Source organism: Delphinapterus leucas, chromosome 11, assembly GCF_059928025.1.
Source record: "Delphinapterus leucas isolate spDelLeu-1000000601 "Yukka" chromosome 11, BTC_Dleu_Yukka2, whole genome shotgun sequence".
Classification (NCBI taxonomy): Eukaryota; Metazoa; Chordata; class Mammalia; order Artiodactyla; family Monodontidae; genus Delphinapterus; species Delphinapterus leucas.
This window is the reverse complement of record NC_143139.1, coordinates 82,581,627-82,818,089: the sequence shown is the minus strand read 5'-3', so window position 1 is coordinate 82,818,089 and position 236,463 is coordinate 82,581,627. Positions and strand designations below refer to the sequence as shown.

Below are 236,463 nucleotides of genomic sequence, written 5' to 3'. Positions count from 1 at the left end.
GGAGGGAGCTGTGAAGGAGGAAAAGTTTCCACACACTAGGAAGCCCCTTCGCGGGCGGAGACTGCGGGAGGCGGAGGGGGGAGCTTCGGGACCGCGGAGGAGTGCACAGCGACGGGTGCGGAGGCTAAAGCGGGGAGATTCCCGCACAGAGGATTGGTGCCGACCGGCACTCACCAGACCGAGAGGCTTGTCTGCTCACCCGCCGGGGCGGGCGGGGCTGCGAGCTGAGGCTCGGGTTTCGGTTTCAGACGGAGCGCAGGGAGAGGACTGGGGGTGGCGGCTTGAACATAGCCTGAAGGGATTAGTGCACCACGGCTAGCCGGGAGGGAGTCCGGGGAAAAGTCTGCACCTGCCAAAGAGGCAAGAGACTTTTTCTTCCCTCTTTGTTTCCTGGTGCGAGAGGAGAGGGGTTTAAGAGCGCTGCTTAAAGGAACTCCAGAGACGGGCGCGAGCCGCGGCTAAAAGCGCGAACCCCAGAGACGGGCGCGAGTCGCGGCTAAAAGCGCGGACCCCAGAGACGGGCGGGAGACGCTAAGGCTGCTGCTGCCGCCACCAAGGGGCCTGTGTGCGAGCACAGGTCACTCTCCACACCCCTCTTCCGCGGCGCCTGTGCAGCCCGCCACTGCCAGGTTCCCGGGATCCAGGGACAACTTCCCCGGGAGAACGCACGGCGGGACTCAGGCTGGAGCAACGTCACGCCGGCCTCTGCCGCCGCAGGCCCGCCCCGCACGCAGTGCCCCTCCCTCCCCCCCCCCACCCCCGGTCTGAGTGAGCCGGAGCCCCCGAATCAGCGGCTCCTTTAACCCCGTCCTGTCTGAGCAAAAAACAGACGCCCTCCAGCGACCTACACGCAGAGGCAGGGCCAAATCCAAAGCTGAGCTCCTGTGAGCTGTGAGAACAAAGAAGAGAAAGGGAAATCTCTCCCAGCAGCCTCAGAAGCAGCAGATTAAAGCTCCACAATCAACTTGATATACCCTGCATCTGTGGAATACCTGAATAGACAAGGAATGATCCCAAATTGAAGAGGTGGACTTTAGGAGCGAGATCTATGATTTTTTTCCCTTTTCCTCTTTTTGTGAATGTGTACGTGTATGCTTCTGTGTGAGATCTTGTCTGTATAGTCTTGCTTCCACCATTTTTCCTAGGGCTCTATCCGTCCATGGTTTTTTTAAAAAACTTTTTTTCTTAATAATTAATTTTAATTGTAATAACTTTATTATACTTTACCTTCATTCTTTCTTTCTTTCTTTCCTTCCTTCCTTCCCTTCTTTAGACAACGAATCACCCCAAATTGAGGAGGTGGTCTCTGAGAGCAAGATTTATGATTTTTCCCCCTTTACCTCTTTTTGTGAGGGTGTATGTGTATGCTTCTGTGTAAGATTTTCTCTGTATAGCTTTGCTTCCAACATTTGTCCTAAGGTTCTATCCGTCCTTTTTTTATCTAAATATTTTTTAATTCAATAACTATATTATACTTTATTTTTACTGTATCTTCTTTCTTTCTGTCTTTTTTCCTTCTTTCCTTCCTTCCTTCCTTCCTTCCTCCCTCCCTCACTTTCTTTCCTTCTTTGCTTCTTTCTTCCTTCCTTCCTTTCCTCCTTTCCTTCTTTCTTTCCTCATACTTCTACTAATTCTACTTTTGCTCCCTTTTATTCTGAGCCGTGTGGATGAAAGGCTCTTGGTGCTCCAGCCAGGAGTCAGGGCTCTGCCTTTGAGGTAGGAGAGCCAACTTCAGGTCACTGGTCAACAAGAGACCTCCCAGCTCCACATAATATTAAACGGCGGAAATCTCCCAGAGACCTCCATCTTAACACCAGCACCCAGCTTCACTCAACGACCAGCAAGCCACAGTGCTGGACAACCTATGCCAAACAACTAGCAAAACAGGAACACAACCCCACCCATTAGCAGAGAGGCGGCCTAAAATCATAATAAGGCCACAGACACCCCAAAACACACCAACAGACGTGAACCTGCCCACTAGAGAGACAAGATCCAGCCTCATCCACCACAACACAGGCACTAGTCCTCTCCACCAGGAAGCCTACACAACCCACTGAAACAACCTTAGCCACTGGAGACAGACATCAAAAACAACGGGAACTACGAACCTGCAGCCTGCAAAAAGGAGACCCCAAACACAGTAAGATAAGCAAAATGAGAAGACAGAAAAACACACAGCAGATGAAGGAGCAAGATAAAAATGCACCAGACCTAACAAATGAAGAGGAAATAGGCAGTCTACCTGAAAAAGAATTCAGAATAATGATAGTAAGGATGATCCAAAATCTTGGAAATAGAATGGACAAGATGCAAGAAACAGTTAACAAGGACCTAGAAGAAATAAAGATGAAACAAGCAACGATGAACAACGCAATAAATGAAATTAAAAATACTCTAGAAGGGATCAATAGCAGAATAACTGAGGCAGAAGAACGGATAAGTGACCTGGAAGATAAAGTAGTGGAAATAACTACTGCAGAGCAGAATAAAGAAAAAAGAATGAAAAGAACTGAGGACAGTCTCAGAGGCCTCTGGGACAACATTAAACGCACCAACATTCGAATTATACGGGATCCAGAAGAAGAAGAGAAAAAGAAAGGGACTGAGAAAATATTTGAAGAGATTATAGTTGAAAACTTCCCTAATATGGGAAAGGAAATAGTTAATTAAGTCCAGGAAGCACAGAGAGTCCCATACAGGATAAATACAAGGAGAAATACGCCAAGACACATATTAATCAAACTGTCAAAAATTAAATACAAAGAAAGCATATTAAAAGCAGCAAGGGAAAAACAACAAATAACACACAAGGGAATCCCCATAAGGTTAACAGCTGATCTCTCAGCAGAAACCCTACAAGCCAGAAGGGAGTGGCAGGACATACTGAAAGTGATGAAGGAGAAAAACCTGCAACCAAGACTACTCTACCCAGCAAGGATCTCATTCAGGTTTGATGGAGAAATTAAAACCTTTACAGACAAGCAAAAGCTGAGAGAGTTCAGCACCACCAAACCAGCTTTACAACAAATGCTAAAGGAACTTCTCTAGACAAGAAACACAAGAGAAGGAAAAGACCTATAATAACGAACCCAAAACAATACAGAAAATGGGAATAGGAACATACATATCGATAATTACCTTAAATGTAAATGGACTAAATGCTCCCACCAAAAGACACAGATTGGCTGAATGGATACAAAAACAAGACCCTTATATATGCTGTCTACAAGAGACCCACTTCAGACCTAGAGACACATACAGGCTGAAAGTAAGGGGATGGAAAAAGATATTCCATGCAAATGGAAACCAAAAGAAAGCTGGAGTAGCAATTCTCATATCAGACAAAATAGACTTTAAAATAAGGACTATTAAAAGAGACAAAGAAGGACACTACATAATGATCAAGGGATTGATCCAAGAAGAAGATATAACAATTGTAAATATTTATGCACCCAACATAGGAGCACCTCAATACATAAGGCAAATACTAACAGCCATAAAAGGGGAGATCGACAGTAACACATTCATAGTAGGGGACTTTAACACCCCACTTTCACCCATGGACAGATCATCCAAAATGAAAATAAATAAGGAAACACAAGCTTTAAATGATACATTAAACAAGATGGACTTAATTGATATTTATAGGACACTCCATCCAAAAACAACAGAATACACATTTTTCTCAAGTGCTCATGGAACATTCTCCAGGATAGATCATATCTTGGGTCACAAATCAAGCCTTGGTAAATTTAAGAAAATTGAAATTGTATCAAGTATCTTTTCTGACCACAACGCCATAAGACTAGATATCAATTACAGGAAAATATCTGTAAAAAATACAAACACATGGAGGCTAAACAATACACTACTTAATAATGAATTGATCACTGAAGAAATCAAAGAGGAAATAAAAAAATACCTAGAAACATATGACAAAGGAAACACGACAACCCAAAACCTATGGGATGCAGCAAAAGCAGTTCTAAGGGGGAAGTTTATAGCAATACAAGCCCACCTTAAGAAGCAGGAAACATCTCGAATAAACAACCTAACCTTGCTCCTCAAGCAATTAGAGAATGAAGAACAAAAAAACCCCAAAGCTAGCAGAAGGAAAGAAATCATAAAAATCAGATCAGAAATAAATGAAAAAGAAATGAAGGAAATGATAGCAAAGATCAATAAAACTAAAAGCTGGTTCTTTGAGAAGATAAACAAAATTGATAAACCACGAGCCAGACTCATCAAGAAAAAAAGGGAGAAGACTCAAATCAATAGAATTAGAAATGAAAAAGGAGAAGTAACAACTGACACTGCAGAAATAAAAAAAAATGAGAGATTACTACAAGCAACTCTATGCCAATAAAATGGACAATCTGGAAGAAATAGACAAATTCTTAGAAATGCACAACCTGCCAAGACTGAATCAGGAAGAAATAGAAAATATGAACAGACCAATCACAAGCACTGAAATTGAAACTGTGATTAAAAATCTTCCAACAAACAAAAGCTCAGGACCAGATGGCTTCACAGGTGAATTCTATCAAACGTTTAGAGAATAGCTAACACCTGTCCTTCTCAAACTCTTCCAAAATATAGCAGAGGGAGGAACACTCCCAAATTCCTTCTACGAGGCCACCATCACCTTGATACCAAAACCAGACAAGGATGTCACAAAGAAAGAAAACTACAGGCCAATATCACTGATGAACATAGATGCAAAAATCCTCAACAAAATACTAGCAAACAGAATCCAACAGCACATTAAAAGGATCATACACCATGATCAAGTGGGGTTTATTCCAGGAATGCAAGGATTCTTCAATATACGCAAATCTATCAATGTGATAAACCATATTAACAAACTGAAGGAGAAAAACCATATGATTATCTCAATAGATGCAGAGAAAGCTTTCGACAAAATTCAACACCCATTTATGATAAAAACCCTGCAGAAAGTAGGCATAGAGGGAACTTTCCTCAACATAATAAAGGCCATATATGACAAGCCCACAGCAAACATCCTCAATGGTGAAAAACTGAAAGCATTTCCACTAAGATCAGGAACAAGAAAAGGTTGCCCACTCTCACCACTCTTATTCAACATAGTTTTGGAAGTTTTAGCCACAGCAATCAGAGAAGAAAAGGAAATAAAAGGAATCCAAATCGGAAAAGAAGAAGTAAAGCTGTCACTGTTTGCAGATGACATGATACTATACATAGAGAATCCTAAAGATGCTACCAGAAAACTACTAGAGCTAATCAATGAATTTGGTAAAGTAGCAGGATACAAAATTAATGCACAGAAATCTCTGGCATTCCTATATACTAATGATGAAAAATCTGAAAGTGAAATCAAGAAAACACTCCCATTTACCATTGCAACAAAAAGAATAAAATATCTAGGAATAAACCTACCTAAGGAGACAAAAGACCTGTATGCAGAAAATTATAAGACACTGATGAAAGAAATTAAAGATGATACAAATAGATGGAGAGATATACCATGTTCTTGGATGGGAAGAATCAACATTGTGAAAATGACTCTACTACCCAAAGCAATCTACAGATTCAATGCAATCCCTATCAAACTACCACTGGCATTTTTCACAGAACTAGAACAAAAAATTTCGCAATTTGTATGGAAACACAAAAGACCCCGAAGAGCCAAAGCAATCTTGAGAACGAAAAAAGGAGCTGGAGGAATCAGGCTCCCTGACTTCAGACTATACTACAAAGCTACAGTAATCAAGACAGTATGGTACTGGCACAAAAACAGAAAGATAGATCAATGGAACAGGATAGAAAGCCCAGAGATAAACCCATGCACATATGGACACCTTATCTTTGATAAAGGTGGCAGGAATGTACAGTGGAGAAAGGACAGCCTCTTCAATAAATGGTGCTGGGAAAACTGGACAGGTACATGTAAAAGTATGAGATTAGATCACTCCCTAACACCATACACAAAAATAAGCTCAAAATGGATTAAAGACCTAAATGTAAGGCCAGAAACTATCAAACTCTTAGAGGAAAACATAGGGAGGACACTCTATGACATAAATCACAGCAAGATCCTTTCTAACCCACCTCCTAGAGTAATAGAAATAAAAACAAAAATAAACAAATGGGACCTAATGAAACTTCAAAGCTTTTGCACAGCAAAGGAAACCATAAACAAGACCAAAAGACAACCCTCAGAATGGGAGAAAATATTTGCAAATGAAGCAACTGACAAAGGATTAATCTCCAAAATTTACAAGCAGCTCATGCAGCTCAATAACAAAAAAACAAACAACCCAATCCAAAAATGGGCAGAACACCTAAATAGACATTTCTCCAAAGAAGATATACAGAATGCCAACAAACACATGAAAGAATGCTCAACATCATTAATCATTAGAGAAATGCAAATCAAAACTACAATGAGATATCATCTCACACCAGTCAGAATGGCCATCATCAAAAAATCTAGAAACAATAAATGCTGGAGAGGGTGTGGGGAAAAGGGAACACTCTTGCACTGCTGGTGGGAATGTGAATTGGTTCAGCCACTATGGAGAACAGTATGGAGGCTCCTTAAAAAACTAAAAATGGAATCACCATATGACCCAGCAATCCCACTACTGGGCGTATACCCTGAGAAAACCAAAATTCAAAAAGAGTCATGTACCAAAATGTTCATTGCAGCTCTATTTACAATAGCCCGGAGATGGAAACAACCTAAATGTCCATCATCGGATGAATGGATAAAGAAGATGTGGCACATATATACAATGGAATATTACTCAGCCTTAAAAAGAAAGGAAATTGAGCTATTTGTAATGAGATGGATAGACCTAGAGTCTGCCATACAGAGTGAAGTAAGTCAGAAAGAAAAAGACAAATACCGTATGCTAACACATATATATGGAATTTAAGAAAAAAAAAATGTCATGAAGAACCTAGGGGTAAGACAGGAATAAAGACGCAGACCTACTGGAGAACGGACTTGAGGATATGGGGAGGGGGAAGGGTGAGCTTTGACAGGGCGAGAGAGAGTCATGGACATATACACACTAACAAACGTAGTAAGGTAGATAGCTAGTGGGAAGCAGCCGCATGGCACAGGGATATTAGCTCGGTGCTTTGTGACAGCCTGGAGGGGTGGGATAGGGAGAGTGGGAGGGAGGGAGACGCAAGAGGGAAGACATATGGGATCATATGTATATATATAGCTGATTCACTTTGTTATAAAGCAGAAACTAACACACCATTGTAAAGCAATTATACTCCAATAAAGATGTTAAAAAAAAAATGAAATACTGCCACTTGCAACAACGTGGATGGACCTAGAGAATAAATCAGACAGAAAAACAAATACTATATGATATCACTTATATATAGAATCTAGAAAATAATACAAATGAATGTATAAGCAAAACAGAAACAGACTCACAAATACAGAAAACAAACTTGTGGCTACCAAACGGGAGAGGAAAGTGGGGAGGGACAAATTAGGGGTATGAGATTAACAGATACAAACTACTATATATAAAGTAAATAAGCAACAAGGATATACTGGATAGCACAGGGAATTATACCCATTATCTTGTAATAACCTATAATGGAATATAATCTGCAAAAATACCAAATCACTATACTGTACACCTGAAACTAATACAATATTACAAATCACCTATACTTCAATGATAAAATGTGCAACAATTAAAAAAAGAGAAAATAAGAAAATATTTTGTCAGGAATCCAGGTAATTAGAGGGAATAAACGGGCAAATGACATATATGGAGGAGTAGTAACAATGTGGTCTTCTAAGAATTAGCCCTGAGGCTTGAACTAGGCAGTCTCTTAAGTATGATCAACGTCAATAAAATCCTGAAGTGTTGCCAAATTTTAAAGAGGTAAAAATATATAATTACAAACAAATAAATTACAGAACTGGTAGTAAACTAAGGCGTGTACAAAAGTCAAAATATACTTTTACATTATTTGGGGGGAAATACATTTATGTACAGAAGAAAGGAAATAATACCCCAAATTTAAAATTGTGTATTGTCTCTTGGTAGTGAGTGAATTTCATTTCTTCATAAATTATTTATCTTCTAAAAATTGTTTTAGAATGAATACTTTTAAAACAAGAACAATAAATATTAGGTAGAATTATAGTGACACATGTTAAATTTTTAATGGAAAGTACAATGGTTTTTATTAGCCAACCCCAGGAAAGCTAACTTTGAAAATCCATAAAATGCTGCATTTTGAGGAACCAAGATGGCAGAGTAGAAGGACGTGCTCTCACTCCCTCTTGCGAGAACACCACAATCACAACTAGCTGCTGCACAATCATCGAGAGGAAGACACTGGAACTCACCAAAATGATCCCCCACATCCAAAGACAAAGGAGAAGCCACAATGAGATGGTAGGAGGGGCACAATCACAGTAAAATCAAATCCCATAACTGCTGGGTGGGTGACTCACAGACTGGTAAACACTTATACAGAAGTCCACCCACTGGAGTGGAAGTTCTGAGCCCCACGTCAGGCTTCCCAACTTGGAGGTCCAGCAACGGGAGGAGGAATTCCTAGAGAATCAGACTTTGAAGCCTAGTGGGAATTGATTGCAGGACTTCGACAGGACTGGGGGAAACAGAGACTCCACTCTTGGAGGGCACACACAAAGTAGTGTGTGCATCGGGACCCAGGAAAAGAGCAGTGACCCCAGGGGAGACAGAACCAGACGTACCTGCTTGTGTTGGAGGGTCTCCTGCAAAGGGGGGCGTGGCTATGGCTCACCGTAGGGACAAGGACACTGGCAGCAGAAGTTCTGGGAAGTACTCCTTGGCCTGAGCCTGCCCAGAGTCTGTCATTAGCCCCACCAAAGAGCCCAGGTAGGCTCCAGTGTTGGGTTGCCTCAGGCCAAACAACCAACAGGGAGGGAACACAGCCCCACCCATTAACAGTCAAGTGGATTAAAGTTTTACTGAGCTCTGCCCACCAGAGCAACAGTCAGCTCTACCCACCACCAGTCCCTCCCATCAAGCCTCTTAGATAGCCTCATCCACCAGAGAGCAGACAGCAGAAGCAAGAAGAACTACAATCCTGCAGCCTGTGGAACAAAAACCATATTCACAGAAAGATAGACAAGATGAAAAGGCAGAGGGCTATATACCAGATGAAAGACCAAGATAAAACCCGAGAAAAACAACTAAATGAAGTGGAGATAGGAAACCTTCCAGAAAAAGAATTCAGAATAATGATAGTGAAGATGATTCAGGACCTCGGAAAAACAATGGAGGCAAAGATGGAGAAGATGCAAGAAATGTTTAACAAAGACCTAGAAGAATTAAAGAACAAACAAACAAAGATGAACAATACAATAACTGAAATGAAAACTAAACTAGAAAGAATTAATAGCAGAATAACTGAGGCAGAAGAACGGATAAGTGACCTGGAAGACAGAATGGTGGAATTCACTGCTGCAGAACAGAATAAAGAAAAAAGGATGAAAAGAAATGAAGACAGCCTAAGAGACCTCTGGGACAATAATAAACGCAACAACATTCGAATTATAGGGGTCCCAGAAGGAGAAAAGAGAGAGAAAGGACCAGAGAAAATATTTGAAGAGATTATAGTCAAAAACTTCCCTAGCATGGGAAAGAAAATAGCCACCCAAGTCCAGGAAGCACAGAGAGTCCCATACAGGATAAACCCAAGGAGAAACAAGCTGAGGCACACAGTAATCAAATTGGCAAAAATTAAAGACAGAGAAAAATTATTGAAAGCAGCAAAGGAAAAACGACAAATAACCTACAAGGGAACTACCATAAAGTTAACAGCTGATTTCTCAGCAGAAACTCTACAAGCCAGAAGGGAGTGCAATGATATACTTAAAGTGATGAATGGGAAAAACCTACAACCAAGATTACGCTACCCAGCAAGGATCTCATTCAGATTTGATGGAGAAATCAAAAGCTTTACAGACAAGCAAAAGCTAAGAGAATTCACCACCAAACCAGCTCTACAACAAATGCTAAAGGAACTTCTCTAAGTGGGAAACACAAGAGAAGAAAAGGACCTACAAAAAAAAAAACCCAAAACAATTAAGAAAATGGTCATAGGAACATACATACTGATAATTACCTTAAACGTGAATGGATTAAATCCTCCAACCGAAAGACACAGGCTTGCAGAATGGATACAAAAACAAGACCCATATATATGCTGTGTACAAGAGACCCACTTCAGACCTAGGGACACATACAGACTGAAAGTGAGGGGATGGAAAAAGACATTCCATGCAAATTGAAATCAAAGAAAGCTGGAGTAGCTATACTCATATCAGATAAAATAGACTTTAAAATAAAGAATGTTACAAGACGCAAGGAATGACACTACATAATGATCAAGGGATCAACCCAAGAAGAAGACATAACAATTATAAATATATATGCACCCAACATAGGAGCACCTCAATACAAAAGGCAAATGCTAACAGCTATAAAAGAGGAAATCAACAGTAACACAATAATAGTGGGGGACTTTAACACCTCACTTACACCAATGGACAGATCATCCAAAATGAAAATAAATAAGGAAACAGAAGCTTTAAATGACACAAAAGACCAGATAGACTTAATATTTATAGGACATTCCATTCAAAAACAGCAGATTACACTTTCTTCTCAACTGCACACGGAACATTCTCCAGGATAGACCACATCTTGGGTCACAAATCAAGCCTCGGTAAATTTAAGAAAACTGAAATCATATGAAATATCTTTTCTGACCACAACACTATGAGATTAGAAATGAATTACAGGGGAAAAAACGTAAAAAACACAAACACATGGAGGCTAAACAATACGTTACTAAATAACCAAGAGATCACTGAAGAAATCAAAGAGGAAATAAAAAAATACCTAGAGACAAATGACAATGAAAACACGACAATCCAAAACCTATGGGATGCAGCAAAAGCAGTTCTAAGAGGGAAGTTTATAGCTATACAAGCCTAGCTCAAGAAACAAGAAAAATCTCAAGTAAACAATCTAACCTTACACCTAAAGGAACAAGAGAAAGAAGAACAAACAAAACCCAAAGTTAGCAGAAGGAAAGAAATCATAAAGATCAGAGCAGAAATAAATAGAAAGAAAACAATAGCAAAGATCAATAAAACTAAAAGCTGGTTCTTTGAGAAGATAAACAAAATTGATAAACCATTATCCAGAATCATCAAGAAAAAGAGGGAGAGGACTCAAATCAATAAAATTAGAAATGAAAAAGGAGAAGTTACAACAGACACCACAGAAATACAAAGCATCCTAAGAGACTACTACAAGCAACTCTATGCCAATAAAATGGACAACCTGGAAGAAATGGACAAATTCTTAAAAAGGTATAACCTTCCAAGTCTGAACCAGGAAGGAACAGAAAATATGAACAGACCAATCACAAGTAGTGAAATTGAAACTGGGATTAAAAATCTTCCAACAAACAAAAGTCCAGGACCAGATGGCTTCACAGCTGAATTCTATCAAACATTTAGAAAAGAGCTAACACCCATCCTTCTCAAACTCTTCCAAAAAAGTGCAGAGGAAGGAATACTCCCAAACTCATTCTATGAGGCCACCATAACCCCGATACCAAAACCAGACAAAGATACTACAAAAAAAATTACAGACCAATATCACTGATGAATATAGATGCAAAACTCCTCAACAAGATACTAGCAAACAGAATCCAACAGCACATTAAAAGGATCATACACCATGGTCAAGTGGGATTTATCCCAGGGATGCAAGGATACTTCAATATATGCAAATAAATCAATGTGATACACCATATTAACAAACTGAAGAAGAAAAACCATATGATCATCTCAATAGATGCAGAAAAGGCTTTTGACAAAATTCAACACCCATTTATGATAAAAACTCTCCAGAAAGTGGGCATAGAGGGAACCTACCTAAACATAATAAAGGCCATATATGAAAAACCCACAGCAAACATCATTCTCAATGGTGAAAAACTGAAAGCATTTCCTCTAAGATCAGGAATGAGACAAGGATGTCCGCTCTCATCACAATTATTCAACATAGCTTTGGAAGTCGTAGCCACAGCAATCAGACAAGAAAAAGAAATAAAAGGAATACAAACTGGAAAAGAAGAAGTAAAACTGTCACTGTTCTCAGATGACATGATACTATACATAGAGAATCCTAAAAATGCCACCAGAAAACTACTAGAGCTAATCAATGAATTTGGTAAAGTTCAGGATACAAAATTAATGCACAGAAATCTCTTCAATTCCTATATAGTAATGATGAAAAATCTGAAAGAGAAATTATGGAAACACTCCCATTTTCCATTGCGATAAAAAGAATAAAATATCTAGGAATAAACCTACCTAGGGAGACAAAAGACCTGTATGCAGAAAACTGTAAGACATTGATGAAAGAAATTAAAGATGATACCAACAGATGGAGAGATATACCATGTTCTTGGATTGGAAGAATCAATATTATGAAAAGGACTATACTACCCAAAGCAATCTACAAATTCAATGCAATCCCTATCAAATTGCCAATGGCATTTTTTACGGAACTAGAACAAATCATCTTAACATTTGTATGGAGACACAAAAGACCCCGAAGAGCCAAAGCAGTCTTGAGGGGAAAAAACGGAGCTGGAGGAAACAGACTCCCTGACTTCAGACTATACTACAAAGCTACAGTAATCAAGACAATATGGTACTGGCACAAAAACAGAAACATAGATCAATGGAACAAGATAGAAAGCCCAGAGATAAACCCACGCACCTATGGTCAACTAATCTATGACAAAGGAGGCAGGGATATACAGTGGAGAAAAGACAGTCTCTTCAATAAGTGGTGCTGGGAAAACTGGGCAGCTACATGTAAAAGAATGACATTAGAACACTCCCTAACACCATACACAAAAGTAAACTCAAAATGGATTGGAGACCTGTATGTAACACGAGACACTATAAAACTCTTAGAGGAAAACATAGGAAGAACACTCTTTGACACGAATCACAGCAATATCTTTTTTGATCCACCTCCTAGAGTAATGGAAATAAAAATAAAGAAATGGGACCTAATAAACCTTTAAAGCTTTTGCACAGCAAAGGAAACCATAAACAAGACGAAAAGACAACCCTCAGAATGGGAGAAAATATTTGCAAACGAATCAACGGACAAAGGATTAATCTCCAAAATATATAAACAGCTCATGCAGCTCAATATTAAAGAAACCAACAACCCAATGCAAAAATGGGCAGAAGACCTAAATAGACATTTCTCCAAAGAAGACATACAGATGGCCAAGAAGCACATGAAAAGCTGCTCAACATCACTAAGTATTAGAGAAATGCAAATCAAAACTACAATGAGGTATCACCTCACACCAGTTAGAATGGGCATCATCAGAAAATCTACAAACAACAAATCCTGGAGAGGGTGTGGAGAAAAGGGAACCCTCTTGCACTGTTGGTGGGAATGTAAATTGATACAGCCACTATGGAGAACAGTATGGAGGTTCCTTAAAAAACTAAAACTAGAATTACCATATGATCCAGCAATTCCACTCCTGGGCATATACCTAGAGAAAATCATAATTCAAAAAGACACATGCACCCCAATGTTCATTGCAGCACTATTTACAATAGCCAGGTCATGGAAGCAAGCCAGATGCCCATCGACAGATGAATGGATAAAGAAGAGGTGGTACATATATACAATGGAATATTACTCAACCATAAAAAGGAACGATACTGAGTCATTTGTTGAGACACAGATGGATCTAGAGACTGTCACACAGAGTGAAGTAAGTCAGAAAGAGAAAAACAAATATCGTATATTAACGCATGTATGTGGAACCTAGAAAAATGGTACAGATGAACCGGTTTGCAGGGCAGAAGTTTAGAGACAGATGTAGAGAACAAACGTATGGACACCAAGGGGGTAAAACCGTGGTGGGGTGGGAATGGTGGTGTGAATTGGGCGATTGGGATTGACATGTATACACTGATGTGTATAAAATTGATGACTAATAAGAATCTGCAATATAAAACAAACAAACAAGAAAAACAACTAATACTAAACTTTCTTTGGGTTATTTGTATGGAAATATGTTAATATAAATGTTTCAGACATTACACGAAATTTCTAAAAATCTTATATGTTCTGGTATAATGTTATAAGTCATAATTCTAGTTATTACTTTAAAACGTATATCTCAGAAATAACAAAAGAATAAAATGCTGCATTTTAAGAGACTGTGTGTGATGAAATAGTCATTCCAATTCTTACATTTTTATTCAGTTGGATAAGGATTAAAAATTGAAACCCCAATATAGAACAGTTCCCATTTGGAGCTAGGAAAGTCAAAAGCTGACATAATCCAATCTTGATTATTCATGAGGCAGATAATTCTTTCATCTCTTTTGTTCCTTACTTTGTTCCTGTTTTTCTGATTTTTGTTTCCTAACATTTGAGAAAATAAGGCAATGATTTTAATAAGTCAGCAGATGGAGATGTTGAGCTGTCCTTGTTAATGTGACAAATCAAATGAGTGGTTCCATACTTTAGTTGGTACGGGAATAACCTGGAGAATGAATTTAAAATGCAGATTCCCAGTCTCTGCCCACAGTTAATTTGGTAGGCCCTGGATTGGGGCAGGGAATCTGAATTTTAACACTCCTTTCTCCCACTCCGCCACATGCCCCACTTCACCCTCTGCAAGTGATCCTGGTACAGGCTGGCTCATGAACCACACTTTGCAAAACTGATATTTGAAGCCATATGTATATATGAAAACATTTAGAGAAAGAATGCCAACCGAGAAAAAAAAAAAAACACCAGTAAAACCAATTCCTGGGGAACTCCAGCATCTAAAGGTCCATTAGAGGAGGAAGAGCTAGCAAAGTACTGAGAAGCTGCCATGATAAGAGGAACAAGAGAATGTGTAGCTGTGGAAGAAGCCCAAGGAAGACAGAATGAGGGAAGAAAGAGTGGGCGATAGTTTTGACTGTTGCTGAGAGTCAAGTGAGGTGAGGACCAGAGGACGTCCATTCAATTCAGCAACACGGAGATAACTGGTCACTTCAGAGCGATCACCATTTTGAATTAGTGGGAGGGGCCAAAGTTGTTTTAAAGTAGCTTAAAGCACACATGGGAGGAGAAGAAACTGAGGCAATAAACTTAGATAATTCTTTCTAGAACTTTGGCTGCTAAGAGGAAGAGATAGGACAGTAGCAGTTTGTTTGGAAATAAGGCTCAGGAATTAAGCTGAGAGAGTATGTGTAAATGTTAATGGGAAGGATTGAGCAGAGAAAGAGAGAAATAATGGATAATATAAGAATCTTGGAAGACAAGAGGCCATAGATGTTAGATCACAGGAGGAGGGACATCTTCCTTAGTCTAAGAGGAAGAAAGGATGGACACAGATGCAGGTAGGCTGTAGGTTGGATGGAAGGAGTTTTGGGGGTCTCAGTCTCAACATTTCCTCAGAAAAAAGTAGGAAAAGGAACAAATACTAAGCATGAAGGGAGGTGGTAGGGTTAAAGGTTGAATAGCATAGAAAAGGCTTACTGGAGAGAATGAATTGGCTAGAGGGAAATGGGAGAATTTGGGGCAATGTTGAGGGCCCAAATGAAGCCAGAACTCATAAATTTAAATGTTACACATTTGCCCCATTGGGTAATTTTCTTCAGAGGCACCAGAGCTGGGGTAGGCATAAGAAAGACAGTTGGATTTTTGCAGGAGTAACGCTTTGCCAAACAAATGCAGTGGAAGCACAGGTTGTTATTTGCAAGAGACTGAGTGAAATGATGGAATCTGAGTCTAAGACAACAAGAGTGGGGCTCATGGAGAGAGGAAAAGTATATAAAAAGGTAAAGGATTGGAAGTTCTTATGAGGCTGGCAAATGGTTATAGTGGGAACAGATGAGACTGAGCTAGAAAGGTAGGAGGAATTGGTTTGAGGGTAGGATTTCTGAAAGAGGAATTCTGAAGGTGGAACAGCTTCAGGTATGGCCACAGGAGTTGGAGGACATTGCATGGAGTGCAGGGGCAGGTCACTTAGACAAGAATCTTAAGGAACGGAGAGGCCAAAGGACGAGGGCAGCAGGAGTCAACATGAGAAGATTGTGGCAGATGCCATAGTGCTCAGTGAGTGAACAGGAGTGACCAAGAGGTTCATATCAAGGCTGCTTGGGACGTCTGCCTAGAAGATTAACTTTCCAAATTAAGCTTTCTTTTTAACTATGATTGCAAAAATATCAATACTTACATATAATCTTGTCGTTTTCAGACCTTCTTAGGAGGCTCCTTTGTTTTGGTGAATGGAGTAATAGAGGGGATGCAACAAAAGCATGAGAAAGTTATCTTGTTTACAAAAGAAAATTACAGAAGAACACAAAAGGGAAGATCCAGGGTAACAGGAAAAAGGAAAAATAAAGGTGTAGTGGGGAGGCGAGCAAGTAGGAGACACAGTGGGAGGGAACTGGCAGCTTCCATGAAGCTTTCCTACAGGGTCTTGGAGGGAAAGGGCTCCCTGGTTAAAGGGATGTCTAGGAAGTTGTTCTCTTTGATGTGCAAAGTGTCAGTTCACTAAACTTAATAAAAATCAATATAATCTGCCAATTATAGGCAGAACTGGATGGGGTAAGGAATGAGACTGGCCTTAAGATTGTGAAAGCTGTGACTACCATAGGGTTCTTCTAAACCAGTCTATGCAAACAGTTTTCCTTTTGATTAAATAGCTGTCAACTTCTTAGATCCTTTTTTTGTTTTTTTGGCTGCACTGCACAGCCCTGCCCAGGGATTGAACTTGCAGTGGAAGTGTGAAGTCTTAACCACTGGACCGCAGTGGAAGTGTGAAGTCTTAACCACTGGACCGCCAGGGAAGTCCCCTTAGATCTTCTTTTGGAAATACTTCCTTAAAGACTCAGATGCTTTCTACATAACCTAAGTAACTCTTCTATTTGAAAGAACTGTTATATTTCCATCTAAAAATCTACATTTGTTGATAAAATATTACTTCTAATTTTTAATATAAAATTTTTATTTATGTTAAATATGTCTGGTGTTGGTAGACATTCATATGTTTGATATTCAGGAAATACTACACCAGTGACTCAACAAGTACCCATTATAATATTATCAATGTCGATAGCTTATATCTACTGAGTCCTTGGCTATATGCTGTTGAGTACCTAAGAGTTTTTACGCATTTACTTCACTTTTCTCAAAGAAAAAATTCTGAGATAAATACTATTATTATGGCCATTATGTTAGTGAAGAAAGTGAAGGCTTAGAGAACTCAAGTCATTTGACCAAGTTCTCACAGTTAATAAGTGGCAGAGCCCAATTTCATTTTGTCCTAGATTTTCATGTCACTTTTTCTTTTTTTTTTTTTTTTTGCGGTACGCAGGCCTCTCACTGCTGCAGCCTCTCCCGTTGCGGAGCACAGGCTTCGCGCAGGCTCAGCGGCCATGGCTCAGCGGCCCAGCGGCTCCGCGGCACGTGGGATCTTCCCGGACCGGGGCACGAACCCGTGGTCCCCTGCATCGGCAGGCGGACCCTCGACCACTGCGCCACCAGGGAAGCCCCCATGTCACATTTTAAACCATTTGAATGAGTTTCTCCTTGGGTAATATTATACTTAACTTCTAAGATTCTTTTTGGAATTCTTCTTGGTAGGAAGCAGTGATTGCTAGCTACTCACCTACTCCTCGTTCTTCTCTTCCGGGGCCCTCAGGTTGGCAACATTTGCCAGTCTTCCTGACTGTTAGGTGTGACCAGGTGACTTGGTTAGAACCAAGTTCTAACCAATAAAATGTGAGCAGAAATGATGTGTCAACTGCTTACATCTTCCAAGCCTAGCCCATAAAAACCTCCGTCCCCGCCAGCTAGAAGGGGAAAAGAGTACGGAGACCACCTCTAGGGCAAACTTGGAAGTCACATGTTGAAGACGGCAGTTTCTATCAGCTTGGGTCCCTGACTGACCACATGGATGAAAACTGGCCCAAGGACCTATTCACTTGCCCAGCACTGTTACAGAAGTAATAAAATTTTTGAGTCATTATATATGCTTGGATTTCTCCCAGTAAGAGTCCATTTTAGCTAATGCAAACTAGGTAAAATAAGGAATTTCAGTTATTACCTCTATATTGTTCAGAACTGCATTTGGCTGCATTTCACATAATGACTAACGAAAAATAAATACACACATCTCAGCAGAGATACAGGGAGGTGCAAAATATGAAAGAGATTTGTTTTGGCTTTGTATTTTTTTTTTTTTTTGGCTGCACTGTGCAGCTTGTAGGGTCTTAGTTCTCCAACCAGGGACTGAACCCAGACCCTCAGCAGTGAAGGCACAGAGTCCTAACCACTGGACCACCAGGGAATTCCCATGAAAGAGATTTGTGATAGCTTATTTGTAAAGATGGCCACAATAATCCCTCCTGTCCCTGTATGCACAGACTTTTGCACTGTGACTATGCTGTTCCTCCCACCAATTTACTGGAATTTATTTCTCCACCCTTTAAAGCTGGCTTTGCTATTTGAATAGCTTTGGCACATGGAACACATCACATGCAGAGGCTTAAAAACTGTTTGTACTTTGGGCTTGCCCTCTTTTGGCTTCAGTTGGAACCTTGAAACCTTAATGTGAATGGGCCTGAGCCAGCCTCTTGGAGAGCCCACTTAGAGGAGAACTGAAGCACCGTAGCCAATAGCCTGCATATCCCCAAACATGTAAGCAAAGACATATTAGATCATCCAGTCCCCATAGACCTGCCAGATGATTGCTGCCACATGAGTTACAGGTGAGATCAGCCCAAAGCGATGACCCATAAAATTGCAAACAAATAAAATGGTGTTTGCTTTTAGCCACTAAGCTTTAGGGTGGTTTACTATGTAGTAACAGATAATTGATAGAAGTTTATAGATATCGTGGATGTAATAAGATCTAATATAATTTAATTAGAGTCCGAGATAGAATGAAGAGAGAATAGCTAAGAATTTTCCATAAAATTTGTTTCTATGAAACAATTGAATCTACAGATACATGAAGAACCAAAGGGGACAAATAAAAAGAATCCACAACTAGACTCATTGTAATGAAACTACAGAACACTAAAAAACATAGTAGCAAGACAGAATATTCAGATCATGTAAAAATGAACTACAATTTAATAAACTGCCTATGAAGCAACAATAAGCAGACTTCCTAACAGCATCAGTGGAGGCATATATTTGAACTGCTGAGAAAAAATATCAAATCAGAAAATGCTATTTTAAGATAAAAGGCAAATAAGGACGATTTCTGATAAGTGAAAATAGAGTTTACTACCAAAAGAACTTTTAAGGCATGTTATTTCAGGAAGAAGGAAAAGGATGCCAGAAGGATGGTCTAAGATCCAAAAAGGAGTATTTTCTGAGTGCAGAAATTGGCAAATATATAAGTAAATTATCAACTGTCTGTATATATTATTACAATAATAATAGTGTCTAACTTCAGGGATTAAAGCCAGAAATAATGGATAACAATAGTGTATTTTGTATACATTGGAATGTATATATATGATGACTGGTAAGGGATGATTGGAATCAAAGTGTTCAAAAGTTAAGCTGTTCAAAATGAAACTGAGGACTTCCCTGGTGGCACAGTGGTTAAGAATCTGCCTGTCAATGCAGGGGACATGGGTTCGAACCCTGGTCTGGGAAGATCCCACATGCCATGGAGCAACTAAGCCCGTGTGCCACAACTGCTCAGCCTGTGCTCTAGAGCCTGCAAGCCACAACTACTGAGCCCACATGCCACAACTACTGAAGCCCGGGCTCTGCAACAAGAGAAGCCACCACAATGAGAAGACCGTGTGCCACAAAGAAGAGTAGCCCCCACTCACCGCAACTAGAGAAAGCCTGCGCGTGGTAATGAAGCCCCAATGCAGCCAAAAATAAAATTTTTAAAATTCTATAAAGAAAATGAAATTGAGTAATTTTAGATTTTAAGTGTGAATGGTAAACTACAAGAGTTAGAAGTTGAACATATAATTTCTGAATGAGTAGAGGTGGGTAAAGTGTGAGATTAAAACAGAAACAAAAACACTCCATTCAACACAAAGCACACAAGAGAAAAAGAAAACGTAAGAAAAAAAAAATAAAGTACTACATGGTAGGAAGAAGCTCAGAAGTGTGAGTTAGTCACAGTAACTGTTAATGGACAGAACTCACCAGTTAAAAGATAGACTATTATATTGTATCATAAAACAAAACCACTATTATACTGTATCATAAAAAAAACCCATATATGCACTATGGGATACACATGAATATAAAAGGATATGGAAAGTTTGAGAGTAAATGGATGGGAAAAGATGTCCTAGGTAAATATTAAACAAAACAAAAAAAACATAGAGAAGTTTTATTGATATCACACAAAATAGAATTTTAATACAAAAAGCATTATTAGGATCACTACATAATGATTAAAGGTTCAACTGACAGGGACCGGCCCATGCAGCTAAGGTGTCAGCGCAGCCATTTCTCACTAGGCACTCTGATCTGAAGTGCCGGGTGCGAGGCCTCTACATGAAGCACCCTGTGAACATGTGAAACTAGACAAAGCACAAAGGAAAAGAAAAAAAAAAGCAAGCTGCAAACCCTCTGAAAAAAATGTCTCTACACCTCTAGTTCTTGCAGAGGTTGGTGTCTTCAGTGGAGTCTCCTATTGCAGGGGAACCTTCAAGATGGTGGAGGAGTAAGATGTAAAGATCACCTTCCTCCCCACAAATACATCAAAAATACATCTACGTGTGGAACAACTCCTACAGAACACCTACTGAACGATGGCAGAAGAACTCAGTCTTCCAAAAGGCAAGAAACTCCCCACATACCTGGCCATGTGGCTGACAGAGTCTTGGTCCTCCAGCTGGGTGTCAGGCCTGAGCCTCTGAGGTGGGAGAGCCGAGTTCAGGACATTGGTCCACCAGAGACCTCCTAGCCCCACATAATATCAATCATCAAGAGCTCTCCCAGAGATTGCTGTCTCGACACTAAGACCCAGCTCCACCCAATGGCCAGCAAGCTCCAGTGCTGGACGCCCCATGCCAAACAACTAACAAGACGGGAACACCACTCCACCCACTAGCAGAGAGGCTGCCTAAAATCATACTAAGTTCACAGACACCCCAAAACACACTGCTGGATGCAGCCCTGCCCATCATAAGGACAAGACCCAGTCCCACCCACCAGAACACAGGCACCAGTCCCCTCCACCAGGGAACCTACACAAGCCACTGAACCAACCTCACCCACTGGGGGCAGACACCAAAAACAACGGGAGCTACGAACGTGCAGCCTGCAAAAAGGAGACCCCAAACACAGTAAGTTAAGCAAAATGAGAAGACAGAGAAATATGCAGCAAATAAAGGAGCAAGGTAAAAACCCACCAGACCAAACAAATGTAGAGGAAATAGGCAGTCTACCTGAAAAAGAATTCAGAGTAATTATAGTAAAGATGATCCAAAATCTTGGAAATAGAATGAAGAAAATACAAGAAACATTTAACAAGGGCTTAGAAGAACGAAAGAGCAAAGAAACAATGATGAACAGCACAATAAATGAAATTTAAAATTCTCTAGAAGGAACCAATAGCAGAATAACTATGGCAGAAAAACAGATAAGTGACCTGGAAGATAAAATAGTGGAAATAACTACTGCAGAGCAGAATAAAGAAAAAAGAATGAAAAGAATTGAGGACAGCCTCAGAGACCTCTGGGACAACATTAAATGCACCAACATTCGAATCATAGGGGTCCCAAAAGAAGAGAAAAAGAAAGGGCCGAAGAAAATATTTGAAGATATTATAGTTGAAAACTTCCCTAAAATGGGAAAGGAAATAGTCAATGAAGTTCAGGAAGTGTAAAGAGTACCATACAGGATAAATCCAAGGAGAAACATGCCAAGACACATATTAATCAAACTATCAAAAATTAAATACGAAGAAAAAATATTAAAAGCATCAAGGGAAAGGCAACAAATAACATACAAGGGAATCCTCATAAGGTTAACAGCTGATCTTTCAGCAGAAACTCTGCAAGCCAGAAGGGAGTGGCAGGACAAACTTAAAGTGATGAAAGGAAAAAACCTATAACCAAGATTACTCTACCCAGCAAGGATCTCATTCAGATTCGACAGAGAAATTAAAACCTTTACAGATAAGCAAAAGTTAAGAGAGTTCAGCAACACCAAACCAGCTTTACAACAAATGCTAAAGGAACTTTTCTAGGCAGGAAACACAGGAGAAGGAAAAGACCTACAATAACAAACCCAAAACAATTATGAAAATGGTAAAGGGACATACATATTGATAATTACCTTAAATGTAAATGGATTAGATGCTCCAACCAAAAGACACAGACTGGCTGAATGGATACAAAAACAAGACCCGTATATATGCTGTCTACAAGAGACCCACTTCAGACCTAGGGACACATACAGACTGCAAGTGAGGGGATGGAAAAAGATATTCCATGCAAATGGAAATCAAAAGAAAACTGGAGTAGCAGTACTCATACCAGATAAAATAGATTTTAAAATAAAGAATGTTAAAAGAGATAAGGAAGGACACTACATAATGATCAAGGGATCAATCCAAGAAGAAGATATAACAATTAGAAATATATACGCACCCAACATAGGAGCACCTCAATACATAAGGCAAATGCTAACAGCCATAAAAGGGGAAATCGACAGTAACACAATCATAGCAGGGGACTGTAACCCCCAACTTTCACCAATGGACATATCATCCAAAATGAAAATAAGTAAGGAAACACAAGCTTTAAATGACAGAACAGACCAGATAGATTTAATTGATATTTATAGGACATTCCATCCCCAAACAGCAGAATACACTTCCTCTCAAGTGCTCATGGAACATTCCCCAGGATAGTTCATATCTTGGGTCACAAATCAAGCCTTGGTAAATTTAAGAAAACTGAAATCATCTCAAGCATCTTTTCCAACCACAATGCTATGAGACTAGCTATCAATTACAGGAAAAAAACTGTAAAAAATACAAACACAGGGAGGCCAAACAATATGCTACTAAATAACCAAGAGATCACTGAAGAAATCAAAGAGGAAATCAAAAAATGCCTAGAAACAAATTACAATGAAAACATGACGACCCAAAACCTATGGGATGCAGCAAAAGAAGTTCTAAGAGGGACGTTTACAGCAATACAATCCTACCTCAGGAAACAAGAAAAATCTCAAATAAACAACCTAACATTAAACCTAAAGCAATTAGAGAAAGAAGAAGAACAACAACAAAAAACCCCAAAGTTAGCAGAAGGAAAGAAATAATAAAGATCAGATCAGAAATAGACGAAAAAGAAATGAAGGAAATAATAGCAAAGATCAATAGAACTAAAAGCTGTTTCTTTGAGAAGATAAGCAAAATTGATAAGCCATTACCCAGACTCTTCAAGAGAAAAAGGGAGAAGACTCAAATCAACAGAATTAGAAATGAAAAAGGAGAAGTAACAACTGACACTGCAGAAATACAAAGGATCATGAGAGATTACTACAATCAATTATGTGCCAATAAAATGGACAACCTGGAAGAAATGGACAAATACTAGAAAAGCACAACCTTCCAAAGACTGAACCAGGAAGAAATAGAAAATATAAACAGACCAATCACAAGCACTGAAATTGAAACTGTGATTAAAAATCTTCCAACAAACTAAAGTCCAACACCACATGGCTTCACAGGAGAATTCTATCAAACATTTAGAGACGAGCTAACACCTATCCTTTTCAAACTCTTCCAAAATACAGCAGAGGGAGGAACACTCCCAAATTAATTCTACGAGGCCACCATCACCTTGATTCCCAAACCAGACAAGGTTGTCACAAAGAAAGAAAACTACAGGCCAAAATCACTGATGAACATAGATGCAAAAATCCTCAACAAAATACTAGCAAACAGAATCCAACAGCACATTAAAAGGATCATACACCATGATCAAGTGGGGTTTATCCCAGGAATGCAAGGATTCTTCAATATACGCAAATCAATCAATGTGGTACACCATATTAACAAATTGAAGGATAAAAACCATATGATCATCTCAATAGATGCAGAAAAAGCTTTTGACAAAATTCAACACCCGTTTATGATAAAAACCCTCCAGAAAATAGGCATAGAGGGAACTTATCTCAACATAATAAAGGCCATATATGACAAACCCACAGCCAACATTGTCCTCAATGGTGAAAAACTGAAACCATTTCCACAAAGATCAGGAACAAGACAATGTTGCCCACTCTCACCAGTATTATTCAACATTGTTTTGAAAGTTTTAGCCACAGCAATCAGAGAAGAAAAAGAAATAAAAGGAATCCAAATCGAAAAAGAAGAAGTAAAGCTGCCACTGTTTGCAGATGACATGATACTATACATAGAGAAGCCTAAAAATGCTACCAGAAAACTACTAGAGCTAATCAATGAATTTGGTAAAGTAGCAGGATACAAAATTAATGCACAGAAATCTCTTGCATTCCTATACACTAATGATGAAAAATCTGAAAGAGAAATTAAGGAAACACTCCCATTTACCAGTGCAACAAAAAGAATAAAATACCTAGGAATAAACCTACGTAAGGAGACAAAAGACCTGTATGCAGAAAACTATAAGACACTGATGAAAGAAATTAAAGATGATACAAATAGATGGAGAGATAAACCATGTTCTTGGATTGGAAGAATCAACAATGTGAAAATGACTTTACTACCGAAAGCAATCTACAGATTTAATGCAATCCTTATCAAACTACTACTGGCATTTTTCACAGAACTAGAACAAAAAATTTCACAATTTGTATGGAAACACAAAAGACCCCAAATAGCCAAAGCAATCTTGAGAAAGAAAAATGCAGTTAGAGGAATCAGGCTCCCTGACTTCCGACTATACTACAAAGCTACAGTAATCAAGACGGCATGGTACTGGCACAAAAACAGAAATATAGATCAATGGAACAGGATAGAAAGCCCAGAGTTAAACCCATGCACTTATGGTCACCTTATTTTTGATAAAGGAAGCAAGAATATACAATGGAGAAAAGACATCCTCTTCAATAAGTGGTGCTGAAAATACTGGACAGCTACATGCAAAAGAATGAAATTGGAACACTCCCTCACACCATACACAAAAATAAACTCAAAATGGATTAAAGACCTAAATCTAAGGCCAGACACTATAAAACTCTTAGAGGAAAACATAAGCAGAACACTCTACGACATAAATCACAGCCAGATCCTTTTTGACCCACCTCCTACAGAAGTGGAAATAAAAACAAATTAAACAAATGGAACCTAATGAAACTTAAAAGCTTTTGCACAGCAAAGGAAACCATAAACAAGACCAAAACACAACCCTCAGAATGGGAGAAAATATTTGCAAACGAAGCAACTGACAAAGGATTAATCTCCAAAATTTACAAGCAGCTCATGCAGCTCAATATCAAAAATACAAACAACCCTATTCAAAAATGGGTGGAAGACCTAAATGGACATTTCTCCAAAGAAGACGTACAGATGGCCAACAAACACATGAAAGGATGCTCAACATCACTAATCATTAAAGAAATGCAAAGCAAAACTACAATGAGGTATCACCTCCACCAGTCAGAATGGCCATCATCAAAAAATCTACAAACAGTAAATGCTCAAGAGGGTGTGGAGAAAAGGGAACCCTCTGGCACTGCTGGTGGGAATGTAAACTGATACAGCCACTATGGAGAACAGTATGGAGGTTCCTTAAAAAACTAAAAATAGAACTACCATATGACCCAGCAATCGCACTGCTGGGCATATAGCCTTAGAAAACCATAATTCAAAAAGAGTCATGTACCACAATGTTCACTGTAGCACAACTATCCAGGACATGGAAAAACCTAAGTATCCATAGACGGATGAATGGATAAAGAAGATGTGGCACATATATACCATGGAATATTACTCAGCCATAAAAAGAAACAAAACTGAACTATTTGTAGTGAGGTGGATGGGCCTAGAGTCTGTCATACAGAGTGAAGTAAGTCAGAAACAGGAAAACAAATACTGTATGCTAACACATATATGGAATCTAAAAAAAAAATGGTTCTAATGAATCTAGGGGTAGGTCAGGAATAAAGATGCAGACGTAGAGAATGTATTTCAGGACACGGGGAGGGGGAAGGGTAAGCTGGGATGAAGTGAGAGAGTAGCATGGGCATATATACACTACCAAATATGAAACAGATAGCTAGTGGGAAGCAGCTGCATAGCACAGGGAGATCAGCTCAGTGCTTTGTGACCACCTAGAAGGGTGGGATAGGGAGGGTGGGAGGGAGACACAAGAGGGAGGGATATGGGGATATATGTATACATATAGCTGATTCACTTTGTTATACAGCAGAATCTAACACAACATTGTAAAGCAATTAAGCTCCAATAAAGATGTTTTTTAAAAAAGGTTCAACTGACAGATGTATGCATTCTAAACTTGTATTCACCTAATTAAATAGGTTCAAAATACAAAAATGAAGCTGATAGAACTATAAGGAAAAATTTATAAATCCGCACTTCCCTGGTGGTGCAGTGGTTAAGAATCCGCCTGCCAGTGCAGGGGACACGGGTTCGAGCCTTGGTCAGGGAAGATTCCACATGCCGTGGAGCAACTAAGCCCGTGTGACACAACTACTGAGACTGCGTGCCTAGAGCCCATGCTCCACAACTACTGAGCCCGCGTGCCACAACTACTGAAGCCCGTGCGCCTAGAGCCCATGCTCCACAACTAAGGTAAGCCGCCGCAATAAGAAGCCCGCGCACTGCAAGCAAGAGTAGCTCCTGCTCTCCAAAACTAGAGAAAAGCCCGCATGCAGCAATGAAGACCCAATGCAGCCAAAAATAAATAAATTTTTTAAAAAATTTATAAATCCACTATCAGAGTATATTTTAACACATATCCAGTCATTCCTCAATTATTCGTAGACCAAGGAGACAAAGATATCAGCAAAGACAAAAGATTTGAATGACACAATTAAAAGGTTTGATATATCTTGGATATATCTAGAACCCAGCACCTCCAAATTACAGCATACCCATTCTTATCAAGCGTGGATAAAATATTTTTTTAAGATGGACCTTGTGTTAGTTAACACATTTCAAATCATAGGTATGATTCAGATTATAGGGGTATCCAGTTAGAATAGCCCAACAATTAATTTTAAGAACCAAATTCGTTTGAAAGCCTAAAAACACATATTAAGCAACTCATGAATCAAGGAAGAACTTATAGTGGAAACTTAAAAATACTTAGAACTGGATGGGAATGAAAATATTGCCTATCACAACTTGTGGGGTTCAGCTAAATGATACATAGAGGGAAATTTATCATCTTAAATGAGCATCTTGGAAAAGGAGAGAGGCTGGAAATGAACAACCTAATGGTCTAACATAAAAAGTTAGAAAAAGAACAATAAAAGAAAGTAGGGAGGTAATAAAGGTAAGAGCAGAAATTAATGAAATAGAAAAGTAAGGCTTCACACATAACCCACACCTTCCACGTTATCAGGAGACAGAGAATACAATGAACTTCTCCTAGTAGAGAAATAGACAACAAATTCTAACAGAGCTCTTGCTGTCAGCCTGTGGGAACAGTATGAGCCTGTAGGAGGGGAAGTTTAAGAGACTATATGCAAAAGAGTGCTGGGGAGCAGAAGACCTAGATGAAGTAAAGATAAAATAACTCCTAGAACGACAAAATGTAATACTACTAAGAATCAAAACAAGGAAGACAGGCCAGGGACTTGCTAGTACTGGTTGGGTTTTGAAAGAAAGCAGGACCAATAGTGGTGGCAGCCTTAAAGAAACATTGCTTCTGGAGAAGAATCAGATAAGAGGTGGCGCCTGGGACTTTCCTGGTGGTCCAGTGGGTAAGGCTCCGTGCTCCCAATGCAGGGGGCCGGGGTTCGATCCCTGGTTGGAGAACTAGATCCCACATGCATGCCGCAACTAAGAGCTTGCATGCTGCAACTAAGAAGCCCTCATGCCGCAACTAAGAAGCCTGCATGCTGCAAGGAAGATCCTTCATGCTGCAACTAAGACCTGCAGCAACCAAAATAAACACATACATATAAATAAATAATATAAATATTAGGAAAAAAAAGAAGTGGTGCCTCTTGGAGCTATGAGAAAGAAAGACAAGAGAGGAAAAATTAAAAATCCTGCAAAAACAAAAGTGAAACAAGACGCATCAACTTATCCTCCTCACCCCAACTCCATTACTGCTTAAAAAAAAACTGCACTTCATTATACTGACAGAAGAAGGTGCTCTTGAACTAGAAACCCTGTCCACAAAATGCTTAGAAATTGGGGGGCGAAGGGGGAGAATCAATCTAACTCCAAAGGAAGGAAGGAAAGAAGAGACAGGCATAGGGGAAATACCTATTAATGCAGAAAAATTTTAAAAATCAAAGGAGACTACTGTATACATCTCTATGCAGGTAAGTTTATAAAACTAAATGAAATAGAGAATTCCTTAGAAAAAACAGTTTACTATAGTTGACCCCAATAGAGACAAATGCTTAAAAAGACCAATTTCTACAGAAGAAAGTTAAAAATCAAGAACACTATCAAGAGAACTACTATACCGGGCTTCCGTGGTGGCGCAGTGGTTGAGAGTCCGCCTACCGATGCACGGGATGTGGGTTTGTGCCCCGGTCCGGGAGGATCCCACATGCCGCAGAGCAGCTGGGCCCGTGAGTCATGGCTGCTGGGCCTGCGCGTCCACAGCCTGTGCTCCGCAATGGGAGAGGCCAAAACACCACAACAGTGAGAGGCCCGCATACCACAAAAAAAAAAAAAAAAAAAGTACTACTATACGACCCAGCAATCCCACTACTGGGCATATACCCTAAGAAAACCATAATTCAAAAAGAGTCCACCGCAATGTTCACTGCGGCACTATTTACAATGGCCAGGACATGGAAGCAACCTACATGTCCATCAACAAATGAATGGATAAAGAAGATGTGGTACATATATACAATGGAATATTACTCAGCCATAAAAAGAAACGAAACTGAGTTATTGTGTTATGCTAACACATATATATGGAATCTGAAAAAAAAAAAGGTTCTGAAGAACCTAGGGGCAGGACAGGAATAAAGACACAAACATAGAGAATGGACTTGAAGACATGGGGAGGGGGAAGGGTAAAATGGGATGAAGTGAGAGAGTGGCATGGACATATATACACTACCAAATGTAAAATAGATAGCTAGTGGGAAACAGCCACATAGCACAGGGAGATCAGCTCAGTGCTTTGTGACCACGTAGAGGGGTTGGATAGGGAGGGTGGGAGGGAGATGCAAGAGGGAGGAGATATGGGGATATATGTATATGTATAGCTGATTGACTTTGTTATAAAGCAGAAACTAACACACCATTGTAAAGCAATTATACTCCAATAAAGATGTTAAAAAAATAAAGATAAAAAAGAAAACTTTCAAGGATCTACTCCAATGATGTCACTAGGTTCAGATAGTTTCACAAAAGAATTTCAAACATTTGGCGTTAAGTAAATGATCAAATTACATATAACAGAAAGCAGTAAGTGGTAGGAAAAAGGTAGCTGGGGAAGGAGACTAGGGAAAGAAGAGAAATAAAGGTGCTGAGTATACGATTACAATATCTAAAAATGGAGGCACAGAAGGCCTCATTGAGATGAACAGTGACATTTGAGCAAAGACTTGAAGAGCAAGCCATGTGCATAGCCTTGTGCATAGCCTTGATTACAAACCAGATAAGGACAGTAGGCTAAGGGAAAATTACAAGCCAATCTCAGTCATGAAAATGGACACAAAAAGCTGGACAACCCAAACACAGCAATGTGCTTAAAAAGTTAGTACATCGTGATCAACTTGGGTTTGTCACAGGAATGTATATTTGGTTTAACATTAGGAGATGATATACATATTTTTCACTACATTAACAAATTTAAAAGATCGTTTCAATAGATACAGAAAAGAATTTAATAAAATGCAACACTTATTCATGATTAAAAAAATAAAACAAACAAGCAAACAAAAAACTCTTAGAAAACTAAAAATAGAAGCTAAGCTAAGCTTTCAAAAAGGGCAACTACCAAAATCACACACATGGTATATGTTACCGAACCAGGTTTGTCTCGCCTGACGCCCAGCAAGTTGAAACACTGAGATGCCGAGGTTTGCAGCAAAGAGGGTATTTATTCAGAAGACAGCCAAGCGAGGAGACAGGAGAACCAATCTGAGCTCTGCCTCCCAAGGCAAGGGGCTCAGGGTATTTATGGGATAAAGAATAAAGAAGCAGGGCGGTCCAAGGTATGGGGAGTGTGGGGAAAGGTGATTGGAAAAAGGTGTGGTAACTGACATCCTGAGCAGGTTTAACTAGGCTCCAGGCCTCTGCATGTTCTGAGGGTAGAGTTTTTAGCCCTTTGATGTCAAAAGATCACCAAGCAGACACTCTGGAATGCCCAGCTGAAGGGTGGGTGGTCCTATCCAGACTCACCCAGCTCAGCTCAAACTATGGCAGCTGACTCCAAGTTCCTGGAAAACAACTTGGGCAAACACCTTATTGTCTAGGCTAAGTGCAGCTTGGAGGTCAGGCAAATCTTAAAACGACCTTGATTAGTGACGGCAGGTGAAATGGATTTAACCCACGGTTTCAGTATCATCACTGTTAATAGAAACTTTAGAAACATGCCCTTTAAAATTAGGAAAAATGTCTAGTATCCATGCTTTTATTCATCTTCGTACTGAAAATCCTAATCAGTGCAGGCAGAAAATGAAAAAAAGCCTACGAACTACAAAGACACGAGAATGTCATTATTTACAGATGATATTATTATAAGATCCCAGACTCTACAAATTATTGGAAGTAATAAAAGTGTTTAGCAAGTTGCTGGAGAGAAGAAGACCCAGGTCCCTGCTTCCGGGTCCATCCTCACAACACACTTTACGGGGAAGTCCTCCTCACTGCTGACTCACCGTGACCCCCCATCCAGCAGAGTCCTTCCACCGAGGTGGAGGCCGCCGTCAGCCGCCTGATCAACCTGCACCTCGGGCCTCGTCCACTTACCTCTCTCTGAGCCTCTACTTCGAAGGCGTGGGGCGTGGGCCGCTTCTTCCGGGAGCTGTCTATGGAGAAGCGCAAGGGCGCCCAGCGCTGTCCCCGGAGGAGTGGGGCGCCAGCGTGGGCACCACGGAGGCCGCCACGGCCCTGGAGAGGAGCCTGGACCGGGCGCTCTTGGATCTGCAGGCCCTGGGTTCTGCGAGCGCAGGCGCCCAGCTCTGCGAGCTCCTGGAGAGCCACTTCCTGCAGGAGGAGCTCATCAAGAAGCTCCTCAAGAAGATGGGCGTGCACCTGACAGACCTGCGCAGTCTGGCCGGGCCCCCAGGCCGAACTGGGCGAGTATCTCTTCGAAAGGCTCTCCTGTCAGCGCAACTAGGAGCCTCCAGAGCCCGGCGGCCTCTGCGAGACGCCCCTGCCTTCCCCCGCCTCGAGATCTCTGCCCGAGCCCCTTCCTCCAGCCAGGAGGCAACCTTTTTTAACCACCCTGAAACCTTCACCCAAGCCGTGGCACCACATGGAAATAAAAAAGTTCTTTTTGCAGAGGAAAAATAAGCTAGGCTATAAGAAGAAAACATAAGTATCTGAATAGCATGAATGATTCGTAGTCTAATTCTCTAGATTTTCTAAAGAAATGGTTCCTAATTTATGTGTATCACCTGGGTACGCTGAGTGCAGTGTATCTGATAAACTATGTTTTCTCTGGCAAGAAGAATAAAAGCACCTATTCAGACAATGTTGCATAGAATTTTAAGGGTTTCAGGACTTCTCCGGAGACATTCTGGGTACTGGATTCAACTCTGTTGTTCCAAAATGTATCTTTGGTTTTGTTGAGCAGAGCAAAGAGCTGAGTACCTTGACCATATCATATTGTGTTCCCTGTTCCCCCCATCAACCTCCAAACTCATGATAAAATTGCTTTTCCTGATTTTCAAGTTGATGTGATGCCATCTGCCTGTATTGAAGAAAGAGCCCTGTGAAATTCATCTTTGTGTCTCCCATTAGGTTGCTACTGAGGACACTGATTATTTAATTACATCATACACTGACCTCTTTATGAAGCCTCTCAAGAGAAATTTCTTTCTGGTCTTAATATTAGGAATAACAGTGCTTCGCTTGGGTAACTGGTTTGGTTTTGCTTTATGAACACTGTAAATGATGTAACTAAGTTTCCTTTTCTGACTGCCTGCTGAAAACTTAGAGCCAAATTTGTGGTCCACCCAGAGTAAATGAGTAGGATTATATAAGCATTTTGCATACGTTTCATTCCTGGTTCTTCTATTACTAATTCCTTGGTGTATTTTATGGAGTCTTTTAAGCCACCTTAAACCCTTTCTGGAACAATGTTGTGTATAAGCAGATAAATAAACTTTTAAAATGTGGATTTAAAAAGAAATAAGACCCATATCAGAAATCAATTGGATATTTATATATCAATTAGAACAAAATTATATAACAATTTGAAAAAAATAGAGACAAAATATAAGTTATTTATAAATAAATCTAATAAAAGTGCAAACTCTACACAGAGAAAAAAAATTAACTTTATTGAATTATATTAAAGAAGTTCTAAATAAATGGAAAATATGCTACGTTCAAGAATCGGAAGACTTAGTTCTCTCCAAATTGATGTATAGATTTATTGCCATTCCAATTAAAATCCAGTAGGTTGTTTTGTTTTGTTTTTTTCCCTGGAACTTGGAAAAGTGATTCTAAAATTCACTAGAAAAGCAAAAGTTCAAGAATACACAGGATACTCCTGAAGAAAAAATAAGGTGTGGCTTGCCCTCTTAGATGCCAAACCTTTAATAAAGCTGGAATGATGAAAACTGACTTTGGCACAGGAATAGGCAAACTGACCAGTGGAACAGGCTAGGGAAGCAGACTCAAGAACATACAGAAACATGACAGATGACGTAGCTGTTAAAGGGAAAGCATGCACTATTCAATAAACTGGTTTCCACAGTGAGGGGCGGGGGGGGGGGGGGAGTAATTGGACCCTACCTGTCACCAGGCACAAAACTAAATTCTAGATGAACAAAGGCTTAAAAATGAAAAATAAAACCTTAAAACTTTTGTATTTTTATGACTTCAGGATAAAAATAAATTCATTTAAAAAGATACAGAAAGCAGTCATAAATATTAACACCACTCCCATATATAAAGAGCTACAAATCAATAAGAAACACATAACCCAATTGAAAAATGAGCCAGAAACCCAAATAGATATTTTAAGGAAAAGGAAATGCAAATGGCCAATAAGCATAACAAGAGCTTAATCTTATGAGTGATTGGAGAAATACAAAAGCAGACCCTAAAGAAATATCATTTTACACCCACTAGAATGGCAAAATTAAGAAATCTGACTATACCAAGTGATGATGAGTGCATTGAACAATGGGAACTCACTGTTGGTGGGAGTATAAATTTGAAACCAATTTGGCTTTTACATCATCTAGCCTATGACCGAGAAACTTCACACCCAGATACTCTGTAAAAACTTTAGCATATATGCAGGAGATTAGACTATTCATAGGATCATTGTTTATACAGGCTGTAATCTGAAAATAACCCACATGTCCACAGACAAGAAAATAAATGAATAAATGGTGGAATAGAGGCACAATGGGATATTTTGCAGCATTGAAAATGAAAGAACTATGGCTACATGTAATCTAGATTCTCTTAGTGACATAATGTTAAGTTTAAAAAGCGAATGACAGAATACTACATAGAATATGGTACAACTTTCTATACTACCCAAACACAAACAGAACTAAGCAGAGTTGTTTCAGGGCACATACATGCGGTAACAAAACTTAGAAAATGGGAGGATCCAATGATTAACACAAAATTCAAGATAATTTTTAAAAAAAATCTCTGAGTAGAGAATGAGGGGATGGGAGGGAAAGGACTCCCTGAGGAGATGCAATAGGCTCTGGTAAAACTGTACTTCACAAATTAAGTTGTGTGTTCTTTATATTCTTTTGCAACATTATTATTAAAATATTGTGAAAATTTTAAACTTAAATTACAAAAAGAAACTGGAAAGTGCCTCGTTTCCGGTGTACTAGCCATAGATGCCGCCCGCAAGGTGCTCTGGGTCAGCACTCTCGTTGGGCGTGGCGTCCGAGGGAGCGGAGCCCCCCCGGGTCGCCGCACGCATGTGCCCTCCTGCCAGCCAATCAGAGACGCTCCCGGACGAGGCGAGGCCGGCTTTTCTTCGCGAGAATTCTGACCTGCTTCGGAATAGCTTCGAGGCTGTGAAGAGGTGAGGTCTGAGGGGTTGGGGCAGGGGAGGCGGGAGCGGCGGGGACTCCTGTACTGAGGCGTATAACTGTGGTCGTCGGCCATTGGGGTGTTTTTCAGGTGTGAGGAGGGGAGCGTTTGTCCCGCGCGGGAATGTGAGCCAGGGGTTATTCTTGACCTGTGAGGTAAATCTTACCCGCTGGGTCTCCCTGGGGCCCCTGACAGGAATTTGAAGGCAGTACAGCTCCCTGCGGGCAGGGCCGTGAGTGGGCGGAAAGGCGCTAGCTGCGCTGCCTCGGGACTGGACGCGACGCTGGGCGGGTGGACAGGTTGACAGCAGGCGAGGAGGGTGGGCCCTCGTCAGCGGGCCCACACCCCGCAGAAACCATTTAGATGAAGCCAGGTCTCCCCTTCACTGGTCCTCGAGGCCTGGGTCGTGGAAATCTTACGGGACGTTATTTTCTGCGGCCCAGGACGCAGAACGTTTTATGTTGTATTTCTGTTGCTGGCAACTTCTTTGGGGCGGGCTCGTGATCCATCCTGTCAGTAATTAAGATTTTCACATTGTGACTGAAATCAGCTGGATCTAGATTTGCCCCGATTTAGCCAGAACCTGGCCGGGCTAGGATTCCGCCGCCCTCCCAGTCCTCAGAGGCGAACCACCGCCGGTGTCAGGGGCGGCGCAGTCATTATCTTCTTCTGTTAACTTTTGGTCCAACAGAATAAGTGAAGAGACTCCTAAAGTGGTATTCAACTAAAATCATCTTTATTTGATATCTCTCATTTTGAAATTTGCCGGTTTATTTAAGTGGTGTCTTTGGATTCAGCAGGTTTGATTTTTTTTTTTTTTTTTTTAATCAGAAAACATCGAAAAATGGTGCCCTCTGGAAGAAAACATACCGGGAAATCTGGGAAGACATTCATGGAGGATCAGGTTATAAGAGCCTGTGACTTTGAGAAAGCAGATAAAAAACATCTGATTGGTTCAGAGGATGTCATCGAAGGTACCGTATAGCTAATGTTGGGCAGTGACCATGTCCTGCATTTATTTTCATGTACTTCATGTTTCTTATTTGGACTTAGTGAAGCTCCTATAGCATCTTTCGCCTGATGTCTGATAAACAGTACATAGATTATTATGACATTAACACAGGAAGACTTGCAAAATTGTTCCCATAAAATGGTCTTGGATCCTGATTTAATTCCATCTAACCTGCAGAGAAAGTAGTGCATTTATATGTCTGTTTTAAAAACTTGTCTTGGCACAAAGCCTCAAAAAACCTCGAAATTAAGATATTACTCCATTTAAAAATTACCAAAATAGCATACTTAATTTCAACTTTTTCTTTTTTTATTGTCAATTCAGGGAAGACTCCAGTACTTGATAAACATGGGAAGAAAAGGACTTCTGCAGGAAAAGTTGAAGACGTGGGGTAATATGCTTAAACAATTTTCACCTCTTAGGCTTTAAGAAAAGTCTGTTTGGTTGTACAATGAGTATTGCATGTAAAATACTGGGCATGTGATATTTCTTCCAGAACAAGAATGATATTTTATGGATCCTTAATTAAAAGTTTTTTGATGTATTTTTTTTCACAGGGGTGAAGTACAGAATATGCTGGAAAGATTTGGAGGTATGTTGTAGGAGATATTTGTATTCAAAATTGTTTTAAACCATATAATTTATATAATAATCAGTGGAATATAAGACTTATTTAATGCTTTGTTCTCATATGTAAGATTTTTGCACAAGTATATGTGGTTCGGCTTCATAGATTTCCTTACTAACTTTTTCCAGTTGTTGACGTGAAAAGAGATGGTGCTAACGATGGTGAGTTAAGAATGGTCCTGTTACTTTATAGGTGTGTGAGTTTAATGGACTATGAAATTTTAGAGCAAAAATGGATGGGAAAAGTGTCTATCCCTCTGTTTGGACTTTCATGGACTAAGTGATACAAACACACGCACATATCTGTATATGTCAGTTTTTCATTTTCTCAATTTAGTTATTTTCTATGGCATTCCTGTGTTCTTTAGGAAGGGCAGTGTAAATTTAAGCCTTTAAAATAACTTTATTTTATTTTTACATTATTAAACTATGTAGTTGAGAATTAAAGACCACCTTGCTAGTAAGCAAGAGATCAGATAAAAAGTTCATAAACTTTAAATTGTATGTCAAATATCAGTTACATTAACTGTGTTAGGGGATAGTATTCTTATAAAAGAGTCAATATTTGGCTCCTCTCTAGTGTTATTCATATAATCAAGTCTTTTTTGAAAGCTTTGCCCTATTTGGTAGTAACAAAATGCTTGTTTTATAATCTGTCTTATAAATTTATTATTATAGATGGATATTGGAAATACAAAACATTTATGTAATAGTGTAGGTCACCTCATCATGATTACTGAAAAGTAACTATTGATGGTAGATCCATATGCACGTGCCTAGCAAAGGATTACCTGAAGTATTAAAAAGTTTATGAAACGCAGTACTTATATTATTGGTAAAATGTCCCATAAAAATGTATTTAAAAGGGTTCTTTTTTCTTTTTCTTTTCTTTTTGGCTGTGTTGGGTCCTCGTTGCAGCACGCGGGCTTCTCACTGCGGTGGCCTCTCCCGCCGCGGAGCACGGGCTCCAGGCGCATGGGCTTAGCAGCTGTGGCTCGCGGGCTCCAGAGAGCAGGCTCAGGAGTTGTGGTGCACTGGCCCAGGTGCTCCACGGCATGTGGGATCCCCCCAGACCAGGGCTTGAACCCGTGTCCCCCGCACCGGCAGGCGGACTCCCAACCACTGCGCCACCAGGGAAGCCCTAAAAGGATTCTTGAATGAATTTATTTAGATATTTACTTAAAATAAGATTTTCCTATGCTTGGTTGGTCTTTGTCTCTTTTAGTAAAAATATTTTTTAAAGTATCAACTGACTATATTTTAAAAAAGTATTTTCTTTAACTATTTTTATTCTTTTTAGACTCTTTTGAAATAGTTTTGCGTTTCATATAATGAGTTCTAAATTTAGCCTTTATTAGTGTTTTCTTATGAAGAAATTAAAGTCTGTCCTTCAGACCCTTTCTTTCAGTTATTAGCTCTTTTAAATCACCTCTAAATTAAAAAATTATCTCTAGTTAGGAAAATCAGAATTGGGATACCAATAACTAAAAGTTTTCTCAGAAAAAAAAAGCAAGGAAATAATCTTGCTTTTTGATATTATGTGTATTTTTAAAGATCTTTTCAAAACTCTTGAACCAGCTTTATGCATGTTTATTTGAATACGTGGGAACAAAGTAACTTTCTTCCACATTAAATTTAATGAATATTTATTTTCAATATAGCTGATATTAACAAGGCTCTTCTTGCCAAGAGAAAAAGACTAGAAATGTATACCAAGGCTTCTCTCAAAACCAGTAACCAGAAAATTGAAAACGTTTGGAAAACCCAACAAGAGCAAAGGTAAGGATGTTGTTTTTTTCACTGCCACAACATTTGCATCATTTCTTAGTATTCATCGGTGCAAATTATGAGAAGTACTATCATCTTCTACTTATTGGGATCTCTAGTAAAAAAGTATATTTGGCTTGATTTTCCTCTAAGTCCTTTAGTCCTATAACTTCATTCCTTCACAGACTTGAGATATATTTCCTAGGAATCAATAAAGATGTCCTTTTTCCCCTTTTAAATAATGTTTGAGGGTTTTTTTTAACAATAAAGGTAATTTATATTCATTCTAAAAATACACTAGCTGAATAAAAAGTAAATGTCATATAAACCATTAGTCTTATGATAGTTAACTGTTTAACAGTGTAGAAAAAGATCAACCTTATGTATTATAATTTGTATATTTTAGCTGAATTAACTATTCTTTTGTACAAAATCATTGTACCAAAATGAGGAAAAATTAAGTGAAATATTTCTATTTGGAAATCTTATATGATAAATATAATAACTTCAGTGAATCTATTTATCATATCACAACCTATATTCAGTAGGAGAAAATGAAAAATAAATTGCTTGGAGATAAAATGGACTTTTCTGGAAAATGTATATGTACAATAAAACTCCCTTAGTTTTCAAGAGCTTAAAGTACATGAGAGGGTTTTTCTGTTAGTTGGTTAGGAAAATAAATACTTCTGAGTCATCATAAATCATAACTTTACTTCTTGGCTTCACATCTGAAAATTTGATATTCTTTTTTATTATAGTATAATTAGTCAAATCAGTTTTGTCTTGAAAGTCTTTCCATATTGATGTGAAATATGACAATATTCATTATGTTTTACAGGCAGAAGCTTAACCAAGAATATTCTCAGCAGTTTCTGACTTTGTTCCAGCAGTGGGATATAGATGTGCAGAAAGCTGATGAACAAGAAGAAAAACTAACTGTTAGTATTATGCTTAGCTTTATAGCTTTATAATTAATCTACTATTACCAAGTGTCAAGTAGGAAGGGAGAGGCCGGCCTTGCAGTACATCCATGGACCTTAGCCAGGTTCCATTGCCCATTGCTGGCTATGAGTTTGGTTCTGCTGAATGCAGAAGTACAGGCACATACCATACTCATAAAAGCTGTTGGTCTTTGCTTCGTAACATATTGTTAATATCAAGTTTGCTATTATTAATACTATGCAGAGGTTATAGTTTTTGGTAATGACAAAATCTAGGGTATGCGTATGTAAGTGGATGGCTAAAGTAGGGTGAAGAACAAAAATCATTGGTGGAAAACAGGCCAAGAAACTGAAAGACCAGCAATATTGTAAGGATCATCTGTGTTGACATTGAAAGCACCAAGAATTAAAATATGTTTTGAGTACTGTTGAGATTTCCTACTCAATGACCGGTAGGGTTATTATATTATTGTATATAAGTGGTGAACACAAATTATCTAAACTCAGTCATAGTAAATGCTAAAATCTTAAAAATATTGATTTAAAAACTATTCCTTTTAAGTGTAATGTAGAATTAATTTTTGCTTAATTTTACCCAAATTGTTATTTCATAATTTTTTCTTTTACATTTGTAGAATATGTTTCGACAGCAACAGAAAGTTTTTCAACAGTCTAGAATTGTTCAGAACCAGAGACTGAAAACAATTAAACAATTATATGAGCAGTTCTTAAAGGTTTGTTGTATTTGGTAACATAATACATTCTTATAAAATATAATTCATTTGTGGAAGTAGAAGATAAATTTTTTCTCAGTTTAAGGGAAGAACATTTTGCTTATACATTTTAAATTCTTAACAGTTTTCCATTTTGAATGCATTGTTTTCGATTTAATTTAAGTGCTAAATGCTGTCACTAAGTATTACCACTTGGTGTAGGAACTTTAGTACTATATTTGACTCCTCCATCTCTCTTATTCTTCACATCCACTGCTACTGCCCTAGTTCAGAACCTCATTATTCTTTGCTTATACTATGAAAACTTTTAACTGATTTCTGTTTTCCAACCCATCCTTCGTGGGTCTGCCATATTTTCTTTCTATAACATTACCTTTTCCCTCCTGAAAAACTGTCAGTAGCTTCTCATTCTAAATTCTTAGGTATTCAAGATTCACCCCCCAAAAATATGATTCTTTTTTTAATGCTCCAATTACTACATTCATCCATTACTTCCACCCCCTCCACATAACGGCTTTCTCTGAACTCACTCACTTTGCACTTTCATGCTTTTGTTTATGCTCTTGCCCTAGAACACTTTTAACCCCTTTTCCTAACCTTCCTTTCAGTCTTATTCTTTTGGCAACTAAATTGGAATTAAGTCCCCATTTTCTACTATATAGCTACAGGAAGTTTTGCTTCTATTCCTTTTATAAAATTTTGTGTTATTTTTGTTTGTTTCTTCCAGTGAGAAGGTACACTACTATTGTACCTCCTTTAATAATATTTGATTTATGTCTGACATTTTCTATTCCTTCAGTGGATATTTTGGTTTTCATGTATTAGAATATTTTTATTTGAGATAAATAATGTGCATTGTTGAATATTAAAAAGTTCCTGCTTTTGAAAATTAATTGTATAAGTTTTGAACCTGAGATGAAAAGTGGTGGTTTGTAACTGAACTAGCCTTTTGTGTTTTAGAGTATGGAGGACTTGGAGAAGAATCACGATTATCTACTTACTGGTGCACAAAATGAACTTAGAAAAGAAATGGCTATGTTGCAAAAAAAAATTATGATGGAAACGGTAAGTTATTATATTTAAAATTGAAAAAATAAGGATTATTGTAAGCATTGAAATATTTTATTTGCTGAAATATGTATAACACTTATCTAAAAATTAAACAAATGTTTAATATCTCCTTTCATTTGACAGCAGCAGCAAGAGATGGCAAATGTTCGAAAGTCTCTTCAGTCCATGTTATTCTGATGACTCTTTGAAGGAATAACTTGAACCTAAGTAATATGATACAATTATAACATTAGCTAAGAGGCATGTAAGTTTTTAGAGTGGTTGAAAATTCTGGTTTAAAATATTACATCATATTAATCATTAGCTTAAGTGCAAGACCCTTCTTCACCTCCAAATAAAATAATGAAGTTATGTGAGTAGCAGCAATTCCTGAATTATATGTACCACTGTGCTTTCAGCTCTTTAATACTAATAGTGATTTTTTCTAACATTTGTCAATTAACTCTTAGCAATAAATATGATTTAATTTCAAGTTTTGGCTTCAGTGTATTTGTATCACTTCCAAAAGGTAGAAAGCACAGGTATAGATGGTTAATTAATTTTGTTCTTAAGAAAAAAACCCACAAAATCTGTTTTATACGTACACCCTTCCATGCATATTCATTAAGTTACACTACCAATTCTAATGAAAATAAGATTTCAAAAGAAAATACATTCTATTGACTTACAAAATTTATTAAACGCAACTTAAGTTTCCGTTCTGGAATAAATTAAACTGCTAAAAACCATTAACACAACTGAACAAGATATATAAATAATCCATTTTAAGACATGGATTTGTGAATGTCATTTCCACAACATCAAAATGCCATTTAATTTGGCTCAGTCCACAATTAAATGACACATGCCCTTAGTAATGATTAAGAGCATATCATTAACATACCTAATTACTTATGGTTTAAGTATTTCACATCTGTCTTTAACTATAAATTACACAGAATGTCTTATTTTTCAGTTTTAATATTCAGTAAATATATGGATGTTTTTACATTCACTTCCAAATTTGAACAGTTAATTCCTATATCCTGTATTTTAAAATGTGCATTTTTTAACATAGAAAAACATATGAAACTCTTGATTTAATAAATATTAAATTGTTTCAGCATTTGTTTGAAATATTTGAGTTAAACTTACTATTTTTTGCTGAAACTACTTTCACTGAATCATTCAAAAACAAAAAATATGCCCAAAAGACGGAGAAAGGAGTGACTTTGTCCTGTTTTTCCATATTTTAAATTCTAATTTTTGCTGCATAACCCACACTTATCTTAGTTTTAGGTTTTCCAAGTTTTTAAAAATGAATCCATACTAATTCTCTTTTTCTAACTGCTAACTTATGTAGGAAGAAATTAGTCCTCCACCATTAACAAATATCTGACATTAAGGGGACAGTTTACTTCCTAAATTTTTGCATTTTGTAAAGCCTTTTAAGCCAAAGTACATGCTGGAATGTAAATTTTAAGTATTATAAAATTTAAGTTTTAAGTACTGTTCAAATTAAGAAGGTCCTTATTGAATTTACCAGTTGTTTCAGAGGCAAAATAAGTCCTCCAGAGTATTGTCTGTGTACTTAATTCACATAAATATATATTTTTTCCTTTTTTAAAAAAAATATTTATTTGTCTGCACCAGGTCTCAGTTGTGGCATGTGGGATCTAGTTCCCTGACCAGGGATCGAACCTGGGCCCCCCACATTGGGAGCATGTAGTTGTAGCCACTAGACCACCAGGGAAGTCCCTATTTTTTCCTTTTAAGGAATATCAACTTTCACTCTTTTTCAGTATGCCTTTTTCTTGCATATTAAGATATAGTACATGTTCATTACTCCTTTTTTTTAAAAAAATATTTCACCATATGGCTTATGGTCTACAGAACTGTTGGATAAAATTACAAACAGGTAAGATGGGAGTCCGAGGATTTGGATCACCAAAGACCCATGTGATAGTTCTATTATTCATAATAAGCAAGGGAAACACTTTTAAGTGAGAGTGGAAAGATGAGAATCAGTACATAATGTAGTTAGTTGTTGAATAACAGATACTTATTTTATCCCCATTTTACCTCAAATGAGTAAAAGTGTACTTGAAGTAGCTTTAGCTGATATTCTAAAGGGAAGATAGTTTGCTATGTTTTCATAAATTACTAATTTTCTTACATGTCAATTGTGCTTTGGCTATTGTTTTGTTTTTCACAAAGGGAAATGTTTAATGTCTCCTTTTTTTGTGACAGTGAAGTTTAAACTCAGAATATCAAGGAACAAGTTGCCCTCACTGTAAAGATTCATTTGTTTTTCTGAACTGGTAAGATAAATTCCTCTTACTGACTACAAATTACAGAAGTTGGTATACTAAAGCAAGTATTTTGTTTTATACAATAGTAATTAATGTACCTTTTTTGAAAATGGCTAATAAAAAATACCTATAACATCATTTGACTCAATAATTACACTATTACAATTCATGCACTTATGCAATATTATGAACGCACTTGTCAATTTTTAGCGAAGTAAGCATCACCCTCAAGATGGCTAAAATCCTTTAAGTCCTGAATTTTTATGTAATCCTTTGGCAGAGAAAACCCCAATTGTCTGATAAGGATTTCTGAGACAAAGAGATTGCTCTTTAGAACTATAGTGGTTCACTTTCTTATACTCAGAAAATTGAAATTTCTTTCTTCGGTTTTGTTTCTAATTAATTTACAGATTGTATTACTCTGATAATACCTTGATAAAAAATGTTGCTACACAACGAGGGCTTTGCCACTGAAACAGACATAATGGAATCTACAGGACTTAATGTTTATATTAAAATATAACCTTATTTGATAGTATACTAGCCTCCTGAAAAAGGGGATTCCCTTCACTCCTAGGTTCCCCTAACTGCTTCTCCTCTTTTCCTTGGGCTATTAGTCAATATGCTTGTGAACCTGTTCAGGTGCTTGATGACATGAAGTCTTGAAGATACTTAGATGAAGGTGTCTTGAAATTTGCAGGCACAAAGCACTAAAGTACCTCATCATATCAAATGAAGAAATGACCTTTAGAAGCAAAAAAGAAAATATAAAATGGATTATGGTCTATCTTTTCTAAAGCAGCAGCTATTTTTCTGTCCCCTCACCCCCTAAACTCAAACCTTAACCAAAAATTCTTCACCGAAAATATTACATTTTATAGTTCATATTTGGACCTCACTGTAGTCCTCTAGAATATGCAGGGTATTTCACAGTTACAGAAACTGAGGCTCAGAGTGGTAAAAGGTATAAATTACAAAAGCTGGAAAACAACAGAACTCAAGTCTTCTGACTCCATATCCTTTCAATTTTCTACTGTGCAACAAAGCCTAAAATTTTCTACTAGAAGGGGCTATCAGTCATTATAATGAAATCACTTCACCATATACTTTTCTTATTCCTTTGAGAGTAGCTGTAAGAAAGTAAAGGCCTGGAAGAGACATCATAGTTGAGGGAAGGCATATACAAAATTGTGTTCTTTACAAAATTAAGCAGGGAGGCACACTATTTAAGAACTTTCCCAGAGGCTGGGGGGAAATGCTTCCTTTTAGAAAAAGGAGCCTCACAGCTCTGCCGGTGGAGAGGGAATTCTCACCAATGGGGGGAAAAAATCTCCTTATCATTTACTTGAAAAACTCCGTCTGACTCTTTTCTCTCTGAAGCAAGAACCTTTTCCCTAAGGATGCCAAGGGGCACAATACGCTTATTTTGGTACACATAGTGGTTTTTTGTTTGTTTTTAATTGTGGTCCACAAAGTGTTTTAAAGAATAATTGAATTCGACTTTCTCACCATAATCTCCACCACTGATGTAAAACCAGGCCAACTCACTCATTACAAATGAGGTGCTCAAATTTTTAACACCTGATATTTTAATTCTGTTAATTCCATTTGGTAATACTTCACGTTCACTAAAAGAAACCCTACATTGAATTTTCAGATATTTTGAAAAATCACCACCTATTTCTTACATTTAGATTGTTTTGGAGCCCTAATAATATTTATAGTGGATACCAAATTAAAAGAAATTATTCTGATTTTCAGATATTTTTTAGAATATTGCCTGAGAAACTTTCAAGGACTAAGATTTACATTTCACCACTATTTGAAGAATGGAAGACTTCTGAATGGATATTAAGTTATTAACTTACTCTAAAAAAAAGTATAATACTATAGAACCTAGTATAAAGGATGATCAGATGTACCCCAGGGGTCCATGCACAGAACAGACAGGCTTTGTTTTAATACCTCTATCTAACAAATAGTGTGAGATCATTTAAATTATCAAAAGGTTCAGTGTTTCTTTTAGCTCACTTTAATATTAGTTTTTGTATATCACTAACAATTTGGTGAAGTCCAGTGAGGTCTGGAGGTAGCAAAATTGTCCAGAACTACCATTAATTGAAGACCAACCATAAAGATAATGTCTTAGTAAAATAAAAAATTTAGTAATGCCTCCTTTATCCACTTGTGTGATTAAAATGTTACCAACAATGATTTTCTTTTCCTCAGATGGCTAAAGCTTCTCTCTTATGCACCATAATTCTATTTTATAATCATTTTGAACAGAAATTAATATATGTATTATCCAAATCACTTTTTAAGCAGGATGCAATTAATGAGAATTTAATTTGCTTGATAAGAGGCATCATTATTAATATAAATTTTGCACTATCCTCAAGGGCCATACAGATACGTAGCATTGCTTACTTCTAGCATAAAATGGTCCCAGAACCTTGTACTGGGTAGTACTGTCTGTTCTGTTTTGTTTTGTTTCCTCAGTATTAGCTGACAGTTCTTGATACAATAGTGCCCACCTCTGCTAACACCAACTACATTTAATTTACCTGTTATCTGCTATAAGCTCATAATAATTCTAACAAGCTGGATTAAATATGTCAGACAATAATACATGTCTGTAGTCCTTTGCCAGAGAGTTGAAGTGATTTTTGACATCTTAGTACTGTTTTTTTGGTACTATTCTTTTAAGGTACACAGTTGTGTTTTTAAGGATTTAGGTTGTTGGAACCCTGATCTCCAGATATGTGGGCCATTTTCAAACACAATATAAAGCAAGCTTTAAAGAAGTAATTTTAAATGTTCAGAAACAGTTACTGTATAGATTAGAAAGTAAGGCTACCTGATATCTCACTGAAATGACTCATTTAAGCATAGTATTATCTGATATTTGTTAAAAATAAATAAAAATCTTACCAAAAAAGCACTTACCATTGCTATCCATAGAACAACATATTCATCTACAAAATTATTAAAGTACTGGTCTAAAAATAAAAGACCTGGGCCAAGAAAGACAGTGTCTTGAAGATACAGTTCACTTTTGGTCATGTGAGCTATCTATAAAAAAGTAAACAAAATAATTTCACCATTAAATTTTAAATGTTTTAGCTTTTAGTTTCAGGATAGAATTACCTAGAACTTTAATTTACTATTAAGACAAATAAGGATAAAGAGACCATTTATTTAATCTCACATTTGATATGGGAATACTGAATCTAAAATTTCTCAAATTCATGACTGGGTAGCTTATTAAAGTTTCTAATATTTAAATTCCTTGATATCAGAAAGTTATAATTGATAATCATTGCTAAACAAATAATTAAAAGAACTAACTATACTAAGGAGTCTGTCTCTGAATCTAACATTCATTTACAGTATTACTTGGAGCACAAAGAGCTAACTATTTATTGTGATGATAACACCATAAAAAACCTACCCATTGTATGAAATAGTTTCCAGCTTTGTGTTTGAGGAACAAGTACATATTTATACCATGAATCATAAATTAAAAGAATTTCTTACCACCAATTTCTGTGAGATTTTAGCAAAGACACATCCAAACATTAGGGTATAAAGACAAGGATGCTTTTCAAACAAATTAGTTGCTGACTTTTTATAGATCATTATTGCCAGTAAAATAATTATTCCTATGTGGAGTCCAGGTGACAAGACACTGGTACCCTAATGGATAAAGCAGAAAATCAGCACCAAATTTTAAAAATGCATTTATTACAATGCAAATATTTTCTAAGCATCTATTTTGTGTTAGGAACTAGAGACCTAGAGAAGAGTATGATAATGTATGGCCTAAAGGAGTATACAGACCTTAGCCATGCTTTTCAAACTTCCACAGAAACCTAGGGTTACACAGAGGTAATACAGTGCTTAGATGTTTGGTTCCAATTTTATATGAACACACATTTTAAACTAATAACCACTAAAAAAATAACATGATTTATCCCATACCAAATTTTACCATGCTGAAGGCCATCAACACTCCAGTTGCCAAGTTAACATATTTTTGTGCAGATATTGAAATAAAGCTTAACCTGCCACTTTTTCACAATCTTAATCACTGATTAGGAGGAGTTTAAATCTGCCCTGGTCTCTCTCTATACCAGTATCCCACCCCTGCCCCTGCCTTTTGCATTTAGACTACAAATGCCCTCTTACGTAACATTGTACAACCCGACCCATTACATTTTTATCTATGCAAATCAGGATGCTCTCAGCACTGCTTATCCTAAACAAAATATTGAAATAAATTTGATTTTAAGGCTTACTAAATATATAACCACCAATTTAAATGTATCCATTAAAGCAGGCTTATTCTTGTTTATTAAGTCTATATGTTATAAATTAGAACTTACTATAAAATTACATGAATAATATTATAAATATTACAAAATCATACCTTAATAAAACACTATACTATATAGTAATGTTATAAATATTTGGATTATTAAAACAGTGCTTTTACCTGTACTTTGGTTCTGTAAATTTTATTCAAGGAAATCTGCTGCTAAAAAAGTTGGAAAACCACCAGTTTAAGAGTTTGAAATCAACCACTCCTTAGACATAGTGTTTGATTTCTTATCTTCCTTCAAACATTTAATGAATTATGTCTTAGTAAAATATTCTAAAGTGGACACTGATCATCACTAGATCTCATCATCTTTAGTGGAGCTCCTGTTCCTGCAAGTATTCTATTTTATCGTCCATGGTCAAGCAAAAAGTATTCTTAAGCATCTTATGCAGAATACTTTAACATTTCTAAAGCAATTCTGAGGTTAACTGACAAGACACCTCAAAACACAACAAATTAAAATTTCCAAATATATCAGAACTTATGTATCTAAGTGAGTTTAATACTTTGCCTTTGAATTATGTATATAAAATATATTCATAAAGATTGATAATTTATGAATTATGTGGATTCCTTTGAAATAGCCTTAAGAGCCAATTTATAAGTCATTTAAGAGAATGAGTCTTTTTTTAAACTAAAAATGCTATATTTCATGTTTTTACTCCTCTTATTTATTAGACCTAGCTTCAAATGACTTTGATTTTTCTCAAAATCAAACCCACCCTTAAAAGATAGAAATTTTGAACTACAGCACTGAAGAAATTAGAGAGAATGAACTATAGCTTAAAGGCATTCCAAGAATGTTTTGACAGAAGATGGCATCACTGGAATAAGTACTTATCTTCTTGTGATCAACTACCTTGAAGATGACAATATGTTTTTTTAAACACATGGATATTATATTTGTTTTTTTAAAAAAACAGGGCAGAATTCCTTTCTGCCTCTTTCCTGTGTAAAAGTATTGAAGAAGTTTTAAAAAACAAATATGAATAAATACAAAAGAATTATAGATGAGCAAAGTGTAAAGAACACAAATACAAGTTGTACCGACTCCAGAACTGAGGTTAAAATGTTTACCTTTTAGAATATTAGAATAGTTTTAAAAATACATTTCAGTGAAATTTCAATAAAATTTACATCATGACTAATAAATTGCCCCATATGTGAAACTATGACCTTTGGCAGCTTTCCTGACATTCAACCAGGAACTCATTCCCTCCTCCTCCTCCTCTCCTCTATCAGGGCCAGGCACAACGAGCAAGAAGACAAATGGCAACTCTTGATTATGACCAGTAATGAAAGAGCAGATGATTAAATCGAATGTCACGGAAGTCTACTCTGAGAAAGGCTGTAGAAGGAGGAAAGACTCTTTAACATCAGTCTAAACTGTTTTAAAAATGCCTTTGTGTTATGTGCCGAAAAAGAATTCTTTTAAGATATTTAGTTTCCTTCCCTATTCTTGAACTTTGTCATATTTTTAGTATCTCTGTAGCTGGGTGAAAAGAAAATTGATCATAAAATTAATACTGAATGATGACGAAATTAATGTCTTACTGCTATAGTGGATCCATTCTTGCCAACACCACCATGGAGGATAACATGGAAATAATTTGAACAGGAAAATATTGCTCCACCTACTACTCCGAGAACTGGTAAGATCTTCAATTTTATTTCTAGAACAGGTATCTTTAAGGGTAGAGGAAAGAAACACATCATTAAGAAAATAGAATTTCTTTTCCTGTTAAAAAGTAAAGAAGCATTATGATACAGCCCTGTACAATAAGCTATTCTTTTTCTTATAATCAAACCTTAACTTCTGGAATGTAACCTGAAGTGGTAACTTTTCTTTTAATGGTTTTATCTCTTAAAGTGAAAAATCCAGCTAAGTCTATTTAAATAAGTGGGATGAAGTATTTCATCTCATAAGCCTTCATCTGACTTAAAGAAACATGAAAAAGGATAGTTCACTTGACTTTAGTACGTCTAAAAGGCAGCATCACAGGACAGTCAGACAACATGGTCTGCATCATGAAGGTGACAAACGTGTATGCATGCAAAAGTTTTGTGTAGTTAATATCCAGGATTAAATCTCTAGCAATATATATTTACCTGTTGGTCAATTGCTGTTCAAGAAAACTTCCAAAGGCAGCAAAGGATTTAAAAGACAGTAACAATGAATTGCCAAAAGCTGTAGGCTATTGTGTATTGAAAATATACTTTGAAATACTGCACCAAAATTTGTGGAAACTACAGATCAGCAATTAAAATTAGAAGATCTATATCTAAATTAAGTATTCTTATTGATGAGAATAAGTAGGTATGCTTTCTTCCTATGGTATTGCCAAAACACTGAATGAAATGATTTTAAAATTAAATTCTTCCCCAGTATAACCAAATCAGAATTCCAAATTTAAAATACCACATCTGACAATGACCAGAGTTGCCTAACTGCCTCTAAGTCCACATTCCCCTTCTAATGGGTACTGGCTGAACAGGTACCATGAAAGACACATCACATCCCTCTAGCATATTTTAGAGGCCTATGTATCCTTGATTCTATTATTTATTCTTACATGATAAGAAGGAATATGAATATCTCAGGGAATGTTCCTCTACTTAAAAATATGCTCAAAGTCTATTTCTGAGCCTAGTGATATGAACTGTGATTGGCAATTCTGAAACTAAATGCCACAGGGAAATCTCTTACAATTTTTGAAAAACAGACTTAATTTTTAAAGCAATTTTAGGTTCACAGCAAAACTGTACGGAAAGTACACAGAGTTCCCATATACTCCCTGCACTCATACACACATGCTTCCCCACTTATCAACATCCTCCACCAGAGTGATACAATCCAAGTGTTACAATCCATGAACCTACACTGACACATCATTATCACCTAACGTCCACAGTATATATTAGGGTTCACTCTTGGTGTTGTACGTTCTATGACAATGCATAATGCATAAATGACAAATGCATAATGACAGGTGGACAGGTATCCACCATTATAGTATCACACAGAATAGTTTCACTGCCCTAAAAATCCCCTGGACTTTCTCCATTTATCCCTCCTTAACCCCATAACTTCTGGCAATAGCAGGTCTTTTCACTGTCTCCATCATTTTGCCTTTTCCAGAATATCGTATGATTGGAATCATACAAAATGGAGCCTTTGCAGAGTGGCTTCTTTCACTAAATAACATGCATTTACGTTTCCTCCGTGTCTTTTCATGGCTTGATAGCTCTTTCTTTTTAACACTGAATACAATTCCATTGCCTGGATGTACCATAGTTTATCCATTCACCCACTAGAGGACATCTACTGAAGGACTTGCTTCCAAGTTCTGGCAATTATGAATAAAGCTGCTATAAATACCTGTATTCAGGTTTTTGCAAAGGCATAATTTTTTTTTTTTGGCTGTGCCATGCAGCTTGTGGGATTTTAGTTCCCTGACCAGGGATTGAACCTGGGCCCACGGCAGTGAAAGCACAGAGTCCTAACCGCTGGACTGCCAGGGAATTCCCTGCATAGACATAATTTTTAACTTATTTGGGTAAATACCAAGAAGCATAGTTGCTGGATCCTATGGTAAGAGTATGTTTAGTTTTGTATCTCTTACTATTTTTACCAGGGTTATATAGCTTAGTGATTAAAAACAGAGTCTGGAATCAGCTCCAGTACTTACTTACTAGTTATGTGTCATTGGACAAATTACTTAATCATTCTAAGACTTATTTATAAAACACAAAAATGACAGTATCTATTTCACAGGGTTGTTCTGAGGGTCAGATGAAAACAGTGATAGTAAAATATTTAGGAACACAGTAAATGTTGAGTAAGTATTAGTTGTTGACTATTGATATTATCCTTATTACTATTCTTAACTCTCTGGGCATGAAGTTTTAGTCAGCCAATACTGTAAACTTAGGTTGTAGAGACAGAATAGTTTCTTCATAAATTTTCTGCCTATACAAAGCATGAATTTATAACAGTGGCCTCCTGAGAATCAGCTTTTATCAAAATACTGAGGTCTCCAACCACGCAGAAAATAAAAACACTCCTTAACATGGGAAACTTCACTATAGTAGGTTATAAAAAATGCAAATTAGCAACTTTACTTTCCTAATATTGAGGGACAAGTTTCAAACATAAAATATTTTACTGGATTTATGTTTTATGTATCTATTTTATGAGATAAGTTTTGGCCTGAAAAGGTAGTTCAACTAGTCTGTTTAATTTTATATTAGGGAAATGGGGTCGTTTTCTTTTATGTGGTAGTACATTCATGCATAGGGTAGTATATTCATGCTGTAATAAGGTATATAGAATAGTAAAATTATAAAATGAAGAAAAAAGGTTAAGAAATGGAATGACTATTAAATACAACTCCAAGGATTTCTGAAGAAAATTAACAATGCAATATTTTTCCTAAATATTTTTAAAGTACTTAAATATAAATTTAAATCCTCAGATTTACCGTATAGTCCCACATTGTTGCTCCTCCAAATGTAGACAACACAAAGATGATCACTAAAGCTACCTGAATTTCAGTTACATCCACTCTAAAGAGGAAAGATAAAGAACAGATGTTTGTAAATCAAATTCCTAAATATGAAGCTTAAATAACCTTATATTAAAATCAAAAGATGTAAAAATCTCTATAGGCTTAGTTTATTTTTACCTTTAGTTTCATCACTGAATTATCAATTAACTACACTGTTAAGTGAAAAAGCCTACAGAACAATGCACTTACATATAGGTAAAAAACTTGTATATCATATATAAAATTGCTAATAACAGTTATCACTGAGATTACAGAAGGCTTTTATCTTCTACTTTACATACTTCTACAAAGTTTGAATTTTTTAATAACAATCATGTATTACTCTTGTAATCAGGAAAAATTATGATAATATAAAAACAACCAGATGATTTAAGGCAAATTCTTAAACACTCTCAAGTCGATTTCATTTAAAAAGTAGGGAAAATTACAACAGTTTTTCTCATTATGTTACTAATAGTCATTATAGTTTTTTGGTTTCCACAGACATTTTCCCCCTATATATAAACAAACTTCTTTCAAAAACCCACTAAACCAACATCAGTCTCTAATCTGCATCCCCTGCAGCTATCAACTCCTCTCTGCTTTGCTCCAAAAACAGGCTGAGAAGTAGTCCACATTTGTAATTTCCTCCTCTCTTCATATTTGCTGCTTAATCCATTATAGTCCAGTTTTTGGCCCCATTCTATTAAAACTGTTTAAGGTAAACAGTGACTTTCAATTTGTTGAATGCAAGGGATACATTTCAGTTACTATCTCGCATAACTCCTCTCAATATTTAAAATGCTGATCACTCCCTTTTTCTTGAAATGCTTTGCTACGTTTTTATTGCCATGTTCTCTCGTGATTCTCCTAGCTTGCTGGAAGCTCTTCCCAGGCTCCTTCCTCCACATCTTAAATGCTACTGTTTCCAGAATTCCTCTTTTCTCTCTTTAGATTCTCTGAGTATTACATGTATACCTAAGACTACCATCTATATGCTAATGGCCTCTAAATCCGTTTCTCCTAATCCACATCTTTTTTTTCCAAGCTCCAAATTTTTATATCTGTCTACCTACTTTGCATCTCCATTTGGATGCCCTGGAGTTTTTAGATGCTAGAGGAATACTTATTGTTCTGCAAATATAAGAAATGTAAGGAACAGATCCAGATATAGAAGAAAAGACTTCTCAACTGAGTTATTTTGGGGGCATTTAGAAGGAGAAGGTGAATGGAACATTAACGCATAAATAAAAGGAAAATAATAACATCCAGTATTTGTAAGATCAGTGCTGGGCAAACCAAGGCCTCCAGGCTGCATGGAGAAATAGTCAAGTTAGTTGAAAAAGGTAAATGTAATAATACAATGTACGGTATTTTGTGGAGAAAAAGGAGGAAAAGTAATAACATTTACTAAGATCAGTTATGAGTCTTATGAACTATAAATTATGCCTGTTTTTGGGGAAGGGGAAATTGAAATGATTTTTTCATGCCTGTATTGAAACAGGGGATATTACTACAGGAAAAAGACTCCAGAGCCAACATTCTTGCTACTACACCTATGATTTATTATTAGAATTGTGCACTCTTTTTCCAGTAACAGTGGTAGAATTACATTAAGTTGATCCATAATTTTTCCAGGATATGATTAGTGACCAGAAGCAACTAGAAAAGCTGACAGAAATTATAGAACAAACTTTCTCTGAACTAAATGACACATACAGGGATTGAGCTAGGAACCTTGGTTTCACATATGCATCATTCACACCACAGATTTTAAATTAAACTGAAAGCTTCATTCTTCCTCTCTGCCTTTTAAGGATAAACTAAATAAATGACAGTTTTTTTTGGAAATTTTTAATTTATTTTTTCTCAGTAATTTTTTTCTTTACAATGAAGAATGTTGGTGTTCATGCATGTATGTTAAATGACAATTCTTGAGTCTGGAAAAAAGAAAGCTGAAAGGATATGGTAAAAAGGGTGGAATCACTAACAAAATCCTTAAATATCTGAAATATGAAGAGCCAGTTGAAGCTTGAAAGATATATTAGACAAATAAAAGAATAATCTGTATAACAATTTACAAACTTAGAGAACTCATTAGGGGGTCCAAGATTTTAAAAAGTAAATCCAAAGACATAAAAAATCCAAGAAAGATGGATACTGGGGATATGGTGTAGGTACATTCTCAAACTATTATAGAGAACAATCTACAACAGTGCTCTTCAAAGTGTGGTCTAGGGTTTGTTACAGTCCGCAATAAGTATAGAAATTGAGAGTAAGCATTTAGAAACTTTCATCATAGTTTGATAGAGTAATTTTGTATCTCTTGAATTGAATGAAATATTGGGGACTGCATTTTGTAAGTCTGTTTTTTAATTTTTTAATTGCATGTTATCTCTCCATGATGGATTTGGGGGGCGGGCGGGGTAGAAATTAGTTCTTTACCACAAATATGTGAAAAAATGGACATAATACCATATGGAAATTCTAAGGATTTTGAAAGAAGAGAAAATTAACACCGAGTCTAAATATTCACATGTAAATAACAAAGTACCACATAATACAAGTCAACATTGGACTTGGTTTAGATTTTTTAATTAAACTTTAAGGATTGTTTGCTATATTGAATTGCATGGAAGCAGACCCTTGATACATGGGAGCAAATATGCTATAAATAAGATATGCCTTATCTCACATGGCAAGCATTAATATAGGGACAGATTTTAACTGTTATCCTGTAAATTATTTCACTAACTATACTAAGGAAAATACTAATATATCACTGATTAACTTTAAAAAATCCTTAATTAAAAGTTGAAAATTATAGTTTGAGATAGTTATTAATGTTTTGTCATTTAAATTATCTTATTCAAGATAACAAATTCATATTTGTAATAAAATCTACATATTTTCAGGAGATAAAACATATAACAAAATATCTACAAGTAAAATAGAATAGTATTTCTTTTTCTGTTCTATGAAACAGTATAAAACAGTATTTTAATGTTCATAAGAAAAACAGAATAGTATTTAGTAACTCTCTTCCTTCTCTGTTTAATTTTTCTTCATACAATTAGGAGAGGCACTCTGCCATGAACCCTGAGCATCCCTGCATGTTCCTGTGGGGTGTGCAAGGAATCCAAGATCCTGAGCACTCTTTACCCGGGCCATTTCTCAGGGCTGTGTATGCAGTGAGCAACCTTGAAGGATGAGGTTACATCTCCCTGCAAAGAGCAGGCCTGCTTCCACTTACTATAAAAGCAACAGATCCCTCAGTGTTCCTCTCCCATAATGCCACCCACCACATGTGCAGGCATTCATCCAGTCCCACCGCATGACCCCATGGGACTTGGGAGTGGAGCAAGGGAAGCCGGCATGAACCTGAACCTTAGGCTGCTGCTTTTGCCCTGAGTTATAAAGTTGTCCTCTGCCTCTGACCGAGTTGTTTTGTGTCTTCTCTCAGCATTCATGAAACATTAACCGGCTCACTCGGAAGCTTGTAAGGGTAAAATCCCAGACTCTTTACAGTTCATGACAGAGCACTTACCACTCACTAGCTAATGTGTTATGTGCAGTATTTACTTGTTTAGCTTGCTTTATTGTCTGTCTCCCATATTAGAACATAAACTCCAAGGGGGGCAGGGATTTTTGTCTGTTTTGTTTACTCATATTTTGTTTACTCATGTTACCCTAGAACCTAGAACAAGGCCTGGCATATACCAGATGCTTAATAAATATTTGTATGAATATGGCAAAAATATTTATTAAAATTCATTGTAAAAATATTATATCAGTATTCAATAAAATCACTCAAATTATATTGACCTTCCATCCTCAAATTTATTTTAACTCAGTTTCTTCTGTATGCTTATTTCCTTATGAAATTAGTTCCTTATCAGTAACTTACTGATTAATACATGACATCTGATTTTCTTTTAGTAAGAGTTACTTTTTAATGTCACTCAGAGTAAACATACAAAAGAAATTGAATTAAATTAAAGGATATGTCATGATAATGCTAACCTTATTACTGAGTACTTCTGTCCTCCAGATTCTGTACTAAGTCCTTTATATACATTATTATTTAATCTTTACAATAACCTTTTAACACAATTATGATTATTCTCATTTTACAGATGAAGAAACTGAAGAAAATGAGGTTAAATAATTTATTTGTGGTCAAACAACTGGTATCTTGGAGACAGAATTTGATTCTACCCAATGTGATTCTAGAGCCTATGCTTTTCACTAGTAAACTTAAAACAGGAGCAATAGTAATAAATAACTTAAAGGTCTTTGAAAATTGGAAAAAAATTAAACAGCAAAATGTAGTAAGTTTTTTAGTCCAATTAAGCTCTCATTTGGCATATTTTTCTTCAGTCTTTCAGAACAAGGGAAACCACGTTAAGTAGGCTTAAACCAAGAATACATTCATAAAACAAATTTCCACAGTAGATTCTGAGATTGTTTAGCCTAGTTTCATATATCTGTATCATTTATCTGTATTCTAATAACATAAACACCATAAAAATTAAACCTCTCAAAAATTGACAGATTTTCAGGAAATATGTCCTAGTCAACAATTGATACTGACTGAGTTTGTAAGCATTTCCAGAGGCTTGGTTGATGTCCTACATACAGATCCTTCTTATAGTGTTAAGCTGGAACCAATGTATCCTACTCAATGCTCAATGGCATCTTTACTTTGGTAAAGTGAAAAAATACACAGATTAGGATCTGTGCCATACAGAGTAAGTATTTTACATGGTTGACCCCTGGGCACTGCAGGATCTCCTCCAGTCCGTGACATGCATGGTGCTCAACCATAACAGCCATTCCGCTAATGTTCTGAGTACTTCCTTTCCTCATGCTCCTGCCTAGAATGCTTTTACCCCAATCTGTCTGGCATATTCCATCGGCAAGTGACTCATCTTCGTATGTGCAGTTCTAGGCACACATTAGGCTCTCAGTCAATAGCAAATGAGTATAAAACATACAACTGGGCCAGGAATGTGAACTGATTCATTTCAGAAAGATTTTTAATGAAGTTATAAGCCAGAAAGGTAAAGTCTAAGTCATTAAATAACAACAACAATTAACCAGAACATTGCATTTGTCATTAAATAACAATTAACCAGAACATTGCATTGTTATATGACTCCAGTTTACCATAGCAAGTTCACCATATTAACTAAAATGCATTAGACTTTGCAAAGCTATGTTTCTGTTTTAGCCTATTTTAATCTATACATAGGTACAGATTCTTAATTTTACATTCTTGCCTTGAATTTTCAGCCTGGCTTTTTTGTTTTTTGGCTGCTCGGCTTGCAGGATCTTAGGTCTCTGACCAGGGATTGAACACAGGCCCCAGTAGTGAAAGCGCCAAGTCCTAACCACTGGACCGCCAGGGAATTCCCTAGCCTGGGAATTTGATCCTTGGGTTCTTGACCAGTAGGTAAAGAATCAGCTGAAGACTCACATTTTCCATAAAAGCTTTCCTAAACGAATTCAGCCTACAGCCAGCTTCTCCTTACTTAGGGTTTCTTCAGTGCTATGGAAACCTAAAGCAGGTCATTTTTCACATGGTTATGGACTGTATTAGCAGTGTCACAGAAGTATTATCCTATCCCTTTAACACAGTATACTATATAGTTCCTTAAACGGATTTTTTTAAAATGCATTTTGTATCCTTCCACAGTACCTAATACATTGATAATCCCACAGTACTGAGCAGCAGTCGTTAAGAGTGTGGGGTTTGGAGACTTGAGTTTTAACCCTGGCTCTACACTTTTTAGCAGTATAAGGAAGTTACAGAACCTCTCTGCCTCATTGGTACAGTGGCGGTAATACCCTTACAGGATTAATGTGAGGAATAAATGAGATAAGGCATGTAAAGCGCTGAGTACAATGCCAGAACCATGCAAGTGCTCAAGAGGTGATAGCTGTGACTATTCCCTAATTTAGAGTCAATGTGGAAAATTGCCAAAGGCCTTCACTCTGATAACGATCCGTAGTTTTGAGCTTCTTTCATTTATCATTATCAGAGATTTTTTTCAGAGCTACTGTTTTTCCCATGCAGCAATAAAGTGTGGCTAAAAAGAATCAGTAGACGGGGAAGCCAAAGCAGAGAATGAGCCAATGGCAGACAGCTATTAAAGGACCAGGCAGAAAGGGAGCTGATGGAAAGAGGGATAGAGAACAGAGTTCCTGCCTTGTGCGCTATTTCCTGGTGTCTAAGAATGAGGCATCGGGGCAAATATTACAATGTTATTACATCATCTCATCAACAGTCTACCACAGCTGAGAGTCTCATGATTACTGTTGTTGGTGACTGCTGTAAAGGGGTTACCCTTTCTGGACACACAAAAATTTGACCAAAAAGGACCTTTAGATTCCATATCTCATTATTTTATCACATAAGCCAAATGCTTTTTTTTACTTTTTAACATCTTTATTGGAGTATAATTGCTTTACAATGTTGTGTTAGTTTTTGCTGTATAACAGAGTGAATCAGTTGTACGTATACTTATATCCCCATATCCCCTCCCTCTTGCGTCTCCCTCCCACCCTCCCTATCCCACCCCTCTAGGTGGTCACAAAGCACAGAGCTGATCTCCCTGTGCTATGCAACTGCTTCCCACTAGCTATCTATTTTACATTTGGTAGTGTATATATGTCAATGCCGCTCTCTCACTTCATCCCCGCTTACCCTTCCCCCTCCCCGTGTCCTTAAGTCCATTCCCTATATCTGTGTCTTTATTTCTGTCCTGGCCCTAGGTTCGCCAGTACCATTTTTTCTTTTTTTAGATTCCATATATATGTGTTAGCATATGGTATTTGTTTTTCTCTTTCTGACTTACTTCACTCTGTACAGCAGATTCTAGGTCCATCCACCTCACTACAAATAACTCAATTTCGTATCTTTATATGGCTGAGTAATATTCCATTGTATATATGTGCCACATCTTCTTTATCCATTCATCTGTCAGTGGACACTTAGGTTGCTTCCATCTCCGGACTATTGTAAATAGAGCTGCAATGAACATTTTGGTACATGACTCTTTGAATTATGGTTTTCTCAGGGTATATGCCCAGTAGTGGGATTGCTGGGTCATATGGTAGTTCTATTCGTAGTTTTTTAAGGAACCTCCATACTGTTCTCCACAGTGGTTGTATCAATTTACATTTCCACCAACAGTGCAAGAGGGTTCCCTTTTCTCCACACCCTCTCCAGCATTTATTGTTTTTAGATTTTTGGATGATGGCCATTCTGACCGGTGTGAGATGATATCTCATTGTAGTTTCGATTTGCATTTCTCTAAGGATTAGTGATGTTGAGCATCCTTTCATGTGCTTCTTTGCCATCTGTATGTCTTCTTTGGAGAAATGTCTATTTAGGTCTTCTGCCCATTTTTGGATTGGGTTGTTTGTTTTTTTGATATTGAGCTGCATGAGCTGCTTGTATATTTTGGAGATTAATCCTTTGTCAGTTGCTTCATTTGCAAATATTTTCTCCCATTCTGAGGGTTGTCTTTTCGTCTCGTTTATTCTTTCCTTTGCTGTAAATGCTACTTTTTAAAGTACTGCATATCCTTTTTCTATATTATTCAGGTCCCTTATTTTTCTCTTTCTCCTGTCTAATGTAAACTTGGGTTAGTAAGTTGGAGAAGAGGGAAATAAATACAATTATCATCAAATATGTACCTATAACATGAAGAATACCTGAAAGATTAAAATTAAGGTGTAGCATTTATGGATGCTTCAATACGTTAAAAGGTAACTTGAACTCCTGATTGACACTTTGTCCCCCTTACTATGGATAAATGAAGTATGACAGATAGTGAAAATGAATTTGATTATATTTTTAAATGTACAACTTAAAATACATACTTACTTTCCAAACCTCAACACGCCTGAAACATAAGTCTGCCAGTGAGCACAATAAAACATGAACATCCCAATAAAGGAGCAGAAAAACAACCAGTCAGGATACGTTCCTAAGCGAACAGCAATTGAAGCTCCAACTGCCATAAAAACTGAAAGAAACAAGAACCATTAAGAATTTAAAATAATTAATTAAATAATTGCCATTGACTGTTTAGAAATACAGAATTTTAAGGTGCATAATCTTGGTATGAAAATAAGGCACACTAAACAAAATAAATTCCTGAACAGACTTTCAAAATACACTGTGCAAAACTGCTTCCAACTGTAAACCAAAACAAACCAAACAGCTCAGTTTTTAAGCCATCATTAAAAGACAAACAAACAAACAAAAAACAACTATAGGAAAAAAACCTCCACTAAAACCTTACCTGTGGAAAGAGAGTCACAACCATGGTCAAAAAGTTCCCCTAAAGGAGAACAAGAATTTGTTCTTCTGGCTTGTTTCCCATCAATAGCATCCAGTGACTGGTAGATAAAGAGCCCTAATGCACATAAAAGGTATGTCCAGTACGGTGCCTAAAAAGAAATGTAAACAGTGAAGACTGGTGAGTGACAATAAGCTAGCTTCTGTTTGAAAATAGCTCAACCCAAGCCAAGTGACACATTTTCTTATGTTCGCACTTTGTATCACCTCAGTGTGTTACAAGGAACATTTATAACCTTCCTTCTACAGATGAGAATTAAATTGAGAAGTGAGTTGCTCTAGGTCATCTGGGTAGCGTGTCACAAAAGTCCGTACTGTGAAAGGCCGAAAGTTAAATGACCAAGCAAGGATTAGGACCCTGATTTTGATTCTTAGTCCACAGCTCTTTTAATATAACACTATTCATATATGGCACGGATTTGAAATTATTCAGTAAGTCTCTGCTATGAAAGAAGATCTTATAGACAAACCACAGACCCCAGCTTCCTTTCATGATGGAGTATCAGGGGCTGGATTTACTCTCCCATCTTGTATAACTAGAAAAGCAATAAAATAAATAAAACAACCATTTTCAGACACTGCAGGCAGTGCAGCACTGTGACCCCTGACAGAAGGGAAACAAATGACCTGAGCCCTGTGACTGCTCCAGCTTAGTGCCTATAGGCAGTCTCCAGGCCACAGTACAGGAGTGGGGAACCGGAACAGAGGCCAGCAATCCTGCTGTTCTGAGAAGAAACGCAGCAGAGGTCAGGAAGGTCAAGGCAGCTAGAATCTGTGTGGCAGAGCACTGGAGAGGAGAGAGGCACAAACTGTGGAGATCTAGAGTCTTTGGCTGAGAAGTGACCTGTGCCTAATGAGACAAAACTACTAACCAAGGCCAGGGAAAGAACCACTGGACAAACAATTCTTGAAGCCCACACAAAGCTGGGAATGGTTTATGTTCCCACCAGGCACAGCATGTAAGACCATGTAATACTTAGGGCACTGGGTAGAGTTCTCAGAAGTGTATTGCCTTAGCAGTGGGCGTTAATTAGCCCTAGACCAAAGGCCCTAACAGATGTAAAATCTAGCCTCAAAAGGATCTGACTGATTCCAGGTAACTTAACTAAAGCCAACACGAAGTACAACATCTTAAAGGAATACCCCACCAAACCTAGTACCCCAAAATGTAAAATTCACAATGTTTGGCATCCAATAAAAATTACTAGTCATTCAAAGAAGCAGGGAAATATGCTCTACAACTAGGAGTAAAATCAATCAACAGAACCAGACCCAGGAATGACAGAGATAATGAAATCTGCAGATGAGGACATTAAAAGTTCTTATAAATATGCCTCATGTGTTCAAGAAGGTGGAGGAGAACATGAAAGACTACAGTGTAACCTCTAGAAATGGAGAGTACAATATTTCAATGTAAAATATACTAGATGAGATTAACAGCGTATTAGACAGTGCAGAAGAAAAGATCAGTGAACTTGCAGAGTACCGACAGAAACTACCCAAAATCATGCACAGAAATAAAAAGACTAAAAATAATTGAACTGGGCATCAGTGACCTGTGAGACTACAGTAGTCTAACATATATGTAATTAAAATCTCAGAAGGAGAGAAGAAAGAGGGTTGGACATGAAACGTATAATAAAAAATGATGGCTGGAAATTTCCAAATTTGATAAAAATCTATAAACTTACATATCCAAGAAGCTCAACAAACCCCAAGCAGAATAAGTTTTTGTTTTTTTTTTGAAAACCCACCAAGGCACATCATAATCAAATCACTGAAGACCAGTGATAAAGGGAAAATTATTAAAGAAGCCAGAGGAAAAAGACACATTACATACAGAAGCATAGATAATAATGGCAGAGGAAAGAGTAAACTTGAAGGTAGATCAATAGAAATGATGCAATTTAAACAAGAGAGAGAAAAAAGATTTAAAAATGACCATTCTTTTCTTTCAGCACTTTATAAATGTACTCCACTTCCTCAGGGACCTGTGTGACGATAGCAATGGTCAACCCAGAATTCTATGTCTCAGAGAGGAAGTACAGCAAAATTGTTGACTAGGGTTTTAAAGTTAGATCTGTGTTTGAGTTCTTGGCTCTGTTATTTAATAGCCAAGTGACCCTGGGAAAGTCATTTAAACTCTCTAAACTTTGGTTATCTCATTTGTAAGATGTGAATAATACTTGCAGTTGTATCTGATGAAAAATATTCTTAGATGGCTCTTTACACAGAGCCTGGCACATAGTAAGTGCTCAATAAGGTTAGCTATTGTAGGGAGTTCCCTGGTGGCCTAGTGGTTAGGATTTTGGGCTTTCACTTCTGTGGCCCGGGTTCAATCCCTAGTTGGGGAACTGAGATCCTGTAAGCTGCACACAGTGGCCAAAAAAAAAAAAAGTTAGCTATTGTCATTAAATTGTGTTTTGCATATTTTTAGTGGCAAATATAGTTTTTAAAATATCAATGTATGTATGGTCTATGTGGTAATTCTGCAAATACCAATCAACCTGCTACCTCATTCTTCAATCTAAGTAAGTAGAAGTTTACTTTGAACTTCAATAAACATTTCATCATTTGTTAATATCACATGCCCAGTATTAATGACTACACTATTAATTGCTTTAAAAGACTTATGAAAGGCTTCCCTGGTGGCACAGTAGTTAAGCATCTGCCTGCCAATGCAGGGGACACGGGTTCGAGCCCTGGTCCGGGAAGATCCCACATGCTGCAGAGCCACTAAGCCCGTGTGCCACAGCTACTGAGCTTGCGCTCTAGAGCCCACGAACCACAACTACTGAGCCCATGCACCACAACTACTGAAGCCCATGCACCTAGAGCCTGTGCTCCGCAACAAGAGAAGCCACCGCAATGAGAGGCCCACGCACCCCAAAGAAGAGTAGCCCCGCTCATCACAACTAGAGAAAGCCTGCGCACAGCAACGAAGACACAACGCAGCCAAAAATAAATAAATAAATAATATATTTTAAAAATGCATTATTGTATTTGATACAGCAATCCACAGAGACAAGGCGGACAAGGCATTATCATGTTCTTTGCATTACAGATAAAAGAGAAATTTAGGGAGGGGTGATAAAGTTCCATTGAGAAGAGTAGCTAGACTGGGTCTAGGCATCAAACCCAGGTTTTCTGACCCGCCCTATGGTAGATCTATCAGATCGGTCGTGCTGCAGGCTACACAGACTGGATGCAGCTTCCCACCTGGATTCTTACCTATTCTTTCAAACCTGCTGAGAAGCACTTTCCTGCCCCCATAATACAATTCCAGGTGCAGTGAACCAGACGGGTGGGAAAGCGCTGCAGCTGAGAGAGACTTCTTTCCTCTTAAGCCCAGAAAGGCATACCAGTCCGCCAGCTGCTTGTTCGCTATCTTTCCAGTCTTCCCAAGGCCACAGGAGCTGGACCTATCTTCTCTTTACTCTGTTGTCATCACCTCCATTCCCACCTGGGAGCTATGAAACAGTCTGCAAATTTTCAACTTCTTTTCTCACTTGTTATCTCTGCAAAACAGGCCCCAGCCGGGAGATCCACTTGCCGGGAGCAGCATGCCCCTTCCTCCCAGGAGTCTACTTAACGTGGGTGTCACTACAGAAGACACTCTGGGTGGAAGCAGGATCTACAGGGCCACCCCAACTCAATTCTAGTTTTCATGTTAACTTATTTTTAAAAATTTTAAATGTAAGCATGGGAAAATCAGGTGTGGATTACAAAGTCTTAAGCAATATATCAGAATACTTCTGCAGAAGGAGACTATATAAAAAGTGGAACTTCTCCAGATCATATTAGATTCTTTAAAGTTCTTAATTATATAATTTTTATAATATCTACTGTATCCTTTAAGATCGGAATTTTATACTACATCATAGAAACCTTTCCAGGTCAAGCATAAAGATCTATATCATTCTTTTACATGACTGCATGGTATTCAATTATGTGGCTATATCACAATTTAAGTAATAACTCACTAATGATGAATCTTACACGACTGTGTGAAAGATTATTATATGAGTTTATTCTAGAAAACAAAATAATTACTAAGAATCAATCATAAGCCCTAGTCATTAAAAAAAAAAACACTAATACATTTAAATTGCTTTTCAGTTACATCACTGAAAAAGAACTGCATACAACTAAGTATTTGGGATATTTTACTTTTTCCAGTTACTTGAAATAAAGGATTAGAGAAACCAGAGATTTGAACCAGACCGTATGGCAATTATTCTTGTTCAAAGTAACTCTGGATCAGAGAGAACACTCATATATAGATCAATTATTTATCCTGGGTATTATACCCCTTTTTATACGTGTTTGAATGAGCACACACATCAGGAAAAGGACGAAAAGATTTAGAATGTGATCAATGAACACATTTCTTTTTTTTATTATTAATGAATTTATCTATATTCTTTTGGCTGTGTTGGGTCTTCGTTGCTGTGCGTGGGCTTTCTCTAGTTGCGGCGAGCGGGGCTACTCTTTGTTGCGGTGCGCAGGCTTCTCATTGCAGTGGCTTCTCGTTGCGGAGCACGGGCTCTAGGCACCCAGTTGTGGCTTGCGGGCTCTAGAGCGCAGCCTCAGTAGTTGTGGCTCACAGGCTTAGCTGCTCCATGGCATGTGGGATCTTCCTGGACCAGGGCTCAAACCTGTGTCCCCTGCATTGGCAGGTGGGTACTTAAGCACTGTGCCACCCGGGAAGTCCCAGTGAAGACATTTCTGCTCACTGGACAAATTTTACTTACAGCTCAGAACTTAGAATACTGAATTTTGGGGAATACATTCTTAGGTTTTCTGTAAATGAAGATGCTAGACTAGGTAGTCTCTAAGGCCCCATCTTTAATATGGAACTAGAATCCACTCAAGAGTAGGAGGTATGTTCTCTGTTTTTAAAATCTGCTGTTTATGCCATGAGAGCTAAATAACTAGATGATTAAAATCAACTGATCAGGTTAACAGGTTACCTGGTAACCTATCAGGTAAAATGGTTTCCAAAAGGAATAATACATGTCTTGGGTTTTTCTTGCAGAGTGGTTAGGAGTATAGACTCTGCATTCCACCTGCACCTGATCCTTGAGTGAGCTGGATGAGCCACTTAACCTCTCAGTGCCTTAGTTTCCCTTTATGAAAAATGGGAATAATCACTGTTCCTATCTCACTGTGAGAATTAAATGAATTATTACATGTCAAGGGCTTAGAAAAGTGCCTGGCATATGGGAGGAGCTCAGTATATTTTAGTTATTATTTCTGATACTATATAAGATAATTTCAGGTGATTCATAGATAAATTTTCATTTTAATACTTATGTCTTTATTTAATGTATTTTGGAAAATATTAATTTAAAAATTATCTAGCATAGCTATCAAATCTATGATTGTAGATATTAAGGCTTCGAGTGTAAGTCTTTAAAAAGGAGTAGATTTAAAGTTGCTGTAAAGAAAAACAGTAAATAAAAAATAGCACAGGTAATACACAAAAGCAAAAATCTTCCTCAATTAAAATTTAGGAAATACTGAAACTATACAATGCCTATTTATATGAATTTTCATCCTTAAAAAGTGTCTCTTTGCTTTAAATAGCTTTGGATATAAGTTGATACAGATGCAAAAGGTATTACATAATCAGTAACGACTGGGTCACCTTGTAACAGGGAGATTTCAATTATCCAAACATCTATTGACTTCTCTCGCCATAAAAAATAGAAATTGCATTTATAAGAGGTAGGAAGAAAGAAAATCAGAAGACAGGTCAGGCATATGTGAAAAAATGTAACGCTGGTATGGCGTTAGAGGTGGACTTTGTACCCAGTCGAGCGATTCTAGTGATTTTTAAGCTAAACTCGTGCAATTTTAATAGGCTGCTAATCTGACACGGCTCTAACTCGTATTATGTGCCTGTGACACAGCTGAACCTGTGGCCAGGGGCACTTCCTTGTTTACAGAAGGACGGTTCCCGTCACCGAGGCTGGGGAGGCTCCAAAGGCTTGGTGGTCACAAAGGGTAGGGTCATTCTCAGTCCTGCCCAGCAGGAAGACCCTAGCCGCTTACTGCCTCACCACGAGCTTTGGCTTCAGCTCAGGTGCAGGCCAGCATTTGAGAGGAGCACACCCACCTTCAAGAAATAAGGCGGGTTACAAGCTGGGGGGGGGGGGGGGCACGAACACCAGGCAACCAGCACCTCAGGGCGGGGGGCGGGGGGGGGGGGCTTTCTCAGGACATTAGAAATCTTTACTTTGAAAGGCATTCTTCTTTCTTTGTAAATTTCCTGTGAATAGTTGTATTCTTTTTAAAAACCTCTTTTAGTACTTATTAGAATCCTTGTTGAAAATGCCAGCCTCTCACTGGGCCAAGGGAAACAGGCAGGGAGAGGGGAATGAAGAGAATCCCCTGGGCAGATCTATCATCATCAACTGTGCTGGGTGCTTTCACATCTGTTCTGCTCTTTAGCTTCACAGAAACCAAGTGGTCGGACCCTCGCCCAGGTCAAACCGACCAGGAGTGGGATTTAAAGCTCCTTCTATACACCACAATGCCATGTTTTATCCACACTTGAACCAGAATTCTAAAGGAGAAACAGCTTGTTTCTTGGGAATCAAGTATAGGAAAGCCACAGGAATCAAAGGGACGATCCCCAAAGCAAAGCTACTTCTACATTACCTGCAGAAGCTCCTTCTAGAGAGGGCTGGATTTAGGGTGAGGCAAGCAAGGCACCGTGGCTGCAGAATTTAAGGCGGCATTTACTACTCTCAGGGTCGTGCACATGCCTGCTTGCCTCACTCTACTCTGTGCCCTGCTTCTAGAATGTTCACCTCCTGCAAGTTATTTTGCTTTAGTAAGAGAGGCCACTCTCTTACAAGAGTCCTGCCTTAATAAGCGATGCTTGTTAAGTTACTGAACTGGTTAAAAAAAAATAGAGGGAGATAGGTGATTTTTAAAAAAGAGGAAATACTCTAGATTTCAAAGAAACCAAACCTATAAAAGAATAAAAGAATTTGACTAGGTTATTGCCCCCAATAACCTAGTTAAATACCCTGTTATTTTTGTCCCCCAACAAATAACTCTTTACTTTATAGTCCAAAATCCAACCAAATCTGAATTATTTAGACGGGGAATAAACCATTTCTTAAGGTCATTCTGATTTCCATAGATACACTTGCTTTTCGATTCAACTATCATCATGAAGGAAAGAAATTATTCAATGCCCTTTGACCCACCCTAGGCTGGGCACCTATCTGCTACAAACACTCTCTTAACAGACACTGACATGGATTCATATATATAGATCAAGAGGGCAGAGCAACAATGAGAGAAAGAAGAACAAAAACACCCCAAGTTAGCAGAAGGAGAGAAATCATAAAGATCAGAGGAGAAATAAATGAAAAAGAAATGAAGGAAACAATAGCAAAGATCAATAAAACTAAAAGCTGGTTCTTTGAGAAGAAAAACAAAATTGATAAACCATTAGCCAGACTCATCAAGAAAAAAAGGGAGAAGACTCAAATCAACAGAATTAGAAATGAAAAAGAAGTAACAATTGATACTGCAGAAATACAAAGGATCATGAGAGATGACTACAAGCAACTATATGCCAGTAAAACAGACAACCTGGAAGAAATGGACCAATTCTTAGGAAAGCACAACCTTCCGAGAATGAACCAAGAAGAAATATAAAATATAAACAGACCAGGGCTTCCTTGGTGGTGCAGTGGTTGAGAGTCCACCTGCCGATGCAGGGGACGCGGGTTCATGCCCCGGTCCGTAAGGATCCCACATGCCGCAGAGCGGCTGGGCCCGTGAGCCATGGCCGCTGAGCATGCGCGTCTGGAGCCTGTGCTCCGCAACGAGAGAGGCTGCAGCAGCGAGAGGCCCGCATACCGCAAATAAATAAATAAACAGACCAATCACAAGCACTGAAATTGAAACTGTGATTAAAAATCTTCCAACAAACAAAAGCCCAGGACCAGATGGCTTCACAGGCAAATTCTATCAAACATTTAGAGAAGAGCTAACACCTGTCCTTCTCAAACTCTTCCAAAATATAGCAGAGGGAGAAACACTCCCAAACTCATTATACGAGGCCACCATCACCCTCATACCAAAACCAGACAAAGATGTCACAAAAAAAGAAAACTACAGGCCAATATCACTGATGAACATAGATGCAAAAATCCTCAACAAAATACTAGCAAACAGAATCCAACAGCACATTCAAAGGATCATACACCATGATCAAGTGGGGTTTATCCCAGGAATGCAAGGATTCTTCAATACACGCAAATCAATGTGATACACCATATTAACCAACTGAAGGATAAAAACCAGATGATAATCTCAATAGACGCAGAAAAAGCTTTAGACAAAATTCAACACCCATTTATGATAAAAATTCTCCAGAAAGTAGGCATAGAGGGAACTTACCTCAACATAATAAAGGCCATATATGACAAACCCACAGCCAACATCGTTCTCAATGGTGAAAAACTGAAACCATTTCCACTAAGATCAGGAACAAGAAAAGGTTGCCCAACCTCACCACTATTATTCAACATAGTTTTGGAAGTTTTAGCCACAGCAATCAGAGAAGAAAAAGAAATAAAAGGAATCCAAACTGGAAAAGAAGAAGTAAAACTGTCACTGTTTGCAGATGACATGATACTATACATAGAGAATCCTAAAGATGCTACCAGAAAACTACTAGAGCTAATCAATGAATTTGGTAAAGTAGCAGGACACAAAATTAATGCACAGATACCTCTTGCATTCCTATACACTAACGATGAAAAATCTGAAAGAGAAATTAAGGAAACACTCCCATTTACCACTGCAACAAAAAGAATAAAATACCTAGGAATAAACCTACATAAGGAGACAAAAGACCTGTATGCAGAAAACTATAAGACACTGATGAAAGAAATTAAAGATGATACAAACAGATGGAGAGATATACCATGTTCTTGGATTGGAAGAATCAACATTGTGAAAATGACTATAGTACTGAAAGCAATCTACAGAGTCAATTCAACTACCACCGGCATTTTTCACAACTAGAACAAAAAATTTTGCAATTTGTATGGAAACACAAAAGACCCTGAATAGCCAAAGCAATCTTGAGAAAGAAAAATGGAGTTGGAGTAATCAGGCTCCCTGAGTTCAGACTATACTACAAAGCTACAGTAATCAGACAGTATGGTACTGGCACAAAAAAAGAAATATAGATCAATGGAACAGGATAGAAAGCCCAGAGATAAACCCACACACATATGGTCATGCTTTCTTTGATAAAGGAGGCAAGAATATACAATGGAGAAAAGAAGCCTCTTCAATAAGTGGTACTGGGAAAACTGGAGAGCTACATGTAAAAGAATGAAATTAGAACACTCCCTAACACCATACACAAAAATAAACTCAAAATGGATTAAAGACCTAAAGGTAAGGCCAGACACTATAAAACTCTTAGAGGAAAACATAAGCAGAATACTCTATGACATAAATCACAGCCAGATCTTTTTTGACCCACCTCCTACAGAAATGGAAATAAAAACAAAAAATAAACAAATGGGACCTAATGAAACTTAAAAGCTTTTGCACAGCAAAGGAAACCATAAACAAGACCAAAACATAATCCTCAGAATGGCAGAAAATATTTGCAAATGAAGCAACTGACAAAGGATTAATCTCCAAAATATACAAGCAGCTCACGTAGCTCAATATCAAAAAAAACAACCCAATCCAAAAATGGGCAGAAGACCTAAACAGACATTTCCCCAAGGAAGATATGCAGATTGCCAATAAACACATGAAAGGATGCTCAACATCACTAATCATTACAGAGATGCAAATCAAAACTACAATGAGGTATCACTTCATACCAGTCAGAATGGCCATCATTAAAAAATCTACAAACAATAAATGTTGGAGAGGGTGTGGAGAAAAGGGAACCCTCTTGCACTGTTGGTGGGAATGTAAGTTGATACAGCCACTACGGAAAACAGTATGGAGGTTCCTTAAAAAACTAAAAACAGAACTACTATATGACCCAGCAATCCCACTACTGGGCATGTACCCTGAGAAAACCATAATTCAAAAAGTGTCATGTACCACAATGTTCATGCAGCTCTATTTACAATAGCCAGGACATGGAAGCAACCTACGTGTCCATCAACAGATGAATGGATAAAGAAGATGTGGCACATATATACAATGGAATATTATTCAGCCATAAAAAGAAACGAAGTTGAGTTATTTGTAGTGAGGTGGATGGACCTAGAGTCTGTCATACAGAGTGAAGTAAGTCAGAAGGAGAAAAACAAATACCATATGCTAACACATATATATGGAATCTAAAAAAAAAAAAATCTTTCCGAAGAACCTAGGGGCAGGACAGGAATAAGGATGCAGACGTAGAGGGGCTTCCCTGGTGGCACAGTGGTTGAGAGTCCTCCTGCCGATGCAGGGGACACGGGTTTGTGCCCCGGTCCGGGAAGATCCCACATGCTGCGGAGCGGCTGGGCCCGTGAGCCATGGCTGCTGAGCCTGCACGTCCGGAGCCTGTGCTCCGCAACGGGAGAGGCCACAACAGTGAGAGGCCCGCGTACCACAGAAAAAAAAAAAAAAAAAAAGATGCAGACGTAGAGAATGGACTTAAGGAAATGGGGAGGGGTAAGTGTAAGCTGGGATGAAGTGAGAGAGTGGCATGGACATATATACACTACCAAATGTAAAACAGATAGCTCGTGGGAAGCAGCCACATAGCACAGGGAGATCAGGTCAGTGCTTTGTGACCACCTAGAGGGGTGGGATAGGGAGGGTGGGAGGGAGACACAAGAGGGAGGGGATATGGGGATATAAGTATACATACAGCTGATTCACTTTGTTATACAGAAGAAACTAACACAACAATGTAAAGCAATTATACTCTAATAAAGATGTTAAAAGAAAAAAAAGAGGGCAGAGCAAAAATATTTACTCAAATAAGCTGAAAAGGGAATGGAGCCACAGTTTATTCCAGCCAGAAACAAGCATATGAGTGTTCTGTGGTAGAGAATGCTACTAAGCTGAAGCCAGAAGAACCAGATTCGAATCACCAAGTTTTCTCATCTTCAAATGTAGGAATTGTATTAAAGAGGCTCTCAGGTCCCTCAAGCAGTCAGAGTCTGTGATTCTATTTTAGGATTAAGGAGCCAAGGAATGGGGGCCAAGGACTATATACAGAGCAGCATTCAGACAGAACTGCTTCATCAAGGTGAGGGGGATGCAATTCAGTTCTTGTTTTCTGTTTGCCCCAACTTTTGCTTACTCGTGTTAAAATTCCCCCGGGCCAAATTGATTAAGTATTTAATCTAAGACCAGGTAAAACTGAATAACGGTGGGAAAACATCATCTCCCAAGATTACAATTTGTTATTTCATGCATGCAGGCAATAATTTAGCAAATATTTACCAAGCACCTGCTTTACGCAAGGCACTATGCTGTGGAGAACGTGCAAATGGGCAATTGCTGTCTGAACTTAAAATATGGTAGACTGTCTTGCTCAGTAAGGACATACATAACCAAAATCACATCACACACATAACCAAAACAAAATGGAGACGTTCCACAAGAGACCTACAAAGACCTGCGGTGGAAGTATAGCTTTCTGGCTTGGAATCCTGGTATCAGCTTAAAGAGGTTAATTTATTTCCCTTCAGTTTCCTCATCTATGATATGGGGATAATAATAATACCTAAAGCTGTTGAGAAGATTAAATGAGATAATAGACAAAAGCAGCTTAAGTTAATGCCTGGTACATAAGTAAAACCTGGTAAATGTTAGTAATCATTGTCATTATTATGGGAGTTTATAGGATTAAGTGGTTGATTTGACTCCAAAGAAGAAAAAAATTTCCTAAGGATGTAGCATTAGGACTGGACACTAAGAGATGAAGTTGGACAGGAAAAAGGAAGAGGAAGGAGAAAAGAGAGGGAAAAGGAGAGAAATCTTTGCCATAAGAAGTAGTTCAGGGCTTCTCTGGTAGCGCAGTGGTTAAGAATTCGCCTGCCAATGCAGGGGACATGGGTTTGAGCCCTGGTCGGGGAAGATCCCACATGCCGCGGAGCAACTAAGCCTGCGCACCACAACTACTGAGCCTGCGCTCTAGAGCCTGCGAGCCACAACTACTGAAGCCTGCGCGCCTAGAGCTGGTGCTCTGCAACAAGAGAAGCCACCGCAATGAGAAGCCGGTGCATCGCAACGAAGAGTAGCCCCGGCTCACCACAACTAGAGAAAGCCCGCACGCAGCAAGGAAGACCCAACACAGTCAAAAAAAAAAGAAGTAGTTCAATTTGGCTGGAGCGGAAAGTTCCTTAACGAAATGGTGGTGTGAAATACAGTTCAGAACACCATGTAGAAGTTTAATATAAATCATTTAACTTTTTTCCTATTAATTTCCCTTCATCCCGTCATGTCCTAGAAATATCAACACAGTTAAAAAATAGATCAAATGTTATTATTAATATAGATATGTAGTCAGCATTACGTCCTCAATGGGTAGATAAATCCAAGCATCAGAGTCCAAAAACCATATGGGTTTTCCCTGACCTTTTCTGGAAGCAATTTGTCAAGTCTGAAAAAGCACTAAGAATTCTTAAGTCTAAGAATCAGAAAACAAGTTTCAGGCCAAGTTAAAGTCACTTAACCCTCCAGGCCTCAATTTCCTCTTAATAAAAATGTATGTTACTATTACTTCAGGATGGATGGATAGAAGAAATACTAAAATGGTAGTATGGCCATTCTAGGAAGGGAAAAAACTTGCCAGCCTCCTTGAGTTGATATAAGACACAAATGCAATAATGGATGTGAACGCACGTTACATACCTAATAAGCATTACATAGAACCCAAGGTATTTTTCCTACACATCACACAGAAAGGCAAGAACTGCAGATGAGATGGTGGTGGTATGTGGTAAAAAGAATCCGGCTTTGTACTCAGACCAACTTGGGTCTGAACCCTACCAGGTCCTGTCATTTACTAGCTCTGCGGCCTGAAAGCAAAATAGCCTGAACTGCTATGCTTCTTTTGTGCTATTGCTGGGATTTTATCAGACAGGCAATGTGAATCCTGTAATGGTGTTTCCTCTCACTGCTTCAGCCACCTGGAAGCAGTGCAGGATCTAATTACATTTCAGAAACTCAGTTTCATTTTATTATTTCAACCCTTACTTCCCACTTTTGGATCATTGCGATATATTTTTTTTTTTTGAAAAGTGCCTCAGATTCTTCCCACCTGCCACCTTTTTTTTTTAAATGAAGCATAGCCTAAAAATTAATTTAATCATAATTTTACCTTTTCCATCAGCCCCCCACCCTCACCCCGACATCCCTAAACAGATTCTCTTGGACTTCTTGGTATGCCCTGCCTTTTGGAAGTGCTCAACAAATGGTTCTTAAATTAATAATAACATTGAAAAGTTCACAACTTAACTGGCAAATATCAGAAATATCCAAATGCTGTTAGACAAATCTAGGCCCAGTAAAAGCTAAATTTTATTATAGGTTTTCAGGACATTTTTAATACCAGTAATATTTTTAACATGCTGAACAAATTCTAATTTTCTACATTTATCTGCGTGTAATATATCATTTAGTCCTCACTGCATTCTTGTGAAATTGGTTTGGCAGGTATTATTTCTATTTTACACAGGGAAAGCAAGACTCACATGTCACTCCATGCTGTGGCAGAGCCACATTAGAACCAAGCCTTCACTTCTAACCCAGTGCACTTTTCATTCTGGCGCACTGCCTCTGGGGAATTCTGCAAACAGGCTGCAACTTACTTTTTAAAAAACAATATGTAAATGAATTAACAACGGGAACGTCTGCTGAAAAACCATATATAATAACATATCCATCAATCAGCAAGATATTCAATACATTTAAAATGTAGGTCATCAAATACTTTAAAAAATGGATCCATGTATGGAGGGCATGAAACATTTCCACTGTATTCCTGCTATCCAACCTCATCTCGAATTAGTTCTCCACAGGACCTATCCTAAAATAGGATTATAAACGGAGTTCTCTATTTGAGGGAAAAGAAAGCCATGTCACAAAAGGTGCAATGTAATATTTATCCCATGTACTCTAAAGAGCTATATATGGGAGTAGCTCCCCCTGCCTCCTGTCCCCCATCACACTCAGCCCAAGGGATGTTCCTGATTACCAAGTATAGAAAGCCCGCACTATTTACTCGTCTTATTTTGGACATAGGTCAAATATTTATTGCTAATAAAATCCGATGGCTTTTACGATCCCTGGGTCGTGAAGATAAGGATTAATACCTTGCTAATACTTTTGTTTTCCACGAGAAAGTCAACGAAGCAACGAGGAAGTAACCTCTTAAAAGTAACTTATCTCTGATCAATGCTACCAGTAATTACAGGATCACTAGCGCAACATTTGAGAAACGGACGGCTGAGTATAAAAGTGTTCAATGGGCATCTCGGGCTTGGCCAACCCAACCACAATCCCCGGAGCCAGGCGGGACGGAGCTGTGGGTGTTCAGTGCCCAGTGCGCAAAGGAACCGACTGCTTGTCCACCCCCCAGCTTGGCGCGGGATGGGGCGGCGGCCAGGCAGGCAGGCGCCCCCCGCTCCCGGTGGCCGAGACCGCCCGTCCGCCGCCCGAAGGAGAGTGGGGGTGGACACGGGACTGGGCAGTGACCTTGACAGCCCCTCCGCCCTCCGGGGGAGGCTCGGGGTGGACATGGGACAGGGTAGCGGCGTGACAGCCTCCGGGCGGGCCGGGGAACGCTCGGGGCGACTGCGGCGCTGGGGCAGAGGCGGGGTTAGCCCCTCCGCGGCCCCGAGAGGCTCGGCCGCGCGGGGGGCTCTCCGGGCGACTCCAGAGGCGCACCCGGGGCGGGGCGAGCTCGGCTCGGGCCGGGGACGCGGGGCTCCGGGGGAGAGCAGTTGAGGGTCCGCGGGCGGGCGGCTGGCCCTACCTCCTCGGTGACCGTGGGGCAGTAAGAGATGAGCAGGAGCGTGGTAAGCAAGTTGACGGCGAGGCCCAGGAGGGTGATGGAGTTGGGGGCCATCCACAGCGGGATCCACTGGAGCAGCCAGGTCCAGTAGAGCTGCAGCGGCGGCTCAAGCAACGAGACGCCCGCGGCGCTGTAGCGGTGTTCCTCCAGCCGCCGCAGCTGCGCCGCGCTCAGCGGCTCGGCCAGCGCCTTCAGCCAGCGCGGCGCCGGCCTGGCCCAGGCGCCCGCCGCCATGGCCGCCTGCGGGCCCCGCCGCTGCGAGCGAGCGCAGCCCGAGCCGGGCGCCCGGTCGGGGACAGGTGGAGGGAGGGGCTCGCGGGCCCGGGCCTGCGCCGGCCCGGTGGGACTCGCCGGTCGGACCCGCGGCGGAGGTCGAGGTCAGGCCGGGCCGCCCCTGGTCCCGGGGCCCCGCCCCCAGAGCTGCCGGCAGCGGGGGGGCGGGGCCTCGGGGAGGGCTCCGGGAGAGGGGGAGGGGCGAGGGGGAAGGGCGAGGGGGAGGGGCCGCCTCCGCCCTGCGAGGTGTCGGGGCAGGTGGGACAGGCACGCACTGGCCACCGGGTCACCGGGGTGGCTCCGCCGATCGTCACTTTCTAATTGGCGCGAAAAGGGCCCAGACTTCCCCAAGAGCCTGATGCACCTGCTTCTAAGACCCGATTCCTCTCCGGGGACGGCTGGTGACGCTCCCCAGAGGGAAGTCTCGACGGCTGGACAGTTAGAAGCGGGTTGCTCTAACTCATGCGGTGTGCACAGCTCAGATCTAGTGTGCGAACGCCCTGGCCTTTAGCCACACTGCAGGACGCCGCAGCCTGCAGAGCCGGGGGGTGGGGAGCGAGGTATTGTGTGAGAACATGATTTTTGCACGTCTTGGGTCACCGGCATGAGGTCTCCATCCGTCGGCCCAAAGAGAGGTCCTGCCTGATAAACACACGGGCACAGTTCTTTCTTCCAACCCCGAGGACTGGGGCCCTGGCTGTGTATTAGCTCTAGAGAGCCCTCACTTGCAGGTTCAGGGATCAAGGTTCAGGGTTCAGATTCCAAGGTACTGGACCTACCACTCAGGACTCAGAAACACCGTCTAACAAGGGGACTGAATCGTTGAAAGCCAAATAAATGCCTATTTGTCAGAGCATCCGATACCAATAATAATGGATATTTTTACACACACCCTTCGTCCCAAAGACAGGGATCCAGGTGGTATCTTCCACTGGCCTGCAGAGCAAGCATGCTTGCCACACAATGGCAGTTCACCAGCTCCTTACCTCACAATGCACCCATTTAGACAGGGGATAGCCTGTCATAAACATGTCATTTTGCACAGCCTTTGCCACTTGCCTTTTTCTTCACCTCCTGGTTCTTATCATTATGCACTTCTCTAAGGCATAGAATAAGCTCAGAAACTGCTTTCGTGATAGTTCGGTAGGGCAGCAGCTATCGGCAGGTGCAGTTTGTCCCACAGATTCCACCACAACACCTTGGAGACGGGCCAGCAAACTACTACCCGGCCCACCACCTGCTTCCATACAGCCCATAAGCTAAGTACAGCTTTGTAGACTTTTTTTGGCTGCCATTGGGTCTTCTTTGCTGTGCGTGGGCTTTCCTCTAGTTGCAGTGAACGGGGGCTACTCTTCGTTGCAGTACGCGGGCTTCTCACTGCTGTGGCTTCTCTTGCTGCAGAGCACGGGCTCTAGGTGCATGGGCTTCAGTAGTTATGGCACGTGGGCTCAGGAGTTGTGACACATGCGCTCTAGAGCGCAGGCTCGGTAGTTTTGGAGCCCAGGCTTAATTGCTACCCGGTATGTAGGATCTTCCCTGACCAGGGATCGAACCTGTGTCCCCTGCATTGGCAGGCGGATTTTTAACCACTGTGCCACCAGGGAAGTCCCTAGACTTTCAAATGACTGAAAAAAAGATTTTTTTCTGTGATGCAAAATTACATGAAATTCATATTTCTGTGCCAAGAATAAAGCCATATCTATTCCTTACATATTGTTTATGACTGCTTTCATGCTCCAAGGGCAAAGTTCAGTGGTGTGACAGAGAGCATATGGCTCGCCAAGTCCTACAATATTGACTGTCTGGCGTTTTACTGTAAAAAAGATTAGCAATCCCTTCCTTAGAGCAATATGAGGGTATCTGCAGACCAAACCATGCATTGAATATATACATCTCCTAATCTTTAATGTGAAAAACGATGCTGACAAATGCAGGAAAGGAATCAGAACGACAGAGATCCACTTTTAACTATGTGGGTTTTTTGTACAGTAAACTTGGAAATACCTATCTTTTAAATTAGTGCCATGAGTAAGCCAAGGAAAAGTCCTTTTCCAGGTAAATAAATTTAACTATATTACAGATAATTTCTAATATACATGAAAAACATCAGAAAGAATGAAAGGGCAAAATACCTTTTTCCCATAAATGGGAAAAAGGTATTTCCCTCAAATAAAATCCATATTGAACAGTACCCAGATCATATAAAGAATTCCTAAAAATCCACAAGAAATAGAAAAACAATAAACTAGATTTATGTTCCGATATCTATAACAAAACCCCCCAAACGTGGTGACATAAGCAAATAGAAGTTTATTTCTCTCTCAGGTAAGTTTAGAATTGACAGCCCAGGACTGGGATGGTGGGTCCATGGTCATCAGGAACCCAAGCTCTTCTGTCTTTCTGCTCCAACATCCTCACTCTGACTTCCACCTACAAGGTCATCTCTTGGTTGTGAACAGGCTGCTGTAGTGCCAGCCATCCTATTCGTATTACAAGCAGCAGGAAAGTGGAAGAGGGTAGGAAAAAAGCTGGATGCCACTCAACTCAGCCAGCAAAGTAGAATGCTTTTTCAGAAGTCCCAAACAACAGCTGTACATACCTCCCACTGGCCAGAACTTAATCACCAGCCTACCTAAGTTCAAGTGTAATCAAGGGAGAATAGATGGGTACAATCATTTGGTCAAACAGTCTGGCATTATCTGGTAAAGTTAACGTGCACATACTCTGTAACATCACAATTCTGATCCAGGAGTGTATCCCAGAGAAATTCTTGCATGTGTCCTAGGAAACACATATAAGACCATTCATAGCATCCTTGTACAGTAACCAAAAGCTGTAAATAACCTAAATGTCTACCAATTCTGAATGGATAAAACTGTGGTATTTTCACATAATTTAATAGTATTTAGCAAGTTTAATAAGCTATGCTTATTAACATAGATAAATTGCACAAGCATAATACTGAGTGGCAAAAAAGCTTACAGAAAAAATGCACAGTATGATTTCATTCATATACAGTTCGAAGACAGGCAAGATTTTGTGTTCAGGAATACGTACATATGTGGCAAAGCTATGAAGAAAAGGAAAGAATGACGAATACAATTCCAGAGAGTCGTTACTCCTGGTAGAGAGGAAGTAAGATGGGATTGTGGAAGGGCACACAGATGGCTTCAAAAGTATTGGTAATTGTATGAGTTAGGATACAAAACTACAGAGGCTGAAACAGGATAGATGTTAATTCTTTTCTCACCTAATTGGGTAGACAATCCAGGGCTGGTATGGCAGCTCCAAGGTGTCAGGGACACAGATTTCTTCCACTTTATTAGTCTGACAACTTACTGTGTTGCCCTTGTCCTTGTGGTCAGAAATAGCTGGCCACAACTTCCAATCAATTGGAAGGGGGAAAAGAGGGGAGACCCTGTGTTCCTTTCCTTTTAAGGGCATGGCCTAAAGATGCACACATCACCCTGCTCTCATCCCATTGGCCAGAACTTGGTCACACGGTTACATTTAGCTGCAAAAGAGGCTGGAAATGAAGTCTTTAGCAGGCCAACCGTTATTCCAGCTAAGACATTTCTATTGAAAAGTGGGGGAAGGGATACTGGAGTGTCATCTAGCTGTCTCAGCCACAGTTTTTAAACGAGGTAATAGGAACATGGTATTCATTTTAGTATTATTTATGCTATATGTATGTGTAATCCTTTTCTTTTGCAAATGTGGAATAGTTAAAAAGTAGTAAAAGTAATAAAAATTTAAAAAGCACATCTTCTTTAACACTCATGCTTCTAAGCTGCTTTTCACCTTTCCCATGGTTTTTATTTTTGGGGGGGCGGGGGGGAGCGGTTGGTGAATTTTTGGAAATTTCAAATTAATTCAAGGCATATCTGTCTAATGTCAGAGAAAAGTAGATTCGAGATTTCCTATCATTTTACCTCTTGCATCATGGCTTCCTTTGATTATCATGGTTTATTACACACTGGTTGATATATATATAATTTTTCCTTTTCCTGAACAAACATGGCAGCTTACATTTAGGCGTTACTATTCTATGCCAGGAACTGTTCTGAGCATCAGGAGTTATTTCACTTAATCCTCACAAAAATCCTAGGAAGCTGGTACCCTTGTTAGTCCCCATTTTGCAGATGGGGAAATTGGAACACAGTGAGGTTCAATAACTTGCCCATGATTGCTAGAATAGACATACAGCCAAGATTCCAGCCAATGTAGTCAGAGTCCAGAGCCTGCACTCCTACCTGTGGCTAAATGTCACCTAATAAGTTACATATATTAAATAGCAGACTTAGATGAGTATTTTTGTCAATATTAAGCAGTCCTTTTTCTATATATCATCTTACTAAATTTATTAAAACTAGTGATACATTCCCTTGCTCAGAGGACTTTGGTAAAGTCCAACCTCCCTAGCTTGGCATTCTAAGGTCCACTCTTCCAGTCTTATCTCCCAAGTGTCTCTTCCCTCACTCCCCTCCCTAACTCCGATGCTCCACCTTCATGGGTCCATTAGCTGTTCCTAAACATACCAAGCACTTCCTCATGCCCCCCCCACCTTTGCTCCCTGGGCTTAGGGAGTACCTTCCATCCTTCATCATCCCTAAAACACTGCTTATCAGTCAAGGCTCAGCTTAAATTCCTCCTTCTCTGAGATGGCCTCTCATATTCTTCCAGTTGCCCTCTCCTGCTTCCACACAGAGTACTTTGTACCTTGTGATCCAGTCTGTCTTGGGGCACTTATTTATGTACCGATCTGCTTCTTGTCCAGCCTCAGAGTATCAGGACCACATCCCTGCACTGAGTGTGTTCTTGAGTTCTTGGCACCCAGCAGACATCCATACTTTTAAAAACTCTTTGTTTTGAAATAGTAGATTCACAGAAAGTTGCAAAAATTGTACAGAGAGATCCCGTGTACTCATCCCCCAGCCTTTCCCAATGTCTTACGTATCCACAGTACAAGAGGCATCCACAAGTTTTTAGTTGATTGCTTATCTTGGTTTTACTACTGGTTCTTTTTGTGTAAATTGCACTCACATTTCAAATCTTCTTCCTCAGCGTCTTCAACATCTAGACCAACTTCCCACAAAATGTTATAGTCTCATATAGCCACATTAGTTTAGGTGTAAAATAACTGCTTCAAAAAGCCCCTGAATTTCATTGGTTTGGAAAAAGGCATGGATTGCAATCAAGAAATCACCTGGCTAGATTTGCAGTGTAGCAGAATTTTATCATTCAGGGAGTCAAGCTATCTGTGTAAGGGTTTAGAGCTTTGGACCCACAGGCTGGAGTATTTAGGAAGATTAGTATAGTTCTGTGGTATATACTTGCCTTTTCTCATTTACTTGCTTTGGTTTATTTTGTTTTTATAGGTTTGTACTTTGTGACTCTAAAGTCTAAATTTTATAGAACCATGGAACCTTACAAAATACACGAGCAGAATACAGTTTTCAATAACAGATTGACAAAAACCTTTGCTGTCTTCTCTAGAAATGCTTAATTTCTGGGACAAGGTCAGAAAAGCAAATTTCACAACAGAATCCCTCAGATGTTGTAACTGTGCTTTTTATCTGAAATCGCAAAAGTGATTTAGGGTTGGAAGTTGATTTCCCTCAGAGACACGGTTCTTAGCATTCTGCCCTATTTATATCCTTTAACTGTCTTTTATTTATTATCCTTTTCTGAGTTCACATCCTACTGCTTTAAAATGTTTTCCATGGTATGATCTGAGGAGCACTAGAGGGAATCTCCTTCCTCAAAAATTCCTTCTTCAGCAATCTGAGGTGCGTAAAGCCCCACAATGAGTTATTCCTATTTTGGAGTTGGGGCTTTTAGGATAAGCAGAGTAGGTCAGACTTCCATGTTAGGTTAGGTCATTATCAAAAACACCTTAGGAGGGCTTCCCTGGTGGCACAGTGGTTAAGAATCCACCTGCAAATGCAGGGGACAGGGGTTTGAGCCCTGGTCCGGGAAGATCCCACATGCCGTAGAGCAACTAAGCCCGTGCGCCACAACTACTGAGCCTGCGCTCTACAGCCCGCGAGCCACAACTACTGAAGCCCGTGCACCTAGAGCCCGTGCTCCGCAACAAGAGACGCCACCGCAATGAGAAGCCCATGCACCACAACGAAGAGTAGCCCCGCTCACGGCAGCTAGAGAAAGCCCGCGTGCAGCAACGAAGACCCAACGCAGCCAAAAATAAATAAATACATTTATATTAAAAAAAATAACACCACCTTAGGAGTGATGCTTTTATCAGAATGTCTTTCCTCTGAGACACCTGAGAGAGAATGGCTCCAAATAAATAGCCATGCAAGGAACTTGCGAGAAAGAGGGCTGAAGCTGCGCTCCCAACATGGTCGAGCACAGGAATCACCTGGAGATTCTGTGATAATTCAGGTTCTGAGTTAGCGGATCTGGAGAGAGAGCGGAGGGAAGCGTTTTCATTCCTAACAAGCTCCCAGGTGATGCTGATGCCGCTGGGAAGCGACCACATTTTGACTGATGAGGGGCTGAAGCATATTCAGTCTTCAGAGGCTTGGGTGGAGGCACAGCTCTGAGCAGGCCCCAGGTGGAAGGGGGATGGGGCAGAACGAGGAGACACAGGGCTGAGGACAATTAAAGGATAAGAAAGACCAGGCTGGCTCACTTAATTTTGGTTCAACCTGTCCTTTCCAGGGCAAAGAAGGGATATATAGATAGATATTAAATTTTTCTATTTTATTTTTCTATTATATATATATATATGTATATTGGAATTGAGATCTACTTGTTGGTCCTCAGTGAGGGTGTTTGTTGTTCATAGTTGATGAGACTTTTCTAACATTCTGCTGTGCTTCCCAGACTGGGATACCTTTAGCTCCCTGACAATATGCTTGGAACAACATCCATTTGAAGATCTGGGAAGGAAAAAATTACTTTTCTATTAAATAAACTCATATGTCATGGAGAAGAAGGTAGCATGTGGAAAAACTTTAATGAGTAGCAATGTGAGGGGTGGTGGCAGTGACTTCAGGCTGGGCTCTCACATCCTGTCCAAAGTTGTTCTTTCTTCTGCAGAGAGGAGGGCTGTCGAGGTAGACAGGGTGAAGAACCTGTGATGGAGATAATGCCCGCGAAGCACAGAAGCAAGAGCTCTTTTCTTTCTAGTGTTGATTTTCTCATTGCCGTTTCCTTTCTTTAGTTCCTTGTCTGGTGAGGTTGTTTCTGGCTTCATTTCTGTCTCGCTGCTCTTGACTGCCCTTCCCTCTGTACAAATAATAATGTGTTGGTCTGTCCTCCTTTCCTCCCTCCTACTTGGCGTTGACCTTGGTCTTGGCCTACACTGAGCCCTTTCTTGCCACGCCCTCCCTCTCTGTCCATCACTGTTGCTTAACTTCTTCAGGGAGTGGAGTTACTAAAGGCAGGCTTTGGGTCAAAGTCCATGCTGGCCACTATGAAGACCTGGCAGTCATGGAAAGACCCAGGAAACAACTTGTCTCACCGATGAACTCCTGCTTCTACTGCTAGATAATGTTTCTTGAGCCTTAGCTAGGAGCTATGAAGAAGCACATAAAAATAACCCCACATATAGAGGCTCTGTCCCTTCTTGGCAACCTCCACTATTACCCTACCTGCCTCTAGCTCAGTGGTACTGCCCAGGGCAGGAATGAGAACTGAGTTTACAGTGAGCCCCCTTGGACACTCAGGAATGAGGCTGGGGTGACCAGTCCAATGGCACTTTATCCCATAGCTTGCAGGGGATACATCATTTGGCTCTCTAGTGCTTGGAATCTTCCAAATGACCACATGACTTCAAATCAGCTTTGGTTTATTTTGAAACGTGGCTCCCTTCCAATTATTCCTCATCCCAATTGCCCAAGAGGGATGCATTACAAAGTCTGAATAGTGGCTCCTTTCTTTGCCACAGTGTTGCTGGTAACGCCTAGTTATTTTTTCTTTCTTTCTTCTTTTTTTTATTAACTTAAAAAAATTTTAAGCCAATGTTTTTTTTTTTGCGGTACGCAGGCCTCTCACTGTTGTGGCCCCTCCCGTTGCGGAGCACAGGCTCCGGACGCGCAGGCTCAGCGGCCATAGCTCACGGGCCCAGCCGCTCCGTGGCATGTGGGATCTTCCCGGACCGGGGCACGAACCTGCGTTCCCTGCATCGGCAGGCTGACTCTCAACCACTGCACCACCAGGGAAGCCCAAGCCAATGTTTTTAAATTAGTGTATAATATCTTTAATGTATTTTCTTGGTCTCCAAGACTAGGATGAAGGTGAGAGGAGAAGGCTGGAAGGATGAAATCTCTTGCCTGTGGATAGCTGTGTAAGTGCTTATCTATGAAAAAGAGAGACATTCTCTCTAAAGCTATCCCTTGGGAGAAGAAGAAGTTATGGTCAATTATGCATTTGAGTGCAAGGTTTTTGCCTTTAAAGATGTGAGTCTGCCAGTACCCCCAAGCCACACTCTGAGTGAGCCCCCTGGGAGTGTTTAACTGCCCTGTCACCTCCCTGGTGTTTTGTCCCTAGTAATCAACTCCAGATAGAAGAAAAATATTTATCTAGGCCAGAGGCTACTCCAGCCAGTGCATCTGGGGACAGAGAGAGATCATCAGGTGAGTTTAAGAGGGTGATGACAGCCCTTAGAATCAGGAGAATTGGTCATTCCATTAGTGCGTTTATTTCTCTCATCCATTCTAAGTTATCAAAATTTAATTACAAAGGATTACATAAATACCTACACGTAGCAATCAGCTAAATCTTTGGTACAAGGATGGTAATTAGTGACCCAGCTAAAATAAGGAAATAAAGATAGAGTTCAATTTAGAATCAAGTAATATTACAGGGAGAGTTGGTGAGGAGGCTGTCTGGTTTTCTTATTCCTTATTCTACTCCTACTCCTAGGAAAAGAAGGCCAAATTTGTATTTCTAGAATTCCATTCAAAGGAACTGAAATGAGGAAGGAGATGGAGGGTTAGGCCTGGAGTCAGGGGAGAAGAAGTGGTGATAGTGGAGAGGTGAGAGAGATCTTGGTAAAGGGGAGTGAGGAGGGGACCAGGAAAGGGAACAGAGGTAGTTGGGGGCTGGCTGACCCCCTCATTTTTATAGCTCACGTACATAAATGTTTAGAAGTTATAAATCAAGCTAACCAATGGTTAATAAAATAGTTATATCCTCCAGTTTTTTGGGGGGATACCCTCATAATGACCTGGAAGGCTAGATTTGAATGCAGAAATATCAAAGTCTTCAGAGATACTTGCCAAAATATTGTGGCCCACCGAGGCCCAGGTCTCCCTGTGCTTTCTGCCCTGCTCCCCCCTGCACCATGAGGGGTCGCAGGTGCACACAGGCAGATGCCCTGCCTCATGCACAAGCTCAGTCACATCCTCCACACCCCAACTCCCTGACAAACAGGTGCCTCTAGGCCACCCATTGGGCCTCGGGGTATATATTCTGGTCACTTGGTTCTTCCTTGGGGGTTTGAACTCAAGGAAAAAGCCCACAAAGTCTTTAAAAGTGTACTTGGCTGCAGTCTGCAAGAGGCGGGGGAGGTTCATAAGAGTTCTAAGTATGCACATCCCCTTGGTTCCATGGCCTCCCTACTTTGTGGAGGGAGATATGGCTAGAGGAGGGCCAGAGTGAGGCTCTTGAAAATATAGAGGTCCCTCTTGCCCAGGTCCAAGGCTAATACTAAGTGGTAGAACTGTCCAGTCTCCCCACAAAGAACATGTTTAAATGTAGCAGATAAAGGGAATTCTCTGGTCGTCCAGTGGTTAGGACTTGGCGCTTTCACTCCATGGGGCCCGGGTTCTATCCCTGGTTGGGGAACTGAGGTCCCACAAGCTGTGCGGCGTGACCAAAAAAAAGGTAGTAGGTAAATAGCCAAGCTGTGGCCTTGGAGGTTGAAAGAGCGCAGGTCTACACTTGTCAAGGAAGCTTCAGAGTCACTTGTCTTTGGCTGGACTCTACTGGGTTGGACGATAGGCATCCTGCAGTCACCAGTATAGCCTGAAGACCAGAGGCCTTTCCTTCTCTCCATTTTCTAGGCACCAAGAAAGATTCCAGTTGACCCAGGGCCTGAGATAGGACCCAGAAGGAGGGCAGAGAGAATTTCTCAATCTCTCTGGCTAGTGGGGAGCTCAGAGTCATAGTTAATTTGATTTAGAAAAATAAAATCATGTGGCATGTCCTGTACTCCAACCTACTGTGATACATGCATTGATAATAACAAATACATAAACCACATTATCCGATTTCTGAATCCTTACGGTGTTCTCTTATACCTGCAGCCTGCTCTGTGTAGTGCTTCCCTTTGGGCAGTAGTGTGGTATATTATCAATTTCTTGAAGGCAGAAGTGGCTTCTCACTGAGTTCCTAGCTGAATCCATCACAGTGCCACGCACACATCAGACATTCATGAACTCATTTGTTGAGATGAATAGAATGTTTCAGAAATCAAGTTAAAAATGAGTGGTTAAGCAGTATGGTATTGGCACAAAAACGGAAATATAGATCAATGGAACAGGATAGAAAGCCCAGAAATAAACCCATGCAGCTATGGTCAATTAATCTATGACAAAGGAGGCAAGAATATACAATGGAGAAAAGACAGTCTCTTCAATAAGTGGTGCTGGGAAAACCAGACAGCTTCATGTACCAGAATGGAATTTGAACATTCTCTAACACCATACATAAAAATAAAACTCAAAATGGACGAAAGACCTAAATGTAAGGGCAGACACCATAAAATTCTTAGAGGAAAACATAGGCAGAATACTCTTTGACATACATGGCAGTAATATCATCTTTGACCCACCTCCTGGAGTAATAAAATTAAAAACAAAAATAAATAAATGGGACCTAATTAAACGTAAAAGCTTCTGCACAGTAAAGGAAACCATAAACAAAATGAAAGACAACGCACAGAATGGGAGAAAATATTTGCAAATGAAGTGACAAACAAGGGATTAATCTCCAAAATATACAAACAGCTTATGCATCTCAATATCAACAAACAAACAACCCAATAAAAAAATGGGCAGAAAATCTAAATAGACATTTCTCCAAAGAAGACAGATGTCCAAAAAGCACATGAAACGATGCTCAACATCGCTAATTATCAGAGAAATGCAAATCCAAACTACAAGGAGGTATCACCAGATACCTGAATGGCCATCATCAAAAAGTCTATAAACAATAAATGCTGGAGAAGGTGTGGAGAAAAGGGAACCCTGGGAACCCTCCTACACTGTTGGTAGGAATGTAACTTGGTCCAACCACTATGGAGAACAGTATGGAGGTTCCTTTAAAAACTAAAAATAGAACTACCATATGACCCAGCAATCCCACTGCTAGGCATATATCTGGAGAAAACCATAATTCAAAAAGATACGTGCACCCCTATGTTCACTGAAGCACTATTTACAATAGCCAAGGCATGGATGCAACCTAAATGCTCATCAACAGACGAATGGATAAAGAAGATGTGGTACATATATACAATGGAATATTACTCAGCCATAAAAAAGAATGAAATAATGCCATTTGCAGCAACACGGATGGACCTAGAGATGATCATACTAAGTGAGGTAAGTCAGAAAGAGAAAGACAAGTAACATATGGTATCACTCATATGTGGAATCTAACTTTAAAAAAATGATACAAATGAACTTATTTACAAAACAGAAACAGACTTAACAGATATCAAAACCAAACCTATGGTTACCAAAGGGGAAACCTCAGGAGTTCAGGATGAACATACACACACTACTATATATAAGACAGATAACCAGCAAGGACCTACTGTATAGCACAGGGAATTCTACTCAATATTCTGTGATAACCTATATGAGAAAAGAATCTGAAAAAGAATGAATATATGTATATGTATAACTGAATCACTTTGCTGTACACCTGAAACTAACACAACATTGTAAATCAGCTATACTCCAATAAAATTTTTAAAAAATAAAAATAAAAGTGAGTGGGTTAAGGATGTATTGCCTTATTCCAATGTTTCTTGGAACTAGTAGGGTTTTTTTCTATTTCTATATTAATCTAGATGAAAACATTCATTAAGCCTTCTTTTAAAGTGAGTAAATAGTGTAATGCTTAAAAAATTTTTAATGTTGTATGTTTAGTTCCCCAAAAGAATTTTTGGTAAATCCTGTGATATAATGTTTTTCTTTAATAGAATGAAATTTAAACAAAATTAGAACAAAATTATAGGAAAGCTAATAGCAATGACAGCTTCTGATATTTTTTGTTCTTTGCAGTTTCAAAATAGACTTTTTCTTCCTCATGGGAACTTTACAGTAAGTACCCTTAATACTTAAGGGTATTAAGTAGAAAAATGTGTCATATGTAGAAAAATAACATTACCTAGCATACAATACAGTTAGAGAGGATAAGTCATGACTGGGGAAACAATATTTTGTAAAAATGCTCTATAGTTGCATTTACGCAATGTTTATAAAAGGCATAACAAATTGCCCATGACTTGGCAAAACTGGTCAATGAGTATTTGAGTTAAGCAACCAGCCCACAGCTGCAATGAGGCCCTGACCCAGCAGCGAGCTGCAGGGACCACGCCGACAAGTTTGGCCACACTCTCGTTAGTTTGGTTTGCACATGGACATACGGTCTTCACGTCTTTATAGATTAGCCAGATTTCTCTTATGTAAAATATCTTAGCCAATAATGTGTAAATAGGTTTCCTGATTAACATGGGTATTACATAGGAATTGCACACATTATTATTTTGAAGGTAACTGAGAACATGGGGTGATAGCCAATATTCTTAACAGCCATAAGGCAAGATCACCAACGAAACAAAACAGAAAAAGAGGCAGCCACCAGAGTTTGGACGAGAACTCAAGTTTTCCCTTGCTTTTCCCCAAAGTACTGCAACCACTAGAGTCTGGACAAGAACTCAAGTTTTCCCTTGCTTTTCTCCAAAGTACTGCAACTACCTGGATCATTCACTCCTTCCCTTTATGAGCCCCACAACTACTACCCAGGTTCCTGGCTATCATCACATCTTCCCAGCTCTGATCTGGAAAGAAAGCAGAGCAGAAACTTTAAGATGCTGTCCCAGGACGCTGTGGGTCTCCCTGTAGGTCAGGATGTATTTAGCTCCTAGAACAAAAGGCCAAAAGAACAAAAGGGAGGGAGGCGAGGGAGAAAACAATAATGGTACGGTACTTGACTCCCCCTTCTACTCCACTTCCCTAACGGAGACTTTCTCTGTAACATCAGGAAGAGTGAAGGATGTTGCTAAAAAGATGACAGGCTTGCACGAATGTTTCTCAGTTTCTAGATTTTGGGAAAGGTTTTCATCAGTTTGAATGGAGGCCATCAGCAAACTCTAAATCTGTAACTGCTCTGTAGTCTGCAACAGCTCTCCATCACTGTGACTAGCTGTCTTGGCAGGAACTCTAGTGGATTTGGCCAGGATGCTATGCCAGAGACGTGATTTGGGTCAGGCCCGAGTTTGGTAGCATCTTGGCTCCCAGCGTTCATCCTCCGTTCTGGCTGATCATGCAAACCCGAAACACATAAACGAATACTGTGTCATTTCATCATAAACACTTCAGATTTATTGTACCATTCATTGAATACATTTTCCCTTCTGTTGAGAAAACTTGTCTGAAAGACTTTAAAAAGTCTTGTAATGACTTTAAATGGGGAAAAGGGCACAGATCCCTTGGTGTTAAGTAGGGTTGTATGAAATAAACAACTCCCCTTTGCTTAGAAAAATCTCTTAGATCAAAAGAAAGATGTGTTTTTAAGATTCTATTACGGTGTATTGTACTGTTTTTTTTACTCTAGGGGAAAACAAAGCATTTAGAGCCTACTATTTTAAATTAAAATAAATGCTTTTGCTTATTCTATAGCTTGCTTTTTTTGGAAAGTACAGTGACCAAGCACAGACAACAATGACCAAAATGCTAACTTGAAATGAGATTTTGTTTGCAATTTTTAATTAAGCAATCTGTGCAAACATCTTTTTTTTTTCTTCAGCATCAGGAGGAAAGAAAACAACCACACTTGGGAGCCTGGGAGCAAAACAGAAAATGCTTTCTCATTGCAACCCGATTTCAAAGCAGTGGTGAGCAGAGCGGCAGTGCCCAGGCCCTTAGTATTCCTCAGGATTGCTTGAGTGCAATTCTCGCAAGTATGAATCAATTACGCTAGGAGGCACACCTTGCAAGAGGAGCCTGCAGAAGGAAAGACCACCTAGAAAGGACGAGAAGGAAAAGGCAAAGTCAAAACCGTCTACACGTGAAAAATCCCTGAAACAAGACTTCTTGACTAGCTGCCTGGAAACGTGACTAATTATGTTCCAGTTAGTTACAAAGATTCACTCAGTCCCTACTTGGAAAGCTTCTCCTGGGTTTAGCACCTTTAGAATCTAAAACATTTGGCATCTAGAAGGAAAAGCAAGTTCCCTGCAGACCCACAGCAGTTTTTTGTTCCCTACTATTATTCGTTCTCAAATTCCTCACTAGTTGGAGAGTGTTTATTGCCCTTTTCGAGGTTTTGATTGCTCTTTTCGAGGTTCCTCTATAGATGATTTAAGTGTTCTGAATGAATGGCAGAATAAATGCAAATCATGTTACAAATCAGTGGGAAGAACTGTTTCCAGTTTGTTAATGTTCCTTTCAATTAAGCACAAAGAGTTCCCATTCAAGCACATGGGAGAAGAAAAAAGGAACTACTCCTTTAACTTTGGCTATTCATACACTGTCAAAAGTGCAAAAATTGGAAATATTTTGTTAAACATAGTAAAACCTGTCCAATGCCTTCTGAAGGTGAGAGAAACACCTACTAATATTTCATACTTACCCTCCATGGTTCTGAATTATATTTAAAAAATAAAAGTACCCTTCACGAGAGAACCCATGAAACCATAAAAATGGTCCTTTAGAGAAGTGTTTTACTACTTGCTAATAAATTCACGTCCAGACAAAAACAGCATGCCATTTGAACATTCTTAAAACTTCTTTAATGCAATTTGGGAAAGTCATTCTCTTTTTTTTTTTTTTTAAGGCACATATTGGTAGAAATGATGCCACTTATGTACATGTCCATTCCTTGATGCAAAGAGCTCAGAATGCTTGGGTATCACTCATTTTCATCTACATTAAATGCTTTAATTCATGCTCTACTGCATTCAACAACTTGCTTCATGTCAACAGAAGGTTGTTGTGATGAATAAGTACTAGCTGTTAATGGCAAGATACTGAAATACACATTAAAACTACAATGTTAGGGAGTTTAAATAGTCTATTTTCATTGGGTTGCATAATGAAAATCATGCCATACTCCACAGGCTTGGTATGGCTTATGACAGTCATAAGCTTCATATGCCAAAACCATATGAAAGCTTACCTTAGATGATAATATACATTCAAAAATCCTTACTGTGCTACAACTAAGGAAGAGAGAGAGAGAGAGAGAGAGAGAGAGAGAGAGAGAGAGAGAGACATGTTGTAAGCATTAATAAAGTGCTAAAACCAAAGTTGAGTACTTGGATGAAATTATGGTCACGATTATGATGAGGTGATTTCATTAATCCTTAGTCAGGTGAAAAGTACAGGAAAATAGAAGCGCACGGAATGAAGGGCTGGGATCCAGTCACTTCAAAAGGATCATTAATAGGTAAAACATTTATTAATATGCACAACCACTTTGCCTGAACAGGTGGCAAAGCCAATTCGACTGTAAAGTGAATAATTATGGTAACAGTTTCCAAACCATTAGCTAAAGAAACCCCCCTACAACATATATATATTGTGTTTTTCAACAACAGAAAAACATGGACAATCAACAAAGCATTAGTATACATATATATATGTTGAAATTCTAAAAGGCAAAATTATCAAGTGGATATAGAAATTAGACTATTCTAGAATATTGTATTCTGAACTGACTATATATAACTGATCTAACTAAATGCAAGGCTTAAAAGAACAGGCTAGAAAGTGACTATACGTGCAATCTACAAAACTTTTAAAGAAAGAGTCCTAATTCTTTCCTCTTTCGAAAGTTGATGTTATCTCTAGAAATTCAGAGAGCAAACATTGTAAACTCAGGCATGGGTCTATGTCATTAGAGTTTACATCAGGTTGTTCACCTAGCCCCAAAGAACCTCTTAATTGGCTCTTCCAAATAGGGGATCAATCATACATATACTGTAGGACTCATTTATCACTTAATACATTTAGTAATGGAGCCTAGAATTTTCTTTCCTTTTAAGTTCATGAATATATGAAATAATCTTGGTCCCATGAAATTATCCAAAATGTTCAACGGATAGATGGGTTACAGACATTCTACTAGAGAATTTTTCATTGGAAAATCTTAAATATGAAAGTTTCCAGATATTGGATTCAACCAGTCCAAATAGTTTTTTATCTGTGTCCTCTCCCCATCAAAAATGCCCAGAACAATTTTTCTACAACTTAGCAATGGAAAAGTGTTCAATTTTCTGAACTTCAACGTGAATCTAACGAACCCACACTGGAAGCTATCTTAAAGGAAGAACATCTCTCTCTACACTTGAAAATATTAAAGAAATGCCAAATGATTCCCAAATTTTGGTAACCTTATATCTAAAATGAGGCCATCTTCAAATGTGGCTTTCTGGCTTTATTTATGGGAACCTGTGGTATGGTCCTTAGTTTTCTGACAACACTTATTCCTATATTACCTAATATCCTTGAATAATTTTGCCTTCCTTGTTCATGGCATAACCACTGTACACCATGAGCTGCTAAGAAATACATTTAAAAGCAAATAGAAAGACAAGCTTTACATGCAAAGTGCGATTTCATGTAAGAGGAATGGAATGGAAAGAAGAAATATCCAGTGGGATATGAACTTATAAAACCTGTTGCTGCCCCGCCAGGAAGATTGGTTGTCCAGGGGAATTTACTCCTTGATATATCACTGCAGGATTAGAATATTTGCACCAGTATTTATTTATTCTCGGTTGACAGTCTTACTTTTTTTTTTTTTCACAGCTTAACTTGATTCAAGTCACCTATTATCAGATAACAATCTGATGATAAATAATGGTGGCTTTACTTTTAGGACCAAAAGCTTTTACTAATATATCACAGTTGATACCTTATTATGAATTTATATACTAGAATACATTATTTATGTTATTAAATTCAATTACTATACAATTACTATAAAGAATATAGCATTTATATGCATAACATTATTCACTTATGGAGGACCCCAAATGTTGAACCATTTTGAAACCATCATTTTATATCATTAGCAACACTCAGGTATTTTCAAAGCATGCAGAAGTGGTATTGGGTTTTTGATTTTTGCGTTCTTGTGTTTTGGGTGTTGGAACATAAGTACCAACAATACCTTGGAACTAATAAGGAGTTTAGAAACCAGATGTGTTTGCAACTATGACCTTAATCTGCCTTTAAAGCTAATAAATAGGACTTCCCTGGCAGTGCAATGGTTAAGACTCGATGCTTCCAATGCAGGGGGCCTGGGTTCGCTCCCTGGTCGGGGAACTAGGACCCCACGTGCCGCGTGGCACAGCCGAAAAAAAAAAAAGCTAATAAATAGCTAAAAGAACAACATTTAAATTTGTATCCACTATCTCAATAGTAAAGTTTGAAATTTTCTAAGAATATCATATGCTTTACATTTAAGAGGAAAAAAACTTAAAAATTTTCTTTCCTTCAATTGTGAATCTACTATCCTGTATTATCTGAGGATGGACAAGAATCATAACAGAGAGAATACTGGTTTTTTTAAGTTACAGAAGGAAAAAATCTTTTCGAGAAGTTTCTCTACTATATTTACACTAGATTTAGGACTAAAAAACTCTTTTGTTGTTGTTGTTATTGTTGACATAAATACCCTAAGCATTTACTACGTTTTTTCTAAAATAGATATTTATAAAATTATATCTGACTTTTAGATTATAATTTCTTCATTATAGAGGGTAGGAAAAGTAAAGACTTTGGTTATCACAAAATGGCAAAATAATGCAATAAGAATGAGAGAAAGGACATTAGGATCATGTCACTCCTTATCTCCTAACGGTGACTCTGACAGCTGTAAGAGTTTTCATCGTATCCCAAAAGGTATTGATTGTCAAGAAAAAAACTTCAGGATAGAAATTATACTCAATTAATATGAAAATTGATTAAGAGGACAATTACACTGAGACTTTTCTACCACATAAATCTTCATGTGTTTTCTTGGTTTACATTAGCTGCAACACTTCTGAAAACTAGTATAAATGCAATGCATACCTACAAATGGAAATTCTCTAGTGAGATTTTTAAAGGAACAGGTTATAATATGTGTATGCTGAATTCTACATGTGTAATATTAAATACTAAATTAGCAAATTTACATATACATTGAAAGTTTCACAAAAATAGTAAACTAATTAAAAATAGTTAAATTCCTCAACTACAGTTTCATTAAATGAGTTTTTACATGAGGCTTCTATTTATCTAAGATGGACTACATCACCAAAGTAATACCCCTTTGACTTGATTCATTGTTACCATGCTGTGCACATACCACAATTCATTGAAATTAATAGTGCTTTAGTTAACAAGAATTGCAAGAGATGAAAGTAAGTCAACTTAAAAAATCAAGTAGCCATCACAAATAAGAGTGAGTTCAGAATGTAAAAATGTCTTCTCTCCCCAAATCTTCTCCCCGCTTCCTCCCCTCCCCCAGAAAATGTTGGCAAGTAATTGGGATTTGGCAGTAAGGACAATAATTAAATGATTTTCTTTCAGTTCAGTCTACACAAGATCTGGGATGTCATACCTTTCACCTCCAGTTTGCATTCGATCTCCATTGCCCCAAGGTCATTGACTGCTTTGCAGCTGTAGGTGCCTCCGTCATAGGGGCTGGGCTTTCGAATCTCCAGAGTACAGACTCCCTGGTTGCTGAACATCCTGTATCTTGGGTCATCCACAATAACAACTTTGTTTTTCATCCAGGTAATTTTGGGCTGAAGATGGAAGCAAATTAGGGCAAAACATATCTGTACTTAGCCTAATAATAGACCATCGAAGCCAGTGACAGAATTTTAAAGCATGGCTTAGAAAGAAAATACTACATCTAAGAAGAATCCACGTCAACTTGAGAACCATTTCTCTCAGATTAAATTCTACTTAATGCTTGGCAAGAAAGCGAATGAGCAGTTCTGAAGAAGCCAGCCAGATTTGTTCAGAGGACAGCCCTGGGGCAATCTTCCCCAAGATTCAGTTACATTTAAATTTGATCTACAGGTCCATGAGGTTAACTCATCCTGGAGAGTGTATATTGCTCAGTGTTTTTCAAAGAATCCCTGTAAGGTGTCATCACCAGCCAGTTTTCTCTACTTCCTTTCCCTGATATGCTTTTCTAATTCTTTATGGGCTGCTTATGCCTCCTCACCGTTTAATCTCTCTTCTGACATCTGTTTTCATCACCTGGTGGCAATGGATGGATCTACTCCAAACAGATAACCCCAGATCAATCGCCCAGGAAGGTTACTCCATTCTGCTTGACTTCTGAACTACAGTCGATACCACTGACTTGCCATTTCTTTTTCATATTGTCTTCTTCTCCCTTCTGTAAATGCACACCCTCCACACTCTCTCCTCTACCTCTTATTGATTTTGTCTTGCTCAGACCCAAGAGACAGCATTTCTCAGTGTCCTTCACGCTGCCCTCTTCCTCCTTCCGCCTTTCAAATGGGAGTATTTTCTGAGGCTCACACCTTGCTCCTTGACATTTTGCTTCACTACTCTCTTTCGTTTGATATTCCTTTCTAGAGCCTTGGCTCCAAGGGGTGGGATGCAGTGTCCCCATGCTTGGGTCACCCAAACCAAGAGTCACAGCCCTCGCCTTTCTCCCAAGCTCTGGCGATGCTCTCCTCGCCTCCTGGTCATTCCCGCTTGAATGTACCAACATCACCTCCAATTAAACATGAATTCAGCATCTTCCTCCCACCCTCAGGCTGTCTTCTCCCTTTGACTTCTCTATTTCTGCTCATGGTATATGCAGGAAAAATATCACTGTTTGCAATTTTTCCAAATTCTAGGGCACTTTCTCTCAGTGCCACCCAGGGATAGATAGCTCTATGGGCAACATTCATTAATTTGTTGTTCTTTTCAAATGCCAGCAACATGAAACCTGAAATCCTTTCTAAATCTCTTCAGTCAGATGCGATCTCTCCCTTCCTGGTACTCTGTACCCTTATCACTGTACATTCAAATTCTGCCTTGCACTATAGTATAATTATTTGCTTTACACTATTACAGAAAGCTTGATAAATCAATATCACCATCTAATTTTTCAGGTGACACAATATTACTTCCATCTCTTTATCTCTCCGTTCCTTTAAAAATAAGTGGTTTGGTTTTTCCTTAGAAAGTATCCCTTAGTTCGTAAAGAAATATAAATATTTTTTCTACATTTAAATAGTGTCCTTAATTATCCACCAATACCACCACCCAGAAAAAGACACAAATAGCAGTTGGGAGGTAAGTTTATATTACTACTTATAATTATGACATAGTGAATATAAAAGAGGGAGTTTGGAATTAATTTTTAAATTTAATTAATGTGATTGAAAAAAACCAAAAACATGGTACCTTAGGATTTCCTCTCACACTGCAGTTCAGGGTGGCATTGTAACCAGCTATGGCGTAGGTGTTGACCAATGGCTGAGTAAACATGGGTGCCTCTGTGAAATTGAAGTCTTCATACACTGGATTTTTGTAGATTTTACCTTAAAAACAAGCATTAGAGATATACAAATTGGCCTGAGAATATATTATTCTTAGCATACTTGACTCACGTTGAAAACTTCCCTGAGCTTAGAAAAACATGTGTGAAGGCCACAGGGCATTCATTCAGAAGGATACCAATGTACAGCCCATCACACACAGGAAAGAAACCCAGAGGGGTCATCTGGAACTGAAATAAGTACTGGGAAGAATTCAGTGTCTGGGTGTTTTGCTCAACAATGTGCTTTAACGTGAAAGTAACGAGGAAGGGCAGGAAGGACACGGTTTCTGAGGAAATGAAATGACAGGGGTGGAATCCAACTTCTCCTTTCATTGAAAAGTGGCTCTCATGTGTAGCATCCTTGAAGGTGTCCAAGAATAAAAGTAACCCAAGCTCTAAAAGTAAATGGTGACTTTTTCCTACCCCTGTGATCTTAGCCATTGAGAGACCCACTACCCAGATGTTGCCATGAATGAAAGCTTGTACGTTAAAAAATGCAATCATAATATAATTTTCCTTAAAATATTTTACTTGTAAGATTAACACTTTGGTTGGACGTTCTTACCATAATTTTATTTATTTATATATTATTTTTTATTTCTTACGACAACAGAAATTTATTCTTTCACAGTTCTTGAGGCCAGAGATACAAAATCAAGGTGTTGGCAGGGCCACGCTGACCCTGGAGATTGTAGCAGGGAATCTGTTCCTTGCCTCTTCCAGCTTCTGGTGGCTGCCAGCATTCCCTGGCCTGTGGCTGCATCTCCTTACCATAATTTTAAATGTGTGTTTATGATATTCTTATCCTCTTTCACCACACCTCTTTTTCTTTCTGTCTTCTCTGTCTCATCACTGAAAATCAAGGTTCCCAGATGTCCAGCCCGCTTCCAACTCACCATCCTTGGCAATCACGGCACTCTCTTTTGTCATTGTTGCATCCTCACTGAGGCCGCACATGTTTTCAGCAAACACCCGGAAGTAATACTCATTTCCGATAACCAGTTCAGTAATGGTGGCACTGGTTCGGTGATAATGCTCAATGACAGTGAACCACTCCTGAAAACAAAAATAATAATTTGAGGAAAATCACTTAAAAATACACAGCTATTTCACCTGTTGATTCAAATAAATAACAGGGATGTTGCATTAACTAAGAGGAAAAAAGAGCACTAATTTTTTATACTGAGGGTAACAGAAATGTATATTTAATTTGTTTAACGCTTTACAATTGATTTACACTTGACTACGTCATTTAATCTTCATTTACACATTAGATTCATTTACCCTAGATGTGGATGGAAGAAATTTTCATATGTTGAGGTATGAAGAAGTCATTCTGGCTTATATGTGGTTTAACTTAAGCTTTATGCTAACTAGAACAGCCCGTTTTGGGGCCTAATAAACATACATTGTACATCTGCTTTAACCATTTAAAGGAAAGCATGCACTGTCCAGAAGTGAAGAAGGTCTCTTTCGAAGATCCAGATAAATGCCTCCTTTCCTGGGACATCGATGCTTGTACTCCTTCCGCGATAAAGCTCCCTTCCTCGGGAACCAAGGTCATAATGACTTGCTGAGTATGTGCTGAACTGTCTCTTTTGGAAACCTTGAAGGAATGTACCTCTGTCATATCTGAGGTTCTTTGTTCAAACAAGGTTAAAAACTGTGCTGAAAGCTATGCTTCTGTGGAGCAGTTCCTCAGAGCTGTCTGAGAGGCTGTCTGCCGGGCTATAGTCCTCTCCTCTATTCTTTTTGTGTTTTTTTTTTTTTGGTACGCGGGCCTCTCACTGTTGTGGCCTCTCCCATTGCGGAGCACAGGCTCCGGACGCGCAGGCTCAGTGGCCATGGCTCATGGGCCCAGCCGCTCCGCGGCATGTGGGATCCTCCCGGACCGGGGCACGAACCCGTGTCCCCTGCATCGGCAGGTGGACTCTCAACCACTGCGCCACCAGGGAAGCCCGAGGAGCTGTCTTTTTGTTTTTGATCCACCAGCTAGAACACTGCTCAACAAATAGTTAATGAATGAATAAATGAATGTGTTGGCATACATCATGAGAACAATGTTTATGGAAGGTATAAAGGACTATAGGAATTTAAGTGAAAAACAGCATCTGTAGCCACAGTGAGATAGTGGTGTGGTGACCTCCGGGGAAGTGCACTGGGCAGAGTGAGCACCTTCTGGTCTGTAGGCCTGCCCTTGCTGAAATGCACCAGAAACACAAGGGGATGGGATTGGGGTTCCTCTCCTGTCAGCAGGCAGACCTCAGACACACGAAGCAGCAGGAAAGTCCTGGCTCAGCTGGACTTGACTAGATATCTGAGAAGACAACTGTTGGCAATGTGGTGGGGGTGGAAGAATGGGGGGCACCTGGAGGCAGTGTGGTACCCCTGGATTCACTGCCAGTATCTGGACCAAGGTCCAAAGAAGAGCCCTCATTGCTAAGGAAATCCAAGGTGGTCAATACTTCCCCTGCAAAGTCATCCATTGATCTAGCTCTCAAGCTGTCCAGGTTTGGCTGAAACATGTTTCTTTAAATGCCAAGTCTTATTTTGTCATTTAACACCCACCCAGGGGTGGGGGGAAAGACATGCTAGAAATAGTTTATGGAAAGGCAAGGCTTGAAATCCATTCCAGTTACTTAGACTGCTCTTTCCAACCCTCTCCCCTTCTATTAACCCAATGTAACCTTAAACCCTAAGTTCTTACTGACATCTAGTAGTGTAAATGCCTGCAGACTTCCTATCAATATCATTTGGTACGATGTTCTACTCTTCCTATGAGGATGAATAGTGGCTCCAAGCCATTCTGTGTCCGAACATTCATTTATTCATTCATTGACTTACAGGTAGAGCAATGGTAGTTGTAGTGGATGGATTCTGATTCAGAAAGACCTAGACTTTAACATTTAAAATCTGGTGATCTAACATAGGTAGTAATAATTCATACTCCAACTGAGTTGCTTCTTGAATACTCTAAATGCTTCTCCTCCTCAGGACCTTTGCATATGCTGTTACCTTTAGAATCTTTCTTTTCTAACTGGAATTTTTTTTTTTTAAAGACATCAGTCCATGCTACCAACATTCATTTTACAAGGAGGAAGAAGTTGCATGGGTGCAGATCTGAGTCAGAATCCACAGTGAGTAAATATCTGTTGAACGAATAACTTCATTGAATTCTACTGAGCATTCTGCCAGTTGCTTTATATTGTTTTGGCCTCACTGCGCGACATGCAGGATCTTAGTTCCCTGCCCAGGGATCAAACCCACACCCCCCGCAGGGGAAGCATGGAGTCTTAGCCAGTGGACCTCCAGGGCAGCCCCTGTTTTAGCCTCTTGATAAACAAGCGAGGTAAACATCAGTGTCCTTATTTTACAGATGAGGGAAATGGAGATCAAAGAGGTTAAGTGACTGTCCATGTGTATGTGGTTTTAAGTGGAAATGCAAGTCCAACTCTTCGTGGCTCCCAAGGCTTTACCCTTTCCACTGTGCCACATCACTTCTCCATGTCCCTCATGAGTTCCTCACCAGAGAGGACCTCATGCTTCCCCCTTTACTTCTGATGAAATGTTATTTTGCTGCTGCGGAACCAGAGAAAGCCAGACCTTACCATGCTCTTCTTGTCGGCCTTCTGGATCGTGTACCCTGTAATGGCAGTATTCCCATCATCCTTTGGTGGTGTCCATGATAGAGCAACATTCTCTCCCCAGACATCGTCGATCTTCACAACTTGGGGTGGACCCGGACGGTCTGTAGGATGAATTCATGGCATCACTGTGAGGTCACTTTCCCCCCAACCTAGACCTCATTACAGGAGGATATTTTAAAATGTCCTTTCCTTCCTGTATTTCTACCCATGTTTCTTTTGCATTATTCTTCTCCGGAGAAGTACAATGCACTCCTACTAATCTTATCTGGAAACCCCTGACTTTCATCTTCATGGAAAGAAAAGGATTTTGAAAGGAAAATGTAAATGAAACTTCAAACATCATTAACCATCCCTCCAGGGGCCGACTACTGGCAGTGAGTCACAGGCTACCCTGCCTAATGGGAAAGGTAAGCTGATGCTAGACTTGAAATCATAGAGCCTACCTGGGCTGTGTAGCTCCAGCTTTCGGTGAGAGGCCCGAAGCCCACAGTCTGTGAGAGAGGTCCTCTGCTGCACTCAAAAGGCACCTTTAATGGGAGTGAGGAAAACTTATTTCCTCTGCCATCGCTCCCTCCAAGATTCATTTGTATTTATCAGTGTTTCCATGTTATGGAAGTAGAATGCATTCATGAAGAAATAAAGTCTTTCTTCACTTTATTTTCTGCACTATGAATTTCTGTGACCTCTGACCTTCCAGTAAATTGCAGTAACATTCAGAAAGGCCCAAAGTCAAGTAAACGAAAACTTGGGGGGAGGGATAAATTGGAAGGTTGGGACTGAACTATAACACTAGTATATATAAAATAGATAACTAATAAGAACCTACTGGGTAGCACAGGGAACTCTACCCAATACTCTGTAATGACCTATATGGGAATAGAATCTAAAAAGGAGTGGATATATGTATATGTATTCACTTTGCTATACAGCAGAAACTAACACAACATTGTAAATCGACTATACTTCAAGAAAAATTAATTAATAAAAAAGAAAACTAAATCTTCATTGGGAGGCCCCCTCAAAAAAAATCATGCATAGACGTTCAAGGAAGGACAATAATTATCTTATGTACCTGCATAGTACTTGTTAATTTTTTCAGAGAAATTTCACGTCTGTTATCCTTTGCAGTGCAAGCAGTACCCTTTCTGTCCTGAAATATTTTTCAGGTATTAAAATGCAACTATAATTATTTCTATTTGAAATGTCAGATTGAAAAGAGTAAATATCAGAGTGGTTTCTGGTCATGTTTTTCTCTCTTTTAAGCAACATTTAACATGCAGTCTTCATGGGCTCCGGGGGGTGGAGGGAAACCACAGTGATAATCCTCACTTCCTTTCTACAATTCCCAACAATGAGTCTCTACAACCACAGTTTTCTATCTCCTGTTTTCACCAACTTGTCCTACAGACACATGTTTTCTCCCAGCTCAACTTCCCACCTGCACCCCAGGTCTGCTTTGTCTTCAAAGTTCACATTGGCTTTTCAAACACTTGCTTCCCAACAGTAAATGGCTAGATTTTTACAGTCATGGCAGAAACATGAACTTGGGACTAATAAAATAAGTAGGATACTAATTGTTACTATTTATTGAACACTTTGAGCGTGTGAGCGACGTGCCAGGCGCTCGTAACTACCTGGTAAAGTAACTACATGGCAAAGTAGGAAAAATAAAAAAGTCCTTCCTCGTGTTTCAGAGGGCAAGGCTCTTCCAGACCCAACCACAAGGGCTTCCATTAAAATAGAGCCAGCGCATAGCACAGGGAGATCAGCTCTGTGCTTTGTGTCCACCTAGAAGGGTGGGATAGGGAGGGTGGGAGGGAGACGCAAGAGGGAGGGGATATGGGGATATATGTCTATGTATAGCTGATTCACTTTGTTATAAAGCAGAAACTAATACAGCGTGGTAAAGCAATTATACTCCAATAAAGATGCTTAAAATAAATAAATTAATTAAATAAAATAAAATGGAGCCAGGCCAGACCCAAGGGCACATAGAACATCCTCAACACTCCTTTCAACTTAACAAAAATCAAGACAGTTTAGTCAGCACGAAAAGATTGCTTAGTTTAAAGGACATGAACTTTCACCTAAGGGAAGGCTTGCCACAGGAAGCTGCTCCTTTGGTTAGAGAGCCTCTAGTTCTAGCACATGTGCTAAACTGTAATCATAAAATTGACTGGAGACAAGGCTTCTCCTAACTCTGCTCTTAAATTTATTTCTTGACATTGCAAAAATTATAGAACAGTTCAAGCGAGAAGGGTCTACTGTAAGAGATCCTCCCTCTATTGCCCTAACTGTGGAAACAAGTAAGAACTAACCTTGTTTGGAGAGGTAAGTATCTAAGCCCTGCACGACCAACCACAATTCAGTCTTTAACTGTTTAACTCTGTTTAGGTGTACCTTTCTTACATTTAATAAAAATTCTTCATTCTCCATTAACGTTACTATTAGCAAATTTTAAATGTAGTAAGAAACATGTTAAACTATATCTAGAATCTATAATGTTTTCTTAATGCAAGAATTCAACATAGGAAATAGTTTTATCATTGAAGAGTTGAGAAACAGAGTAAGAGAGAACTGGATTGTAAAACAGTACTGATAGTTTTCACTAGAAAGTAATATACATTAATTTTCTTTACTATATATGCCCTAAGTCTCCCATGGTTAGTCCTTTTAGTCAGTGAAAAATTATTCTAAAATGCTAACCAATCTTCCTAATTTATCTATTTTTTTAAATTCTAAAAAGAGGAATTTTCTGTAGAGCCAACCTAACAGAAGAAATTCTGACTCTTGCCTTATTGACAAGGACAATTTGTCTCCATATAGAATGTTCTAGTTCTCTCCTCCAAACCTACCAACAACCTGGATATCAATGGATGCAGTTTCCATGTATTTTTCCACTTTGACCTGCAGATCATATTTCCCAGAATGGCTCCTCTCTGCTTTTCTGATAAATATGATTGTATCGGTCTCAGAGTTGCGAATGTTGATCTGATTCTTATCAATAGGTGCACCATCTTTCTTCCAAGTTACTTCTGGTCTTGGTTTTCCCTTAAAAGAAAAAAAAAAAGACAGAAAAAGTAGAGGCGGGAGGGGATCAGATTGTCTCATTTCTTTTCAGCATTAAATAAATGGGCAGTGGCTTACCCCATCCTAGGCAAGTTTGGAAAATGGCCTGGTGGTGGGCAGTTATAGCAGTAATGTAATATCCACTACTGCCCATTGATTGCATTCTGCATGCAAGGTACTATGTTAGGTACGTGATATTTATAACTTCCCTTACTCTTCACATCAGGATAAGTATCATTATCCTCATTTTTTTTTTTTTTTTTTTACCGGTACGCGGGCCTCTCACTGCTGTGGCCTCTCCCGCCGCGGAGCACAGCCTCCGGACGCACAAGCTCAGCAGCCATGGCTCACGGGCCCAGCCGCTCCGCGGCATGTGGGATCTTCCCGGACCGGGGTACGAACCCGCGTCCCCTGCATCGGCAGGCGGACTCTCAACCACTGTGCCACCAGGGAAGCCCCCCCGCCTTTTTTTGATAAAGGTATTAAATGACTTGCACAAGGCCTTGCAGCTAAGTGCTGGAAGCTGGTCTTCTAGCCAGGTCTCTTCAGCTCCAAAAGCCTGCACATCACAGCCTAATGGTTCAGAACATGGGCCCTGGGACCCTAGAATCTGTATTTGGATCCTGACTCCACTACTTAATAGCTGTGTGACTTCGGGCAAGTTAAACTCTCTGCCTCAGTTTCCCAATCTGTAAAGTGGAACGAGAGTACCTTTCTTCAGGGTGGTTATCACAACTGAAGTTCTTAGAAAGCTTCTGTGCACTGCAGAGGTGTTTCATTAATATCATCTACATGCTAATGGTTATTAGTTCCACTCATTTCAGACTTGTCTGTAATTCTCTCTCTGTTCTCTCTAGCAGCTGAAACTATTCTTTAAGAGCAGACTTTGAGGAATTATAATCTCATTCAAGGACATGAGTTTTAGTTTACGTTACAAAGAAACTTCCTAGGATTCCTGAGCACCCAGGCTCACCCCACAGACAGGAACCAAGCATTAATTCCGTTGGGAAACGCACAGCCTTCCCATGGGCTCCTAATGTGACTTGTTGATAGGTTCTGCTAAGGAATGTGAGAGACACACATCAAACCCCTCCCCACAGGGCTTGAAGAATGGTTGCAGGTGCTCAGATGTGCATATGGGAAGTAGAGAACAATACTGTTAAAGATGGGAAAAATAGTTCCAGGTCTCATTTCCTTAAGTGTACAATTTACTATTAACCTACTGGGGGAAAAAATTGAGTTCTCTGATAACGTATGGAGTGAAAAAAGCACTGGATTCAGTGTCTGGAGATATAGACTCTGTTCATGGCACTACCATTTATTTGCTGTGTGACTTTGGGCAAGTCACTTAGCTTCTCTGAATGTCAGTTTCTTCCCTTCTCAAGGGGGGTAAGGAAATCTGCCATTCCTGCCTCACAAGGTGTATCTGGGGCTCAAATGAGAAAAGGTTCGAGAACTTTAGAGGTTACATAAATATACAAACATGACATACTAGCCTCATCACCCCCTTCCTAGTAGCTGACCAGCCCCTGGGATGCCATACCTATGAGGTCCCTGTTCTCATGCTCTCTCCTCTCCCAGACCCAGGGACAGAGCTGAATACACTCTCCCCTTCCCAACAAGATCTGGGAACTGGGATTAGCCCTAGCTGTTGCCATGATGTGGAAGCTAGAGGGCTGATGCAGCCCCAATCCAGGGCTGGAGTTGGGTCCTGGGTACCCGCCTTGTGCCAACTCCTGATTTTTTTTTAGGCTGTGGGAGGACAGAAGTGGGAGGAACCTTGCCAAGCCAGCGCCTTCCTCCTCTGCTGTGTTCACACTTGCGTCCTCCTTGACTTCCGTTCTGATTTCAGGTGCTGTGTATGTAGAAGCTAACTGCCTCTTCTAAGGCCGGGCCCCAGGTGCAACGAGAATGGCCTGAACTGGCTGTCCCTTTAGGTTAGTTTTCATGGGAGCCTGTGTTCGAACCAGCTCTGCGTGTGTGTGTGTATCCAAATGTTTGCAGAGACCTAAATTCTAGTTCTAAGGCCATGCTGTCTGACGTAACAGCCGCAAGCTCAATGTGGGCATTTAAACTAAAACTAATTAAAATTAAGGAAAATTAAAAATTCATTTCCCCAGTTGCCCTAGTTCCTAGCTGCACCTTTCAAGTCCTCAATAGACACATTTGGCTGCTGGCTACCATACTGGACATTGCATACACAGAACATTCCTATCATCACAGAAAGTTTTTTTTTTTTGTTGACAGAAAGTTTTATTGAACACCACTGTTTAGAGGCATAAAAGGAATCAAATGAGTAAGGAGGTAATGGTGCAGTGGGTGTTGTGTGTGTGTGTGTGTGTGAGAGAGAGAGAGAGAGAGAGGGAGAGAGAGAGAGAGAGACCAAAAGTGATTATCATATGCAAAGCCTGGTTAATCTTATAAACAACAGATTCTTTTGAGAGAGCGATGATTTAACAATGTTCATTTATTTCAGTTAGGGGCATCAAAATTTCAAACTTCAGTTATCCCTCATTGGAATTTGGGTGATTTGAGTGTGGTTTGGGGTAATCATGGGAAGTAAGGACATGTTGTTTTCCTGAATGTTACAGCAAGAACTTCACTTAAAAGGAAGATCAGTTTTACAGATGGATAGAACCAGAAAGATCTTTAAGCATTTCTTGTTTCGGTGTCTCCTTGGTGTTTCCTCTCTGGCCCCCTGTGGTCCCTGAGCCTCAGACAAGACTAGGCCTCGTTTATCTCATGCAGAAGGAAAATCTATGACAGTTTTATAGATTTCTGTACTTGTAAAGCAGGAGGTTGTTGAATCACTCTCCAAATCTCCTCCATCCTTTCCTGCCTTTCCTCTGAGGAAATTCTGAATCACAAATAACTTAAATGCTGAAGTCCCTCCCTCTACTCCTTAAACACCCCAGCATGGGAAGGAGAAAATGAGCAACCCTGAATTATTACCTGGAAAGGTATAACCAGATTGATGGCTTCTCCAACTCTGCGGATATAGGTTTGCTTTAGGTGCCTTGGGATGCGAATCTTTGGAGCCTCTGAATGAGAGTAGAAGAGCGTAATTTTGCAGTCAGTATCATACACTGGAAGCAGCATTACATAAGCATACTTGTCATGATACTCACCAGGACTTCCCTACGCTCATGCCTCTGAAGTGAAATCTTAGTTGGGCTACTAACAGGTTATATGTGGTAACTTTGATTCCAAATGTTTCCTTCAGGGAGATGTTTTAACAGCTTGACTCAACAAGATTATTCCCTGACCTCCTTAATTTTACTACAACTTCCTATTTTTATTATAAGCCTAAAGCAACTTTATAGAAAAGCACTAAATTTTCTCTTAGGACCTTATATATTGTTTTCTTAGTTTCTAACAGTGAGTATATTCTCCAATGAACATTCCATAAAAGATCTACAGTCACCACGTTAGCTGGTAGGGCTGCCCATTTTTTCTCACCAGAAAATAATAATAAAAAATGCTTTAGCACCTATTATTTATGTAATGATGTTAGAATTTGATGGTAACTTTCTCCCTTTATGACTAAGGTGAAGTATATAATAGGCAGCCCGAGCCCGCTGTATATTAATGTTCATTAATTAAACACCATGAAAATACTAGAACATGTGGTTGTAAACCCATCAGAAGCAGAGAATCAAGGCTCATGGCTCACAGGGATGAGGTGGGTCCTATCACTTGAGGGCTCTGTATGGAACAGATACTGGGATAAATGCTTTTCACGAAGCGACCAATTTAAACCTCACAGCCACCTTATGACACAGGTACCGTTTTTACTTTATGATAAAGAAGCTAAAGCAACCGGGGTTTAAGTCACTTGCCCCAAGGTGACATAGCCAGGATTAGACCTGGAATCACCTTCCACTGCCTATGCTCTGCTTAGACACATGGACTGCGGGGTCAAGAGAGATCTGGTAAGCTGTGACAAAGCGAGAGAGTGGCATGGACATATATACACTACCAAACGTAAAATAGATAGCTAGTGGGAAGCAGCCACATGGCACAGGGAGATCAGCTCGGTGCTTTGTGACCACCTAGTGGGGTGGGATAGGGAGGGTGGGAGGGAGGGAGACGCAAGAGGGAAGAGGTATGGGAACATATGTATATGTATAACTGATTCACTATGTTATAAAGCAGAAACTAACACACCATTGTAAAGCAATTATACTCCAATAAAGATGTAAAAAAAAAATAAAAAAGAGAGATCTGGGTTTGAGTTCCAGATCAGACAGTAGATCTGGTCTCAGCCTATTCCGTAAAACTGGGATGATAACAGCATCTAATTCACAGCATTGTAGTGAGGGTTAAATAAGGTCATCCATATAAAGTGTTTAGCATAATGGCTGAGAATAGTAAATGCTCAATAAACTTTAGGGGAAGAAGATGAAGATGATGGTAGTGGTGGTGATTACTGAATGCTGGAGCTGGAAGAGAACTTGAGAGATCCTCTAACTCCCTAACTTTACATAGGAGGAAAAGGAGACTCAGCGAGGTTCTGTAGTACATTACACCATCATCATAATAAAAGCTAACATATACCAAGGGCTTATTATGTGGCCAGCATTCTGTTAAGCAAATAACATGGATTAATTTATTCAACTCTCAAAACCTCTTGATGTAAGTACTATTATTGTATACATTTTGCAGATGAAGAAATTAAGGCTCAGGAATATCAAGTCCCTTGCCTGAGACCACATGGTTAATAAATGAAGGAAACAGGACTCAGCTTTCATAGTCTGTCTCTAGAATCTAATAAGAAAATGTGCATGCTTCATACTTTCTACCATCCATCCATCCACCCATCCACCCATCCATCCATCCATCCATCCATCTATCCCCTAACTTACTCCCAAAAGGTTTCAGGCAGTCACACCGTAAGTCTGTGGCTCAACACGGTCCAGACCCAGATGTTCAGACCCCTTCCCGGTATTCTTTTCCCTGGAGCACCGATTCTCAAATTTTTTAGTCTCAGAATCCCATTACACCCTTAAAAATCATCAAAGGCTCCGCAAAGCTTTTGTTTATGTGGACTGTATCTATCATATATACCATATTAGAAATTAAAACCAATAAATTTTGAAATACTTATATTTATTGCTTGAAAAATAATAACAACATAAATATCATTTAAATGAAAACAACCATATTTACATTAACAAAAATTTGTGATATGAGTGGCATTATTTTATATTTTGGCAAATCTCTTTAATGTCTGACTTAATAGAGGCTAGCTGGACTTTATTTGTTTCTGCCTCTAATCTGTTGCAATACGCTGTTTTGGTTGAAGTACATGAAGAAAATTTGTCTTCACACAGACAGGAAGAATACTTTAAGAAACTTTTCAGACAATTGTGGGTATTCCTCTTTGATTCTACACTAAAACACGAGCTATAATTTCTTAAGGGTTAGCTGCAGTATGGAATCTGAAAAATTCTATGAACTTTTCATATCTGTTACATTAAACCCCATTGGTCTGCCTTCCATTTTGAATGTATCTTACCCATGCATGATTTTTTTTAACTTGCATTGGTCATTTGGAAAATATTGCTTCAATGAATCATGCAGATTGTTCAAATGTTGAAATACTGCATTATTCAATGTCAAAAAATTACATTTGCTACTATCACCACCTACTTCATCAGAAAAGATTTTAAGTATTGGAAAGCTGCCAAGTCCATGATGGTGGGTACCAGTTTTCCATAATTTTAATTTTTGCTTCAAAGATTAAAGTTTTTCATTGACAAGCTGACAATATATACTATAAGTTGTTTTCCTTCAAGTAACAGGCTCACTCCATTCATTTTCTAGAAAATGTCTGCCAAATACCCAAGTCTGACTAGCCAGAGTTTGTCACTCTGTCATTCTTTCGAGGAAGAATGGAGTTTCATGGAAAAGGTCGCAAGTTTAGGCTCTAATTCAGTTGCACAAATGCTTTACAAATGCTTTTCCTAGAGACAACTATCGTACTACCGTATTTAGCATAAGAGTTTCACATCTACTTTGCATTTCATTGTCATACAGAGTATAGAAAAAAAGTGTACTCAAGAACCAAGGTTTAAGAACATTAATGATTCATATGTATCATCAAGAACACTCCAAGGCAAAGCTGGCCCTTTAATTTGAATTGCGAGTGCATGGTGGTGAGGAAGAAAAGACCAGCCAGACAATTTGGTGGCGCAGATTGGATCTGTGCTAAGGCACCAGCAGTTTTACACATCATCACTTTTGTACCATCAGTGCAGAGGCCAAGCATTGAAAAGGGAAAACAATGTGTTCATATTATTATGAAAATGGTTTTGACCTCGCAGACTCACTTGAACCATTTTGCTGCTGTATGGTTTGTTTGAAATGCTTCCCCCCCGCCGACCCCGCCGCTGACCCCCCCCCCCCTTGTGACTAGGCAGCCCAGCTGCCTATTGGCTCATGGAACCTGATGTAGTTATCTGGTCCTCATACCAAGTTATAAACCGGGAGCTGACCTCCCACGCTGCCTATAAAGGGCAGTTTTGTTCATTTCTAACTCCCAGGAGACATTAATAAAATATCAAAGGAGTGACAACAAAATAGGAGGGTTTGAGAAAGAAAGAGGTTAAAAAAAATGTGAAATGGAGACAAAATTTTGAAAGCCTTGCCACCTACCTACGATTTCTTTCACAAGGATGGGCTGAGAGTAGTACTTGGGCTCGCTGGCACCGGCGGCGTTCACAGCTTTCACGCGCACAAAGATCCTTGCATCCGTTGGCAGACCTGTGATGGTGAACTTGGTCTTCTCGATCAGCTCTGTGTTTGCAACTATCCAGTTGTCAGCTAAAATCCATTAAGAAAAAAAAAAAGAAAGAAAAGACAAGAAGGAAAAATGGTGGTTAGTGAAAGAAATCATCCTGTTAAACAGTCAACTCCAAATTAGTATTTTACTCAAAATTAAATCATTTGGAGAGAATGTGACTTTGGTCTGGACTCAGACTATATGGCTGGGTGTTTTTCATATTTAAATGAAAAATGGCCTAGAATGGCTAATGTAAATAGCGGAAGAATGATAATCAGATTCTGCCATCTTTGAAAAACCTCTTATTCAGGATACTAGGGTACCCTGAACAATGGTAACTGTCCCAGGAATTCTGTAGTAGTTTATCCCAATTTGGTTTTACAAGGTACATTTTTACAATTGACGTAACCATGATGTTTAATCATCTATATATATTAAAGTTCAGAAAAAGGGGAAAATGCTATTCTTATGAATGAGAGACACCAACCTTTACAGTCATATGATCTCTCCATTTTATCCTGGCTGGTTTATTATTATAAGACATTAATATGGGCATGGGAAATCTGATCATGCTCCCATGAAGAAAAGAAGCTTATATCCACGGCAAAAGGAACCACAACTCAGGAGCCAAGACCTCATAAGGAATTGGCACGATCTTTCACCACAATCAAAAGTTCTGATTTTTTAAATGCTTTTGGTGGCTTTGTCTACAACAGCAAGAAAATTTAAACCCAGAATCCAGGTTTTACAAATACTGCAGGTTCTAAAAGTTTGTATGCATTATTATGCCCACGGGGGGATAAAAAGAAGCTTGGATCCCACATTGTAAACTCACCGCCCGCCCTCCCCCCTCCATCTTTAAGGGCTTTTTTGTGTGTGGGTGTACTTCAGGCTGGGGCATGGAACATTCCCAGAAACTTTATCATACAGTAAGAAAGTATGAGAGCTCTCAGAGAATACTTTACCTGGTAGATCATATGCAGCCTCCCCATTTTCACCAGACTGTTTTGCTGATGTACCTTTGAGAATCCATCATTAAAATTAATTAAAGACACCCACTTTCACAACAGAAGAATATCATATCAGTAGTCAGCATTCTCTGTTAGTAAAGTGTGAAAAGTATGCAAAGATATTTGTCTTCAGAACAGTGATGGAAGAGACCAAACACATTAGAGGAGGGGGTAATTCCTCAGGAGGGGCACAGCCTGCTCTATTCAGACTGTGGGGGTTTTTTTGTCCTGAGGCACTTGCCACAGAGAAGAGGAGGAGAAAGGAGGCTGGGGCACCTCCAACTGTGGGAGCAAGAGGTAGAGAACAACAAAGCAAGACCCTGGAGACAAAGGCAGAGCAGGTTCTGGACTCTACAGGGGAGCAGTGCACAGTGGAGCAGTCTACCCTTGCTCCTGTCCCTGCTACTTCAGCCTGGGAGGGTCCTGTGGGGCCCCAGGGAACGCAGTTCTCCCACTATGGGGCTCACACATCAGAGTCTGGGAGTGAGGGCACTTGAGATATGGCCAGCCCCGTCTTACCAGGAAATGAAAAGGCTCTCCATGGAAGTGGAAACTGCCCCAGCAGCCCAGGAGGCAGCACCTGGTTGCCATGACAACAAGCTCTCGGTCTGGCAAAGTGAGCTGTCCTGGTTCCCGCATTCCACACGGGTGGAGGGAATGCTGCTGACTCACAGAGTGCCTGTAGGTGCACCCCACTAGTTTGGGATGATGACCATCTAGGTTATCAGGAACAGAGCAGGGAGGTGGGGACTAGACTGGCCCCTCTTGGAACCTTCTCCTCTCTCTTATTTCAAGCCTTCTGAGAGCATCAGGGAGAAGGGGCAGCAAGCGAGAAGCATGTGGATGATACAAATTACTTAGGACTTTGAAAAAGAGATACATCTTGAAGCCAATGGTCTGTTTGGGAGCTACTGTGTTGATATTTTCACAATCAAGAGACAATCGATGAGAACGTGAAATAGGAGACTGAGAAAACATGCATGAAAGAGTGAAGAACTAGGGAAGAAGAAAATTTCAAGAGAAAACAGGACGAAACAAGATCAGAGGGATATGGTGTATCACGTTGATTGATTTGCGTATATTGAAGAATCCTTGCATTCCTGGAATAAACCCCACTTGATCATGGTGTATGATCCTTTTAATGTGCTGTTGGGACCTAATGAAACTTAAAAGCTTTTGCACAGCAAAGGAAACCAAAAACAAGACCAAAAGACAACCCTCAGAATGGGAGAAAATATTTGCAAACGAAGCAACTGACAAAGGATTAATCTCCAAAATTTACAAGCAGCTCATGCAGCTCAATAACAAAAAAACAAACAACCCAATCCAAAAATGGGCAGAACACCTAAATAGACATTTCTCCAAAGAAGATATACAGATGGCCAACAAACACATGAAGGAATGCTCAACATCACTAATCATTAGAGAAATGCAAATCAAAACTACAATGAGATATCATCTCACACTGGTCAGAATGGCCATAATCAAAAAATCTACAAACACTAAATGCTGGAGAGGGTGTGGAGAAAAGGGAACACTCTTGCACTGCTAGTGGGAATGTAAATTGATACAGCCACTATGGAGAACAGTATGGAGGTTCCTTAAAAAACTACAAATAGAACTACCATACGACCCAGCAATCCCACTACTGGGCATGTACCCTGAGAAAACCATAATTCAAAAAGAGTCATGTACCAAAATGTTCATTGCGGCTCTATTTACAATAGCCAGGAGATGGAAGCAACCTAAGTGTCCATCATCTGATGAATGGATAAAGAAGATGTGACACATATATACAATGGAATATTACTCAGCCATAAAAAGAAATGAAATTGAGTTATTTGTAGTGAGGTGGATGGACGTAGAGTCTGTCATGCAGGGTGAAGTAAGTCAGAAAGAGAAAAACAAATACCGTATGCTAACACATATATATGGAATCTAAGAAAAAAAAAAAAAGGTCATGAAGAACCTAGGGGTAAGATGGGAATAAAGACACAGACCTACTAGAGAATGGACTTGAGGATATGGAGAGGGGGAAGGGTAAGCTGTGACAAAGTGAGAGAGTGGCATGGACATATATACACTACCAAACGTAAAATAGATAGCTAGTGGGAAGCAGCCGCATAGCACAGGGAGATCAGCTCAGTGCTTTGTGACCACCTAGAGGGGTGGGGTAGGGAGGGTGGGAGGGAGGGAGACACAGAGGGAAGAGATATGGGAACATAGGTATATGTGTAACTGATTCGCTTTGTTATAAAGCAGAAACTAACACACCATTGTAAAGCAATTATACTCCAATAAAGATGTTAAAAAAAAAAAAGATCAGAGGGAAACGAAAACATCTCTTCATATTTGAACTACTTGAGGGAAAGAGAAAGAAAACGGGAAGGGAATGTGAAAGTTATTTAATACATGAGGAGAATTTTTAAGGAAGAAGAGTAAAATGGTGCAGGCATTAAACAATAAAATAAACACCAAGAGAAAGACAGAGTCCAAACCAACACACGATCTTATGAAAGAAAGAGTTATCTTACAGAGTAAAACCTGCCATGTCTAAAAGCATTAAACTTCAGAAAATTAGTCTGGAGGACAACAGCCATTAAAAGAGAATGAAGAATAGGGCAGCCACATAAAGGAAGTAAGAAAAGACTGCAAGAAGAAAGATATACACGTTATAAAAAAACTTCCATAGAAAGCTAATTCCAAAATGTTACGTGGCAAAATATATACACAATAATGACTGTGTACATATATATATGTATATGCGGGTATACATATATATCTATCTACACAGACAACACACAGAATTATGTAAAATACACTTCATTGCATTTTATCTAAGGTGGGTAACATCAAAATGACAGCCATCTATCATTTTGCTGTATCTTCTTACTTTTTAAACCTATCAGAAAGAAAAGAGTAAACAATTTGCTCTGTTTCATACACACACAAAAGGTTTGTATTCATCACACAGAAGATTGGAAAGTTCTGTTAGCTGGGAGGTATAAATAACAGAGAGGAGGGCTTGGGAGTTTTTCAAATTGGGGGAGGGGAATGGAATGGGAATAAACCATACTGCAAAGCACTCAGATTATAATGTCTCCACTGGTTTTGGTTAGGGGCTGTCGAAGCCCTGGAAAAATCAACAACAGCGTTCTGTGAGTGCGTGCATGTGAACGGAACTAAGTGTCACCAAGGTGCTTTATTCTCCCTTCCTCTCTCCTCTCCCGACCAACACTGGTTATTTCCACGCGTGCCCCCATCCAGAAGCCTGGGGCTTCTTCTTCAGCAGTTTTCTCTTCAAAGTTAGAAATTTCTTCTCCACAGAGGTTTTCCTTCTGGGGAAGTGTCCACACTCCTGGTTTCCCAAACGCGCTCTGGAGTCTCTCTTTCCTTCACGTAAGATCCACGTTAAAGTTTGGGGTCCAAAGAGTTTTCTTAGAGTTAGAGACCAAGTCTGGGCCTCTCATTCGTGGAGAAGGGACAAACTTCCCTGGTGGATTGTTTCCCTACCATGACCTAGAATGCAGCCCGAGTCCAGAGCTGGGGCAATTTTATTCACCCATCTCCAAATCATGACAAGTATGAAATCAAAAACACAAGAAGCTTTTAGTGAAGTTCACATCTTTTTTTGGTTTTAGGTACACTCTGGCCTATATTTTCTTGTGTCATTTTCTCTTTTTCTATTATTTCTATCAACAAGGGTTTTTTTTGCCTATTTCTCTTCCCCTCCTAAATTTAAGCCATTAAATTTTTATGCACCCATATCCTGAGACAAGTTACTGCCATAATGTTGAATCTATTTCTTACACCCTCTGGGATTTAATGCTGATTCTTTTAAACACTGAAAGTTGTCCTTAATTATTCTTTTTTTTCCTTTAAGAAGGCACAATTGATCACCAGATGGTCAAGTATACAATCTCTCTTTATTACCCAGAAATAGGCAGCTCTGTTGATAGCTGACCTCTGCTCAGTATAGAGTTTAGAATTTCCAACTTGCTTTATCCTGCCTAGAATTTTATTTTGCTTTGGTACATTTTAATTCCACCAATTCAAGAAGTGGGAATCCCTGAAGTTTGATCAGAATCTCTCCTCCTATGTCCTAGATCACTCGTGTTGTCGGATCTGGGAGCCTACCTGGGATATTTTTGAGATCTCAATTTGTTAGTCAAGTAACAAAGAAGGGCTAAATTCTCATCCATCATAGAAGGATGACCTTTGGCTTGTTGTCATTTTCAGTAGGAAGGAGATGAGTTCCCAAGAAAGAGCAACAAAAGGGGGGCATATCTCACCTATTGATGACGGTATTCCTTTGAACTACTAGTTGTACTTACTTCCTTCAAAGCAATACTCTAGCACATAGCCATCTAAACCTGCTGCACCAATCTGGTCGGGGGGCCGCCACTTCATTGTGACAGTGGTGTCAGTTACGGAGTCAACAGCCAGAAGAGTAGGTGGGCTGGTTACAGCTTCAGAGATAAAAGAGACAGAAAAAGAAGAAATTATTAAGTACAGAATTATGGCACAGGAACTGTGATAAAATGAACTAGGATACAAATAAAAATATACACAGGGACTTCCCTGGTGGCACAGTGATTAAGAATACGCCTGCCAATGCAGGGGACATGGGTTCGAGCCCTGGTCCGGGAAGATCCCACATGCCGCTGAGCAACTAAGCCCGTGAGCCACAACTACTGAGCCTGCGCTCTACAGCCCGCGAGCCACAACTACTGAAGCCCACACGCCTAGAGCCTGTGCTCTGCAACAAGAGAAGCCACCACAATGAGAAGCCCGTGCACCGCAATGAAGAGTAGCCCCTGCTCGCCACAACTAGAGAAAGCCCACGCGCAGCGACGAAGACCCAACACAGCTAAAAATAAGTAAGTAAATAAATAAATAATAAAAAATATACACAGAAGCCCCCACGTGTTAATAAAATTCAACGAGACTCCTCGAGCATATGCTGTGTTTACGGCAAAGATCTGCCAGATGTGAAAATTTTTTTATCAACGCTGTCACACTTTCCCTCCATTTGGGAGGTTGACATGGGAGTCTGGGAGGCCCAGGAAGTTGAAAAAGTCAAAGTTTGAGATCTAACGATCTAGAGTAAATTTTCCATAACTTTCTAATTTTAAAGTGCAAACTCTTGTACTAAATATTTCTATTGAAAAATCTACTCACTACCAGAAAATAGTGGAGGCGTCTTGTCTTCTCTTTCTTTGCCTTTACTGAACTGACATTTTTGGTTCAATAGATAACATTTAAAGTGTGACTATAAAGCAAAGAGACTAGCTTTCAAGTGTGCTTGGTTGAATTGATGTCAATTTGTTTTAGTTATAGTGTTTACACCAGGGTGCTGGGTTATACTTTCAGAAGGACAAATGGGGGTAGTCTTGTGTCAATGGGCCCAGCTACATGTTTCCAGTGGGAAGGGGCAAACAGAGCCACCCACAGCTGTCCTTGGGATTCTGGTAATAAATTCCAGGGCCTACATTATGAAGGCATTCAACTCTATTGTGTTGTTTGTAATTTCTTAGAAAATTGCCCCTAACCACCTCTAGTCTCCTACTCCTGTATCACCCTAAGAAGCTTCCAGGTCTGCTCCAGTTAGAGGTCAGAAGGAAGCAGTCACAGTCTGGGGCAACGATTTTCATGACAAAGACACACCTCTCTTGACTCACCCAATGGAACAAAAGGTTTGGAGGGCATACTGGGCTTGGAGAGGCCAACGGCATTGACGGCAAAGATGCGGACCTCGTAGGCCACACCTTCAATCATATTCTTGGGCTCAAAGGTTGTTTCTTTGCAGAGATCAAAATTCAGCCTCATCCACCTGGAGCTTTGCTTCTTTTTCCTCTCAATGAAGTAACCTGAAGGGGACGCAAAATGGAAACTGAAGTTTTTCCTTGGTCTCCAAAATTAAACTTTGTCAGATATTAGAATGTTCAAAAATTTCCCATATTCTCAGCACTCTAAGTGCAATGGTCATATACGTATTTTTAACCCATCTTATTCCATTGGTGTTTTTGAGAGAGATTATAAATAATACAAATATTAACATCATGGGATATAGATACAAATAATAAGACTAGAAAAAATTAAAATGGTACTAGGAAGAGAAAAAATAAACCACCGATATGTAGGCCATAGAAACTTACATAGTCACTCTATTTGAGCAACAGATGTGGCTTTGAGTCCCAGCAATGTAAGAAGGGGGAAATAACCAGTTTTGTGAGTTTCATTATTAGCAAGTAGAAGAAAGTTCCTGTTCCACAGGGGAAGCAAATTCTTCTAAGTATTTAACTCTAGAAGAAATTGCCTCATAGACATAGTTCTATGGATCTAGGCATTTACTGACCAGGATAAAGTTAGACTTACAGTCGTTTCAAAATTATATATTGAACAGAAAAATGTCAAAGAAAAAAAGGGGACAGGCAACCAGATGATATTCATCAGAGCTATTTAAATCTCAAGTACTTACAAAGCATCCCCCAATATATTTCAATGTGAATGGATATTTAAAAGTTTTCTTCTAAATGCAGTAGTTTAAAATGTGCTTTGTACTAATGCGCATAAAGAGGACACCAACTCCACTGGCAGGTCCACAGATGGACCAACACGCAGTTACCTAAGATTGGGGACCCTCCATCATAGAGAGGAGGGTCCCAGTTCATGATGCACCACTCATCTCCCACATGTGTCACATTCGGCGCCACTGGAGGATCAGGGACATCTGTAGCAAACAAAAAGTGGAATAGAATAAAATAAAATAAAATTGAGGGAGTGAGAGCACAAAGAAGAGTGTTCATTGGAAAATATGTTTTTGGATGATAATCATAGAAGCAAGGTTATTTCTTATTATTTTTCCATGTTTACTAAAGTGCACTGGGTAACTCATTTGGGTACAACGTCATGCTCTATATGGAATCAGGGAAGGTGAGCCCGATACAAATAAAATAATGATGTCTCCAAATCCTTTAAACTAGTGTCACATTACAGAACCGTATGAAACCCAAGACTTTTGTTATTTACCTTGAAAATGGCGACTAAGAAATTATTGCCTAAATGTTGGACGTGATTTTGTTTTTTAAGCACAGAAGTGAACTTGCAGCAGAACTGAATCAAGAACTAATTACTGCACATTTTACATCAGTTGTATAAGATGTTGACTGGTAGAAATCCAAGTCAAAAATGGCAAGTTACCATGTCTTATAAATATAGTTCAGTACATAACAAAGTGACCTTAGTTTTGGATCAATTTGAAATATGTTTCTTGGGAATTCCCTGGTGGTCCAGTGGTTAGGATGTTGCACTTCTGCTGCAGGTACAGGTTCGATCCCTGGTAGGGGAACTAAGATCCCACATGCCACATGGCATGGCCAAAAAAAAGAGAGAGAGAAAAGAAAAGAAATTAATGTTTCTTAAGGGAAAGCTAAAGTGGGATGAAGAGATCATGAGACCTTGGACCACCAGTAATCTGCCATACTCATTTCACTTGATTTCAGGATCAGGAAAAATGTACTTAAATGGTCATCTAAAAACCAAGGCAGATCTTACTCCTCTACAGTGAGTGTGATGTTGGAAATTATTTAGCAATTGTGTGTCAGTGACTGTAGAGGGCACTGAAAGGGAGTGTGACTGTGGAGAGCTAATGACAGTAACCCCAAAAGGCTAACCTTAGCTACTCCTCACCGCAACTAGTCCTCTAGGCAAGTAAAGAGACAAGAGAGGAAAGGAAAGGAAAAGGAAGAAAAAGGAAAGAAAAGAGAAAGAAAGACATATAAAGAAGTGGCAAAGATAAAAAAAGAAAGGCAGTGATTTATAAAATACAGCTATACTGTGTGCTTCTTTGTTGGCTACCCAGAAAAGCTGAGAGAACCAAGAACTTGCAAAGTCTACTTTGGATCTAGACATGTCAGCCTGATTCTAGAAGTCTGTTGACTCAGAGGCCTTACCCACAACTTTAATCGTGATGGCTGCATGTGCTTCCCCAGCTTCATTTTTCAGATTTATGTGGTAAACACCAGAATCATCTTTTTCTGCTACATCAATAACCAGAGTGGTGCTGTCAGGGTAATTTTCAGTTCTTATTCGGCTACCGCCCTCCATAATAGCCTACAGAGGAAAGAAATACAATGTGGCATGACCTATGCAAACAACAAGGACACCTCCAGAGTGCCTGGGCACTTAAGCTGGACATGGTGCTAATACCTGAAATATGTGCTCTTAGTTTAATCCTCCACCAGCTCTAAGGACAAAAGTATTGTCATCCCATTTTACACATGGGAAGAACTGTGGCCTGAGGTTACACGGCTAAAAAGTGGTAGAACTGGGATTTGACTCCAAAGTTCACTACCCATTAACTCCTTAAAGAGAAAGTTGGAGGACCAAAAATACAAGCGCAGAAGTGTCATTCTAGGAGAAGAGTTTCTTTGTACATGAAATTAGAAATACTTAAACTCATATCAGAAACTAAATAATGATTTGTTCATTTCTTTAGATGTCTTGGAAATTTAAAAATACTGAAAAGGGTTGAAGAAGGCCACAGTGCCAATTTCCCATACAAGTTGAGTACTGAGTTTTCCCTTCCAGCAGGACATGAAAGAATGAACATCTAATTCCCAAAGTAAAGACAGAGTGAGGTTGAGACGTCTATTATATTTTCTTTCTTTTCTCCTTCTTCTCCTTCTCCTTTTCCCCTTCTTATTTTCCTTCATTTCTCGCCTTCCTTCTTCCTTACACCAGAAGTTTAAAGCAGCATTACATTTTTCTGATTCCCAGCTCATATCTTCCATGCAATAATAGACAGCCAATATACAAAGAGGAAAAACAGAGAAAGGTCAAAGCAATTTAGAAAGAGGGTAATTTGCCAGTATTGTCAACTCTACTCTTTTGTGTCTGGATTAGGACTTGTAAGTCTTCAATAACATAAGACTGTGGCAACGGTAAGAATACTTGAAATGGCTTTCATAATTCTCATTTTATAATAGAAAAAATTTCCTCATTTTAGCCAAATTCTAGTCTTAAGATTACAAAAGATGTTCTGCTTGAAAAGAAAAATAACTTACTTAGGGTGGTGTTATATTATCCTCTTCATATTTCTATGTTTTATTTTGTTTCTTATGCTATAATTTACATCAAGTAAAATTCATAGTTTTAGATATATAATCTATGAATTTTGACAAATTTATGTGAGTGTGTAACCACCCCCATAATCAAGCTACAGACTGTTTCCATCACATCTCACAGTGTCTCCATGCTCCTTGGCATGCAACCCACTAACCCCACATCCTGGTCCCTGGCACCCACTGGTCTGTTATTTGCCCCTTTGGTTTCCCCTTTTCCAGAATGCCATATAAATGGAATCAAACAGTATGTAGTCTTCCAAGTGCATATTTTTAGACTGATCCATGTTGCTGCTTGTATTACTAGTACGTTCCTTTTAATTGTTGAGTAGTTTTCCATTGCATGTTCCACGTGCAGTTGGAATATGTTTGTACAATTGGACTTTTGAGTCATTTCCAGGTTTTGACAATTATAAATAAGTCTGCCATAAACATTCCTATACGAGTTTTTGCGTGGGCATGTGTTTCATTTCTTTTGGGTAAATACCTAGGAATAGCCTTGTGGAGTTTTATAGTAAGCTCATGCTTAACTTTATAAAAAACTACCAAACTGTTTTCCAAAGTGGATGTACCATTTTGCATTCCCACCAGCAATGTATGAGAGTTTAATTGTTCCGTATCCTTGCCAGCATTTGGTACTGTCAGGTTTTTTTTTAATGGCTTTTAAAAAATACTCTTTGTTTTTTGTTCCAGCTTCTTTCACACAGCATAATTATTTTGAGAGTCATCCAAGTTATTGCAGTACTCCCTTGTATGAATTTCTTACAATTTGTTTATCCATTCACCCACTGATGGAATTTGCATTGTTTTCAGCTTTTGAATATTACAAATAAGGCTACTATGACCATTTGTTCTAGTAGATTTTTTTGCAGATTACATTGGATTTTCTACATTGATGATTATGTCATCTGCAAATAAAGACAGTTCTACTTCTTCCTTTCCAAAATGGATGTCTTTTACTTCTCTTTCTTGCTTGATTGCCCTGGCTAGAACCTCCAGTACAATGTTGAACAGAAGTGGTGAGAGTGAACATCTTTTCTCTCTTCTTTCTGATCTTAAAGGGAAAGAATTCAACCTTTCACTATTAAGTAGGATTATAGTTGTAGCATTTTTATGGATGTCTTTTATTATGCTGAGGAAGTTCCTTTCACTTCCAAGTTTGCTCAGAGACTTTTACTAGGAATGGATGTTGGATTCTGTCAAATGCTTTTCTGTGTCTATCGAGATGACCACATTTTTTCTCTGGTTTGTTAATATGGTGAATTATATTAACCAATGTTAAACCTACCTTTGTATTCCTGAGATAAGTCCCACCTGGATATAATGTACTGTTCCTTTTATGTATTTTTAGATTTGATTTGCTAAATTCTGTTTAGAATTTTTTCATCTATTTTCAGGAGTGATATTGATTTGTAGTTTTCTCTTCTTGTAATGTCTTTTTCTGGTTTTGCTATAAGGGTAATACTGGCCTTCAAGAATGTGTTGGGGGGGCTTCCCTGGTAGTGCAGTGGTTGAGAGTCCGCCTGCCGATGCAGGGGACACGGGTTCGTGCCCCGGTCCAGGAAGATCCCACATGCCACGGAGCGGCTAGGCCCGTGAGCCATGGCCGCTGAGCCTGCGCGTCCGGAGCCTGTGCTCTGCAACGGGAGAGGCTACAGCAGTGAGAGGCCCACGTACCGCAAAAAAAAAAAAAAAGAATGTGTTGGGAAGTATTCCTTCTCTTCTTCAATTTTCTGGATGAGTTTGCATTGAATTTGTATTATTTCTTTCTTAAATGTTTGGTGGAACTAACCAACAAAGCCATCTAGATGTGGAATTTGTTTTGTGAAAAGATTTTAAACTACAAATTTCATTTCTTTCATAGGTATAGGGCTATTCAGTACTGATTTAGTGGTATTTTGCAAATTCTGATATATGTTGTGTTCATAAATATTTTCTAATTTCCCTTGTAATTTCTTCTTTGATCCATGAATTACTTTTTAAAAAAGCTACTTAGTTTCTAAATATTTGGAAATTTTCCAAATCTTTCTGTTATTGTTTTCTAATTAATTCCACTGTGGTCAGAGAATATATCTTGCATGACCTGAATCCTTTCACATTTACTGAGACTTATTTATGGTCTATTTTGGTAAATCTTCCATGTGCATCTTAAAATAATGCCCAGTCTACTTTGTTCAATGGAGTGTTCTATAAATGTCAACTACATCAAGATGGTTGATAGTATTTCTCAAAACTTGTACATTTTGTTCTATCAGCTATTGAGAAAAGTAGTAAAATCTCTAACTTACCTATTTTTCTTTGTAATTCTATCATCTTGCTAATTGTTTTCTATTTGTCCCATCTGTCCTTTGTGTCTCTTTTGCTGCCTCCTTTTGGATTCATTAGATATGTTTTTGTGGCTCCATTTTACATCCTGTGTTGGCCTATTAGCTATAACTTTGTTTTATTATTTTAGTGGTTCCTTTAGGGTTTATAGTATAGTCTACCTTCATGTGGTATTATGATACTTTACATTTAGCAAAAGAAACTTACAATAGCATACATCCATTTCACTCCTTTCAATCCTTACTTCCTTTCTCCCCTCTTGGCCTTATGTTTTCATTGTTACAAATTTTACTTACACTTATGTTTGAAGGCCATGGTGCACTGCTATTATTTTTTTTTAAACAACCAAGTATCTTTTTAAGGAGATTTAAATAATAAGAAAAAATATTTTATACATTTATCCATGTAGTTATTATTTCTGACCCACTTATTGATAGCTCCTTTGTGAAAATGTTTTCATCTTAGTATCATTTCCTTTTGACTTTAGGACTTCTTTTAACATTTCTTGTAGTGCAAGTCTGCTGGAGATGACTTCTTTCAGCTTTTGTATATAAAAAATTTTATTTTGCCTTCATTTCTGATAATTATTTCTACTGAGTATAGAATTCTAGGTTGACAGTTTTTCCCCCTTTAAACGTTGCTCCACTGTCTTCTCACTTGCTTTGTTTCCAGAGAGATCAGCTGTCATCTTTGTCTTTGTTCCCACGGGTTTAATGTGACTTTTTCTCTGACTACTTTTTTTTTTTTTTTTGCGGTACGCGGGCCTCTCACTGTTGTGGCCTCTCCCGTTGCGGAGCACAGGCTCCGGACGCACAGGCTCAGCGGCCATGGCTCACGGGCCCAGCCGCTCCGCGGCATGTGGGATCTTCCCGGACCGGGGCACGAACCTGTGTCCCCTGTATCGGCAGGTGGACTCTCAACCACTGCGCCACCAGGGAAGCCCTCTGACTACTTTTAAGATTTTTTCTTAACCACAGGTTTTGAGCAATTTGATTACGATGGGTCTTGGTGTAGATGTCTTTTTTTTTTGGTGTAGATGTCTTATTGCTCCTTGTGCTTGGATTTTATTGAGCTTCTTGTATCTGAGATTTTCTAGTTTTTATCAAATTTGGAAAATTTGGGGCCATTTTTTCTCTCTATATTTTTATGTCCCCCTCTTTGGGGACTCCAATTACACATAGATTTGACTGCTTGAAGTTGTCCCATAGCTCAATAAAGCTTTTTTTTTCCTCCAGAAAATGGAAAAGGACGAAACACTCTCCAACATTAAAAAAAAAAAAAAAACAAATTATTTTTTAGAGCAGCTTTGAGTTCCCTGCAAAATTGAATGGAAAAAGTACAAAGAGTTCTCATATAACCCCTGTCTCCAGACACACGTAACTTTCCCCACTACTGACATCCCCCACTAGAGTGGGTACACTTGTTATAATTAATGAACCTACATTGACACATTATCTTTGAAAGTCTATAGTTTACATCAGGGTTCACTCTTGGTGTTGTACATTTTATGGGTTTTGACAAACCTATGACACGTATCCATAATTTTAGTATCATATGGAACAGTTTTACTGCGCCTAAAACATTTTATATAGGAAGCTGCAGAGTCACACTTGAGCCGGCTCTACTCTACCACTCCAATTTTATTTATTATTCTCCTCCTCACTCACGCTGCCTTGGCCACACTGGCCTTCTTTGTATTCCTCCAACACATCAAGTGCATTCTCTCCTCTTGTTCTTTGCACTTGCATTGACATCAACTGGAAATCTCTTTGCTTTGATCTTCTCAAAATGGTTTCTTGTTGTCATTCATAGAGGCTGTTCTCATGCCCCATGCAGTCACTTACTAATCATATTACCCTGTTTTGTTGTTGTTAAATAATTATTTTAATTATTTTATTTTTGGCTGCATTGGGTTTTCGTTGCTGTACGCAGGCTTTCTCTAGTTGCGACAAGCAGGGGCTACTCTTCCTTGCGGTGCACGGGCTTCTCATTGTGCTGGCTTCTCTTGTTGAGCACAGGCTCTAGGTGCACAGGCTTCAGTAGCTGTGGCGTGCAGGCTCAGTAGTTGTGGCTTGTGGGCTCTAGAGCACAGGCTCAGTAGTTGTGGCACATGGGCTTAGTTGCTTTGTGGCATGTGGGATCTTCCTGGACCAGGGATCGAACCCGTGTCCCCTGCATTGGTAGGTGGATTTTAAACCACTGCAGCACCAGAGAAGTCCCACCCTGTTTTGTTTTGTTTTGTTTTTAATTTTCGTAGCACTCATTACCATCCAAAGTGACTTTGTTTATTTATTTATTTAATAATTCATTGTCTATTTCTCTTCCACCCCATTCCCTGACACCCATTAGAAGGAAAGGTAGAACCTCATTCACTGCACATAATAACATTCGTATGCATATGCACAGGGTCACATAGTAGGTAGTCAGAAATATGAAAAGCAAATGAATAGTTATTATATTTGCCTGAAAATCAGTAATCTTTCTTTATTAAAGGAGTTACATCTTTACTGTACATTTATTTGCTGCCTTCTTTCATGTGACTCACGGGAGGCAGGGAGTAGGGTAGGCTGTGTGTGTGTTTGTGTATGTGTGTATGTGTGTGTGTGTGTATAGAACAAACCTTATCTGCTCGGCTCCAAATGGCTTTAGGAGGTGGTTCTCCACTGATGGGAATCTCTAGACGAAGCTTGTTTCCTGCAATTACTGTCACTGTATTGTCAGCATCAAGACCATCCAGTATGATCTTCGGAGGATCTGGAATATTAACCGTGGCCTTTGTTATCAGACGGCTATTTCCATGTGATTATCTGGGTTAGTACTTGGCTAGTGTTAAACATTGGTAGTAACCAATATTTTATCCAGTCAAAAAGGATATAAGCGGAGTCAAAGTAGTTGGTGCCTGGTACCTTGCAAAACTACTTCATTGTTAAGACCTCTTAAGAATCAACTATTATGATTAGTGATTACTACCAATTCATGTATTTTTCTTTAAATATCACATTTTGAATATAATTCCAAGGTAAGCAAAACCAGAAAAACAAGAACACAACTCTGCAATGATCTCTTTTATCTACTCACCAATAACATGAACTTTGGCAGGCAAAGTAACAGAGTAGGCATCTGGTGCAAATACATAATCACCTTCGTCCTCGACGAGAGCATTGGCTATCACTACTTTGTGGATTCTAAGGAAATGAGAAAACATATTTCTAAGACTTTGCAAAGATTTAGACTGTGTAGGACCCAAACTGAGGAGACACCTGGTTTTATCTTAACTTGTTTAGTGCAGCCTGGAGAGAGACTGAGAGTAATGTGGTGCCTTGATTATCCTATTTATTGATCCACATTCAGTATTTATTTTGGGCTATATGAAACTATCTCCACAAATACAGCCTGCTTACTATGCAAGAATCTCTTGTTCCTTTTTAAAATCTCATAGCTTAAAAAAGGATAGAAGATAACACCTCACTGATGCCATATTTTAAGATTCAAGAAATTACCAAGAATAACTTTGGCTTTTTATGCAGACCTAAGAGCAACAGTTCTTTTTTTAAAAAAAGTTGAGGTCTAGTTGACGTACATTATTATATATTTCATGTATACAACATAGTGATTCACAATTTTTAAAGGTTATGCTCCATTTATAGTTATTATAAAGTACTGGCATAAGAGCCATAGTTCTTAACTTTATTGGCAGCATGAGCCAGTGAATATCTGATGGACACTACGGCTCCTCAATCTGGAGAAAAACAAATATTTTTGTACACACAGAATTTGCTTACAATTTCAAAGGATTTATGGGGGCCCCTGAAGTTCATTCACAGTCTCCTAAAAATCCATGGATCCTAGTTTAAGAACTCTTGTCCTACATCCTTGCTAGATTCTAGGATATTATGCAAATCGTCCCCCCACCTCAGCAAAAAAAAATTGTGGAAAGGTCATATGACACTTATTGGTTAGGGACAGTGAATCCAATTCAACCAGTTCCTGAACTAGAATTCAGTATCCTCTAAGCTCATGTTTATATGGAAAGACTCAGTCAATGGGTTTTGAAATAACACAGCACCTCACTGTAAGGTACAGGTACAGGATCACAGGTAGGACATGATGTACAACAGAGGAATCACATATTCTTGCTATTTGAAAGCAAAGAACCGGAAATAGAACCTCTCCCTATGAGTACTCCCCAAACATCCTTACCAACCATGTAATTTAGGAAGCAGAAGAAGTGAAGATGGGGACCAGCCCTCACTTGGGGACCACCCTAGCTTACTTACCTTCCCCTGTGAACAATCTTTAGACGGTCAGTCTCCTGAATGGGGAGGCCATTTTTAGTCCATTTTCCTGATAAGTTTTCAGATATCTCACACTTCAAGCAGATTTCTTTTCCAAGATTTACAGTCTGATCAGTCAGAGGCGTCAATATCTTCAGAGGTTTTACTGCAGAAATAATAGATGGTTATTAAGTGCCAAATCTAAATTCCAGACAGGCCAAGGCGGTGTCATTTCACAATGGTACAGTTTCACTATAATGCTTGTTTTGAAAATGAGAATTTGTTCAATGCAGTTGAAATATTCGGAGACAATTAGAGCATAACACACATTTCACGTTCGATTAAGCGTGATTTTATTCATGAGAAAGACTAGGTGAATCCAGAAAATGGCACCCAGCTGAACTGAGTCAGGTAGGACCGCACAGAGCACACACATACGCCTCAAACATCTACCAGCTGCTTTAGTTCACCCATGTTAAATGAGCCACATCCATGCACATCTGAGATGACAGCTCTCCATCCAATTTCAAATAACCTCCTTCCACTACTTCACAATAGCTCACAAACTGCAACACTTCTGACACCACTTCCACAAGCAAATTTCAGGTCTTTTTCAAGGTAAAGTGCCATATTTGTTGTAGTATTTATTAACCATTTAACATCTGTAAAACTGTACTACTGTTTTTTTCTTATAACTTCTTATCATTTTATTTTTTAAAAAATGTGTCCCTGACAAAATTGTTGAGTGTTGTGTTCTTAACCCCACTTTCCCCATTAGCCCTATGATTTTTATTGCATGCCTTTGTACAGCACAGTAATTTTTAGAAATGCATATGTTACATTATAGCAGGACTGACTGTAATTGCTTTAAACAGATAAGGATCTGCCTATGGTTGAAAAAACGTTTTGATATTACACTACAATGGCCATCATTCCACAAAACATAAGCAGTGTATTGCGATTACTTCCAAATAATTCAATAATCATATGAATTGCACCTGGACTTAGAAAGAAATAAGGAAGTAGAGTTTCTGCTCTGCACGTATTACCGATCTTCTTGTGAAGTTCGCTATTCTAATTTTCATGGCTAACTGGAAGGGACAGACTCTGCCATTAAGAGCTGACTACCATTAGGGGGCATTTGGAAAAGGACATGAATTCTTTCACGCCTCTAAAGCATATCGGGGGACTTCCCTGGTGGTCCAGTGGTTAAGACTTTGCTTTCCAATGCAAGGGGTGCAGGTTCGATCCCTGGTTGGGGAGCTAAGATCCTACGTGTCTCACAGCCAAAAAACCAAAACATAAAAAACAGAAGCAATACTGTAACAAATTCAATAACGACTTAAAAAAAATGGTCCACATCAAAAAAAATCTTTTAAAAAATTGTTTAAAAAAAATAAAGCGGGCTTCCCTGGTGGCGCAGTGGTTGGGAGTCCGCCTGCCGATGCAGGGGACACGGGTTCGTGCCCCGGTCCGGGAAGATCCCACATGCCGTGGAGTGGCTGGGCCCGTGAGCCATGGCTGCTGAGCCTGCGTGTCCGGAGCCTGTGCTCTGCAACGGGAGGGGCCACAACAGTGAGAGGCCTGCGTACCCGCCAAAAAAAAAAAAGCATATCGGCAAATTAGCTTAGTCTTCTCAATTGAGGCCCATTAGTTTGAGCAACTTCTCAGCCCAAATGTAATTGAAGAATGTTGAATGTTTATTGAAGAGATAGCAAGTTCACCAAACCAAAGGTCACCAAAGGATTAAGCAAACAGGATATCAGGATTTGATATCATATCTAAGTATTTATCATGTATTTTTATGGTTTGGGGACTGAAATATTTCTTAACCATTTGGGTAACTTCTCTGGCAGGTGATTTTTATACTTCCTTCACAATATTGGTATTCTACTATTAAACTGAGCAGTAAGTTCTTAGAGTCCCTGACTGATATGACATAGACACTCAGCTGGAATGGAATCTAATTTTACATATTTTAAATTGCCACAAGTACCAGCCAAATAGATTGAAACTCTCCTAAAACTGAATTAACAAACACAAGACACTAGTAAAACAGCTTGGAAGACATCCAAGGAAGTCTTACTTACAGTCAATGGTAAGTTTAGCGGATGACTGTCCTCCTGTTGTCATTACAGAATATTCTGCAGTATCAGCCTTTGTTGCTTCTTCTATGACCAAAATGTGTTTTTTGCCTTCAACTTTAATGTAGTGTCTTGATCTTGGACTAGGGATGATTTCCTCACCATTCTTAAACCTGAGTTAAAATAGATTATAAAAAAAAGTTTTATAAAAGACCCTTCAGGAGACAGATACCAGACACTCAAGAACTTTTTGTTGAATTAAAGAATGTATGGATCAATGTATCAATAGATTAATGTTGTAACAAGTATTGTCTGAAAAATGACATTAAAAACATAAGCCCACTCTTTCCATTTAAGATCAATCAGATAAAGATGCTAACAATGGATATTACCTACGTTGGACTCTTGACACACACTAGTAAGAATATCATTTTAATACACTTTAAAGACAGTTGTGATTCTAGATTAGAATGAACAATCTATTCTGTACCAATTACTAGAGATTCCTGCTGCATAATTTACTCTGCTTCTCAATTAAGATTTTAAGACTCCGAATCGTCTAGTCTTTAATTTTGAGGTTACTCACAGAGAACTTGAGAAAACACTTCCCATCTGACCCCAAAACTATGCTTTTTAAGAACTGTTAAAGTAATTGGTAATTCTCAGTCTAAAGTATTTTTCTGAGATACTTAACAATAAAGTTACTAGGAATAACATGAAAAAAGTATATTTTCTTTTTCTTTTTTTTTTTTTTTGAAAAAATGTATATTTTCCATGTAACTTGCCAGTATGGCATAGTGAGAGTAAGCATGGTATACAGCACCCATGGGCTTTGGAGTCAAATAGACCTGGAAAACCTTGAGCCATCCATTTATTAGTAAGTGCCTATTTCCCTATATCCTTACCAATATAGATTTCTGGATCTTTTTTCAGTTTTCTGTTTCACAGGTGAAAAAAAAACCCAGTATCTTAGTATAGTTTTAGTTAAAACTTCTAACACGAATGAGGCTGAGATCCTTTTCATATCTGTAAATGCAATTTCCTGTTCTCCAAACTATGAAGGTACTTTTTTTGTCTATTAAAAACGGACAGGGACTTCCCTGGTGGCACAGTGGTTAAGACTCCGCCTGCCAATGCAGGGGACATGGGTCCGAGCCCTGGTCCAGGAAGATCCCACATGCCGCGGAGCAACCAAGCCCGTGCGCCACAACTACTGAGCCGGTGAGCCACAACTACTGAAGCCTGCGTGCCTAGAGCCCGTGCTCCTCAGCAAGAGAAGCCACCGCCATGAGAAGCCCGTGCACCGCAATGAAGAGTAGCCCCTGCTCGCCGCAACTAGAGAAAGACTGTGTGCAGCAACGAAGACCCAACACAGCCAAAAAAAAAAAGGACAGACCTCAGGAAAGCTATTTACCATTTTACATGGGCATCATCTTCAGACACCTCACATTCTAATTCCACTCTGTCCCCACAGTACGCTTTTGTATCTTCCAGCTGTTTGGTCACTATAACTGGAGGCTCTAGTGTGAAAAAAACCAAAATCAGAATCATTAAATGTCCAAAAACCTGCCTTGTGACCCTGGGTTTGTTCACAGATGAAAAACCAACAATAAGAAAGTATCATGCATCATAGAGCCATGGTTAGATGGTGGTAGGTAGTAGGTAGGTTTTTTATGATTTTTTCACGGCAAAATAAATAGCTGGCAACCCTGGGTAAGTTTTTCCAATTTTCTAAGAACTCTTCAAATCAAATAAATTATTGTTTTAGAGAGCAGACACATTGTATCAGATATCCTTCTTTTGGCAAATAAGATACCAGATGGTAGGCATTTCTGGGGAAGGAGAACCTATAACACTAAAATTCTCTACTTCTGGTTCTAGACGGATGATAGAGATTGCAGAATTGTCTTTTTAAAAAATTTTTTAATTGAAGTATAGTTGATGTTCAAGATTACAGAGCTGCCTTAATCATAGGTCCTCATAAAGAAAATAAGTGATTCATGGCTTCATTGACACCCTCCAGCTCTTTCACCATGTCTTAGGAAATGATGGTCTTCAGCGATCTCAGTGCCAACGATTGATGCCGTTTACTAATGAAGCTGTTTCAAGAGAAATCTATTTGTGATCAGCTGAGTGTGTGAAATGGTTATCCAGTAGATTTTATTGGGTTTCAGAAGTTATCATGAGAACAATTATATGGCAAAATACTGCTTGCTTGAGCCAAAACTACAAGGCATTTTTACTCAGTTTTTTCCTCCCTTTGGCTTTTCTAGTCTTCAACGAACCTGAAGATTAATTAGGATACACAATAACTGGCAGTACAGAGAGGCTTTAATCCAGAGCCAATCTAACACCCAAGATAAACCATCTCTAGAGGTACTACCGTCTCTGCTCTGGAGCTCAAAAGCTCACTTCATCACTTCCATTTTGATTATCCCTGAGAGAAGGAGAGCTGTTGGCTCTTAATGGCTACAGTAAGAAATTTCACCTTACCTCTCACAAAGAGCTCAGTGGAGCATTTCTCATCACCAGCTGTCACATAATACTCTGAATCATCTGTTAGCACACAGTTATTGATAAACATGATTCTTTCACATCCTTTATGTTCAAAGATGTATCTGTTTTAAACAGAAGGAAGATAAACAGAGTCCATGAACTTGATTTTACTCTTTTCTTTATTGCCAGCAAATTTGGCTTATAATTCAGTAATATTTGAAAGTCAGAAATAGTAATTTTGATCTGCAATTTATGTAGCCATGTCTTACATAGTTTAATAAACATCAAACATGAAACCAATGTCTATCTTTATAACATGTAATGTAACACATATGCATATTTACACATAATATTTAATTTGTCATTTTCTTTTATGTATGTTTTTCATTTCAAATATAAATCAGTACTCCCATATTTGCCAATGAACCTATTGTTGGAAAATAGGGTTGGCAAAGATTTTTAACTCTGTACATTTTAAAAAACGAGCAATTCATCTACTTTATTGAGGGACAGAGACGATCTTTTTCATTGATTCATTGATTTCACTCCTTGCTAGCCCAGTGAGACAGATTTTATTGGGTGAATAAATGGTTATACAATTTAAGCAATAATATGAACTTAATCATTAACATAGATGGTAAATTCTATAGAATGTGATATTCTCTTAAATGAGCTTAAGAACTAGTGTTATCATATCATAGATATCATCTACTAAGAAAGAAGTTGAGTGGAAACAAAAACCTGAAATCTAAGGATTGCAAAATTTGATTATCTGTGACCTAGATTATGGATGGATATATCAGGGCATCATAACAGGCTAAAGAAAAGTTCTCATTTGGGAAATTCTCAACTTGAAGATTTCAAGAACAAAACACTAAGCAACATTTTTCTAGATAAAGATAACCAAGTAAAATTATGTTTTTGGGGTTTCCCTGGTGGCGCAGTGGTTGAGAGTCCGCCTGCCGATGCAAGGGACACAGGTTCGTGCCCCGGTCCGGGAAGATCCCACATGCCGTGGAGCGGCTAGGCCCGTGAGCCATGGCCGCTGAGCCTGCGCGTCCGGAGCCTGTGCTCCGCAATGGGAGAGGCCATAGCGGGGAGAGGCCCACGTACCACAAAAAAAAAAATTATGTTTTTGGTAAATTCAGGCTGCCTTCAAGAGATTTTTACCAGATATTAACATTATTATCACAAAGTCACTCTGAGAGCATGACCACATTAAGAAATTGGAATCCACCTAATTGTACCACAGAAGTGACAGATATTCAGGATTAAAGTCTTTTATAAATATGCACGTGGCTCCTGTTAAGTGAAAAAATATATATTGGAGTTGAAAATCTCTCAGACTGAGAAGGATCTCTGTAAAGTAGTTTCATAATAGACTAGCGATACCATCAGGTATCAGGGATTAGTCTGTTTCCTTCATTTGGGAAAGGGCCAAAAAACAATAAAACACAGGCTTTAGATGCTACTCTGGAAAAACAAGTTATCTAATTATAAGGTGTGATTCCCAGCTGGTATATAGAATATAGATTTCAATTTTTTTCAAAATTTGATTTAAAAAAACTGGGAGAAGTTTGGCAATGCTCTGAAGTAATCACATATAACCTACAGTGACACAAATCCATAGTTAGGAATCACTTGAAATAGTTTGTATAGAATTAAAACATAAAACAAGGTTTAATTTATATAGTACTATAGTTTTGATGGTTCTAAAATACATGAAAAGTTTTTGCTGTCCCTCTATATGATTTTGTATCATACAGGTATAACTAAAAAGTGCTTTTAGGCATAGAAAATTAAGTCAAATTACTCTTTGATTTGTATAGTTATCACTGATTATTCGCAAATTCCACTTACTTTGTACTGGGTCGAATTTCTTGACCATTTTTATACCATTTCACCTCCAACTTTGGATCCGCCAGTTCCACAGCAAATCTTACCCTGCCTCCTTTATCAACCTGATATGCAGGATCGAGAATTTTTGCAAAAGCTGTAAGAGAGAAGAAGCAAAACCATGTTCACATGCATATGCTATGAATTTGAATGGTCAATATATGTATGAGAACCTAAAGCTAAATAAAAAATTGAGACTGAAGAAGAAAGAACTAGGAACCTTCCAAATTATCCCTTATATTTTAGGAGTCTGAATCAATTTATAAACCATAAGATGGTTTAAAAATGTAAAGAGAATCCACATGCTTTTGGAAGAAACATAAGAATTATTGAAGAGGCTTCAATAATGATTATCTTCATTCTTCAGGGAATGTATGATACAAAGTATCCAAATGAAATTTGGACTTGAAGAACATGCTCATTCTCCTAATATGATTATTATCAGGATCATTGGCATTATCTGTGTACATCTGTGTCACAGTTTTTTATCATATAATTTATGAGATGCTTTCGATGACTCGTGAGCTTAAATGAAATGCCTTTGACTGACTGAAATAGTAGGCTTATCAAAGTTTTTGTACTGTGGAAACTTGCCCAAATATTGGCATGTTTAAACACTTGGGTAACCATATCGGGTGTGAGAAGTGAATTCCCCATGCCTCATCAAATGGGTGGAAGAATATAACAGTAAAACAAAGAAACATAGAATCTACTCTGCCTAAATAAGAATCAGGAATTTGAGAGTGAGGGAGAGATGCAGAGGCTGGAGAAAGGGGCCGCTGAGAAATTGCCAGTAACAGCGGGAATGTTTAATATTCCATTATATAATACATTGTATGTGTCACTGTAATGCACCTTCTGTTACCTTAAACCTTCAGCAGCTGTCTGCTACCCGCTTAGCCTGTGATGTGCGGGGCAGTAAACTACTTCACCTGAAGTCAAGTTAACCAAGAGAAGAGTAACCCCTGCAAATTCCACCCCAACTAGTCCGTCCCCAAGCCCAGCAGGAAATAGGAAGGATTAATCTCCCCCAGGGGTGCTCACCTGCGCTCTTCTTCTCCACTCTGCGCATGCGCTTGAGCCGCTTGAGCATCCCGCGCAGGTCAGTGATGCCGTACTGGAAGGCGATCTTCTCGTACTCGCTGGGTTTCGCATTCTTCAGCAGCTCCCACACGTCTATCTCAGGTTCTTCCTCCTGCTGTTTCACCTCCCTAACCGGGGAGAACCATTGCCTAGTTTAATAGCTGCCCACTGGCCCTTAAAGACAAGGAAGGTCGGGGTATGGCACCGATTTTTCGGGTCAGTGCTACAAGCTCTGTTTAAACCCTGAGTCCTTAAAGCCGAGGGGAAAGTGTACTTTGCCTGAAGTCTCAGGGAAACTTCCAGATAGTCAAAGATCAGATACGTGCACTTATATTAACGCTCTCGTTTTCCTAGTTAAAAACACAGTATTAGGGGGAGAGGAGGATACCAGGAAATATCCTTAAGATATTTTTACTTATTTTCAACTTGCAAGTCTAAATAGGAGGTGAGATTTTAAGGAACTTAAAAGAAATGTTTTCATCTAGGATATCGATATTGAAATAAGGATTAAGAACTAGAAGATTTTAGGTGTTGGTCTGTGAAAGAACAATGCTCTCTTTCTACCTTCATTGGCGTGCATACCCTAGCTCTATGTGGAGATGGTACAAACACAGCATTTCAAATCTTCGGATTTTGCAAATAGCATTTTCCCTACCATGTTAGTAAATGTGTACATTAACCATTTTTGCTGTTTTTTAATACAAAAAACATTTGAAACTGTGACTAAGCGTTTGTTTTTGTTTTGGTTTGGTTGTTTTTCATATTCTTTTTAAGAGAAAACTATTTTTTTCTAAATTGTCAGAGTAGAAAAAGAGAATGAGATCCAGAAATCTCTCGTATTTCATCTTAAAGTATTGTCTTGAACTTTTTTGGAAGCAGGTTGGGTATGAATCATGAAAATATAAATGTGAAACTGTAAAGCAAGTCATTAAGCGTTCCATGAACAAGGCGAAAGTAATTTCTTAGTGTAATTATCAAAATTATGACTCTAAATTTTGATCACTGTCAAAAGAACATATATAACTAATATATATACACACATATATATGATTTAAAGTACATACACTTGTCTGTATTTTAAAACCAAAAAATGAAACAAAACTCAGGAATAAACACTTTTAGGGAAAGAGACTTAGTATAAATGCAAAATATAATTCAAATTGATTTCCTTCACTAGCTAAGTAGTCCTAATTTTGTTTAAGCTTAGTTGACTCTTTTTATCAACTAAGGTTAATTTGGAAATGTTATAGTGACTGCTTACTGTGAATAATGCTGGTTTGGATATGATTTTTCCAGGAAAACTGGTCAACACATCTTAAACATCAGTGTGAAAACAGACTCATGCTTCATGTTAGCAAATAATGAGTTGCATATGTTTGCATTGTCCAATTAATTACACCTGCTTCAGAATTTCTTGAGGAAAGACTGGGTTGTAATCATAGGGAAGGGGAGGAGAATATAAATACGAACATAGAGTTTAGGGTGGCATTAGGCAAGGATGACTTCTGCATATCTAATTTCCATTGTTGTGTAAGTCTTTTGCCCAGTAGAGGATGCTGAGGCAAATCTGGGAAATGGAAGGAAGTGAGAGGTCATTGGTCCATCAGTAACCTTTGTGGAAAGGACTAGTAACACCATTAGGAAAATGTGCCTCTTAAAGACTCAAGACACAACTATTATCTTCATTTCACTGAAATGGTAATTACACCCTCTATTAACATGGGGAAATTGAAAAGCTTAAGAAAATTGTCCTGAAGTTGAAATATTGGTAATAATTTGCCTGATCTACTATAACTACTGCCTGAAAGCAGTCTAAATTTCAAATATAACATTTAAATATTTTGTAGGAAGTCTTGGAGAATTGCAATTTAAATGTGTATGTGTGTATATATGTATATATTCTCTGTGGGTCTTTCCTTAATCCAGTTTATTATTGCTCTATTTTTGTCACATTAGCCTGAGTCCCCACATTGTTAAACTATGCCATACTACATTGTGTTCAATTTGTATCTCAACCAAGAAGAATTACATACACATTTCAAGGGTCCTCCTGACATTGATGAAAAGATTTAAAGATATCAAAGTAGGTTAAAATGGATAACAAGAGGCACAAATAAAACACTGAGATGTACCTAGATGAATGAGGTGAATGTTTATATGAGGAAGCCAGTAATAAAGGTCATCATTTTCAGTGTGTTTCTTGAGTCAGTTTTGTTGGTAGTTCATAAAACCAATCATCCTCACCATTTTTTTCTCATTAAAACACCAAAATGCACCCCACTCTACTACGACCTTAATCCTAATACAAACACCAATGACCTCTTGCCTCTTCCTTCTTCCTTTCCTCTCCATCACTTTACTGAATCCCAAATTGCAAGGAGATGGATTCATTATTTTGTACTGGAACGTGAGGTCAAGGCTGCCATCTGTAGCATCTCCTTTACTCATTCAGAACATATCTATACTTACTGTGGTGGCTGCACATGACCCTATCTGCATGGCTACATTAAGTTTCAGTAGGAAGAAAAAGCCAAATTTCTATAGGCACTACTGATTCCTTTCCAAGCATGGGGATAGACCTATATAACATTTACAGTACTTCCATCTACATCGAAATTTCTATAACTTGACACTTCTAGTGAAATATAGAGCAGTTATAGAAATTTTATGTAGAATAAACTTTTAAGTATTTATATAGGTCAAGTCCCATAACAAGATACTGCCCAAAAGACTGACTGTGATTTATTTAATGTCTATTTGAAATAGGCTGACTTTGTTCAGGGCAGGGAGATCTTTTGTTGTATAAAGATGTTGGTTGTAATGATATTTATACTCATAGGGATTTTGCCACAGACTCTCGGAGGAGTAGAAATGGTAACCACATGTCATTACCACAATGAAAACACATGCAATTCACAAATTAGTAGGAAAACACAATGATTTCTAAAGTTATACCAGTGGACTAGTATATAGTATATTAAATGAATATAGTCTTATGATAACAACAACCTAATTATGAGTCAAAATAATAATTAGGGGATGTAAAGAAAATGAGAACTGGAGACATGTTGACTGCCCATTTTTTTCTAGTAATTTTTTTTTCTTTAGTCATTTTGACCATTAATGAGATTTCTTTTACTCTGCAAACTACTGGTAGAACTAGTCTGTTCTTTTTTCTTTCTTTTTCCTTTTAATCAGACCTGGCACCTAATAATCTACTGTATTACATTTTTAATGATTGAGTGTGTGTGTGTGTGTGTGTGTGTGTGTGTGTATGTGTATTTTGTCACTTTACGAATATAAATTCTTCAAGGGAAAATGTCACATTTTGGGGGGAAGTGGATATTTATTTGACACCTGTACGAGCCAGGCCTTTTACATTTAACTTAATTCTCACAATAATTCTCTTAAGTAGTTTTATTCTCCACATTTACAGATGTGGAAAACAAGTCTCAGGGAGGACATATAATTTGACCAAAGTCATGCACAGTAATTAGTAAATGGGAGAGTTGAGACTCAAATCCATGTTTTAACCACTACCTTTTCCTTTCCACAAATATGTATCTATCTCTTTCTACGTGCCAAATGCTGGAAGGCACTGGATTTCTTTTCCTCACATCACCTAGTATTATATTCTACACAAAGAGAGCATTTAGTATTTTCCTGGTTGAGTAAATGCAGGAAAAAAAAAACCAAAAAACAAAAAACCTCTCTTGTCTTCCTAAAGTTTCAATTTGTGCTATAAATGTCCGAGACGCCAACTTCTGAGGCAGATTCAGAGTGGCGTTTCTTATGTGGAGTCACAGGAAATGTGCTGACTCAGAAAAGGGAAACTTGGATTTAGGTCCCTGCCCTTCCTCTAACTAGCTGTGTGACTTGGGGTAAGTCACTCAACATCTCTGGTCTTTGGTTTCTCACCTGTAGAACAGGAAGAGTGAGGCTCACTTGAGGTCACTTCATATACTATTGCTTTAAATACATCTGGGTAATTAATAAATATTATTGAGACTAATGATTATTTGAAGTATCCAGAGAAGGAAAAATGTTTTTGATACTGCCAAAGTCTACTGATTGGCTAATATCCATTTGGTTATTAATAAATGGCACCTGTTAATATTTCAGTTCTCAACCTAAATGTTTAGAGCTGGGGGTGAATTTTTCATTCACAGGGACTTGAATAAAGTCATCCAACTAAACTGAGAATGAACACAAGCCCATTTATTACTATTTGTAATTTGTTTTGAAGCATTTCTATCTATACTTACGATTTTTTAGTAACCATAGAAAGCAGTAAAAATAATAAAAAGTGAATCTAAAATGCTAAATGAAAACTGTTATCAACATTATATATCATTAATTTAGAATTATAGTTTTACTGTTTATTCACAAGTTTGGTGGATAAACACAATCCCAGCAAAACTCATTTTCTTTTTGTTGCTTCTGTGCTATAGTAAATATCTAGATATGTATATCTTTATATATAACACATATATAATATAGTATATTTATGATTATGTATATGCATATTTATGGGCAGAAATTCTATAAAATGGTTGTATACTAAATATCCATAATGAAAATCTATAAATTTTATTGCCAGAGAGTACAAAGTTAAGGGAATGTGAGTGATAATACTAAACACGTCTCCATTTTACTACTATATTTTATCTCGTCTAAAAATGCACATTTTTGGACATTTTAAACATCTCTGAAATAAGGATGTACCTTACAGTCAATAGTATGTCATAATAAACAATTTGGAGCAATTTTTTTCATTGCTTAGTGATTTATAAAATACAGGTATATATTAACATGAATGGTGTCTTATATTTGATGAAATATAGTAAATCACCAATACTATGTTAAAGTATTTATACACTTGCTGAGACTTCCACCAAAAGACTTCTACCAAAATTCTGAAATTGATTTTTCAGTCAAATATCAAAAGCAGAAGAATGGAGGCTTTATTTATTCAATCGTGACAATGAATCATGATTGAAATAATAGAAATCATGAGAGAAATAAAAAGTATTCAGGTATTTAAGTCTCTGTCTCAGTTTTCAGATTTCCTCATCCCCTTCTTAGAAAGTATGTGAAGACTCATGAAACATTTAAAAAGAAAGTAAAAGCATCAGCTAAAATCTTTAACAGATTAGTATGCAGTTGTTTCTCTGTCTCTTTCTTAGTCAACGCTGTTATAGTATTCCATAAACAAAACACATTTTAAGAAATGAGAAATTCTTTGAAAAACATCTACTTTAAACTTGACTCCTCTGAGTGGGTATCTAAAAGATTTCCAGGCCAAAGCGCCTCACTCCATCACTGGATTCTCACCTACGTTTCAGGAGACCACTAAAGTCAAGTTCCCCTGCATCCTCTTGACCTTCTCCACTGTCATTAACAAAAGAAAAGCAAAACCGGGTTTAATGCTGAGACACATACACAAGTTTCCCCCAAACACTCTACATATAACGTATATGCAATTTTGTACTAGCACACAAGTCATAGGACTAAACCAACACAAACACTTTCTTTTCACACAAGTGACATTTTAAGTTTTGGAGAATGTACTTGTGGAAAAGTAAACATGAGGAGCTTGTGTTACTCTACGATTTCGGAAGGCACATTTTTGTAGATTGCATATATAAAAGTGCTTGGATTTGTGTTAAAATAGAGTAACACAAATGCACTTAAGCCAAGCAACACAAAGTACTTTGTTTTTGCAAGTTGGGGGTGCTGGAAACATACCTGTGTAAAAAGCAAAGGACTTTTGCTGATCTCTGTTATTCATGTCAGACAGAGATTGGCTTGGAGGACGAAGTGTACCAGTGTCAAACATATAAGTACAAAACTTATATTCAAAGGTAACCTCTTTGTGTCCATCAATAGATTAATCAGATAATGTGATACCAACATAACAAAAATGGAGATAGTGCAGAGCTTTTTAAAAGATGCATTCCTTTCTCTTTTAAAGAGAAAGGATTATAAGCTTTTTATTTTCTTATTAATATTTATACCTTTTAAAACATATTTTCCAAAAATTTGTCTTGGAATTGTTGAGCCCTTTACTAGGAGTTTTTAAAAGTGCTTTCCTATAGAGAAATGAATCTTAATTTGGGCATGCACCCACCTTCATGATTTCCTATAAACTCTAAATATAATAGAAGCTATGGCGCTGACATTTAAATGGCACTACATATTTACTTACGTGTTTCATTTTTTAATGAAGATTTTGTTTCCTGCTCTTTACATATGTTAGTTATGGTTTCTAAGAAAAGAATCTGTGGGTTTAAAAACAGTGTGTATAACATGTAAGTTATAAGAATTGAGCTCAAATAATGTGTTTTCAAAATTTCTCTAATAGCACGTATTTGGAGAAGACCTTTTGACATAAACACAGTTCTATTCTCTTAAAGCCCAAAACTTAGTAGATTACGTCTTCCTCTCTTAAAATAGACTTATACATAGGATGAATGTAGTTTTAGATCTATGCATTTGCTGAACGTGGGGTGAAGGGAAGGTAAGAGATTTTGAAAGTTATGACATAAAAAAATACAATTGGGGATTCCCTGGTGACGCAGTGGTTGAGAGTCCACCTGCCGATGCAGGGGACACGGGTTCATGCCCCGGTCGGGGAAGATCCCACATGCTGTGGAGCGGCTGGGCCCGTGAGCCATGACCGCCGGGCCTGCGCGTCCAGAGCCTGTGCTCCGCAACGGGAGAGGCCCCAACAGTGAGAGGCCCGCGTACCGCAAAAAAAAAAAAAAAAAAAAAAAAAAAAAATACAATTGACTGATCAGGAAGTATTAAATATCTTTTAAAAGTAATTACAATTTTCATTTGTTCATAATTTAGGAGGGAACTGTGACTTTTATTAACAGACTAGATCATTGTTTTATGCTAGTTTCAGATGACTTTCCTTATTCAACAACACTGTTATGTGGATTCAGTCTTAAGAACAAAACATTTGCTCTCATGAATGAATTTGTATTTTGGATGAATTAAGTACAGAGCGTAAAATAATGGCAGGAAAAGGCTAGTCACATTTCTCATAGGCTAGAAAATTCTTTTCATTTTTCTTCTTTGACCCCCTGATTTTTCAGCCTTGGCAGCTGCAAAATAAATCAAGTAAGTATCTATATTTTGCCCTTCTACAATGTTCTTTATTCCAGCAGACTCAGTGGTCTTTCATTTAGGATAATTCCACATTTAAATAGTGCTAACTTCAGTAAGTAGCTACTTAATTGTAGTTTTCTGGGCACATGGTTTAATTGCTCCATACGTGATTTCTAGATAAAAGGCAATGTAAGTTTTCTGATATCACTTAACTGATGCTATATGAGATGTGTATTGTTATATATTTTTGTGGGCCATTTGGTAGAAAATAATGCAATTAAGGAAGAAGCCTCATAGACCTGTAAAATGGGAGCTTCCTATAACAAGAATATTCTAAAAAATGATCAGCATATACACGAGTTGGCATATTAAACCCACAGCTTCTCTTGAACACTAACTTTTGAATATTTAGCATGTTTGACTTCAGTGAAAAGAGTTGATCTCACTTGGAATATTGAGTGTGGAGGAAGGGAAAGTGTGTTTTGAAAGTCTTCCACTTTCATTTTATACAAAAGCTACCTAGATTACCCTTTTGAAGTTACCTTCTCTTGAAAGCAGATCTGATGTCAATGTTTGGAGTAGTCCCAGTAGATTCTTTGAAAGGAAAGAAAACAATAAAATAAATACCCATTAAGAAGGCAGTTTTGTGTTCAGTTCCTTTCCAGGCTGTGGGGATTCTTCAGATGGAAGGAATGCCAGATGAAGGGGGGATGGCTCTCCTCCCAATGGCTGAGCTGCAGAGGCATCACACCTCATCTCCCCTCACACAGAATCAATGAAAGGACTTTAGGAGTTACCATATCCAGTTGTCATTCCACCTGTATGACCATTAGAGTCACCTAAGGAGCTTAAAAAATGTCAGCTTCTTGATCTCCCTGCTGGAGATTTTGATTCACCAGATCAGGGATGGGCTCCCAGAAATCAATATTCTGAAAACGCCCCTCAGGTGATTCTCAGAGATGCCTGGCCAGGTTGAAGAAGCAGTGGTCAGGACCAAGTTCCCACTTAATACAGAAATCTCGACAGCACCACCACCCATGGTCACCCAGCCTCTGCTTGACAACTCAGACTGGGACCCTCACAACCTTCTGTTGTGTCTCTATATAGCTTTAAGGAAAGAGCTTGTGCTAATGTGAAGACAAAATTCACCTTCTCTTAATTTCCACCTTTTGATTCTAATCTGCCTAAACACTTCTCAAGGACATGGATAATGGCCTTTTCCTTCTGTGTGACAGCCCTTCCCCTACTTACAATGGGTCATAAATGCCTGGCCTCCTTCATCTACACATTCAAGCTGAATGGGGGCATAGTTCCTGGATTCTTCAATCTCCCAGTTACCCTACTCCAGGAGGGATCCCAGCGGAGGTATGGCACCCATGGCCAAAGGCATTACGTCAAATGTGGAACAAGTAGCTTGTTACAGAGAGTGGTATCACTTCCTAAACCTAGATCCTATAACACTTGTAACGCTCTGGTTTTAAATTACCTCAGCTTTGTCTTTTGTAGCTACATCACACTTCGGATTCATTTTAAGTTTATGATGTTTGCTGCCAAGTCAACTTTCCCTTTGTATACTTATCGAAGTATTGTCTTTTCCCCTATGTACATATATACCTTTAATTTATTCCTATTAAATTCACTCTTGGCAGTACACAGTAAACATATAGAAGAAGAACTTCCATATCTGACATCAGTCCTTATAAAAGAAATCCTCCCTTCTACCTGGGTATCCTGGCATCTTCGTCCCATATTAACTTATCCCCAAACCTGAGTGGGAATAAGAGGACCAAACGAAACATTCAGTAGCAGCAAAAAAAGTCATCGGCCCTTATCTGAGAGATTAAATAGCATGGATAGCATGGATAAGAGACATTCACAATAAATTCCTCCAAATTCTGTTTGTAAATTGTCTCATAACAATTTAATTCAGCAGGCTTGCTAAGACTACCACAATCAGAAACACACACAGTTTTAAAGGAAATTTTATTTCCAAAATCTCATACTAATAAATGGTCTTATTCTCCTCTATCCTCTCATACCTCATAAACATAAAAAAATTAAACTTATCCAGACTAGAAGTCTCTCTTACCATGTACTTCAAGATCGAAGGAACAGCTGTCAAACTTATCCTTATAGGTGACCTCGCATCTGTAGTTTCCGGCATAGTTCTCTTTAGCCTGGATGATCTGCATCTCAAATGTGTACACCTGCAATGAAATGTATCCGGACATATTTCAGCCCTACCTTGCCGACAGAAAGAGGCCATCACATTGCAGTTATTTTCCCAGTTCCTCAGCATTGGCTTAAAGACGTGTCTGTATCTGGGCATTCTGGTACAATGTTCTCAGTATGGGAGGGGTCAATGCAATGCTCTGAAGCCCCTGGGGACAGCAGGGCAACCACATTAGAGTGTAAACACTAGGAATGGGAACTCCAGCAGATGTTCAGGGACTGAAGTCTCTCAAAGATGAACCGAAAATGACCTTTTACGCACACAGAGGAATGAGCTGGCTGAGCCCCTGCAGCAGGAGGTCAGGGTCATACCCGACTGTGCCTTTCGAAGGTTTCCTTCAGCTGGAGGTGCTTCCCAGCTTTGCTGGCCAGGTCCATCCATTTCCCTTTGAACCATTTGATAGTGGGCTTTCTAAGAAGATCTTCAGCCTTGACTTTGGCTATAAAGGTGATATTTCCACCTAGGAAAAAAGCACAAGTAATTCAGACTGTGGTTTTAAAATTGCCATTTGTTTTGCTCTTGGATGGAAGGAGTTAGACAGGAATACACTGCATAACCTATGATGTTAATGGCACTGCTGGAATTGAACAATTAAAGGGCCCTGATTTTTTTTTTTTGAGTACCCTAGTTCTTAGGATACTCTAACTGCTTCTGCTTTTGAGGTTTATGGAGCAGAAAAAGAGCAATGGGGAAATCAGTGGAAATAATTTTTGTTTGGAATTCAAGCAAAAGTAATATGTATAAAATAACATATACAGGCATACCTCATTGTATTGCACTTTGCTTTATTGTACTTCAAAGATAGTTTTTCTTTTTTATTTAATTTCTGAATTTTATTTTATTTTTTATACAGCAGATTCTTATTAGTTGTCTACTTTATACATATTAGTGTATATATGTCAATCCCCATCTCCCAATTCATCTCACCACTCCTCCACTTTCCCTCCTTGGTGTCCATACGTTTGTTCTCTACATCTGTGTCTCTATTTCTGCCTTTCAAACCAGTTCATCTGTACCATTTTTCTAGATTCCACATATATGCATTAATATACGATATTTGTTTTTCTCTTTCTGATTTACTTCACTCTGTATGAGTCTCTATGCCCATCCACGTCTCTAAAAATGACCCAATTTCATTCCTTTTTATGGCTGAGTAATATTCCATTGTATATATGTACCACATCTTCTTTATCCATTCATCTCTCGAGGGGCATTTAGGTTGCTTCCATGACCTGGCTACTGTAAATAGTGCTACAATGAACATTGGGGTGCATGTGTCTTTTTGAATTATGGTTTTCTCTGGGTATATGCCCAGGAGTGGGGTTGCTGGGTCATATGCTAATTCTATTTTTAGTTTTCTAAGGAACCTCCATACTGTTCTCCATAGTGGCTGTATCAATTTACATTCCCACCAACAGTGCAAGAGGATTCTCTTTTCTCCACACCCTCTCCAGCATTTGTTGTTTGTAGATTTTCTGATGATGCCTATTCTACCTGCTGTGAGGTGATACCTCATTGTGGTTTTGATTTGCATTTCTCTAATAATTAGTGATGTTGAGCAGCTTTTCATGTGTGTGTGGCCATCTGTATGTCTTCTTTGGAGAAATGTCTATTTAGGTCTTCTGCCCATTTTTTTGATTGGGTAGTTTGTTTTTTAAATATTGAGTTGCATGAGCTCTTTATATATTCTGGAGATTAATCCCTTGTCGATCACTTCATTTGCCTACAAATTGAAGGTCTGTGGCAACCCTGCATCAGGCAAGTCTATTGGTGTCATTTCATCCAACAATATTTGTTCACTTCAGGTTTCTGTGTCACATTTTGGTGATTATTGCAATATTTCAAACTTTTTCATTATTATTGTATTTGTTATGGCAATCTGTGATCAGTGATCTTTGATGTCACTATTACAAAAAGATTACAACTCACTGAAGGCCTCAGATAACAGAATTTCTTACCAATAAAGTATCTTTAATTAAGGTAGGTACATTATTTTTTAGACACAACACTATTGCATACTTAATAGACTATAGTATAGTGTAAGCATAACTTTTGTATACACTAGGAGACCAAAAAATTCTTGGGGCTCGTTTTAGTATGATATTTGCTTTATTGTGGTGGTCTGGAACCAAATCCACAGTATCTTCAAGTTATGCATAAATATGAAACATATGAAATAAAAATATTGGAAAACACACACACAATACACATATATATGTATACATATATATGTATGTATATATATTATATATATAATATATATATACACACAGATTTTTTCCATCCTTCTTATTAGGCAAGATAATGACAAGTCTGGAATCGTAAGAATATGACTAAATGAAACTGATCTTTTTCACGTAAACACTCCTGTCTTTTTTTTTTTTGGTTATTTCTGAGATACATATTTTAAAAAAATAACTAGAATTATGACTTACAACATTATACCAGAACATATAAGATTTTTAGAAATTTCATGTAATGTCTGAAACATTTATATTAACATATTTCCATACAAATAACCCAAAGAAAGTTTAGTATTAGTTTTTTGTTTGTTTGTTTGTTTATACTGCAGGTTCTAATTAGTCATCAGTTTTATACACATCAGTGTATACATGTCAATCCCAATCGCCTAATTCAGTACACCACCATCCCCACCTCACCAAAGTTTTCCCCACTTGGTGTCCATACGTTTTTTCTCTACATCTGTGTCTCAAATTCTGCCCTGCAAACCGGTTCATCTGTACCATTTTTCTAGGTTCCACATACATGCGTTAATATACGATGTTTGTTTTTCTCCTTCTGACTTATTTCACTCTGTATGACAGTCTCTAGATCCATCCACGTCTCAACAAATGACTGAATTTCGTTCCTTTTTATAGCTGAGTAATATTCCATTGTATATATGTACCACCTCTTCTTCATCCATTCGTCTGTCGATGGGCATTTAGGTTGCTTCCATGACCTGGCTATTATAAATAGTGCTGCAATGAACATTGGGGTGCATGTGTCTTTTTGAATTATGGTTTTCTCTGGGTATATGCCCAGGAGTGGGATTGCTGGATCATATTGTAATTCTATTTTTAGTTTTTTAAGGAATCTCCATACTGTTCTCCATAGTGGCTGTATCAATTTACATTCCCACCAACAGTGCAAGAGGGTTCCCTTATCTCCACACCCTCTCCAGCATCTGTTGTTTGTAGATTTTCTGATGCCCATTCTAACTGGTGTGAGGTGATACCTCATTGTAGTTTTGATTTGCATTTCTCTAATAATTAGTGACGTTGAGCAGCTTTTCATGTGCTTCTTGGCCATCTGTATGTCTTCTTTGGAGAAATGTCTATTTAGGTCTTCTGCCCATTTTTGGATTGGGTTGTTTGTTTCTTTAATATTGAGCTGCATGAGCTGTTTATATATTTTGGAGATTAATCCTTTGTCTGTTGATTCGTTTGCAAATATTTTCTCCCATTCTGAGGGCTGTCTTTTCATCTTGTCTATGGTTTCCTTTGCTGTGCAAAAGCTCTGAAGGTTCATTAGGTCCCATTTGTTTATTTTTGCTTTTATTTCCATTACTGTAGGAGGTGGATCAAAAAAGATCTTGCTGTGATTTATGTTAAAGAGTGTTCTTCCTATCTTTTCCTCTAAGAGTTTTATAGTGTCCGGTCTTACATTTAGGTCATGAATCCATTTCGAATTTATTTTTGTGTATGGTGTGTTAGGGAGTGTTCTAATTTCATTCTTTTACATGTAGCTGTCCAGTTTTCCCAGCACCACTTATTGAAGAGACTCTCTTTTCTCCATTGTACATCTTTGCCTCCTTTGTCATAGATTAGTTGACCATAGGTGCGTGGATTTATCTCTAGGCTTTCTATCTTGTTCCATTGATCTATGTTTCTGTTTTTGTGCCAGTACCATATTGTCTAGATTACTGTAGCTTTGTAGTATAGTCTGAAGTCAGGGAGTCTGATTCCTCCAGCTCTGTTTTTTTCCCTCAGACTGCTTTGGCTATTCGGGGTCTTTTGTGTCTCCATACAAATTTTGAGATGATTTGCTCTAGTTCCGTAAAAAATGTCATTGGTAATTTGATAGGGATTGCATTGAATCTGTAGATTGCTTTGGGTAGTATAGTCATTTTCACAATATTGAATCTTCCAATCTAAGAACATGGTATATCTCTCCATCTGTTGGTATCATCTTTAATTTCTTTCTCAGTGTCTTATAGCTTTCTGCATACAGATCTTTTGTTTCCCTAGGTAGGTTTATACCTAGGTATTTTATTATTTTTGTTGCAATGGTAAATGGGAGTGTTTCCATAATTTCTCTTTCAGATTTTTCTTTTTTTTTTTTAGTGTATTAGGAATGCAAGAGATTTCTGTGCATTAATTTTGTATCCTGCAAATTTACCAAATTCATTCTTTAGCTCTATTACTTTTCTGGTGGCATTTTTAGGATTCTCTATGTATAGTATCATGTCATCTGCAAGCAGTGACAGTTTTACTTCTTCTTTTCCAATTTGTATTCCTTTTATTTCTTTTTCTTCTCTGATTGCCGTGGCTAGGACTTCCAAAGCTATGTTGAATAATAGTGGTGAGAGTGGACATCCTTGTTTCGTTCCTGCTCTTAGAGGAAATGCTTTCAGTTTTTCACCATTGAGAATGATGTTTGCTGTGGGTTTGTCATATATGGCCTTTATTATGTTGAGGTAGGTTCCCTCTATGCCCACTTTCTGGAGAGTTTTTATCATAAATGGGTGTTGATTTTTTGTCAAAAGCTTTTTCTACATCTGTTGAGATGATCATATGGTTTTTATTCTTCAATTAATATGGTGTATCACACTGATTGATTTGCATGTATTGAAGAATCCTTGCGTCCCTGGGATAAATCCCACTTGATCATGGTGTATGATCCTTTTAATGTGTTGTTGGATTCTTTTTGCTAGTATTTTGTTGAGGGTTTTTGTATCTATATTCATCAGTCATATTGGTCTGTAATTTTCTTTTTTTCTGTTATTTTTCTCTGGTGTTGGTATCAGGGTGATGGTGGCCTCTTAGAATGAGTTTGGGAGTGTTCTTTCCTCTGCAATTTTCTGGAAGAGTTTGAGAAGGATGGGTGTTAGCTCTTCTCTAAATGTTTCATAGAATTCGCCTGTGAAGCCATCTGGTCCTGGACTTTTGTTTGTTGGAAGATTTTTAATCACAGTCTCAATTTCACTACTTGTGATTCGTCTGTTCATATTTTCTGTTTCTTCCAGGTTCAGTCTTGGAAGGTTATACCTTTCTAAGAATTTCTTCCAGGCTGTCCATTTTATTGGCATAGAGTTGCTTGTAAGTAGTCTCTTAGGATGCTTTGTATTTCTGCGGTGTCTGTTGTAACTTCTCCTTTTTCATTTCTAATTTTATTGATTTGAGTCCTCTCCCTCTTTTTCTTGATGAGTCTGGATAATGGTTTATCAATTTTCTTTATCTTCTTAAAGAACTAGCTTTTAGTTTTACTGATCTTTGTTATTGTTTTCTTTGTTTCTACTTCATTTATTTCTGCTCTGATCTTTATGACTTCTTTCCTTCTGCTAACTTTGAGTTTTGTGTGTTCTTCTTTCTCTAGTTCCTGTAGGTGTAAGGTTAGATTGTTTACTTGAGATTTTTCTTGTTTCTTGAGGTAGACTTGTATAGCTATAAACTTCCCTCTTAGAACTGCTTTTGCTGCATCCCATAGGTTTTGGATCATTGTGTTTTCATTGTAATTTGTCTCTAGGTATTTTTTGATTTCCTCTTTGATTTCTTCAGTGATCTCTTGGTTATTTAGTAATGTATTGTTTAGCCTCCATGTATTTGCGTTTTTTACGTTTTTTTCCCTGTAATTCATTTCTAATCTCACAGCGTTGTGGTCAGAAAAGATACTTGATATGATTTCAATTTTCTTAAATTTACTGAGGCTTGATGTGTGACACAAGATGTGATCAATCCTGGAGAATGTTCCGGGCGCAGTTGAGAAGAAAGTGTAATCTGCTGTTTTTGGATGGAACGTCCAATAAATATCAATTAAATATATCTGGTCTGTTGTGTCATTTAAAGCTTCTGTTTCCTTATTTATTTTCATTTTGGATGATCTGTCCATTGGTGTAAGTGAGGTGTTAAAGTCCCTCACTATTATTGTGTTACTGTCGATTTCCTCTTTTATAGCTGCTAGCAGTTGCCTTATGTATTGAGGCTCTCCTATGTTGTGTGCATACATATTTATACTTGTTATATCTTCTTCTTGGATTGATTCCTTGATCATTATGTAGTTTCATTCCTTGTCTCTTCTAACATTCTTTATTTTAAAGTCTATTTTATCTGTTACGAGTATTGCTACTCCAGCTTTCTTTTGAGTTCCATTTGCATGGAATATCTTTTTCCAACCCCTCACTTTCAGTCTGTATGTGTCCCTAGGTCTGAAGTGGGTCTCTTGTAGACAGCATATATATAGGTCTTGTTTTTGTATCCATTCAGCAAGCATGTGTCCTTTGGTTGGAGCATTTAATCCATTCACGTTTAAGGTAATTATCGATATGTATGTTCCTATGACCATTTTCTTAATTGTTTTGGGTTTGTTCTTATAGATCCTTTTCTTCTCTTGTGTTTCCCACTTAGAGAAGTTCCTTTAGCATTTGTTGTAGAGCTGGTTTGGTGGTGCTGAATTCTCTTAGCCTTTGCTTTTCTGTAAAGCTTTTGACTTCTCCATCGAATCTGAATGAGATCCTTGCCGGGTAGAGTAATCTTGGTTGTAGGTTCTTCCCTTTCATCACTTTAAGTATGTCATTCCACTCCCTTCTCACTTGTAGAGTTTCTGCTGAGAAATCAGCTGTTAACCTTATGGAAGTTCCCTTGTATGTTATTTGTCGTTTTTCCCTTGCTGCTTTCAAGAATTTTTCTTTGCCTTTAATTTTTGTCAATTTGATTACTGTGTGTCTCAGCATGTTTCTCCTTGGGTTTATCCTGTATGGGACTCACTGTGCTTCCTGGACTTGGGTGGCTATTTCCTTTCCCATGTTAGGGAAGTTTTCGACTATAATCTCTTCAAATATTTTCTCTGGTCCTTTCTCTCTCTCTTCTCCTTCTGGGACCCCTATAATGTGAATGTTGTTGCATTTAATGTTGTCCCAGAGGTCTCTTAGGCTGTCTTCATTCCTTTTCATTCTTTTTTCTTTATTCTGTTCCACAGCAGTGAATTCCACCTTTCTGTCTTCCAGGTCACTTCTCCGTTCTTCTGCCCCAGTTTTTCTGCTATTGATTCCTTCTAGTTTAGTTTTCATTTCAGTTATTGTATTGTTCATCTCTGTTTGTTTGTTCTTTAATTGTTCTAGGTCTTTGTTAAACATTTCTTGCATCTTCTCGATCTCTTCCTCCATTCTTTTTCCGAGGTCCTGGATCATCTTCACTATCATTATTCTGAATTCTTTTTCTGGAAGGTTGCCTATCTCCACTCCATTTAGTTGTTTTTCTGGGGTTTTATCTTGTTCCTTCATCTGGTACATAGCCCTCTGCCTTTTCAGCTTGTCTATCTTACTGTGAATGTGGTTTTTTTTCCACAGGCTGCAGGATTATAGTTTTTCTTGCTTCTGGTCTCTGCCCTCTGGTGGATGAGGCTATCTAAGAGGCTTGATGGGAGGGACTGGTGGTGGGTGGAGCTGACTGTTGCTCTGGTGGGCAGAGCTCAGTAAAACTTTAATCCACTTGACTGTTGATGGGTGGGGCTTGGTTCCCTCCCTGTTGGTTGCTTGGCCTGAGGCGACCCAACACTGGAGTCTACCGGGGCTCTTTGATGGGGCTAATGACAGATTCCGGGAGGGTGCATGCCAAGCAGTACTTCCGAGAACTTCTGCTGTCAGTGTCCTTGTCCCCATGCTGAGCCACAGCCACCTCCCCACCTCTGCAGGAGACCCTCCAACACTAGCTGGTAGGTCTGGTTCAGTCTCCCCTGGGGTCACTGCTCCTTCCCCTGGGTCCCGATGCGCACACTACTTTGTGTGTGCCCTCCAAGAGCAGAGTCTCTGTTTTCCCCAGTCCTGTCAAAGTCCTGCAATCAATTCCCAGTAGGCTTCAAAGTCTGATTCTCTAGGAATTCTTCCTCCCATTGCTGGACCCCCAGGTTGGGAAGCCTGACATGGGGCTCAGAACCTTCACTCCATTGGGTGGACTTCTGTGGTATAAGTGTTCTCCAACCTGTGAGTCACCCACCCAGCAGTTATGGGATTTGATTTTACTGTGATTTTACCTCTCCTACTGTCTCATTGTGGCTTCTCCTTTGTCTTTGCATGTGGGGTATCTTTTTTGGTGAGTTCCAGTGTCTTCCTGTCGATGACTGTCCAGTAGCTAGTTGTGATTCTGTTGTTCTCGCAAGAGGGAGTGAGAGCACGTCCTTCTACTCCACCATCTTTTTGAGTTTATTTTTTCAACACTCCTGTTTGTATTGACTCATTAGACTCAAAGGATACCAGAATTGTAGCCCAGTTGCCCTCCTAGCATTTTGGTGTCTTGCAGAAACACAAGGGGAGCAAAAAGTTTCATTCACATGCAGTGTGCTTCTACATTATACACCTGAAAGACGTAATTTTCAGACTGTACTCAGCTGTGTGTTCATTGCATATTTGGTGTCAAAGACTAGTTCTGATTACAATACGTTCCTTATAAAAATTCATTTAGTTAAAATTCCTGGACCCCCTGGTTATTCTCTGGCTTACCACCTTGTTTATTTCCTTCATGGCACTTGTGATGGCTTTTGTGATGTTCTGTTTTTTTTAGTTTTAGTTTCTTCTTGTTTGGTCCTCCCATTAATACTGTAAATTCTGATTGATCACATATTTTACTCAGTGTTCAGCACAGTGTCTAAAACAGGAGGTGTGTAATCGATATGTTTCAAATGAATATATCCAAAGTTGAGCCATCTGTCTGACCAGCTTTCTCTGAGACACTAAATGTAACGATCCAGCATGTCTGCAGATTTATAATCATCTTGTGGAACGAGATGTGTTGAAATGGCAGCAAACACTGGTTCTGAGCTTTAAGATATACCAGGTACTGTTCAAAGTACTTCACAAGTAGTATTATTCCCATTTTACAGATGAGAAAACTGATTTGAACCTACCCTGGCTCCAGGGTCCCGCCACTCAACTACTACATGTACGGGTTACTGAAATGAAAGCTGCCGCTCACTTTTTCAGGTTATAAAAAGCAGGGTTTAGTACATAATACAATAGAATACTTTTCAGCCATGAAAAGGAATGAAGTACTGATTCATGCCACAACTTGGACAGATTGTGAAAACATTATGCTAAGTGAAAGAAGCCAGACATAAAAGGTCATATATTATTGTGTGATTCCATTTATATTAAATATCCAGAATAGGGAAATTCTTAGAGACAGAGCAGATTAGTGGTTGCCAGGGGTTAGAGGGAGAATGAGGGATAACTCTCAATGGGATACAAGGTTTCTTTTTGGGGTGATGAACATATTTGGGAACTTGGTTGCACAACATTGAGTGTACTAACAGCTACTGATTATTCACTTTGAAACGGTTAATTTTATGTTATGTGAATTTCATCTTTATTTGAAAAAAAAACAGGATTTAATGCTTGGCACTCACCAACTTTCACTGTTCCACCTTGAGGCTTTTCCACGAACAGGGTGGACAGCTGATTGTTGGCAGTCTGCTTATTCTGGTCCTCCCCTGATGGTGATTCGCCAACAGACCATTCTAATGAGCAGAAAGGAGGAAAAGGATCATTCCAGGGCCAGGTTCTTCTTGGGCAGACTTACCTGGGTTTGTTGTTCTTGTCAATGCTGAAGCTTCTCTTTGTCTAATTAACCTGGATAAATATAACATCTTTCTTTCTATCCACCTCCCCGACAGCCATCAGTAGAGAGTGACAGATTCCCATTCTTACAGGGATATCTCTTCCACGATGGGATCAAGGAACATTTTCTAATTCCTAGAAATAGCAAAACTTTTCAGGAAGGTTGTTACCCTTTCCTGGCAGACAAGTTTCCTTTGTTTCCCAATCCTGCCTGTCCCCTGATAAATAATAGTGGGCAGGTTATGAAAGCAGTACTCTCATTGTTTTTCCAGGTGACTGGCTATAACGTCATGTCTATACAACATCTGAGTTGGAAGAGACTAAAGGGATGGATCAGTTTGCAGCTCAAGTGGGAAAGGTCAGACAAACAAGCCTGGCCTTGAATTTCTAGATGCCTCGCTGTTGTATGACTAGATAATTCTATTAGGGTTGTATAGATGTGGCCATAGTTTGACAAGTAACAGATCATGACCTGCAGGCACAGATTTCAAGAATTGTAGGAGCGTCTTGAAAGGGAAGAAAAAAGCTAGAAAAACAGAAAGAAACATAAACTCTTTGAGGCTTTCCCATGAAGACAGACAAGCTGGAAATGAAGTTTACTTTGCATTTTCTAGTTTTCACTCCAGGTGCTTAGAAGGTATTAATCAGCAGTCAACTCCAATGAAGAGGGTAGGAGAGAGAACGGTAGCAAGTTCCCCTGTCTCTGAGAACTGAATGAAGAGAAGTTCCGTTTTAGCCACTTAATAACTGGAAGAAAAATGCGTGGGTTGCCCACTCTCAACCTGTTAATGTTCCTTGAAAAGGAGGAAATGGAGATTTAGTTATTTTAGTTCCCATGTATCAACCATGCTTAGTATTCCTATTCATGGGCCATCATTTTCACAAAGAAGTTAGGCAATGTAGTCACGTGATTACACAATTTAAAAACATACCCAAATTGATGGGAAAATGTTATGTTGTGTGTAATCGTAATATTCATAGAAATAGCAAATAGTGGCCATTAATGTTTGGAACAAGAGGACAAGGATTTTTTTTTGTTTTGTTCATTTCTATATCTGCGTCTGCAAAAATGCCTGGCCCATAAGACTCCCATAGCAGGATAATAGTAGGTCCTCAAACAAATTTGTTGAATGAATAAATGAACGAATAAATAAATAACCATCCAGAATTGTGGCTCCATGCAGAATTTGGAGGTGTTCTTTCAACTGTATGTAAATTTCCATAAAAATATGAATTATTATCTAATGTTGATACATCCCAGGAATGGCGATTTTAAAAGTCTCTTCATCGGGGGGACCTTGAAGATGGCGGAAGAGTAAGACGCAGAGATCGCCTTCCTCCCCACGGATACACCAGAAATACATCTACACGTGGAACGACTCCTACAGAACACCTACTGAAGGCTGGCAGAAGACCTCAGACCTCCCAAAAGGCAAGAAACTCCCCACGTACCTGGGTAGAGCAAAAGAAAAAAAGAAAAAACAGAGACAAAAGAATAAGGACGGAACCTGCACCAGTGGGAGGGAGCTGTGAAGGAGGAAAAGTTTCCGCACACTAGGAAGACCCTCCGCGGGCGGAGACTGCGGGAGGCGGAGGGGGGAGCTTCGGGACCGCGGAGTAGTGCACAGCGACGGCTGCGTAGGGCAAAGCGGGAGATTCCCGCACAGAGGATCGGTGCCGACCGGCACTCACCAGCCCGAGAGGCTTGTCTGCTCACCCGCCGGGGCGGGCGGGGCTGCGAGCAGAGGCTCGGGTTTCGGTTTTGGACGGAGCGCAGGGAGAGGACTGGGGTTGGCGGCTTGAACATAGCCTGAAGGGGTTAGTGCACCACGACTAGACGGGAGGGAATTCGGGGAAAACCCTGCACCTGCCGAAGAGGCAAGAGACTTTTTCTTCCCTCTTTGTTTCCTGGTGCGCGAGGAGAGGGGTTTAAGAGCGCTGATTAAAGGAACTCCAGAGACGGGCGCGAGCCGCGGCTAAAAGCGCGAACCCCAGAGACGGGCGCGAGCCGCGGCTAAAAGCGCGAACCCCAGAGACGGGCGCGAGCCGCGGCTAAAAGCGCGAACCCCAGAGACGGGCGCGAGCCGCGGCTAAAAGCGCGAACCCCAGAGACGGGCGCGAGCCGCGGCTAAAAGCGCGAACCCCAGAGACGGGCGGGAGACGCTAAGGCTGCTGCTGCCGCCACCAAGGGGCCTGTGTGCGAGCACAGGTCACTCTCCACACCCCTCTTCCGCGGAGCCTGTGCAGCCCGCCACTGCCAGGTTCCCGGGAACCAGGGACAACTTCCCCGGGAGAACGCACGGCGGGCCTCAGGCTGGTGCAACGTCACGCCGGCCTCTGCCGCAACGTCACGCCGCCTCTGACGCCGCAGGCCCGCCCCGCACGCAGTGCCCCTCCTTCCCCCCCCCGACCCCTGGCCTGAGTGAGCCAGAGCCCCCGAATCAGCGGCGCCTTTAACCCTGTCCTGTCTGAGCAAAAAACAGACGCCCTCCAGCGACCTACACGCAGAGGCAGGGCCAAATCCAAAGCTGAGCTCCTGTAAGCTGTGAGAACAAAGAAGAGAAAGGGAAATCTCTCCCAGCAGCCTCAGAAGCAGCGGATTAAAGCTCCACAATAAACTTGATATACCCTGCATCTGTGGAATACCTGAATAGACAAGGAATGATCCCAAATTGAAGAGGTGGACTTTAGGAGCGAGATCTATGATTTTTTTCCCTTTTCCTCTTTTTGTGAATGTGTACGTGTATGCTTCTGTGTGAGACCTTGCCTGTATACTCTTGCTTCCACCATTTGTCCTAGGGCTCTATCTGTCCATGGTTTTTTAAAAAAATTTTTTTTCTCAATAATTAATTTTAATTGTAATAACTTTATTATACTTTACCTTCGTTCTTTCTTTCTTTCTTTCCTTCCTTCCTTCCCCCCTTTAGACAACGAATCACCCCAAATTGAGGAGGTGGTCTCTGAGAGCAAGATTTATGATTTTTCCCCCTTTACCTCTTTTTGTGAAGGTGTATGTGTATGCTTCTGTGTAAGATTTTCTCTGTATAGCTTTGCTTCCAACATTTGTCCTAAGGTTCTATCCGTCCCTTTTTTTTTTTTTCTAAATATTTTTTAATTCAGTAACTATATTATACTTTATTTTATTTTTACTTATCTTCTTTCTTTCTGTCTTTTTTCCTTCTTTCCCTCCTTCCTTCCTTCCTTCCTTCCTCCCTCCCTCCCTCCCTCCTTTCTTTCCTTCTTTGCTTCTTTCTTCCTTCCTTCCTTTCCTCCTTTCCTTCTTTCTTTCCTCATACTTCTACTAATTCTCTCTACTTTTTCTCCCTTTTATTCTGAGCCGTGTGGACGAAAGGCTCTTGGTGCTCCAGCCGGGAGTCAGGGCTCTGCCTCTGAGGTAGGAGAGCCAACTTCAGGACACTGGTCAACAAGAGACCTCCCAGCTCCACATAATATTAAACGGCGGAAATCTCCCAGAGACCTCCATCTTAACACCAGCACCCAGCTTCACTCAACGACCAGCAAGCCACAGTGCTGGACAACCTATGCCAAACAACTAGCAAAACAGGAACACAACCCCACCCATTAGCAGAGAGGCTGCCTAAAATCATAATAAGGCCACAGACACCCCAAAACACACCACCAGACGTGAACCTGCCCACTAAAGAGACAAGATCCAGCCTCATCCACCACAACACAGGCACTAGTCGCCTCCACCAGGAAGCCTACACAACCCACTGAAACAACCTTAGCCACTGGAGACAGACATCAAAAACAACGGGAACTACGAACGTGCAGCCTGCAAAAAGGAGACCCCAAACACAGTAAGATAAGCAAAATGAGAAGACAGAAAAACACACAGCAGATGAAGGAGCAAGATAAAAATGCACCAGACCTAACAAATGAAGAGGAAATAGGCAGTCTACCTGAAAAAGAATTCAGAATAATGATAGTAAGGATGATCCGAAATCTTGGAAGTAGAATGGACAAAATGCAAGAAACAGTTAACAAGGACCTAGAAGAAATAAAGATGAAACAAGCAATGATGAACAACGCAATAAATGAAATTAAAAGTACTCTAGATGGGATCAATAACAGAATAACTGAGGCAGAAGAACGGATAAGTGACCTGGAAGATAAAATAGTAGAAATAACTACTGCAGAGCAGAATAAAGAAAAAAGAACGAAAAGAACTGAGGACAGTCTCAGAGACCTCTGGGACAACATTAAACGCACCAACATTCGAATTATAGGGGTTCCAGAAGAAGAAGAGAAAAAGAAAGGGACTGAGAAAATATTTGAAGAGATTATAGTTGAAAACTTCCCTAATATGGGAAAGGAAATAGTTAATCAAGTCCAGGAAGCACAGAGAGTCCCATACAGGATAAATACAAGGAGAAATACGCCAAGACACATACTAATCAAACTGTCAAAAATTAAATACAAAGAAAGCATATTAAAAGCAGCAAGGGAAAAACAACAAATAACACACAAGGGAATCCCCATAAGGTTAACAGCTGATCTCTCAGCAGAAACCCTACAAGCCAGAAGGGAGTGGCAGGACATACTGAAAGTGATGAAGGAGAAAAACCTGCAACCAAGACTACTCTACCCAGCAAGGATCTCATTCAGATTTGATGGAGAAATTAAAACCTTTACAGACAAGCAAAAGCTGAGAGAGTTCAGCACCACCAAACCAGCTTTACAACAAATGCTAAAGGAACTTCTCTAGACAAGGAACACAAGAGAAGGAAAAGACCTATAATAACGAACCCAAAACAATATAGAAAATGGGAATAGGAACATACATATCGATAATTACCTTAAATGTAAATGGACTAAATGCTCCCACCAAAAGACACAGATTGGCTGAATGGATACAAAAACAAGACCCTTATATATGCTGTCTACAAGAGACCCACTTCAGACCTAGAGACACATACAGACTGAAAATAAGGGGATGGAAAAAGATATTCCATGCAAATGGAAACCAAAAGAAAGCTGGAGTAGCAATTCTCATATCAGACAAAATAGACTTTAAAATAAGGACTATTACAAGAGACAAAGAAGGACACTACATAATGATCAAGGGATCGATCCAAGAAGAAGATATAACAATTGTAAATATTTATGCACCCAACATAGGAGCACCTCAATACATAAGGCAAATACTAACAGCCATAAAAGGGGAGATCGACAGTAACACATTCATAGTAGGGGACTTTAACACCCCACTTTCACCCATGGACAGATCATCCAAAATGAAAATAAATAAGGAAACACAAGCTTTAAATGATACATTAAACAAGATGGACTTAATTGATATTTATAGGACACTCCATCCAAAAACAACAGAATACACATTTTTCTCAAGTGCTCATGGAACATTCTCCAGGATAGATCATATCTTGGGTCACAAATCAAGCCTTGGTAAATTTAAGAAAATTGAAATTGTATCAAGTATCTTTTCTGACCACAACGCCATGAGACTAGATATCAATTACAGGAAAAGATCTGTAAAAAATACAAACACATGGAGACTAAACAATACACTACTTAATAATGAAGTGATCACTGAAGAAATCAAAGAGGAAATAAAAAAATACCTAGAAACAAATGACAATGGAGACACAACGACCCAAAACCTATGGGATGCAGCAAAAGCAGTTCTAAGGGGGAAGTTTATAGCAATACAAGCCCACCTTAAGAAGCAGGAAACATCTCGAATAAACAACCTAACCTTGCACCTCAAGCAATTAGAGAAAGAAGAACAAAAAAACCCCAAAGCTAGCAGAAGGAAAGAAATCATAAAATTCAGATCAGAAATAAATGAAAAAGAAATGAAGGAAACAATAGCAAAGATCAATAAAACTAAAAGCTGGTTCTTTGAGAAGATAAACAAAATAGATAAACCACTAGCCAGACTCATCAAGAAAAAAAGGGAGAAGACTCAAATCAATAGAATTAGAAATGAAAAAGGGGAAGTAACAACTGACACTGCAGAAATAAAAAAAATCATGAGAGATTACTACAAGCAACTCTATGCCAATAAAATGGACAATCTGGAAGAAATGGACAAATTCTTAGAAATGCACAACCTGCCAAGACTGAATCAGGAAGAAATAGAAAATATGAACAGACCAATCACAAGCACTGAAATTGAAACTGTGATTAAAAATCTTCCAACAAACAAAAGCCCAGGACCAGATGGCTTCACAGGTGAATTCTATCAAACGTTTAGAGAAGAGCTAACACCTATCCTTCTCAAACTGTTCCAAAATATAGCAGAGGGAGGAACACTCCCAAATTCCTTCTACGAGGCCACCATCACCTTGATACCAAAACCAGACAAGGATGTCACAAAGAAAGAAAACTACAGGCCAATATCACTGATGAACATAGATGCAAAAATCCTCAACAAAATACTAGCAAACAGAATCCAACAGCACATTAAAAGGATCATACACCATGATCAAGTGGGGTTTATTCCAGGAATGCAAGGATTCTTCAATATACGCAAATCTATCAATGTGATAAACCATATTAACAAATTGAAGGAGAAAAACCATATGATCATCTCAATAGATGCAGAGAAAGCTTTCGACAAAATTCAACACCCATTTATGATAAAAACCCTGCAGAAAGTAGGCATAGAGGGAACTTTCCTCAACATAATAAAGGCCATATATGACAAGCCCACAGCAAACATCATCCTCAATGGTGAAAAACTGAAAGCATTTCCACTAAGATCAGGAACAAGACAAGGTTGCCCACTCTCACCACTCTTATTCAACATAGTTTTGGAAGTTTTAGCCACAGCAATCAGAGAAGAAAACGAAATAAAAGGAATCCAAATCGGAAAAGAAGAAGTAAAGCTGTCACTGTTTGCAGATGACATGATACTATACATAGAGAATCCTAAAGATGCTACCAGAAAACTACTAGAGCTAATCAATGAATTTGGTAAAGTAGCAGGATACAAAGTTAATGCACAGAAATCTCTGGCATTCCTATATACTAATGATGAAAAATCTGAAAGTGAAATCAAGAAAACACTCCCATTTACCATTGCAACAAAAAGAATAAAATATCTAGGAATAAACCTACCTAAGGAGACGAAAGACCTGTATGCAGAAAATTATAAGACACTGATGAAAGAAATTAAAGATGATACAAATAGATGGAGAGATATACCATGTTCTTGGATGGGAAGAATCAACATTGTGAAAATGACTCTACTACCCAAAGCAATCTACAGATTCAATGCAATCCCTATCAAACTACCACTGGCATTTTTCACAGAACTAGAACAAAAAATTTTGCAATTTGTATGGAAACACAAAAGACCCCGAATAGCCAAAGCAATCTTGAGAACGAAAAAAGGAGCTGGAGGAATCAGGCTCCCTGACTTCAGACTATGCTACAAAGCTACAGTAATCAAGACAGTATGGTACTGGCACAAAAACAGAAAGATAGATCAATGGAACAGGATAGAAAGCCCAGAGATAAACCCACGCACATATGGACACCTTATCTTTGATAAAGGTGGCAGGAATGTACAGTGGAGAAAGGACAGCCTCTTCAATAAATGGTGCTGGGAAAACTGGACAGGTACATGTAAAAGTATGAGATTAGATCACTCCCTAACACCATACACAAAAATAAGCTCAAAATGGATTAAAGACCTAAATGTAAGGCCAGAAACTATCAAACTCTTAGAGGAAAACATAGGCAGAACACTCTATGACATAAATCACAGCAAGATCCTTTCTGACCCACCTCCTAGAGTAATGGAAATAAAAACAAAAATAAACAAATGGGACCTAATGAAACTTAAAAGCTTTTGCACAGCAAAGGAAACCAAAAACAAGACCAAAAGACAACCCTCAGAATGGGAGAAAATATTTGCAAATGAAGCAAATGACAAAGGATTAATTTCCAAAATTTACAAGCAGCTCATGCAGCTCAATAACAAAAAAACAAACAACCCAATCCAAAAATGGGCAGAAGACCTAAACAGACATTTCTCCAAAGAAGATATACAGAATGCCAACAAACACATGAAAGAATGCTCAACATCATTAATCATTAGAGAAATGCAAATCAAAACTACAATGAGATATCATCTCACACCAGTCAGAATGGCCATCACCAAAAAATCTACAAACAATAAATGCTGGAGAGGGTGCGGAGAAAAGGGAACCCTCTTGCACTGCTGGTGGGAATGTGAATTGGTTCAGCCACTATGGAGAACAGTATGGAGGTTCCTTAAAAAACTACAAATAGAATTACCATATGACCCAGCAATCCCACTACTGGGCATATACCCTGAGAAAACCAAAATTCAAAAAGAGTCATGTACCAAAATGTTCATTGCAGCTCTATTTACAATAGCCCAGAGATGGAAACAACCTAAGCGCCCATCATCGGATGAATGGATAAAGAAGATGTGGCACATATACACAATGGAATATTACTCAGCATTAAAAAGAAATGAAATTGAGCTATTTGTAATGAGATGGATAGACCTAGAGTCTGTCATACAGAGTGAAGTAAGTCAGAAAGAGAAAGACAAATACCTTATGCTAACACATATATATGGAATTTAAGGGGAAAAAAAAATGTCATGAAGAACCTAGGGGTAAGACAGGAATAAAGACGCAGACCTACTGGAGAATGGACTTGAGGATATGGGGAGGGGGAAGGGTGAGCTTTGACAGGGCGAGAGAGAGTCATGGACATATACACACTAACAAACGTAGTAAGGTAGATAGCTAGGGGGAAGCAGCCGCAAGGCACAGGGATATTAGCTCGGTGCTTTGTGACAGCCTGGAGGGGTGGGATAGGGAGAGTGGGAGGGAGGGAGACGCAAGAGGGAAGACATATGGGAACATATGTATATGTATAACTGATTCACTTTGTTATAAAGCAGAAACTAACACACCATTGTAAAGCAATTATATCCCAATAAAGATGTTTAAAAAAATAAAAAAAAAATAAAAAAAAAAAAAGTCTCTTCATCTCTGTGTATTTGCCAAATGTTAAAAATGATAGTGATAATGAAACAAATGAACCTGTGGTATACGTGACTAGATTCCTGAATTTGTGTGTGTGTGTGTGTGTGTGTGTGTGTGTCATGCAAAACTAATTGTTTCTCAATGCATTAGTTTTCTAGTCAGAGGAATGTAATAAGAGATTGCTATAAAAGCTACAAACTGAATAAAACCAAGATTAGAATCAAATACAGCTTCAAGAAATGAGGTCATTAGTGATTACTATATTAGGATGGGGTCGGGACGCCTTGCTTCTGGCGTGTGCTCACCTGAATCTTTTCTTTCCAGGGCCCGACTACCCGAACCTGAAAGGAAAGCGTGATTTGGATGATACAAGGGGTAGGGGGAGAAAATGGAGTGCTGACTTCAACCTTCTCGGATCCCCCAAATCCTGTCTCTTTTCATGATGGGGAGAAAAAAAGCTAGAAGTTGGCTTGGATGGAAAATCAGTAGGGCTTTAATTTTGAAAACGTCTATAAAAAGTATGTGTTTTATTTAAAAACTAATAATAAAATTTTAAAAAATCCAAATATCTAAAGAACAGGGGAAAAGAGTATATAGCTGGAAATGAAAGACATTTTTGCCCCTAAAATTTATACCCAAGAGTTACTACTTTTATTTATTTCACAAAGAACCTAGAGGCAGGACAGGAATAAAGACACAAAGAAAGCCTCTTTTTAAAAAGTTTCTCATGTTAAAAAAAAGAAATTGCCATTAAAGCCAACATTTTCCCTCTTTGGCACTGGCAAGATCTGAGTCCCCTGCTCTGAGCGTTGTCTCATCAAGGTGCCCTGTCAGTTCATTATCTTTACTGTCAATTAGTAATAAATTACAAAGTGGGGAAAGGGGTTGGAATCATCCTAACCTGGAGGCAGGGCACCAGGCGGGGAGGCTTCCTCTTCATCTGAAATAACAAAGAGGAATAAAAAGTTAAGGAGAAAAGAACTTCATCCCGAGTATCCTGAGAAAAGAGAAATCTGCAAAAGAAGAAGAGAAACTACACAAAACACTTAACTGATGACTAAGCCTTAGAAGACTTTCCACCTGAAAGATTAGACTTCAGTATTTAAGGCAAAAGAAAAATAAACAAGTAAAAGGGTGAGAGAGTTGGGTAATCCCAATGAAAGTAGCTTTAAAAATGGTACTCTATGCAAACGTTTTATATAATTGTAAGCTAGGAAAAAAAATTAATGCTAAAAATCTAACCCTGATGACATCAGCAATGGAGGTGGTTTTCGAGTTCTTATTTTGTAGCCAAAGTCACTGACAGCATAATTCATATACCACGTTCATTTGGACACAGACATGAAAGCATATGTTTTTATGTAATTTGAAAACTCAATACCCCCAGAAAACCTTATAATTAATTCCCCTTCTATATTTAGGTAACAAAAGTCAACATTAACTAGTATAAATCAATTTGTCATACTTACTAAGTTCACCAATAATTACTACAGGGACTTTATCTGTTTTTTCCCCAGATTATATTGGTGTTGGCCAATATAATTTGAAAAACATTTACCAATTTGTAAAATATTTACAAATATTTTATATATGTGTAAAATATTTACCCGTTTGTAAAATTCAAAAGATGCCTTGTAGTGTTTGTGCAAAGACACTGAATATTCCCTTTTCTAAAATGTCTAAATTTCAAAGTGTCTTACATTTTAGATGCTTAAATAGGTATTTGGTGTTATCTGAACCTCTGCCTCTTCCCTCCCAAAGCATGAAGACTAGTGTTAGTGTAAATAATAATAATCTTTGTATTTAAAATATTAGAATAATTACGGGTTTCAAAATGTGAACTTAAATGACTATATAAAATAGGATACAGAAAACAAATGCACATGACTGTTAATTAAAAAGTGCTCTAAAAATTTCTGACAAGAGGTAAAAGGGCACAGGCATAACCTATTAGTATATTTACAACATATATTATTTACTAGTCTGAAATTTCTTAAACTGTCAACCAGAGATATGTCTTGTTACTTTTTAACAAAATAACCAATGTAATATATAGAAAACCTTAACGTCACATCTTCAGAACCCAAGAGGTGATTCACTGGATACTGTGGGATTCGGGATTCTTCAGAGGAAGCTTTCTGTGGTCAAAGAAGCTTGCAAAACGCTAGGCTAAATAAAGTTAAATGCTTGTGTTTTATTGTATTGTTTGTGTGCTTTTACCGAAGGATATCTCAAAACCATCAGTGTGCTCGTGTGTGTTGGCACTGGGGATGGAGATAAGAAATGATACACTATTAACATTTCCCAAACTTAGTTCACATTTGAATCCTTTTCTCCTGGAATGTCCATTAACTTTCCACAAAATCTTGCATTTGGGGAAGTATAGGTATTTCTGAGCTCTTAGGGGAATTCTGTATTTCAGAAGATGGCTAAACAATTAAAATTTTACATAACCAAAAATAAAATACCTTGCAATTTTTCTATTTTATTTGCCGTACATTTAACTCAGTATGTAGTATTTTATTCTTGACACCTATTTGAAGGCCTTTATTTACTAAACTATGTAAAGAATCTTGATCTAAAGTCCTGTAAAAATTCTTGAAAATGAAGTTTTAATACTTAACCACATCCTAGAAAGGAGCTTCCTTTGTTATATATAAACTAGAAACTAGAACCATTTTTAGTCAGATGAACACTTCATTTTATACAGGTTTGGTGGTTGTTTGCTTTGTGCACAGTGCCTAATAAACCCTTGAGTTAATTGTTTAGAATGCAAAATGATTGGGAAAAGAGTGTTCACACACGTTCATAAAACTAAAGTGAAAAGACAAGCCATTTTTTAAGCAAACATTTGATGGGTGAGTAGTTTCAAAGTCCACTAAATGTTAAGACTATGTGGGGGACATACACAACTATTTTAGACTATTAAGACAACACATATGAAAGCAGTGCTTCAAAGTATCATAAAAGATACTCTAGATGATCCAACATTATTTCCAAACAGTAATTACTTCTCAGTGGGCAATATTTGAGTCATTGTACATGCATTTTCAAATTTACTGAAGTGCTAGAAAAATACAGTTGACGAGGGGCAACATTTATTGTTTCTCTTCTTTTAAATGTAGTTTTGCGAAGTTTCCTGGTGGCCTAGTGGTTAGGATTCTGGGCTTTCACTGCAGTGGCCTGGGTTCAATCCCTGGTCCGGGAACTGAGATCCTGCAAGCCGCACAGTACGCCCAAAATAAATAAATAAATACAAATTTTAAAAATAAATAGAAATAAAACAAAATGTTGATATTTAAATAAATACATAAATAAAAGTAGTTTTGGTCCTGCCATCCCCTTAGATTGGGAAATATAGCTAAGATGTTGGGATTCTGACCCCAAATACTTGAAAAGTTGCCTGGTTGAATTTGGTTGAGTTGGTTAAGAATGAGAGGTTTAATTGTTCTTATTTACCATAGAAAGGTTCTACTGCTAGGAGGGAAACTGAATATCCAAATCTTCTGGGTTATGCCTGATCCAACATCACATATATGAAAGGCATGGCATCATACAAAGAACATTTTCAAACAAAAAATAAAATATATGTCATATTTTCTTGTTTTCTATTTAAAAGTGACTATAGTGATGATGAAAACTTAAACATCTATTTTTGGCTCTTTAGAATACGGCCTACATGACACCACGGACCGAAAGCGACAGACCTATCTTCCCTAGCTATGTAGAAGGGAAATTTACCAAAATGTATCTTTAAGTCATGGGAAAATAGCATTTATAAAACCATAAAAATGATTCTTTCAACACAGAAGTTCCCAATGAAGAACACCTGGAAAATAGGGAAAGAACTTGGTCTCATATTACAAGCCTGGAATTTTTCGGGGGGTCCACAGAAGGAAATCTGGAATGTGAGGGAGAGAACGCCAGAGACAGTGGAACGTATACATTCCTATAAATCTCCAAGCTCTCTTGGGCATAAAATAACTTCTACCTATGGCTGACTTAAACCGCCTTTTAAAATCAATTTTTAAAGTATACATACTTGGGACAATTGTTGAGATTTTAGAATAAAAGCATATAAAACTAAAATGTACTGTAAACAAACCTCAGTTAAATACTGATACAATACCTTGTTTGATGTAGACAAATTTATGAATTCCTCAAGCAATCAGTTGTAGTAAATATTGGCATATGTTACCAAAATAATAACAGCAACAAAAACAACCACATATAGAAGGCAATAACAAAAACAGCTAACATTAATTCAACATGCTGTGAGGCATTTGATTAATTTATCATATTTTCTGAATGAGAAGACACATGTCTCCATGCTTTGGTGCTTCTGAAATCAGGATTCATCTTACCATAAATACGTTTATTTAATGAGTTTTTTTTCTCCCCCAAATCTATTAAATCAATGTTGTATTTTATAATCGTTGTGTTTTAAAATCGTGAAGTACAGTGATATTAATTTTTAACAAAGTTCATTACAAAGAAATCATGTAGTTGGAATACACAGGTAAAGCAGAGACATTTTAGTAGATGGTTGATCGTCTGATACCCAAAGGTAAAATGGCACAAAAATATTTTAGCATGCTAGTAAGAAGCACCAAGATAAAGATATTGCAGATGTAAAGGGACCTAAATGAAGAAAAACCTTAATCATTCTTTTAATTAAAAAAAATCATAGCATGTAGGAGAAGTTCGCTGGAAATTCTGCTGATTCACTTCCTCATCTGACAACCACATTCATGACAAAAGAATGTTCATCTCAAATTATGAGATCGTTAATACACACAGGGTTCATTCATGATAGTTTGTGGCAATGTTAGTGATGATGCCTGGGAAAAGAAAGTAAGTTTTTACTTCCATTGCAACAATTACTAAGGGCAGTAATTTTTCTGGAAGGAAAATAAAAAGAGGCAGTAACTATCCCAATTGGGCTTACCCAAAAATATACCGACTATAAACTGATAAATTACAAAATTAAAAATCAAAAATTGGGACTTCCCTGGTGGCACAGTGGTGAAGAATCCACCTGCCAGTGCAGGGGACACGGGTTCGAGCCCTGGTCCCAGAAGATCCACATGCCATGGAGCAACTAAGCCCGCACACCACAACTACAGAGCCTGCGCTCTAGAGCCCGCCAAGCCACAAATACTGAGCCTGCACGCCTAGAGCCGGTGCTCCACAACAAGAGAAGCCCCCGCTTGCCGCAACTAGAGAAAGCCCACACGCAGCAACAAAGACACAACGCGACCAGAAATAAAAAAATTAATTAATTAAAAAAAAAGTCATCTTTAAAAATAAGTAAAAAATAAAATCAAAATTTATGTATCAGAATTTAGGCATTAAAATGAGCACTGATCTTCAAAGTATTCTCTGATTCTAATGCCGCTAGTACACATGGAACCACTACTAGGACCAGTTTTGAAACATCCCACAGGGCTAATTGTTAAGGCATAGAAGAGACTCAGTCTCATTATCCTATGTTCACACATATGGTGTTGGTTGATCAAAAAAAAAGGTATGATCCCACTTGAGCACCCACATTATTCTCCACCCATGGCCCTCCATGACAATTGTCTGCTTCCAAAGCTGAAATGCACTGCTGATGGTTGCTCTCCACTCTAAAGTTCCCTAAAGTTGGCTCTAGGAGGGCAGGACCCAGCACCCAGACCTGCCCCTGGCATTTAGCCAACACTCAGTGAATACTTGAGATGAATAAATGAACATTAGAATAGAAGGCAGACCTGTGGCTCCATTGAGGGTATAGAAAATTCTCTATACTTAGCTTTCCATTGAATTGCTACCTGTGATTATTCTGGAAGAATTCTAAGCCACAGCAGCATTATTTTTTCAAGGACATTATCTCTCAGTATGATCGCTCTGAAAGGGATTTGCATATCTAAATTCTCATGTTGCTGTTTGGTTAAACCCATTTCTTTATTGTCATCTCTGTCATTTCAACTCCAAGACAAAGTGGGCAGTATTAGAGAACAGGATACCTGGATGGACAAGACCAGAGGCAAACGAGCAAATAAACAAATAATAAACCCCTTCCTGAGAAATCAACTGTTTACCAGAAACTCTCAGTAATTGTGAAAAGTTGGCAAATCTAACCACAAACACTACTTGTAAGATAGATATCAGAACCAAACAACATTCTGTGGCTACAAAAAAAGTTTCAGAACATTTCCAGCCTGTCACAGAATGATTCAATCTGGGAAAGATATTAAGGCTGCATGGCTATGAATGATGTTCTTAAAAGTGAGAGTCTTGGAGCTATTAATTAAATATATGTCAACTAATTCGATAGGGCACTAACTAAAGTGCTGGAAATGTTCTATCCAGCCGTGACCATTTTCAATAGCATTAAGTGAGCTGATCTTACAATACACAGCACTGGCATCCCATTCCAAACCTTATTGACTAAGAGTATGCATGGGATGTTCACCCTCCTGCCCAGCAAATGGAAATGAAAATCTATCTAGATTACCATTGTCTGTATGATGAGTAGCTAAGCCAGCATGGAAATTCAATTGATCATTCATTCTACAGGTATTTATTAGGAGATCACCATATGCAGCTCTCTGCCAGCTGCTGGAAGAAATGAAATAAGGAGCCCAAAGAGTGTTAAGACACAGTGCCTGACCATCACAAAGCTTATAACATGTTAGGAAAAGGTGTGAAACATTAATATGGGATTAAGTGAAGGAAAGGGTGATTTCATGACAGAAGCAATCAGTCCAAGAAAAAGCAGGAGGAAGAAAGGGAAGTGAAAGTGCGTTAGGATGGTCAGGGGAAAGATGCACAAAGGAGTGACACTTGACTTGAATGGTTCTGTAAATTTCTTTTTTCTTTCTTTCTTCTTCTTTTTTCCTTTAATACATAAATTTTCTTTCAAACATAAACCACAATTAGATAGACTGAGGGTTGGGGGAGGGTGGAGGACAGGGATTCTAGTGTAAGCTGGAGGGCAGCTCTGTTGCACCTGTCAATCTTGTTTATGCTGATGCAAGAATTCTTTCTCAACCAGGGCTATTCATAATAGCAATGATTACTGTGTCTACTTTTCACTTGGGTATTTTCTTTGAAGCTTCCCTGTCCTTGATGAAAGTAAGTAATGGTTGAAGGGGATTGTATATTTAGAAATAACTTCCACCACCTACCTTCTTTATTTAGGGATGTCACTTTCTATCCTAAATTGATTTGCTTTCTAGGCATGTAGAGCAAATACATACGTGGCAGTTTATGTACCTGGACACATGACTGCATGTGGCCATGACCTTGTTTCACTTCTGCAAATGTCAGGAAAAAAATGCTACTAATTTCAGGATGACTTTCTTGGTCATCTGACCTTGCTCTTTCATCATATCGTGTTCTGTGTAAGGAAAAGGGTTTTTGTTGATTGGTAGACTGGTTGGTTGGTTGATTTTAACTTACAGAAAGCCATTTTCGCATTTAAGCATACAAATATAATATGATTTTCAGATTAAGGGTCAGGCGCAGGCTTTGTTTAAACTTTTGACAGTTTGCCTTCTGGGATTACATCATCCGCTCTGTTTGGTTGAGCCTTACAGCCTGGTCCAAGCGCCTTTCCAAATTTGGAAACAGAGGTGTATGCCATCAGCCTTGTAAAGAAGAATGTTGTAACAACTTCAGCCAGGATGTCCAAACCTCCTTGAACCCATCTCATGGAAGGAGTTCTAAGAGTTTGCACTGTTTGCATTCCATATGCAAATAACCTTCAGACTGTGGCCCATGTGGCCAGGATTAGCATTCATGTTACTATTCACGGAGCCACTGAAGGTCAAGGACAGAGTAAGTATACTAACACTATGTGTTCATTTATGAGAGCTGTAAATTCAAGTTAGCTGAGGAAAAGTGGTCCAATGTACTGAAAAAAAAAAGTATTTTACTAATATATAGAAAACAAAAATATAGGAATTAGTTAATGAAATATGACATAGTAAGAACAAAGAGATACTTAACGCTTCTGAGTGGTGTCCAGAAAAAAAGAGAAAGGTCTTATTGTAGTCAGGAAATAATGGGTTATTCCAGAATCTAAACTATGTTACTCAGTGCACAAATAAAAAATAAGTTTTTTAAATGATGATACAAACATACAAAGCAAAACTGTCAGGTCTACCTCTGTGAAAACTTTCTTCTATAGAAGACTACTGCTCCTTTACTTAAGACAAATGGTCAGTAGTGACAATGACTTCCTCCATGGGGAGACAAAGGAATTAGTATTTCATGGATCCATGAAAAAGTATATGATAAAGGTTATTCATTTTCTAAAACTGGACTACCTCCATATAAAGTGAAAATAGAATAATAGGACAGAACCAAATGTTTCCAATTCAATAAGGAATAACGTGATGTTTCCTTAAATTATATTGTCCCTCTATATAAATCATTATATAAATCTCCATGAACACAAATGTTACAAAATGAGATACTAGTTTTCAAAATTACTAGTGAAACCTGGAACCGTTTACACAGTGACATGAAAACATTAAATTTAAAAAAATCTGGGTAATTAAGATAATTTTCCAAATTGGTGTAATCCCAAGAAGACCAGACACATCTTTTCCTTCACATGCACACGGGAACTTGGAAACTACAAATAAATTTGCTGGCATCTCAACAACTGCTTGTGATATTTTTATCATTGTTGTTTTTCTTTTAAAAATGTAATGAAAACTGATCAAAGCACCATTCGTCATTATGCTGATTGGGTTATGCAGATAAGATGCACAGGAAGAACTCTAATACACACTGACTGAAGATAATGCAGAGGAATTCTATGGGGCCTCCATGGCAATCATTACTGAGCTCTTTCTGCTTCTAACTTTGGTGAATTCAGCCTCACTTTCCCTCCCTCCAACTCACCTTTTGCTGGTGAAGTTCCGGCCTGCTTCTCTTTATTTGGTTCTGTGTGGAAAGTACAAACACATTTTTAAAAGTATCTTAAAGAAAGCATTTTATTGTGTGATGAGCAACAGGGTGGAGGTGGGGAGAGAGGAAATTAATAACAGAACAGAGCACAAATGATGCTATATGCTCCTTTATTATGCTACACGTGAATTACAAATTGGGGAATTATAATGTAGAGTCACGTTAAACTTAATAAAAGTAGTTAACAAATCTGATCATTTTGGGGAAAAGTATACATGGAAACACGTAACAGATTTTGTTAAAATAGCTTAGCTATGCTGGGAACATATTATAACATGCTGGTATGGAAATAGTATAAAATATAGATCACTTCATTTTAGATGCCAACAAGGGACTTCTTTTTTTTAACTCATTCTTTTTTTTTTCATTTATTTATTTATTTATTTTTGGCTGCGTTGGGTCTTCATTGCTGCACATGGGCTTTTCTCTAGTTGCGGTGAGCGGGGGCTACTTTTCTTTGGGTGTGCAGGCTTCTCATTGCGGTGGCTTCTCTTGTTGCGGTGCGTGGGCTCTAGGTGCACGGGCTTCAGTAGTTGTGGCTCACTAGCTCTAGAGCGCAGGCTCAGCAGTTGTGGCGCACGGGCTTAGTTGCTCCGCAGCATGTGGGATCTTCCCGGACCGGGGCTCGAACCCGTGTGCCCTGCATTGGCAGGCAGATTCTTAACCGCTGCGCCACCAGGGAAACCCTAACATCTGAATCTTAATGAACTAATATGGATAATTTTAGCAGACTTTGGAAGAAGACTTGTTTTAGGAACAGGAGGTCAGTATTGTATAATGAATATGAAACGTGGCGTAACAAGGGAAACTTTATAGTGGCCCAATGACAGCTGCTGATCTGAAGAGCAGAAGGGAAAGGTTATGTCAGTAATGGCCTGCAGGGTCTCAGTGACCTCAGTGCTGGCAAAAAATAAATCTGTATGTGCAAGGAGAAAACACACCAAAGAAGTTCCTAAGAAGAATGTCACACATCTTACATGGGTTTGAAAGAAAACTAAACTGGAACTTGTCCCTGTTTGAACGAACATGGCACTGAGCCTGTTTCATTTATTTTAACACACAGCAGTACTCTTCTTTACTATGGAAGGATTTTGAGTGTGTGAATCTAGTATACTTAGCTGGACGGAGGGGATTCCTCTGAGCAGTTAGATTTCTCAAACTGCCCTCCCGAAAATAATCTCTAAAGCAGAAGAGCGTCATATCCTCTTATGAATTTCCATGCAAAAATACCAGCAACTGAAGCCTTATTCAATTCCTGCTTTCACCCAGGCTGGACTGGTCTATGGTGACCTCCTAGCCCTTGGCTTCACACCACATTGTCAATTCAACTAACCTGCATTAAGTCACATACCGCCTTGTGAGGTTCTTACGGTGGTGTCTCATGTTTCAATATTGTGTTTGTATCTTACTTAATTGTTCTCTGGGCTGTATTTCATTTCCTACTTGGCTGTAAGCAAACTGAATACAGGGAAATATTTCCTACTTAGAATTCCTCGACTACATCTGGTAGAGTACGTTTGCATCTAGCTATCAATAAGTATCTGATAGGTAGCTCTGTATCCTTCTGAAGGGTTAGAGTAGAGGTGTACACATGGTAAATATCCTGTGAATAATACTTGAATGGATGCCAGTTTCTCATCTTGTTTAGGAGGAAGAGTGACGAGAGAGGGCACTTTGGTGCCTTCGTGGGAAAATGCATGTAATTTTGGTTGCCCCCACCCGGGGGGCTGAGCAGACAAATTATTCTGGAGATTCCACTTGGGCTTGCCGTTCTTTTTTTAAATTTCTGGCTGCATTGGGTCTTCATTGCTGCATGCAGGCTTTCTCTAGTTGCGGCGAGCAGGGGCTGCTCTTCGTTGCGGTGCATGGGCTTCTCATTGCGGTGGTTCTCTTGTTGTGGAGCACAGGCTCTAGGCATGCAGGCTTCAGTAGGTGCATCACACGGGCTCAGTAGTTGCGGCACATGGACCCTAGAGCACGTGGGCTTCAGTATTTGTTGCACGCGGGCTCAGTAGTTGTGGCATGCGGGCTCAGTAGTTGTGGCGCACGGGCTTAGTTGCTCCGCGGCATGTGGGATCTTCCTGGACCAGGGCTCAAACCCATGTCCCCTGCATTGGCAGGTGGATTCTTAACCACTGCACCACCAGGGAAGTCCTGGGCTTGCCATTCTTCTAATCCTGTTCTCTTCCTTAGGTGTTGGTGGATATAAAAGCAGGCTTTACCTGTCGTGTTGCTGGGCACTACCTCTACCTGCCAAGGAGTTCACTGGAACTCTTTATTGCTTGCTTTTCTGTTGCCCCCTGCTGGACAACAGGGTACAAGGACTGGAGAAGTTGTCGCTGATGTTCAGCCTTGGAGGCCACCAAACCTTCCTGGAAACTCCCCTAGGAGTTTCTGGAGGTGCTTGATGGTGACATAGTTCAAGTAAGGAAAGGGCCGCTCATCTTCCAGGACTGAGGTAGGATCACCCCACTCTCACAAGAAAGATGTGGGCTTTGTTTGCCTTTAGTTATGTGTGAAAAATCACCGTGAATCCTTCAGCCCCTTGGAGACTCAGCCTCCACAATGCTAAAGCATGGGCGTAATAACAACTTTGGCATAACTTCAAAGGTCTTATAAGTATATGACGTGCCATCCAAGTCAGATTAACATAAGGAAGTTATATAAACACAAGGTATGGTTATTATTACAAACCTGTAAGAACTGTGGTCATCCAACTTCTCCATGGGAGTTGGGTTAAAGTTCACAGCCTCAATGGAGGCCAACTCATGCTGGGATGGATGTTCTGTATTTGCGGCCCAAACATATAAGGCCATGTTTTTACTCACCTTCCCGGGGTGGAGCTGGTGCTGGCGCCAGCACTTCATTTTCTGGAAATGTAAAGAGTAATGGAAGTGTTAGTCTCATTTATCCTGAGAAAAGATATTTTCCACAGCCCCAGGCTCTGTTCATCTCCAGGCAGCCATCTTCTCTGGACTGACGAGAAGAAAAGCATCAACTCAAGACACACTGCCTTTTGGTGTATGGTGTGAGGTGAGGATCTAAATGTGGTTTGAAGATATGTGGACTTCCAGGAGGGGCAGAGTTTAGTGACGGACAGGGCGCAGGTAAAATGGGCGTGCAGACGCCTTTCCACTTAGTTATCCCCTCTGGCAGCAGGCAGGGCATTTAATGGCATTGAGCCTGTTTCCCTTCTCTGGAAAAATGGACACAACATCTATCTCATATGCATAGGGCTGCTGTGAGGACGAAATGAGACACAGTGAGTACCAAGCACGTCCCTTAGAGCCTAAGGTGCTCTGTAAATGAGACCCCACTTTCCCCAGAGTGCAAGGACAGTGCAGCATCTCTGACACCATCCTGCCCTCATGAGACATACTTTCTAAATGACGATGAGACCAAAGTCCTCTGGCTTTGCAGCGTTTCCTTTTATTACAAAGGCAAATCACTGTTCAGAACCACTATGCTGTTCTGTGAAACAGAATCAACCCCCTTCACAGTCACAGTCATTTCTGGAAGTTTGTATGCCTGGAGCAGATTTTCGCCTACACTTATGCAAAGGTTTCAGAGCTCTGGTTTTGAGGTTTTTATCCTAGGCTTTGGATATCCGGGATTATAGAGCCGTCTGGTGGTAAAGTCTGTCAAAGAAACTTCTTTTAAAGAATATACTATGTCCAAGTAGCTAAAGGCATATCCTATGACCAATGGGCATAGAATTTCCCCTGCTGAATCCCCATGGATGCCCAGAACAGGGACTTAGTGATGGGTATGTGAGCCAGCTGCTACTACTCCAGGGCAGGAAGAGACAGTTATTCAAGGTGATCTTTTTTTTTTTTTGTGGTACGCTCGATCTTTTTTTTTTTTTGTGGTACGCGGGCCTCTCACTGTTGTGGCCTCTCCCGCCGCGGAGCACAGGCTCTGAACGCGCAGCCTCAGCGGCCATGGCTCACGGGCCCAGCCGCTCCGCGGCATGTGGGATCTTCCCGGACCGGGGCACGAACCCGTGTCCCCTGCATTGGCAGGCGGACTCTCAACCACTGCGCCACCAGGGAAGCCCTGAAGGTGATCTTTTTAAAAATATTTTGTTTGATAAGTAAATATCAAAGAAAAGTTTTTGTAGTATAGACACACTGTGGGATCCCAGGAGTTTTATCTTTGTCCAGATCTAGGATTTTCCACATTTTTTCCACAAGTGGCTCTTTCCAAGCAAAGAGGACAATACCTCACAACAAGTAGTTTGGCCTGACAGTGATCACTGCGCAGGCCAAGTGCCCCGCTTTAGTCTAGGCAGGCTGGGAGGAGACAGAAGGAGTAGCCTGCACTGCAGTAGCGATCAGGGGAGGAGTGATGCAGGGCTGCCAGGAAACAGCAATGTCTTCTTTCATCACTAATTTTTTGTGCTGGGTACAAATTCCAATTTATTGTTTAAAAATACATGATCACCGTATTTTCACTCAGATGATCATAAACAAGTATTTACGATTTACTAATGCGGGGGGGGGGGAATCTAACCAAAGGAGAAAAGACGTATCACCTAACAGACAGGCAGAAGATAATGTGGTCAGTGTGATGTGGTTTGAAGATACGGTGATAGCACAAGTGTCCTGGAGATGGCACACCAGAAACACTTTCGTTTCTTTGCCACGTCATGAAAGGATCTTTCCTGCCAGTGTCAACCAGGAGACGAAACCCTCTGTCAAAGCATTTTATTTTCAGAGATTTGAGTGCAGCAATGGAAATCTCATATTGACCTCTTGGCTTTGGGTGAGCTGGGGCTACACACAGGTATCAGAATACCGAGAGCAAGGAGCCTATTTCTTTGACACTCTATCTTTTGGACTTGGCCATTGTCATCCAATGTCCATGGACATCTTCCTGGTTCCCTTTAAGACAAGTTTCTCTGCCTTCCAGTCTCTTTTCCCACAGCTGCAGGTGTACTTATGCCACCACTGTGTTTCATCCTGTTATTCTACCCAAGAGGGTCCCTGTTACCTACTAGGTTAGGTCCACACTCTCCAGGTTAAGGGTCAAAGCCATTGTTGACAGGCACCTCCTGCCTCTCCCTCTTCTTAGTGACCCCAGTGGCTCCTGTTCTAGCGTTGGTTTCTCTGTTCACCTTCTGACCTTCCTGCCACTGAGAAGAGTGGTGATCTTCTCCCCAACAGACCTTCTGTTTTTTCCTCTACATGTGATTGTGTCAGACAGATCTAGGTTCAAATCCTGACACTACGCCTTACGAGTTGTGTAATTGGGAACCACTCCTTGATCTCTGTCAATCTTGGTGTCCTCATCTGTGAAATAAGGATAACAAGATAAACGACCTCTTAGGGTGCTAATCCTATGTAAAATGCATAGCACAGTTCCTGGCATGTAGGATAGAGCTCTATAATTTACAGCAATAACTGTTACCATTATTAGTCTTTGGCAATCTTGGTCTGTCTTCTTGACGTTTCTCTTAAGACCCTCAGAGCTGATTGTTCCATTCTGTTCCCGTCCTTTATCCTGGAGGCATTCTGGGCCACCTCCTGATACACTATTTATTTCCTAATTATTTTAAAAGTATTTTCCAGTTGTCTCCATATATTTGTATTTCTTGTCCCTCCCAACTAAACAAAAACACAGATCTTTCATTCCTTTCCTGTCCCCCTGGTACTTCCTCTAACTGCTGAAACCATATTAAATGGGAAATGAATTGATAGAAAAGAATTACGAAGGGTTTCTTTGGTGTCTGTGTGTGAGCTATCAAATTGGCTATTCTTCCCCAGCATCTTTGGAAACAAAGGCTCATTTTGTAAGGGAAGCTGAGGTTGCTTAAAATCCTGTTTTGGAAAAAAAGGCCAAGGGTGAATTCTAATCAAATGAATAAAAGAGAACCTTGCTGGACACTGAAACTGTAAAGTGCCCTGAATGTGACTTCTTCATTTCCATGGTGTCTATAGCCCTAGTGTTCTATGTAACAAATCAGACCAAAATGAGAATTTAAAGGGCTTAGTTCCACTTCCAACAAATCCACAGAACATCCATCATTAACAGCCAACTGTATCAGATAGTCACAACTACAGAAACATGATAGGGTATTAACGCTGCTACATTTTTAGGAGAGCTGCGACAAATACAAGTAGGCAAATGCCTGCCTGCCTGCCTGGTGAAGAGGCAGAGCCACAACTTTTCCTTCTTAAAATCATAGAATCGCCATTATTTGACAGCCAGTGAAGGAATAAATAAATAACCAGCATGTATGGGCACCCACGGCATGCACGACCTAGTGTATATTAGTTCTTAAAATCCTTACAATGCTATGCAGTCAGTACTATCACTGTCCCCACTTTGCAGATGGGAACTGAGGCCCTGCGGGGTCCCACCGCCCATGAAGGGTGGAACCAGGTCGGCTAGAGTCAGCACCTGGCCTCTGCAGGTTGGGGCTGCATTTCCCTTCTCAGCTGCTCACGCTTGTGGAGGCAGAAGTGGGCTGACGGGCTTTTCAGAGATTTTCTTGCATTTTTCCCTGCTGAATCGATCGGTCTGATTGTCATGGCCACTGAGTCTCATTTGGATGTTGCCCTATGGAATGGGGAGTGGAATATGCCTCAATTTCCTCATCTATGTAATAGAAATAACAGCAAAGCCTATCTCAAGGTTTGTTGGCAGGAATGAAGGAGTTCCTGCAGGGGCAGGGAATGTGGTAAACATCATATGTGCTTTCTCTCTCTTTTCATGGTTCTCATCATTATGATCATGATTTTACCGTGACATAACCTGGGAGAATGACACTCAAGTCTTTCCTCACACGCTACCTGCCGGGATTTGCCTTATTTCTAGGTCTCTGGACTGCATCATGTTAGAACATGTTTGGAATTGGGGTCGGGGCTGAGGAAGCATCTGGGAAATGAACAGAGGAGGGAGGCCCCTCACTCTCCTACTGTAAAACGGTAATAATTATTATTTTGATGAGTTCTACATGCATTCTAGAGTTTGTGCAATATAAATACATTGATCAATCAATCAGTCCTGGTGGGACAGAAAGGATAAGAAGATGAACTCTCAATAGACTTCAAGGCAGTTGAGCCAAAGAATTCCAGCTGTTCTAAATCTGGAGAGACACGGGGGACCAGGTGTGGTGAAGGCCAAGCAGCACATGACTTAGACTGAAAATGAAGCACTGTGGGTAAGTCTCAGGGCCTTGAGCTATCCCCCACTTTGGCCTTAAAATAACTGTTCACACATGTCTCTCACTCGTGTCTGTCTCTGACAGGCTCTGTCATGCCCAGCTTTGCCCACGCCTCTAAGAAACATCTGCATGTTCCCCAAGTCCATGAGCTGCCTCTATAACAAGAATTCATTCACAACAACTTCCAGTGTGCCCCACTGAATAGGGACTGTAGAAGAAGCACCCGTGCAACCAGAATTCATCGAGCCTCGTTATGAATTCAACAAGGGTGGGGTTTATAAAGTTGGCTAAGATGACATGCTTGTGTTTAAGAATCTCACAGGTAGGGACTTCCCTGGTGGCCCAGTGGCTAAGGTTCCGGGCTCCCAAGGAAGAGGGCTGGGGTTCCATCCCTGGTCAGGGAGCTGGATCTCACATGCCGCAACTAAGAGTCCACACGCGACACCAAAGATCCTGCATGCCACAACTAAGACCCGGTGCGGCCAAATAAATAAATATTAAAAAAAAAAAGAATCTCAGGTAAATTAACTGCCTTTTTCTATCAGTTTAGTTACCAAGCCAGGTGGTTTTCTCTCTCAAAACATTTGAGACTCAGCACCTCCACAGCCCCTCTTGTGCTTCTGAAACTGCTATGGGGAGACGAATCATCTAGGGATTTGGTCCAGTGCAGGTTCCGACTCTGGGGGTCTGCGGCTGGCTTCCAGATTCTGCATTTTTAACAGGCTCCCTGGTGATGCTGATGCTGGGGGTCCACGACCCACACTTTGAATAAGAATGCTCAGACTGAGCCTTCCATGTCATCAAATCCTCTCCCATTCCAAATATGACACCGTTCACAGTACTTGGGAACTTCTCTCTTTGATCACAAGCTTCTTGAGGACAAGGCCTGTCTCCTCCTCCTTTTCAAATTCTGCACAGCAGGTGCTCTGTAAATATAGTTGACTGGCAGGCCATTCCTACCCGCACGAAAGCCCCTTCTGCCCGCTGCCAAGAAATCAAGAACCGTCCCCTGGCACTCCGAGGGCAGCTTTTTTCGTCTGCCTTCCCCACAGGGAATACTACGTCTCCCATTCGTGACCCTCCTGCTGGCTGACTGCTCCCAGGCACTCACCCAATCCCATCATTTAGATTTCTTCTTATTGTCAGCACGCCTTCTATTTGGGGAGAGCAATTAGGACTAGAGTTTTGGCCCTCAAAATACCACATGCCTTTCTAAGCATTCTCCTTTTTCAAAATCTGGGCTTGATGTCTTAGCAAAAACCCTTAGCCAACCATGCCAACTCCACTGTCACCTAGTTTCGCCATGTTGTAAGTGTCAGGAAGCACAAGGCCTTGGGAAGCTCTCTAAAGCTTGAGATTCTGAGCTAACAGGTATCTATTGAGGTGGGGTCCTGCTACACTCCTGCTTATTCAAACACCAAAGGGCTGGGCTTCCCTGGTGGCGCAGTGGTTGAGAGTCCGCCTGCCGATGCAGGGGACACGGGTTCGTGCCCTGGTCCAGGAAGATCCCACATGCCGCGGAGCGGCTGGGCCTGTGAGCCATGGCCGCTGAGTCTGCGTGTCCGGAGCCTGTGCTCCGCAACGGGAGAGGCCACAACAGTGAGAGGCCCGCGTACCGAAAAAAAAAAAAGAAACAACAAAAAGATAACCAAAGGGCAAATTCCATGGGACTTTTCTGCCAGGTGAATTAAGTTAGCTTCTTGTCCCCCTCATCCGTCCTCACCCATTGTCACTGTTGGAAAACAGACCAACAGGATGGACTCGAGAAGCAGGGTTATATAAGTTGTTGTTTTTAAATTTTTTATGGATGATAATAAAAAAAAGAAACCAGCATACTTTGAAAAATTAAGCCCAAGGAAACAGTTTCATGGACAACATAAAAATTAACCAGATTCTGAATCAGCAACTAAAGCTAACTCCTTCCTACTTCAGCAAGGGCGGCCGTGCTTTGATCCTTCCTAAGTCGCAGATATAGACTTTCTTTCCCTCTGCAATGCTGACATGCTTTCAAAGGGCTTGATCTATTTATGGTGGATTTTTCCTATGACCACCTACTGTAAAAAGCACAGGTATGCCACCAATGGCAGGCCTGCACAGTGAGTGCCAGGGCATTCTAACTGACGGGCACTGGTGGCCGCTATTAAATAGACAGCCCATAAGTGGACTTCGTGCTTTGCTGAAAGACCAGGAACCCGGTCACTCCATAAATGGTTGGCTCCCTCCAATGCAGTCCATTTCTATTTTCCATAATCAAGTGTTCCATGATCAGTAAATTAAAGGGGAAAATTTTTAATTTTATTGTTTTTTATAATTAACAATTTTTTTAAATTAATTAATTAATTTTTGGCTGCATTGGGTCTTCGTTGCTGCATGCGGGCTTCCTCTAGTTGCAGCGAGTGGGAGCTACTCTTCCTTGCAGTGCGCGGGCTTCTCGTCGCGGTGGCTTCTCTTGTTGTGGAGCACGGGCTCTAGGCGCGCGGGCTTCAATAGTTGTGGCACGTGGGCTCAGTAGTTGTGGCTCATGGGCTCTAGAGCACAGGCTCAGTAGTTGTGGCACACGGGCTTAGATGCTCCGCGGCATGTGGGATCTTCCTGGACCAGGGCTGGAAGCTGTGTTCCCTGCATTGGCAGGTGGATTCTTAACCACTGCACCACCAGGGAAGTCCCAAAGGGAAAAAGATTTTTAATTTTAGGAGGCATTAACCTGCCTCTCCCTCTGTGTCTGTACACTGAAATGATATGATTAACCCAGTTCTCTCCTTCCCATGGGCTCACTTGCTCAAATAATACGTTGTTTGACTTAAAATTATTTTATGGGCCCTCATGTGCAATTCAGTTTAGCCATTAAATAGCATGGAGAGCATAATTACATCGTATGAATATGCTATATAGGCAGAAAAGATAAGAACATAATAACAGTTGTTATGATTGAGTGGTAGGATTATACGTCTTTGTGTGTATGTGTGTGTGTGGCTTTCTTTTTGTCACTTTTTTTGGGATAAAACAAATACTATAACTATCCTTTGGTAATCTGGGGTACAGGAGAAAATTATATGTTATTACTAATTATTATTTCTTATTCTCAAGTTCTTGGTTTGAAATAAAACATGTGAATGCTTTATGTATTGTGAAATCATGGTGAATAAGGTTTTATCTGGCCAACGCTTGTTTTGTTACTTTTGGTAATATAGCAAGTTATCTTCCCTTTTAGATTAAATATGCAATAAACACTGTCAGGTGTATCCCCTGTTGACAGTGAGGTCTGGCACTGTGTACATGTCACAGCCTCTCTCTCATATGCCTAGATAACAGCACGATGGAAACTGCTTTAATGTAAAATATTGTCTGCATGGGGACATTCATAACATTTACAGAAGTTTTGATTATATGAATCATAAGTTTCACCAAAAAAATTAGCAAACACAAATGGCAGTGCATTTATACTGGCCATATTGTTTATGCATCAGAGGTAAAGATTCTTGGACATAAATTAATGTGTAATTTAATGTTTTCACAGTTATATACTTATTTTGTTCTATTCATTATAGCCTACAGGTCTGGAGGGTAGCTTACACCTTGGGATTTAAGGGGGAATTATACACAGAGATTCTCAAAGTATGGTCTGGGATCCCCAAGAACCCCTGAGGCCCTTTTTGAGGAGTCCATGAGGTCAAAACTATTTTCATAATAATGCTAAGACATTATATGCCTTTTTCACTCACATTCTCTCACAAACAGGCCATGGAGTTTGCCAGAGGATATATAATGCGTGATGACACCAACACTCTGACAGCGAATAGAACATGTGTTTTGTACTCTTAAGTTTTAAAAGTTTATCAATTTTAATTTCAAATGCAGTAAATATTGAAGGATAGAATGCACAGAAACAAATGCTTTTTAGTTTCCTCAGTAATTATTGAATGCCAATGGATCTGAGACCAAAAATTTGAGAATCATTGAGAATTTATGGTAAATCTTCTTAAAAAATTATTTTGTGTGTGTACACTTAAAAAAAAACAACTCATGTCATATGCGTCATTTAGGAAAAATCTGTGTCCTTGCTTAATAAAACGAATGAAGCAATCAAAATAAAAGCCATAAACTGATTTGGAGGGCAGTAACTTATTTTCCGATGTGCATAATAATAGGAACAAAAGGGTAATATTGTCTAGTACCACGTCCCCTATTTAGAATTCAGCTATCTAGCAACCTCACTTATCCACATAACAGCTGCTGACCAGCAAATTATAAGGGCTTCTGAAGAGCAAAAAGAGTTGTCTCAAGCTCCTCCTACTTGGTACACTAAGAGCTCAAATGCTTTACTCCCAAGAGAAGACCCTCCCCCCCAACCCCAGGTCCCCAGCCCTGTAACTGGAACTAGGGTGAGGTGAGCCAGGTGCCCAGGGAGCAACACTTAAGGAGGCACTGACACTCAGGTGCGGACCTTGCATTTGCACGATGCTGAGAATTAGTGCCTCCTTAAATACAGTGTAGGGCAGCCCTACTCAGCCAGATTATTGACCTGGCTGGGATCCAAAGCATACAACAGAGGGAAGAGAAGGGGGAAGCTTCACATACTGACTGGTAAGAGTAAAGAAGACAGCAGCCTCCTGGCAAGGGATGAAACAGGAAAGCTGTCAAAAGTTGGACACAAATTCAAAACACAAATCAATGTGGGCCCATTAACAAAAAGGCAGATAATCTGAGCTCTCGGGATATCATGTGGTAAGATAACAGATATCTATAATTGATGACAAAGTTAAATTATATCCACTGTACTTTGTTTTTCAAAATAAGAAGTAATATATTACATTTTAGGCATGTTGATAACCAAATTGGTTGAAATAATAAGGTTCAAGAACAGAATGAACTATTAGCTATCCACCGAATCCAGCTATTCAGAATTTGATTCAATCAATTTAATCCATATTTATTTACCGTGCCCAAATATCACCAAAGACTATATTCTAAGGTTCTGAATAAGTGGAGTCTAATTGTGCATCAAGTATGTAAATTTTCAGTGACTCATTATTTAGCTTGATGGAAATTCCCTGAATCCACAGGGTTTTTTCCCTTCCCTAGTCAATTTGTTCTTCCATCGTTCTAATTATACATGTTTTTAACTTAAGATGTCATTCCACACAGGAGGATTAAAATCTGGTTATTATTACACAGCAACAAATAGCTTCTCGCTCTTAACATGGAGCTGGATGAAAATGAGATCTTTTGCTAAGGTCTGATGACTAGTCTGTTTATCATTATTCTTGCCATGTTTTAAAGTAAGAATCAAATGAGGGTTGCGAGTGACACAGATGTGAACAATAGTGTAGAAGAAGCTTTACTCAAATTGAAGCTTAAAAATTTAGCACAGGTCAAAAGGAAATTCTTGCAAAAGTGATTTGAATCGTTAACATTTCTCCCTTTAGTCCCTTTGTATGCCTTTCCTGGGGGTCTGCTCCTGAGTGGGCCATTCCTACAATCATACCACTCTTCTGTGGTTATAGGCTTATCAGAATAAATCCCTTACAAGCCTTGCCCCAAGCCATTGCTAGGCCTCACATTGGGTGACTTTTTAAAAATAGAGGAAGGACAGGCCTGATGCCAGGTGGGGTCATAAAAATAAAATTCCACAGCAGTAAATACAGCCACTCAATCAATCACCCACCATATCCATATGTGGTCATGCAGAGTTCTTTATGTGGTTATCTCAGAAATGTTCAGGCCAGAGGAAGACCCCCACCTGCCAATAGCACCCCGGGTGGGAAGAAAAATCTTAATGTCCCCAACACCCAAGCCTTATAACCTTTGGTGGAGGATACAGTTACATGTTCAACTGTGCTGGGTGACTCCTTCATCTAAGTGGGAAAGGCCATGCTCCCACAATGGTTATCACCATCTGGCTAACAACTGGGGACCCCCAGCTGGACACAACACATTTCAGTGGGAACACAACAGAGGCTCTGAAGTGTAGGCCTCTAATTTGATCTGAGCCTCCATGGGTGAAAGCGAAGATATTTCACCACAAGTTTAAAAAAAATGAAATACTCGTCATGGTGGCAATGATGGTTATGAGAATAACCACAGCTGTCTGGGACTGTATGATAAATATTAATAGCAGGTAAGGAGGTGAACAGTGGTTGCTACATACCTTACGGTGACTGATAAGAGGGTGGAAATGCCCTCAAATTTTATATTAAATGTGAGACATTTAACGCCTTATGCCCGACAAGATTTCTGAGTTTGCTGCATTAAACGGAAAAGACTTGAGCTCTAATTACATGTTAGGATTTTTTCGGAGCTTTTCACCAGATTTATCTCATTTAATTCTTATTTTAAAAAAAGAGTTAGGTACTATTACTATTCACATCTAACAGCTGAAGAATCTGAGGCATATGAAGTATAACTAACTCAATACATGTGCAGCTGGAATTTGAACAGTCTAGAACGTTCTGTGAATAGTATACTTTGTTTATGTCACTATGTTTAATGATGACTATTACTCAATATACGTGAGGAAACCCCCAAAATACATACTCTATGCAGAACAAGTCTAAAGACATGTAACTAAAAAAAATGAGAAATTAAATTGTAGAATTGTGTAATTAGGTGATCCTTAGTTATAAGCAGAACATTCTGCTCCAAAACATAAAATTCTATAGAAGGAAGAACGTATTACCTGCTACAAGCAAAGAATTCCTGAGGAACTTAGAAAGAGATTTGATGTGATTTAGAGGAAGAGCTGGATGATTTTGGAGAAAAAGAAAAATTTGAGCCCTAAGTTCTTGTAAATATCTAAAGTACAATTCAAAAAACGAAAACAAAATTATAAAATCTAACATCTGACATATTAATAAACATAATTTTAGGTATTGTACTGATGTGCCAAACTGACCCACAAAAAGATTCCTAGGGAGCATAAAAAGGCAAAAGTCTTATCAAAGTGGATTTCAGACTTGAAAGTCATAATGAAAGTCAGATTATGGTTAACTTCTTGGGAACTCATTTTAGAGAAAAAAATAGGCATGGGATTAAATGATCCTTGTCTTTTTCTTTGCCAAATCAACCACTTCATGACCCAATCTGATGGAATCTAAAACTTTACTCTGGAAATGCATGTAAAAGTGCATAAATAATCTGCCCCTTGCATGGGAACATCCTGAAATTTGGCTTGTTGTCTATCTGTGTGGCTGTCCAAAACAAATATACTCTTTGTGAATTATAACTGGGCCTATCCATGAAGAAGAGATCTGGGTGCAACAGTATCATCACTTTGATGTTTTGGGGCTGTTTTTGTAAAAAGCTGTGGGGACAGATGCCCTGTTCTCTCCAGTTACAAGACAATTTGCATGCATGTAGGAAATTAAGTGATAAAGCCTTTTCTTCTTTTTCACAGTTTCATTTTCCTTAATCACTAGGCTTTCAAATTTTAGAAAAGTGCTCTTGAATAAGCAATAGCTACTTCATGATTAACCTAACTCAAAACACTGTATTTCAGTAACTACCTTTCTGTGTATTTATTGGGCTTCCCCAGGGTGCAATATTCCGAACAAACTAAGGACTCCAGAAAAGACATCTGTTCCCATCAAGAACTGAAATGGGAAAAAAAAAAGAAAAAGGAAAGGAAAAGACATGGCCATATCTATGCAGGTACACACATGAAATTAATAGTTTTCTGCTTATTTTTGATTGCTAGAGCTTTCATCCTGTTCTTTATTATCTAACACACACAAGTATGTCTAGAGATGAGGTCCAGAATTACCACAGTCATGGACTGCCAAGAGTATTTTGTGTCTCTTAATATAGGTTCATAAACTAATTAAGGAGGAGTGCAGATAAAAACAGTAATTATTAACAACAATAAAAATTCTTCTGTTTGACCATAAAGAGTTGAAAAATAAATTTTAAATCAAACAATCATAAGAAATGTAAGCAAAAACAACAAAACTGTTTTCTAGGGCTGTAAAAACAACAGCACTATTTCCTTTTGTGACAGCCTCTTCTCACAACTCTCTCTAAAAAAAAAAAAAAGCATATATGGGTTTACAAAAAAAGATTCAAAAACATTGTTCCGTATTCGCTCAAGCTTTTTAAAAGATGGTTTATTTATTTATTTTTGTGTCCAAGCGCTTCTTTAAAGCAACTTCAGCTTGGGCAGTTTACTCTAACATTCATGTCAAATTAAGGGATACTTTGAAATTGCTATAAATAAGGAAACTGAATTGTGTGTCCAGGAGGAACCTAAAATAAAATGTTTCAAGGCCATATCTTGGGCCAAAATAAAGTGAGGCATTGAGAGAACAAAGGATTATACGTTTTTCTCTTTTTCCTTTCTCTTGGGTCTCTCAGACCAGCCAGAGAGCCTAACCTTGACCTTTGTTCATTTCAGGAACTCCCTTACCCCTGCTCTTTGCAAGGCCTGGGGGAGACTGCTTCAGACTTACTGGATGAGAAGCAAGGATACGACCTGTCTTTTCGAAGTTTTTTTTAAGCGATATATTTAGGGCGCTTGAGAGGAAAGAATTGGCCAGTCCTTTATTTATCTTCCTAACAGGTGCAGCCAGACAGTCATAAAAGCAGGCTACTGAAAAAGAATGATTTTGCCAAGTATTAAGCCCCTCTAGTGTGTTCCTCCTTAGAGCAGATAGCTCAAACCTACACTGTGCCTTTCCAGTACAGCCTGGCAAAGATTTTTCAGGGGGAAAAACATTGGCATTCATTCGTGCAACTTCTTTATTCTTCATCCAAATCTTCAATGTGGCCTAAATGAACCATTTGAAGTTTGGAGGAAAATACCTGCCCTCGATCAAATACCTCCTCCCTCTTCTCCCTTTCTTTTGCTTACTTCCAGCAAATGTACTTTTCCCCAATTTGAGGGAAAGGTAATAGCCTATATGTAAGATGACTTCTCCAAAGACAAATTTATTTTGGTGTTTGAAATAGATGCAGGTGGAAACTAAAGGTCAAGGAGTAAATATGACAGGAAGGTTTCCCATCATCAGGCCTCCTTTTCTGATGATGACTAAGCCTTGAGTGATGCTGGGAAATAGGTAAGAGGTGATGAATGCTGCTCTGCATTCAGATAGGTTTGGGGCTTAGCAGAACATTAAACTGTAATGAAATCTCTAGGGACCAAGAGAAAGACATAGCAAAGGAGAAACTCCTGTGGACTGAAAACATTATCCTCCATGCCCATGTTCCCACCTAATCCTACTGAAATAGGCCAAGGTAGAATAGATAGATAGATATTTCATGTTGATATAGCAAAAGAATCTGTAACAACAATGCCATACTTTGATTCCTGGAGTTATCAGAATGACCCTTTAAAATGATGTTCATCAGTGGAGCTATGTTTTGCCATATGATTGAGTTTTCAAGAAGAAACCTTACATGGAAGATAGGAAAGTTACAGTGACTCTCCCAAGGTGTTTTGAATGACACACAAGCACCAAGGAGGAACGCTTGCCTTTTTCCTACAAGTTAAGTACATAAAATATAATAGGCCTGATATATCACATAACAAAAAGTAAAATTCATGTTAACGCCTGAACTTGGTGTTTTAGAAAAGAACTTTTCTAGGTTCTATAGAATCTGATAGTTAACAATTGTCTAAGTAGATTAAAGAACCAGGCCTTATGGTTTTAATCATCACATACTACAGAGATAAAATTCTGAAGAAATGATTTATAGGCAAAAATAATATTAATAGTATTTTTAAACTATTAGAGATTCAAACAAAGAAGAAAGGCTATTGCAAATTTCTAATTTCATAAAATTACTCATCTAATTTCTAGTTTGATAAAATAACTCTTTGACAGGAAAAGAGAAAATTCTAGTGAAAGTTGATTCGTTTACTCAGTAGGACCCAGGGGCAATTAACTGTAAGGGTTTTTAGAACATAGACCATGTTGTATACAACTCTGAAATCCCAGCGACTAGTTCATAGTAAGTGCTCAATTAATAGATGGTATGTAAATGAGACATCCTGGGAGATTCCCACAAATCTGAAACTTCCTACCACATCTTCTCTTGCTATCTGATTAGAACAATTTAATTTTACTAGGTCTCAGGTTCTGCATCAATCTAAAGTGTAAGACAGACCTTAACTTTGGAACTGACAGTACCAAGATTATAGTTCTCCAGTGAACAGATGTACAAATGATAAAGGTGCAGAGGAGGACAATGGGAAGTGGTTACTCCTTAAAAATAATGCTTTCTTTCTCAGAAAGGGCTTACAGAGCCATCCAGAATATTTTGAAGGGTCTAAGTAAGGACCGTTGACCAATTACTTCCATTAGAATCCTCCTTGAGGTCTAAAGGTACACCTGTCCTTCCCTCTTCTCCTTAGAAGGACCAGCTCTCCCAGGACCCAACATGAATCTCCTAGAATTAGACCCCTGCAGGTTGGGAGGCAGTTGAGAGAGACATCTTTTGCACCTTCAGATGCTGAAAACTCAGTCTCTTTTTAAGAGTTGTCAGGTGCTGCTGGATCCTAGGAGGGCCAAACCAGCTCATGTGTCTTATCAAGATTTATAGCAAGTGCTCAATCCCTTCCTGAGCATGGTTCTCCCAGCTAAGGAAGAGATGTAAGAAGGCCCATAGGGGCTGGAGAAACCTGGTTGGGGGAATGTTTCTGAAGATAGTTTGAAATGACTCTGAAGAATTGGTTTGGTGGCATGTTTTACTCTTGAGGCTGTCTTTCAGAGGGATGCTCATATGTAACAAAACCAACTCCACTAAAAAGTGAAATCAGTTAGGAGAAGGTACAAGGACCAGAATAGTTCCTGAACTGCCATACTCCTTACTCTTCTGATGTAAACAATAAAAATGCAATGATTTCACTAAGAAAACTCTTCAAGGTGTAGATCTTTTAAAAATCAGTTCTGCTGGTAAGGAAACAAAAAAATCCCTGTACTTCCTCCAAGGATTTTAAATTTAAAAAAAAAAAAACCTTCTTTTTGTCCCCACTCCCCACCATCCAAATTTAAACTAACCAAAGAATCAGTATAAAATTACTGTGCTGGGTGAGGGGAACTCCTACACAGAATATCAACAGTGCTTTTATAGCAAAAGATTATGGGCACTTTGGTATGTATGTTGATCTATAACCAAAATATATACGTGGTTTTTTGGGGGGAGCTGAAGTTGAAGATATATTTTCCTCTTTGTCACTCTAAAATTTTATTGTCTTTAAAAGTAGAATGGATCAGATTTTGTCAGACAAAAAGTAAAACTTTATCATATCTGCAATCCAAATAATTTAATTAGCTTTATAGGATCTACAGCTTATCATCTTATTTATTAGTTTCTCAGTTTTATCATTTTCCAATGGGCTTTAAAATAACACATGCAAATTGATTTACTAAATGCAGGATAATTAAAACAATATTCTGTCCTCAGTCAGGAAACATAGAATGCATTTCACCCAAATAAGCCTTGAAGAGGCTAGTCAAGTGACAGATCAAATGAAAAGGACATTTAATACACATGTAAATCATTTACATGACAAATAAGACACTTTAGCAGGAGTTGGACTCACTGCCTGAGAGTCAGGATTAAGTTCCCATATTAATGCATGCATTTGGTGTGGTTATTTCGGGTGGAAGACTTCATCCATCAACGCCCTCCGCCACAAAGTAAAGCCAACCTGTAAACTGATCACCGCAGCCTGTCAACACTGGTTACTTAATTACATAAAGAAAATATATTTCAAAGACTTTTGATAATTTGGTTAGTATTTCAACTTTGGATTCAAGTCTAGCATCTTTTTCAGGATTCTTTGAAATAATGGTTAAAAGGAGTTTTTAGAATTAAAAAATGAAAAAAACCTAAATACCATTTTTATGCTCCCTGGCTCCCTGCTAACGTTTGTTTGTTGCTTTTATTTACAGACGTGAAAAATAAAGATTTACTAAGCACTAATGAAGACTAATATGAATGAGAAAATATTTTTAAAAGATGTCTCCCTTTAAAATTAAACTCAATATACTTATGCTGTTAATTTGTGCTTTTCATTAGTTATTTTAGTAATTTCTAATTCCAGCTTATTTATGTAATTAATTAGTAGTTTTTAGATATTGATTTTTTATGTATAGGAGAAACTGTTTATTGGAGGAAACATTTCTTCTAACGAAGACTATTTTCAGCTTAATTATTTTTAAAAGTCTACATATTGTGAAATTATCTTCAATAAAGGTCATAAAGAACACAATCTATCAGTGATATTCAAAGATATCACTGGCGTTAGATTTTCTTTCCATGCAAGAACGTAAGAATGTCATAACTAATAAAGCTCCAAAATGATAAAAGCAAAAAATACATGCATCTGCATATTTTTAATGTCTTTCCAGGAGAAAAATACAGCAAATCTGGAAATATTGATACAAATTCTTTTTTGAAACCTTGATCAAATTTATTAACTATTTAAGAAAGCATTCCAAGCCCCTCCCGCCCCCCAAAAACTGCAAATACATGGTGAAAAATTTGTGATTGAACCTAAGAAAATACACTTGAAAATGAAATCTGCTCATCATGACCAATTAACACCCTTACATTAAACTTTAAAGATTCTTTGAAAAATATGATAGAATTATAATTTGTCATTTTAGTTAATATTCTTCATAAACAATAATTATCAGATATTTTTCAGTTGGTTATACTCTCCCTTTATTTTCCCTCTGGTCTGTTTACTCTAAAGGATCTTTTCCTTAAATCATAGTGATTCTATTATTTTACAGTCTATTTAAGAAATTGGATATTTGTTTGAAAATACCAAAAAGAAACATGCTTTCTTAAAAAGTACAAGAAAAAGATCTACGGTTGAATCTTACCCTCTTTCTTAGTGGGTTCTGGCATGGCCACAATAAAATGTTACTCTCCAATGAGTTTGCTCCCTTCCAGTACTAGTTGACAGAAACCCCACGAGCAGTAGAGAGATGGTACAGGTCAGTGTGACAAGCAGTTGGGTAGAAGTCTGGCCCTTTTATATTCCCTGTGAATATCAATCATGTTGGCACCGCCCCTTCTTCAGCACAAGGATGCTGGAACTTGACAGCTAGGAGGACCTTTCTCACATCTGTTGTCTGTATTCTGCTCTCTCGCCTACTGGAAGGAATCTTCTGTCCATCTCATGTGGCTATGAGAACACCTCTAACTTTCTAAATTCAGCTGCAGCCTTGTGCTCCTTCTTGCTTTTCACTTTCTGTCTGACAGAGACATGTGTCAACTCAGAAATGCAAAAAGTTTGCCTGATAATAAAAAATTAAATCAAATTAAAAATCATAACATGCTAATTCAATATACACTTTAATTTTCACTAACATTATAAAGAAGAATCTCTATATTGATGATAATGTTATGCTCCCATTAGCTTTTTGTTTTTGTCTATTCTTAATTATTGGGTTTAAATTTTTTCTTCTTTTTATCAACATATTAACATTAATTTGTCATGCCAAATTTCTATGTTTAATATCTTGTCTCATTTTCTCCTCCAAGAATAGCAAGGTTTTCTATTAAGGAATGCTTAGCATTTACCTTTTTTTGGGGGGGGGGGTACGCAGGCCTCTCCCTGCTGTGGCCTCTCCCGTTGCGGAGCACAGGCTCCGGACGTGCAGGCTCAGCGGCCATGGCTTACAGGCCCAGCCGCTCCACGGCATGTGGGATCCTCCCGGACCGGGGCACGAACCCGTGTCCCCTGCATCGGCAGGTGGACTCTCAGCCACTGCGCCACCAGGGAAGCCCGCATTTACCTTTTTTTCAAAAAACATCCTTTAAAAAAATTACAGTGTATATAAAAGAATGAAGTAATGATACATGCTACAACACGCATGAAGCTTGAGAACATTATAAGTGAAAGATGCCAGACACAAAAGACCGTATATTGTATGATTCCATTTACATGAAATATCCAGGATAGGCAAATCCATTGTATCAGAAACTCAATTAGTGGTTGCCAGGGGTTGAGGGGAGGCGGGATTGGGAGTGACTGCTAGTCGACATGAAGTTCCTTTAGGGAATGATGCAAATGCTCTGGAATTAGGTAGTGATGATGGATGTACAACTTTGTGAATATATTTTAAAAAACCCACTGAATTATACATTTAAAAATATACGGGGCATGGGCAAAGAAATTCAGATAGACCAGTAGCTACTGTTTTGATTCAAGATGGCAAATATACACACAAATCTAACTTAAGGTATTGGTAGACTATCAGATTTGGCCACTTTCTCCCCAAACTCTCATGGAACTGATGGAGAAATTTGAGCTACCAAGTGGTCAACCTAAAAAAGACATTTTCCTTTCTTTGTCCACATGCATGGCACCTTAGAGACCAGGACTAAAATTAGTTTATATGAAAAGACAACTACTTGTGTGCTTTTATTGCTATGTGTTTTCAAGACCATTTTCAAGAGACTTTGATTGATCTGTGCTGAACCAGCCACATTGTCTCATTTAATTTCCCTTGTGGCTGAGAGCACAGCTGGTCAGACTTAGCTCTACCAAACTCTTAACTTTTCATATAAGGATGGAAACTCAACTTAGAACTCAAAAGCATCATTCTTTAGCTACTTGTGGGGGCGGCGGGGGGGGGGAGGAAAGCCAGTCAAGAAGCTCGATGAACATCTTCTACAAAGAAAAGCCTTTTCTCAACCACATAGTGCTACTGAGCACACTGCTTTGCTTTTAAAAATTTTCCTTTATCTTAGATGCCAAACAGCTAAATGTCAGCCAGAATACAGCATATTCTGTAATACAAAGTCAGATATATTGAAAGAAAAAAACAGTAACTTTTTTTTACCGAGTCTATCATAAGAGTATCAATTAATAGATGAAACAAATTAAAGACCTAGAATTTGAAGTCAGACTCTTGGTTTCTATTTCTGGACCTGCCATTAACCAGCAGAGTTTAAGAAAGTCAAGTGGCCTTTCTGGGCCTCAGTTTCCTTTTGTGTAAGATGAGGGGTTTGAAAAAATGACCTCTGAAGCCTCTTCTAGGTTTAACATTGTGATTCTATATCCTAAAAAAAAAAAAAAAAAAAAAAAAGTCATTTTTTTTCAGCATTCCCAGCACACTGAATACCACATACGAAATGGACATAAGGGCAAAGTGTCATGTTGCAAAGAATGTTTATAGTGATAGGCAGATTTCACACATGCCACAAAAGAGGTGCCATGCCATCTTTGGCTTCTGCAGACACTGCATTGGGTTTTTAACACACTGATCATTTTACTGAAGTGAACATGTGCCAGGAAATATTGCAACCCATGGAGAAAATATTTTATGACCCAGGGAACTTTGTGGTAATTAAGGACTTGATTATAAAAAGATAAAACATTATTGGAGGAATTGGAAATATGGACAAATTTCAAGATAAATAGTTGTAGAGTGTATTAGATGGTTAAAGTAAGATTTCAAGTTAGAATAGTAAGTAGACATGTGTAATTTTCCCAGGACTGTATCGTTTTAAGAACACATGACCTCTATTTCAGATGTCATACGTTCATCTAGAAGGTTGCAGACTCCTTATCTCCAACCTCACTCTCAGGAAGGGGGAAAATGGTCAATAGGGCTCTTTTCTTTTTTTTCTTTTACTAAATCCTTTACTGGGTTTTTCCTTTTGTGTTATTTAGGATGAGATTAGGCTAAATATAACACAGAATCACAAAATAATGACAGTTAAACCAAGATAGTAGCATTTCTCGTTCACATAAAGCAAGTTCAAAAGTAATTAGTTTAGAGTCATTGTAGTGACTCCACACTGTTATCAGGAATCTAGACTCCTTCGTCCTGCTCTATCATCCTAGGTAACTTTATGGTCTAAAATGGCTGCTAGGGCTCTAGCCATTACATCCACATTCCAGGCAGCAGAAAAAAGGACTCAGGTTCTTAATATCTTTGGGACTTCTTTGAAGTCTCACATAAAACATCTGATACCTCCCATGGGCCATACCTTGATTACATGGTCATATCTGGCTACAAAAGAAGCTGGGAAATATAGTCTTTCATTGTCAGTGGCAATGGGCTTCTTTTACTAAAGAGAATGAGAATGAATGTTAAATAGGTAAATATCAATCTCTGACACATCTTTCAAAATAAAAGCAGTAATGTTCCGTGCAACAACCAAAGAGGGCAGAGAAGTATAAACAAGTTACAAGGGTATAGTGTACAGCAGAGGAAATATAGCCAATATTTTATAACAGCTATCAATGGAGTATAACCTTTAAAAATTGTGAATCACTCTGTTTTACACCTGAAACTTATATGATATTGTATATCGACTGTACCTTAATTAAAAACTAATTGTTTTTTATCCTATACCATTCATGTTAAACTTGTGCCTAGACATTTTATAGTTTTGTTACTATTTCAAATGGAATCTTGGTTTTCCGTTTCCATTTGTAACTGGTTACTGAGAGTATAAAGAAAAGCTATGAAGTTATTTGTAAAATTATTTTGTATCCAGACACCTAATCAAATAATTTTTTAGTTCAAATAGGATTTTTAGGAAAGTCACTTGGATGTACTTACTATAATTTATGATAGTAATATAATATGCACAAATAATAATTTTGGTTTTTTAATTTTCAATTTTATTTATTTTATTTTCTTATTACATTAGTTAGAAGCCCAAATATGTTATAATAGTGCAGAGGATGGGTCTTCCTCTCTTGTTCTTGATTTTAATAGAAATGGATCTAGTATTTAAACTTTGATATGATATTTGCTATTTGTAGTAAATAGTCTATCATTTTTAGGTAGTTTCCTTTTTTTCCTACTTAACTATTAGTAGCAACTACTGAATTTTACCAAATGTATTTTTGTATACATCATTGTAATCATGTTTTTCTTCTTTAATTTGTTTACATAATGAGTTACATATTTTGAAAACTTGACAAATGTTGGACAATCCTTGCCCTCCTGGTAAAAATCCTATTTCATTATGGTATATTATTCTATTAATACAATTCTGCATTCCTTTGCTAAACAGAATCAGCAAAAAGGAGGCCATGAGCTGGTTCCAGCAGAAGTATGATGGGATCATCCTTCCTGGAAAATATAATCTCGTTTCTATCCAAAAGGCCAACAAGAGGTTTTCCGTGAAATGTAAAAAAAAGAAAGAAAGAAGGAACCAGTTTATGATTTTATTATCTTTTCTTCTCCTAACTTCTTTTGGTCAAGTTTGTTGTTTTCTACGTTGAGAATTTAATTTAGACTTTATTTACAGCCTAAGTCTTTAGTTGTATCACATACATTTTGATTTAGAGTTCTTACTTTTTCATTAATTTATGAATAATCTTAGATTTAGGTTTTTATTTTCTCATTGATCCAGGAGTTATTTAAAAGGGCATTTCTTTCTTTTTTAAATTTATTTATTTTATTTTTGGCTGCGTTGGGTCTTCGCTGCTGCGTGCGGCCTTTCTCTAGTTGCGATGAGTGGGGGCTATTCTTCATTGCAGTGCGCAGGCTTCTCATTGCAATGGCTTCTCTTGTTGTGGAGCACGGGCTCTAGGCACGCAGGCTTCAGTAGTTGTGGCTCGCAGGCTCTAGAGCACAGGCTCAGTAGTTGTGGTGCACAGGCTTAGTTGCTCCGTGGCATGTGGGATCTTCCCAGATCAGGGCTCAAACCCGTGTCCTCTGCACTGGCAGGCAGATTTTTTTTTTTTTTTTTTGCGGTAGGCGGGCCTCTCACTGTTGTGGCCTCCCCCGTTGCGGAGCACAGGCTCCGGACGCGCAGGCCCAGCGGCCATGGCTCACGGGCCCAGCCGCTCTGTGGCATGTGGTATCTTCCTGGAACGGGGCACGAACCCGTGTCCCCTGCATCGGCAGGCAGACTCTCAACTACTGCGCCACCGGGGAAGCCCTGGCAGGCAGATTCTTAACCACTGTGCCACCAGGGAAGCCCCTAAAAGGGCACTTCTTAATTTCTAAGGAATTAAGTTTTTTTGGTTATTTTTTAAACTAATTTTTTAGTGAGGTGAAATTCACATCACATAAATTAACCATTTACTGAAAAGTAAACAATTCAGTTGCATTTAGTACATTCAGAATGTTGTGTAACCACCACCTCTATCTAGTTCCAAAACATATTCACCATCCTAAAAGGAAACCTGTTACCCATTAAGCAGTTACTTCCCATCCACCTCTTTGCTTATTCTCTGGCAACCAATGATATGTTTTCTGTCTCTATGGATTTATTTATTCTAGATATTTTATATAAATGGAATCATACAATATATGACCTTGCGGGTCTGGCTTTTTTCACATAACATAATGTTTTTAAGGTTCATTCACATTGTGGTATGTAAAAAGGAGTACTCACTCCTTTTATGGCTGAATAATATACTATCATATAGATATACCACAATTTACTTATCCATTCACCTTTAATGGATATTTAGGTTATTTCCACCTTCTGTGAATAATGCTGCTATGAACATGTGTGTACATGTACTTCTTTGAATACTTGATTTCAATTCTTCTGGATATATACTTAGGATTAATTGTTGGATCATGTGGTGATTCCGTATTTAACTTTTTGAGGAAACACCAAACTGTTTTCCTTAGTAGCTGCACTACGTACATTCCCACTGGCAATGTATGAAGGTCACAATTTCTCCATATCCTTGTTAACACTTATTATTTTCCTTTTTAAAAATTATAGCTGTCCTGGAAGGTGTGGCGTTATATCTCACTGTTGTTTTGATTTGCATTTCTCTGATGACTAATGGTGTCCAGCATTTTTTTACGTGCTTGTTGGCTATTTGTATATTTTCTCTGGAGGAATGTCTATTCAAGTCCTTTGCCCGTTTTTTAATTGGGCTTTTTGTTGTTGAGTAATAAGAGTCCTATGCATTTTGAATACTAAACAATAATCAAATAGTTGATTTGCAAATATTTTCTCCTATTCTGTAGGATGTGCTTTCACTTTCTTTATTATGTCCTTTCCTTTGATGCACAAAAGTTTTTAATTTTGATGAAGTCTGGTTTTTCTTTTGATGCTTATGCTGTTGGTGTCATATCTTAGAATCTATTGCTGACTCCAAGGTCATGAAGATTTCACGCTATTTTCTTCTAAAAATTTTATGGCTTTAATTCTATATTTAGGTTGTTAATGCTTTCCTCCCTCCTTCCCTCCCTCCCTCCCTCCCTCCCTCCTTCCTTTCCTTCCTTTTGTTAATGCATTTTGAGTTAACTTTTTATAGGTGTGAGGTAGGGGTCTAAATTCATTCTTTTGCATGGGGATATCCTATTGTCCCAGCACCGTTTGTGGAACAGACTATTCTTTTCTCATTGAATGGAGGCACTCTAGTTGAAAATCATTTGGCCATAGATGTGAGGGTTTATTTCTAGGCTCTCAATTCTATTCTGTTTGTCTATATGTCTATCCTTATGCTAGTACCACCCTATTTTTATTACTATAGCTTTATAGTAAGTTTTGGAATTGGGAAGTGTTGGGTCCTCCAACTTCTTATCTTTTAGTATTGTTTTGGCTATTCAGGGTCCCTTGAAATTTCATTTAAGAATCAGCTTTTCAGGACCTAATCAAGCTTACAAGCTTTTGCACAGCAAAGGAAACTACAGCAAAGACAACCTATGGACTGGGAGAAAATATTTGCAAATGAAGCGACTGACAAGGACTTAATTTCCAAAATATACAAACAGCTTATACAACTCAGCAACAAAAAACCAAACAACCCAATCGAAAAATGGGCAGAAGACCTAAATAGACATTTCTCCAAAGAAGACATACAGATGGCCAAGAGGTGCATGAAAAGAAAACATCGCTAATTATTAGATAAATGCAAATCAAAATTACAATGAGGTACTACCTTATACCAGTCATAATGGCCATCATTTAAAAGTCTACAAATAACAAATGCTGGAGAGGGTATGGAGAAAAGGGAATCCTCTTACACTGTTGGTGGGAATGTAAGTTAGTGCAGCCACTATGGAAAATAGTATGGAGTTTCCTCAAAAAATTAAAAATAGAATTACCATATGATCCAGCAATCCCACTCCTGGGCATATATCCAGACAAAACTATAATTAGAAAAGATACCTGCACCCCTATGTTCATAGCAGCACTATTCACAATAGCCAAGACATGGAAACAACTTAAATGTCCATCAACAGATAAGTGGATAAAGAAGATGTGGTACATATATGCAATGGAATACTACTCAGCCATAAAAAAAGAATGAAATAATGCCATTTGCAGCAACATGTCTAGAACTAGAGCTTATCATACTAAGTGAAGTTAAGTCAGACAAAGACAAATACCATATGACATCACTTATATATGGAATCTAAAATATGACACAAATGAACCTATCTTTGAAACAGAAACAGACTCACAGACATAGAGAACAGATTTGTGGTTGCCAAGGTTGAGGGGGTTGGGGGATGGATGGAGTGGGAGTTTGGGTTTAGCAGATGCAAACTATTATATATAGAATGGATAAACAACAAGGTCCTGCTGTATAGCACAAGGAACTATATTCAATATCCTGTGATAAACCATAATGGAAAATAATATAAAAGGGAATTCCTCAGCAGTCCGGTGGTTAGGGCTCAGCGCTTTCACTGCTGAGGGCCAGGGTTCAATCCCTGGTCAGGGAACTAAGATCCCACAAGCTGCACAGCACAGCCAACAAAAAAAAATTAGAGATTTAAAAAAAATATATATATATATATAGAAAAGAATGTATAAAAAGAATGTAAAAAATTAGAGGTTTAAAAACTATAGAAAAGAATGTGTATATATATATGTATAACTGAGTCACTTTGCTGCACAGCAGAAATTAACACAATGTTGTAAATCAACTATACTTCAATTAAAAAATAAATAATTTTTAAAAAGAATCAGCTTTTCCATTTCTTCAGAAGGGTCATTGGAATTTTGATAAGGATTGCATTGAAATTATAGAAAGCTTTGGGTAATATTGCCATCTTAACAATATTAAGTCTTGCAATTCATGAACATGAGATGTCTTTCCATTTATCTAAGTCTTCATTAATTTCTTTCAACAATGTTTTATAGTGTCAGTGTCCAAGTCTTTCATCTCCTTGGTTAAATATATTCCTAGGTATTTTATTTTTTTGGATGCTACTGTAAGAATTGTTTTCTCAATTTCCTTTTTGATTTGCTCCTTGCTAGTATATAGAATTGCAACTGATTTTTGTGTGTTAATCTTGTAGCCCACTACTCGTCTGGATTCATTTATTAGCTACAGTGTGTGTGTGTGTGTGTGTGTGTGTGTGTGTGTGTTTTCTTTGGAATTTTCTATATACATGATTATGTCATCTGCAAAGAGAGATGGGTTTTTGTTTTAAAATTAATTAATTTATTTTTTTTATTGATTTTTTGCTGTGTTGGGTCTTCGTTGCTGCATGCGAGCTTTCTCTAGTTGCAGTGAGCAGGGGTTACTCTTCGTTGCGGTGCATGGGCTTCTCATTGTGGTGGCTTCTCTTGCTGCGGAGCACAGGCTCTAGGCCCACGGGCTTCAGCAAATGTGGCTTGCGGGCTCTAGAGAGCAGGCTCAGTAGTTGTGGCACACGGGCTTAGCTGCTCCGCAGTATGTGGGATCTTTCCGGACCAGGGCTCGAACCCATGTCCCCTGTGTTGGCAGGCGGACTCCCAACCACTGCGCCACAAGGAATGCCTCATTTGGGGGTTTTTTTTTGTTTTGTTTTGTTTTGTTTTGCCACACTGCTTGGGGGATCTTAGTTCCCTGACCAGGGGTCGAATCCAGGCCCTCACCAGTGAAAGCACAGAGTCTTAATCACTGGACTGCCAGGGAATTCCCAAGAGATGTTTTTACTTCCTACTTTCCAACTTGGATGCCTTTTATTAGCTTTTCTTGCCTAATTGCTCTGGCTAGAACTCACTGTATAATGTTGAATAGCAGTATTGAGTGGGTGTTCTCGTCTTTTTCCTGATTTTAAGGGAAAAGCTTTTCCATTGAGTATGATGTAGCTGTGGGTTTTTCATGAATGCCCTTTATCATGCTGAGGAAGTTCCCTTCTATTCTTGGTTTTCTAAGAGTTTTTATCATGAAAGGGCGTTAGATTTTGCCAAATGCATTATCTACATTAATTAAGATGACCTTGTGAGTTTTTTCCCTTCATTCTATTAATGTGGTATAACATTGATTAATTTTCTTATGTTGAGCCACCCTTGCATTCCTGGGACAAATCCCACTTGGTCATGGTGTACAGTCCTTTTAATATGCTGTTGGATTCAGTTTGCAACTATTCTGTGGGGATTTTGCACCTATATTCATGAGGGATATTGTTATGTGTAGTTTTCTTGTGGTATCTTTGTTTGGCTTTGGTTTCAGGATAATACTGGCCTCAAAAAACTAGTTAAGAAGTGTTTCCTCTTCTATTTTTTGGAAGAGTTTGAGAAGGATTAGTGTTCATTTTTCATTGGATGTTTTGTAGAATTTACCAGAGAAGCCATCAGGTTCTGGTTCTAGGCTTTTCTTTGTTGAGAAGTTTTTATTATTTGGTTTTTGGTTTTTTTTTGCGGTACGTGGGCCTCTCACTGTTGTGGCCTCTCCCGTTGTGGAGCACAGGCTCCGGACGCACAGGCTCAGCGGCCATGGCTCACAGGCCCAGCCGCTCCGTGGCATGTGGGATCCTCCCGGATCGGGGCACAAACCCATGTCCCCTGCATCGGCAGGCGGACTCTCAACCACTGCACCACCAGGGAAGCCCCTAGAAGTTTTTATTATTGATCCAATGCCTTTACTTGTTATAAATCTGTTCAGATTTTCTATTTCTTCCTGAGTCTGGTTTGGTAATTTGTGTCTTCTAGGAACTTTTCCCATTTCATCTAGGGTATGGAATTTGTTGGCATATAGTTCTTAATAGTATTCTCTTATAGTCCTTTTAATTTCAGTAATGTTGGTAGTAATGTCTCCACTTTCATTTATACTTTTAGCTACTTACATTTCTCTCTTGTTAATCTTTTCAAAGAAACAACTTTTGGTTTTATTGATTCTTTCTATTCTCAATTTATCTCTGCCCTGATCTTTATTATTTCTTTCCTTCTGCTAGCTTTGGATCTAGTTTGTCTTCTTTTACCAGTTCCTTAATGTGCACAGTGGGTTATTAATTTGAGATCTTTCTTATTTTGTAGTGTAGGTGTTTATTGCTATAAATTTCACTCTTAGCATTGATTTCACTGCATCTGATAAATCTTGATATGTTATGTTTTCACTTTCATTCATCTCAGTGATTTCTGATTTTCCTTGTGATTTCTTCAATCCAGTGGTTATTTAAGAATGTGTTGTTTAATTTCCACATATTTGGGAATTTCCTAGTTTTCCTTGTTATTGATTTACAGCTTCATTCCATTGTAGTCATAGAAAAATATATGTATGATCTAAATTTTTTTTTTTTTTTTGGCGGTACGCGGGCCTTTCACTGTAGTGGCCTCTTCTGCCGCGGAGCACAGGCTTCGGACGCACAGGCCAGCGGCCATGGCTCACGGGCCCAGCCGCTCCGCGGCATGTGGGATCCTCCCGCACCGGGGCACGAACCCGTGTCCCCTGCATCGGCAGGCGGACTCTCAACCACTGCGCCACCAGGGAAGCCCCTATGATCTAAATTTTTTTTAATTATTGAGACTTATTTTCTGACCTAACGTTTGGTGTATCCTGGAGAGTGCTCCATGTATACTTAAAAAGAACGTGGGGCTTCCCTGGTGGTGCAGTGGTTGAGAGTCTGCCTGCCGATGCAGGGGACACGGGTTCGTGTCCCGGTCCGGGAAGATCCCACATGCCGCGGACCGGCTGGGCCCGTGAGCCATGGCCGCTGAGCCTGCGCGTCTGGATCCTGTGCTCCGCAACGAGAAAAAAAAAAGGAATGTGTATTCTGTTATTGTTTAGTGGAGTGTTCTATAGATGTTTATTAGGTCTCGTTGGTTTATAGTGTTGTTAAAGTCCTCTATTTCTTTACTGATCATCTGTCCAGATGTTCTATCCATTATTAAAAATAAGATATTGAAGTCCCCAACTATTGTAGAACTGTCTATTTCTCCCTTCAATCTGTCAATGTTTGCTTCATATGTTTTGGGCCTCTGTTGTTTGGTGTGCATATGTTTATACTTGTTGCCTCTTCTTAATGAATTGACCCTTTTATCAATATATAATGGACTTTGTCTCTTGTGACAATTTTTGAATTAAAATCTATTCTGTTTGATATAATCTTATATATATGTCTTTAATATATTATGGTGGGTACCCTATTACTATGACATTTTTATTCTATGGGAGATATTTAAAATAATGAGGTTACAGTTTTATTTTTAATGTCATCTTTTACAGAAGGCTGGAAATTACATTCTTTGAAATGATTTAAACTTATGATAGAAAATTGAAAATTTCAATTTGAAAATGTGTAAAGATTATTCAAAAAAAATTTTTTGAAGGTGCATTAGTCAGCTCAGCCTGCCGTAACAAAATGCCATAGACTGGGTGTCTTAACAGTAATTTATTTCTCACAGTTCTGAGGCTGGAAGTCTGAGATCAGAGTGCCAGCATGGTCAGGTTCTGGTGAGAGCTCCTTTCCTGGTTTGTAGATGGCTGCTTTCTCATTATGTCCTCACATGACAGAGAGAGACAGAGAGAAAACTCTCTGGTGACTCTTCTTATAAGGACACCAATCTCATTGTGAGCTTTCCACCCTCATGACCTCATCAAACCTAATTACATCCAAAAGGCCTCATCTCCAAATACTATCACATTGTGGGGTAGGGCTCAACACATGTATTGGGGGGAAGGGGTCACAATTCAGTCCATAGCAAAAGATATGTGAATAGCTAACGGGCTCTGTTTAGATGATCAATAAGTGATCAGGAGGAAGGGGCTTACGGATCTAAACAGCAGTAGATAGACCCTGCCTCTCCCCCTGCTTTCCCTCTTTTCCTTTGCCTGGGCCCTTGGCCAGAGGTGGAGGTGGGGGAACTTTGCCCAAGATTCTGCTCCTGGACCTCTCCCTCTCTGTGTACATTCTCTCCCTGGGTGAGCTAGTCCCCTCTCACACCCTCAGCTATTACTGTGTGAACAACTTTCAGAATCCGCCTCTGACCTTGATCCTGAGCTCTACTTCTGAACCTACAATGTATAGTAAATATTAAAAATTTAAACAGTTAGAGATAAAAAATTGTTAAACTTGTAGTATTTTCTCCCAGTTTTTTCCTATGCATATTTTGTGAAGATTTCTGAGCTTAAACTAAGTCGTGAAGAGCAGAAGTCCAGGATCCACAATGAAATTAGTCAAAATACAAAAGGAAGCAGGTTACCAAGTGATTTAAAATTTGAAGCCTGATCCCACAGAATTGTTACTGACATTCTTAGGTCTACCAGTTCTCCCTGCCATAAACTGCCTCATTATATGTGAAACAAGAAGGAACAAGTGGCGAGGGTGGTGCAGGTTTTGTGAATTTGTAAAATTTTAGCAGAGCTTTACTAAGTGATTGCTAAGTAAATTCCCTCTCCCTCTCTCTTTCTCTCTCATTTCTCTATCTCTGCCTCTATCTCTGTGTGTGTCTCAAGTTTATTCTACGTGCACTTGCAGCTACCAGGACAGTGATGTTTCTACTCACAACATTATAAGTTGATATCATGAATAACTGACATTTAAATTTAGCACTTCAGTGAATGGGTGGTGATAAAATTGAAGCTGTTCCCCCAAATACTTATGGAAATCCATTCCATTTTTAAAAACTTTCTTGCACAAAATGTTCCTGGACTCACCATTCTTAAAATGAAAAAGAAAGAAACCTGCCTTCTTGACATTCCTTAGTGTGACTTTGAATTTTATCTCACACCAAGTACAAGTTCATACTGGAAGCTTTGCAGGCTATCAATAGAACTCTGCTCACCCGCCTTATTTTAAAGCTGAAGCATGTTAAGCCCTTTAAGCCTCTCCTCATAAGACATACCCTTCATCTCCCAAATTAGTCCTGGTGCCTTTGCTGGATCCTTTCCAAGACTCGGATATTCTTTTAAGCTTCATGTCCCTGTCATACACCATGCAGTAGTTTACAATCACTGAGCGTTCCATTGCCTTAAAATTTCATTTAATTTATGGACCCTAACAATTTTCAGCCTCCATGTCTTCTCCATGCTTACAGTGTTTATAGGAAAAACACATTTTCCTAATTCTGATGACTATAGGTTACATGTGCAATAAATTTATTTTTCGTAAGAAACCAAAAAGCAAACCAAAATGAAACAAATTAAAAAAACCAAAGTACAGTGTAACTCAGAGGTCCCCGACCCTGACCTATGACTTCCCATCTGCAGGTGTTGGCTCCTACTATCTCCTGCAGCTGAAACAGCATTCCTTCCCACCATAGTGGTTCCAAAGCTGATGCATTTTGGAAGGATAAACTCTAAGGTGACTTCCTTCCTCCACACAGTCTTCTCTAATGCCCCAGCTAGAAGTTATCTCTGACTTCACTGAATACTTTACATATATTCCTTGTATGGTAATTACAGTCTAACTCCTATTGTTCTTACTTATGTGTCTTATTGTTTAAACCAGAGAGCTTGACCTGGTAGCCTGTGAGCTAAACCTAGTCTGCAAGTGAATTTTGCCTGGCCGGCACACTTGTTTCATGTAAAAAATATAAAAATCATTTAAATCATGAATTTCTGGCTTCTCTTGGAAATACTGGGTCCAGACAGAAACCATAGGCTAGAGCTGAGGAGGGGTCACCCCAGTTTGCTTCTTGGGCCACTTCACTCATTTATGTTAAGTATGGAGCCCAATTGGGCATTTGAATTTGCAATACTTAGTCAAAACTTTGGTATTCTTGAGGCAGCATCTTGTCTTAATTGTCTTTATAGCTTGCAACAGGCATGTAGTAATTTGTAGCTGAAAACAATAAATGCCTATGGATTGACAGGTAAATCTTTCTTTTTTTTTTATTTTTTAGTAACTTTGAGGTAATGTCAATGGGATCCGACCAATTTCTCCCATTCCCCTATTTCATCATAACATCTTATCTATCAATAAGTATTTATTCACCTTCTACTAGGCACTGAAAGCTTGGAGATACAAAACAAGCAGGTGTGGCACCTTGCCCTGCCCCATGGGGGTCCCATTTGAGGCAACAAGAAATAAGCACATAAAATCATTTGTGAGCAAGATGTCATTGCCATTTCAAGGCAGCACAGCAAAGTTTTAACAGATGAGACAGTGGAGTCAGACAGAGTTGGGTTTATATCTCGGCTCTGTACTTACAATCCTGCAATGTATGGTAAAGTATTTAACTTTCCGAGCATTAGTTTCCTCACCTGTTGCTGGTCCCATTTCAAGATTTAGACGGGGACAACAATCACATCTGCCCCGTAGAGATGCAGGAGGGTTAAATGAGCTGACACGTGTGAAGTCCTTGGCACAGTGTCTGGACCTGGTAAATGTCCTACAGATGGAAGGAGTTACTACTGGCAGCTAAACAGTCCAGAATCATCTATAGAACATATAAGAGCATCTAATCAGTATGCAAAATTCACCGATCCCTATTTCCCATATACGTAATCTGTATTATCAGTTAGTCTACTATACTCTACTAAAAAGTGGCTGCTAAATATTCAGTTTACTCCTATGTGCGATTGCTGGCTTTGTGTGGGTGTGATGGAAAAGATCAGTTTGTCACCATGAGTCTTTTCACACTGTGGACATGTAAATACCAGCCCTTGGTCTGCAGCTGCAGCTGCTATTTGCAGCACTGGGGCCTCTGACATGGGATTCTGCAGCTCAGATTTATTTTCTGCCCGGTGCCTTTGTTTGAAAAGACTCTGGTCCTGCTCAGCTGCCCGGACCATTGCTGCTGTCACACAGGGCCCTCATTTTCCTCCCTGGTTGAAGGTGTGCTTCTTCCCTCATCTCACTCCCAGAAAACTCAGGGAAGTGACCATCATCATTTAGTAAACGTTTCCAGTGTCCCAGGCATTCTGCTAAGCATTTTACATGCATTATCTCCTTTCATATTGATAAAATGCTGCATTTCTATCTTCATTTTAAGATGAGGAAATTGAGGTACAAGGAGGTTAGATAATTTTCCATAGCTCACAGTTAGGAAGCGGTGGAGCCAGTATTTGAAAGAAGGTATGTTTACCAGAATCCAAGGTCTTAACCATTAACCTATATTTCCTCAAATAAATTTAGGTTGGGCTTCCCTGGTGGCGCAGTGGTTGAGAGTCTGCCTGCCGATGCAGGGGATGCAGGTTCGTGCCCCGGTCCGGGAGGATCCCACATGCCATGGAGCGGCTGGACCCGTGAGCCATGGCCGCTGAGCCTGTGCGTCCAGAGCCTGTGCTCTGCAACGGGAGAGGCCACAGCAGTGAGAGGCCCGTGTACCGCAAAAAAAAAAAAAAAAAAAAAAATTTAGGTGAATATCTTTCCTTTGAAAACACATGTCTCCCAATCCTAAGATGTTCATTGATCCCTTAGCATGACAAGGAAGGTGGCAAAGATGTGTCCTGTCTAGGTTCAGTTCATAGATCTCTGTAGTGCCACCTGCAATGCTACTTTTTAAGGGCTCTGGGAAAATGAGGAAACTGCAGTGATCAACTAGCAAAGTCTGCAAAGGACCTTCAGTATGTCTATCTATTGATTATGAAGGGGAAAGTTCCAGAAATAAAAGTTTCAGTGTCTTAATTTTGAGGGATGTATCAATAGAATGATTTCATGACTTAGGACCACAAGTCAGACAAAGTCATAATAAGCATCATATAAAATATTCCTGAAAGTTAGATTGGCTTTAGTTTCCATCAAGAAAAATAGAGAAACATTTTCATATCTTAGTATTTAGTCAAGTTCGAAGTCTTTTAAGTTAAAGGGAAAAAACATTTATGTATCTTCAAATCCTGTTAAGCCCAAAAATCTTTAGATATAACTGAGAAACCCAGGAGCATATCTTAAAAGCTGAAGAAACACAAAATGAAAGGAAGTGATCAGCTGGGTGTGCAGTTGGTCCAGAGTTTCAGATACCTGACAATAGACAGAGAATTGGGTAATGCAGGTTAGAGGGCAACCGCCTTTCAAGTTTCAAGACCCAAAACACAGTGACTGTAAGAAGAAGCTCAGGTTGACAGTGGAGTCAGGAGAAGAATCGCTAACTATCTCTGGGGTTCCAAGTCTCAAGTCTGGACCAAATCTCCAGTCCTAAAAGACCACCACTAACTGGAAGGTATCTATCTTTACTGGGAAAGGGCAACCTCAGTTAACTAGCACAGTAATCACCTTCATTAAGCGAGAATAATGAATTTGTTTTAAGACTCCAGGAAGATTTAGAACTAAGTGTAGCAAAGGTTGAGAGAATCAAAACCATGGTATTCTGTTAGGATGGCTATCAAGAAACAAGTGCCGGCACTTACTGGTGAAAAGGGAATCCTTATACACTATTGGTGGGATGTAAATTAGTCCAACCGCTATGGAAAATATGGAGGTTCCTCAAAAAATTAAAAATAGACCTACCATACCATCCAGCAATTCTGCTTCTGGGAATATACCCAAAGGCAAGTAAACAGGATTTTTTTTTTTTTTTTTTTTTGCGGTACGCGGGCCTCTCACTGTCGTGGCCTCTCCCTGTCGTGGCCTCTCCCGTTGCGGAGCACAGGCTCCGGACGCCCAGGCTCAGCGGCCATGGCTCACGGGCCCAGCCGCTTCGCTGCATGTGCGATCTTCCCGGACCGGAGCACAAACCCGCATCCCCTGCATCGGCAGGCGGACTCTCAACCACTGCGCCACCAGGGAAGCCCATGAACAGGAATTTGATGAAACATATATACTCATTATTGTAAATACACTTATTGCAGCACTATTCACAATAGCCAAGAATGCCCATCAGTGGATGAATGAATAAAAAAGATGTAGAAAAGACTATATACACAATAAATACTATTCAGCCATGAGAAAGGAGGATATCCTGCCATTTTCAACAACATGTAAGGACCTTGAGCACTTTGTCAAGTGAGATAAGCCAGACAAAGACAAGTACTGTATGACATCACTTATATGTAGAATCTAAAAAAATAAAACATATAAAAACAACAACAACAGAGAGCAAAATGATGGTTACCAGGGAATAGGGGGTGGCGGGATAAGATTAATAGTGTTTAAGGGTACAAACTTGTAACAAGTACTAGAACAGTGACAGGGATTTAATGTACAGTTTACTGAACATAGAAAATAATACTGCACTGTAAGTATGTAGTGTGATAAATATCATAACAATGGCAACCATATTAAAAATATAATGTACCGAAGTAACATGATGTACACCTTAAATTTATACAATGTTACATATCAAATTTATCCAATAAAAAAATTTTAAAAACCATGGTAATAATATCTTTATTTAGCACTTGGCATTTGTACTGTGCTATTTAGGAGACAGTCTTGTAATTCCAATTTAAATATGTAATTGAATAAATGATTTAGATTTGTGGTTTTAAGTTGAAATCTCACTGAGTTCATTAGCAGATCTCAGAGAATTTTATTTTACACATACACCCAGGGTTACTTAAGTATTTAAAGTTTTATTAAATTCATAAAAGTAAAATCTTTAAAAATAAAACCAAATATAGTAAATTTATAAAATCTAGCCTATTAGAGTAATGTGCTGTTTAGAGAGATAATTTAGCGAACCAGATGTGTAAGTGGAACAATCTGATTATACTATCTCCTTAAAAGTGATGGCTAAATTTTGCCAGAGGTAAAAATATAATCACTAGATTTGTAAGCTCAATTTAAAAGCTTAAAAAAAAAAACCCCTAGGTTTATGAATGTGTGATTATAATCAATTTCATGCTGAGTTTTTATTCCAAAGTCAACTCTGAATGATCTTTTCTGCATACAAAAGCTTCCAGCTCCACCCTAAACCTTCCATGCACAGGAAGCATCCTTTACCTGTCATTAAATTCAATTACAGTCTCGAAATAAACAAGACTCCTATGCCCAATCCTTAAAAGAGAGCTGAATTCAATGTAGCTCAATGCCCATTTATGGAGCATGTCCTCTGGGCCTAGCACAGTGTTAGCACTGGGTATTCAACAATGAAAGGACCTAGCGTCTGCCCTCAAAGAGCCTATAGTTTGCTGGGGAGACAGACACCTTGCAGGTCACCACATTATCACACTCAAAGTAGTGCATGGGTTGAACATCTTTTCAATACCACCCAGTGGACTACAGCTCACTGTTGCTGATGCCATCTTGCCATTGTTGGTTAAGTATGGTTTGCTGGTGAAACCAAGAAACTATGTAAGAAGCCAGATATGACTTCTTTCACTGGTTAAAGAATACGTTCCCAACATAAAGACTTCTTGGAGTCTTGGAGTTGCATTAGACACACAGCATGACTTGCTTCTCCCATATTCTTTATCAGGGTTAATAACTCCACCATTAACCCAATCATCTGAGCCAGAAAATTTAACTCCTCATTGACCCCACCATTCTCCAAGATCTACTAAGTCTATTTCCACCGTAACACCGTGGTCATTTCCCTTCTCAGGGACAAAGAGAGATTACCATAATTGCACACATAGATCAAGTCACCTGTTACATTCAAGTGTCTTTGCTTCTGTATAATTTGCCTCCTGGGACATACTCCCAAGTAGAAGATCAACCGAGTCACATCCCAAACTTATTTTACAAAAATGACCTAAACCTCCAGTAGCACTTTTTTTTTTTAAACATCTTTATTGGAGTATAATTGCTTTACAATAGTTTCTACTGTATAACAAAGTGAATCAGTTATACATATGTCCGCATATCTCTTCCCTCTTGCATCTCCCTCCCTCCCACCCTCCCTGTCCCACCCCTCTAGGTGGTCACAAAGCACCGAGCTGATCTCCCTGTGCTATGCAGCTGCTTCCCACTAGCTATCTGTTTTATATTTGGTAGTGTATATATGTCCATGCCACTCTCTCACTTTGTCACAGCTTACCCTTCCCCCTCCCCATGTCCTCAAGTCCATTCTCTAGTAGGTCTGCGTCTTTATTCCCATCTTACCCCTAGGTTCTTCATCACCATTTTTTTTTCCCCTTAGATTCCATATATATGTGTTAGCATACGGTATTTGTTTTTCTCTTTCTGACTTACTTCACTCTGTATGACAGACTCTATCCAGTAGCACTTTTAAAATCCTACAGTTTGCATGTCATCCTGGGCCCTCCACACAGTACCTTGGCCATCTCCCATGAAGTTTGGATCTATTCTATAATCCCAATTAGGAAATTTAAAATTTTCTCCAGAAAGGTCTTAAAGAAGGAGGAGGTTCGGCTATGCTATCCAAGAGCCTCTTAGATTAAGAACGTCACCACAAAATTTCTTCTGATCCTCATGTGCTGTCTGAATCCCCCAGGCTAACACCACGAAGCAAATATTTAAAAACTGAAACTAGGACAACCAACTTGGAAAAAATGCTTGGCACCATTTACAAAGGCTGAACATGACCTGGTAATTCCACTGCTAGCCACCCAATAGGAATATATTCTTATGCACACAAGATAACAGCAATAATATTCATAGTATCAAAAAACTGGAAATAATCCAATTGTTCACCAAGACTATAACGGATAAACTGTGATCTATTCACACAAAGGAATATTAGATAGGAAAGAGAATAAATGATATGGATGAATCTCACAAACTAATGCTAAACAAAAGCTACTGGACACAGAAGATAACACACTATACACTTCCATCTTATGAAGAACAAAATAGGTAAAGCTAATAATCTATGCAGTTAAAAGTCGTAATATTCTGCTTTTCAGTCTAGATGCTGCCTCTACACAATCTAGTTGCTATTGAATCTAGATGATGGATCATTATACCTATAGAATGGGGGTACATTATAATACTCTTATGTTTAAAAATTTGGGTAGTAAAAACACAAAAACAGGAGAAAAAAAGCTTATCATCTATCTCATGCTAATTTTAACTGGCAAGAGGCTGCCCTGAAAGAACAAAATCACCTTTCTCACCTTTCTCCTATTGTGAAATCTTTGGAAAATTATTCAGTAAAAGCCCCTTTATCTGATATGACAACATGGTGGGTTAATCAAAAAAGATCTGATAATTTTAAAAATGATAGGTACCAATATTTTAATGTAAATTCTATAAGTGTGCATTCAATCATCAACCTTTTGATGTAAGACCAAGTTTTTTTCCTTATTAGATACGCTGATTAGAGATTCTTATCATTATTACATAAAACATTCATATGACAGCCAATATTTGTTTTTCAAAAACAGAGACAAAAGTTAAGGTCGTTTAACTATGCCTTAAACTCTTCTAGATTTTTACCATTTTCTAAGTCTGTTACAGTTAGTTATTTTACCACTCCTACTTTTTTTTTTTGGCAATTTGCATTTATTTATGCATTCAACCTAGTTTTCATAGAAACAACTCTCCACATTTGTATTTCATCAGTTTGCTTAATATTTAATTAAATTCCAATAACAAGAATAACTGGCATTAACAAGTTTGGGAACAAATAATACTCTTGATAAGGCTATAATTCAACTGGTAGGAGAAGTAAGCCTATGTGCTTAAGAGTATTCCGGGGTGCTAGAGGCATCAGTCAGTATGTTTTTTTAGAGGGAGTAAAGAGAGCTGGTTAATTCTGCCAGTCAGCTAAGTGGAGGTGGATAAAGACAATTAAGATAATAATATCTATTATTTCTTGACTACTAACTCTGAGTCAAACGCTATGTTGAATACTTTGCATCCATGATTTCATTTAATTCTTATATTCTGCATTCATTATTCCATTTAATTCTTATGATACCCCTGAAAATTAGTAGCACCATCTCACAGATGAGGAAAACAAACTTCAGAGAAATTGAGTAATTTGTCCAAATATATAAATATTTAGCAAGTACAAGAGTCAGAATTTGAGGGCTTCCCTGGTGGCGCAGTGGTTAAGAATCCGTCTGTCAACGCAGGGGACATGGGTTTGAGCCCTGGTCTGGGAAGATCCCACATGCCACGGAGCAACTAAGCCCGTGCACCCTGAGCCTGCACTCTAGAGCCCGCGAGCCACAACTACTGGGCCCACGTGCCACAACTACTGAAGCCCGAGCGCCTAGAGCCTGTGCTCTGCAACAAGAGCCACTGCAATGAGAAGCCTGCGCACCGCAACGAAGAGTAGCCCCCGCTTGCCGCAACTAGAGAAAGCCCGCACACAGCAACGAAGACCCAACGCAGCCAAAAATAATAAACAAATAAAATAAATAAATTTATTTTTTTTTAAAAAGTCAGAATTTGAACCTGGGTGGTCTGTCTCCAATGCCCACCTTAACTCCCATGGTGCACTGCTTCTCATGCACACAAAAAGCTAGGAAGAAATGATAAGACACTTTCCCATTACCTAAACTAGGAGGACTCCATTTGACCAGAAACGTTCTCCACTTGAAAGTTTCACAGGCTCAAGTCATCTTTAGGGCTTACTAAATGGGAGCTAGGACAAGATACTGGAGGAAGCCAACTAAACTGTTCAGCTTCATCCTTTCTTAGGAAACTGTCTCTGAAAGGAGAAAAAGATCTTGGCAAGCACGATATCATAAATAGTAGCCATGAGGCACCCTGAGCAAGAAAAGCTTACTTTCTTTAAACAATTTCTGTGGGTATCTTTGGACCTTTCCATAAGTCACATTCTGTTCTCTCCTCAACTGTCTTGGCTATATCATTAGCACAGTCTAGTTGCCCCCTTCTAAGGAAGAGAAGAAGAAACTTCAAATTCTAACCAGATGCTTGTAAGTTGCTCAGGGAATTTGAAATGGAGAATTTCTTTTAGGTTTAGATCAATAGTTTGCAACCCTTATACAGGTCAAATTCTCCTGGGGGACTTTGAAAGAGTACCCGTACTAGGGCTTTCACTGCCTTATCCAGACCCACATTCAGATTTAATTGGGGTGGGTAGGACAGGGCTCAGCATAAGTATTTTTTTTTATGAATGCCCCCCCCACCCAGGTGATTAAAATGTGCAGCCAGGTTTGTAACCACAGGTCTCAACAGTTTTAAGGACCAAATGGTGTAGTTGATTGGTCCAGAGGAAGGATTCCTACAGGCATAGCTGACTTTATACAATGGAAGTATTTTCAAAAGGTCACTGTATTAGAGCACCCCTTACTGACTAACTTTATAATTTCAAAAGGCCTATTTTTTCATTTGTGGTTGTTCATTGACACTTCAGCTTCTTTGTCATGTAGCTAATGACCTAGTAACTATCACTAAATCCACCAAGAAAGAGGATATAAAAGGAATCTTGTAGTGAACAGTTTTGTGATTATTTGTAGAAAGCTTAATACTGAGCTGAGTATAAAAGGTTATATTCTGTTCATAAGTCACATTAAAAAAAAAATTTTTCTTCCCCATTTCCTACCAAAGTTATCACTTACCTTTCCTTTAAAATCTCAAGTTAGGGGCTTCCCTGGTGGTGCAGTGGTTGAGGGTCCGCCTGCCGATGCAGGGGACACAGGCTCGTGCCCCGGTCCGGGAAGATCCCACATGCCGCGGAGCGGCTGGGCCCGTGGGCCATGGCCGCTGAGCCTGCGCGTCCGGAGCCCGTGCTCCGCAGCGGGAGAGGCCACAACAGTGAGAGGCCCGTGTACCGCAAAAAAAAAAAGAATCTGCCTGCCAATGCAGGGGACACGGGTTCGAGCTCTGGTCCGGGAAGATCCCACATGCCACGGAGCAACTAAGCCCAAGTGCCACAACTACGGAAGCCCCCGTGCCTATAGCCCGTGCTCTGCAACGAGAAGCCACCGCAGTGAGCAGCCCGTGCACCACAACGAAGAGTGGCTCCTGCTCGCCGCAACTAGAGAAAGCCCACGCGCAGCACTGAAGACCCAATGCAGCCATAAATTAATTAGTTAATTAATTAAAAATTAAAAAAAATAAAATCTCAAGTTAGGCTAAGATGGGATTTTGATGTATCAGACTTAAGCTGGACAAGAAGATTTAAAAACACAATGTTATAGCCAAAAAAGAATGTTGCATAAATATGGGAGCCAATAATTTTACATTTTATAACTTTTTAAGTTGAAAATTCCCCACTTATTTTTTTCCTCAATGTCAATATCATGATATTCTGGGGGGAGGGTTATCAACCTAATAATGTGTTCAGCTAACTTAGAACAAAACATGTTTTTGTATTTTACAGGGCCATATCGCCTAATCATTTATGAAATATTCTGTTAGAAAAGACACTAGCCTTACATTCTCTATCTGGATTTGAAAGGGAAAAGGGAGGAAGGGAGGAAGAAGATCTCGGTATTTTTTAAGGACTATACTTTCGCAAGTTATGGTGACGATAAGCAAATTCTGTGCATGATAGTGTAAAATGGTCCCCAGAGGGCCCAAAGTGGAATTTTCGCAGGGCTCATGGCACAATTAGCCAAATGTATCATAATTGCTCTTTGTCTTCTCCTACCAAACCCAAAGCTCATCCTTCTTATCTATTCTGAGAAAAACCCAAGTGTTTGAATCATTGTTTTAGGAGAGACAGGAACTCTGTCGAGACATTTCCATATTTATAGAAAAGGCAAATCATGAATTTCCAATTCTCTCCTGTATTTCTCTTAAAGGTTTATTCAAGGTCATACTAATGTATTCTGGGTGGGAGAAAATTTACAGTCACTCTGATGAAAATGTTTAAGAAGTAAAATTTTAAACTTTTAGCCTGAGCTTTTCAGATATATTTATTTTAAAGAAAACTGACACCTACACAAAACAAAATGATGTGTCATCACATTTTTAAAAATTACAGTTTGTTCGTCCTTCCTCCCTGGCCATTTTAAACATGTATATTTATAGGTTTGATGAAATGGATACTTTGTGTATATTTGAACCATCAACTCTATGTACTTAAGGAGATTTATAGGGTCATTTTCCTAAGCGTAATGGACTGAAATAGCTCTCAGCATGACCCCTCAACCTCTCTGCAACTCTGTGTTCCCCTCTATAGACTGAGAAAATCAGACCAACACATGAGTCTGATATTTTCTGAGAGAAAGACGCAATGCTGCAGATTTAGAAAACATTTTCTCCTCCAGCATTTCCCAGTTTCTAAAGACGAAGAAATAGACGCTGGTTGAGAGGCCCTCCTATGGGGGAAGATTCTTCATCCCAAAATAAACACTTCCTGCTCAAGTTAGAGCCTCCGGCTTAAAGTCTCAGCGTCCTGGAACCAGAACAATACAAACATGGGATAAGTGGAATGAGACTGGGGCATTTGTATGTGATGCGATCATCGCTTTGTTAGTGCAGGTGTACTGACACGCCGGGAATGCACTAAATTTAGGGGGGATTTTAGTCAAGATAAAAGAAGACTAGGTGCCATCTACTGGTGAAGAAACTGAAAACTTTTCCATTTTTCCAACAAAACTGAGTGTCTTTTTGGACAATGCAGCATGCAGGATACACAAGTCATCATCCCGTGGTCATGATAAGCTGACTGTCTAACCCATTCCCCAGCCTGATTTAGAAACTTCCATTTCTATAAATTTAGTCTACAAAACTTTGTGTACAAGGATGGTAAAGATGACGTAAAAGGATGTTTACTGTGGCACTGTTTGCAATTACTAAGAAAATGAGCCAAGTGCCCAGTAATTGGAGTCTGATTAAATATATTATGAATATATATATATATATCTGCTACACAATGAAAAGGTACATACAAAGGAGCTTACAGCCATCAAAAAGAAAGGAGTTATATATATATTGACATGGACTGATATGTTAGAGATATGTCAGGAGAAATAAGCAAGTTGCAGAACAGTATTATAATATGATCCTGTTTTGTAAATAATAATAATAATATGGAGGATTGTTCACGAAAATAGTAACAGTTTTCAATTACTGTTACTGTTAACTGTTATAGTAATGTAGTAACACATGTCATTTGCAACCAGGATAAAAGGAAACCAACACAAATGATTTTTAAAGGAAAATGAAAAATTTGTAGGGTTTTAGCTTATGTAATGTTTTATTATTTAGATTTTATACATTTATAAAATAAAAATGGTTTATACCCTATTTTAAAAACTTCGGTTTATATATACACTTCCTTTCTTAGGAATTTATTCTACAAAAACACCTGCACAAAATATCAAAGACTGTGTAAAATCATGTAGATATAGAGAAGATATAGAAAAGCTATAGAAATGAAGAGGGGAAAGGTCCCATACTATATACAAAAGAAAAAAATAAATCACCTGCGATTCCATTTTCCAAGTATCTGATGTTAACTGGTCTATTTCCTTCCTTTTGGTGTCAATTTCACACTGTTCTGGTCACATGTATATTTTATGCACTGCTTTTCTGCGTCACATTACAAAAACTCTAGAAACTCCTAGTTTTAAAGACACTCTTTTTCTCATTTCCCAGCTGCAACGTGAGGTAATTTAAAACAAAATATTTGTAGCTTGACCCTCCCATCTCAACCCCTTCTCTTTGTCAATCTAGTTAAGTATTGTTTTCATGCTGTCACCAAGGCTAAAACTCCAGCATATTCCAAAATAGAGAGCAAAGAAATAAATGATCAGATTTCTTTAATGTCCAACTCAGCACAGCAACTTGCCTGATGGAATAAATACATGCTGAACAGTGACAAACACGGCCCCATGAATAAAGGGCTGGTTGAAAAGGTCACAATCCTTGCAAAATCTGACAAATTAAGAAAGTAAGATCCTTTGGTAAAACGAAAGCAACTGGGAAGATGGACTTAACCTGATTCAAATCTGAGCGAAGAACAGTATAAGCCACTAGGAAAACTTATTAGAAGAGAAGTGCTTGATAAGTCCAGCTTATGTACTCTTCTCTTTAACTGACAGGGAGACTCCTAGCGGATTTGGAAGAGCAAAAAGAGGGGGTTTATGCAACTCTGAGTGTTGACGGAAAATTTTATTCAAGTGCCTGGCTTGCCTAAGAAAGGAGCAAAGAACGATTGGGGTAACAAGCATGACAGGTCAAAGGCTTGAGGGTTTAGCTACGTGAGGCCCTGCTGTATTACACTCAAGTTATTTTGAGATGGTCGCAAGAGTACTTGAACCCTGAACAAAGAACTTCTCCTTGCCTTATCCTGTTGCAGACGGGAGCAAAGTGTTTTAAGTGCCCAGAATCTGAAGCAACTGTGAAACCCCAATCAAAAGGCTAGTGAATGGGAGTCGTTTCCATTCTCTTGGTCTGCCTTTCTCCTAAAAAGCCATAGCATTCCCACACCTATGTTTAGCCCTGTTTTCCCCATAGCATTTATAACAGTCTGCTTAAAGGAACATTTGATAGGACTGATGAAACACAGAGTGGGCATCTGATATAGCTAGTGACAGGTACAGTAAAAAAAATCTTAGTAACTCTAGTTACACTTGGTTTTAGCCAGCCTTGTCCTCATGGCACTGCACTGGGTGCTGGTGGAAGTTGAATTAGAAAAGGAAAAATAGCAAACCAAGAATGTATGTTCAAAGTCAGTTTCCCTTGCAGATAAGCAGTTCAGGGATATTCAAGCCTTTAAGCCTCTCCCATGACAGATACAGGAGAGTAAGTTTTAAATAATAATACAGACAAAAACCCTTTAAAAAGAATAAACAAGTCACACTATGGTTAGTTGGATAATACTAACTTCCCTCCAAGTTCAGCTTCACTCAGTGTCTGCTCTGGAAAACAGCTCTGTGACAAGTGGAGGCATCGATCCCAAGCCCTGCGTTAGATTAGCACCAGCTAACTGAAGTCGTTCACCCCTTGCTTCCATTAGCCTGAACTTGACAAAGATCCCAAATGAGTCAGGATCTTTCACCTCAGCAACAGACTTCCAGGACAGTCATAAATATAGGCTCAAACTGCCTCACTCATGGGGTTAGGCTTTAACTTCTGATATACAAAGTGTTAATGGTTTCCGTGAATACCTGGCCAAAACTCTGCAGTACTCTATTTGCTTGTGATATATTACAACTGTATTATCCAAGCTAATAACTACTCAGCCAAAAGAAAGTTTCTCCTAGCCTCTTTGCTTTCTTTCCTTATCCCATTTAGATTTAATTATAATGCTCAAGTTCTAGTTCATCAAAAGGTTTGATATAAGAAGAAAACTGAACTTCCCTGGTGGCACAGTGGTTGAGAATCCACCTATAAATTCAGGAGACATAGGTTTGTGCCCTGGTCTAGGAAGATCCCACATGCCAAGGAGCAACTAAGCCTGTGCACCACAACTACTGAGCCTGTGCTCTAGAGCCTGCACGCCACAACTACTGAAGCCCGCGCGCCTAGAGCCCGTGCTCCGCTCCACAACAAGAGAAGCCACTGCGACGAGAAGCCCGCGCACCACAACAAAGAGTAGCCCCCACTCACTGCAACTAGAGAAAGCCTGAGTGCAGCAATGAAGACCCAATGCAGCCAAAACTAAAATCAATCAATAAATTTATATTTTAAAAAAAGATGAAGAAAACGATTCACAACTCTCCATCTCAAGCGGGCTAGTGTAATATTACTGGTCACTATTCATCACATACAACAATTGTATGTGGTAGGTAGTATTATTATCCTCATTTTACAGATGAAGACACTCGCAAATAAAGGTTTCAGTATTTTGCCCAAGGTTACACAGCTAGGAAGTGGTGGAGATGAGATCCGACTGTAGATTTTCAGGCTCCCAGCCCATATTCTGAAAACACAAGCTAAATGACACCCTCAGTCTCTCATTTTATCTTCCCCACTTAAAAATAAGCTTGTTCATATGTTTTGAGCAAAATCCAATGATGTGTTTGTTCTTGATTTGATCCTTCAATAATTCTCTTTCACACATGGCACTTAAAATTTAAGGAATAACATTTTCTCCAAAGACATCACATTACCTTATATCCATGGATAGAATCCATTCATCAACAGTCCAAATTCTACCACATTATTAACATCCAATATCAATAGAGTCAAAAGATATTTTAAGTTACAATCAGATGGTTGGGTCACTCCATCTGTCCATCCTGGCAAACCCACCTGTTGTTACTCCTGTCATGTGCCTTTCCACTCCCCTCTGACATTTGACTCTGACACATTCTTTCCTGCAGGTTGCCAAACATCCCAGTGATGAGACCAAAAAGAAAAAACACCACATGTAAGAGTATCCACAACTTTCCTTTCCTCCCTCCCCTGCCAAAGAGCATTCTCCCTCTTCCCAAAGCGAGAGAATTCTTGCTTTGTGGAAGAAAAGCTAGGTCAATTCAAAGATGAGGAAACTGTGGGTCAGAGAGATTGTTTTCCCCAAAGTTTATTCTACTCTTAAGTGATAGTGCCAAGATTCTAAGTCTAAATACTGCAGGAATTACATCTTATTAATGCTTGTACACCCATATCATGATGCTAAGCAAACACTAGGTGCTTGGTCAAAATTTGCTGTATGAATGAAATGGATAGGAGAAGGAAAAAAGGAAAAGAGAGAAAGAAAGAAAGGAAATCAACATCTAGCGGTGTATATTGCTATGTTTGATTTCACGGGAGGCAGAGATAAAATTAGGTGAAATTATTTTCATAGTTCTTTTTGCGCTTCCTGTAACTAGGACCCTCTGGGTGACATCTGAACATGACCTAGGTTTATACTTAATTCTGTGTTAGAGTTGGTTGTTTAATAGTAAGGTGCTGAATTAAATTGTCCTTGGATATCAGTGAACAAGCAATTTTCTTCCTGTGTTTTCATTCCCCATGTATTTTGTCAGCCAACAGGCTTGGATGCCTGTTATTTACCAGTGACAGTGCAGGGTGAAAGAGAAACAAAAAATGGGTAGGGATGCTACTCTAATTGAGGGTGTCACATTATAGAACCAAATAGTTAACAGTACAGGATGGTGGGTGCTCTGGTGGAGAAATGTATCCACTGCTGGGCACAGTGATTCCATCTTTTGCAGAAAAGGTGAAGAGGATGATCAGGAAATTTTTACAGAGGGAACCTGGAGGGTGTGAAGGACATTCCCAACAGAAGAAATAGCTCGGACGAGGGCATGGAGGCATGCACGTCATGCCACGCTCAGGGACTGGCCAGAGGGCTGGTGGTACTGGAGCAAGGGCCCTGCCCAGTGCCAGGAGTGGAGACTAACAAGGAGGCTAAGCCAGATTCAGAGGGGCCTTATCTGCCCTGCTAAGGAACTTGGGCTGCTTCTTCTATTTTATTTTAATATTATTATTATTTTTTTTTTGGTGGCACCACACGGCGTGCGGGATCTCAGTTCCCCTACCAGGGATCAAACCCACACCCCCTGCAGAAGAAGGGCAGATTCTTAACCACTGGACAGCTAGGAAAGTCCCTCTTCTTCTATTATTTTAAACCAGGCTTATATAGTTTTCCTGACTAAGTACACAAAATCTGTGTGTTCCTTGCTCTCCAATCTCCGTCTGAGTGAATCTGCTCCAAATGTCTCTGCCAGCCTGGACCTTGGTCTTTCTGGTAAGACATCCTAGAAGATTCCATAGTCTGGTAAGACAGCAACGCCAGCCACAAGTTCGATGAGCAGCCTAGGGACTATGGGGGTATTCTGGAATGTGTGTGTGTGAAGTGGTGTGGGGAGAGACATAACAAACATTGGTCCCAAGAGCATTATTCGTGTCTCAGATTTGCTTTCAGTCTCATATATGTATTTAAGCTACTGCATAATTAACCAACTTTCAAGTTAGAGGTCAATACAATTCAAGAGGCAGATAATTCCACGTTAAAATACCAACTACTAGGCTTCCCTGCTGGCACAGTGGTTGAGAGTCCGCCTGCCGATGCAGGGGACACGGGTTCGTGCCCCGGTCCGGGAAGATCCTACATGCCGCGGAGCGGCTGGGCCCGTGAGCCATGGCCGCCGAGCCTGCGCGTCCGGAGCCTGTGCTCCGCAAAGAGAGAGGCCACAACAGTGAGAGGCCCACTTACCGAAAAAAAAAAAACAACCAACTACTAACATTTACAGATTTTTTGATGTTTTGATTTTAATCACTGTGTAAATAATTTTTACATAACATAAAGCACACATGTCCCGTTCTACTTTCTCACTTAGCAGTGTCTCATATAGAGTTCTTCATTCATCTATTCACTCATTCACTTTGGAAGTCATTAAGTAGTATTAGTAATCATAAGTTATGCATATCTCATCTAATCTTCAGAGCAAACCTGAATTAGATGCTATTGTTATCCCTATTTCAAGATGAAGGAACTAAAGCTCAAGGATGTTAAGTGACATGCTTGAAGTCATACACCCAGCAAGCAATAGAGCCAGAACTCAAACACAGGCCCAACAGATACTTAGTTCTGGCCTTTACCTCTTTATTAGTGCTTCCTTTAGGAAGATCTACTTTAAGCCAGGTATGCTGTGAACTGCTGGTTATACTCTGGTGAACAAGACGCCTAGAGTCCCTCCCCATGTGAGCTTAGTCATATGGTTTTCCATTTTGCTTCTGTATTGGTTGACGAGTGTCAGCAAGTGCAGCTTGCAGAAAACAAATGCTGCAGAACTCAACATCATCTATAAGGAGGTCTAATATTCAGACGGCGTTGGAATGAACTCAGAGGAACAAAACACTTGGAAGCTGCTCCTTTTCCTTTTCTTTGTTAGGAGTCTGGCATGAATGTGTCTAAACTGACATTTCCATAATCAATCCCAAGTGTTTACATTCCCTACCCCAGCCCTACCCCATTCCCTTCTCCCAGTTAGGAACCCAACCCTACTGATGTATAATTCTGAGTCACAGGAGATCTCAGAGTACGACGTTGATCTTGATGTCACATCCTGTTTGATGGATTGTAAGACCTCTCCTCTAAACACACACACACACACACACACACACACACACACTACCTCAATGAAGAGACAGAGTGCAAGCTTCAGAAAACTTCCCTTTGGATATGTGGGTTGCTATGGTGATGAGAGAGCCATGGAATCGAGAGGCACTTACAGAAACGACTGTAAATGACGCTTAAATAATATTCGAGAACATTTTCCTCTCAAAGTCAGTCTTGGACAAGAGCATTGCTGGGCTCCCTTGGCTTGTGGCAAACACGTTTCTATGCTCATTCACTGAGTAGCTTCAATGTGCCAGGTGATTAGCGTACATACAGCGGGGAACACAGACACAGAATCTGCTTGCCAGGACGTGATGGTGAAACAATGCACCTTCACTAGAAAGTAAACACATAAGTAGAAAAATGGTATCAAGAAAAGAACAGGGGCTATGAGAAGAATTATATTTTGTATTTGTTATTTATTTACATATTATATTTGTGATAACATAAAAGGGGAAAACAGGGAACACCTACTTTGTTTTGGGGGCAGGAGGCTCTTTAAGCGAGTATTAGTAAACTGAGGTCAGAAGAACAAGTAAGAGTCTGAGCCATGCCTGAGCGTGGAAACGGAGAAGTGTTCCAGGCAGATCAACAGCACTGCAAAGGTCGTGGCATGGGAGAGACTGTGCTACATCCCAGTACTGAAAGCACAGTGAGAGTGGGGTGATGGGGGTGGAACTAGAAGTGGTGCCTGGTGGCTTCACACCTCATGTATTAACAGGTCTGTCCCTAGAAGGTCATTATCTCACTCCTAGAAGAAGAGTCTCTTCCACTTGGCTTCTCTATGCCTCAACTTCCCTCTCTGAACTATGCAAGATTCAGAACTGAGTCACCTGTTTGGGTAAAGGTGCACCAACTTTTGGGTAGAGACAATTAATTACCAGGAAGGAATAAAAATGATGTGTATTTCAGGAATCCCATTAAACCTTGGGGAGTGTTTCCCTGTGTTGATACAAGACGTCACTTGCCAGGGTCACCCACATAGATTTTCTGTGCTTCCTGAAACACTTCCCTCCCTTGGCTCCCATGACTCAAGCCTCTTCTATTTTCCTCCTACGTTTACATGGTCTCCTCTTTCTCCTTTGCAGGCTCACAAGTGTCCACCGGGCTTTGGAATGATGGAGTCCCTCAAAGATCAGGTCTCATTTTTGCTAGTTAATGCTTAGTCATCCTTCAAATCTTATCTTAAGCATCACTTCCTTGGGGAAGTCTTTCCTGGTCTCCTTGACTAATCAAACCCCCTCGATAGGTACAAATGTTTGTATCCCCCCAGAATTCATATCTTGAAGCCCTCCCCTCCAATGCGATGGTATTTGGAGATGGGACCTTTGGGAGACAATTAGGTTTAGGTGAGGTCATGAGAGTGGGGCCCCCATGATGGGATTAGTGCCCTTATAAGAAGAGGAAGAGACAGCTCTCTCTGTCTGCCATGTGAGGACATGAAGAAGGAGGCCATCTGCAAACCAGGAAGAGAGCTCTCGCCAGAACCCGACCATGCTGACACCCTGATTTTGGCCTTCTAACCTCCAAACTGTGAGGAAATAAATCTGTTGTTTAAGCCACTCCTTCTACGGTGTTTTACTGTAGCAGTCTGAACTAAGATACTTGCTCTGACAGGCATTCATAGAACCATGCTCTTGTTCTTCAACAGTCCTTATAGAACCATAATTTTAGATTAATTGGTGTGATTAAAGAATTTCTCCCCAGAAATTCAGCTCCATGAACACAAAGTCTCTTGTTTCCTAAGGCTTTTTTCATGAGAACCAGCTTCATGTAGAGCAGTTGCACAGCGCCCCATGCACAGAAGGGCCCCATCCTTGCTTTAACACTCTGATGTTGCCATGCTGAATCTTAATAATCTTTGAACAAGGGGCCCTGCGTTTTTTTTTTATTTGCACAGGCCCCACAAATTATGTAGTCAGTCCTGCTTATCATTATATCCCAGCATATAGCACAGTTTCTGGCACATAGTAGAGCCTCAATAACTGTCAGTTGGGTGACTGACTGACTGAATATAAAGTGCCCAGAGCTAAGAATGGTGGCTGGGTCTATCTGACCCCAAAGCTCATGCATTTTCCGCCTCTCCATAGACCACTGTTTGCACTCAGATATGAGGCTGGGTTTGACTAAATCTGCTTAGGGACCTTCCTCTCTCACTCATTGCTCCAAATTATTTTCTCCTGGGGCATCTCTGGGGTAGTGTTGCAGTGGCAGCATTCTCTGGCATAAACATCCCTCTGAGTCATAGAGCAATGCCATCGAGAGGGGCCTGGACAGCTGCAGCTGTCAGGCATCTGTGAGTTACTTTGAGATGGCATGAAAAATATCTCCCGATTGGTTAAATCTACCTTACGTCCTGCCCCCAGAACTGTAGGACTGACATTCGTACAGAATACTTTTATACAACATATGAAAATATAACACCAGCTGCTGAAAAGAATGGACCTCCTCAAATTCAGTTGCGATAATCTCGCACTTCAAAATTAAACTGAATTTTATCTGAAGCTCTTTGACCTTTCTCTAGTATAGTTAATTTACAGAAGTAATATGAAAGATTTGCCCTTGGAATCAGGAACCTGGGACAGGAGTGGAGAATTGATTCAGTTTAGGTAAAGGGAATTGTGAATTTACATGCCTTCCTAAAGGCGAGAAGTCTATCTCTCTGGTTAAGGGGGCTGCAAGATAGATTTGCAAACTCCTGCCTTGAATCAACCATCATGGCTATAAAGCTGGGGCCGCCTTTGGTGCAGAGCCCACTGGGCAAACCTTTAGCTCTTTCAGCATTCCAGACAAGAGCTCTGTGCCCGTAAACCATCTTCAAATGGCAAGCTAGGGAAAGAGTCAGGCTCAAAAAGAATTAGCTGGTGTGCTTTCAGCCAGGCGTAAATCACACCCTGTGTGAGGGGTAAGGGGCAGGGGTTGCTGTGCAAATAGATCAGCCCTAGGAATAGAATGGCCCAACACTTTTTAAATAAAAAGCTGAGCAGGGCCTGTTTCGTGAAGACAGTACTTTGCCACACCAACCATTATCACAGTCACGGCACCTTTGCTTTAGTTTGTGTTATGGTTCTGGGGTGGATAAAAAATCCTGTCTCCTTTGGGCTCCTCATAAGGGTGAAGGGTATTATCTTCTGGATCTATAGGTTTAAATAACAAGTGGTTAGAATCTCAAGGAACCTTCTGCCTGCTTGGCAGCTCTAGATACCCTAGAAAATCTCAAGGGCAAAGTTTAAGGTCCACTGAGTCTCAGGTGGGTAAAGAAAGACACTGTAACATATTCATCCATCCTGGACAGTTCAAGACCCTTCAAGTACCACTTCATTCTCTTTCTGATATCATCCCAAGAGAATGTTGGGCCAGGAATGTCTCCTACCAGCCACTCAGTTCTCATATAATTATAACATTGATAATAATAACAAAGTATCACTAACACTTTTTGAGTGAAACTATTCTAAGCATATAGACACTTTCCGTGTATAGACTGATTTTCTCCCTGCAGCAACCCTCTGAAGTAGGCACTATTATTACTCTCCTTTGAGAGATGAGGAAACTAAGACAGAGTTATTTAGGGTCACTCCACCTGGAGACAGGACTGCCTTTCTTATTCTAGTAACATTTTCAGGACTCTGTTTTAGGAGTTTGCAAAGGTGACTTGAAAAATATTTTTTAGTGAACTCAAAATGCTGGAGCTCAGAGGATGGGGATTTAAATAAAAAGAAGAAATCAATATGGTGGTGGTGGTGTGTTTTTAAGTGGGGGAGGGGCATGTATATTTTGAAAAAAGTCAGCTTGAAGCCTAGGGCCACTTTGGGAAATCATATTCCAGGAAGTTAACTTGACCTTTCACTTGGCATTATTGATGCCCCTGATAGACATTCTCTTCTCTATCAGGGGCATCAGGTCAGGGTGCAGGTCAACCTAAGTATATGTTAAATGTCAATTCAAGCCTCCTTTTCAAAAAATATGGACCAACACACCATCTAACATTGTCCCTCATGGGACTTCCCTGGTGGCACAGTGGTTAAGAATCTATCTGCCAATGCAGGGGACACGGGTTCGATCCCTGGTCCGGGAAGATCCCACATGCCGTGGAGCAACTAAGCCCACGCGCCACAACTACTGAGCCCATGTGCCACAGCTACTGAAGCCCGGGCACCTAGAGCCTGTGCTCTGCAACAAAAGAAGCCACCGCAATGAGAAGCCCACGCACCACAACGAAGAGTAGCCCCTGCTTGCTGCAAATAAGAAAGCCCGCACGCAGCAATGAAGACCAAATGCAGCCAAAAAAAAAAACCCAAAAACATTGTCCCTCATGGAATCTCCCATTGAAGCAATAGCTGCAACTTTTACTTTTAAGCCATGAAGACACTTTCTTCTAAGTCATTTTCTGAGTTTGGTTAGCCTGGACTGCTTTGAAATCATGACCTTTTAGACGGAACTAGCATCTTTTTTCCCCCTCCAAATTATGATGACAGAATAATTAAGAGAAAAATTAATTAATCAAAGATAGGCAGCGATAGAGGCTATCCAAATTCCCATCTCAAACTATTCTCCCTTTTATCTCTTCTTTTCATTTTCTGAACCTCTGTTAGATTCTTCCTCTCTTGAGTATAAGATTTTCCAGTAATACCCATGGACACTGCATAGGTGCATGGCAGAACTCAACCTTAATATAATATGAATGAGCAGAAGAAGGGAGGAGGAGTCATCATAGCAAGAGAGGCAACAATTGACAGATTTTAGAAAAGTATCTGTCTTAGTTCAGGCTGCTATAACAAAAATACCATAGACTGGGTTGCCTTAAACAACAAACATTTGGGACTTCCCTGGTGGTCCGGTGGTTAAGACTCTGTGCTCCTAATGCAGGGGGCCTGGGTTTGATCCCTGGTCAGGGAACTAAGATCCCGCGTGCTGCAACTAAGATCCCGCATACTGCAACTAAACGATCTCACGTACCACAACTAAAGATACTGCACACCACAACGAAGATCTCACATGCTGCAACTAAGACCTGGAGCAGCCAAATAAATAAATAAGTATTTAAAACAAACAAACAACAACAACAAACTTTTATTTCTCACAGTTCTGGATGCTGAGAAGTCCAAGATTAAGGCATCCACAGATTCAGTGTCTGATGAGAGATGGCCTTTTGGTTCATAGACGGCTGCCTTCTCACTGTATCCTCATATGGTGGAAGGGACAAGGGAGCTCTCCAGGATCTCTTTTATAAGGACACTAATACTGTTCATGTGCCCCCTCCCCATGACCTAATCACCTCCCAAAGGCGACACCCCCTCACACCACTGGGGATTAGATTTTAGCCTATGAACCTTGGTGGGGACACAAACATTTAGTCTATAGCAGCACCAATCACCACTCAGGTTTGTGTGATCATTTTTATTTTTTTTTTAATTAATTAATTAATTTATTTTTGGCTGCGTTGGTTCTTTGCTGCTGTGTGGGCTTTCTCTAGTTGTGGCCAGTGGGGGCTACTCTTCGCTGCGGTGCGCAGGCTTCTCATCGCGGTGGCTTCTCGTGTTGTGGAGCATGGGCTCCAGTCATGCAGGCTTCAGTAGTTGTGGCTCGCAGGCTCTAGAGCGCAGGCTCAGCAGTTGTGGCGCCCGGGTTCATTGCTCCCCAGCATGTGGGATCTTCCTGGACCAGGGCTTGAACCTGTGTCCCCTGCATTGGCAGGCGGACTCCCAACCACTGCACCACCAGGGAAGCTCTGTGTGATCATTTTTAGATATCTCCTTGTGAGGCCAGGCCTACATTTACTTCTTTTTCTCTGACACTCAGTAGAAGTGTTGGGTGACAAATTTGAGGAAATCTTCCAGAAAATATGTCAGAAAAAAGAGAGATAAAAAATAGAGAAAAAAGGGACTCATGGTTGTCCAGTGGTTAAGAATGTGTCTTGCAATGCAGAGGACGCCGGTTCGATCCCTGGTCAGGGATCTAAGATCCCACATGCCACAGGGCAACTAGGCCCACGCGCCACAACTAGAGAGAAGCCAGGGCACTGCAACGAAGAGCCCACGTGCAACAACTAAGACCCGACGCAGCCAATAAATAAATAAATAATAAATAAATATTTTTTTAAAAATAGATCAAAGATAACACCTGAATGACAAGAGTTGTAGAAGAAGGAACAGAGAAGAATGAAGGGAAGCCTCAAAGAAATAATTCAAGAGCATTTTACAGACTGAAGGGCTTGAGCTTCTGGACTGAAAACATCCATCAAGCATCTTGGAGAATGTACGCCTTGAATGCCAGAGCTTAACATCCACTGCTTAAACCCCATCTCTTGGAAATCTTTGAAGCATCTCAAATTCCACCAGTTGAAAATTGAACTCGTTTTTTCCCCTTAAATCTTCTCTCTGTGCTCCATATCTTGAAGGCTATGACTATTCATCTAGTTACACAGCTTAAGATTCTAGGACATCTTGACATCTTCCTCTCCTATACTTTTTATATCTGATCCATCTCCAAGTCCAGTTGGTTTTGCCTTCTATCTTGTAAATATGTCTACTTGCATTCACATTTAGCATCACCTCTTAACATCAGCTCCTAACACCTCTGCCTTAACATCACCACGACAGCAATAGTTTTTCTTGTCTCTCTGTAGCCTCTCTTAACCTCCTCTTTTTTTTTTCACACTGTATCTAGTTATCTTTTCAAAAGGCAAATATGATCATGTTTTTCCTCTTTGTCTCCTATCCAGAATTGAGACTCAACAGTCTGATTTAAAATATGTAAGAGCTTTACTTCCTTTTCTGGGAAAGTTGGTCTCTTCATGGGTTCACATCTAAGCTATGGTCAAAACTCCTCTATTGGGGCTTCCCTGGTGGCGCAGTGTTGAGAGTCCTCCTGCCGATGCAGGGGACAAGGATTCGTGCCCCCGTCCGGGAAGATCCCACATGCCGCAGAGCGGCTGGGCCCGTGAGCCATGGCCGCTGAGCCTGCGCGTCTGGAGCCTGTGCTCCGCAACGGGAGAGGCCGCAACAGTGAGAGGCCCGCGTACCGCAAAAAACAAAAAACAAAAAACTCCTCTATTGTCTGTTCTTCCAAACACCAAGAGAGAAACACAAAGATGGAGGCCCAGAATTGGTTGGCAAACTGAAGAAAAGCAGCTTAAGGGAGGACCAGAGGCAGGAGTTAATGTGGCTGTTGTTTTGGGTTGCACTTGGTAAGGAATAAGGGTCATGTGTAGCCCTTTGCCTGGTCTCTACATCTTGGTGTCCTGAGATTTTAATTTCATCATAATTACAAAGAATCAGAGTGAGATTTGACCCAGCAAAGAAAAGCATCCCCGAGTTTTGGGGTCCCAATGACAACTTCCCAATGCTCTTCACATAAATAAAATCCTTAAAGATGTGGTATGTATGTGTGTGTATACACACACACACACACACACACACACACAATTGAATATTACTCAGCCATAAAAAAGAACAAAACAATGTCATTTGCAGCAATATGGCTCGAACTAGAGATTATCATACTAAGTGAAGTAACTCAGAGAAAGACAAATACTGTATGATAGCACTTACAGGTGGAATCTGAAATACAACACAAATGAAACTATCTCTGAAACAGAAACAGACTCATAGACATAGAGAACAGACTTGTGGTTGCCAAGGAAGGGGGGGCTGGGGGGGAGGGATGGATTGGGAGTTTGGGATTAGCAGGTGCAAACTATTATATACAGGATGGATAAACAACAAGGTCCTACTGTATAGCACAGGGAACTATGTTCAATATCCTGTGACAAACCATAATGGAAAAGAATATGAAAAAGAACGTGTATATATATATATATATATATATGTATAAATGAATCACTTTGCTGTACAGCAGAAATTAACACAACATTGTAAATCAACTATACTTCAATAAAACTAAAAATATAAAATCCTTAATGTGGCCATCAGGAACCTGCAATGTTTGGTTCTACCTACTTCTCCAGCTCAATCTCAGCCAGGCTACCCTCACTCTGTTTCAGGCTCACGGTCCTCTTTCCGTCTCTCCCCTCACCACGTCCCTGCCACCTCAGGACTGCTGTTCATGCTGTTCCCTCCACCTGGAATGCAGTTCCCTCCCACCTCCACCTGGTTAACTCCCCCTACTCCTCCAGCTCTCAGCCCCATCAGCACCTCCTTGGGGAAGACTTCTCTGACCAAATCAAATTCCTTCCTAATAGACTCTCAAAGCAACTTTTCCTCTTCTTAATAGCAATCATGCCAGTTGGCAATTATATGTGCATGATTATCTGATTAACATCTTTCTCCCCCCCGGATTGTAATTTTGCGGGGGCAGGGACTATATGTTCTGCTTACTGTCGACTCCTCAGTAACTAGCAAAGTTTCTGGCCCATAGTAAGCCTTCAATGCATATTTGTTGAATAAACAAATAGTTGAACAAATGAATGAATGAGTGAATATATAAATAAATGAAAGAATTAGAGATGTGGAAACTTCTAAGATATATAGATGGCCCTCAACTTATGATGGCTAGATTTAGGATTTTTCTACTTTATGATGGTGCAAAAGCAATAGACATTCAGTAGAAACTGTACTTTGAATTTTAAATTTTGATCTTTTCCCTGGTTAGCTTATGCAGTAGGATACTCTCTCACATACTCTTTCATGATGCTGGGCAGTGGGAGCCGGTGCAGCGGCCAGTCGGCCTGGCGATCATGTAGTTACTGATACATTTACAGCCATCCTGTACCCAGGCAACCATTCTGTTTTTCACTGCCAGTATGGTATTCAATGAATTACTTGAGATATTCAATACCTTATTATAACATAGGCTTTATGTTAGATAATTTTGCCCAACTGTAGGTCAATGTAAGTGTTCTTGAGCACTTACACTAAGGTAGGCTAGGCTAAGTGATGACATTCCCCAAGTCAGGTGTATTAGATGCATTTCTGACTTAAATATTTTCAACTTAACGCTGGGTGTACGGAGACGTAACCCCATCGTAAGTCGAGGAAGATCTGATTTTGAAAGTGGTCCAAAACAACTTTTGTAAAATTTCTCCATTGTTTATTCAAAAGCTGTCATAAAAGCGCCTCAGGTAACAATTTCTATATCATGGTGCTTAGGCCCTGAAATACATCCTGAGATATTAATAAGGATTTGTGGCTGTAAGCCATAGTTTCAAGAAGACAAGTACTGTCTTCTTACTGTAGTGAAACATGGCTTCAGTCTCTTAAGAGATCATCAAGGGATTTCCCTAGTGGTCCAGTGGGGAAAGAATCCGCCTTGCAATGAAAGAGACGTGGGTTCGATCCCTGGTCACGGAACTAAGATCCCACATGCCGCAGGGCAACTAAGCCCGCGTGCCACAACTACTGAGCTCGAGCGCCTCAACTAGAGCCCATGTGCCGCAAACTACAGAGCCCACGTGCCCTGGAATCCTGCATGCCACAACTAGAGAAGAGAAGCCAGCGCGCCACAGTGAAGATCCTGCATGCCTCAACAAAGATCTCGCGTGCCACAACTAAGACCTGATGCAGCCAAAAATAAATTAACTAAATAAGTAAATAATAAATAAACCTTTAAAAAAATTAAAACGGCCCATCAGAGTGCTAAGCGCAATGGATGAAAAAAATTTTTTTTAAAAAAAGATCATCAAAACGCAAGCTGGGTAACTTTATAGCTGTCAACCTAATTTTACCTCCTAACAAAAATATGATACTGCTTATTTGGAAAATTCAAAAGGACTCTAATTGCAGACATTAATAGTATTAAAGAAGTTTGTTAAATTACAGGCTATCCAGCTTTGTGAAAGCACAGCTCAGGACCCAACTCCCCCTGAAAATCTTTGAAGTGAGACAGGAATTCTGAAGTGGCATATAATTTCATCATTGCAAGATATCAGACATACAGTCCCAATTTAGAAAGCCCAGAGTAAGACCATACTGAAGGACAGCTTTGATCATTATAAGGATGGTGGCGAACATCATACATCTGAAGATCATAAGAGCTAACATTTACTAATCGCCAACTTTGTGTCAGGCAATGTTCTAAGTGTTCATTTAATCCTCATAAAATCTAATTCTAGATGAGGTAGGGACTAACACTTCCTCCAGTTTACAGATGAGGAAACTGAACACAGAGATTACGTTACTTTCCTAGGATTATACCCCTAGTATAATCCTAGTATAGGGTGCAGAGCCCACACTTGCACTGTCCAATACGGTGTCCACTAGCCCACATGGCTGTTGAGCACATGAAACGTCACCAGTGGGAACTGAAATGCACTGTAAGTGTAAAATACACGATAGATTTTGAAGGCGCGTATACAAAATGTCTCTTTAACAATTTTTCTCATGATTACACGTTAAAATGATATTTTGGATACACAGCGTTCAATAAGACATGATCAAAATTAGTTTCATCTATTTTTTTCTTTTTTCATGTGGTTATGAGAAAATTTTCAAATATATCCATGGTTTTTATTCTATTCCTATTGGACAGCTCTGCTCCACACTCTTATACTACGTTATACGGTCTCTTCCTCTGGTAGCAAAGCCTTTCACTGCTAATGGTTGCATTTTTATGACTATTAGCAATGTAAATGAACTGTCAGCCTGAATGATGCAGTGAAGAATGTGGAAAGGAACAAAAGAAGAGAAGCAGAGATGTCATCTGAAATTATCAGCAGTGAAATCCCAAAGCAGCAAGACATGTTGGCTATTGTCTTCGGCACATATGGCTCTGTGATGCTATTCACTGTGTAGAATGTCTTCATTTCTCTGTCTTGCTGAAACCTTTGATGGGCAGACACCAGCAACCAACAGACATCTTCCTTATTGCCTTCTAGACAATAGAAAAAAACACCCCTCTTGATGATTTACCTTGGGGCCCATCAGCAGAACACACTTGCTGCCCATCAAAGGCTACCCTAGTGAATTTCATTCACTCATGGATTTGTTCTTTTATTCTCAGGTCAGACAAGATCCCTGCCCTTGATGTTTTGAGGAAATATGGGTTCCTTCAGGTTCCTTTTGCAGACCCTAAGGGGCAAAGTCTGTGGGGCATGGGAGAGAGGAGGAAGGGAAGAAATAAGAAGAAAGAGTCTCCGTGTGAAAAGGAGGGGACCACGGTTGTCAAGGCCCAGGGCACAGAAGAGGACAAACTCTTCTTGCTCTCTCTGTCCAGTGGCTACTACCCTCCCCTTATCATAGTATGAGCTTTGCTCTCCCCACCCATGCTCCTCACTACTCTGATTCAGAAGCCTCTTTCAGGATTTAAGTTTTAGTTGTTTTCACCTGAACCTACAAAGGAGTAGAATAATTCGCCAGGTTAGTCGTGCAGGAATAGAAGAGGGTGGACCACAAACAATATGGGTCCTGAGGACGCCAGAAAACTTTTTTTAAAACCTAAAGAAATGTGTCAGAGTCACAGATGAAATGGTGATGCCTGAAGACTCAGTAAAATCCGAGACGTGAACCTTGACTCCTGGACTTCGGATTCTCTGGTTTTGCACAGGATATTCCAAGGGACACAGTACTGGACAGTCCAGTTGATCCCCTAAGAACATCACACCCCAGGCTATCAAGATCCTAAACATATAACTTAAGTATTTATTTTTCCTTTTGCCCCAGCAAGCCCCATGTATTGGCTCAGCAGGCAATGGGTATAAGGACAGACCTGCTTAAAAAAACAAAAATTAGGGCTTCCCTGGCGGCGCAGTGGTTGAGAGTCCGCCTGCCGATGCAGGGGACACGGGTTCATGCCCCAGTCCGGGAAGATCCCACATGCCGCGGAGCGGCTGGGCCCGTGAGCCATGGCTGCTGAGCCTGCACGTCCGGAGCCTGTGCTCCGCAACGGGAGAGGCCACAACGGTGAGAGGCCTGCGTACCGCAAAAAAAAAAAAAAAAAAAAATTAGAAAATTCTCCCAACATAATGCAAAGGGGAAAACACAATAAGCAGCATATATAATGGTGTAAACAATGTTAGCCTAATTATGTTTTAAATTTGTATATATATTTTACTGAGTTTTCAAATATCATCCACTAGAATGTAAGCTCCATGAGGGCAACTTTTTTTTTTTTGGTCTATTTTGTTCACTGCTGTATTACCATCATCTAGAAAAGTGCCTGGCCCATAGCAGGCGTTCATAAAATACTTATTAAATGAATGAATGAATACACACCCATACTCATAACTGGAAAGAAAGGTCTCAAAATGTTAATGGGGGTGGGAATTCCCTGGCAGTCCAGTGGTTAAGACTCTGCACTTCCACTGCACGGGGCATGGGTTCAATCCCTGGTCAGAGAACTAAGATCCCGCATGCTGTGCGGCGTGGCCAAAGTTTAAAAAAAAAAAAAAGTTAATGAGGGTTATCTCAGGTGGAGGGGTTGTGGGAGAATTAAATACTTTTTATATAGTACCCTGCATTTTCCGATTTTTAAAGTAAGTATGTGTTGTTCATAATTGTGACAAAATAAACATTATTTTTGGACAATAACTTTTTTCCGCTCTAGGGGCTCCCCCTAAGAGGGCTGCACAGGTCCTTCATGGGCTAAGTACGTGGGTGCGCATGTAGGCCCCGAGTCTGGTTGATCGCCAGGCCCTGCCTTGAGCGGATGCTGCTTAGCAGGGCCCGCTCACCAGGTGGCTGCCTGTGGAATCCTAGCGGGCCCCCGAGCTCGTGCTGGATCGCGGGTGGGCAGAGTCAGCGTTTCGCCTGCCCTCTTCCAGCCAGTCCTCTCCGTGGGCCCTGAAGCCTGCGCTGGTCCATCTTCTCCCTTGGTTCCTACAACGTGCTTCCCCCTTCAGTGCCAATGCTAGGCAAAACATTTCTGAATGGGGAAGGCGGCCAAGATGGCAGAGTAGAAGGACCCTGAGCTCACCTCCTCTCACGAGCACACCAAAATCACAGCGGTCTGCAGAACAACTGAAACCGAGAAGGACCCTGTGGGGCTCTTGGGCATGGAAGCCTTTTTTTTTTTTTTTTTTGCGTTACTTGGGCCTCTCACTGCTGTGGCCTCTCCCGTTGCGGAGCACAGGCTCCGGACGCGCAGGCTCAGCGGCCATGGCTCACGGGCCCAGCCGCTCTGCGACACGTGGGATCTTCCCGGACCGGGGCAGGCGCCCGTGTCCCCTGCATCGGCAGGTGGACTCTCAACCACTACGCCACCAGGGAAGCCCTGGAAGCCTTTTTTTGTCCCCCATTTCTTGTAGGCAAGACTCCAGCCTCCATGACCTTCCGTGAGTTCCAAAGCGCAGATTCGAACAGTTGCTAATCAAGGAAGGAGCAGGCAAGACACCACCTGAGGCGAGATTAAAGGGACCTGACGCTGGTCCAGTGGTTAAGACTCCGCGTTTCCAGTGAAGGGGGTGGTGGTTCGATCCCTGGTTGGGGAACTAAGATCCCACATGCCATGCAGCACGGCCAAAAATTTAAAAAAAAAAGGCGGTGGGGGGGCCACCAGACAAGCTCATCAAGATTGGGAGACTGACCATCTGAGACCCTGCACACACCCTAATCTTGTCACCAAGCCCACACTTGAACTATCACTATAAAACTCTTCATCAAATCCTCCTGGGTTGGGACACATAGTTTTCAAGGGGAGGAGCCCACTGTGTCCCCCTTTTGCCTGGCAAAGCAATAAAGATATTCTTTTCTACTTCACCCAAAACTCTGTCTCTGAGATTCAGTTCGGCATTGGGTGCAGAGAGGCCGAGCTTTCAGCATCACCACCATCGATGAAAAGACTGGAAACTACCAGGAAAGATCTTCTACAGCTAAAAACATAAAGAAGGAACCACAAGACGTGTAGGAGGCGCAGACTCACAACGTAACTAAATCCCATACACCCTGGGTTGGTGACCGATATACTTGAGAATAATTACATTGCAGAGGTTCTCCCACAGGCTCCCCAGGGCTCTGGAACCAGGAAGACAAGCCCCCAGGGCATTTGGCTTTGAAGGCCAGCAGGGCTTATTGGCAGGAGCCCCTAGGTACTGGGGGAAATAGAGACTTCACTCCTAAAGGGCGTGCATAAAATCTCACGTGCACCAGGACCCAGGGCAAAAGCAGTAATTTGATAGAAGCCTGAGCCAGACCTACCTGCTGGTCTTGGAAAGTCTCCTGGAGATGCCGGGGTGGCAGTGGTTCACCCTGGGAACACTGACACTGGTGTCAGACACACCGGGGAACATTCAGCCGCACGAACACGGTTGATATAGGCGGCTGACATCTTGGCTCATTAGC

At 39.4% G+C, this 236,463-nt stretch overlaps 3 protein-coding genes and 1 pseudogene across 4 annotated transcripts; 2 read left to right on the top strand and 2 right to left on the bottom strand.

The window, feature by feature from the left end:
- Positions 1 to 30,306: 30,306 nt before the first annotated feature.
- On the top strand, positions 30,307 to 31,645 carry LOC111187861 (ferritin light chain-like; annotated as a pseudogene).
- Positions 31,646 to 35,271: 3,626 nt separating this feature from the next.
- SYCP3 (synaptonemal complex protein 3) lies at positions 35,272 to 41,485 on the top strand. Its single transcript, XM_022599821.3, has 8 exons — positions 35,272 to 35,450; positions 35,813 to 35,879; positions 36,046 to 36,080; positions 37,777 to 37,894; positions 38,724 to 38,823; positions 39,462 to 39,560; positions 40,521 to 40,625; positions 40,755 to 41,485. The coding sequence occupies exons 1-8, from the start codon at positions 35,321 to 35,323 to the stop codon at positions 40,806 to 40,808; spliced, it is 708 nt and encodes a 235-aa protein (XP_022455529.2). The 5' UTR covers positions 35,272 to 35,320; the 3' UTR covers positions 40,809 to 41,485.
- Positions 40,661 to 75,644, bottom strand: CHPT1 (choline phosphotransferase 1). 2 transcript variants are annotated; one of them, XR_002648279.3, is made up of 9 exons: positions 75,208 to 75,644; positions 60,166 to 60,313; positions 59,745 to 59,886; positions 51,785 to 51,869; positions 48,858 to 48,989; positions 46,460 to 46,618; positions 45,869 to 45,994; positions 43,468 to 43,667; positions 40,661 to 40,834 (listed from the first exon to the last, which is right to left on the bottom strand). XR_002648279.3 is itself a non-coding variant. In XM_022599820.2 (9 exons), the coding sequence occupies exons 1-9, from the start codon at positions 75,478 to 75,480 to the stop codon at positions 40,790 to 40,792; spliced, it is 1,221 nt and encodes a 406-aa protein (XP_022455528.1). In that variant the 5' UTR covers positions 75,481 to 75,642; the 3' UTR covers positions 40,661 to 40,789. The 2 variants fall into 2 exon arrangements, 1 of the variants encoding a protein (XP_022455528.1); XM_022599820.2 differs by having other exon boundaries at positions 43,557 to 43,667; positions 75,208 to 75,642.
- Positions 75,645 to 89,080: 13,436 nt separating this feature from the next.
- On the bottom strand, positions 89,081 to 206,246 carry MYBPC1 (myosin binding protein C1). Its single transcript, XM_089921592.1, has 32 exons — positions 206,112 to 206,246; positions 204,356 to 204,480; positions 203,455 to 203,525; positions 176,475 to 176,528; positions 174,066 to 174,107; positions 171,172 to 171,213; positions 163,175 to 163,213; positions 153,049 to 153,216; positions 143,742 to 143,890; positions 143,287 to 143,404; positions 141,740 to 141,791; positions 139,416 to 139,472; positions 134,043 to 134,209; positions 132,963 to 133,095; positions 131,100 to 131,224; positions 130,021 to 130,126; positions 128,613 to 128,779; positions 126,526 to 126,688; positions 125,327 to 125,433; positions 124,869 to 125,002; positions 118,754 to 118,913; positions 117,427 to 117,531; positions 116,480 to 116,668; positions 115,133 to 115,267; positions 109,662 to 109,829; positions 105,957 to 106,045; positions 102,791 to 102,986; positions 99,897 to 100,036; positions 97,185 to 97,344; positions 96,153 to 96,289; positions 94,336 to 94,522; positions 89,081 to 89,745 (listed from the first exon to the last, which is right to left on the bottom strand). Exons 1-32 carry the CDS (start codon positions 206,244 to 206,246, stop codon positions 89,645 to 89,647), a joined length of 3,921 nt encoding a protein of 1,306 aa, XP_089777718.1. The 3' UTR covers positions 89,081 to 89,644.
- Between the last annotated feature and the right edge of the window lie 30,217 nt (positions 206,247 to 236,463).

Bases quoted from the DNA above. Each gene is read 5' to 3' on its own strand.
- SYCP3 (XM_022599821.3), top strand. From the start codon at position 35,321: ATGGTGCCCTCTGGAAGAAAACATACCGGGAAATCTGGGAAGACATTC. The intron at 36,081-37,776 runs GTATGTTGTAGG...TTTTCAATATAG, and splicing joins TATGCTGGAAAGATTTGGAG to CTGATATTAACAAGGCTCTT. The intron at 39,561-40,520 runs GTTTGTTGTATT...TTTGTGTTTTAG, and splicing joins TATATGAGCAGTTCTTAAAG to AGTATGGAGGACTTGGAGAA.
- CHPT1 (XM_022599820.2), bottom strand. From the start codon at position 75,480: ATGGCGGCGGGCGCCTGGGCCAGGCCGGCGCCGCGCTGGCTGAAGGCG. The intron at 59,887-60,165 runs GTAAGGTTTTAG...TGTTTCTTTCAG, and splicing joins TTGTGACTCTCTTTCCACAG to TTTTTATGGCAGTTGGAGCT. The intron at 51,870-59,744 runs GTAAGTATGTAT...TTTCCTCTTTAG, and splicing joins GGCGTGTTGAGGTTTGGAAA to AGTGGATGTAACTGAAATTC.
- MYBPC1 (XM_089921592.1), bottom strand. From the start codon at position 206,246: ATGGTCCGGGCAGCTGAGCAGGACCAGAGTCTTTTCAAACAAAGGCAC. The intron at 141,792-143,286 runs GTAAGAGAGACT...TTCCTTTCAAAG, and splicing joins CTTCGATCTTGAAGTACATG to AATCTACTGGGACTACTCCA. The intron at 139,473-141,739 runs GTAACTTCAAAA...TGTTAATGACAG, and splicing joins AGATCTGCTTTCAAGAGAAG to TGGAGAAGGTCAAGAGGATG.